Source organism: Manis pentadactyla, chromosome 7, assembly GCF_030020395.1.
Source record: "Manis pentadactyla isolate mManPen7 chromosome 7, mManPen7.hap1, whole genome shotgun sequence".
Taxonomy (NCBI): Eukaryota; Metazoa; Chordata; class Mammalia; order Pholidota; family Manidae; genus Manis; species Manis pentadactyla.
The window spans coordinates 148,042,679-148,280,433 of record NC_080025.1 but is presented as its reverse complement, the minus strand read 5'-3'; the positions used below and the strand labels follow the sequence as shown (position 1 = coordinate 148,280,433).

Sequence of the window (237,755 nt, the reverse complement as noted above, 5' to 3'; positions counted from 1 at the left end):
TGGGTGTAGTCAGAGTAGGGTGAGGGCCTCTGGAAAAAACAAGGCAGGATATTTGCAGTCAGAGCAATGTAACTACATGCAAGGAAACCCCCTACTAAAACTCTGTGTTAAACATTAAGCTCTAGAGTCATTCTTCAGTGAGATCAGTTAATATTCCCCAGATAAAGAAGAGTAGCACATGTTTATATTATGCTAATAATTTATAATCATGTGTAAGATTCACTTTAACATGCTAAAAGGCCCAGGCCTATGTGCTGTCTTTCCTCTTTCAGATCTGATGAAGTTTCGATTTTGCAAACTGGGCAAACTAATTTAGCATTCAGGCCCAGCCATAAACAACACAGTAAAAGGCAAGAAGGACTCCACCTTAAAGATAAGATTGCATTTTTAATACCCAAGAAGTTAAGACATTGGAAATTCTTCACTTACTCTTTAGCAAACAATACCTCAGCCCACAATGGGGGCTGAGCAGGTGGTCTTGTTTCAGTGCCCCCAGACCAAGACGCTGGTATCTCAGGGAGAAATCATCAGAGCCGCAAGTTGCTTGTGTTAAGTTAATTCTAAATATTCAGGGACCACTTAACAAGTCCACACCCCTAAGCATTTCTTCATGTTTTCGAAAAATTCTCAACTGCCTATAAAACCCCTAGGAAACGCACCACCCCAAACTCTCTTGTCCCCTCCTGGCCTGAGCCAGGAGTTCTGTCCTGTCACTTTATCTCTAAATAAAAGCCTGTACCTTGCTCTCCTACGTTGAGTGTTTGTGGAGCTCATTGTTTGGCTTTGTGAACAAGAACCGGCATCACCAGGAGGCTTAAACATTTTAACAGTAAGGTATTAACAAAGGGCCACGTGGTGGAAAATATGCCAGGAAGCTGCTCAGGCTGAGAGTTGGGGTTGGGGAGAAATTGGTAAGGACCTGGCTATACCTGTTTGAGTTTTTTAAACTTACCAATGAAATTAAGACAAATGTAAGAGAAGGCCCAATGTGTATATAATTGGCTTGGGCGACGTCTGGGAAAGAATGTGAACCCTGTAGTACTCAGCCAATGAGGAACCAGGGGAGGGACTCGCGTGCTAGGGAATAAACTACTTGGTGCCAATGGCCTCGGGTGTGCCTGCCCGCCAGACATCCGATCTTGCAAGACTGTCCCTCACTCCACTGTTCTCTTTGTCTCTGTGTCCACTTATTGAGTTTGGACCAGTGAGTGTGTTTCTCACAGGGGGAGGAAATTTCCAGAACAGGCCATTCTTGGGTGACTTTTGCAAGATAAATAGGAGTTAACAGTTGAAGCCCTGCGTGGATGGAGAGAATTCCAGACAGAGGAAGCACTTCCAAGGATGGCCAAGACTAGAGAAAATAAAAAGTTAAAGTGTACTGTTTTTAAAACATGAGCTGTACCATGGTCTAGGAATGGCACCAGGATTCTAATTTCAGAAGGAAATTTTTTGGTTTTGCAAAGGTAAGGCCATCAGCATGGTCTAGAGGACAGGGACTGACAAGAAGAATGTCATAAGGGAAAAGGCGCCTGTGCCAAGCAGTGCATCTCTGCAAAAGTCGTGGCAATCTTAAGAAGGTGTGCAGGAGCCAAGGACATGGGGGGCAGGGAAGGGGCAGAGCCCGGGGACAGGGGACTCGGGAAGCAGCCATCAAGGACATCGTCATGAAGTGTGGGTTCTGTGCTTTCATTCCTCTGTGGCGTCTCAAGCAGCAGGGCCCTTGTTTACCTTTGCACCCAGTGTCATCTTCACGTGGCGAGGTGGCCTGATCAAGGAGAGGAGGCGCCCCTGCTGAGCAGGGCAGCAGGCTGAGCCTGGGAAGCTGGGCCGGGGGCTCCCTCCAGAAGGGGATGCTGGTCACTTTGTGGGACAGCTGAGGGGGGTGGTGCCTCTGGGCGTCTGACATGATTCACAGTCACGGAAGACAAGTCAAGGATCCACGCATGCCCGGATGTGGTGTGGTGACTGGACTGGTGATGCGTGAGGAAGTCCGAGAGCAGCCTCAGGTCTGTTAGTCAGAAAGACAGACATGAGCGGGCGGAGGGGGAATAAGGCCAGCAGAGCCCCCTGAAAGAGTCAACCAGATAGAACCCGAGAGCCAGAAAGGACTCACAGAGTTAATTAATTAATTAATTGAAGTTTCAAAGGGCAGGGAAATGGGACAAAGGTCATGCCATTGTAAAATCTACTTAGCCTATGAAAAAGGGCCAGCTTATTCTTTAACTTAATCTATATGCTGTTCTTCCTCTTCTTCCAGCCCCTTAACCAAGTAACTTTATAACCAGGGCAGGCGACAGATGTCCCAAGTGTAAATAAACCTATGTGGATAAAGAATGCCAACATCCGGACCAACACAGTCACCCAAATAACCCTATTCTTCAGATAGAAGTTCAAAGGAATTATGCATCACCTGAATACATCAGGTCTTAGGTTGACTCCTACCCAAAAAGCCCTATAAAACCCCAAACCCTAAACCCTTAAGCGTGCCTCCTCTCTGAGGTTACCACCCCCCTTTCTTCGAGTGTGTACTTTTTGCCTGAAATAGAGCCTTCTCACTGCTCAGCTTACTGAGTTTTGTCTCTGTGCTCTTCCGGTGGTGAGCATCTTTGTCACTTTGCTATTTCATTCTGCCCTCCAGACGTGAGCACCAGTCCTCACTCGGCCTCTGTCCTACTCCAGGCAAATAGGGAGGGGCCACTGCAAGCGCTGATCTGGGCTGGCCAGGTCCCGTCGCCTGGGTGACCGGACAGGACAGCAGCTGTGCGATCATGCTCTTTAGTTGCCTGCCTGGAATCTCCTTTCTTTGCCTTTGGGAAGCTCTCAGAACATCATCTCCCTCCATCCAGTGGTCTGCAGCTCCCCCAAACCCTGGGATGGTAGGTAGGTAGTTCCCACCATGTGCACATTCAAGAGGACGCTGGACGGCAGGGGAGTCTGGCTTCAGGAGTGGGCAGGGGACCTGCCTCAAGCCCAGCAGGAGTTCGGCGAGCTTTCTTTTCCCTCTGCTCTTCCTTGCTCCCTGCTGCCTGCAAGGCAGCTGCCATTCCCTGCTCTTCTCACTTCAATGAATTCCTTCCACTCTGACTTCCCTGTGTCTTCGAACCAAATTTCTTCCCAGCATGTCCACAGTGCTGGGGTCTTTAAATGGGAGACCAGTCCTGGGGAGGAAGAGCCTCTGATGGGAGAGGAGAGGCAGGCCTGGGTTGCTGACAATGCCCGGCAAGCAGGCCACCTTTGCTGGTCTGCCAGGACCTGCCAACCTGCCATGGTGGGTGGAGAGGCACCTCCCGTGCAGAGGGCAGGGGAGCTCAGGGTGTCCAGCCAGCAGAGGGCTGCCCAGGCAGGGGGTTCCCTCTTCCTGGTAATGCCATCAGGTAAAAAGAGACAAGCCAGCAGCCTTCAGGGCTGGAGTGGGTGCAGCCTTTGGCCGAGTGAGGGTCCCAGAGGAGGGCCAGGTGGGGGACCCAGGAGGAAGCACTAGAGGGCAAGGCCGGATGGAGGCCTGGGGCTCGCTGGTTTTGTTTCTGGGTGTACCTCGTATTTCCAATCCAAACGCCAGTGGACAGAAAATGGATAGAAGATGCTGGAGAGAAAAGTGATTGGTAACTAGCTCTGGAGGTTCAGGGCAGAGTATAAAGACAGAGGAACTAACTTTGGAAAGAGGGATTTACACCTGATCCTTCAAAACACACAGGGAGAAAAAGCAGGTGGAGAGAGCAGGTCAGATGTGGGACTCCTGTCCCCAGGGCCCAGGCATGGAGAGCATGGCTGAGTTTGGGGCAGGCGCAGGGAACCCCTGGGATTGCAAGCCAAGCTCTGCATGTGAAGGGCACACGGTACCGAAGGGCCCTCAGCCTCTCAACGGGAAAAGGAGTGGAGAGAGACTCATTAGCTCTGAGAGCTCTCACACCGCCAAGCCATGGGACAGCAGGCTCTTCAGGTCAGTGGGAAACAATGGAGCGCTGGCTCTAAGGTCAGAGGTCGGAGCAGGAAAACCGGCTGCTGTTAAGTAGAGCCACAGGGACGGGATGCCTGCATCTCCCTTTGTGCCTCTCACGTCCCCTGAGTGCCCAGTGAGACATCAGTGTTGACAATGCAGTGATTTTAATCACCACAAGCCTCAGTTTCCCAGTCTGTAAAATAGGAATAATAATTACAGTAATGATAGCTAGACTTTATACAGGCATTGGAAATAATTAGTTCTTCAAGATCTCCAAATAAAAGGGATTCTACAAGGAACGGGCTATTTCACATACATATTAATGTGTTTCTCTGATGAAAACACTGCCTTCAAAGCCTCAGAGGAACATGTATCTATCAAAAATCTCAAAGGGCCCCCACAGGTTCCATCAGCTTTAAGAGAATCCTACATATGTAAATAAATGGTTTATGTTGTAGATTCCATGCCTTCAAAACGAATTGCCCACAGTTTGTGTCAGAAATAGCAGCTTAACTCCCTGTGAGTACATTTAAACAGAAATTTCTGCTGTATCACAGGATTATTCAGCCACTCCCCACATTGTTCTAAAATCACTTTATCTTCACATCAAGACATATTGCTAACTGAAAGAAAAGCCAGAGTGGGTGTGGGTAAAGTTGCAATATTTCCAGAATCTCTTGCCTGGCCTTAGTACGTACCCATATCAGTAGGTGTCCCCGAGAGGTGGAGAGTAGTCCCTCCCCATGTCAGTGGCAATTGCCTGGGGGCCGTGTCTTTGGGGGGTGGGCAGGTGGGGCCTTTCTGCAGCCGGCTCTCTCCCACTTTATTTCTCCCTTTGACTGATTTCGGTTGCAAAGGTAATTTGTCCCAGGCTGGGAAAATATTTTCCCCGTGGAGTTACAGTGGGGAACAGCATGTATGCCATGCTACTTTTTCTGTAAAAAGGGGAAAGAGTTAAGACTAGATGTGCTTGCTTAAAAACCTCTGAGATTCTATTCTAGACCCTGTGGAGGGAGGAGGTGCAGGGAGGGACCAGTAGTAGACACAACGCTCTCCCTGAATATTTTCTCTATTTAGAGTTTTAAACTATATTGTGAATACATTCCCAACTGAAACTTCTTCAAAACTAATTTTAAAATAAAACACTGAAGAGGTAGATTTGTACAGAACAACAAGGAAAGGGCTCCAACACATATTTAGCTTAGAACAGAGTGTATAGTATGAGCCTGTATGTATATGTAAAAAAGTACACAAGAGAGGAGAAAAAAGCTCATGGGAAGCTTCAGTTTCTGTGTATCTGAATGCCGTTTGAGTTCTTCATGTGTGTGTTTTTAGAAAACAAAGATTAAAAAGAAGACCCCACTATCTTCAGTAGAATGCATTTCTGCCAGATTCCTTAGGACGTTACTGGGGATGCATCGGCTTGGGCTCTACAGAAATTGAGACAGAAGCACATCGTGGTTCACAGGCTCTGCATTCTGGAAGCAAGGCGAGTGGTGTGATGTGCTCAGCTGATACCAACTACACACGCCAGCACACACATGCACGGGTACATGCCGGATCACCCGCAGTAAGATGCAGGCATGACACCTGTATGGATGCGTGGAGAGAGAGGATGCAGTGAAATGTTAATAATTGATGGATCTAAGTGAAAGGCATAAAATATTCATCCTACCATTCTTTTAACTTTAATGTAGCTTTAAACATTTTCAAAAAATTTTGTGGGGGGCCAGGCACAGGAGTCCACAACTATTGGAGGGTTGGCCCCTGTAAGCAGTATAAATGTGGGGGAGGACATGTAGGAATTTACACGGTCTGGTTGTAGATGCTTCCTGTTGTTTGACTCTCGAACGATGAGAATGACATGTCTCGCACGTGGTCACCCTCAGTGCCAGCTACCAGTGGGCACGTTCCCCCATCCGGGCAAGAAAGTGTGTTTTGTCTGCTCCATCCTGAAAGTGGGTCTGGCCAGGCTTTTATGATCAGTTTCAAACTTAACACTTTACCAAGGATAAGCCTTCCTTTCATAATCATTACACGAATAGGGAAAGTGAACGTGAATCGTGCAAAGGCCTAGCGTCCCACAAAACCAGTGCACTACGTCCACACTCCATCCCTGTGGCAAATGACATCACCATTCCACTTCCTGGAAAAGCTGGCGTCCTCACAGTGAGACCCGCTGGGCCTGTGTCCTGGAAGATGCACCCAGGGAGCTCTGCTCCTGGGTGCAGAAGACTTCAGACATAATTTTAAATGCGGCTAATATTAAGTGATGATTATTATTATCTCCCAAATCCATTCCACACTGGAAAGTCTTCGTGCACACCACATAGCATCCCGTATGACTGTCCAGCATCTAAGGAGAGAAGCTATGACCGACACCTAGAAACAAAAGAACAGCTCAACAGTAAAAATCCTCTGTAGGTTCTTATTCATTCTAATTGCTTTTCTTTGGTCCCTATATGGCTGACCAATAACAGGCAGTCGCATCACTAAACTATGCACTGGAGTAATTTAAGCCATAAATGGCTTAGTTATTAGTTCATGTTGCTGAGCAATTGCCCTGAGTGGTGTTTGCAGCCATGTGACATTCTCAGCAGGTGCTGCATAAATATTCACTGATTAATGAATCGCAGAGCCGCAGTGGGACAGTGGCCTTCGGAAACACAGCGGGCAGCCCTAAGGTGATGATGGTGCCGACCCGTCATCACTGCTCAGTTTCAGAACAGGCATTTTGGGCATGAACTAATAATGCAGTGGAGGTCTGCAAGGGAATGCCCGTTCCTCGGGCCCTGGACGGTGCTGGCAGGATGTACGATTGGCAGACAAATTACAGGTTATGCATAAATTAATGATACCTGCATTTGCAGTTTGCAGACGATTTCTCTGGAGCCACCATAACCAACTATGCAGAACCATAGGTGGTGTGATCATATTTAAGCACACTCGAGTTACATGGATTTGAAATGGTGGTGTGATAGATGGTCAGTTTGTGTTCAACAAAGGTGCCGGGGTAAATGAATGAGGAGACTTTTCACCGAAGCACCAAAACAATTGGATAACCACTTTAAAAACCCACTTCACACCATACACCAAAATTAACACAAAAGAGATCACAGACCTGAATGTAAATCTAAAACAATAAAACATCTAGAAGATAGCATAGGTGAAAATCTTTGAAAGTGTTGTAGGCAGAGATGGTCTGTTCAGGTTTAAAAAGCATTTGCTCTAAAAGAAAAAATTTGATAAACTGGACTCCATTCAAATTTAAGACTTCTGTTCTTCAAAAAACACATTTTGAAAACAGAAAGACAAACCGGGAATTGAGAAGTCTAGCGCCAGGACAGAAATCCCATGTTTACCACCTCGCCCCCATTGGGATGGCTACTAACAAAACACCAGAAAATAACAAGCATTGGCAAGTATGTGGAGACATGGGAACCCCTGTACATTGCCGGTGGGGATGGAAAATAGAGCAGCTGCCGTGGAAAACGGTACTCTAGTTCCTCTAGAATTGCCACTCAATCTAGCAATGCTGCCTCCGGGTATACACACAAAAGAATGGAAAGCAGGAATGCAGGTCTCAGTGGAAACACACCTGTGGTCAAGCAACATGAACCACAATAGCCAAGAAGTGGAAGCAACCCAAGTGTCTGTGGACAGATGGAAGGAAAGACAAAATGTGAGATATCCACCCACTGGAATATTATCCAGCCTTAAAAAAGAAGGAAATCCTGACACCTGCTACACGTGGATGAATTGAGGACACAATGCTGTGAAATAAGCCAGACACAAAAGGACGAATGCCATGACTCCACTCATATGAGGTCCCGAGGGGGTCACATCCACAGAGACAGAAAGTGGAAGGGTGGCTGCAGGGGCTGAGGGAGGCACTGGGGCCATGGGTGGCAATGGCCCCCAGTGACTAGGAGTTAGTGTTTAATGGGGACAGTTTCAGTTTTACAGAATGAAAAGGTTCTGGAGATGATGGTGGAATTGGTTATGGAAGAGTGTGAATGTGTTTAATATCACTGAGCTATACACTTAGATGATTCCGATGGTGAACTTAAGTTTTATGTTGTATGTGTTTTATCATGATAAGAGAAAAATGGAGAAAACCGATGTTTGACCTTTCTGGCCTGTGCAAAGACAGCTGCAAGGCTTTGTCCCTCTCCCTGGACCTAATGCACATCAGAGATGCCCCCAGGAGTGGCCCACTGGGTCCCCGCCCTGGCCAGGAGGCTCAGCCTGCCGGCCGGGGATGGTGAGACTTCCACAGCAGGAAGGTGCCGGGCAGGGATAAACAGCCCCACAGCCTCCCACATTGAGGAAGGGCTGCATACAGATGACTGAGATTCCTCAGAGAGGGCTGGATGTGTTCAAAGAGTAAATGAGTGTCTGTCGGGACATCTGAGAGGGAAGCCACGCAGTGGGGTGGCCCTAGAGGGACCAGGCGCCCTGACAGCTGGTCCCTGCCCACCGATCACGGCGTCAGTGACAGTGGCCCCCAAACCAGCCGGCTGGTTCCCTTCCTTTCAGTCTGCTGTTCATTTACTTAAGCGACACGTTCCGGAACATGCATCGTCCCTGTGTGCCAAGCACTGCAGAGCCCCTGAGGCAGAGTCTGACTTCTGACGACGATGTGCCTGCGATGCGTCTCCTCCCACCCGGATGCACTCGCAACTTCCCGAGCATGAGAGAACATGGCTGCGATTCACACCTCTGGAGAGCTGTCCGTGTTCACGGGGAAACTCGTTTTTCGGCTCAGTCGGAGGGAGAACCCAGCCAAGCACCCGCGCCCGAGGACTGGCACCATCTTCTGGTTCTGCCCGGTCCGTCCTCTGGACATGTCGACTTCCCTCTTGGGAAGCATACCCTTCAGGAAAGGTTAACCAGCCAAGGTGTACAGCCGTGGGGAGCCGGGGTTCTGAGAAAAGCGGGGGCAGCCCCAAGTCCGGGCCAGCTCCGTCCGAGGCCCACGCAGAGGCGGGTCTGCAGCTCTGCCCCTCCACAGGCACAGGGGCCAGCGGGGTTCCGGCCAGACGGGGCCTGAGAGGCCGGCGGGTCCAGACCCTTCGTTTTCCAGCAGAGCCTCAGACACCGAGAGGGATCCCGAAGGCAGTGCCTGGATTCCCCAGACTGGAAGGCGGCAGAGCGGATTCCGAGGCGCACACGCGGGGGATCCCTGGGCTGCAGCTGCCTCTGCACGGCCTCCGGAGAGAACCGCCAGCGCCGTCACGGTCCTCGAGGAACCCGGGGCGCCGGGAGCAGAGGAGACCCGCAGGCCCCGAGCCTGGTGCTGGCAGACCCCGGGTCCCCAGGCGTCTCCGGGCCGGACGTCCCCAGCAAAGCCCCCTCCAGGGTGACGGTGCTCCTGCTCTCGGTGAAGTATCACCTTTCCCCTCTGGGATAGCTTGTACCTCCCCCTCACCCGCCTGAAGAGCTCAGGTAAGGGCCTGTCCCAGGAGGAGCGCAGGGCCAGAGGGAACTCCGTCCGGAAGGCTCATCTGCACGCAGGGCCAGCACCTGCTCTTGCCGGTTCCCCGGCACCGCCTCGCTCTCTGAGGCCAGGCCCGCCCCGCCCCTTGGCACAGGATGGCATGGAGGCCTCAGTTGCCTGACTGCCAGGACTCTCACAGTTTTATGGGGCTCCCCTATACAAGAAATCTGTTTTTCTCTTGTTCATCTGTCTTGCATCAATTTAATTATTAGACCAGCCAAAGAGCCTAGAAGGGAGATGGGAGACATTTCCCTCCGCAGAATCCATTTCCAAGTGTCCGCTGTTGTTTCCACAGACTCGTCCACTTTTTTTTTATGCACCAGACCCGGTCAGGGCTCATGCATCTGGTTGTGTCTCTTCGTTCTTATTCTAGAATAGTCTCCCAAGCTCCCCTCCCCTGTCTCTTATTTTTCATGACATCGAGTTGTGCAAACATTACACACAGGTGGGCTTGTACAACGTCCCGCACTCGGGATCGGTCTGATACGTCCTGGATCCTGGTGGAACTGCTTGGCAAGAACAGCTTGTAGAGCATCTGAGGACTTCCTGCCCCAGGGCCAGTGTGACCCCGGTGGGAGGGCGAGCAGCGGCCGTTCCCTTCCGGCAAAGGCGCAAACTGCCCCTGATAAGCAGACGTCATCTGGGAGGTGGCTGGAATGAAGACAGCATGTTAAGTCCGCATTAGCAGGACTGTTGATCGAGGAGGGCGGCCCACTGACTTTTGGATCTAAACACTGAAAATTAAAATGTGAATACACGGGTAGGCAAGCACGGAGAATGGCCGACGGACAGCAACAGATTCTCCCTCAATAGCTTTGCATGGGGTTGCTGCTGATTTTTATTTTCTGCTTCCTTATTTGCCTTTTGTATTTTTGAAATATTTTGAAATATTTTCAAAAGTTTCCAGGAAGGAAGAGAGCAGCAGCAGGCGGGTAAGGAGAAGCCCTGGTCCCTCCTTGGAGGCCACCGGTGTGGGGCAGGCGTGATGGAGGGCCCTGGCCGCCACTGTGCGGGCATCTTCAGCCAGCGTGGCACCGTCTGCATCTACAGCCAGCATCACACCCGCCACCCGGGTGGCTTCGCCGGCCTTGACAGAAGCTCTTTCCTGCATCCCCTGGTCCCCACAGGCTAGAGGCACGTGTGCTATTCCTGCCCCCAGTGCTGGCCTCCCTTATCAGTTCCTTGTAGGAAACCCTCCCGGTGACCAGGAGTCCAGTCAGAGGAGACTTTCCAGGAGGGACACTGGCTGACACCCACCTGCACCGCCCAGCCCCTCTGTAGTGCCCACAGCTCCCCCAGAGGCAGCACACAGAGTCCTCCGGCTCGGGGGAGCAGTGCCCTCCAGGGTCTGGAAGAGGTGGGTGCTCAAGACATCCAGGGACTAGATGGGGACAGAGCGGGTGGACATTCTGTGGACGGAGGCTCAGCCCAGCACTGACTCACTGAGACACTAGAGACCCCCAGGGAGCTCATTACAGCCAGAGACACACGGACGAGCAGCCTGGGGCCCAGCAGAGCAGGGCGGGGAAGGCCGCAGTTGCCCCTCAGCATCTGTGTCTCTGCCTGTGCCGTCCCCCTGGGGTGGGCCGAGGAGGGAGAGCCCGAACCCCAGCCCCTGGGCTTCCAGGGCAGCTCTGTCTTCTTTGCCTTCTTCTCTCCAATTTGGAGCTGCCCACCAGCAGGTGCACCCCTCCAGCCCCTGCTTGTTACTGTCCTGGAAAGAGAGATTCCTTTGCACCCCAGGGACTATCAAACTGGGTGAGGGAGCAGGTGGACCATTGACTTCCAGTTAAAGATGTTTGGAGATGAAGCTTCTCTGGCTTGGGTGACAGGAGCCCACGGGCCTCTGACAGTTCGGTCCCCAAAGCCTGCCGACGTGAGCCCTAGCGTGTGCGAGTGCACCGGGAGGTGTGGGCTCGCCTGCTCCCCGGCTTGGTGACACTTTCCTGTGCACCTGCTGAATGTCACCGGTCAGCCATGGACACAGGCCTTGCCATTTCTAGAGGCAGCAAGCTGGAGGGGATGCACACAGCACCCCGGCTTTCTCGCCTGGAGCGGCCCCCAGCTGTCGGCCACCCCAAACAGACATCACACATGATTGTCATGATGGCCCATCAGGCATCGTGTCAGAAAAACCGACACTGTTGAACAATTAGGAATTCCAGCTCAGGACAGCCATACTTTAAGGTTGAAAATAAAAACTCTTCTTTGTCTTAATCTAGTACTTTTTCTTTCTTCAGAGTAAAAACAGTTTCAAAGTTGGGAAATCATGGCAATTGTGTTGCTCATTCATAATAAATTAAATCATAATGTTACCATTGTTATTTTGTCAGTGGGGCCAAGTGGTTCTTTGCCCAGTTAAGGGAGACACAACAACGCCCACCATTCTATCTGGGCGGGATGATCCACGCCCGATCAATGATGAATCAGCCCGGGGGGCAGGCAGGCAAACGCGGTGCTGCACCGTCTCCCCTGACCGGTCACCCACTGTGACCGTGGGCTCATCCCACGTTCGTTTCCTTCTGCATCTACAGCCAGCATTGCACAAGGCTCCCGGCAGCTCTGACAACAGGTGCACCTCCCTCATCTTCCTAGGCAACCCTGCTCCACTTGGCAAATATTTACAGTATTAGCAGGACCTGTGGATCAGGACAACAGGCTCGGAGGAGCGAGATCCGACTGGACGACATTAAATACCCGAAGAGCCGAGGCATTACAGACGGGCCTGCAGCTGCAGAGGAAGCTGGGCAGAGTCTTTGTGGGGTTGCGGGCCGGCTGGAAGGGCCAGGTCCCCTCCGTGAGTCCCGCCAGCTGCAGGCCTCGCCTCAGTCCTGGCCATTAGCGGACCCAGGGCTCGTGGATGGGACCATAGCCGCTGGACTGGGAGACAGTTGTTTCCAGAGCCAGTTCATTCAGAACTGCCCGTGTCCGCAGTGACCATTTCCCTTTGGTGCATAGAACTGGACGCAGAGGCCAGGCGCTTGGCCGTCCGGAATGAAGGCTGCGTTCCAGGGACCCTGGCAGCTAGCCTGAGGCCACTGGGACAAGGTCAAGAACGACGCCCCTGACTTCCCGCATCGAGAGCCTACAGACTCCGGGGACAGGGCCACCCCAGGGCCTCCCGTCGGCCTGCACAACTGACAGGCCTGCTGTCTAGCACTTTGCCTGCTCCAGTGGGTCCCTTCACTACAGCCAACTCAGTCCTCATCGCTGCAACAGAAGCACCTCAGAATCCCCCCCAAAAAGCCTCAAGCGTAGAAACAACAGTGCTGCAAAGCCAGGAGTACGGCTGGGTGCCAGTGACAAGTGTTAGGGGAAAATAATGAAAAACACTTTCCTCTCAACCCAGGAGGCGGAGAGAGATAAACAGAACTTGGGCTTCATGCAGCACCCAGTGGGTGTGGGGGGCTTCACGGGAGGGCTGCCAGGGGCGGTGGGCAGGAGCCTCTCCACAGAGCAGCGGCCACGGCCCCTTGGGCAGGCTTGGCGGCGTGCGGTCGGGTGCCGGCCGAGGCCAGGCCGTCTCCTCCCTGGACACTGGGAGCTGGGTACTGCCCTCCTGGGTGACCCCGTTCACAGAGATGCCGGGCCTTGAGGAGTCGCCCCTCAGGTGTGAGACGGGCCAGAGGCCCACTGGCCACTGCAAAGGTTTACATGCCTTTGACGAAGTGGGAAAGAACTTCCCAGAGAGACGCTGGAGCCCAGGAGCGGCGGGGGGTGCTCCAGGGGAAAGAGGGCGCCCTGGGCTCACAGAGCCGGGCCCCTCTGCCGACACTGGGGGGCAGTCCCTTCACACACACACACACACACACACACACCGGCTGTGGCTGGTCCTTAGGCGCCGCCCGGTCTCAGCTTTGGGTGCCAGTGACTGAGCCAGAGGGAATTTTATCCAGGCTTGAAACCCAAACTGGCCTGACCGGACTCAGACTCGAGCCTGTTACACCGGCAGGCGTGCCAAAGTGTGTGAAACTGCTATTTTATTAGGTCACAAACTGCCCGATGTTGGCAGTTCCATTTGGTTGAACCTAATATTCTGACTACAATTTACTGGCTATGATTTGAAAAAAACTCAAACTTGAAATAACACACACTTTATAGCAAGTCATGAAGCAAATTAGAACACCACTAACTCATCCTAGCTATTCCTAACAGCCGCTTGTCACTCCGTGCCCCTACCCCAGGCTTCCTCACCGTTTAAACGCCTTCAGAAACCTCACACAATATTCTCACCTCCAAGAACTAAAGTGACCCCCGTGCTCATGGATAGGAAGAATTAATATTGTCAAAATGGCCATCCTCCCTAAAGCAATCTACAGATTCGATGCAATCTCTATCAAAATACCAACAGCATTCTTCAGTGAACTAGAGAAAATAGTTCTAAAATTCATACGGAACCACAAAAGACCCCGAAGAGTCAATGCAATCCTGAGAATGAAGAATAAAGTGGGGGGATTGCCTCTTCAACAACTGGTGTAGGCAAAACTGGACAGCTACATGCAAGAGAATGAAACTGGATTATTGTTTAATCCCATACACAGAGGTAAACTCAAAATGGATTAAAAACTTGAATGTAAGTCATGAAACCATAAAACTCTTAGAAGACAACACAGGCAAACATCTCCTGAATATAAGCATGAGCAACTTCTTCCTGAACGCATCTCCTAGAGAAAGGGAAACAAAAGCAAAAATGAACTCATGGGACTACATCAAACTAAAATGCTTCTGTACAGCAAAGGACACCATCAGCAGAACAAAAAGGCATCCTTCAGTATGGGAGAACATATTTGTAAATGGCATATCCGACAAGGGGTTAACATCCAAAATATATAAAGAGCTCACACACCTCAACACCCAAAAATCAAATAACCTGATTAACAAATGGGCAGAGGATATGAACAGACAATTCTCCAAAGAAGAAATTCAGATGGCCAACAGGCACATGAAAAGATGCTCCACATCCCTAATCATCAGGGAAATGCACATTAAAACCGCAATGAGATATCACCTCACACCAGTTAGGATGGCCAGCATCCAAAAGACAAGGAACAACAAATGCTGGTGAGGATGCGGAGAAAGGGGAACCCTCCTACACTGCTGGTGGGAATGCAACTTAGTTCATCCATTGTGGAAAGCAGTATAGAGGTTCCTCAAAAAACTAAAAATAGAAATACCATTTGACCCAGGAATTCCACTCCTAGGAATTTACCCAAAGAAAACAACTTCTCAGACTCAAAAAGACATATGTACCCCTATGTTTATCGCTGCACTATTTACAACAGCCAAGAAATGGAAGCAACCTAAGTGTCCATCAGTAGATGAATGGATAAAGAAGATGTGGTACATATACACAATGGAATACTATTCAGCCATAAGAAAGAAACAAATCCTACCATTTGCAACAACATGGATGGAGCTGGAGGGTATTATGCTCAGTGAAGTAAGCCAGGTGGAGAAAGACAAGTACCAAATGATTTCACTCATTTGTGGAGTATAAGAACAAAGCAAAACTGAAGGAACAAAACAGTAGCAGACTCAGAGACTCCACGAATGAACTAGTGGTTACCAAAGGGGAGGGGTGTGGGAGGGCAGGTGGGGAGGGAGGGAGAAGGGGACTGAGGGGTATTATGTATGGCACACATGGTGTGGGGGATCACGGGAAAGACAATGTAGCACAGAGAAGGCACATAGTGGATCTGTGGCATCTTACTACACTGATGGACAGTGACTGCACTGGGGTATGGGTGGGGACTCGATAATATGGGTAAATGTAGTAACCACATTGATTTTCATGTGAAACCTTCATAAGAGTGTATATCAATGATACCTTAATTAAAAAAAAAGGAACTACAGTGTTACTTCACTTGTGACAGTTAATCTTTAAAATTGAAATAGTACATAAAACTGTAAAGAGGTAAAAGAAGCAACCAGCTATTATATTATCAGTAGTTATACTGAACTAAACTACCACCCACATTTTGAGGAACATTTCTCCTGCTTTCTATTTATGCACATAAAATGAGGACGGAGATGTTGAGGGGGAGAAACTTTCTCTTACCCTCTTAGGTTCATGCTCAGGGACCTGTGAATTAAACTGAGGGGAAAAAATTAGCAAGAGAAAAGGCAGATTTTTAAAATTTATATAAGTACCTATATGAGAGTTCACAGAAAAATGTGCCTCAAGGAGGTGGTTAGAATTTATGCCTTATATACCACCTTAATAAGGGACTTATTGGAAAACAAATGACATGAAGGAAAGATAAACATGCCCTTAGGAAAACGGACAATGTTTTGCGACAACGTCAGTGTGGGTGCTCTCTTTTCCTGACCTGATTTCTCTCTGCTGCTGAGTCGATCTTCCCTGGCTGCAAACCTCTGGGGAAGGATTCATGACAGTTGGTTTCTTTTAGAGGCTCTGTTTTTAGGAAGATAGGGAATTCAGAGGAAGACAACAAAACATAAAACAGCCTCTTCAAGTGGTACGTTCTGGGTCCTTCATGTACAATTTTGTACAAATGTGTTGTAAGCTCCTTGATGTTCTGTAATATGCTTTTTTGGTTCAACCATGCTGTGGACATCCACATGCCCTCCCTGGGGCTGCTGTGACAAATCACCACAAACCAGGTGGCCTAAGACAGCAGACATGCATGCTCACGCAGTGTGAAGGCCAGAAGTCCAAAATGAAGGTGGTTTCCTCTTCTGAGGGAGCCTGTCCACACCCGTCTCCTAGCTTCTGGCGGCTGCTGGCAACCCTCATTATTTCTAGGCTTGTCTTTACATGTCCTTCCCTCGGTGTGTTTACACTGGGCTTCTTATAAGGACACCTGTATACTGCGACTTAGAGTAGGTATGTTTGGTCTCCCTTTTCTGGCACAGAGCTCCTAAAACCCTTGGGATTTCCTGAGAGACAAGAGCAAATTAGGGATCTGTTATAACAAACCCCTCTCAATGACCCCTGAGTTTACATTAATGAGATGAATTTGGAAAACCTCTTAGGATGGGGCTGGTGGTCAGGAAAGCCAGCCCTGTAAGGAGAGTCAGGAACGTCCAGTCTCACCCCCGACTTTCTGGGATTGGAGGGGAGGGATGATGAAGCCTCTATTATAAAAACCCTAACTGAAGGTGTTCAGAGGTGCTTCCAGTTGGAGAACAGTGGAGGTGCTGGGAGGGTGACGCATCCAGGCAGGGCGTGGAGTCCATGCCCCTCCCCCACACCCTCTGACCCGTGCATCTCTTCCCTCTGGCCGCCCCTGAGTTCATCCCTTTATAATAAACTGGCCATCTAGTAAGTGAACTGATTTCCAGAGTTCTGTGAGCTGCCTTAGCAGATTAATCCAACCCATGGGGGACAGACACCACAGGGGCCTCTGATGTATAGCCTGAAGCTCAGGTGACAGGCTGGACTTGTGATTGGCATCTGAAGTGTGGCGGGGGGGCAGTCTTGTGGGACTGAGCCCTTAACCATGGGGTCTGACGCTGTCTCCAGTTACACAGTGTCAGATTGGGTTAAATCATAGGACACCAGCTGCTCCCACAGAATTGCTTAATGTGTGGGAAACTTGGTGACCAGAAGTGTGGAATGGAGTGGCCACCGTGCCACCAGCACGTAGGGACTACGTGTATGATGTGGATGAAATGATGAAGGCTGTCTTTACACCACTCACTGGATTCAGTGTCACCTTATTTTGACTACATCAGCAAAGACCCTAATTCCAAAGACTCTGTGGACACAGATATTGGGGGACACTACTCAACCAGTACAACATCTTATGAAGTCACCACCAATGACGAAGCTCCCATGGAGTGAACACCTGGGCCAGGACCCCAGCCACCTTGAGCCTCAGCTCCCACACCTGCCGAATGAGATGCCAACTGCCCGTCCTCGGCCTTCTGTGAGCCTCTTGGGACCAATACGTTTGGAATTCAGAATCTCGGGCTTTGGGAATGCAGTGCAACGCACGTACTGCAGGATCCGACCCATCCCAGAACAGTCTGTGGCGACGCAGGATGGGCCCGCTGACTATAAATAGCCTCGGCTTAGTTTAGTTGTAGGTTCCACAGCCAATGAGTCATGAAAAAAAGAACTTTGGGATTTCAAAATTGTGAATCCAGAATCATGGCGAGAGACACCCTCACAAGCACCTAGGTTGGTTCCAGGGACCAAGGGGGACAGTGAGGGGCCACCCACCCCCAGCTCAGAGGCAAAGTGCAGGGCCGTCCTGACAGCAGGGCCAGGCCTCGGCTCCCAGATCCCTGCCCCCGAATAACCCAGCCTCACATGACTAGTGCTTCGCTTTCGAGGTGTTGGTTGACTTCCATAACTGACCCTTCAGGCCACTTGTCTTTTCTCTTCCTGCAATTCAAATTCCCACCCTTATGCTTTAAATTCACCAATGAAGAGTGAGCCCAAGAAACCTAGGTCCCCACTCTTGATAAAAGCAGACCCCTGGACTCCGCACACTCTGTCACCAGCAACCTCATTGGGTGGCCCTGGCGGGGGCTGGGGGGTTGCTGTGTAACTTCCAGGTCCTGTAAGTAAGGAACCATTATTTTTTCAAAGTTCCCTGATGGTTGTTGCTGAGGGAGTCCTGCAGAGTCAGAACCACAAGGCCAGTCACCCCAGCTGGAAACGGGGACAGGCTGAGGCCCCCCCCGCAAGGAACCATGTGACGTCACCGTGAGGTGTGCCACAGCTCTGCGCACATGCCGGCAGTGATTGAACCAGAATCTCATTTTCAGTTGTTTCCAAATTTGAAACATTTCAGTTGTTTCTAAAATTGTTCCCATTGTAATGTGTTCTACATCCATCTCTTTAAGTCTGTGATGGAGCTATCAGAGATCCTGCAAAAGGTTTTGAAATGAGTGCAAAGCAATGATGGGGTATGTGTGCCCATCAGCTCCTGTGCCTTTTGTGGCCTTGGAAATATTTTATGGCTCTGTAACTGTAGGAGACTGATAATGTGAAGGGTTTGTCCATAGAAATGTACATTAATTATGCCTCGTGGGATTCAATTATTATTACTGCCCTGGGGATAAATCTGTTCTACTTTTACTAGGAAATTCATTTGAGAATTCCTTTCCTATCTATGTGTGGTTCTTGGAACCCTCTTTTGAACTGGTTATAACATCTTAATTTGTGAGTTAAATAAAATCTTGACACATATTCATTTTATATCTATATGAGTCATTATATCTTCTTTTAGAAATTACCATTCCTAAGGATAAATTCCTAAAATGGAATTTATGCAAAGAGGAAAAATAGATACATTTTGTATTTTAACACATACTGCCAGTCCCCTTCCTGCGAATGGCTCTAATATCCACTCCCACAAAGCAATGTGTGAAAAAACCTATTTCCTTACACTATTAGCAACATCAATTGTGTCTTAAATCTCTGGCAATCTGATAAATGGAAAATACCACTTGATGATATTGCTTGGAATAATTGTAAGGTTGAAGGCACTGGGGGGAGGGGAAAGCACGTCAGACACTGATGATGTGCCGAAGTTCTTGGCTGTTGCCCCCTCCCAACCTGAAAAATGTGCCTTGGGCTAGCCAATCCTCGTGCTGCTGTAAATCTAAGCTCTGCCTCCCCCTACCTTCTTTAAAATCTCGCTGCCTGTCTACTTTCACTCCACATCCCCAACCTCCATTTCCATAGACTAGGGAACCTCGCCTGGGACGTTCAAATAAACTACCTGGCCCTTTGTTGCCTCTCTTCGCCTGCTTATTCCGGCTAAAATTTATCTTACAATAATAATTATTATTATTGCTGGTGCTATGCGTGTTTTGCTCTTTGAAAATGGAGAGTGTATTCTTAGCTCCAGGTACAAGCCTTTCTCACGTACACACAGTCAGTGGCTCTCAGATGTTACTGTGAACTGGAATCACCTGCAGAGTTCTGAAAACATGTATTTCTGAGCCCCACACCCAGGTTTTCTGATTGAGCAGATCTGGGGCAGGGCCTGAGAATGTGCATTTCTGGCAAGCTTCCCAAATGTTGTAGGTCTGCAGACCCCACTTTGAGATGTGCTGTTCTGAGTGTTCTCGGGGGTGACTAACTGTGACCTAAGACAGCCTCTTGGGAAGGGAGTCAGCAGGCTGGTCAGGCCCAGAATTTGTTTGGTATCTAGATGGAGATTGAGGGGATCTGAAGAAACCACACCAAAATGTGCCACCTTGGTAGAAAGATTATTATAAGCTGAAGGCATTTGAGATTCAACAGACGCAAGGAAAAAAGGCCTTCTTAGAGTGTCCCCTATCTGACTGAATGCACTGACCTCTGGGAAATAGGGCTGCCAGAAATTCCTCTTCAGGCCGATCTATGCCCAGAAGGGAGAATCAAACCTACCCCGAGGCCTTTCTCCGGGGGATTTTTCTGGCCTTGAAGAAGATGGAAAAGGCTACTCAACCTGTTAGACAAACATCACCACAAATTTTATCTTCTGTTAGTTCTCCTGAAAGCCACTTATCTTTCTATAAAGTCATTTGTTTTCCCCTAAGTGCTTTTTCCCTCCCCCTTGCCTATTAATATGGTATACAAGCCCCCAGTTCCAGCCAGCCCTCTGAGTTACTCATCACTGAATTCTCCTGATGTGCATAGAAATAAACTCTGGAATTTCCCCTCCTGTGAGTCTGTCTTCAGTCAGTTTAATTTGCAGGACCCCTGAGACTGGACCCAAGAGGGGAGAGAAACTGATTTTCCCTCCTCTCCAAGATCAGCCTGAACCCACGGGCCGGAGTCAGACGTCAGAGTCGTGAACACCAGCCTGAAACTACACTGACAGGAGCCGGGAGGATGCCCGCAAGGAGAATCACAATTCCTCCCCTAAAGGAATTTACATCTAGTGATTTAGCAAAACACTGCAGTTCAGAGCGGAGGGAGGGCCAAAGCGGGGTGCTGGCAGCACCTCTGGCAGAGCTGTTCCTGTGGCCACAGCAGCCCGCAGGGCTCCCTTTTGGTGTCCGTGTCCCCCCCACCTCCAGAGACTTGATTGGGTGGAGGTGTCAGGGGTCCAGGCACTTCTCAGTTCCGCTGAGGCCTGGATGTGTGGACGCAGGGCTGCCTGCGGTGCAGGAGGACTGCCCTTCGCCTCGCGGGAACTCCAGGCAGGGCCAGTCTGAGCCCGGGAGGCACAGGGCTCTCACCCTGTCTACGGAGGCCTAACGGGTCAGCCCCGCTGCAGTTCCCTCCCGCGGCAGCAGCCGGCCCTCTGACCACGGGGCCCATGGCCTGCATGGCCGCAGCACCTGGTGTCCAGCCACAGGACGCCTGGGTCTGGAGGAAGGTGGGAGGCAGCCTCGGGGCCCAGAGGAGGGCCGTCTGGGAGGCCAGGGCTCTCACTGCCCCGCTCGGCTGGGGGGGCGGTGGGGGAGCCCAGGGTGGCTGACCTCCTTTGACCTTTTTCTTCTTCATGACTAAATAAAACCAGTGGCTGTCCCGGCGGAGTGGTGAGGTGGTGGTCTGTCCCTGAGCACAGCCTTCCCTCCCGCGCCTCCCTGGGCCTTTCGTGCAAACTGCAGAGGCAATAAACACGGCGTCCCCGTTGGCGTTCCCTGTGGCCCAGGGAGAGGGGAGACCTACCCCTCCCCACGCCATCCCCAGGGCGATCAGACCGCAGACCCTCCACTTGCCACGCCAGATTCCATATTGCCAGCTCATAAATATCTTCTAGAAACTCTGCAATTGAAATGATTTGTGTTTTTACAAAGTGTTACCAAGAATAACTTAGAATTCTGTGGGCATCTGAGGCTTTTTCACAAGTTTGTCCTTGCACGGAATGGCTCAGATGTACTTGGAGACGTCCTAGAGCTCCCTAGACAAGGTTAGGGGCCGAGGAACTCCTTAAGTCAACCAACAGAGTGGCAGTCTTGTCTTCCAGGCCTGGCGACGTCTTAGGAAACCGGCCTGAGAATCAGGTAGATTCCAGCTACCGATGAACAGGGCGGATGGAGGGAGGTGGAAAGACAGGTCCTGGAGGCATGGGGAGCCCTGGGTGACGGGCCCACTGGGGGCAGAGCCTGCAGGGTGGCGGGGCAGGAATGCCGGGCCCTGGGATGTGGAGACCATCTGGACCCTGAGTCAGGCTCCCAGCCTGAGCCCCACTGGAGATTGGCACGAATCTGGTGAGTGGCAGAAGAAGAAACCCACGGGACCAGTCAACGTGCAGACAAGATGCGGGGCTGCCCAGCAGTCAGAGCCAGCGGAGCGGTGCTGCGTGCTCCAGGCTGCGGCTGCGGGTGGCAGTGTGACGGCTCTGACGGCTCCGGGGAGCATGGCCCTGGGCCACGGGCAGGGCTCCTGGCACAGCTTATCCAGGGGGCAACAATAGAGATTTCTAATATGTTACTTTTTTAGGTTTAATTTTTTAGTTTGTTAATCAAGATGTAATTCATATACTAATTCACCCTCTTAATGTGACTATTAAGTGGTTTTTAGGATAGTCACTGAGTTGTGCAACCAGCACTGCCATCCGATTCCAGAACATTCCGTCACTCTGCCACACCCCCAGCCCCAGCCAGGCCACCATTCATCTGCTCTCTCTGTGCTTTTGCCTGTTCTGGACATTCCACTTATAAGGAATCTTTCCTTTCCCTCTGCTTTTCTTTTACCTAAATTTGCATGTCATCACACAGCAGTGCCCACCTATATTTGAATAACACACGTCAGTGTGACACGAGTAACACTTGGTACCAGAGAAGAATATATATGACCTTTGACCTGATAATTCTACTAATAGGGCTAATTCCTCAAACCCATTTGCACGGGTGGGCAGTTATACATGCCCCACATGCTGCAATTCCAGGTGGAGCGGCGGGAACCGGGACCCCGAGCACCCACTGCCGGCCCGGGCGCCGGCGGAACACCACGCGGCCGTTCCCAGGGAGGCAGGCCACTGTGCCCCGACTCACGGGGTTGACCACTTTTCATCATGAACCCGTATTTATATATTAGGGGAACATATTTTAAAAACTAGAAATAAAAATCAAAGCAAACACCAGGAAATGAAGACACACAAGCAGACTAAGGAAAGCCACTCCGATGTCCACCTCTAAACCCTCCGCCAGCGCTCTGCTTGAGGGGCCGCTTCCTGGTGGGGGCCCCCCAGGACCCGTCTGCGGTCGCCGTCGCTGGGTGAGCTCCACACCAGCGCACAGAGCGTGTGGCTTCATCGACCGCTATGCTCCAGTCGGTTGGCCCCAGAATGTGCAGCGTTCCGTCCAGGCTGCGGAAGACGGGGGGCATGTCCCTGCCCCCCTTCTGCGGGAATCTGTGGCAGCTCCTCAGGGGGCTCCCCGTGGCCTCCCTGTTCCTGAACCTGAAGATCACACGCTTTTCTTCCAAGGCAAAGACTCCAGCGTTTCTCACTGAAGCCCTGTGTCAGGGGCTGACCTGTGTCCCCCAGTCTCGGCCACATGTCGGCACCCTAACCCCCAGTACCTCAGCATGTGACTGTGTTGGGACCGGTCTTTATGGAGGCGACCAGGTAAAGATGAGTCACTAGGGCTATTAGGCGGCTAGGACGGCCCTGATCCCACATGACCCGTGTCCTTATGTGAAGGGAACTTGTACCCAGAGACACACACCGGGGGAGGGGCCCTGAGAACTCAGGAGAATTTGGGGCCTACAAGCCGGAGCGGGGAGACCCGAGGGAGCCCCACCTACTGCCACAGCCGGTGTGGCCCAGCCCCAGGACAGACGTGGTCAGTCTGGCGTCTAAGCTGCTTCATCGGTTGGTCCTGCGAGTGAACACAGGCGCCGTCAGCAGAGAGAATGAGTGTCTATCCTGTGGTTTTGTTCACACCCCGCGCGCCGCCCAGACCTGCGAAATGTCTCTCTTCAGACCCACGCCTCTGCCACATTCTGACTTCATGAAGGGGGCGTTTCCCAGATCTCCCCGGCAGGCAGTTACAGGCCACTGCATGGGCATGATTCTACCCATTCTGGGTTACCTGTACAAGTCCACCTCTGCATGGGGGGCACTGCGGCTGCCCCGGGCACTCACTGCAGGGAGCAGCCACCTGAGAGCCCTCGGCCCGGGGCCGGCAGTCCTGGAGGCCATCTGGGCCCACACACGGTCCGTGTTCTGTGTTTTTCCTTTCTGCCTGTGTTCTTTGCAACTCTTTAAAAACATATAAATGCCATTCCTGGCTCCAGGGCCACATAAATGCGGGCCACACGTGGCCGTGGGCTGTAGTCTGCAGCGTCCTGACAGGAGACTCGCCCGGGGTTTCACGGCTGGAGCATCAGGAGCGCAGGTGGTGCTCAGGCGTGGTCACCTTACAGGGACAACCAGTGAGGTGACAGGAGTCACAGGAGCCCAACCCGACGCGCCAGGACCCTCCAGCCTCAGTCCTCGCCGGGAGGAGCCAGGGGGCTCTGTGCAGGCAGCGGGGCTTCCCGTCCAGACGCGGCCCATCCCGCCGGACACTTGCAGGGCCTGGTTCTCAGCAGGGGTGCCTCACGACGGGCGCTCGGCCAGTGGCCGTGGGTAAACAACAGGGCGGAGCTCTGGTCCTACTGAGGAGTCCGCCAGGGAGATTCGGGTTTTCCTGTCTTCCCACTCAGTTTTGTCCGAGTTCCGTCCTGTGCCAGCTGCCTCCCGACAGCAGCGCGGACGCTCGGGGGTCGGGGGCCCATCCACACGATCATCACCCCAGGCGGTAAACAAAGAAAGCAGAGACGCCGAGCAGCGTGGCAGGGGCGACGGACAAGACCAGAAATTTGTAAGCGCCTGGAGCTGAGTCATTTCTGATTTCTCTAACAAAAAAGAGGCAATCAAATACTGATACTCAGTGACGTCCAGAGCCAGACCGCCCTGGGCGTTCATGTAGGAGAAGTGCCCCGTTCACGCCCACACCATTTGTCACAGCCCCAAACCGGGGTCAGCCCGAGGCCTCAGCGCCAGGTGACCGAGGGGCGCCGTGCAGCAAAGAACCGACAGCGGATCCTGCAGCCGTTCCCAGAATCTCCAGGGACACAGGCCGAGAGAAAGCGCCTCCCCAGAAGGCCCCATACTGCACAACTCTGTTTATACAACAGTCTGATGAAATTTTGGAAATGGAGAACACACGGACGGTTGGCGGGCATGGGCATGGGGTGCCGTGGGAGCAGGTCAGGGGTAAAGGGCAACAGCAGGGACCCTCGGGATCCGACATGTCCAGTGGTGGGCACGTGGACCCCCACAGCAATAAGATGGGGCAGGACACCGTGCAGGCACATGCCTGAGCGCCTGTGGGTTGTGTCCACAGCAGTGTCTACACTGTGATGTGGAATTTTCCAAATGGCTCCTTTGAGGGGAGCTGGGCCAGGTGAACGTGAATCTGCGATTTCAATAAGAAAGCAAACCCACAAGACCACTGTGCCAGCTGCCTGGTGTGGGTACATGGCACCAGAGTGGGGCACTTAACACGACTCCGTTCTCTCTCAGTCTGGAGCCAGAGCCCAAAGTCAAGGTGTGGGCAGAGTCGGTTCCCCCGGAGGCTCTGAAGGAGAAGCTGCCCGGGCCTGCCCTCGTGTCTGGGGGTGGCCGGGGTCCTTGGCTTGTGGACACATTGCTCCAATCTCTGCCTCTGCGTGTCTGAGTCTCCGTCCCCGTACAAGGACACCAGCCACTGGATTGAGGGCCCACCCTCATCCAGTGCGACCTCATCTTAACTTGATCACACCTAATTTTAGTCCCAAAAGAAAGTCCCACTCACAGGTGCTGGACTTCAGTGTGTCTCTCTGGGGGACACAGTTCAATGTCAACAGCAATGTCAGGTTCATCTGCACCTGGTAAAGATGGCCTGGGGCCCTTCCAAGGCTGCTCCTGCCAGGCCAGGGGCTCCTTGGGGCGGACAGCGGGCTCTGGAGACGTTCTAGTGGGTGCAAGTCCGCGCACACAGCACACGGGGGCTGTGGCTGAGCAAACGCACAGAACAAAATGCGTCTGGTGTTCTAGTGAACGAAACATAGACTCATTCCAGACGCCACGTGCTCACTGTGGTTTTCCGGTCTGGAATTCTCTCCTTCAGTAAATAAGCAAGTCTTGATTGCTTCCGCTTGAGAGACCATAATCATCTTTTATGTTAATTCTGATTCTCATACTTAAAACAAGGAAGTGCCATGCTGGTTGTGCCCAGCACCCTCAAAGCTAAGGGTGCTCACTGTACATGCCTTAGCAAGGCAGCCTGGCACTGTGCCACGGGGCCCGGGGACCCAGAGACTGTGACCCCGAACCAGGTGGCCTTTGCCTGCCAGGAGTGTCTGACTGGCCACAAGAAATCCCGAGGTACCAGGATGGCCCAGAGCTGTGTGATGAGGGGGCTTCTTGCCCGACTGGCCACGGGGCTGGGGGACGAAGGTCAAGTAAGGTGACCTTGGGGCGGGATATTCTCAGTATGAAAATCTTCAGGGGGTTTCTGCTGGAAATGTCTTCGTTTTTTGGCTTCACAGAAATGCTGTCTGATATGTCTAGGGACTTCTGAGCTTGCCAACGGAGAGATGGAGAAATCCCGCCCTTAGGCCGGGTCACTGACAGCCGCCTCTGAGAGTGATTGATAACGCCACCCCCTGAGATGGTTACAGACCCTCTGCTGCTCCCTGGCAAGGACCCTGGAGGGGCAGGGGAGAGGACAGTGGGCCCGGGCGGAGTGTGGCCGTGCTGCCCAGCTCCTCAACATGGGTCTTTATCTGCAAAATGAGAAGGATGCTGCCTGCTTTTACTCATTTAACTCATGTTTTTGTTGAGGACTTTCCACAGGCCCAGCTGTGGGGCACAGTGGGGGGGCCAGGGGCCCCAAAGGCACTGCAGCCGAGGGCCCCCCCTTGAGGACTAGGAGCGTTCAGGCCCAGTGGCACCCTAAAGGCTTGGCACCCAGACCCAGGATGCCCCGGACTCCATCTCGCAGGGGGTGCTCCCCAAGGGAAGAGGGTGTCTCCTGCCGCCTCTCTCCTGGTCACTGAACTCCAGCCACAGGGTTGGTGCCCCTGCCCCTTAACGTTACCCAGGCCCGTTACCACCCCCCTCCAGGCCTGGGCATGTCTTCCCCGTTTCTCCGAGTTCAATCCAGACCACGGCCACAGCTGCGGGCTGGCACCTCAATCCACATGGCACGGCCCTTCCACACCCGTTACCGGAGCTGTCTGTGCATCTGTGCCCAGGTGCCTCTCCCGGACCCTTGGCTCCTCGAGGCCAGGGCTTTTGTCACCCAGCCGTACAGCCGGCACAGCCCCACGGACAGCTGCCGAATGGCCTGGTGACGAGCGGACACCTGGAGGAGTGGATGGGGGCAGAGGACCCCAGCCCACGTGGGAGATGCACGCTGTGTCGACTCATCTTGGCAACTTCTCAACGTCTGCATTTCCATCCTAGTGCCCAAGGCCCTAAAGGGTCCTGAGACGTGTGCCTGTGAGCCAGGAGTCACCCAGCACCACTGTCACGATGGAGGAGATGCCGCCTGGGCCACAGCGGGGTGAACGCAAAAGGCTGTCCGACCCCGACCAGGCACCGCGGACTCAGAGCCGGTCACAGGAGCTCCCGGGGTGCAGGCGGGGAGCAGTGCCCAGGAGGCCCGGCAGCGGCCGGCCGGCCCACCTCCATCCACGGCCCGAGGGCCCCAAGGAGTCAGGGCCGGGCCACAGGCAAGGTCCTGCCAGGACAGCCCCACGCTCTCGAACCCCAGCTGGACCAGGCCTCCTTGCACTTCACGCCGGTGGTGGGCACAGGGCTGACCCTCCTGCCCTGGGGACCCTGGGCCAGAGGCCCACACAGGCTTTCTGGGGCTTGGCCTGCAGGCACCCACGGGACAGCTGCGCTCGGCCTTCTCCTCCGAGGGCTGAGCCATCCAAGCCGGCATCCGCAGCCCCTCCTGGCCAGATGCTGTTGTGGGAGCTCCGCCTGTCCTCACCCATCCCACTGGCCACTGCCGAGGACCGGCGGACCGTCAGGCTCCCGGCCCCCGTGCCCAGCTCATGAGCGGTGTGCCCTCTGCCCCCGTGTGCCCAGCCTACTGCCCTCAGCACGGCGTCCTCATGGGCCATCCCTTCCTGCTCAGGCTGGAGAGCGGGGAATGGGCTCTGACTCCCTCTCCCCGGTGTTCTCTGGGCCTCGCCTGGCTGTTCTGCGCGGCCAGGGCGGGATGCAGGCCCTGCGGGTGCTCCCAAGAGAGGACTCCTGGGGTGCTGATGTTCTGTGTGCTCACCTGCCCTGGTGGCCCTGCCCCTCCCGGGCGCCCAGGCCCCTCCAGGCCAGTGCATTGGCCCGTGCGAGCCGAGTGGGGAAGCTGTCGCCTTCCGCCTGCAGGACGCCCGTCCGGAGAGGGCCTCGGGCTTCGCGGTGTCCACCCCAAGCCTCCCCCGGCAGGCTCCTGCCCTGCCCCACAGACGGCCTGCTGGCCCTGGGCGCTTCTTGCTGTTCTTTCCCGAGAACACATTGCGGCCTCACCCAGAGCCTCTGAAGCCCGAGCAGAACGTGGCTGGTGGGCTGGCTTCAGACACAGAGCCCGCAGATGGGCCGCAGCTGGGGACAGAAGCCCTTTCTGGCAGCCCTAGTGTCAAAGGCCAGTTCTGCTGAGCGACACGCCCAGCCAGACAAACCTGTCTGCCCCTCCTGGCCCTGACTCATGCCCCAGGCCCCACCCTCGTCTCCAGGCTTCCCGCCCACAAACCAGACCTCAGAGGCCCTTGCTCAGGCGCACTGCAGGAACCCACCATCCCTCCTGGCCAGGGCAGGGGGCAGCCCCCTGCCCAGTGCCAACTCCTGAGAAGCGTCTCCCAAGTGCTCCTGGAGAAAACCCTCCCCTTGGGCTGGCATTCCTCTGCTCTGGGACGCTATCAGCCATTCACATGCTAGCATGAACAAGCTGGCTTTGCCAGCTGGTTGTCACATAGGGACCCACTCAGGGAGGGGCACGTCCATGGAGCTGGAGCTGGGCATTCCCCAGGGGGCAGGTGTGAGTGGGGCAAGGCATGGAGGCCCCTGATTTCCCAGAGAAGCGCCCCGAAGTGCTGAGCCCTTGGTCGTTGGGAGTGTGTTCTGCCTCAGGTCGGTACTGACCACTCGAGGGCCTTGCTCCCCAATGACTCCCCTGCTGACCGCCCCCGAGAAATCTACAGCTGCTTTCAATATAACCCGCCAACCCCCCGGGGCCAGTCTGTCAAAGGCTGATTCTGCCCAGGCCACTCAGGTCTCTGCACGTTCTGTGAGCAGACGCACCACTTGCCTTTATTTTGGACCCTCTTGGCAAGGGGGCTTGGACAGCAGCTGCCCTGGACTCGGCTGAGGACTCACTGGTGCAAAGGGCAGCGGTGCTGCTGCGATCACATAAGATTCCGGTCCTCCCTCCGTGGGGGTGCTTGCCCTTGCGGGGGCTGCTGGCCTGCCATGTCCCTGTGCAAGCTGGGGCTCTGGAAACCTGCCTGGCAAGGCGGGTGTGTGTCCACCACTGTTGCTGGAGGAGAGCAGACCTCGTCTCTGACCTGGTCAGCCTTCTGTCAGCCTCCAGAACCTGGTGGGTTGTAAGGAGGGTGAAAACTAGTTCTGTCACTGGGGGATTAAGCATCGTCCCTCCGTCCTTCTAAAATGCACCACCTTCTCCTGAGAGTGCTGGGCCAGCGGGAGCGCGGTCAGGGGCTATGTGGAATGTTCCAGAAGAGGACAGACTCCAGGGCACGGAGGAAGCAACTTCTGCCTCACAATGTGTGGGGTCAGCAGACCCCACACAGCGGGCCCTCAACCAAAACAGAGAAGTGTGACCCCCTGAGAGCCCCACGGAGGAGGCGTCAGGAGCACGGTCAGCAGTGGGCCTGGGAAGGGGCTGGGCCTGGCATGAGCGGGGACACCGCTGCTCCTGCAGCCGTCTGTGGAGCAGAGCGTCTGACGGTGTCTCTGTGAAAGGACATCCACTTTTTACGGCTTCTGTGGGAAGCTGGATCTCCAGAGAACAGCCTCCCTTTCCCTCCGTGGGCCCTGCTGAGCTCCTGCCTTGATAGGACCTACCAGTTTTAAAAATATTTTTCAAGTCAATTTACATATGAAACACTGATAAATCCTAAAATTTAGCTTATTCTTTAAATGAAAAATAAACCTAAGTAGACCCTCTCGTTTCTCCTGGTGCCCAGTGGATGGCCTTGGTGCCCACTTGTTCTGTCCAGGTGGGGTACCAAGGTGATCGGTGGTTCCCGGGCCTGCCTGGTGCGGTGCTGCCCACTGCCCCGCTGTCCGGAGGTGAGTCTGAGGCTGGGTCTCCCGCTTCGCGGTTGGGGCTGCAGGCGACCTGCTCACCGTCAGCCTGGCTGGCCGGGGCAAAGCCCACAGAGGCTCCTTCCCGGACCTTCTAGGGAAACAGATACTGTTCTGAAACCTGAGAAAAATCAGGTGAGAAATGGGTCATGCAAAAAATATTCTCCTGCAAGAATCAGACCTTAATCACCAATATAAAACACCAGGCTGGGTGGGGAAACCTGGTGTCAGGTCAGAGGCTGGAGCAGGAAACATGATACATGAAGTAGGCATTTTCGGGAACTGGGACAGTGTGTGGGAGAAACGCTGGAGCCGGGCAGCCTCGCTGGGTGCTGCTGTCCTGACGTAAGTGTGTGGATCGGGCCTGTCCCTGCTGCTGGTGAGTCAGCCCTCTGGGTCAGCCCTGTGTGGTCAGCCCTGCGGGTCAGCCCTGCATGGTCAGCCTGCACAGCAGCACGCTCCTGCTCCTCAGACCCCGCAGAGGCGGCCCGGAGAGGCCGTGCTCCCAAGTCCTCGGTGTCAACCTTGGGGGGCGGGGTGTCAGATGGCGGCCGGTGTTTGCCACAGGCTGTGCATCCTCACAAACACTATTAGCTTAACGTCCTCACTGAACAGAGCTTTCCAGACGTACACAGCGACCGAGAGAGTCTGAGAAAGGTTGCGAGTATTCTAGGAAAGACAACATTTACGAAATATTTAGGAAATCAACCAAGTCACGGTAGAAGCTGTTTTAATTGTTGGCAAACCATGCATTTATTATATCTTTTAAAGCAGAAAAGCCCCAAACCCTTTAGTGTGACCCTATCACAGAAAAATGATCCACTGTTATTATTAGGTCAGTTGATATTACTTCAAGATATCAAAACAAAACATTCAAGAAAGCATCAAACTTGTGATTCCCGACAATTCTCAGGAATTCTGACTTCTCATTCCTGAATCTTGAAGACACGTGTCAGGAACCTGGGAATACTCAGAGTCACTGAAGATGCCTCCCGGTCCCCAGTCCCCATGTTCCCCCAACCCCAGCTGTATAGGGGCCTGGGTGCATTCAGCAAACGCTTCCAGAACTCCGACCACGTGCGGAGCTAAGGCAGGCCCAGCCTGCAGAGGGGGTGGACATGGCCCCTGCCCTCCAGGAGGACTCCCGGCGGGGACAGTGGCGAGCACGTGGGACAGGATTGTGTGCTGTTGTCCATGTCCACAGGACAGGCGGGCTGTCCACTGTCACCCCCAGAAAGCTGTGGAGAAGAGGTACTGAAAGGACAGGTGCCCCGGGATTGGAGGTGAGTGGCTGGGGGGCAGCCAGGACTGAGACCCCAGCTGGAAGGGCGCCAGGGGCAGGAGTGATTAGAGACAACGCTGTGAGGTCATCAGGTCTGAGCCCCACCCGCGGCTGCAGCCCTGATTCACAGGGTGTGCCACTTGCGTGGGAGCCAGCAGGGTGAGTGGCCACCAGCCAGTCTGCCTGAAGGGCAGAGGCAGCCACCAGGTGGGGTCGTCCTCACAGACCCCTCACCTCTCGCCTGCAGAGGGTAAACTGAGGCACAGAGTGGTTGTGTGGACCGGGCAGGTCAAGCTGGGCCGATGAGCCCTGCCTTCCAGCCACCCCTCCCTGGGCCACGGGACGGGCAGGGCTGTGGACAGGCAGCGGCCAGGCCCTCCAACACCTTCAGGGCGGCCAGAGGCCTGGTTCTGGCCCACGCACCTCACCCAACTTCTGAGTCAGGGCCACACCCCTGCCCCAACACGGTCTAGGCACAAACCCTTTAGAAGGTTCTGGAACTTGACGGGCTCTCCAGCCCTGCTGCCTGTCCACGGCCAGCCCTGCCCTCCCACAGCAAGGCATCCCCCCAGCCTCACTGAGCGCAGGCCTCACCCCCCGGCACCAGAGGCACGCCGGCCTGCAGACGGCACCCGCCTGGCCCTCTAGCGGCCCTCTGCGGCCCGCGCCAGCTCCGTCTCCTCTCTGCCTCCCGCCCTGCCCATCTGGAAGGCTGTGATATTCGGCAGAAAGTCCCTCGAGGGCCATGGGCGAGGGTGAGGTGCCAAGCCCAGAGCTGAGTCACTGCCCCGCGCACCTGCCGCGGCGTGAGCCCTCTCCTCTCCCTGGGCCCGTTCATGTCAAAGTTGGGGGGGCTGGGGCGGCCGGCAGGTGGGCCCCGGACGCGCTTCCTGCAGCTGGTGGGCCGCTCGTGGTTCAGATCACTGGGAGCTGCTTTTCCTTTCTGGCGTCCAGAGCTTTGCCCTGGTCTTGCTGGGCGACCCTGGCAATACCTGGGCCCTCTAGCAGCGAGGGCCTCGTGGAGCGCTTCCCAGCCTGCAGATTCCCTCCCGTCCCTGCCCCGGCCCAGCACCCCTGGGGGCCCCGAGTCCCCGCGGGCACAGGCCTGTTCCGTGGAGCCCCTCCGAATGTGGGCAGCCGGTCTGCGAGGCATCCCAAGGGCCAGGCGCGGGGTGCTCTCACGGCGGGGACCAAGGGGCCCGCACATCGCGCAGTCGGAGCCGCGTGCGCAGGGAGGAGGGTCGGGGGGGCTGTGAGTCCGGCCGGCCCCTGGCCCAGGCGCTCCCTGATGGATTCCGCACGGTGACCCTCGCACTCTGCCCCTCTGTGCCACCCAGACGTCCCTGCCAGAGCCCTGCTTCCCAGCCTGGGCTCCTTCTCCGGCAGGGCGGCTGCCACTTACAGCTCATGGGGCCCGTGCCGGAGCGGTGCCCCGCGTCTGTGCGCATCTTGTAATATAAAGTGTTCGATGTTTACGTAAAATGGTTACTGGGGGGTCAGCGACAGCAGGGGGCCGGGCTCCCAAGGGATGCCGGGAGGAGGGCCATGAGGGGAGCATGGGCACCAGCGCCCTGGAAAGCCCTGCTGGGTCCCCCAGAGCGAGGACAAAGGGCTCTGGCAGCTGCAAGTGCCCCCCCACTGCCTTCCTGCCTGTCCCCGTGAACCCCGGGCTCTGGCGGCCGCGGGCTCCCCTCTGGTCTCTTCCTGCCCCTCAGCACACTGGGTGGGCTGGCTGCCCGCTGCCCCACGGCCCGGAGAGAAGAGGGAGGGACGGGGGTCCCACCAGGGGGCCCGACCGCGTGGGGTGAGCGGAGCCTCCACGGGGGCCTGGCTGCCACCTGCCGAGTCAGCGGGGCCGATAAAGGCTGCCGGCGGGCTGCCGGGGTCCGGGCGCCAGGGCCCCCGCCCACAGGGACGCAGGAGCCGCCGCCGGACACCTGCCCACCATTCGCTCTGCATCTGGGGGGAGGGCGCTCCGGTGCCGCGGGCTGACCCAGCCCATCTTGGGCGTGGGACGCAGAGGTGTTCGGGGGTGACGGCCACAAAGCACGACTCCAACGCGAAAACAGAAAACGCGGGAGAAGCGAGAGGCCAGGCGGGCAGCTGCCCTGTGGAAGGGGGACCCAGGGGGAGGGGACGCGCGGCCACGGGCCCGGAAGGGGCGTCCACGGGGCAGTAACGCGGCCTTCGGGCCGCCCCCCGACCCCAGCTGCCCCCGCAGCCCGAAGTCCAAGAGGCGCCACAGCCCGAGTTCAAACAAGCACCTGGGCCCCCCGAGCCTGCCCCCGGCCTCCAGCGCACCGCAGCCTCCCGGCCCCCGGGCCCCACCAGCCGCCCCGCCCTGCCCGGCCTCTCCCGGGCTCCGTCGCCCCCCGCGCTCCCTCCCCAGGCCACCCGGCGAGTCCTCCCGGCGTCCGGTCCCGCGCAGGCGTGCCCGGCAGAGGGGGCGGCATGGCAACCGATCCGGCACAAATGATTCCGGCCGCGCGGGGGAGGGCGGCGTGCAGCCGGGGGCGAGCCCGTCGCTGTGGGGCCGGGGGCCGCGCCCCGGCGTGTTGGGGGTGCGGCTCGGCTTGCAGAGGCCCGGCTCCGACGGCCGGCTTGGCTTCCATGTGGGTCCGTGGACCACGCGCCTCTCTCAGGGCCACCTGGTGGCCCCCAGTGCCGTTTGGAGGTGACTCCGGGGCCTGCCGCCCGACCCGGGCCCCTGTCCTTCCGTGGCTGCGCTTTGCTCCAGCCTGGTAAGGCTCTGGCCCTGTGCCCTTGGGGGCCCAGGGGGAAGAGCAGCCTCCCGCCTCGGCCTCCGTGCCCTTCAGAGCTGCCCCTGGGCTGGTCTCCGACCCCCGACCTCCAGGCTTGGACTGAATGTCTAGGCCTGGAGGCCGGATGACTTCTGCCAACCCCTGCATGCGTGGACCCGGGGTGGTCCCTCTAGTCAGGCATGTGTCCTCGCCTCCCAGACCCTGGCATGACCCACAAGGAGGACCTGGGGGCCGCCACGTGGCCCTGAGAGATCAGCAGTGGGGGCGGGGGTTCTGCCTGCCAACCCTGCCCACCGTCCATCCTGTGCACACCCGGCGGATTGGAGGTCCGGATTGGCTGCGTGTGCGTGCCCCCTGCTTTAGACACTGGACAACAAATGCAGGAGAATTTCAGGTAACAGTTTGGGGCATCCCAGGGACAGCAGATATTATCCTGTCTCCCTGAGATCCCAGTAGGCGCCTTCTCCTTGCGCCTGGGGCCCTGACCTCCCGCTGGGGCTGTCGTCCTACTGTGCAGCAGAGAACAGGGCAGTCCTGAAAGGGGCTCCAGTAGGTGGCTGGGCCTCCCGGGGCCTCTGAGCCCCAGGCCGGGCAGTGGAGGGTCTCTGCTCTTTGCCGCCCTCCCTGCCACTGCCCTCTCCTGCCATGCCACAGATGTGTCTGCACAGACAGCGGCTTACTTAATGTGACGGATGGATTTGCTAAAGACGTAAATAATTGAAACCACATCTTAAATTACTCGGAAGATTAAATGTGTTTTACAACCCTGACAGCTTGGCCTTGTGCCACCTGTTCATAAAACCTAAATATTAATGGCCCCGAGTTACCAACCTCTGGGAGAGGGTGGTATTGGTGGAGAGATCAGAGCTGGCCCTGTGGATTAAGTGTCTGGGCTGTGAAACATTTATTGGGTGGCCACCCATCATTCATTCCTACATCCTTTCAGCAAAGGTGAGCTGAGGCCTGGGCATCTGGGGCTGAATATTCTGAGTGGAAGGGTGTCCTAGGCACTGGTCAGTGCACAGCAGCCTTGGGGTGCCTCCCACTAGGCCGGTGGCCACTCTGCTCCTTGGCTGTGACAAGTGTCTGCAGACGGTGCCAGGCGACCCCTGGAGGCGGATCCTCCGTTAAAGCCTCTGGTCCAGCGGGAAAGACAGGCCATCACGCCGCAGACGGTAACAGTCCCAGGCCTCAGGCAGGTGGTCCTGGGAGACCCCATTTCAGCTGGGCCTTGAAGGAGGGCAGGGTGGTTCCCTCCAAGAACCAGGCTCAGAACAAGCTGAGCAACACCACCCTTGTCTGGGCAAGCCTGGGAGCCCAATTCCGTGACACTGGAGGTGGCACAGCCCAGCGGCCCACCTGGCATGGCGGTTGCCTGGTGCCTTGGCGGCCCACCCACCGCCCAGGACTGGCGGCCTGCATGGACCCTGGCGGCTCTGTGGAGCAAGGGTGGTCATTAAATCGCTCCCAGCTGGGGGCGGCCTTGGCCAGCTGCTCGGCTCTCTGGGCCTGAGTTCGCTCATCTGCCAATAGTGACCAAGCAGCCCGCTTTGAGGGTTCACCGTGAGCCCCCTGACCCAGGGGGAGGAATGATGGGGCCCCGCACCGGTCACTGCCTATCTCTTGTCTCTCCTACCTGCTGGCTGACTGCAGTCGCACAACACTGGAAATGCAACCCTGGCTGGAGACTCCCCTCTCCTTGGACCCCTCCAGTGGCTCCTATCCTCCCCACGCCCGTGCACCCCCGCCAAGCCCTGAAGGTGGTGTTGGGCAGCTGTCTCTGTGATCTCCCCGCGGACAGAGCTGGCTGCCACTCGGTTTCTGATTTCACAGTGACACTCAGGTGCACAGAGGACCTGCAGCCTTTTCTCATCCCCCCAAATCTGCACACATGCTGGCCCCACCTCCCCATGTGTCTGTGTAGCCCCCAGTGGAAGCTCAGCACGGTAGGTACTTGTTAAACGAATACAAGGAGGGAAATGAAAGCGGCCCCTCTGGGTTGGCTGAGCCTGCAGATGAAGTGGGACAACCAGGCATGCTGTTTGTGTTCCTCTGGGGAAATAGCCCAGGCGGGTCCAGCAGGGCACCCCAGCTCGGGTGCACAACTGACAACCCAAGCCGACATCAGGCACTAGGGTGCTCACTGTATTTCGACTCCAGTTGCCTCATCTGGAAAATAAATGTCTTAGAAGTAAGGTTTCTAAGTAAAATACTGGATGCCCAAATAAGAGCTCCAGATAAGAAACAACTGATTTTTTGGTGTATTTCCCACGTGTTGCTCCAGATGTACTTACACCCGTTGGTCATCTGTGGCTCACCTGAGGTCCAGACCTGTGTGTGTGTTTCCATGTGCTGGGGGGCAGCCCTGCCTGGAAGGGGTTGGACACGGGGACGGGTGGGACTCAGGAGGGCTTTCTGCAATGAGTCCGGAGGAGCTCGCGGGGTCTTTAGACCACGTGCGTGAACAACTCTTCCTTAAAGCTGCAGCTGAATGACACAGGATGAAGTGCGAGGCACGGGTGGGTGTGAAGGCCAGGTGTGCTGGCCGGGGTCCCGCCTGGACAGCACCGAGTACTTGCCCCTCATAGAGCGTTGGCTGGCAAAGGGACCTGGACCCGCGTGTCTGCGCAAAGGTTCATCTTATAAGTGGGGAAACAGAGACCCAGGGTGGGTGATGTGATGAAAACAAGGTGTGAAAATTAAAGCCACCGCCACGGCAGTGTAGGGGTGCAGTGGGCAGATGGCAGCCCCACAGGCCCCGATCCCTGGACCCCTGAATGTGAGTTCATACGGCGGAGGTTCTGAAACGGGATGCAGTTGAGACCTAGGGGGGCCGGGGCGTGTGGCTGCTGTGCCGGCTGCCAGAGATGAGCCAGGTACGGCCTCCGGGAGGGTCCGAGTGTGGTTCAGGGAGCACTGCCTTTGAAGCACCCCCGGGCGTCCAAGTGGGGGTGCTAAGGACACACAGAGGAAGGTGGGGTGCAAAAGGAGGGCTGAGCCGAAGACCCAGGTGTGCGAGCTGTCTGTGTAGACGAGATGCCGAGGCCACCGGGAACAGGACAGCAGGAGCACGAGAACTGAGGGCCAGCTCCCCGGGAGGGCTCTGCCAGCGGCAGGGACCCAGGGCCCATGACCCACCAGGCCAGGGGGTCACAGAGACCGAGGGAAGGGCCAGTGCTGAGGTTGGGGCTGGGGGACGCAGGTCAGGGCCCAGCGGGAGCCAGCCTGGAGCCTCTCTGGTGTGGGTGGAAGCACGGCGGCCCGGAGAGCACAGCGTGTCTCCACGGGTCCCGAGGCAGGCGGAGGCGGGGTGCCGGGGGGGCCTGGGGGCCCCAGAGGACTCTCCAGACCCACTGGCCAAAGCAGCAGGGGCTGTTCTATCTGGGGGCGGGGCCCGAGTTCAAGGTGCCAGGGGCTTGGTTCCTGTGACCTCCTCCTCTTCTCCTAGGGGTCCTGACGCCATCACGGCGCCCTCATGGCCCGGCCACTCCTGAGGCGCCCTCCCGACTCCACCACACGGCAGGGGTACGATTCCGACGTGAATCGGGGGGACACACACTTCCAGTCCACAGCACCGAGCCCTGGGGAAGTGGGTGTGGGCAGGGGTGCCGAGGGTCTGAGGCCACCTCTCCTGGGACAATGGCAGTGCAGGGGTGGGCGTGCGAGCACCAGAGACGGGGGTGCATCTAGAGTCAATCACCACTGTTTTTTTCCTGTTAACGTTGTTCTGGACGTTAAGTATGGGGTGAGCTCAATTTTACTGTGAACCTAAAACTGCTCTAAAAAATAGTCTCTTTAAATAAAGGAAACAAAGAGTATCATAATTCTTCCAAGTGGTAAAGACACCTCAAGACAAATGCTGGGCACAGAAGCCACAGGGCATAAATATGCAAAGAAGTAAAAAGCTAACCTTTTCAAACAATAAGGCTTCTCTCTCACTTACCAACTTCACATTTCCCTGTATGGCCCCGGAAGATGACTGGTTAGCCAGAGACGGGTAAGATTCCTCAAGGGAGGAACAACCTAAGACAGGCACAGTCGCAGGGGGGCCATCAGGTGAGAAATTGGGGATCAACAGAGGTGAGGCTTAGAACCTCACCCCCCCTGTTCTGAGAGAAATCTTCTGCATACGTGGATGTTTTATTGCCCTGGTCTAGCTTGGATTAACACATAGTCTACAGGCACACACCTGATCATCTACATTTGCTCTCTTACAACACTAAACTATGTTTTCTACCTTTATCTTGTATCTACCTACCACTTCAGCATTTTATTAAAAATAATAATAATAAAGAGAGAAATGTGGTATCCACATATAAATCAAGTATAAAAACCAAATGAGTATTCATATTTGAACTGACTGTTTAGAGTTCATAATGCATGAGCAAAACCGAAAGTTTCTGTGATGACTGCCCTTGTACTGTTCACTATGTAACTTATTCATTATGTAAGAATTTGTTCTCCATGTAAGAACTTGTTTGTTATGCCTCAGAAGATTGGAGACTGACGAAAATTAGGCTTGGGGTGGATTAATGATTGTGCATTGAGCACTGACTCCCCTATACAGAATTTTATTGTTGTTAACAACCAATTGATCAATAAATATGAGAGATGCCCTCACAAAAAAAAAAAAAAAAAAAAAAAAAAAGGACAGACTTCCAATGGTAAAATAAATAAGTAACCGGGATGTAATGTATAGCATAAGGAATATAGTCAAGATATTGTAACAGCTTGGTAGGGTGATAGCTGGAACCTAGAATTATGTATATAAATGTTCTACCACTGTGTTGTACACTTGAAACTAATGTAATGTAATACTGGGCGTCAACTACCCTTCAATAAAAAATAATTATTTAAAAAAAAAAAAAATAAATAAATAAAAAATAAAGGAAACAAAGAAAAGATACCTCAATCAATGAAACACACACTCTGCCCAGGTGAAGCCATGTGGAGACGAGGCGCCCCCTCGTGAGGCAGGTTTGCGTGGCCATTAAAGTTCAGTAGCTCGTATTTAACACCGGGATTTCTCAGGATCTTTCTGTCTTAAGGCTCCAGTGTTCACATTATTTAAACAATATGTAACCAACAAATCAACCTGCTGCAGTCACGGCAGCACCTCTGCAGCCCGCGGAGGGTGGCTTACCGCCAGGTGCGCGGTCAGCAGGATCCCCGCAGGCCCTCTGCATTTTGGAAGAAAACTTCATTTTGTTGTTGACTTATAGAGTTTATGATTGACAAGATTTGCATACATTTAGGTCGTACACCATGACCCTTCTAAAGGTGTGCAAAGTGATGACCTGATAGACATGCACGTGGTGGAAAAGGCACCCAACCACGCGGACAAGCACACCTGTCACCTCAGCTACCTTTTATGTGGGTACGGCGAGGGCACCTAAGATCTACTCTCTTGGCACATTTCAAGTATACAGTACTGCCAACTAGAGTCTCCATGCGGGACATCAGATTCCCAGAACCTCCTCCTCTCATAATGGCAAGTTCGCATTGACCCTCATCTACTTCCCCTCGGTCAGCCCCCGGCAGCCTCCACTCTTTGCTCTGGCTCTAGGCTCAGTGCCCGTGAGCCCCACGGAGGGGATGGCCCAGCTCCGGCCTGTGTGTGTCTGACTCCTGCACTAGCATCATGCCCCCGGGGCAGCGTCACAAACAGCAGGGGCACACCCACTGCACGTGCACCTCTATGCGCTCCTCCGCGGATGGGCACGTCGGTTCCCAGGTCCTGACTATGGTGGAGTGCAGACACCCTGATTTCATTTCCTTTGGATAAATTTATGGTAGTTGCATTTTTGCTTTTTTTGAGGACCTGCCATAGTATTTGCACAGCAGCTTTGTCAGTTCACACTCCCACCAGCAGCTCACGCGGGCCCCTGCTCCCACATCCTCGCCAGCACTGCCGCCTTTCTGGTAGCAGCTGGTCGGACGGGTGTGGGGGGGGACCTCTCATTTCCCTGATGATTGGGGATGTGGAGTACGGTTCACAGGTCTGTCCGTATCTGTGTCTTCTTTGGAAAAACGTCTCGAGGTCTTCTGCCCATTTTTTATGTTTTTGCTATTGAGTTCCTCTTATATTTTGGAAATTAGCCCCTCATCAGGTATGTGATTTGCTCATTTTCTCCCAAAGAGTAGGCTGCTTTTCATGTTGCTGATGGTTCCATTTGCTCTGCAGAGGCTTTTGGTTCTTTTCACTAATATTTATGCTTGCTTTCGTTGCCATGTCCAAAAATTCATTTTATTTATTCACCCATCAGTTGATGGACATTTGGGGCCCCCCACTGTCACAACAGTCTGTGTACAAGTTTTGTGTGGACGTGTTTTCATTCTCTGGTAGGCCTAGAAGGGGAACTACTCGCTTATATGCTAACTCTGTGTGCAATATTTTGAGGAACTAAGGCAACGGGATTTTAAAGTTAAGACTTTTATGAAAAGCCTTGCTTCATAGCCCATGTGAGTAGCCACCTCGCGGTGAAGACACGAGGAGGATAACCCTGACTCTGTGAACAGATACAAGTTCGGTGGCAAGTCCCTGCCTCCCGGGTGCAGCCCGGCCGTGCGGGGCGTCTCTCTGAAAGCTGGCCCCGCGGCGGGCAGGGAGGCCGAACCAGTCAGGGCGCCCGTCACAGACCTGCTGCGACCACTAGGGGGAGCCTGCTCGCATCCTCGGCGCGCCGGCCGCCTCCGCTGGAACCCAGGCAGCTTCGGGGAGGCAAAAAGCCGCCCTCCGCCGCCGCCTCCCACCCCCACCCCCACCCGCCACCCCGCCCTGGCTTTGTGCTGCTCAAAGACGGGACCGCAGAGCGACGTGCCCACCAGGGGGCGGCGTGGGGGCTGGAAGGGCGGTCGGACTCGGTCACCTGGGCCAGAGGCTCCGAATCCGGAAGTCTGTAGAGGCCAAACCTGAAATTTACCTTGGTTGACAAAAGTCTTCCTATACAGATTAAGCAAATCCACTCACTCAGCCAGAGGGTGGCGGGCACCCCGAGGGCTGGCCGGCGGTGGCTTCCGGGACAGCTCCCACCCCAGGGGACCCACAGTGTGGGCACAGGTGGAGGGGCGGCGGTGCCGTAGAGACGGACGGACGGGTGGCTGGGAGGCGACCTGGGCTCCACGCTGCCTGGGGAGCCGGAGAGCAGGCGGCCGAGGGCCTGAGGGAAGCGGCTCCCGCAGCCGGGCACGGGGGTGTCCGGGCCTCCACTGTGCGGTGCGGTGGGCACCAGCAGTCCCGCCCCGAGGGGCGGCGTGGACCGGGCGAGGAAAAAGGACTTGCCTCGGCTACTGAGTTCAGAACAGGCTGAAAGAGAGCCAGACGCCGGGGAGGGCGCCTGGACGGTGCTGCAGGCCGGGGCAGGGGGCAGGCACACTGGGCGGCGACAGAGGGGGCGGGAGCAGCGCCGGGGAGGACGCGCCGCTGACGGGGGGCTCCGGAGGGGGCTCAGCAAGTCAGCCGCGGTCGTGGGGCCTGGGACGCTGCCTCGGCCGAACGCAGAGCTGGAGACCCAGGCCCAGCCACGTGCAGGCTGCCCCCGCCCACCTCCGGGGAACCCGGCTGGGACACTAGCTGGAGGTGAGGGCCCTGACCCGGTGGCAGAGGTGGTCAGTACCTGCCCCGGTGGCAGAAACGGACTCTGCACTCCGCCCTGGAAGTGCTTGGCCTCTGCGTGGGGCTGCAGGTGTCCACTGCAGAGTGGAAGCCTGGACACCGCCCGTGACTGGCTGCCTGGCTCTGCCCTGGGCTCAGGGCCACAGAAGGCTCTTCCCACAGGCCTTGGGCTGCCGGCTGTCCCACTTGCCTCAGGCGGCTATTCCTTACAGTGAGGCCCTCGGATTGTTTCCTAACAGGCACCTGGGAACACGGCTAGCGTTAGGCCCCCAGTCCCGGGATGGTAAGCTGAGGACCTGCTCGGCCGCACGGGCCACAGCCCACCTAGAGCGAGAAGCTTCCCACGGACAGGTTACAGGGCACATCCACCACGCTGCTTGGGTTTCCAGTGGGAGTGGTTCACCCTGCTGCTTACAATCTATTAAAATGAAGATGCAGAGGGACGAAGGGGGTTCCTCCGTAAGATATGCTCAGGCTCCCCAGAACCTGTGAGCGTGACTGTACTTGGAGGGAGGTCTCTGCAGATGGAATCGAGTTGAAGATGCTGAGATCATCCTGGGTTATCCTCTGGACCCTAATTCCAACAGACGCGCTGAAGTAAGTTGTACTGCATTTATGATGTGCAAGTTGGAGCGTATTCACGATGCTTTGCCATCATGCTTCACAGCACCTGGGGAGGCCAAGGTATCCTGACTGGCCCCATTTCAGTTAGATGAGCCAAGCTGCTAAGCACAGGCTTAGGTGCTCGCCCTCAGTTTTCTGAAAGTGGAGAGGTTTGCAGGTCCCCGACTCTGCAGGGCCCAAAGGGGCCTCTGCTCTCCAGCCTGCCGTGCCTCAGTTCTCCCAACCTCCCCACCTGGGCCTGCTGGTCACCCAGCCTTCTGAAGTCATCAACTCCAGCCCCCACTGCCAAGAAAACCCTTTCAGAAGCCGAGAGAGCTCAGTGACTCACTGTTTGGGGAGTAGAGGCAATTTCCCCCTAAAACAAACACCAGAGAAACCTGCTGTCCTGTGTGGTAGGGTATGGCTTTGTTACGTTGGACACAGATCTCCGCCATTGTGATGCTCTCTGATCTGGAGCAGAAGAACTTGAAAGGGCTCACGTCTGAGAACTTTTCTTGTCTTGGCTGTAAGAAACCAGCTAAATACTGGCTTTGGTTAACTTATTTTAGGCTATTTTAGGCCATATTTCTGTTTTATGTGTTTGCATGTTGTTAGCTATTCATCGATCTTTAAAGTATGAGGCAGTTTGAATGCTGAATTTCTTCAAGCTCACTCCTCTTCTGGAAGTTTCCTCGAGCAGGCGACCCCACAAGAAGCCCTCCGGTGCTCCAGCCCCCAGGCTCCACCCAGTCTGTGTGGCCCCATCTCGATTGTGTCCTTGTGAAAAGCCCACCTGTGTCTACGTCTGTCTCAGCAGACTGCAGGCTTGTGTTCGCAGGGGCTGTGTCACTTGGCTCTCAAAGGCACCGCACCACCCAGAGCCGTGTGTCACGGGGCAAACCGTGGAACTGGCTGCCAGTACTGGAGCAGCGCTGCGGCGCTGTGAGCACCACGTGTGCTAAGGCTGCCCTAAGGAGCTTGTGCAGGCCACCCATCAAAAACTATCTGCAGATAACAAACTGTGAGAAATATCTGGAATAAACTCCTCTTTAGCTCAGCACTCAGGTCTGGGCACAGAACTACCAGCAGGAAGCAGGCAGCTGAACAGAACACAGAGAAAGGCAGCGAGACAGGGAGGGTCACTTCTTCCGACGGCGGGTGCTAACCTGCCGAGGCCTGGAGAAGCCTGGCTCCCATGGCGGCCCAGGCGGGAGAAGGCCACCGGCTGGTGCAGCCCCGGCGACGGGTGTGCCTGCCCAGCGTCTGAGCTGGAACAACTGCGGCTGCACCTGCCTGGATCAGCTGGCGGCCTCTGAGTGCCTGTGAGGACACTAGTTCACAGATGTGGTTTCAGGGCAGAAAACAACTCATCACGGTGATTCGGGGGACGACTCCAACGCAGTCTTGGGGGAAAAACATTTAATGCAGATACTCAGCCATCAGAACATACAAATAAATTAGCAAACTCTGAACAGCTGAGGAAAAAACCCAGGTACGTGTCGCTGCCCGTTTCCCTTCAGACCCAGACATTCCACTTCTAAAATACTGATAAAATACACAAAGCAACTAACGAGGATGTCATAGAACATTCAACATAAAACAACCTAAAATAAAGATAAAACCAAGGACAAGCCCTAATTATTTTATTTCTGTATATTAAGACCACAAATAGGATGTAAAGGCTTAATTTATTACTCAAATTAAGAAATTATACATTTTGATTTGATAATGGTCATTGTCTTAAAAGTGTCATTTAGTTTCCCCACATTTAAAAGTATATTGCTAATTCTGGCCAGCTCGGTAGGCAGCCCCTGAGCCCGGCGACAGTGACACCCCAGCCGTGGCAGGGCCGGAGCTCGGCTTCCTGGCGCTCCCGCATTGGCCAACGGCCACTCTGCTCCCACAGCGGACGCCTGCAAGTGCCCTTTTCCCCGAAGCCGCAATCCCCGGCCAGTCAGATCCAGATAAAGTGCCTTGGCCGGGGAGGACCACATACTCCTCCCGACACGTGTGGGGGCCGCCCTGTCCTCTTCCAGAGCAGCACGGTCGATGAGCGCAGGGCGAGCCCCCCAAACCCAGGAAGACTGGCTGGCGTGGCCCAGGGACGGGAGGGCACGCGCCTTGGAAGGCCCGCATGCAGGCCGCGGCACAAGGGTGCAGCTGTCACTTTGGTTCAAGCCACTCGAATGGGTGTTGCAGTGTCTACACCACCCAAGTCACATATGTGCCACGGACACTAGACGAGACCCTCCCCTCCCGCGAAGCTCTCCAGGGACCTAGCGGAGACAGGAGTGCAAAAAGGATGAAGCACCCACCTCACACACAGTGACACCCAAGCCATTATGATGCGGCCAGTGGCATACTAAAAACAAGCATGCTAGCCCCCCGGGAAATGGCTTACGAAGCGCACACAGAGTATCACCATCGGTATCTATTTTCCAAACCTAACCACTTGGGGAAAAGGCAGCAGGAACAAAATGCCTTTAGTTTTGACGATCAGGCCTGTAAACAATTCAACCGCATGCGGTCGCGCGGCCGAGAAGCACGCCCGCCCACTCCCAGACCCTGCGCTGCGGGAAGAGCGCCAGCGCGACCGGAGGCGGCGGGCTGGTCTCAGGGCGGCCACCCAGCAGGGAGGCGCATCTCCATCCACAGAGCCAAGGTTCCTCTTTGGTCAATTTCACTGAGTTGCCACTTGTCTTAAACCTGTGCTCTCCTTGGTGAAATTACTAAATGAGCCACATGGCACCAAACATGTTATTTTAAGTTATTTGAAAAGCAACGTCCATCTAAAGAAATGACCACAACTTAACAAATCATCAAAAGATGCAGGGAGGGGAGGGGGGAGCTTAGGAGAGCTGCGGGGACAGGCTGCACCTCCTCGCCGCCGGAGGCGCTGCTTCCGCGGGGGCACCACTGTTTCTCTGCAGACGGTCGGTCCCGGTCTCGGCTCAGCTCAGCTCAAAGCCAGCAGCACATTCAATAGCATAGAGAAGTTTACTTCGCAGAAGCGCCTCGTCACAGAACTCGGGGAGCTTCAGCAGGTTCATGCAGGTGCTGGCTGTGGGGAGTCGCTCGAGGTCAGAGCCTCCGTTGTGAATGCAGAACGCAGGGTACAGCTCCTGAAAGACAGCAGGCGTGGATGCGGCTTTAGAAGCATGGCCTGAAGTGCATTTTCAAAAAGTACACGAGCCTTGCTTGCTTCAAACACTAAAGTTATTGCTGCAGTCACATCTCCTCAAAGGGACAGTCGCTTTCCACTACGCTCAAGACTTGGCTCTACACCCCACCACACGTTGTGCTTCACGGGAAACATGCTGTTCAGTGAAGATCGCCTCTAAAGCTTTTGTACTTTCAGTCTTTCAAAAGTTGTTTGAAATTTAAAAAGGCACAAGGGTAAAGAGTTGAATATATATATATATTTGCTCATACTGAGCCATGGGAAAGGCAGAGACTGCCTGCAGGAAAGGAAGGAGCAGGGTGGAGGAACAGGAGGAAGCCAGTCTTCTTCCAAAGGCTGCATTTTGCAGATTAGACTCAAGAACCATGCGGGTGTAGCAACAAACAGAAAACAGATTCAGTCAAAGGGGAGGAAAAAAGCAATCTCTAAATACTGACAGCAAAATGAAACAATGAACCTATTTACTAGTGGCTTAATAACATAGGAATTATTTCTAGTGTTTTAGAATTGCAAGGAAACAGAACTATTTTCAGAAATGTCATGATAAACCACTGGTATTGTTCTGAAACCATTACAGTATTATGTACAGCTATTATACAGAACTGTAACTTACTGTAGGACTTTAGAACTATGAGATCAGCAAATGAGCTAACAGAAACCAAGATTATCACTGGTAAAAAGAGACTCAAATATAAAATAAAAAAATTAAACCTTATAAGCTTAAATTTGAACTGGAAATATGTTTGAATTTCTGATGAATTCTTTTAGGAGGAAAAAAATCTCTCTTTCCTAGCTCTGTCCCCTGGCAGGCCTGCAAACCGTGAGCACCACGATGCGAGCAGATTGAGGGCCCGGGGCTGGGCCAGGGACTGTACCCCAGCACTGCCAGGCCAGAGCGACCGAGAATGACACAGGTCTCACCGAGACTCTGAGCCATCTGGCGGCACCTTCCTGCCCCAACAGGCACCTCGAGCACCAAAAAGAGCAGCTGCAATGGAGTAAGACACACACATGTCAACGCCTGGACCCAAATGCCTGGTTGCCTTTAGGAGATGCTGGTTAGCCCAGCAACATTCTGAAAACTGCTGGTTGAAGAATTGTCAAGGTACGTCCCATTTTCTGTACACACAGTCCTCAGAGAACCAAATAGTTGATGAGAAAAAGAGTTTTTCTTTATAGAAAATTTCATCTAAGAAAAGAAGAAATAATTGGAATACGGCTTTTTATAACCTCATTAAGGAGCAGATTCAGGCAGTGACCAGGGGTGGCTGCTAAAATCATCAGGTGCCAGGGTGGTGGGGAGACTCACAAACACTGGGTCCCTGACACAAAGTGAGGACATGGGACATGCACGACATTCTCTCTGCACTGTCACAGCCAGAAAAGAAAAACGCTGCCCAGCAGTGATGAGACCTCCACCTCCCAGTTTATGGATGTACTGCAAGGGACCCAGTTCGTCTGACCTCAGGGCACCAGGGACGGTGGTTAGAGGAACGCAGCCTAACGTCCGCGGCCCGTTTGTACCTGGAGTGCTGATGGCAGAAGGAACCTTTACTGTGATTTTTCGGACATGACAATGCCACTCTGGCTTTCTCTTAAGGTACTAGTGTAAGAAGTCTCCCTCTGTAGCCCAGCTACCAGCTTCCCCTTCCTTCCCACAGACAAGAAAATATTTCCTCCCTCCCGCATTAAAAAATGTCACATGTGAGCACAAGTCACTGCTCTGGCCCTGGTCACCTGTCACCTTCCTGGGCCAGTCCAGTCCCTTTGCTCTCACGAGGCCACATGGTGCTCCCCTGGTGTGTGCAGCATGATTTGCTGATGCACACTCATGCCATTTCTATCTTTGTAAAAATAATGATGCAATGACTAGCCATGTGCTTGAACTATCTCACACTGGTGCAAACATGCCTGCAGGCTAACCTGCTGTCCAGCACTGGTAAATGCAGGCTGAGCACGTGGGATCCACGGAACATCAGTCCTTCGATGGTTACACACACCCAGTGGCTGCATCTTTCTCTTGTACACGATCATCATTAGACTAAAGATGTGGTTTATATGTTCCCGTCCAAAAGGAATACTGCACAGTGGGGCCTCTATCCAGAGAGCCTTGACCTGCTAAAGGGACCTGTGTGGCTTGACTGCTCCATTACTGCAGGATTGCAGAGGCCCCCGTCCCTGCAGCACTGTAGAAAACAGGACCAAGGAAAGCAGAAGGGTGGTCCACACAGGCTCCAGGTTAGCAGCGAGAACCACGGTGGCTTCACCTCCAGGTCAGGGCCTTTTACATGGTGGCAAGCTTCCTCCTAGGGCTGTGACATGAGAGCATACGCTCCAGTGCCAGTGCTGAGGCATCCGGGAGAGGCCCTGATGACCCTCCCCCGTGCCCTCCTCTCCAGGTGTGACCTGGCTGACCTGCAGGACACAGGGCAATATGCCCCTGGGGCTCACACAGTCCCGGTTTGGCCACAGCCTCTTCTTTTTGGGCTGTACCCTGATAAAATGATCAGAGATGCAGATGATAATTTATGCATAGGCTGTTTGCAGCATTATCAAGGAAGGAACCATGTAAACAACTAATAAAAAACAGTAAACTGTGGTAAACTCATGATGGGGCACTATGAAGTTTGTTAAAAATATTTCAAAATTTATTTAATACAAGGAAATATCACCCTGATGTAGTTGGATGAAAAAGCAGCCTATATATCTGAACACATGATACAGCTTACGTTATATTTAAAGATTATGTGTGTCTGCAGAAACACATGCCTTTAAATATAAACAGACTCTCATGTAAAAACATGAAACATACAAAACCATGACGATGCCCAGAATGGAGACACTGTAGGTACTTTTTTCTTTCTTTCACTTAACCACAACATCCCGTTTTCCGTAACAAAGACATCAACTTTGTCAAAGGGGAAAAATTCAGGCCATATAAAAAATCACCACCCAGTAAGCAGAGGACAGACAGACATGGGAGCAAAGTGCCTGCTCTGAGCCGCGCCTCATCCCTGAGCCCAAAAGGTACGTGACGGGCCACAGCCGCTCACCAGCTGGACTTGGCCTCGTGTCTCAGCCGAGTTGAGCAGGTACTTTGCCCCCGCGCACAAACGCCGAATGAGGAGACGGAAGGGCGCTTCCCATCAACCTCTGCATGTTCCTCTAATGGTAGGAAAGACTTTTTAGACATGTACGTGGCATGTAATATGTGTTAAAAACATCATACTGGCCTTTTTTTTTTTTAACTAATCACAGTTTATATGCTATTTTAAATGTCTCATGAAAACATTGGAACAGGAGTCAAACACTACATTCACTGTTTAGTATCCAGAGCGCACTGAGGGCAGTAATACTCTCAAATGCTTGAATCAAGTAAAATAATAACATTTTGAAACAAAAAGGGATCTTTAAAGGCAGGGTCAGTGGGCACTGGGCAAATGGTCAAGTGACTGGGTCAAATGGAAAGCTTGAAATATTTTGCAGTTAAATGCCACATTTTAGTGTTTCTTTCATAATGTTAATTGAATCTCCTACTTGGAGTCAGAAGTAAAAAAAAAAAAAAAGGCAGTTCTTTACTGAAATCTCAATCAAGGGCACGGTTTCCTGCATAGTTAAATGGAGCACAACGGGAATTTGCATCGATTCGGACAGAGAAAAATCACACACTTACTACGTGGCCTGATGGCAACTGAACAATTTTCTACAGAACCGCAGTGATTTTTCGTCTGTGACCATCACATTGGTTAAACGCGTTAAAACTCTCATCAGCAGTAGCCGGCGCTCCCTCCCCCACCGTCCGGCACCGAGGAGTTTCCTAACTTTCAAATTACAAGTACTGCCCTGCAGCGTCTCACCGGAAAGCACCTGGAGTATCTCACCTGAAAATACTCCCTTCTTTTAAATCTGAATTCTGTCATCCTTTTCACCAGGCATACGGAGCTAACTTGAAAGCATAAATTCTAAAGTGATTTTTCCAAATTGGAGTCTGTCTAACAACGACTGCAAAAACTTCTGAAAACTCTTAATTTTCATATTTGTTTAGATCATTGAAAAGAAACCTAAATAGGAAGACTGTCTCACGGCCTCCAGAAAAGTATTTTCCACGGTACAATGGTAACCGGGTGATCGTATGAGGATGACCCACAGGGGACGAGAGATTCCCACTGGGATCTTACATGGGGTTTTGAAAGCTAGTGTGAATCCCTCCGCTTCTCCCCTCCCAGCAAGACCCCGGTTCTGCACTGTGGTGAGCAAGCATCGCTGGCTTCCGCTAGTTGGCCTCCCAGTCAGTGTCGATGGGAGCAGGCCCTCCAAACCTCCCTTCTTGAAACCAGTTGCTGAATTTTCCTATTTCTAGGTTTGCTGTCCTTTTGAACCTGGAGAAACTAGAAGTCTCTCCTAATAAATGTTGCTGATGAAGTTACCAAAACGTGTTAAAACCTTAATATGTAAGAGGTTAGTTTATATGATGACTCTCACTAGATGGTGAAACTGTTCCTCTGCCAAGCTTTCTCCTGCCGCTCGCACAAGCCCGGGAGGCTTCCGGACTTTGCCAGGCGTCTGAGAGGAAGGAACCCAAGAACAAGAGACTCGCTGCGCGGAGGAGCTGCCCCTGGCCTCGTGCAGCCGGCTGCGGGTCCGGCTGCGGGCACCAGGCTCTTGATGACGAGGCAGGACCATCTCCGCTGTCTCCTCGGGGTGGGCACCGTGCGCCGGGCCTCGTGCAGCTGGCAGTCTTTCTGAATCACTGCTCAGGCGTGTTGCTACGACATGGCTGCTTTTTTTTTAACCCAGCCTGAAAGTCTTTTTCACTTAACAGATGAGTTCATTGTGCCTACATTCCTTGTTAACGGCTCAGCTTTCTCTCATTTTTATGTTTTCTATTTTGTGATTCTTAGTGGTAGCCTTGTTTCCCATACCTGGCAAGCACGGCTGCTTCTGCCTCTGTCTCATCTGCGCACTTCCCTCTCCCTCTGGTCATGCGGGGGACCGGAAGCTGAGTTGGCGCCGCCGGCGTCCCTGGGGAGCATCGGCCTCCAAGAGGCTCGCGCCGTCTTCCCGTGTGAAGGCCAGCCCCCCGCCCTCCTGCCGCAGCCCTCTGCGGGGGTCCCCGGGCTGCTGCGCCAGGCTACCGTCTCCCTGTAAGGTCTGCCCTTTTAAATGTACAATTCAGTGAATTTAATAAATGTATAGAGCTGTACAACCATTCTCACAATCCAGTCCCCAGCTGCTGCCATTTCCCCAACAGACTCCCTGCTTCCAACCCCAGCCCCAGGCAACCACAGATCTGCCTGTTTCTACGAATTTGTCTTTTAAAGACATTTCATGTAATTGGAATCATATAGTAAGTGCTCTTGTATCTCACCCCTTTTACCCAGCACATTTTCAATGTTCATACACACCATAGTCTGTGTGAGTGATTCATTCAATTTCTGAATATACCCCACTGTATGGACAGACACATTTTGTTTATCCATCATCAGGTGGCAGACACTTGCCCTGTTTCCACTTGAGCTTCCCTGAAGGCAGCGTGAACCCACGTGTCATCTGTGCCGAATCCACTCCCAGGAACAGAATTGCTCCGTGACACCGAGGGGCCTGTGCCACGGACAGGTCAGAGGGGCAGCCCAGAGGGGCAGACCGGGCTCAGACCTGGGGCACAGGCTCCATGGAGGACCCGGGAGTGCCGAGTGACGTCAGCACGCCCCAGAACCCGAGTGTGGGCCCCACCGCCTGAGTCTGACACAGCAGGTGTGGGTGAGGACTGAAAATGCTCATTTCCCACAGGGCGATGCTGAGGGCACTGGTCCCGGGGCCACGCTTGGTGAACTAAAGCATCAGGTGGCATCAGTGCACATTCCTGATGTTTGATGACGGAATTGTGGTTATGAGGACAGTATCTGAGTTGTAGGAAATACATGCAGGAAAGAGGTCTTCGACTCCCTCTCAACACATGTGGAGAGAGAATGTAAAACTGGTGAAATGTGACAGTTGCTCCGTGCAGGTTAAGAAGTTCCTTTGTCCAATTCTTGCAACTTTTCCATATATTTAAAATAATTTCAAAGTAAAAAAGTTAAAGAAAAGAATAACTCCTATATGATGCATCGATCAAAGGTGACTGGAAAGTGAATGCCTATCTATGAGTTTCATAAGCAACACCCAATGCTTATCTAATCTGCTATTAGTTTACATTACATTCAGTTTTTTATACTATTAATACTGCTTTATCTTAATTTATAAGGAATAGGGGACACACTAACTCAACCATTTGCAATTGCTAAAAATATTAAGCCAAGTTATATGAGATCAACACCAATTATCAGAAATGGTGCAAAAAAGACTAAGTAACAGTGAACAATCAGGCAGAAACGTACTTCTTGCCAAACACACATGAAAATTTTCATCTTGCTTTCTTCAGTTCAATAGTAAAAAGGACTGGGATGCCTTATAGACTCAGCTGGGTAACAGCCACTACAGACATGCGGGGCACCAACTGCAGGTTCTGCTCACACACACACCACCTATACCTCGCGGCCCGGCTCACGGCTGTGAACAGGGGGAGCTGACACTATTTATTAATCAGAGGATGTGCAGGAAGCAGCCATGCTGTGCACAGCTGATGGAGCTGACGGGCCTCATTAATGTAGCTGTAACTATGGGGACATCGGTGTTTGGGGTCACCTCCCAGGGGATGGTATGCACACTGCCTCGGCCCCCCTGGATACCCTGCTGCCTTCGCGGTGGTGGGTTGGTTTTTAAAGCAAGCAGCATGAAGTCGTGTACCTTGAACCCCAAGAGAGGGGGTCGGGAGCAGCTTGTCACAAACTTGAGCAGTTTGCGCTTCTCTTCATCCGTGAACGCTCCCACGACTCTCCAGAAGGCTCTGATGACAGGGTGGTCGGCGGAATAGCCTCCTGCGACAGAATGGACAGATATCTTGTTGAGAACAAGCTCCCGGCAGGGGGTTCCAAAGGCACCAGAACAACAGACTCACAGGAGCGACCAGCTCTCGTCACAGCTGCCACAGTCCTGAGGGGCAGCCCGTGGCCGGCAGCCACCCCTGAGCACCTTTCCTTCTGTTCCTGGGGGATTACAGGCAGGCAAGGGGCAGGAAACCTCAGGAGAATCAGAGCACCACAGGCGAGGAGGAGGGTCAGCCACGGCTACTGGGTTTTCAGACCTTTGCTAGGAGCTAAAGTCACCCTCTGCTGAGCAGCAGATGGTCACGCAACTAAAAATGGCAGACATTGGGATTTTTCACTTCTAGTAAAGCTAGGTATTTTGTCAACATGATCTTAGGGTCCAAATCTGTTTTATTACCTGCCCTCCTGGCAGTCATGTGTAGACCATGGCTAACAGGAGCCCAGCACATGGTCAGCCCACTACTCTGAAGTGTAGTATCTGCTTATAGCTTTTGATCTCCTTAAGTGCTTCCTAAAACTGAAATAACTGCTATATATTGTTCCCTTAATGTTAATATACTACGGAAATAACAGCAATAAGGTATCTTAAGTGCATTAATTGGCACCACAATGAGCATGACAATATTCTAAGCCTATTTACTGGAATAGCTAAGCTCACTGGAGGTGCAACATGCACCTCTTGGGTCTTGCGCACCACCCAAGGCAGTTTCTTAGCACAGGAAAGGCTGGACAGATTTCATTTTTTTACACTTAAATGACTTGACAGTGAGGACAAGGTGACCTTTGGTACTATTTGCCTTTACATAAACAGTAGAGTTCAAATTTGGAGCAACACAAATTAATTACAGAAAGGGGAGATAAGTGCACACATTCATATACATATACAATAAGCATATACGTGAATGCTTTTAGCAACTGTTTTGTAACAAATCCCTCATCTACCCTCTCTACACGCGTGCTCTTAAAGATGTTTCATCTGCACAAAATTATGTTCACAGAACTGTAATTTTTACCAAGTTCCATTTCCAAAACCTTTGGAGGTTAGATAGGATTACCTTGGAGGAAAGATAGGGTAACATCATTCAACAGGCAGAAGAGTCTGGAAGGGTCTCTTTTAAAAAATTGTAGTGAAATACATAAAATCTACCAGTTAAACCATTAAGTATACGATTCAGTGGCATGAACGACATTCACGCTGTTGTGTGGCCACTGCTGCTGTTTACAGCCAGAACCCATCACCCGAAACAGAAACCCTGTAGCAAGCAAGCGTTCCCCTTCTCTCCCCCGACCTTGGTGACCTCTAATCTACTTTCAGTGCCTAGGAATCTGCCTATTCTAGGTATTTCACATAAGCTGAACATGTTCTTTTGTGTCTGGCCGATTTCACTTGGTTCAATACTTTCACGATTCATCCACGTTGTAACACTGAACATCACTCCTTTTTAAAACGTACTATCCCACTGCACTTGGGTGCGCGTGAGACCTGCTTATCTACTCCGCTGCAGATGGGCATCTGGCTGCTTCCACCTCCTGGTCGCTGTGAACACACCATGTGCACGAACACGGTGTGCAAGTACCTGTTCCAGCCCCTGCTCCCAGTCCCTTTGGAGAATACTTAGGAAATTCTGGGTCATACGCGGAAATTGCATGTTTAGCTTTCTGGGGAACCACCAAACCTTTCCAGAGTGGCTGTTTCACAGCCCCGCCAGCAATGAACGAGGGCTCCGATTCCTCCCCAGCACTTGTTATTTTCTGCGTGTGTTTCAGTAGCAGCAGCAGCTCTTTTAAAGGATGTGAAGCCCACCTCACAGTTGTTTTGGTCCACATTTCCCTGACGATCAGCGACACTGAACATCTTTTTTGAGACTAATGGCTTTTTATGAATCTTCTTTGGAAAAAGATCTTGGTCCATTTTTGAAATGGCTTGTCTTCTTATTTTTGAGTTGTAAGAATTCTTTACATATTCTGGATGGCAGGCCCTTAATCACGTATAAAATTTCCAAGTATTTTCTCCCATTCTGTAGGTTGCCTTTTCACTTGCCTGATAATGACCTTTGATGCAGTTTGTAATGATGATAAGATCCAGTTCATTTTTGTTGTTGCTCATGCTTTTGATCTCATATCTAAGAATCCACTACCATACCCAAGGTCATGAAGATTTATCTATCTTTTCCTGAGAGTTTCATGGTTTTAGCTCTTACATTAAGGCTGTCGATCCACTTTGAATTAATTTTTGTATATGGTGTGAGGGAGGCACACAGCCTCATTCTTTTGCAAAAATCCAGTTGTTCTACATTTAACTTTTTAAATAACTGTAAGCCTTTCCAAAGAGGATGCACCATTTTACATTCCCACAGGTCAAGAGGGTTCCACTTTCCCCATGTACTAACCCTTGGCATTGTCTGTCTCTGATTATAGCCACTCTAGTGGGTCTGCAGTAGTATCTCCTTAGGATTTACCTGCATTTCCCTAGTGACCAGTGGTGTTTGCTTACTGGCTAAACATATTTTTTTTTTATTAAGGTATCATTGATATACACTCTTATGAAGGTTTCACAAGAAAAACAATGTGGTTATTACATTCACCCTTACTATTGAGTCCCCCCCCATACCCTATTGCAGTCACTGACCATCAGTGTAATCAGATGCCACAGTGGCTATACATACTTATATATGTATCTCCTTAAGTGGCATATTTCTTGGCCATGTTTTTAAATTCAGTTGTTTGTCTTTGAGTTACAGAAGCTCATTATTTTTTGTGGACACAGCCCATTATTACATATTACTTGAAAATATTTTCTCCCAATCTGTGACTTATCTTTTAATTTTCTTAAAGGTGAAGCACAAAAGCTTTAATTTTAAGGAAGTCTGATTTCATATAAATTAATTTTTTCTGGATCATGCTTTTGGTGTACAACTAAACCCTCTCCCTAACTCAGCAGTCAGGAGGGTTTTCTCCTGCATCTTCTAAGCTTTACAGTTGCAGCTTTAACCTATAGGTCTCTGATCCTGCTGAGTTCAGTTTCCCAAAGGGTGTGAGTTAAAAGGTCAAAGTTCATTCTTTTCCATGTGGATATCATCCCAGAACCACTGAATTTTGAAAATCAATTACTGTAAATATAACTGAACCCCCAAACATGTTCCATTGATCAACATGCTTATTCCTTGTGCCAATATTAATATTACTGCAGCTTTGTAGTAAGTTTTAAATCAGAGTGTAAGTCTTTCAACTTTGTTCTTCTACAAAATTGTTTTGGCTGTTTTAGGTCCTCTACATTTCTATATAGATTTTAATCTAGCATGTTTATTTCTACAAAAAAAAATAACCTGCTGTGATTTTGATAGAAACTGCACTGAACTTGTAGATTAATTTGGAGCATGATACCTTGACAATACTGAGTCTCCCAAACCATGAAAATGGATGGTCTGTTTATTATGTAGGTCTTTAATTGCTCTCAGCAATGTTTTGCAGTTGCTGGGGTATAAGTATTGCACTTGCTACATTCATATTTTATTCTTTTTCATGCTACTTTGAAAGGAACCGTCTAGTTAATTCATTCTTGGATTGTATATAGAAACAGAATTGGTTTCTCCATACTGAGCAATGCTGCAACCTGCTAAAATTATTTTATTAGTCCTAGTATTATTTTTGTCATGTTATCTATGAAAAAAAAAAGTTTTAACTTTTACTTCTCCAAGTTGGATTTCTTCTACTTCCTCTCTACCTATCGTGTCATTGTACTAGCTAAAAACCCCAGCACAATGGTGAATAAAAATGGCAAAGCAAGTATCTCTGCATTAGGCAGAAAGCACACGGGCTCTCCCCACCCAGGGCGAGGCTCGCCGTGCCTTCTCGTGGGTGCCCTGTCAGACCAGGGAAGTCCCCTTCCACTCAGAGTCTCTTGAGTCTTTGATCCTGAATGGGTGGGGAATGCCCAGATGCTCAGAAGGTTCCAGCGCTTTTTTCTTCCTTTTTTTCATCTTTGGAAATGATTGTATAGGTTTTGTCCTTTATACTACCGATACTGTGTATTACATTAATGCATTTTTAGATGTTAAAACTAACCTTGCATTCATGGGATAAATACCTTTTGGTTTAATCATTTTTATGTGTTGCTGGACTCAGTTTGCTTATATTTTGATGACTTCTGTATCTATAATTTCCTTTTCCTGTGTTATTTTTCTCTGCCTTTGATCTACTTTCTTTGAGGAGAAAAATCCTCTCCTCACTACTCAGCTATAGCTGGAGGTCCTACATGGGAAATGGTTTTACAGCTTAAATATTATTCTAAAAGAAATATTCATTTCAAAATATTTAGAAAAAAAAGAAATACAATGAGGAAAAATCACTTGTAATTTTATTAATTGTAGATGACCATTACCATCTTATAAAGTTTGTGTCTTTAGTATTTCTTGGTTTTAATGAGTAAATCATGCAGTGTATAATATTCCAAGGAAAGGGGAAAGCAGAAATGACTTGTAATCTCATGATCACTTAACATTTCTGCATGTGTCTTACTCAATTTTATTTTTGTAGATATGGGGTCACATGACAAGTACTGGCTTCATATCTCCTGGTTTAAGACTATACTTAAAATTTCCTAAGATACATATAAAATACTTTAAAATGTCCATGCACATAACAAAGATAGGGTTTTTAAAGTACATACTTAAGAATCAGTACTGTTTCTCCGGATGAGAGGAGATGATAAGGTGCATGCCCACCGTCTCCACCCCACTTCCCTAGGGTAGGCACAGCCTGACATGCTTTCTTCCTGGGAGCCATACTCCTCCTGATTTCACCCCAAAATCTCCATGTCCTTTAATAAGCAATTTAACTTCTCGACTTCTCTCATTAAAAAAAAAAAAAGACTACAAAGACAGAAATATACACAAAAATGTTTTGTTGTGCTGTGAAGTTAAATAATTCATACGTATCTAGTACCCTCAAAAATTAACTGGAAGAAGAGTAACAGGTTGGAAATATTTTTTATTTCTAACATTAAATACAATATAAATTATATATCATCACAAACTAGAAAAACAGACTATGATTAAGAAAAACATACCAAAATAACTGATTGTTTAAACGAGATATCTCTTTTCACTGCTCCCAAGTATAATATAATGAGGTTAATTAAAAAAAAAAAAACTTAAAAATATCCAAAAGGATACCAATTCCAACATGAACAATCTCATTATGGCTTTAAATTTGTTACTTCTCTAATGACTTTTTTCTTAATTTATAATTAAAGGAATTACAAACGATCTCTAAATCAGGTGTCATTTCTCTAATGACTAATGTTGAGCATCTATCTATGTGCTTATGTTTATATTCTTTTCGGTTTTTCATTTTCTTGAAGAGCAGAAACTTTTAGGTTTAATTTTACCAAAAAGTAAATCTTTTGATGAGGTCCAATTTTTTATTTTTTTCTTTTCTTTCCAGTTTTTTTTTGGCTAGTACTGTTTTTAAAAGCCAAAGACTGGAAGCAACCCAATGTCCCTAAGCAGAGCCTTAGGAAGTTATGTTGTGAAGATTAAAAAACACAAGATGCAGGATAGTATGTAAGAAGGAGAAAAATTTAAAACTTGCCTTTGTGTATAAGCACATGAAGATACCGAGAGCAGCTGTTACTCATGGTGGGAGAGGCGGTGCGGGGGGGCGGCAGGGTGGACGGCGGCAGACGCGAGAACAGGAAGGGCCTCACTGCGCTGCCCACCACTCTGGGCTCTGCACCATGAGAATGAATGACCTATACAGGGGGGGAACTCTGCAAATATGCGCACCTTGACCGTTTTCAGGAATAAATAACCAGTAGTGGTAACGTACCTGAATAGTTTGTGAAGGACTTCAGGTCCTCTAGACTGATGGGAACCTGGGCCCCAGAAATCAACACCTGAAAAACAAAGTCCAGGTCACGACACGCCAGGCAGACTCAGGAGAGCTTTCATGCAGTGGAACGGCCGAGGCCCTGCGTGTTCACGAGCCACGCACCTGGATTTCCTGCTGGTCGAACATTCGCAGCCACTCCAGATTCACCACGTTGGCCAGGCCCTGCCGGAAAGCCAGGCAGTGTGGGCGGATCTGCCTGTTCAGCCTGTAGTCGGCCACCAGGTGGATATACGCAATCCGATTGGCACTGGTCACAGGGATATCTTTCCCTCCAAATTTTAGTTCAACTACCTGCAAATATTAAAATTAGAGTCTTAAAATTCTCAAGGTATGACTGTTGGGTGAACAAAAGCAAGGAGCAATTAGTTCACAGAAACTCAACTGTTCTGCTTCGTCAGCAAGAGTCCAAGCAAACAGCAGCGCCCAGGCCCGCATGCCAGCCAATAATGACCTAGAGACCACTGGTCCTGGGGTTTGCCCAAGATCATCAGCCATCCAAGACTCAGGGGGGAACATGCAACTTCATTCTAAAAACTTAGACATCACAAAAGGCAGAGATACGAACTAATGATCAACCTAAGTGAGGAGGGATTGGAGAAAAACAGCTGAAGGAATGAAGGCTGTAGTGGAGTGACCCGTTGTGTTTGTCTGCAAAAGCACCATATGCTTCTCTTTGCATCTCCATTGTGTCATTGCCACTGTATTTTAAATATGGTTTAAAGATAACTTTAATAATTAGAGATGACTGATCAGTCTGTTTCTTATGTCTCTGAAGAGAACTGGAAGGAGCGCTTTGCCATCACGTAGGAAGGCTCATGCGGTTTGCAGGTCCAGTGGGGCGGGAAGGCCTCTGGGAGCAGAAAGCCCTGCGGCAGGCCCAGGCACCCAGGCTCCAGCCCCTCCCTCAGGTCAGGTGTGGTCAGACAAGCCATCAGCTCCTGGAGCTGATTTTGTTGTTAGGACGATGGTGGTGCTGGCTTTGTCCTTCTTTGAGCTGTGATGACGTAAACTCATAAAAACAAAGTTGACCGATGTAACACCCAGCAAATGTAAACATGTCAGCCTAATATGCAAGAGTGTACTTTTTAAATTCCTTGTTTACTAGCACTTGAACAAAGAACTGCCTTCTCGAATGCATTTGAATGAGGCCATCTGGGCCACGGATAAAGAAACGTAAGATAAACCAGAAGTGAGCAAAGACAGTCCAGAGCGACCAAGTGAATAAGCACCTGCTGGGGAATTGAGCATGCAGGAGAGGCACCTCAAGCCAGTGGGTGGCGGCAGGAAGGTGCTGGGCGATGGAGGGGGACGAGGGACCACACAGCCAGGGGCTCTCTGCACAGCCTGTAGTTCTCTTGGTGGTTCTTAAGTGCTGAGTGGCACAAGGCTAGCACCACTCTCTGGGCCATGGCACGTTACCCGTTTTCATCCCCGAAGAGAAAGACTACTTTAAAATCTGCTGAGGAGCGTTGCTGAAATCCTGTCTGACGGCTACAAGGTCATTCACCTCATGCTATGAAAGCCATGTGGCCCATCAGACCGGCTTCATTCATTGTCACACAACCAAGGTGATGCCTCATACTTCCCTAATCCTGTTCTTGGGGCTGAGCCACAGGCCTAGGTGGGGGCTCATGCTGGTGCTCTGCTCAAAGGCCACGTTACTGGCCCCCGGAGTGCCTGCTCTTTCCACAGAGCAGACCACCCCTTCCCTGAAGTGGACTATGGGCAGGGTGACAGTGAGGTACTGGCCATCTGGCAGACGAAGGGCCTGTGAAGCTATCCCTTGAAGGACGTCAAAGCCCTGTCACCTTGCCTGATCAGACCGCCATTTGTGATTTAAAGCCATTGCCAGGCTATACCTCAACAACTATGGATGGCTTAGAATCGTGTCAAATCTGGCCTAAGATTTATTTTGAGTGGCACTGAAATCTTTAAGTATGACAGAGCAGTTCTCATAGCAAGAGCAATCTTCTCCGTCACTTCTGAACGTCCATACTGGCTGGCACTGCGGCACACTGGCCGAGCGAACCTCACATGAGCTCACGCAGTCCTCACGGTAACACCTCCCCCTTCTGAAGATGAGGAAGGGTTCCTAGGACTTGCCCAAGTTACACAGCAATGCAGCAAAACCAGGGCTTTACCAGAAGTCATGGGACTCAAGGGCAATGCTTTTCTCCATAATGGAGGGTTATTTACTGTCCCACCTTAAATACTGAGTATTTCCCTCCAGAGGGATGTATGTACAAATTAGTCTAAAATTTCATGTCTGTTCTTAAGTAAGCTAACAAGCAGCTATACTGACTACATTGAAGAAAACAAATTTGAAAGCAACACCATTATTTCACAAGGAAAGTTAATTAACATAATCCACCAACATAATGAAGTATTTGCATATTGCACATCTTTAAATCATATTTTATAAACTTAAACATATGCAGAGGATTTTCAAAATAACTCTTTCTACAGAAATCCATAAGATGCCCCCGCAAATTAGGTGCCTTACCAAGTGGCTTTCTTAATCTTCCAATTAAGACTCTCTGGTATAATTCTTCTTACGCATCATCATCTATAATCCCTTTACTCAGTGGGAATTCCTATGAGTAACTGGAACATCGTACCTTCACCCTTCGGCTTTTAACAGATCCCAGTGTTATCAGCGGTGCTTTAACAGAAGTCTTACATATGCGACATTTCACCATTACCATCTATTTCAGAAGGAAAAACGGGAAGTATCCCCAGAGCTCTGATTCTGGTTTTAAATACTGCCTCCAGGTGGGTGAAGCAAGCGCAGCAAGTGGCTGAACAAATCTTTTTAAAAACGTCTAAGGTGGTAGAGGAGGAGCCCAGATGGCGGCGTGAGTAGAGCAGCGGAAATCTCCTCCCAAAAACATATATATATATATTTGAAAATACAACAAATACAACTATCCCTAAAAGACAGACCAGAGGACACAGGACAACATCCAGACCACATCCGCACCTGAGAGAACCCAGCGCCTCGCGAAGGGGGTGAGATACAAGCCCCGGCCCCGCGGGAGCCGAGCGCCCCTCCCCCCAGCTCCCGGCGGGAGAAGAGCAGGCAGAGCGGGAGGGAGACGGAGCCCAGGACTGCCGAACACCCAGCCCCAGCCATCCGGGCCAGAGCGCAGACACAGTGCCTGCGTGGGGTCCTGGATACTAGGGAAACAGGGCAGCAAGAACGGTAAGCGGGTCCCTGCAGCCGGCACCCCGGGGACAAGGAAAAGTGAGTGCTTTTTGAAAGTCTTAAAGGGACAGGGACCCCACAGCTGGATGGACGCGTCCTGGGACACTTAGCCCAGCAGCTGGGAATCCCGGGGAACTCCGGGCGCCCTAACCCCCTGGGAAGCAGCGCAGTTCCAAGGCCCCTCACGGCGATGAAGAGCTTCCCGCCCATTTCCCCTCCGGTGTGGCGCCGCCATAGCGGAGCAGCAGCCTGAGAGCGGCCATGCCCACAGCAACCATGCGCAGAGCTTCCTTCACAAGGGCCAGGCAAGAATCAGAGACCCCGTCTGCACGGAGCTGCCCAGCACAAGCCGCTAGGGGCTGCCGTGCTCTCAGGAGAGGAGGGCCACAAACTAGCAAGAAGGGACGTTCTCCCAGCCGACATGTGCCAACTATCCATGATTACCTCTATTGCCATGAAAAGGCAGAAGAATTTGATACAGACCAGATTAATCCAGACAGTCTCCCCTGAAAAGGAATCTGGGGAGACAGACCTAACCGATCTCCCTGAAAAAGAATCTAAAATTAAGGTCATAACCATACTGATGGACTTGAAGAGAAACATGCAAGAGCTAAGGAGGGAGAATACAGAAATAAAACAATCTCTGGAAGGATTTAAAAGCACAATGGATGAGATGCAAGAGGCCACTGATGGATTAGAAACCAGAGAACAGGAAGGCATAGAAGCTGACAGAGAGAGAGATAAAAGGATCTCCAGGAATGAAACAATATTAAGAGAACTGTGTGACCAATCCAAAAGGAGCAATATCTGTATTATAGGGGTACAAGAAGAAGAAGAGAGAGAAAAAGGGATAGAAAGTGTATTTGAAGAAATAATTACTGAAAACTTCCCCAAACTGGGGGAGGAAATAGAAGCTCAGACCACAGAAGTACACAGAACTCCCAACAGAAGGGACCCAAAGAGGACAACACCAAGACACATAATAATTAAAATGGCAAAGATCAAGGACAAGGACAGAGTATTAAAGGCAGCCAGAGAGAAAAAAAAGGTCACCTACAAAGGAAAACCCATCAGGTATCATCAGACTTCTCAACAGAAACCTTACAGGCGAGAAGAGAATGGCATGATATATTTAATGCAATGAAACAGAAGGGCCTTGAACCAAGGATACTGTATCCAGCACGATTATCATTTAAATATGAAGGAGGGATTAAACAATTCCCAGACAAGCAAAAGTTGAGGGAATGCCTCCCACAAACCACCTCTACAGGGTATTTTAGAGGGACTGCTCTAGATGGGAGCACTCCTAAGGCTAAACAGATGTCACCAGAGAAAATAAAATCACAGCAAAGAAAGAAGACCAAGCAAATACTAACTAAAGGCAAAAAATAAAATCAACTACCCACAAAAGCAGTTAAAGGAAACACAAAAGAGCACAGAATAAAACAACCAACATACAAATAATGGAGGAGGAGGAATAAGAAGGGAGAGAAATAAAGAATCACCAGACTGTGTTTATAATAGCTCAATAAGCGAGTTAAGTTAGGCAGTAAGATACTAAAGAAGCTAACCTTGAACCTTTAGTAACCACGAATCTAAAGCCTGCAATGGCAATAAGTACATATCTTTCAATAATCATGCTAAATGTAAATGGACTGAATGCACCAATCAAAAGACAAAGAGTAACAGAATGGATAAAAAAACAAGACCCATCTATAAGCTGCTTACAAGAAACTCACCTCAAACCCAAAGACATGCACAGACTAAAAGTCAAGGGATGGAAAAAGATATTTCATGCAAACAAGGAGAAAAAACCAGGTGTTGCAGTACTAGTATCAGACAAAATAGATTTCAAAACAAAGAAAGTAACAAGAGATAAAGAAGGACATTACATAATGATAAAGGGCTCAGTCCAACAAGAGGATATAATAATTATAAATATATATGTAGCCAACACAGGAGCACCAGGATACGTGAAATAAATACTAACAGAATTAAAGGAGAAAATAGAATGCAATGTACTCATTTTAGGCTACTTCAACACATCACTCACTCCAAAGGATAGATCCACCAAAAAGAAAACAAGTAAGGACACAGAACACTGAACAACACACTAGAACAGATGGACCTAACAGACATCTATAGAACTCTACATCCAAAAACAACAGCATACACATTCTTCTCCAGTGCACATGGAACATTCTCCAGAATAGACCACATACTGGGCCACAAAAAAAGCCTCAGTAAATTAAAAAAGATTGAAATTCTACCAACCAACTTTTCAGACCACAAAGGTATAAAACTAGAAATAAACTGTACAAAGAAAGTAAAAAGGCCCACAAACACATGGAGGCTTAACAACACGCTCCTAAATAATCAATGGATCCACGACCAAATCAAAACAGAGATCAAGCAATATATGGAAACAAATGACAACAACAACACAAAGCCCCAACTACTGTGGGATGCAGCGAAAGCAATCTTAAGAGGAAAGTATATAGCAAATCAGGCATATTTAAAGAAGGAAGAACAATCCCAAATGAATAGCCTAACATCACAATTATTGAAATTGGAAAAAGAAGAACAAATGAGGCCTAAAGTCAGCAGAAGGAGGGACATAATAATGATCACAGAAGAAATAAACAAAATTGAGAAGAATAAAACAATAGAAAAAAATTAATGAAACCAAGAGCTGGTTCTTTGAGAAAATAAACAAAATAGATAAGCCTCTAGCCAGACTAATCAAGAGAAAAAGAGAATCAACACACATCAACATAATCAGAAACGAGAAAGGCAAAATCATGATGGGCCCCACAGAAATACAAAAATTATTAGAGAACACTATGAAAACCTGTATGCTAACAAGCTGGAAAACCTAGAAGAAATGGACAACTTCCTAGAAAAATACAACCTTCCAAGACTGACCAAGGAAGAAACACAAAATCTAAACAAACCAATTACCAGCAAAGAAATTGAAGTGGTAATCAGAAAACTACCAAAGAACAAAACCCCCGGGGCCAGATGGATTTACCTCGGAATTTTATCAGACATACAGAGAAGACATAATACCCATTCTCCTTAAAGTTTTCCAAAAAATAGAAGAGGAGGGAATACTCCCAAACTCATTCTGTGAAGCCAACATCACCCTAATACCAAAACCAGGCAAAGACCCCACCAAAAAAGAAAACTACAGACCAATATCCCTGATGAACGTAGATGCAAAAATACTCAACAAAATATTTAGCAAACCAAACTCAAAAATACATCAAAAGGATCATACACCATGACCAAGTGGGATTCACCCCAGGGATGCAAGGATGGTATAACATTCGAAAATCCATCAACACCATCCACCACATAAATAAAAAGAAGGACAAAAACCACAGGATCATTTCCGTAGATGCTGAAAAAGCATTCGACAAAATTCAACATCAATTCATGATAAAAACTCTCAGCAAAATGGGTATACAGAGCAAGTACCTCAACATAATAAATGCCATATATGATAAACCCACAGCCAACATTATACTGAACAGTGAGAAGCTGAAAGCTTTTCCTCTAAGATCGGGAAGTAGACAGGGATGCCCACTCTCCCCACTGTTATTTAACATAGTCCTGGAGGTCCTAGCCATGGCAAATAGACAAAACAAAGAAATACAAGGAATCCAGATTGGTAAAGAAGAAGTTAAACTGTCACTATTTGCAGATGACATGATATTGTACATAAAAAACCCTAAAGACTCCACTCCAAAACTACTAGAACTGATATCAGAATACAGCAAAGTTGCAGGATACAAAATTAACACACAGAAATCTGTGGATTTCCTATACACTAACAATGAACTAACAGAAAGAGAAATCAGGAAAACAATTCCATTCACAATTACATCAAAAAGAATAAAATACCTAGGAATAAACCTAACCAAGGAAGTGAAAGACCTATACCCTGAAAACTACAAGTCACTCTTAAGATAAATTAAAGGGAACACTAACAAATGGAAACTCATCCCATGCTCGTGGCTAGGAAGAATTAATATCGTCAAAATGGCCATCCTGCCCAAAGCAATATACAGTTTTGATGCAATCCCTATCAAATTACCAACAGCATTCTTCAACTGGAACAAATAGTTCAAAAATTCATATGGAAACACCAAAGACCCGAATAGCCAAAGCAATCCTGAAAAGGAAGAATAAAGTGGGGGAGATTTTGCTCCCCAACTTCTAGCTCTACTACAAAGCCACAGTAAACAAGAGAATTTGGTACTGGCACAAGAACAGAGCCACAGACCAGTGGAACAGAATAGAGACCCCAGACATTAACCCAAACATATATGGTCAATTAATATACGATAAAGGAGCCATGGACATACAGTGGGGAAATGACAGTCTCTTCAACAGATGGTGCTGGCAAAACTGGACAGCTACATGTAAGAGAATGAAACTGGATCACTGGCTAACCCCATACACAAAAGTAAATTTGAAATGGATCAAAGACCTGAATATAAGTCATGAAACCATAAAACTCTTAGAAAAAAACATAGGCAAATATCTCATGGACATAAACATGAGTGACTTCTTCATGAACACATCTCCCCGGGCAAGGGAAACAAAAGCAAAAATGAACAAGTGGGACTACATCAAGCTGAAAAGCTTCTGTACAGCAAAGGACACCACCAATAGAACAAAAAGGTACCCTACAGTATGGGAGAATATATTCATAATTGACAGATCCGATAAACGCTTGACATGCAAAATATATAAAGAGCTCACACATCTCAACAAACAAAAAGCAAATAATCCAATTAAAAAATGGGCAAAGGAGCTGAACAGACAGTTCTCCAACGAAGAAATTCAGATGGACAACAGACACATGAAAAGATGCTCCACATCGCTAGTCATCAGAGAAATGCAGATTAAAACCACAATGAGATATCACCTCATACCAGTAAGGATCGCCACCATCCAAAAGACAAACAACAAATGTTGGCGAGGTTGCAGAGAAAGGGGAACCCTCCTACACTGCTGGTGGGAATGTAAATTAGTCCAACCATTGTGGAAAGCAGTATGGAGGTTCCTCAAAAAGCTCAAAATAGAAATACCATTTGACCCAGGAATCCCACTTCTAGGAATTTACCCTAAGAATGCAGCAGCCCAGTTTGAAAAAGACAGATGCACCCCTATGTTTATCACGGCACTATTCATAATAGCCAAGAAATGAAAGCAACCTAAGTGTCCACCAGTAGATGAATGGATAAAGATGTGGTACATATACACATGGAATATTATTCAGCCATAAGAAGAAAACAAATCCTACCATTTGCAACAACATGGATGGAGCTAGAGGGTATTATGCTCAGTGAAATAAGCCAGGCGGAGAAAGACAAGTACCAAATGATTTCACTCATCTGTGGAGTATAAGAACAAAGAAAAACTGAAGGAATAAAACAGCAGCAGACTCACAGAACCCAAGAATGGATTAACAGTTACCAAAGGGAAAGGGACTGGGCAGGATGGGTGGGAAGGGAGGGATAAAGGCAGGGAAAAAGAAAGGGGGCCTTATATTAACATATATAATGTGGGGGAACATAAGGAGGGATGTGCAACACAGAGAAGACAAGTAATGACTACACTGATGGACAGTGACTGTAATGGGGATTGTGGGGGGACTTGGCGATGGGGGGAGCCTAGTAAACATAATGTTCTGCATGTAATTGTAGGTTAATGATAACAACAACAACAACAACAACAAAACGTCTAAGGCCCACGTTGTTGAAACTTCATCTCTAAGTATCAAACAAAAGCAACTAAACCAGACGCAGACAACAAACACGGTCTGTTCTCCACGTCCGCACTGATGTCAGTCGCCAAAACGCCTGGAGATCACCAAGCTCTGGAAGAAGCAGGAGGTGGGCGGCATATTCTTTCCTTTATAACCCTTTGGGATTTAACCCACACCTATTTCTGAGGTAGGCGGCTTTAAAGGCTATGAAAGAGACTGAAAACTTGAGTACCATAAAGATGATCATTTAAATAAATACCCAGAAAGGGGAACATGTATAATCTTTGTGTGTGCCTTTTATATTAGTTTTTGAAGACCCCACTGTGGTGTACAAACCATGTGACAGTTCTGGTGTCCAGAGAGAAGGCCAAAGCCAAGACGCCGAACTCTTCATTTTCCTGAGGACCTGTAAGCCCATCCGGCTCGAGCTGTCTCTGAGTTCCGGAACCGCGTGACCCACGGAGCACCCACGCTGGCCCTGGGGCCTGCTGACTTAACAGAGCCAAGGCCTCAGCTTCCTCTGACAGGGCCTCTGAGGGTTTCTTGTCATCCACTTTCCTGTTAGCTCTGAAATGCAGCTGCCAGGCTGTCTTTCTGCCTCATGTTTAGCCTTCCTAAGGCCCAAGGCCGTGAACGGTCTCCACAGACAACAGGAGAAAGCTCGGCCTTCCTATTCCATGTGCCTCCTAGCTGCGGCCGCTTCTAAGCCTGCTCACCTACCCCTCTAGGGCCTAGGCCACGTAGCCCTGCCTGACCTACATGGACTTGAGCACTCCTAACTACTCCTAAACTATACATCTCTTATTCCACAGATCACATCTTCCTCTATTTTTAGAATGTATGTGTTCTTAAAGCTAAAAAAAAACCTCCTGTGCACAGCACAGTGGCCAGTACACTGAGCACTGTGTCTCATGGATGAAGAAATAAAGAGCAGGCATGGTAGATGTGATATAAAATGAACCAAAATCACAGTAACTCAAATGTGTTCAACATATGCATTTACCAAAATAAAATGCCAGAGTGCCCGTGGAGGGTTAGGTTAAGCTTTACACGTGGGGGTGAGTGCATCTTCAGTGGCCGCAGGAGCGCATACAGAGACCCTGCTAACATGCAGTTACTTCGAAGCTGGTGGAACCGGCAACCTGTGCAAACCTGGATCAGAAACCAAGTGACGACAGAGAAATTCAGAGAAATAACTGCCAAGTCTAAAAATAACAGTATTTTTGTAGTTAAAACCCAACCACTAGATTCAGAAGGCATTATCTACCTATTAAGAGTAGCAGAAAAGGTGTTGCTTGACTGTGAAAGAGACATTATTTGTCTGAAAACCAAACAGGTTAGAAAAGCACAGCTGGTTACTTTAAAATCTAATAAAATGAGATATTAATAAATACAACTTGGAAGGTCCTCAGACAATTTGTCTCTGCATCAAAACAAGCTTTGCCAGTTATGGGAGCATGGGACGTATGCGGAAGCGGAGGGCGCAGCATGATGGACTCTGCCCCAGCCCCAGCCTGTCAGCTCACGGCCCCACTGCCTCTTCTCAGTGTCCAAGCCAGCCCCACGGCAGCGACTCCCGCGTGCACATTCACAGCAGGCAAAGGAGAAAAACCCAAGTCACCACCTGAGCAAGGAGATGCGGCGCACCTACAATGGGACGTCGTTGGCCAGAGAAAGGAATGACGCGCTGACACCGGCCACGGGGCACAAAGCCGTCCCAAAGGCGAGTGCTGTGAGATCGCAGGTGCCACAATACCCAGAGAGGCAAATGAACAGAAGGAGGTGTTTGGCGCATCCTGGCCCAGGGTGAGTGACTTGCTCAGGTGCGTGCAGTCTCTACAGGGCAATGAACATGCCCTGAGCTTAGGTTTGGTGACAGTGGCACAGATCTGTGACGTCCAAAGCTGCTTGTATATGTAAAGGGTGGACTTTAGGGTATATGAATGTTATCTCAATAAAGCTGTTATTTAAAACATTATTTTGCTCCTTATGAAAGGATTAAACATAGCAAGACCACCCAAATGGTCAATGAAGGTCAGAAGCAGCAGCCTGGTGCCTGCATTGGAGCAGCAGAGGTGCATCCGAGTGGGCCAGAAAGCGCAAGCATGGGCCACCCCCAGGGCTCCCTGGGACCCAGGGCGAGGATGAAGACATGGCCGAGCCCACGGCCACAAGGGCATAACGCTCTGGGGGTGGGGGCATCAAGAGCGGCGCTGTGTGCCAGGCTCCTGCAAGCCCCGGATTTCTGATGCTGAGCCACTGCGCAACAGCTCCCACCATACAAAGCACAGGTGTTTTCACCGAGAAGGATGCACTGGGCTGTGGACACTCCCCCTCCTCACTTGGGAGTCAAAACGGGGCGTCAGTGCACATGAGGGGCGCCCTCTCACCTGTGCCTCCCCGAGGTCATTGTTGACCACAGTGAAGTTCAGGCCCAGCTCCTCCACATCACCATCATAGCTCTTGAGAAACAGCAGATTTTTGTAGACTTCAGGGTCCAGAGAAGCCAGGTGGTGAATGTCCACATCCGCACTGGTCCCAAGCAGCTTGGAGAGGAAGAAGCCGGCAAAGGGCAGCTCCACCAGCATGTTCTCATAGAGGGCCTGCAACGAGACATCGAGCAATGCTGAGCCCCTCACAGCATTCTTTTCTCACATTTCCTACAATAAAAAGCTATGTGTAATTTGAGATTTAACAGAATCTCAAGAAAGCAGATCCTCTTTCTGCATGAGAACGAGGACGGGGGAAGCTAGTATTTGGTGAGCAAGGGCCACGTGCCAGGCCCCAGCCGGGGCGTTCAGGGCCTGCATTCAGTACATTGAAAAGTCTAGACCAGACTATCAAAGAATTTTAAGGCAGAAATCACGTCATGTCAACACCAAGGGGAGAAAGGCTGGCAAGCGCTGTCTGTGAGGGGCCTCGGGTGCGCCCATTTCCTGTGCCAAGTACTAACGGCTGGGGCCTACAGCAAGGAACCGGCTGTCTCGGTTTTACAGGCAGAAGCCCGAATCAAGGTGACAGCAGGGCCAGGCTCTCTCCGCAGGTTCTGGGAGGGCCCCTGCCCTGTAGCTGTGACCCTCCACCCGCTGCTCTCCACGGAGCTGTCCTCCTGCGTGTCTGCATCTCTCTCTCCCTTCTCTAGAAAGATGCCGGTCACTGTATTTGGGGACCCAGTCAAACCCAGTACGACCTGTCTTGGCTTGATCACATATGCAAAGACTCTTACTTCCAAATAAGGTGAGGTTCACAGGTGGGAAGGGGGACAGTAGTGTCAGGATTTGAGCATCTCTCTCTGGATCTCAAAACCGTCGTGCCAGTAGGTTTCAGTTCCGGGCAAGTTCACTATGGATTCAATGTGACCAAAGAAATGACAGTAGGAAGTTCTTGGGGTGAAAGGTTATGCCCAACTTTATTTTCACAGTGGCAGGTCAATCAGTAGAATCCTGTCCACTTAGAATGAGTCTGCAGGCAGCGTGCTGGTCTCTGCCTCTGGGCCTCTGTACCCGCACAGCCGTCCTCCGGGCCTCTCTTGCCCAGTTGTCCTGCACAGCCGTCCTCTGGGCCTCTGTCTTCAGCGCTGCCACCACTCCAGCCTCTGCTCTGCTCTCCTGCAGCCTTGCAGCCCTGCCACCATGCAGCCCAGAGCACTGGGCAGAACTCTTTATATAGAGTCAATAACGACACATTGCCCACACGTGTGCAGTGAGCTGGCCGACCAGGGCTAGGTGAGGATCCGGGCCACGGGAACTCTCATTCTATCCACACCCACCAAGGCAGGCCACACCATCTTTGTCACCACTCCTCTGCTCTGCCTCTGTGGCACCGAGGTGCACAGACTGTGTGAGGGTGGCCACATGCCGACGCTGGATTTCATCAAGCAGTATCCATCTTAGGTTTTTTTCGACCATCGGCTGGACCTGGCCAAGTGCTGTTCTGACATGAAGACACTGGGTCTTAGGACCCTGAGACCTGTCCAGGTTACAAGTGAGTAGGTGACAAAACTGGTATCGAAACTCAGATTCCCCGATGCCCAGATCAAAGATGTTTTCACTTGAAGTTACTGTCTGAGGACTGCAGTGTGTATTTTTGCATGTATTTATATTAAAAGTAGAACTCAAGGAAGGTAAAATAAAAGGAACAGCTTGCTGAATCATTCTATTTGACTACAGAATGTGTGATGACCACTCAGGGGGAGATGGAACTTACACACATACCCAAGGTGAAAGCTCGCTCATGCCCTTTAGGCAACACGCCCCAAGGGAACCCACATTCAGTTATCCCCACAGGTAGGTCTCACCAGTTCTACAACTTCCCAATTGGAATTATATGGTGTGGATCAAGTGAAGGGCCTGTGGCCAGGATTCTCACCTGGCCCTGGTCGGCTAGCTCACTACACACGTGTGGGCAATACATCGCCATTGACTCTCTATATAAAGTAGTTCAACCCAGTGCTCTGGGCGACATGGTGGCACGGCTGCAAGGTTGCAGGAGAGCAGAGGCTGGAGCAGTGGCAGCACCGAGGGCACAGACTGAGATGGCTGTGGCGGCAGAGGGGCCCAGAGGCAGAGACCGGCTTGCTGCCTGCAGACTCGCTCTGAGTGGATGGGATTTTAGTGATTGCCCTGCCACTGTGGGAATAAAGTTGGATATAACTCTCTCACCCCAAGAATATCTTCCAAGAAGACATATGCTATGTATTCTTTTTTTAAAAATTGATATACTGTCTTATTTTAGTTTCAAGTATACAACACAGTGGTTCAACAGAGGCATGTATTTTTCTTTTTCTTTTGCTATCATTAATATACAATTACATGAGCAACACTGTGGTTACTAGACTCCCCCTATTATCAAGTTCCCATCACACACCCCATTACAGTCACTGTCCATCAGCATAGTAAGATGCTATAGAGTCACTACTTGTCTTCTCTGTGCTATACTGCCTCTCACGTGCCCCCCCCCTACATTATATGTGCTAATCGTAATGCCCCTTTTTCTCCCTTATCCCCCCCTTCCCACCCAGCCTCCCCAGTCTCTTTCCCTTTGGCAACTGTTAGTCCATTCTTGGGTTCTATGAGTCTGCTGCTGTTTTGTTCCTTCAGTTTTTTCTTTGTTCTTATACTCCACAGATGAGTGAAATCATTTGGTACTTGTCTTTCTCCGCCTGGCTTATATCACTGAGCATAATACCCTCCAGCTCCATCCATGTTGTTGCAAATGGTAGGATTTGTTTCTTTCTTATGGCTGAATAGTATTCCATTGTACCACATCTTCTTTATCCATTCATCTACTAATGGACACTTAGGTTGCTTCCATTTCTTGGCTATTGTAAATAGTGCTGCGATAAACACAGGGGCACAGGTCTTTTTGAAACTGGGAAACCTGGGTCAAATGGTATGTCTATTTTGAGCTTTTTGAGGAACCTCCCTACTGCTTTCCACAATGGTTGAACTAGTTTACATTCCCACCAGCAGTGTAGGAGGGTTCCCCTTTCTCCGCATCCTCACCAGCATTTGTTTTCCTACTCTTTTCTATGTTGGCCATTCTAACTGGCATGAGGTGATATCTCATTGTGGTTTTAATATGCATTTCCCTGATAATTAGCGATGTGGAGCATCTTTTCATGTGCCTGTCATCCAAATTTATTCTTTGGAGAATTGTCTGTTCATATCCTCTGCCCATTTTTTAATGGTTATTTGCTTTTTGGGTGTTGAGGCATGTGAATTCTTTATATAGTTGGGATATTAACCCCTTGTTGATATGTCACTTACAAATATATTCTCCCACACTGTAGGATGCCTTTTTATTCTGCTGATGGTGTCCTTTGCTGTACAGAAGCTTTTTAGTGTGATGTAGTCCCATTTGTTCGTTTTTTATTTTGTTTCCCTTGTTTGAGGAGAGGCGTTCAGGAAAAAGTTGCTCATGTTTATATTCAAGAGATTTTTGCCTATGTTTTCTTCTAAGAGTTTTATGGTTTCATGACTTATATTCAGGTCTTTGATCCATTTTGAGTTTACTTTTGTGTATGGGGACAGACAATAATCCAGTTTCATTCTCTTGCATGTAGCTGTCCAGTTTTGCCAACACAGTTGTTGAAGAGACTGTCATTTCCCCATTGTATATCCATGGCTCCTTTATCCTATATTAATTGACTATATATGGTCGGGTTTATATCTGGGCTCTCTAGTCTGTGCCATTGGTCTATGGATCTGTTCTTGTGCCAGTACCAAACTGTCTTGATTACTATGACTTTGCAGTAGAGGTTGAAGTCAGGGAGCATAATACCCCTGGCTTTATGCTTCCCTCTCAGGATTGCTTTGGCTATTTGGGGTCTTTTGTGGTTCCATATGAATTTTTGAAAGATTTGCTCTGGTTCATTGAAGAATGCTGTTGGTATTTTGATAGGCATTGCATTGAATCTGTAGATTGCTTTAGGCAGGATGGGCATTTTGACAATATTAATTCTTCCTATCCATGAACACGGGATGTGTTTCCATTTATTGGCGTCTTCTTTAATTTCTCTCATGAGTGCTTTGTAGTTTTCAAGGTATAGGTCTTTCACTTCCTTGGTTAGGTTTATTCCTAAGTATTTTATTCTTTTTGGTGCAGTTGTGAATGGAATTGTTTTCCTGATTTCTCCTCCTGCTAGTTCTTCGTTAGTGTATAGGAATGCAACAGTGTATTAATTTTGTATCCCGCAACTTTGTTGAATTCAGATATTATATCTAGTAGTTTTGGAGTGGATTCTTAAGGGTTTTTAATGTATAATATCATGTAATCCTCAAACAGGGCAGTTTAACTTCTTTCTTGCCAATCTGGATGCCTTTTACTTCTTTTTGTTGACTGACTGCCGTGGCTAGGACTTCCTGAACTCTGTTGAATAGAAGTGGGGAGAGTGGGCATCCTTGTTTTGTTTCCAGTCTTAAAGGAAAAGCTTTCAGCTTCTCGTTGTTAAATGTTTGTTGATGCATGTATTCTTTTATATCTGTCTTCTTGAGACTCATCAGTCTCACATTTTTCTTGTACTTATTGCTCTCCAGTGTCTTCACCTGGTGATGAACATGAGAGTTTCTAACTTTAGGCAAGGATAAATAACGCTGCTATGAGCAGTCAGTACAAGTTTGTGGACTATGCTCTGGTTTCTCTTTATTAAATACTTCAGAGAAGATCTGACAGTGGAGGTACCGGGTTACATGGTATCCTTAACTGTATCAGACACTGACATACTCTTCCAAAATGTAACAATTTTCCTCCTCATGACCAGCAGTGTAGGAAGGTTCCAACTCTTGTACACCCTCGCCAATTACTAGTATTGTCAGTCTCCCACTAATACAACTGGAGAAAGCACAGAAAAGTTTTTAAACGCCCTGACACAGACACCGGTGCACTGGCTTCTCGCTACAGAAAGCTGGGGACAGTGTGCTGAATGACCCCCTGTAACTCCAGGGGGAAACTCCTGGGGCAAAATATATCTGAAACCGAAACCAGTCAAAGGGAGAAATTAAGTGGGAGAAACCTGTTTATTTCTTACATAGCAATCCTGCGTCTCTCTATATCCTCCTGCATGTCTCTATACCCGGCTGCAGGAGAAGAAGAGGGCTCCACTGAACCTCTCTGTTCCAGATAAGCCCTCATTCACCCTCGAAATCACCTACTGATAAGGGCATGGACTATTTCTCTCCACCCCTTGGAAACACCAATGATATGGAGATGCACTAAGGCCAGGCGAGAGATTCTGAAAATACTGCAATTTTACCTACATCCTCCCCACAGGCCAGCATGCCTCAGAGCCCAGGGGCGTTGCCTGCCAACCCTGTGCCTCCTAAGGACCCCCTCTAGCTAAGAGCAGGAGGCTCTTTGCCTGGGAAACTGAAGAGCTATGTCCCTATGCTTTTACTTCTGATATGAAGACTAATGCCTACCCAATTAATTCAGAAAAGATAGCAAAAAAGGGCTTCTTAATGAGAGACTGAGTAATAAAATGGCAACCAGCACTTAAGTCATCTCCTGATAACATAAAGAGTTGTTTTGAAAAGCCACAGTTTGCTTAAAGTTAAGAATGGTTAATACTATTAACCTGGAGCACTTATAAATACCATTACTTCTAAATGAATGATGACTTCCAAGTCAAGGGGAACATTCTGCCTAAGATGACATGATTGATTCCAGGTGTGGAAGGAAAGCCTCATCTGTACAGTGGACTTTAAAGTAAACTGGAGTGTAAATCATTTGATGCTCAATAGATAAGGTCATTGTTTGCCATTTCTGCATTAGTAACAATAAACCAGTGAAATCTGTTAAATACATCAGAGCTACCTGAATTTTAAACAGAAGTCCCACTGCGACTCATAAAATGTAAATGCATAGGTATAATTTTTTACATGAGGCAGGTTTAAACCTTTAGAGCATTTAATATACAAGCACTAATAAACGATAGCACTAAAAACTATGATTGCATCAGCTAAATGGATTATAAATTAAATTTCCATAATGTATGCAACTGAGATACAAATGTGAGCATAAATCAAGGTATTTTCTAAACACAGGTTAATTATACAACTTCAAAAACCGCCTATCTTTTATGCAAAATAATCCACTTAGCATTTTTCATATTGGCCTCAATCCTCGGCCAGCTGTGCCACACTGGCTCCTGGAAGCGTATCAATAACTATGTGTCGTGGAAAAATAGCAATAGGCATATGGAGAAAACCTGTGATGTATTCTTCAACTGTCTGTCTTTTATGTGTTTATAGCTAGAAATTGTGCCAAAATGATTTGAAATAAAAAGGATTAATTATAGTAGAAGCCTTTTAATATAAGTGAGTGCAGTCGCAATGCAATTAATGCAAATTGTGGCACTATCAGGAGAATAAATGTGAACCACATCACAGGCCATTTCTGTTTGCTGCCAAATAACTTCAGTAATTTACTACATTAAGAATCAATAAAAAAATAATGCTTTTCAAATGCATCTCTATCAATCTTCAGGTAGTTCTAAAGCAAACATTTATAACTTAATCTAAAAACTATATCAGAGATGTCTCATTTTAAAGTCACTCTAATCGAGCAAGAAGATAATAATTTTAATTATTTCAGATCATGTTAACCTTGGAGTTTAAAAATTAGAAAAGATATGTGAGATAACGATGTCTGCTGACAGTAATCCACTATTGAACACATTTGTACTTCGGAGTTAATACCTGGGTCTCTGGGACTGTTGGCTTTTATGACTGGAAGCTCCTTAGGGCAGGAAATACACCTAACCTTAACGTGTGGGTCCGCTACAACGTGCACTACCCTGTCATTCAACAAACACTTATTAAGTGCCAACGATTGTGCGAGGGGCCACTCTGCACACTGGGATTCTGCATCTATGAATTCATTTGCGAGAAACCATTTATTTACTTTTGAGATGTTTCAGGTTATGCGAAACTACGTCTGTATCAAAGTCCACTTGAACGCCTTGGCATCCACCCCACTGCAGAGGTCTCTCATCTGCGCAGCCCCGGTGACGTTGAAGTGAGGCACTGCGTTGCCCTGCCCTGCAGGGCCCTGTGCGCAGTCACCACCGGGCCGGCGCAGAGCCTCAGCTCTCCCTCTCCAGACACAGCCTGCTGGGCAGCAGGGCACTGGCGCTTCTCTGCACCCTATTCGGCACTGGATTGCAGGCCTGGGGAGGGGCCGAGGCTCCAGGCTGGGAGAGGGAGGACGAAAGCCCCAAGTGCGCCCAGGCTGGGACTGCTCGCCGGTGCGGGAAGGGAAGCTCTCTGTGGAGACTCTTCCTAGTCCACTGCTACGGAGACCTGCACTTAGGGTTTGACAGCTGTGTTGGAGAGGAAGGCTCTGGCCCCAGACGCCAGCTTCCCCGCGGGAATTGCAGGCATGGGCGCGCGGTGTGCACCTCTGGCCGCTCCAGCTGACCTTCCCTCGGCGGGACAGGAGCTGCGCCCCCAGCCCTGCTCCATCAGAGTACTTCCAGGGGAACCTGCACCATCACGTGTGAAGTCCCTGAAGTAACACACCCACATTCCCGTTCCCCCTGCAGGAGTGAATGTGGGGCCGGTGGTCGTCCCTGCCTCTGGGGCCCAGGCACAGCACCCCACACAACCAACTATTTCCAATAATCGGGTGTAAAAATTTACTTTTGCCATATGGGACAATAAATTGTCAGACTTCTGAAATCTGCGGCACCCCTTCCCTTGAAACCAGAGGGTCCTGCTGTCCCTCAAGGGGGAGTAGCTGACCTCACCAGTGCTGAGGGCTCCCTTCCCGACAGGGTGCATCCGCGACAGCGCTCCGCCCTGTAAAGGCCACACCCCTGCCTCCCCAGACACTGACTTCTCCAGCTCCAGCACTGGCTGGCTCTTCACAGACTTACTTTTTTGACACCTAATCCATACATCTTACAATTAATTCATCCACCTGATGCGAACAAACCGAGCTGCGCTGACCACTGCCCCACCGACCCGCCGCCCTCCCTTCCTGCCAGACGGACTGCCTGGCAGCCTGACGGCCCCGGACCACTGTGCCCTCTCCAGGACCCTGCTTCCCACGTGTTCCCTCTCTCCTATAGCAATTTCACCAACTCACTTCCAGTAGCACACAACATGCATTATTCCTCTCATCTTTAAAACAAAATAAAATTTCCATTAGTTCCACATCCCTTGAGTTACTGCTCATCTTTTCTACTTTCATCTATTTCCTTCACAGAAACACTCCTCAAAACAGCTGTCTGACTGCTTCCCCAGTCCCCGCCTCCTACCCAGCCTTCTGTGTCACACTGTAAGTCTACAGCAGTGGACACCCCAGTCCTGTGAATGTTCACAAAGAGACCCCATGGAAAAGCACCCCGCCCATAAGCCTCCTCCTGCCCCTCCCAGCGTCAGCCCCAGTGATGTCCGACACACATCGGTCCTGCCTGCTCGAGCTTGCGAAGTGGAGCCCTCCAGGATGTGCCCTGTTTCTGCCCTCTCTCTCACCCACCCTCCTATAGAGCTGTAGCTTGGCCACGCCACAGTCCATACGAACACCCCACTGTTTACTTGCAGTTTCCAGCCTGGGGCTATATAATGCAACCCTACTGTAAGTATCCTTCACACATTTGGTGAATATGCTTATGTATTTCTGTTGGATGTACCTAGAGATATAGGATACAAGGATATAAGAAGATACTTCTGGAAGACATTGCTTCTATTCTTTCAACCCATCTGCTGAGGTTCAGCCCAGTCCTTGCCCCACAACCCAAGTTTACATTCACATACTCAACTGCCTACCTACAGTCTCTCTGCGAGTCGTCGAGAGACATTTCAGACTTCAGGAGAATCAAACAGCTCATCATCCCTGCCCAAATCTTCCCCATCTCAATGACATCCCCAGCCTTCTAGTTCTCGGGACAAAACCTGTACAGCCCGCTTACTGTCCCTCTCACGTCCCCATGATTCATTGGCAGATTGTCTTGGGTCTGATTACTTCTCTCCAACACTACCTCAAAGGCACCATGATCGCACAACCAAAGGCCGTGATTCTTCCAGCTGGCCTCCCTGCTGCCATTTCAGCTATTTATGATAGCTCCGGTGCAGGCAAGGAGGCCCATCAGACATAGTTCATCTCCTAATATTGCCCTGCTCATCTCCCTGCTGGTCACACCGGGAATCTCAGCCTGGTTTGTCTTATTCCAGAGCGTCAGCTCAATGACCTCTCTCCTGCTGCCTCCCAAACAAAGCTGGCAACAACTTGGAAACAAGAAGAGTAGCAATATACATCTTCACTTGGTTTGCTTTTGTAAAGTTAAATTTACTAATCCTAAATGAGTATTTAATTGTTTAAGATGATTTAAACAGGCTACACTTCACTGTTAGATGTTGATTATCCTCCCAGTATAAAGTAAAGGCCAGCAGAGCTAAGCATTAGACTTTAAGCAGAACCAGCAAGAGGCTGAGTCTCTAATGTTCATGGCGACAATTTAACAGGGCTTAGGGCGAGAACAATGGACTTAACAGAGGCTGAGTCCCGTTCAGTGCTTGGGAGCGTTAAGCAATGTGAGAAGGGGTATTTCAATAGTGAGCAAGAGCTTTCTCCAGGAGCAGAAACAATCTTGGTATCCTGGAGGGGCTAAAACTTCACTAACACTTGAAGTACTGGGGTCAACTGAATTCTGGAAGGCACTTGTCATTTTTATGAACAACCTAAACCATTTTTATTCCATGTTTAATTTTGAAGAAACATAGTGAACTTACATAGAAAACTATGACTTTACCTGACAAAAATAATCTCCATGCTCTGTTTTTAATGGAAGAAAATGTAAATTCTAATTATGAGAATGTGATCAAAGCAGGTATAATACACAGGAGTAAGATTCAAATAAAGCAATCATTTGTAAGTTGTTATTTTTGCTTTTTCTGCTTCCAAAAAAGTTGAAGGTCAACAAGAGCAAACTCATAATGAATTGTCCACTGCGGATAACTGGGAGATTCAGAGAAAGCTTACAAGTGAAATTTGCTGACATCAAAGTAAAAAAGCCTTAATACTGATCGGAAGGCTTGCCTAGCATAGGATGATCAACTATTTGCTGAATATTATGTTTAAGTCTAAGGAAAAGACAGAACTTTACAGATCAGAACACTGAGTCTGATGACAATCAGATGAACCAGCTCAATTACACTGACCCTTAATAATGAGTCCGAGAGTTCAAAACAAGATAGTATAAGAGAAGCATTGCCATTTAAGGACCAAGATAACTTAAATAACTAGTATTCACCTCAACTTACAGTTTTATAGCCTCAGCAAGTTCAGTGAGCATTATTTTATAAAAGGACTCTAATGATGGAGCAGCGTAAATTTTCCCAGCTCTCAAAAGTCTCAGGAAAAAATGTTAACTGCCAATATTCCACTCCATGATACATTAAGTGCACACTAAACTCTACTAAAATACCAAATTATAAACTACAATGAAGTTTCACAGTGTGCTAATTAAAATTTTGAAATATACGACCAAGATATTATCAAATAATTTGATATATAGGCGTTCTGTTCTACTTAAATCAATATTCTGAAGCAAGAAAAAAAAGGAGCCACTTTCAAACAGAATTCAAATATGATAAAACATTTCCTTCGATAAATATTCTGAACTTAATTGGCTTAAATGGACCCAGGTGCTTCTGTCTGTGAAAAAAAGTTCAAGATGACATTACCACACCTTCGAGCTGTTTATTTATTCCCTGTCTGGAGCTGATTTACAAGCAATAAAATGCAATCACAACCCCCACCAGAAGCAGGAATCATCTGCTAATGGAACTTTTAACTGAGAAGTGACCAGTGACATGAGGTAATTCTTCCTAGGCAGGACTGCTCTTGAAGACCTCTCTGCACTTTATCACAGTAAACAATCACTAACATATGCATTAAAGAAAATTTAAATACATTATGACCCAATAAATATCATAATCAATCAATTTATAATTTTCTTCTCTTAAAGATTTAATGTTCAACTACCACACTGTTGATGCTACACCATTACACGCACACAGAACGGGACAGTTTTTAGCATGTTGGTACAAAGCTTAACCATTTGTGATCAGATGATAATCAGGTATGTTTTAGAAACTAGTACTCCCTTAGGAATTTCCATGCAAAAAATTATGTAAATCTTAAATATGTGGAACCAAATTAACTACTATCCTCAAATAATTACAGTTTTGTGCTGGTTTTGTCTAAACTTCATTGTTTTATAGTTTTATTGAGATATTTTATATAACTTCATTTTTAGGAGGTTTTAGATCCCACATTCTCCCCCTAGAATCTGGCTTAAAGAGATACATATTCCCAAGTAGAGGAATGGTCAGTCATTCCTTCTGCATCAACAGAGCTTCACAGGGAGACTATGCCCCTGAACGGCACTTATGAGCCACAAGTCCACAAGCAGCAGAGAAATGAGTTCATCCTCCTCAGACTTACACAGCTGTTAGGAAGCCACAAAATGTCAGTGAACCTGGACCACCTAATTACCTGGTTTTTGTATTAATCAACACTGGACGATTTCAAAATTCAGGAAGGAAAAATACAAAATTTTAATGAGATTTATTTCATGCAAACAAAATTACTCTATCTGTTGTCTATTATTGTACCATGTGAGAACCATCAAATTTCGGGAGTATTCTGGGTTAATCCTAGCAAAAGAAAGGCTCACCTTCATGACTTAAATTTATTATTATTATTAATTTGGAAGGTGTTTGGATTCACCCTAATTGGAAGAACTACAGCACACCATCCGTCTCCAAGCTGCTAGCGCCCTGCGCTCTGGCAGTCCCCCTGGGAGGAGCTGCGGAGCCCTGGCGGTGCAGACACTGCCAGGGCACAGCTCTCGGGGCTGTTACGTCTTCACAGGAATTACAGTGAGAAATGATCTGCTTACAAGTAAGTCATGGACCTAATATCTGGTCAAAGTCTGAAATTTGTCACTGAAATGGTAAGGTGAGCCTAAAGAAATATGCTATTATAATGTAAGGTCAAGTTCAGCCTATCACTACACCTGAAGAATACTTAAAATCTGTAACTAAAGGAGCAACAGTTGAAATCCTAACAAACAGTAAGTGGGCCTGTAATAATATATCTCAGAGACCCAAATAAAGGGGCATGATCTGTACCCAGGACTTCCACTACAGACTCCCTCCCCCTGCCCTCTGTGTGGTCAGGCCCGGGGCTCCATTTCCACTATGAAGAAACACACGCACACAGGACACAGCGCTCGCCCCAGAGCTGCAGCACTCAGCAAGCTGGACACAGAGGCCAGTGGGGTGGGACTGCTAGTTGGGAAACCCTTACATTTACAGTCAGCTGGTCTCAACAGGAAGCCATCACTGTCATTACGGCACCATCACTCAGGACTGGATCACCGTCCCAGACCCTTAACTCACCTACTTTGAATCTTATCCTCAAAATCCATTCTGCTCATGGTAAAAATGCAGTAAGTATCAGCCATTTGCCTAAACAACTATTTTCCACAACCCACGGCATCAGACTAAATTCTCCAGGTGGAGCACAGACTATGCGGTCTGACTGTCTCGGTGCAGGTCTGCAGCAGTTGGCAAACGCGTCCGGGAGAGTCCGCACAACATACATAGCTTTGCTCGGCTGGCATCCATAGGGAAAGGAGCCGCAAACAATGTAAATGATCAGGCCTGAATGCATTCCCATAGCATGCATGCATTCATTCATTCATTATCTAACTATCTATTTATTTATTTATATTTTGGTATCATTAATCTACAATTACACGAGGAACATTATGTTTACTAGACTCCCCCCATCACCAAGTTCTCCCCACACACCCCATTGCAGTTACTGTCCATCAGCGTAGTGAGATGCTGTAGAATCACTACCTGTCCCCTCCATGCTGTACAGCCTTCCCCGTGCCCCCCCCTTTGGTTCTGTGAGTCTGCTGCTGTTTTGATCCTTCAGTTTTATTATATTTTATTTATTTTTTTAATTTTTGCTATCATTAATCTACAATTACATGAAGAACACTATGTTTATCAGGCTTGCCCCCTCACCAAGTCCCCCGCAACACACCCCACTAGTCACTGTCCATCAGCGTAGCAAGATGCTGTATAATCACCACCTGTCTTCTCTGTGTTGCACAGCCCTCCCCATGCCCCCCCCCCAACACTGTACATGCTAATCATAAGGCCCCCTTTCTTTTTCTCCACCCTTATCCCTCCCTTCCCACCCCTCCTGCCCAGTCCCTTTCCCTTTGGTAACTGTTAGCCCATTCTTGGGTGCTGTGAGTCTGCTGCTGTTTTTTTTCCTTCAGTTTTTCTTTGTTCTTATGCTCCACATATGAGTGAAATCATTTGGTACTTGTCTTTCTCTGCCTGGCTTATTTCACTGAGCATAATACCCTCCAGCTCCATCCATGTTGTTGCAAATGGAAGGATTTGTTTTCTTCTTATGGCTGAATGATATTCCATTGTGTATATGTACCACCTCTTCTTTATCCATTCATCTACTGATGGACACTTAGGTTGCCTCCATTTCTTGGCTATTGTAAATAGTGCTGTGATAAACACAGGGGTGCATCTGTCTTTTTCAAACTGGAGCGCTGCATTCTTAGGGTAAATTCTTAGAAGTGGAATTCCTGGGTCAAATGGTATTTCTATTTTGAGCATTCTGAGGAACCTCCATACTGCTTTCCACAATGGTTGAACTAATTTACATTCCCACCAGCAGTGTAGGAGGGTTCCCCTTTCTCCACAACCTCATCAACATTTGTTGTTGTCTGTCTTTTGGATGGTGGCAATCCTTACTGGTGTGAGGTGATATCTCATTGTGGTTTTAATTTGCATTTCTCTGATGACAAGCGATGTGGAGCATCTTTTCATGTGTCTGCTGGCCATCTGAATTTCTTTTTTAGAGAACTGCCTGTTCAGCTCCTCTGCCCATTTTTTAATTGGATTATTTGCTTTCTGCTTGTTGAGGTGTGTGAGCTCTTTATATATTTTTCATGTCAATCCTTTATCATATCTGTCATTTATGAATATGTTCTCCCATACTGTAGGATACCATTTGTTCTATTGATGGTGTCCTTCGCTGAACAGAAGCTTTTCAGTTTGATATAGTCCCACTTGTTCATTTTTGCTTTTGTTTTCCTTGCCCGGGGAGATATGTTCAAGAAGAGGTCACTCATGTTTATGTCTAAGAGATTTTTGCCTATGTTTTTTTCTAAGAGTTTTATGGTTTCATGACTTACATTCAAGTCTTTGATCCATTTCGAATTTACTTTTGTGTATGGGGTTAGACAATGGCCCAGTTTCATTCTCTTACATGTAGCTGTCCAGTTTTGCCAGCACCATCTGTTGAAGAGACTGTCATTTCCCCATTGTATGTCCATGGCTCCTTTATCGAATATTAATTGACCATATATGTTTGGGTTAATGTTTGGAGTCTCTATTCTGTTCCATTGGTCTGTGGCTCTGTTCTTGTGCCAGTACCAAATTGTCTTGATTACTGTGGCTTTGTAGTAGAGCTTGAAGTTGGGGAGTGAGATCCCCCCCACTTTATTCTTCCTTCTCAGGAGTGCTTTAGCTATTCGGGGTCTTTGGTGGTTCCATATGAATTTTTGAACTATTTGTTCCAGTTCATTGAAGAATGCTGTTGGTAATTTGATAGGGATTGCATCGAATCTGTATATTGCTTTGGGCAGGATGGCCATTTTGACGATACTAATTCTTCCTAGCCAGGAGCATGGGATGAGTTTCCATTTGTTAGTGACCTCTTTAATTTCTCTTAAAAGTGTCTTGTAGTTTTCAGGGTATAGGTCTTTCACTTCCTTGGTTAGGTTTATTCCTAGGGATTTTATTCTTTTTGATGCAATTGTGAATGGAACTGTTTTCCTGATTTCTCTTTCTATTAGTTCATTGTTAGTGTATAGGAAAGCCACAGATTTCTGTGTGTTAATTCTGTATCCTGCAACTTTGCTGAATTCCGATATTAGTTCTAGTAGTTTTGGAGTGGAGTCCTTAGGGTTTTTTATGTACAATATCACGTCATCTGCAAATAGTGACAGTTTAACTTCTTCTTTACCAATCTGGATTCCTTGTATTTCTTTGTTTTGTCTAATTGCCATGGCTAGGACCTCCAGTACTATGTTAAATAACAGTGGGGGAGAGTGGGCATCCCTGTCTAGTTCCCGATCTCAGAGGAAAAGCTTTCAGCTTCTCGCTGTTCAGTATGATGTTGGCTGTGGGTTTATCATATATGGCATTTATTATGTTGAGGTACTTGCACTCTATACCCATTTTGTTGAGGGTTTTTATCATGAATGGATGTTGAATTTTGTTGAATGCTTTTTCAGCAGCTATGGAGATGATCATGTGGTTTTTGTCCTTCTTTTTGTTGATGTGGTGGATGATGTTGATGGATTTTCGAATTTTGTACCATCCTTGCATCCCTGGGATGAATCCCACTTGGTCATGGTGTATGATCCTTTTGATGTATTTTTGAATTCAGTTTGCTAATATTTTGTTGAGTATTTTTGCATCTACGTTCATCAGGGATATTGGTCTGTAGTTTTCTTTTTTGGTGGGGTCTTTGCCTGGTTTTGGTATTAGGGTGATGTTGGCTTCACAGAATGAGTTTGGGAGTATTCCCTCCTCTTCTATTTTTTGGAAAACTTTAAGGAGAATGGGTATTATGTCTTCTCTGTATGTCTGATAAAATTCCGAGGTAAATCCATCTGGCCCGAGGGATTTGTCCTTTGGTAGTTTTTTGATTACCGCTTCAATTTTGTTGCTGGTAATTGGTCTGTTTAGATTTTGTTTCTTTCTGGGTCAGCCTTGGAAGGTTGCATTTTTCTAGGAAGTTGTCCATTTCTTCTAGGTTTTCCAGTTTGTTAACATACAGATTTTCATAGTATTCTCTAATAATTCTTTGTATTTCTGTGGGATCTGTTGTGATTTTTCCTTTCTCATTTCTGATTCTGTTGATGTGTGTTGATTCTCTTTTTCTCTTAATAAGTCTGGCTAGAGGCTTATCTATTTTGTTTATTCTCTCGAAGAACCAGCTCTTGGTTTCATTGGTTTTTTCTATTGTTTTATTCTTCTCTGATCTTTATTATGTCCCTCCTTCTGCTGACCTTAGGCCTCATTTGTTCTTCTTTTTCCAATTTCGGTAATTATGACATTAGACCATTCATTTGGGATTGTCCTTCCTTCTTTAAATATGCCTGGATTGCTATATACTTTCCTCTTAAGACTGCTTTTGCTGTGTCCCACAGTAGTTGGGGCTTTGTGTTGTTGTTGTCATTTGTTTCCATATATTGCTGGATCTCCATTTTAATTTGGTCATTGATCCATTGATTATTTAGGAGCATGTTGTTAAGCCTCCATGTGTTTGTGAGCCTCTTTGCTTTCTTTGTACAATTTATTTCTAGGTTTATGCCTTTGTGGTCTGAGAAGTTGGTTGGTAGAATTTCAATCTTTGAATTTACTGAGGCTCTTTTTGTGGCCTAGTATATGGTCTATTCTGGGTATTGTTGCATGTGCTCTTGAGAAGAATGTGTATCCTGCTGCTTTTGGGTGTAGAGTTCTATAGATGTCTATTAGGTCCATCTGTTGTAGTCTGTTGTTCAGTGCCTCTGTGTCCTTAGTTATTTTCTGTCTGGTGGATCTGTCCTTTGGAGTGAATGCTGTGTTGAAGCCTTTCAAAATGAATGCATTGCTTTCTATTTCCTCCTTTAATTCTGTTAGTATTTGTTTCACATATGTTGGTGCTCCTGTATTGGGTGCATATATACTTATAGTGGTTATATCCTCTTGTTGGACTGAGCCCTTTATCGTTATGTAATGTCCTTCTTTATCTTGTTACTTTCTTTGTTTTCAAGTCTATTTTGTCTGATACTAGTATTGCAACACATGCTTTTTTCTCCCTGTTGTTTGCATGAAGTATCCTTTTCCATCCCTTGACTTTTAATCTGTGCATGTCTTTGGGTTTGAGCTGAGTCTCTTGTAAGCAGCATATAAATGGGTCTTGCTTTTTTATCCATTCTATTACTCTGTGTCTTTTGATTGGTGCATACAGTCCATTTACATTTAGGGTGATTATTGAAAGATATGTACTTACTGCCATTGCAGGCTTTAAGTTTGTGGTTACCAAAGGTTCAAGATTAGCTTCTTTACTATCTTACTGTCTAACTTAACTCGCTTATTGAGCTATTATAAACACAGTCTGGTGATTCTTTATTTCTCTCCCTTCTTATTCCTCCTCCTCCATTCTTCATATGTTGGGTGTTTTGTTCTGTGCTCTTTTTAGGAGTGCTCCCATCTAGAGCAGTCCCTCTAAGACACCCTGTAGAGGTGGTTTGTGGGAGGCAAATTCCCTCAACTTTTGCTTGTCTGGGAATTGTTTAATCCCTCCTTCATATTTAAATGATAATCGTGCTAGATACAGTATTCTTGGTTCAAGGCCCTTCTGTTTCATTGCATTAAATATATCATGCCATTCTCTTCTGGCCTGTAAGGTTTCTGTTGAGAAGTCTGATGATAGGCTGATGGGTTTTCCTTTGTAGGTGACCTTTTTTTTCTCTCTGGCTGCCTTTAATACTCTGTCCTTTTCTTTGATCTTTGCCATTTTAATTATTATGTGTCTTGGTGTTGCCCTCCTTGGGTCCCTTGTCATGCAAGTTCTGTGTGCTTCTGTGGTCTGAGAGGCCATTTCCTCCCCCAGTTTGGGGAAGTTTTCAGCAATTATTTCTTCAATGACACTTTCTATCCCTTTTCCTCTCTCTTCTTCTTCTGGTACCCCTATAATGTGGATATTGTTCTGTTTCGATTGGTTACTAGCTCTCTTAATATTCTTTCATTCCTGGAGATCCTATTGTCTCCCTCTGCATCAGCTTCTCTGCGTTCCTGTTCTCTGATTTCTAGTCCATTAATGGTCTCTTGCATCTCATCCATTCTGTTTTGAAGTCCTTCCAGAGCTTGTTTTATTTCTGTATTCTCCTTCCTTAGTTCTTGCATATTTCTCTGCAAGTCCATTAGCATGGTTATGACTTTTGTTTTGAATTCTTTTTCAGGAAGATTGGTTAAATCTATTTCCCCAGATTCCTTCTCAGGGGAGGATGTGGAAGCTGTCTGGGTTAGTCTTGTCTGGATCAAATATTTTTGCCTTTTCATGTTGACAGATGCAGTGGTATGCTGTTGACTCGTCTGTCAGCTGGGAGAACCAAGACCCTTCCCACTTGCTCCTGGCCTTTCTTCACTGGGACAACTGCGACCCCTAGCGGCTTGTGTTAGGCAATTGCGTGTAGACTGGGTCTCTGTGTCTTGCCCGCCGGTATGGAGGAAGCTCCCTTGCTGTGGGCGTGGCCAGCCTTAGACTGCTGCTCTGCTATGGCGGGGCCCCGGAGGGGTAATGGACAGGGGGCTGTTTGGCTGTTTACCTCCGTGAGGGGTCTCAGAGCTGCTGCCCAGGGTTCCCCGAGATTCCCAGTTGCTGGGCTAAGTGTCCCAGGACGCTTCCGTTCAGCTGTGGGGTCCCTGTCCCCTTAAGACTTTCAAAAAGCACTCGCTTTTCTTTGTCCCAGGGGCGCCGGCTGCGGGACCCGCTCGCAGGTCTTACTGTCCTGTTTCCCTAGTTTCCAGCACCCCACGCATGCACTGTGTCTGTGCTCTGGTGCGGATGGCTGGGGCTGGCTATTTAGCAGTCCTGGGCTCCCTCTCCCTCCCTGCTCTGACTCCTCTCCTCCCGCCAGGAACTGGGGTGTGGTGTGGGGCGCTTGGGTCCCGCCGGGCCAGGGCTTTATCTTACCCCCTTCGTGAGGCGCTGGGTTCTTGCGGGTGTGGATGTAGTCTGGCTGTTGTCCTGTATCTTCTGGTCTCTCTTTTAGGGATAGTTTTATTTGTTGTATTTTGAAAAATATGTATGGTTTTGGGAGAAGATTCCCACTGTCCTACTCACGCCACCATCTTGGCTCCGCTGCTCCTTCAGTTTTTCTTTGTTCTTATACCCCACAGATGAGTGAAATCATTTGATACTTGTCTTTCTCCGCCTGGCTTACTCCACTGAGCATAATGCCCTCTAGCTCCATCCATGTTGCTGCAAATGGTAGGATTTGTCTTCTTCTTATGGCTGAGTAATATTACATTGTGTATATGTACCACATCTTCTTTATCCAGTCATCTACTGACGGACACTTAGGTTGCTTCCATTTCTTGGCTATTGTAAATAGTGCTGCAATAAACATAGGGGTGCATATGTCTTTTTCAAACTGGGCTCTTTAGCATTTTTTTTTAAACAAAAAAATAGGTGGGTGGACTTGGCCAGAGGCTGTGGTTTGCAGTCCACAGTTCCAGGGTGTCACCTCTAGTCACAGCTTCGACTTGTGGCTATGCTGGTCAGAATGCCTGGGTTAGAGACAGTTTCCCACCTGTCTCTAAAAACGTGTTGGGTGGCAGACAGTAAATATCAGGCATTCCGATTCCACTATTTCAAGTAGGGGAAATAAGAATGCATTCCCAGATCACCCAAAGTCCTAATGAATTTCCCCCAAATACCATGAAAAGTCTATCTATGTAACAATACACCAAGGATTCTTGGATTAACATAAAACATGAGTTTTATTTAATAATATTTTTAGTGGCTATGTCCTGTGTGCTATGCCAGGATACTTTAAGGCCCAGATTAGTTACATCTTTCCTCTGTACAGCAAGAAACAGGCCCAATACTGGAAATAAGGAAGGTATCTTCTGAACCGGACCTTGGGCTCCTGGCAGAAGTCAATGCTGGAAGCCAGGACCGGGCATCGTGACAGTCACAGGACAGGAGGGTGCAGCCTCCTTCAGACAAGGCAGGCCAGCAGGAGGCCATCAAGTCCACCTCAGCACTCTGCACCCTTCCACCTCATCTTGCATGGTCTTACAACCGTGCTTCTGATGTTGACAGGGAATGTGGGGTGGAACCTCTTCAGTTACCACAGCAACAGCCTAACTACTGGGGAACCGTGTGCATGTCCTCAAACGCACTATGCTGCTCTACCTCTCACAGCCCCAGTTAGTGGACTGAATTCATCCGTCTGAGGAAAAACAATTATTGATTTTCAACTTCCCCTGGGAATAACCTAGATGATTTTCTACCTCATTTAAAGCACGCTAGATGCAAGTTTTATTTACTGATTTTACTGGGCTATCTGCTAGTCACAAATCACTAGGACTAGCAGCTGTCAACACTAAATTTACTTATAGTACAAAGAAGCAACAAAATAAAAGTAACCTAGAAGTATAAACTTGTAAGTAAACAGTCCCCATTAAAATGCTGGTAATCAATTGAAAAGAAAAAACAACAAGCTGTTTTTTTGGACTGGATTTGACTTGTGAGGAAGCAGGTGGCCACCATGGTGTAAATGAAGCCTTATCTCTTACCGTTCCCCCCACACCACACCCACAGGCTATGCCACAGTCTGACCCCCACCCGCAGTGGGACGGTGTTAGGAGGCGGGCCCCTTTCAGAGGAAGCAGGCCATGAGGGTGGAGATCCTCGTGAGGGGACCCACCCCCAAGTGCACCCTCACCCTCTGCACCCCGTGAGGACAGGGCAAGAAGGCACCAGCTGTGAACCGGGAAGAGAGCCCCACCAGACAAGCCTCGGGGCACCCTGATCGGGGACTTCCGGCCCCCACAGCTCCGAGGGAGAAAGGAGTGCTGTTCAGGCCGCCCTGCGTGCAGTCTTCTGTTACAGCTGCCTGGATGGACAGAGACAGGCTGGGACTCACCCAGGTCAGTGGTGAGTGGACTGGCTTCAGTGGTATCCTGTTCTTGTTCCGGACTTTAATGGAAGGGCACGCTTCCCAAGTTTCACCATTAAACAGGTAGTCTCCTCTAGGTCATCTAGTCAGCCTTTACCTTCCACTCACAATAAAGGGTTAGCTGCGTTTGTGTGGCCAGCAGGCATAGCTTATGACCCACAGCATTACCACCAAATCATCCCCAAATGGCCCATTTTCACAGGATTTGCATGCTTACACCATACCATTTAACTGCACTGACAGCCTCCCCCCTCATGGCACTTAAAAATTTTAGAGATCCTTGGAAGAATCCCTTTTAACACTAGTTAACAAGAAGAACAACCATGCAACCTTAGATATTCACGGCGCACATGCCTATGCCAGCAGGTAAACTGTAGTTATTGCAAGACTTCTATAAACAGAATCACAACGTCCCCATTTTTTCTATACTATACCAATAACTTGTATGTAACTCCTGTGTCAGTGACCTATAATGATGAGATGGAGCTGCTATATATTATCGGAGTTCATGAAAATCACAGGCAATTTTGAATAAAGGTCTTCAGTGAAGCAAATGGTAACCAGAGAAACTAACTTTCACACCCTGTGGTCTGAGGTCGGTTCTCACAGAAAGTTTACTTTACCTTTCCGAGCATTCTGCCCAGGAAGTAGTAGTGTCTGGCAAAGGAGTCGCCCACAAGCATCTGAGCAGCCGGGTTGGGGTACAGAAGCCCTTCGTTAGTAGTCTTGAAGAAGCCCTGGTTGGGGTTAAATCCTGACTTCAGTAGTTCATTCAGAAACTCTCTGAAAATACCACCACCATCAATGCCAGCTTCATCCAGGCCATGCGCATTGAGTAAGTGCACGCGGATCCGCTTTTTCAAATCAGGCTCTGTTAAAAAACGGGGTTGGGGCAAGGAGAAAAGAGTTAAAAAGAAATCAATAAAATTAGTTGTTATTACAGGCAGTTTAGGGATGAGGAGCAAGAATATTAGAGATATTTAATGCAGGACTCAAAATCAATGAGATTAAAAAGAGACAATGATACAGACTTACCACCATTTCCCCCAGTGAGCAAGCACGGAGTTGGGGTGCCTGGGAGGAAGTTAAGTCACCACACAAGCTCTAGGGACATAACAGACTGAAATACTAGGAGGGAGGGATAGAGATTATGGACACAAGGATTCTATTGGGGCATTATCACCAGAAAGGCAAAAAAGATAAAGATGTCAGTGAAATTAACATTGGAAAGACCTTTTGAAAGATGCAAACAGGCAGGAGAATCAGAAGCCAGAATCTCTATCATTTAAAAGTGGTATCTGGCTCAAAAAAGGGGAATATTTTTGGTTACACAATGTGTTGCAAATATTAAAATTTTTAAAACCATAAAGCTGCATAACTATGCCTGATAGCTGAAAGAAATTTCCAGTCTTCATAAGGATGGCTCTGCCTTATGAAGAGCTAACGGGTCCCTGGACTCATGTGTAATGACTACAACAGCCTTTGACAGAGGCCCCAAGTACAAATCAAAAGAGTGATTCTGCCAAAAGTCAGAACCAGGCGGCCTCTGGTCAACAGGTGTAATCAGGGAGCACGTTTGAGAAAGTCACCGACATGTCCTTTATCTACTCCCACCAATGACCTTCAGGTGCTCTGCAATGAGAGGCGGGAGAGGGACAGAGGCGCAGGCAGGAGGCTGCTGTGTCCGTGTGGAGGGAGGGGAGCTGGATGCCCCACCGTTCAAAGGCTTTACTGAACCACTGACACTTTTCAGACTTAGTGTACAGTCACCCAAACACAGGCGACCCACTCTGGAAGGGGGGTGGCAAAATGCAAGCTCAGCAGAGCCTCCAGGAAGGTGATTTCAAGTGTCAGCCTCTGAAGTCACAGAACCTGGGGATGAATGTTCTGTAACAGGTCTCAACAGGGCCGGCACCACTCCAACTCCTCAAATGGACCGAGGGCAAAGCCACTGTGCATGGCAGTGCCCCTTTGTCTTCCTCTGAGCCATCACGGGAGGCTCACCCCCTCCTTGCCAGCAGGGACCGCAGCTGACCCCATCTTCATCAGAGGCAGGTGAACAGACCTCAACTGTTCGCCTGCAGAATTCTCGAGCTTGGCAAAGGAGTGCCTATCACGCGGATTCCCCGAGCCAGGACCTACACTAGGAATTTACATTCATTACTTCAAATCCACCAACAACCTTCCAAGTGGAAAATGTCCCTATTCCGCAGTGAGAAGACCAAGGACAAGGAGGGTGGATCCCCATCTACAGACACAGTGGGTCCTGGAAAAGGCGGTGCTGGGCTTCCAGTGTCTATATTACCCACAGAACACAGGTTCCTTTCTACTAGAATACATTCTTTATTTTTAAAATGTTAACTATCCTTAAATGAAGAACATGCTTTTTACTGATGAATAAATCTCACAAGTGTGTTATTTGCATCTATTTTAACTAATATGATTACAAAGTATGTTCAATCTCAAGTTCTAGAGAAAATGCCAAAAGAGATCTAGGTGGATAATTATAAATTACAGATGTTGTGGATAAAGTGATGGTTCCTGCGGCGGGGATTCTCACTTGGCCCTGGTCGGCTAGCTCACTACACAGGTGTGGGCAACACATTGTTATTGACTCTACATAAAGAGCTCCGCCCAGTGCTCTGGGCGACATAGTGGCACGGCTGCAAGGCTGCAGGAGAGCAGAGCAGAGGCTGGGGTGGTGGCAGTGCCGAGGACAGAGACTGAGACGGCTGTGCGGGCAGAGGGACCCAGAGGCAGAGACAGGCTTGCTGCCTGCAGACTCACTCTGATAGACAGGATTCTAGTGACTGACCTGCCACTGTGGAAATAAAGTTGGGAATAATCCCTTTCACCCCAAGAACGTTCTACTGTCATTTCTTTGGTCACACTGAATCCATAGTGAACTTGCCCGGGGCTGGAACCCATTGGCAAGACAGATGCAAAACAAAAATAGAGTCGGGTTATTTCTTGCCTTAAATATATCCTCTTAATACCTGGTATTAAAGATGAACTATAAGCATTTATTTATCATATACAGTACTTCTCAAGCTGATTGTCAGCAATTAGCAGCACATTCTCTAAGTATTCTGAGTGTACAAATGTTGTAAATTGGAAACCCCCAATCATAGCCCACCCTTTAATCCTCTACTCAAACTTTAGTTCTAGTGTTCTGGAGGAAGACGAATGTCTCTTAGAGACTCAATAGCCATGTAGAGAGGTCACCCCTTTAGTTACGGCTGGAGTTGACATTCTGTGGCTCCCCAAGGCTCGCCTCTGTGAACAGCAACATACAAGAGCATAAAAATATTTTCAGAATCTATCTAGTCTTCTAGGTATCTTGCTACTCCTTGTTTCTACGGGCAAATAAAAAATACCTACTCAGGCAGTAAAGTTCTAGTGGAAAAATCTAAATAAAATACGACTTTGATTTTACTGTATTACCATTTCTTCTTCAGGAAAATAATGTAATAAATCCTACCCACCAAACTCAACAAAACAAAACGAACCAGCACACAGACAGGTGGGGGCCTCGGGTGCTGAGGAGGTCAGAGCCGGCTCAGACAAGCTCACCGGAGACACTGAAGTGCCCACCAGGAGCTCACTGCAACGCACTCTCTACAGTGCTCCTCACAAGAGGCCTGGGAGTGAACGCCATCATCTCCACCTTCTCTACGTGGAGGGACTGACCCCAGCCATGCCCTCACCCAAGCAGACCGCAGTGACACGGTGCAGGGAAGAGCACGCATCCGGGTCACCAAGCCAGGCCCGCGTCCCTCTGCTTGCTCAGCTCTCAGCTGCGGACAGAAGTCACTCAACTTCTCTAGCCCCACTGGGTCAATTCACTTGTCAGATGGGGCTAATACTACACGGCAGGAAACTCTTCTGAGGTGATATGAGATAATGAGTACCCATGAAGGATGGACTTGCTTTTTAACGACTCAATGATATACGGAATAATCATATTAACTGATTAAATGTAAATGGTCAGTCCACAAAGCACTTCAAATTAATTTCCCTTAAGTAAATTAAGCATTCTGAGATATTTAATTTTACTAATTTACCTAGCAAAATACCGAACAATCTTAACACATAAAGATTCTTCCTAAGGCCTGAATTACAGAACACTTGTAAAGACAACGCGTTCCAGTGTAACTATTGCAGGAGTTTTCCAAACCCTTTAAACTAAATGCAATTATAAGGATGCACTTCTGTTGGAATACAACCAACTTTTGAGTAATTTCTGAGCTTAAGGATCACTAGGAAATTCGGGGCTTATTGTAATCAGGCAGTGAGGCTTTAAAAACTCATCTAGCATGGAACAGTTTTAAAGCCAGTGCAAACCTCCACTAAGCACCTCTTCCCCGCCGGCTGCAGGGCTCACACGCGCTCCCCGCTGACTGCCCCCCCCACCCCGCTGTCCTACCTCTTTATAAAGCCCTCCAGCATCAACCACATCTCAGCTCCTCTCTGAACACTTGCCAATTGTTGAGTTTATCATTTTGTTCTGTGTTTGTCCCCCCCTGGGTTCAATCACAAATTCAATGATCTGTTGAGCACAGCTGTGTGTGCTGAACGAAGGGTGCAGATTCCACCTGAGTCTGAGACCTCCAATCAAGTGGGAGGCAGGACAACTGCTGGACCTGATTCCCAAGGGGCTGTGAATCCCAAAAGGAGAACTTTTTCCTCAAAATTACATTAGACTAGGAATCAGAATGCCTGAGTTTTGCCCCGTTCACACAAAACGTTTGGAGAACATAATATTCTAGGCAAGAGTGACCTGGATAGTGGGGAGCTCACTACTATCACAGAGCCTGTGGTCAGCTTAGTTAAAATTCTGCCTCCGTTAGTGGTATGTGGCCTCAGAGGACTACGGCAGGGACTAAATGGCAAAACTTAACTGTGTCTGTGTAAAAGACAGAAACCTCGAGAAAGGGAGGCCAGCCTTCTTCCACTGTCCCCAGAGGATGGAATAAGCTCTTTAAGCAAAAATTGGGGGTGGGGGGGAAGGAAGGGGTTTTGCTTTCCTTGAAGAAAATTAAATGGCAACCCTAGAAGAAAAGGCAACTGCTACCTCACACCTGAGTATCTGCCATCACCTCCAGTGGCTGGGATACAGACCCTGCCAAATGTCTGCTTGTAAACCCCTACACTGCTTTAATACTGACGAAGTGCAGTATCATGGATACCATAATCTGAAGTTAAAATTATTCATATATGTTAATACTAAAACTTTTAATACTCTATGTCAAATATTAACAAGACAAATCAAGTCTTGACCTCTAAATGCTGTCCAAATTATAATTCTTTTATCTAGCAGTACTGTCATTAACACACACATCTTTTTGTAAGAAATTTGGATTATAACGGTGTTTATTTCAATGTATATAATTTGGCTTATGATTTATAATACGTAAACAGACTGTTACATACAAAATATGGAATGTAAATGGCTGCCCATCAACAATTTTAGAATTGTAAGTTGTCACCTAAATTTTAGAGACAGACATTTTGGGGCAGGGGAGTTTCTTGCCTTAAAAAAAAAATCAGTATTTGAATGGCTCTGTCGTAATGATTATTCATCAATCTTAGGAATATTATTTGGTAATACACATCTCCAAAATATGACCTTTTATGTTTCAGTTGTAAGAAGTCATTACAGAACAAGATGATGGACACTAACTTTCTAACATGATTCCCCAGCTCCCCCTTCCTCCCACCCCATATGCATACATACAGAATCATACAAACCATTTTCTGGGGAAAGTTTATCATAAGCATCTTCATAAATATAATTTCTTCTTATTGTGACATTTATTCCATCCAGAAATGGACCATCTCCTTGAACTTCTTGCTTATCTGCATAAATCAACCTTTGAAAGATCTAACAAACAGGGCAAGTTACTAAGGTTATCTGAAACAACAGGTTTTTATTATAAACATAAATAACCAAAAGGAAAAACTGTTGGATCAACTTTAACTTTTGTATATTTCCATAAAGTCTGAAAGAAATTTTAAAGGTCAAGGTATCAAATACACTGATTTTATGCCTTATCAATAAATGTGCAATAGTCATGCACTTTGTAATACTGCTCCTTTCCCCCTTTTTACAACAAATTAAAAAAATCCCATGCTGTAGTGTATTTTCAGTATTTTCTTTTACAAACCCTTTATTTGCAAACCCAGGAGGCAGAGGGAAGAAGAAAGAATAGCTTTGTAAGGGTATGTATTAATATTAGTGTGAAAATCTCCATAACAATAAAATTCAAGTAATTTTTTTAATGCTAAAAATCCAGTAGAGGGAGCTCAGGAGTTATCAGTGCTAGGCGAGCCTGTGCTGATGAGACACCAACAGCTTCAAAAGGCACTCATTCTTCTGTTCTCTCTTTAGGAGAAGTGGGCAAGTTCAGACATACCCTTTTGAAGCCATTACCTAAGGGCCCAGTCATTTTTAGAAATCTGGTTTAAGTTGTTAAATACAAACCAAATATTTTAAATCAAATTTGGAAACAGATAAATACTAACAAAGTTTTCCAAGTCAGTCAAAAATCATCAGGCAAGAAATTAAGATACTTGTCCATTTCTTTTTTATACAGTTTGTGAAAATGAGCTTTTATAGAACCTTTTCATAAAACTTGCATTTTCAAAAATAACGCAAAATTTACTAGACAAAAAGGACCTTAGATTCCAATTATGAGAAAACAATAGCCTAACTATAGTTACAGCCAAGGAGAAAAACATTTCAAGTTTATGCAGAGATATCTGGTTGGATCATGCCTTTATAATTGTCATTTTGTCACTGTCAGTGTATCATCATCAAGTATTACAGTCTAGTGAGAAAAATATAAATTACATAACCAGCTCGATACTGGGCAGCTTTAGGGATTTTTAATTGGTGTTAATTTTTAAACACTGAAATGATATAAATAACCACGAAACACAGGAGCCTGTTTATAAAGAAACCAAACTGCATACCTTTACTCGTTCCTCAAACGGGACCACGAAGGGCAGCTCGGTAAGGATGGCAAGTTGTCTCTCCTCGGACACGGACAGTGGTGGGGGCTCCAAGCCTACTGCAACGCACGGTGAAACCGTCGTTAGTGGTGCACACCCTCCCTGCCAGGCCCACGAGGCTACACACTATGGCTCCACTTACAGATATGCTGCAAAAAGCAAAGCTATTGGGGTAAAAAACCAACCACTGGTTGCCAGGAGCTGGGGGTGGAGGAAAGGTCAGCTACACCGGGAATGAGGTAATTTCTGGAGTGGTAAGTATTCTATTTGGTTGATCATGGCAGTGTATGTTTATCAAAAATCACAGGACGGCACACAACAAAGGGAGTTTCACAGTAAACCTGCATTAAAAGAGAAAAGTGCTCCAGAACTCACCATCCAGGGTGGACTGCAGGGGGCCTATTCTCCCCATTCGCCGGAACCGCCACGCGTGCCTGGAAGCTGGCACATAGAGCTGGGTGACCTGCAGGGACCAGCAACCCTTGCTTAGTACCTCCTCATGTTCTAGCATAAACTGCTACCTGTCCCATGTGCGTGCAGCAGTGTCTCTCATCTACCTCTGCTAGCCAGGTCCCTTCCGTGCTCTCTGCCCCATGCTAGCTGCTCTTTTACACTCTAACAGTGTGACTGCTTTTTCCAGCATCTCCAGGAAATCTCTACTTGTTCTATTTAATGATGTGTAATGTCTGGGCATAGGAAATCATGATGATATGATTGCTTACAAAGAAAACCATACCACATTAAAAACATTAACAACTTCTTACTATTACCAAGTATCCATTTTCTCATAATTAAAAAAGCCTGTTTGAACTGGTATCAAATAAGGTTATGTGACACACTGCTTCATAGCTCTTCCATCTGTCGGCCCTGCAGCCCTTACAATTCTGACACAGACACCCTTGTCCTATAGCAGTCCCATCGCCTGCACTTTACTAATTGTATCCTCATGGTGTGATTTAACATGCATGTCCAGGCCCTTCAGTTCCTATAAATTTGTACTTATATCTACAGGTTTCATCACATGTGGGTCTGACATTTGGCAAGAACACGTCAGGGCAGCGTGCTCTTCCCTCCCAAGGTGCTGTCTGCTTGCCGCAGGTCTGCATGATGGCTGTTACAGGTCAGCAATGAGGTGGAAGATTTGTGCCAAAACAAAAACATGAGTCAATTATGCCACCAGACACACTGGCTCAGCTGACCTTTCTTTCTGGAGTAAAGCAGCAGCATGTAATTTACGTTCTGGCAATAATAGACTCCTGTCTCCCGGGGGGCTTCCAGCCCAGTGCTGGGGCCCAGTGCGGACACCAGGATGTGGGTGCCCATTCGGAAATGCCTTCCTCACATACTATTAGCTGGAATACTTTTATACTGAGAAGGATCTAGGGTCACCAACTGTGTGCTTGGCCTGAGGTACAGTTCGTAAAGGAAAAGCAGGCTTTTTACAAACTGGTACTCAAAGTAACGGGGTGGTTCCTTTGCATCCTACAAAAATGGCCAATAAAGCTCCTCTTCTTTTTCAGTATCATCACGAACCCAGTTTTAAACCTATGTCGCATTTAGTCCACAGCACCTCCTGCTGGCAGGCTGGAGCCCCGGCAGCTTGTGGCCCTGGCACAGGACTCAGTGCCTCCTGCGGTTCCCTTGCTGGGCAGGGACAGCACGCTCCATGTGCACCTTGCAGGGACTGTTTCTTTTCCTTGGGAAGGGCTGTTTGGAGGCCTTTCCCTGAGCCTTGGAGGTGGTTCCCTCATCCAGGGTCTGCCACCATGCCAGCCTGCTCAGTGGGCAGAGGTAGAAGCGCAACAATCTTAATTCAAAGATAAAATATCTTGTGTGGAAATAATGCTTCTGAAACTTTTCTGAAACACCCGTTTTCTTTAATGTTTACGTAATGTTGTTTTCTTCCATGCCCCTCCACTCTCTGCCCTCATCCCCAAGATTTTTGAATCAATCTAGTCATCCCTTTTTCTGACAAACAAAAATGAAAATACCTCATGGCCTTTGTTAGTTATTTAAACTTTTTTAAAAATATACTATTGAAGCTACTATTGATCTAGATCTTGGTAATACTGAAATTTGCTTCCATTCCTTTAGAAAATCAAGGATAAGCTCCATTTCTTTTAAGTACTAAATATATATTGATAGTACCAATAAAAGCAAAACCTTTTCAACCTCAACAAAGAATCATTAGGCTTCAATATAATGCTATAATCAGCAAATTAGGATTGGTAACAAGTCAAGACACATGTTTAAGTCATGTATGATATCACTATATATTCTTTTATGTGATCTGAGAGTTAATAATAGTTTACTGCTAATATTTAGTTACTTAACAATAAACAATTTTAAAGGATTTATTCTTCTCCCTGGAATTACAAAAGCTGAAAAAATATACTTGACAATAAACTATCACAAAGACCTTTCCATAATACCTTATCTGCTTTGATATCTTCTTGCTCTGACAGCCAGTGATTTGGAGGACAGAAATTTCTCCTTGTGTCTCTGGACTTCAGCATTTTCACCAGATTGGTGATGACCTGAAGAGGAAGAACAGGACCATGTGACATAAAACAAGCTCAGTGACCACGCTGCACAAAAGAAGTGACACTGCCCGTCGGAAGTCGAAGGACACAGCTCACTTCCTCCACTAAGTGCCTGACAGGCATGGGCTTCAGCCTTGCCACCATCAGACCAGTGTACAGAAGTATGTCATTCAGTGGTCACCACAATGAGTTTTAAGTACAAAGCAGTAAGTTACCTGACAACAGAGAAAAATTAACATAAATATGTGCCTAACCTGCTGTTTTAAAAACTACAAGGGCAGTAGTAATTACGTTTTGAAACAAATGTGGGAATGTTATTAGCTCATCTGGGCTAAATGAAAGACATCTCTAAGTACAGCAATTTCATAAAACTTTTTCCTTGGGTAAGATAGCATTTCTTCCTTTTCTGAAAACCATGGTGAGGAGACAAAGAAGTGGCCTGGGTATACATGGCTCATGTCTTCCAAAAGGAAAAACAGTTTCAGTATTTCCCTCACATAAGCTTTTGGCATTCAGTCCACACCCCACGCTAGCCGCACACACCTGGTCCACCTTCCTTCACAAGCACCCCAGATGCGCCGGCCCGACCTCCCGCTGTGCATTGTCCCCTCTGACGGGAGTAAGCTCCTCACAGAGTTCCCAGAAATCCAGTAGGTACTTGATGACTTACTTGGGATCAATAATTAATTATAAATTTTATAATATGTGATTAAAGAGATGTAATAGCACCATCATTTTTAAAAGACCTGAAGTTCCATGTTAAATAGAAATGTATTCTGTAATGAACAAGATAAACCACCATAAAATTGTAAATACAGTTTTACACCTTTACAACCAGGATTTGATACTATAAACACTACATAGTTAAAATAAGACTATGATGATGTTTTCTAAAAAGGCCAGATTTGTGTACACACTGCCTCTAATTAAGTAAACAATAATTTGGATAAGCAATAACGAAATTAAAGTAATGTGGTAAATTTCCAAATATACCCACTGGACAAGCAAGACTGCATAATCTCAAATGTCAATGGAGATTTCCCTTTAAAATTCCACAATATAGCAACAGAAACACAAATGTTTCTTTTATGACATACAAACCCTGGCTGGCATCCACAGCCACCAGAAATTGTGTTGTATGAAAAATGGGTGAGAAAGGGTCCCTGGCTGGTAGCTCAGGCCATTGTCACGGGGACAGCGGACAGTGTGCCCACGGACAGGGAAATGTACCGCTTGAGCGGTTTGGCCACGTAGACAGAACGAGAGTAGTAGACCTCTCATGATCCAGAGTACGGCTTTTTAACTGGTAGCTCTTCTATACCAATTTAGTTGTGACGCTTGTGGCATTTTAAAGCCTGTCCTAATACTATGGGATGTCCTTGTTGAATTAGTAGAAATTACTAAGTAGACAGGGTGAATTTGGACTAAGTTATTCTTGACTATTGGCACTGTTGTGGCTGTTCAGCGGCTAAGCCACACAATATGCAATGCTTATAATTACTGATCTCTCGTGTAGCTGAGGAACACAGACAGCAGCCTAGTTTTTTGTTCTATCTGGTTGACTGCATGGTCATAACAAGGATTGGTCACAGAAATAACGCACTTAATTCTTGGAAGTCTCTCGGTTTTGTTCTTCAAAAGACAAGACTCTCAATGAGCCACGCTGCACCTGCCGTCTTGGTCTGGGCCACATCCAGCTCAGCCGAGCACACCCCCAAGCACATCACGCAGAGTGCACCCTGCAGAGCTCACCACACAGAGTGCACCCCGCAGAGAGCACCCCAGAGTGCATCACGCAGAGCTCAGCAGGTGCTTTTCCAGCAGTAGGGACCCCCCAGGCACAACCTTCTTCTATGACAGTCATACCCTGTCTTATCTTCCCATTTTCACAACCAATTTTATTGGTATTTTAAACACATTCAGATCTAACAGATATCATGTTGAAATTTACCCACAATACACAACTTTCTGACAAGTATTTACATACATTTAATTGCACCCATTTAATTATGGTTTACCCATATCATTGCATCAAACTCTGACATCCTCTTGAATATATTATGCCCAAGGGACATCTGAGGGAAACGAGCTTTACTGAGCGTAAGTGCACTGCTCAAGGGCGTGCAAGGGCATAACCAGGGCTGCTTAACTCCAGGGCAAAACTTTGCCCACCTCCTGGTACTCATCTCTGTCCAATCTATGTTTATAAGGACATTTATTTTCTGTAGGTCACAAACATTATTAAACTATATGGCAATTAATGCCATAATTTACATTTGTTTGAATTTTGAAATTAAACATTACAAAGTTTCAATACAGGGCATGTCTTTTTGTATTTCACATGAAAAAAAGAAGGAATCACATATTACTGATAAAACATCCTGGTATCTGTGATCCCCTCTCCAAAAAAAAAAAAAGGAAAGAAAAGAGAGAAACAGGGGGAGAGGGTGTGGGGTGAAAGGAGATGGTACCAAAGTGATCTGGAAGATGTTACTAAGGAGGGGATGTCGAGATAGGAGTCACTGCAGAAAAGCATCTATTAACAAGTTAAAGTTGAGAGCAAACCAAACTTGAAGATGAGTCCCAGATAGGATTGCCAGAGAAAATACAGGACGCCTGGTTAAATCTGAAGTTCAGATAAACACCAACTTATTGTTTTAATATAAATATAACCCAAATATTGCTTTATTTGAAATAAAACAATATCCAAAACTACTGAACAGGACATATTCACATCTAAAAAAGCATCTGCTGTTTATCTGAGGTTCAAATTTAACTGGGCAATACATATTTTTTATCTGTTAAATCTGGCAATACTAGACTTGGACTAATTCCCAAGACACTTCTCTAGAAAATCCCATGTATTAAATCCAGCTAAGAACATTTTCCTCCTTCATTGAAACTATTTTTCTTCCAAATTTTAAAGAAAAATACAAATTTTAAGAAGCCATGTAAATTTAACTGGGTCCATTTTGTGATGTCAGAACACCTTGAGACATGTTCCTTTTCTCTATTAATTTTCAGTATCACAAACGCAAGTGCTATACAAATATTTGGTACCAAAAAGCAAAGTTTACAGAGGTAGCCATTAAAAAAGTTACATAAATTGACTAAAGATTGTGAAAGGTAAGGACAACTGGAGTAACAACCTTAACCTAGTTCAACCGAGAGCCAGTGTTGAGGTCAGAAGACAGTTTTTGTTTCACCTTCAGTTAATTTTACCAAATTTTCTGGCCTAGATATCCCTACTACAGAAGGCTGTTACCCAAGCTGAAGGACTTATAGAATTTTAGATTCAAAAAGAACCTCGGGGGGAGTGGGAGCAATGTTTGGAGCCAAGATGAAAGGCCGCGAGTACCTGCCAAGGGACCCTCGGCCCCTCCTCGTTGGGCGTGCGGGAACCTCCCAGATGAATGGAAATGTCCACACAGGGGCGCCACCAAAAGCAGTTTTAATGCAATTCGATTGAGGAGAAGCCAGTCAGTAATTGTTTTAAGCTGCTCCTGGGAGATCCTGACATGCAGTTAGACTTGAAAACCAGTGTTAGGAAACAGGAAGTAAACAGTAAACAAGCCACCGGAGTAGCCAGGGCGCCGACTCCACACCCGGTCCCAGCAGGTGCTCACGGTCCCAGACACAACAGCACCACACTGACAGGACGTGCTTAAGGGCTTCTCCATGCTAGATCTGAACCTTAGATCAAATAAATGCTCAAAAACTAATAAAATGATTTAAGTAAACACTCAGAAATGCAAACAATCGTTACATATGTTCTATTATTTACCAATTGAATTAACGATAGGTGACACTTGTAAGCAGGTCTCTCTTAGCTCCTGTGTTGAACAGATCAAGTCAATAACTGCTTAGAAGCATACAGATCTGGCATAAAAACCACAATGGACAAATGTCTAAGTCAAAGATTATAAATTAACTGGCACTATTTCACAGGATCACTGTGTTTGAGAGTTCACTGCCTATGAGGATCACAAGAAAATCTTGACTGAAGACTGTAGGGAAATATTCCTGAGCATTATAAATATTACATCATATGACTCACTTCCATTTATTTATGCATACCATCTTAGGTGAACAAAGGCCGTCAGCATTAGAGTATGCCAGTTCTGAGTGGAGATCACTGCTATTTAGCTATGTTAGTGCAACCAAACACACTCACACATAATCCGAATTTTGAAAGGCAGCTGAAAGACTAAATTACATTATAATAGAAAGTAGTAGTCTTTTTCTCTTAAATCTCATAAATAAAATCAAACATCTTAGGTAATTCTTTCAAACAATACAAAGCATATGATAACAGCACAAATTTATGTTAGGTGTGGTAAATGGTAAATATGTATCAAATAAGAAATTTAAAAATTTTGATTTCATAATGAAGAATATATAAAAATGGAATGAGAAAAACCAGTAAGGCAGCAGCTCTGAGAATATCACCTCACAGAAGAGCAGCAAGAGTTTTCCCAGACAAAATCGGAAGTTCAGAATGACCTTAATGGCTGCTTTCATCCTCTGCACTCCAGAGGCACTGACCTCAGCTTTGTTTTATCTCAATGTAATCAGACGAATGCTTGTCTTCTTCACTACTAATGATACTGAAAGCACGGGGCCTCCGGCCGCCTTCATTTATGACACTCCTGTTGGCAGCAGCGGCCCAGCCTGGGCAGTCAGGAAGCGTCTAACATGGATCACGGCTGTCACAGGCCAAGAGACTCTTACGAGGCCCTTGGTTACCACTTGTGAAAACTGGCCTTTTTTGAAAGCCACCAGTATTCTGTGCCATGTTGAAAACACTATGAAAATACTTCTTAAAAACATTCACTGTATTTACTCAAAACAAACACACCTTCAAAGATCGAGAACTACATGGCACCACTCTATAGGAACAAAGGACGTGTGGCTTTGTGACACTTGGTCACCACCGACAGTTCTTGGTGGCACTTTAGGATGTAATCAGGGTACTGCTGGCATCTAGTGCTTTTACTGTTTTAAGATGTCTTTCTGAAACTGAGGATCACTCATGACATAGCCCTCTCCTCTGTACATATAGATGTGTGCAGACAGGGAAGGCACAAGAGTCCCCCTCTGTCCCCCAGCACACCTCCTTGCTTTGAGGTAACTCCTCTCAGTTTGACAGCTGCAGACACACAAGACAGGACCCCCATTCCCTCACGGGGCTCAAGCAGTTACCACTATAAATTACACTACAAGAGTTTATAAATTTAATGAATGCATAAACTGTTTTAGCAGTGTCAATGCAGGGCTGGGAAACTGACCTCAATTGTTATAGTGACAAAGAAAGATGACCCTACCCACTTAAAATTCTATGTTCTGTGACCAGCCAACAGAGTCTCTCACAGAAATTAGCTTCTAGAGGACCATCGTAAGACTGAAAAATGAAAATAGTCGGTGGTTGAAGCAGTCAGGTCTCATCATTTGCAATACTGTCAAAAATGAATGGAATGAAGGAAATCATTGGCAAAACGCTTCTTCCTTCTTTGATTGGTTCTTCCTTGAATTTTCAGCTCAAATTTGGCACTGAGATATACAACACACGCTAGCATTCTACCTTACCACTTTTCAGAGGGGGTTGTATAGTAGCAACTGAGTTCAAATGCTGGCTTTATCATCTACTACTATGTGACCTCATCTGTAAAAAAAATGGGGATAGAGTATCTTTGGCACAGATTTACTGCATTATATGAATTAATATATGTAAAGCTCCTAGAATGTTGTCTGAAACAGTTACCATTGAAGAATATTTTAAAGATAATTTTTTCTGAAAAGAAAAATTAATAGAGGCTATCCTCTTTCCTATTCAAAGACTATACCTTGATTTTTTATTATTGTTAGGCTAGGGATCAGCTCAATAGCAGGTAATATAAAAAAACTTTTTTTTTCTGAGAGAACAGGAATCCTGTTTAAAAAATTGTCTTGAAACAAATTCAATTTCAAAACCTAAAACAATCCTATACCAAAAAGAAGTAAACTTCACCCAAATTTCTTAAAACCCTCAATCCTTAGTCAAGTTGTAATGAGTTATTCTGAGGTGTAAGAAAAAATTCAATACAAAAAAAAAAAAATTTTCATTGAGTGCTTCAGTAAAATAAAGCAGGCTGGTGGGAAAATATCTTACATAACATTACTAAATTAAAAGATTTCTAGGTCCTAAAGATAAGCCTGTCATATGAAAATAATGAAATCCTCGATAGTTGGTATAAATACTGAAATTATCTGATACATAAAATCTGATATCCTACACAGTAGAAAGCTTTATTAACAAAGATTCCACAGTGTAATTAAAAACTTAAAGAAAAACATATATGCTACCGTAATACACATATCCAGGAAAAGTTTACACCAGAATTTTAAGTTTTAAATGGGTAAGAGCTTATTTTTAACTTAGAAAAGTTGCAAAGTAGTCCATCTTTAAGAAGGTATATATTAAGGGCTCAACATGTAACCTTTAAAGTTTGGGAATATACAGACAGGTGATTAAAATAAACTGTGCAAACCAAATTCAGTGATGCATTAGCACTGTATTCATGTAATCAAAACATTATCAGTTACTCTCACTACTACTAATGCCCTGCTTGTAAGTGAAATGTGTTGTAAAATCAGGCAGAATGGGCTGGATAGAGACTATCTTGCACTCGTAGGATGAATAAGCAGTCCTTAATTAGCCCATCAGGTTAAGTGCAAGCATTAATGGGCCTTTCCTAAAGTCTAGCTTGACATCTTTCTCCAAACATGGCCAAGAAGAAAGTTCCATTAGCAATATTAATACAAGCTTAGTTGATCATTTTCATTCAATTAACTTCTTTCAATTAAATAGATAGCTTGACAAAAGCAGTGATAAAAGACCTACAGGGACAGCTGATGACTCGAACTGAACATTAGCGTGCGAGAGGTCACTGGTACTAAGCGGACTGTAAATCCAGCATTCAATTTGGGAAATGCATGTCTTCTGCCCTCCCTCCTTTAATGAGCGATTTTAGCTGACTAGATGTGTTTGCTGCAGAAATTTCATGGGAAGCCAAGCGCCCTTTTTCTTTCCTTTTTTTCTACCCCAATAGTTCTATTCTCAGTGGGGTGGTTTCCTGCCAACACTCCAGGCACACTAACTTGTAACTCCTCTTTCTGCATGATTAAAAATGAAGATATTTTAAAGTAATTTCTGTTCCATTTGCAATAAATCAATGACCTTATTCTGCCTGTTATTTCTTGAACAATTAAAAAAAATAAAATCTGTAAGAGATCTTTTAGTGAAAAATAAACATGAAAACATTAAAAAATTTTATTTATACTTCATCTCATCACTCCAAGCTCTTGGGACAATGTATAAAAGATGCTTGTAACAATGCAAACAGAGGGCTTTAGAGGAAGATGAAAATGACTCTCCTTAACTTAAGAGTTTGGCAAATTAAATTATGCCTGAAACAAACTTGTATTCTGTTCTTCTGAAAAGAGTCGAGTCAAAACACATTTGTACTTTACTTAACCTCAGTAAACAAACAAAAAACATACACTCTATACCTTGAATAACTGAATCCACCGTTTCTGTTCCATTTGTATGCACTGCTGCATTTCATAATTAGTAGTAACGCCAATGCTTTGAAGTGCTATGACGTATTCTTCTCGGACTTCTGGCCTTGTTTCCGGATAAGCCAGCTTGATGATCCCTAAGCATGCATCTCGAAGGCACCGGGACAACATTACCAGCTCTTCTAAAGTAAAAGGCATCATTGATGATTGTCTTTGACCTACAACTGAGAAACATAATCCAATTTTCTATTTTTTTCTCATTTCGCCACAGACACACACACACACACACACAAAGACTTAAAAGACTGAAACCTTTTCTATCATCCACTCACACAGGCCGTGGGGTCAACACAAACCACTCACAACTCTTACCCTCTATGGGGTCCCCGAAGAATTCGTTGTCATGGATGGAAATCAGCGAATGACTAAACAAGGAGCTAAAAAGATAGAAGAGCGGGATGATACGACTAGAATCTTCAAAAGACATAGGAGAACCCCGTGATATCACCTGAAGCAATGGCACCATAGACCTTGAATTGGAGAAAGGGAGAGAAAAACAATGATTTTATGATTAGTTTTAGTTGGGGAACAAATTAAGACACAACATCAGACAAATATAACCAGGGAAAATAACATTTACATTAGCAATTAAACTTAAAGGGAAGAGAAAGTCATTCTAACAATACAGGTCAATAAATAACATAAATTAAAAAACGGGACACCAACCCCCCACTACCCCCCACTGGACCAGAGTGATGAGTGTGAGCCACTGGCCCCAAGGCTGAGAACGAGAAGAGAGTCACAGTGAATGCCACCATTAAACACACACCTTACTTCCATGTGCGTGAAACCCTCCCTGCTTCCCCTCTGCTTGACATACTTAACACAGGTAGACCATTCTGGTCTCATGAAAAACCTAGCTACTTACATTTAAGAACATTCAAAACAGTCGAATTTTAAGAATGAAATTTCCTCTTTTTGGTACTAGGCTTTATTCTATTATCCAAGTTTACCTATCAGCACACATAACTGCTCCTGCTTGTAAAGGGACGTCAGAGACCACCCAGAGCAGCTCTTCAGGGAGGGGTCCTAAAGAGCTCTATAGACCCCTTTACCTGTCAAGAGCTGTGATCTACTAACTTTACTTCTCCCTCCTAGAATCGGCTCCCTTTCTTTCTTGGTTAAATGTGGTTCCTTTTCTTACTGAACATTTAGCAAACGGAGATTCACCTATAAGCTCTTTCCAAACCATGAAGCTCCGAGGTCACCTACAGTATGCCAGATCAATCCTGGGTCAGCAGACGGTGGGGGCAAGATCCTGCTCTCATCTTCCTCCATGTGTGTCTTGACCTTGAATACCCATCTCCACAAAACCACAGGTATATATCAAAGGGTCATGCGCAGGAGTCAGGATCCAGTCATCGAGTGGCTGCTCACCATTGCCAAAAGCTCTACAAGAGAGCCAAGCAGAGCACAGTGCCAGGCAGACATGCCTGTGTTCCTAGTGGGGACCTGGTGAGCATGGCTGAGCCACCTGGAGCTATCGGGTCAGAGTGACGCACTGTTCAGGGGACAGCACCGCCACCAACAGGGCTATGAGACAGGGACCCCAAGTGCAGCCGGAGTCTGTTTCCACTAAGAACCACACTCTGCTCATGATCCTACACACTCTGAACTGGCCGTCTTCCACACACAGTAGCTGCACCTTGTATTTAGCACTCTGCTGAATGAATTAATAGATGGAAGCGATGCATCCAAAATGAAAACATAGTGAGCACATACAAAAAGGGACAAAGGACAGCTGTCCTACCTCACTGCCAAAGCCAGGATGACAGAAAAAGGCTGATAGTGGATAACCGAGGCATGGGGGCGCTGCCTGGATTGCCCATCCCATGAGGACCTCCATGCCCTCAGCTTCTCCCCAACCAGCCCAGTGCTTGCCATCCATGCAGCAAGCACTGGGCTGACATGCAGAAGAAACAAGGTTCAATGCCACGTTTTGTTGGTATTGGTGAAAGTAATGGTTTGTATCATTTAGTGCCCTTGCCACTATATGCAGAACTATGAAAATAATAGATACTGTTGATGAGCAATCATTATTTAGGGGGACAGAATACAGGTCAAGTTGACCAGCTGCAATTTGGATCAAGTATTTCCTGAATCTAAAATGTGATAAATCAGTTTTCAGCTGTTATCCCTGTTAATAACCCTTAACTTAAATTCATCAACATCTTCATCATGAGTTATGAACATATATCCAGTATGCAGAAACACTTCTATTGGTTCCCTAAGAAAAGATGAGGGCAATTATTCAACATTAGTTTATTTGTTCCCTTTGACCTCCTGTGAGGTACGCAAAAGGAATTAATCATTTTCACTTTAATGGCAGAAAACATGATTGGCAAGAAAGGCCAGATGTCTGTCTGTGGTCTTATTCACCCAGGATATAAATGAAACATATGTCCCTTGATTCTCTGCTGACCACTCTTTCTGCCATAAACACTGACTCAAACATTCCTCTGAAAACAGGTCAACCTCAAAGACTTATGTGCAAAGAAGTCCATAATTTACTATAATGGAAAAGACATTGATTCGTGCCTTGGAGAGCTGGCTGGATTACAAGCATCAGTGAGACCTGAGACAATCCTCGCTTCTGCACACAGCCTCTGAACAAAGGTTTCCATGCTGGGCCTGCAGCAGCCATCTCTCCCCTTCCTCTCCCTCGGCCGAAACACTTCCTTCTGGAGAAGCTGCTGTTAAAGGCACTTTTGCCTAAAATTGGTTTAAGAGTACTGTTTCCATTACAGGAAGTACTATTTGCTACTGGTGTTGATTCAGAGGGAAATGGGCAAAAACAGGGAACCCAAACAGTCCCTCCTGAGTTGGAGGCACTGGCAGCTGTGCTAGCTCCATGGTCACTGCCTAAGCTGTGACAAGGCCAATACCCTTCGCATTAGGATTTGGTAAAGGACATCCAATGGTAACAGAAACCAGTGGCCCCGTGCTCCTTCATCTACCTGCTTGGTCACCCAGGAGCGTGCACGGTCCTGGCCCAAGTCTCCAGGGTCGGACCAGGAAGTCTGCATTTTGACATGCTCTTTATGTCACCAAAGCTTAGGAGTTCCAGCTGTGTAACTCCTGCGTGAAACTATTTTCAAGTTAAACTCAATGCCATTTGCAGAGAAATCAGGCTTTCATTTAAAATTTTATTCTAATAGTAAAAGTTAATATGTTGATATATATTAGGATACACTGTAAGCTTCTTGAGGGATTTTATATTTAAAAATCAAACAAGTAAAAAGAAACTCAAGTTCTCAAATGGGATTTTCAGAAAACGGTTTAAAAAATTTGCTTAATTTTACCAACTTGCAAAAGAATATTAATAACTTAACATACATAGTAATACCTCATTTTTCTTTCACACACCAGGATTCCATTTACTTACGGAGACACAAATGCTGTAAACACATGAGCAGTCAGCAGGCAGGGCTGGGACAGGGCCTCTGTTGCCAAGTGAGACACTTACAGGTCAATGGTAATTTCCTGTCCTCATGAGCCTCAGGCTCCTTTTACCCTAAAGAAACCTGTCATTCCTGATTATTGTGGGTGGTATAGTAACAAGTGGCTGATATGCACACAAAACCAAAGCAAAACATACCTAAAAGAGTTACATTGTCATGTGAAGATGAAAGGAAATGAAAGAATGTTCCTGAAGTTATTCTGGGTTTCTCGCCTCTCTTTTCCTGCTATTCATGGTGACACATGATAAATCACAGCCTTTCTGAGCCCCAGCAGCAGAGGGTATCACTAAAAACTCTCTACACACTACGACACAACTGCACTCAAATTAAAACACGAAAGTAACTCAAAGCAATGCTATTACATAAACTGACATGCCCCTTTCTTAGCAAACTGTTCTGCACAGACGATGGGAACACCTCTCATAGGGCTGGCCGGCTCTGTGGCTCTGACGGATCAACTGCCACCATGTGATCGCCTTCTCTTCCACCCACACCACACCGCAGCTCAAAACCCAGAACTTTGAACATGAGATTTTTAGCACCATCAACACCCCCCAGACCAGATGAGATCGCAGACGAGTGCATATTTAAATGTTAGACACCCACCCTCACCCACCAAAAATTCTTTCAACTTTTTACCCTTAAAAAAAAAATAAAACAACCAAATGACTTCGCTCATCTGTGGAGAATAAGAACAAAGCAAAAACTGAAGGAACAAAACAGCAGCAGACTCACAGAACCCAAGAATGAAGTAACAGTTACCAAACGGAAAGGGACTGGGGAGGATGGGTGGGAAGGGAGGGATAAGGGGATTGAGGGGTACTATGATTCGCACACAAAATGTGGCGGGGGCATGGGGAGGGCAGTATAGCACAGAGAAGACAAGTAGTGACTCCATAGCATCTTACTACGCTGATGGACAGTGACTGTAATGGGGTATGGGGGGGGCTTGATAATGGGGCGAGTCTAATAACTACAGTGTTGCTTATGTAACTGTATATTAATGATACCAAAAGAAAAAAAGATTACCATGTAAAAAAAAAAAAAGAAACAAAAGACCCCCCCCAAACAATAGGAAACCCTCTTCCTTCCCAGCTCTGGCCTCCAACCGCGGTGTGCTTTCCTTGCAGAGAAGAGACGCAAGGGGCCAGCCGCGTGTGCAGCTGTCTGGGAAGTTCAGTCTGCGCGGGGCGGCACAGATACTTGGTCTTTTCGTATTATGCTAGAGAGGGATTATTCAGACTTCTGACAGAGAAAGTGGGCTAAGTCAGTTCACCGTGAAGGATTTCTGAGTATTAATTCTCTACTTACTACACATTCAGCTAAAATACGTAAGTTAAAGATTCTAGCTGTTTCAGGGCATAAATATGCAAAGAAGTAAAAAGCTAACCATTTCAAACAATAAGGCTTCTCTCTCACTTACCAACTTTACATTTCCCTGTATGGCCCCGGAAGATGACTGGTTAGCCAGAGACGGGTAAGATTCCTCAAGGGAGGAACAACCTAAGACAGGCACAGTCGCAGGGGGCCATCAGGTGAGAAATTGGGGATCAACAGAGGTGAGGCTTAGAACCTCACCCCCCCTGTTCTGAGAGAAATCTTCTGCATACGTGGATGTTTTATTGCCCTTGTCTAGCTTGGATTAACACATAGTCTACAGGCACACACCTGATCATCTACATTTGCTCTCTTACAACACTAAACTATGTTTTCTACCTTTATTTTGTATCTACCTACCACTGCAGCATTTTATTAAAAATAATAATAATAGAGAAATGTGGTATCCACATATAAATCAAGTATAAAAACCAAATGAGTATTCATATTTGAACTGACTGTTTATAGTTCATAATGCATGAGCAAAACCGAAAGTTTCTGTGATGACTGCCCTTGTACTGTTCACCATGTAACTTATTCACTATGTAAGAATTTGTTCTCCATGTAAGAACTTGTTTGTTATGCCTCAGAAGATTGGAGACTGACGAAAATTAGGCTTGGGGTGAACTGATGATTGTGCATTGAGCATTGACTCCCCTATACAGAATTTTATTGTTGTTAACAACCATTTGATCAATAAATATGAGAGATGCCCTCACACACACACAAAAAAAGTACACACTTCCAACTGTAAAATAAATAAGTAACCGGGATGTAATTAGTATAGCATAAGGAATATAGTCAAAATATTGTAACAACTTGGTATGGTGATAGCTGGTACCTAGAATTATCATGTATATAAATGTTGAATCACTATGTTGTACACCTGAAACTAATGTAATGTAATACTGTGTGTCAACTACCCTTCAATAAAAAATAATTATCTACAAAAAAAAAAAAAGATTCTAGCTGTTAAATTACACATTGATTCATGTAAGAAAACTCTAATTATTCAAGAAAGAGCTTTACAGAGTACTACAATATTTTGTTTTACTTTTTGTAATGGTGTTAAACTGCTTCATATCTATATTTTCACTACCAAAAATGTACAGAAAAGTCTTATGGAATGAAGAAATTCCAAATCTTTGGTTTTAAAAAAATGACTAGATTTTTAACAAATTTACCCTCATGATAAATATTTTTACCTTGATAAAAGATTTACCCTTGTGAGATTAAACCATACTTTTAATAATATACACAGATAAACAGGTGTAAACTAAGCACTAATTTCCTCTTTTTGTGAAATTGAGACCACCTAGAATTTTCCTTCCAATATGAAATAAGGTTACATATGAGAAGTACTTAAAAATACGTTCTTACAGTATTTTTTTACTGCCACTTTCCATGTCCTCAGGCTGTATTTGTAAGTCCACATAATATACGTACCCTGTGATCATCCGTGTCGTCATAGAGGATATGAGAAACCAAAGATGTCTCAGAAACCTGGCATTAAAGGCTAAACTGTAGAGAAGCCTGAAAAGGAATGGGGGTAAATATGTAAGTAAAAGCGAATATTCACTCAGTACACTTCTTCAAGATGAGCGTGTTCCACATCTGAGTACATATATGTTATTAATAAGCTACAATGTGTTACTACTAGTATTATTACTAATACATTTAGTATTTGTAAGTATTTAGTGACTGATTTTAAGTCACCATTTTTGAAACAAACACATAAAAATGTGTTTTTTATGTCACTATCTCAAAAATAATTTAAATCAAAAAATGTATTTTAAAGGTTTTTAAAAGCCCCTCCTGCATAATATCCGTTAGATTAAAATAGACGCAGGAGCTTGGACAGCGGACTCTGCCCTGTGCGGAGCCCTGCATGTGTACCTGGTACACTTTCTAGTTGCGTGACCTCAGGATAAAACACCTCCGTAAATTCGGTAGTCAAAAATCAAATTTCGAACTCATGAAACCAGATCACATGAAAATGGCTTAGGATAGTAGGAACACATGGTTTTAAGAGAGGAATGTGTTCCTACTTTAAAATCATCTTAGAAGAATAAAAAGTTGGTTTAGTATATAGAACTCAACAGAAAGGTTTTCACAGGAATTCGAGTGTGTGTTAGAACGCTTGTGGAATGAAAACTCAAAGGTAGAAAAATCATGAGCACAGACTCCCCTAGCTTAATTCACATCATCTAGTCTTGTACACTTCCTGTGGATGCTGAAGCCAGCACCAGGTCACAGGGGTTTCAGGCCAGAGGGAACCTTAGAGACACACCCGTGTCCCAGCCCTGACGAGGTTTAGCAGCTGCATGCAGAGCGGGCAGACCGCATTAACAGCAATTCACAGCATCTGGATGATCTGAAGCAACAAAAACACAACACAGTGTGCATCTACGATTCTCTAGCTAAATTCTCAGATTTAACTACTGGAGTTACTAGAAATAGTGTGACTAGCATAAGAAATTTTTAATAGACAAAATTCTGCAAGAGGTGTATTAACTTAAATGCCTCCAGTGGAAGAAAAATGAGCAGGGTTTAGATAATTAAGTCACTTTTCAATACAAAAAATCTCAAATTTGATTGAGAGAGGACTTTCCAGCATTCAATCCAAACATCAGATACATTCTTCAGTATCAACATTTTCTGAGCATACAACAGTGCTGGTTGAAAAAAATCCAATTTATTTTAGTGTGGTGCATTTTGAGATGCCCAAATATCAGCAGAAGCACAATTATTTAAAATACAGTAAAAGCATGAAAGATGTGAAATTGACCTAGAACCATGAAATCTTGGGCTAGAAAAGACTATTCGATCAGTTAGCCCAACCACACTGTTCAAATGTCACAAAGGCCAAACACAATCATTTCCATCAGTTTCTATCAGTGTGTCATGTTGTAACAAAGGAGTAACAATTACACTAATTTGTAGGAGAGCCCAACGGATGAATCTCAAAATGAGGTTGAGAAATTTTTTTCAAGTTTTACTGGAATAATAAAAAATGGTAGTAACAAAGCAAGTTATAGAAGATCAATTAAATAAACCATATTATCAAGTATGTCAAATTCCTGTCATTAATATCCAAGCAAATTTCCAATCAAAATTCACTTCAAAAAAGACTATTGTTTGAAAATTACAGCTGTATTAGAAAATAAGAATACATAACTCATCTCTGAGATATTTAAAATGCCTCCCACACATAATATATATAAAAAGCATTCAAATTTTGACTTTTGTTCCTTTTATGGAGTTTTATGTTATGAAGGATACCTAAACCATACAGAAAACAGAAAAAGAAAAGAAGCCATGAAAAACAAGAACTCTCAATACAGAAGAATTCTAGAAGGTAGTATTCACTTGCATTATTTCTCTTTAATCAAGAAATTGAGTCCTTTTTAAAAATGTAATATCTAGTATAATCTTACTGATAACAAAATTTCCTAAAATTGTTTTAAATATAAAAAACTAAATTTAGCACTTAAAAATCTGGGGGGAAAAGCCATATTTTCAGTAATTGTTTCCAATGCTCTTTTTTCCTTAACAATACAAAAAACAAGGTAAAGAACATTAGCAACATTTCATCTCCTCTTCCCAGAAACAGAGTTAATACTTTAGTATAAATCATTCAGATACTCTTGACACATGTAAACAAAAATGGCTTCTCCTCATACATTCTCTTCTAAGACTTTAGATGATAATGAACATCTTTTCACATAAATATGTATGTACCTATTTCTGAAATGCCATTTTAATGGCTATACACTTCAAAGTTATTATTCAAGTTAACTTTGAAGCAGTTGTATTTCTTGAACTAACCACCCAACAGGCAATGATAAAACAAATTTTTAAACAGTTTTATAAATTACTGAAGGTTATTTTGCTTGGGGCTTTACTGGTGAAAGGCAAAGACATGACATATTCTTTACATACCTGGGATATATTAAAAATTACCCATTAAGCTTTATGTAGCTGAGACAACCCTCTAAGTTAATTAGTAAAGGGCAACATTTTCAACCCAGGTCATAAATTCAGGCCAACTGTCTGCAGGGACTGTTTAAGTCATTACAGAGAACACAATGGAGGACACCAGTGTGTGGAAGCATGTCCGTGCTCTGAAGGTCCAGAGCAAGGCATTCTCAGACACTTCCTCTGTATGTGAAGGTGTCGCAGGGAAAGAAAGGTGACAGGTCAGCCACCAAAAGATCATTCCACTCTTGTAGCTCACAAGTGCAAATATGATACTTTGTGTTTTCCTGCTAAAAGTATCACATTATCAGAAAAAGCAAGATTAAAAAATATATATAACATTGTACCTCTAGGTGACACAAGATTAAAAATTCTGAATTTCCTTGATGACAATAAAAATTTTAAGACACATTTCAGTTTGAGGCAACCTGCCAAAAATTTCCCTTTCACACGCCAGGAACTAGAGTAGATGACAAGCTAGAGACACACGGCTGTGTTAATACGCTGTAACTATTTAAACAGACTTCCTGACTTTGAGATGAGCGAAATCAAAGTGAGGGTTGCCCCCCATCCCCGGCTTAGTTAAAATGAGGGCCTGCACATGTGTAACCCTGGACACTTTGCTGACAGCCCTGCCCTATTTGTCACACTATTCTTAAAACAAAAAAATTTTGTGCCTGCCTTTATTTGTGCTTACTTCTTCCAAGTTTACTTGTCTTTTCCATGAATCAGTTACTGTTAACAAGCATTCAGAAAATTCTCAGAAGTTTAAAAACTCACTAAAAATTGTGACTAAAGCACACTAAAATGTGACCAAAGCAAGCCTACTTTACTAACTTGATGTGTCTAACAATAACCACAGCCAATTAGTTCATAATCTATAATGTGCTTTCAAAACAGATTTAATAACAAAATCATTGTGTTCAAATGTTAAAAAGCTCACAAATTTGTCCTTTATAATAGAATGCAAATCTTAACATGGATAGAGCTGATTAAATATGTTGATTATACTGAAAATATTGATAATAAAAGCAAGCACTAAGAGGCAAAAAAGTAATCTTTTTGTCTCTGTAGGTACATCAAGTATTTTTTCCAAAATATTATTAAAATCTGCTTACACAAACATGAACAGTATATAGTAATTCTGAAACACAGAAAACGTAAATCTGTGCTTTTCTCCATGGAAGTCATTTGCATAATTATTCCATCTCAAGTCATGGAAAACAGGAACTCACCAATCAGGAGCTAAGGAGCACCCGCTATCACTCTTCCGTGACAGTGCTGGAAGATGAGTACAGAGCAGCGGTGCATCTCCCTGGTACTGTCTAAGTCACAGCGATGAAGAACACCACACAAAATTAAGCTGGCTTGTCTATTAGTTTTTTGATAGAAAAATCAAGCACGTGTTGTATTAAAACTGATCTGTGGTGCCTTACGATTTGATGTATTTTTAAGAAAACTACAGGTAAATTATAGTATCGGTCTTTCTCATTCCTAAAACACAACCTTTAAAATTCCATTTCAACATTTTTAAGTATCAATGAAACAAAATAGCTAAGCATACAGGATATGACCCTCTACCCACCTTAAGTGTAAGCAGGCAGCACTCTAATGGGGAGAATCCACCATGACACGAGTTTCAGTGTAACTTGTAATTACACGTAAAATCTGAGCATATACACTCAGGATGGCTGCTGAAAGATGACCACCTTTCAGAGATACGAGACCAGCACAGGCACACAGAGCAGACAGCACCACAGCATCAAGTCAGCGCAAGCCTGCAAGCCTGGCTGGGCCGAAGGGACTGTGTGGCCAGAAATAAAGTTAGAGCGGTAACTGAATGCTCAAAAGTGCTATGTGGAGCGAGGACAAGATGATGCACCAGGGCCGAGGCAGTGGGAAGGAAGCACATGAAGACACCGGTGTGAAAGCCATCACCCAGAGGCCACCAAGAAGAAAGGGACTGAGAACTGAACAGAAAAGGAAGGTCACAAAGTTGAGAGGGAGCCAGGAGGAAGCTGAGTCCTGGCAGTGCATGAGAATGGTGTCCTGCAGGCGCGCGAAGGAGACGCAGGAGGGAGGGGGCCGGTCGGGAAGCCAGCAGCGCAGGGAGGCTCTCCCGCTGCACGGCCCCGACCTGCTCCACCAAAGGCCGCCGCCAGCTACGCACCCAGGTGCTGAGCCTGAGCCAGCCAGGGTTAAAGCTGGGCGCCTGTCACGGGCCATCCTCGCTGTCTACTGAACACCCAGCCTTCCAGGTCATCTCTCTGATCCTGGGACAGCACCTGCCTTCCTTTACCTTCTCACAATACAACTGGTTACTGTTGCTCCTGTTTGAAGGAGAGAATAGGTTTTCTTAAGGAAGCATGAATTTCAAATCCAAGTATTTATTCAGATTTCCAAGTCCAAAGGTAGGAGCTACAAATTTCCTTAGAAAATAAGCTAGCAACTCAGTTATTACTCAAATCTTAAAAATTTTAAATTTAACTCAAGCAAAGCTCAAAACCCCATTAAAAAGTATTCAGTTAAAAATCTATACTCTCTTCTGCCTATTACCTCTCCAGCACAACCAGAATGTGAGTCATCACTTCTATGAATTTCTTATGAATGCTTCCAAGTTTCTTTATGCACTTATCAGTATAGATTCTTGCATTTTCCCTTTCTGATAAGAAAGTAGGTTATTCACATTGTTCTGTATCTTCTTCCTTTTTCACTTAGATAAACATCTTGGAAATCTTTTCGTATCAATGTAAAAAGGGCCTCCACGTTCCTTTATACAGCCTGATGATCAATGTGAAACTAATTAAAATTGCAAATCCCAACCTTAAAAACAAGGGAGTACTTTGAGCCAAGGAGAAGCTGAGAGTTTTCAGCCTAGGAATTTATTAATCATCTTTCAAATACCTTTAAGAAAAAGTGAAAGCAGTTATAATCTGCAACAGATAAGTAGGCCTGCTTCTCTTTCATGAGCTATGAACTGCATTCCAAATAATTGAAACCAAATATATTTAACCACAACTAAAGTTCCTAGAGTAGTTTCTTAGAGGAAATAGGTGCTATACTCATAAAATGAAGGCTACGTAGAAAGCTCCTTTACCCACTGAACACCTGGAAGCAGTTCACTGGTGAACCTGAAACCAGAGCTCATTACAACTCAGAGCGAAGGACTCTGTGCAGCCCTAACAGCGGGTGTCCAGGCCCAGCCACTGTGGCCCTCAGATCACCCATGTCCCACTTCTCCAGCAGTAGTAAACCCCACAGGCTAGACAGTGCCTTGTTAGCGGGCAGGCTGAGCTGCTGGCGTTCCGTACCTACAGGCCATCTCAAAGAATGCCTTCCTGAGCCACCTGTCTGTACAAGAGAAGAGGATGAGCCGGGGTGACAAACCGCAGCAGGCTGCTGATGTGGCAGCACCAGCTCCTAGCACAACCACCACAGGCTTTTACACGGTACTCTATTGTTCCTGTGTTAAATTCTCAAGACACCACCAAACTATCACTCAAAGGAGGGGGAAAAATGGTCCAAGATTACCGACACATTTACCTAAGCACAAATAAGCCACATTTTGACTTGTTTGTTCTGTCTCTCTCAAAAGTTGGGTTTTGAAAAACAAAAATTTCAAAGTGACAGAGTAAACTATCAAGGGCAATCTCATGAAGAGAGAGCCCTGAAAAAGCCCCAAAGGAGCCAAAGACTGGCTCCATGATGCAGGCATGAGTTCAGTTGTTACAATGGGGCTGGGACTGACCTCTTTCACTTCCCAGGTACTATAGCAAATGAGCTTATGTGACTTGTTAACATACTACAGGGCACTTCAGAGCCTTAAAAGGAAAAGGATTCAAACAGTATGAGTTGGTTCAGAAAAGAAAAACAAGCTTTCACTTGCCATGAATGCTTGGACAGTAGATAGAATCCTATCATGTTCTACCAGCAAATAGCAGGAAAACCGATAAACGCTCGAGATCAGAAGAACCCGAGGGGAGGAAGCGCGCCCAGGGAGCGCCCGCACAGCAGGGAGGTAGGGCAGACTTGCCTGACTCTCGGGACCATCACGCGATGCTGCACCATCAGCGTGTGGCAGACGGCGGCCATCAGCGTGAAGGCCTCCTCGCCCGCAGAGTCCCTCCAGACCAGGTTTAACAGGGCATTGGTCTGCTGCTTGGCATCCAGCTTCTTCAGGCACTCCTCTGTTATGTACGACACCGACAGTCTACCATCCTCCTAAAACACACCAGAGAAGTGCAGCCCAGTCAGTGATGCGGTCTGCAGTTACCTCTACAACACAAACACGTATGAAACCTGAGTTTTCTTCAAGTGCAAATACAAGATAGACATGATGTAAAAACCATCCACATCACAATGACCATATTGGTATCTCTACTAATGCCTCCATTAAAGTGATGTGAAATCCTCTAGAGAGCAACCATCAACCTCTGTATTAGACACCAGTTTTGCTCAGAACACAGGAACTGGGACTACACAGTTTTTGCCTACTTATGTGGCAATATTTCTAGTATTTACATGTTAAGAAAAGTTCATTTAACATTTTTTTATACTACATTGTCCTAAGCAATGTAAAAGTGTGTGAAAATACATTATCATCTGATAGAATTTCCATTTTAAATTATTTGAGATCACAGTTTAAGCAAAATAGAACATTTAAGACCTTCTTTTTATAAAAAATCAAATGAAATACATAAAATCTATTACTTTATATCATAATTTTTGTAGAAGATCTGATTCACTGAACAAAACCTGAGCTAATACTCTATGCAATTTACTTACTTGGGGTATTACCCAAAGATACATATTTTTTCCTATATGTGTGATATATGAATATATACAAATGTGAATATATATATGACACTGGGTATGGCTGACTACACTGTTTGGAAATTTGGATGGATATAATTTATGTAATTTCTATTAATTTACCAAATAAAACATTGTTTTAGAGATAAAGGTAATAAATTCTATCTGCCAAACTTGAATCCTAAATAAGATACACTTAATAAAAGGTGTCAGAACAAGAACTATTTTGTTTAAAATAATTATGTATCAACAATCATCAACAGGTTATTCAGAAACCTAAGAGTTTAGAGTGTGAAATCCGACTCTAGGAAAAACCTCATACAATCAAGGTAGATCCTACATAATTAAGTATCCTGGAAAAGAAAAGGCAATATATAAGCAGACATCAAAAGATCTGACTCAGAAATAAAAAATTATTTTTGAGTTAAACCTGTGAGTACACAGCTTACAACTGGGTCATCAGTTCTAAAGTGAAATGTGGACAGGAAAGGAGAGAGAAACCCATGACAAGGGGAATATAAACGTATGGGACTCCAGTAAACAGACTCCGAGACCCTTATGCACTGAAGAGAAGGGACGCGGCATACGATCGCCACGGATGTCAATAATGAAGCGCCAGACCGCACTTGTCAGAGGTCAGGTGTGACCACAGCAGTGCACCTGAGCGTCCTTTTCTGTTTCACGAACCTTCACACTCTGCTTTGTGCCAAGTGTCCACAGGCAGGCAGGAATTCCCAACATCCCTCCAGCAAACACAGCCCATAGCCTCATCTTCACATGGATACAAATTATATTGTACATAAATAGAAGTTTAATTTCACAGATTCTCTAGAAGTCACTTAAGTATCAAAAAGCTGTCTTCTAAAAACACACTTCATTTATTCCACCTACAGGATCCCCCTTCTTTTTTGACTGTATTATAAAATTTACACTTAGTTCTGAGTCCTGAGGATGCTATAGTTCCAGCAACCACCAAAAAATTCAGTTCTGCCCCTTCGCAATCACCCTCCACCAGCTGTAAGGCCAGCAATAACTAATCTTTCTTTTTCTTATTGCTTGGCTTTTTTCATCTCTGCTGTCAGCTGTCTGCACCCGGAGGCACAGTGCAAACACTCTTTCAAGTCACAGCACCCTGTAGACTTACTTCCCCTGGAACACGTGAGTCACCCTCAGAGTGTTCTTCCTGGGGTCAGACTTACCTATCATGGTCACACCTCAGGCACACCTCAGGCTATTTCAGTTATGTAATTAAGAAAAAAGAGATCAGTGGCAGATTCATAAGTTAAAGACACACCAACTATGTGTGTGTATATAATGGGAAGCTTTTTGTTCCTTGAAAATACACATAAACAATGCTAGGTAAGAAATGGGAGGAGACTGAGAAACAATATATGACAATGTACTTAGTTTTAAAATAAATTTTAACATATAGGGTAAGACAGAATCTGACCTTTCTGTCTCTCCGGGGCTGGGGAAGGGAGGGGCTGCGGGTGTGTACAGGACTTCTTTGTGGGCGACACAAATGCTCTAACATAGGTGCTGATGGCCGCAACACCACCCTGAGATACTGAGGACTCAACTCAACTGTATGAACACAACAGGATGGATTTTATGGTAAAGCATGTCTCAATAAAGCTGTTATTTAGAAAATTCTTAGAACACCAGAATGGTGCCTGGCACACAGTAAGCACACTTCCTGAGAACGAGGCACTTTGCACCCAATGATTTCGCTTATGGGAAACATTTCCTGAGCAATAATTAGATTAATACACAGCATGACCTTATTTTTGCATTAAAAACCCCACAGAACTATGTATCTCCATGTATACTTGTGCAGATGGACAGGAGAAGGTATGGAAGCATGTATCCCTAAGCACGAGGAAGGCCGCCTCTGGGAAGGGCCGGGTGGCAGCAGAGATGAGGGGGATTCATGCAGTCCGAATGCTTACAACAAGAACGGTTTCATGTATTACTTCCGTGATTAAAACAAAGGGTGACACAAAGTTAAAGATGGCGTTGCAACTAGGCAGAGTGTCTACAGGGCCAGTCTTGGGCTTACTGGGGTGCTCATCTGCTTGTCAGCCTCTTCACTCTCCTCTTCAGAGTCACTGGCTGAATCCTGGCAGCTTGTATTGGCAGGCGAGACTGGCAACTGAGAAAGAAAGGTCTGGAGTACTCTTAAATACCCAAGCAGTCCTTCTTCAGAGAGGGTCCCTTTGTAAAACAACCAAGTACAACATCTAATTAGAAGTGACCAGAAAGAAACAGAGAACTCATGCACATTATTTTTCCCACTCAGAGCAGCATTTCTAACCAGAACTTTCTGAATTAAAATTCTAATGATTCATGCACAGAAGTATGTATTAGAACATTAGAGGAAGATGCCGTCATCCTACAACAGGCACTTGAGAAATGTAGCCTAGTGGGGAAAGCAGCCCACAGGGGTTCTCCCACTCAACTCTAAAATGCTTTTTACTGTGTGGCCTTAGAATATGTATCTAAAGCAGACTTTTCTACTGTGCCTGAGAACTGTCCCCAGGTACAGTGTCCAGAACACAGTCCTTCAGCAAATACACACTTCCATGACATTTCTACCCCAGAGGCCATCTTGATACTACGATGCCTGCCACTGCATTACCTGCTCTCGAGTCATATGCTAACACTCCCTGTCTGGGTTCAGGTAAAACCCCTTGAATTTCATACCCAGGAAATTTTCGCCAACAGTTAAAACAAAGTAGAGAAGCCATGGTGCCCCGCCGCAGGCCCGCGAGCGCCTGCTCTCCAGCGACAGCAGAGCGTGCAGGAAGGGCTCGTACGGGAAGCCAGCCTGCGTGTCCGCTAGCGCCGGAACGAAGAAGTGGAAGATCTGCTCTGTGAAAGGTGCTGTAAGAAACTCCTCTGTGAAGGCTGTAAAGACTTGCTGCCTGAAAAGGAAAAATGGCAGCTTTTAATAAAATCAAAACATATTGTTCATAAAACCATTCATGACAATTAACTTTCAAAATGTCCTTCTAAGTTATTTTGTTGCACATTTAATACCCAACAGATCACCCTGAAACGAAGTCACCTTTGGGTCTTTCCTAGTAAGAAGACTCCGCCCTGTTTTTGTATTTTTTGTGACAGCTTCGAGAAAGCTGGAAAACAACCAGGTCACCAGAGTTATAAATTTGTGTTAGGGTGCAGGCCAGATAAAGTACATTTTTCTTTAAACTTATTTATATTAAGAAAGTAAAAATTTGACCTTCAAGTCCATAAAGTAGCATCATGTGTGCAAGTTACTGTTAGATACAGACCTTGTGAAATCACAAAATCAATAAATGATTCCATCCTCACCTCGCACCTTCTGGACAGGAGTTGTAAGTAAAGTGCAACGGTTTTAGAACATTCTCCAGCAAAACTTTTGCTATAGGAACTCGAGATAAATCAGAATATTCAATGCTTGATGGAAGCTTGCTGTTAATTAACAAATAGAGAGACCTATAATACCCTACAAGGAAAGAAAATACATATTTAAAATTTGGTATCTTTTCTTACAATGAGGAAAAAAAGTTGTCATATTTTAATGTTTTTTATAAATCTCTATAGGTCCAAATTTAAATGAATTCTTTTTCAACTTTTTATTAAGGAAATCTTCAAATATATTCGTAGCTTGAAGTGATTATAATACAAACTTCACAGGCCCATTACTCAGTGTCAACAATTACCAACTACAGCTGATCACCTACACCTCCAATTATTTCAAAGCAAACCCAAGATATAAGTATTTCAGTGTATCATCTCAGATAAGGACTTTTTCTTAAAAATACTGTTATGACAGCTAAAATAAATTATCAGTAACTCATTATGTCAGAAATATCTAGTCAGTGTTCAAGTCTCCAACTGTCTCATATTATAAATTTTGTTTAACTAGTTTGCTTGAGTCAGGACAAATAAGCCCATACGTTGTAAAATTATTTTTTGGTCTCTTAAGTGCGCTTTACAGTTTTTAAGAAATATCACGCTGCACGCATAGACTCGCACACCAGTGCCCTGCCACCCGCTGCAGCTGCTACCCTCACTGACACTCAAAATGCATGACCGCTGGCCCTCGCAGTGAGCTGCAGATGGGCTCCAGAGACCCACGGCCACTGGGCCGTCTCACCTTCTCATCTCCTGACCAGGACCTGGAATCAGCCTTTTCTCCAGAGACTCTTAAATTCCTTTTAGAGGAAATGATATCTTTGGAGACCACAATGTGGGCACTGAGGAATTTAACTGTTTCACAGCAACTTCTATATTAGCAGAAACAACAACTTCTTTGACCTTATTTCTAAGTCTTTGATGTGATTTCTAGGCATGCAGTGAATAAACTCTAGTATCACCAATGATCCAAATCATAAAGTCTTTCAGGAACACTCGCCCCTTTCTTATAAAGTAGTAAGAACGAGCTTCAGGTGCAGTTTGTGAACATCTCATTATTGTACAGACACATTTGGAAGCACACGATCCATGCGCCTGCTCTGAGTTTTGAAAGCAGTCCTGCATGTGCTCTGCCCTTGAGTGGCGACCACGGAGCTGTGGCTACCTGGTGCTCCATCAGGAGACCTCTGTGACCCACTCAGCCCTGACCTCCTTCAGACTCATTACTAGGGAAACCCAACAGAGCTTGAAAGCTGTTTTGCTAGTAAGCTGAAAAGATGTAAAAGCATCAAGAATTAAAAAATAAACACACCAAGAAAAAGATTTTAAGTACCACATCATGAATATATTAACATGAGCAAATGTTTACACTGAACAGATTAACTCACAGCATGACTAGAGTATTAAGTCCAGAAGGAATTGTTAAAAACTTCAAGTCATAGTACACAATGTATAGCAATACAAATTATAATAAATAAAATGGTTTAATTTTATGGACTAATAATGTCAGGAAGTTATTTATTAAAACAGCTGAAAAATGGCTGTACCACAGAAGATGCCAGAAGCAGCAGTTTCAGCATTAAGATTTTTTGAAGCATTTCCTATTTCTAGACACATTTCAAAACAACACATTTTTTTGGTTAATCTTTTACTTTTAGAAAACAAAAGTAAACATTCTCATAGAATGCTTAGTCAGATCAATATACATAATCATCACTTAATAAAATGGACCATTAATTACTACTAATTTGTTCTTTAAAAGATTAAATTCCACAAATCTCAATTTACTTTTAACTCCCTAATTTTTCAACAAACTAAGTAGGTTTTTTTAAAAAAATTTAATCTAAACCAAACAGTAAGATTGGGATGTATAAGAATTTAATTTTTCTAGTTTTAGTCCTGGGAATTAAATTAGCTGGATTTAATCTAGATTACAGATTAATCCATCACTTCAAGAAAGTAAAAGTAAATTTATGTTTTTATCAGTAACTACTGCTTTCCAGAACTACCCATAGCTCCTTTGATTAATAACATATATTTTTAAAGGCTAAAACTTCTACTAGAGTCCAAGCCCTCAGGTGTTTGACCTTCTACCTTTAAGAACACTGGGAATCAGATTTTTCAAATTTTTGTTTTATCTCGTATTACATAATTCACCATCAACATTTTAAAAATCATATGCATTTCATAATCTTTCTTCAAAATGATACTGTGTCCTCAGAGGAACTTCGGATCTAGGTTTTTTTATCTGAATGTAATTTAGTAGTTTTAAGAAGAGTATCAATACATAAAAGCTTGAAGACTAAGTAAGAAAATTCAAGCGAACTAAATATTCTACTCTCCTCTACTGAGCTAGTATAAGATTTACTTTTTGTAAGATAGGCTCTCCCATTGATTTATCTCGTGTGGCTGTGGTATCATCGCTTCTATCCACTCAATACGCTTCTGGTCAGCCATGGAAGGCCTGGCTGCCACCTGCAGGCTCAAGCATTTCATTAAAGCACCTGGAACAATTTCTGAAGGCACGTATTAATTTGCTTCATTTTCAAGCAATAGAAAAATTTAAGTGAAGAGACCATGCACATTTCCAAGCATAGGGTGGGCAGAAGCAAGGACAGGTGTTACTAGTATTCGTGGCTTCTAGCAGGCACTCTCCTCACCCGACCGTAATGCTTCTGCCACAGAAGCTCGGAATGCGCTGTGGCCTACGTTTACCTCACACACACCAGCCCACAGCTCTGACCCATCCACTACTTACCATTTTGAATCATGTAGTGCAAAATTTGTTCAATTACTGACACCACATAGCTAGCATCTTGTAGAACAGGCAAGTAGGTGCCCTCAGACGAGAACACCTCAAGCATCCTCATTGGAAGTGCAACATTCAGACTGTCATCACTACAGCTTTGCAGTAACCTGTAAAAGGGGGCAAAGCAATCATAATTCATATACTTAGTGGATAGCAAATGCCACCAGAAGCTTCCTCACATCAACTCACTTATTATGATACGTGTTTGAGCCACGTGGTTTCAGTGCAAGAGTATCTCTGAAAACTGGGACAAGTCCAAGGCGGCCGGGAAAACGACCAGACCACCGGTCACTCACACTCTGAGTCCTTCTGGACCAAACCTCATGTTGACACTGAGTTTATAGAGATGAAAATGCACATAACAGAGGAAGAGACAGAATAATTGGCGGCCACAGAGGAAGCAAGTGGAGAGGAGTGTGAGACTCTGCGGGCGGTACCAGGAGAAGCTGCGCCCACTGCAGCTCAGGAGGGGTCTCTTTAAGAAGGGCTCTTACTTCTTTCAAAGATGCCTTTGCAACTTCCCGCTCCTGCAACATCTCCTAAGGAGAACACTCAATAATGTGTTTCTGGTCCTAAGTCACCTACCATTTTCACTAAAGACTCCCTTCTCACTATGAGAATTGTAGGCAGAAGGGAAGGTCTAAATGTCAAAAAACTAAGTCTTCTTTAAAAATGGACAATGCTTTTTCTTGAAATCAACTTTTAGGGACACATAATTTACATACAATAACCCACACTCATGTACAGAAGGCAACAGGGTGCATCTACTGGATTGCACAGGGGTGGGGGGCCCCAAGCCCACCCAGCTTCCTCCTGCCTGCAAGTGTCAATCCCTTACCAACTCACCCACCTTGAACCCATTTTTTCTGTATAATGTTAGCTTGTATTTTCTACTATTTTATATTTAAGGAATCACATACTATGTGCTCATTAATGTCCAGATTCTTTCAAAATCTTTGTGAGATACATCTGACACGTGTCAAAAACTTGGTCCTTTTATTGCTAGTATCCCAAGGCATGGACACAACACGTTCTGGTTGTCTAGTCACATGGGGACGCACTTTTGGGTCACTTCCAGTCTTCCGCAATTATAAACAAAGCTGCTGCAAACATCTGATGACAAGCCTTGTGTAGCCCCCTCTTTCACTTTTCTTGGGTAAATTGCTAGGTGTGAAATCACTGGGTCACATGTATATTTAACTTTATAAGAAACTACCAAACCTGTAACAGCAGTGTACTGAGTCCTAGCTGCCCCAAATCCTTAATGCCTGGTATCAATGTTTAAAAAAAATTTCAGCCATTCTAATGGGTATATTAATGGTACTTCATTGGGACTTGAATTTGTAATCCTGTTTCTTTATGATGTTGACTACTTTTCAAATGCTTATTGGTCAATATTTTCAAAAGTGCTCAAATCCTTTAGCCCATCTTTCCGCTGGGCTGGGTTTCCTGAAGACACGCACCAGCTGTGCCCACCCAGGGCTGTGCCCTGGCCCAGCCATCCCGCGGCACCCTGGCCCAACACTAAGAGCAGGGATCCAGTACCTCCCCCGGCATCCGTTCCCCACTCACACTGGGTCATCAACAAGCATGCTACTGATCTTCCCAAGTTAGAGAGAACCTCACCAATTCCCATCTCATAACTCTACTCTCTGCATGTCCTCTTACTTACAATCCCTCTCGAAGCTGACCCAGTTGGCCGTCCCCCCACTGCTCCCATCCAGGTCATCAATGGAACTACTACCGGGAACCTGTCCGATGACTGTGAAATACACACACACCACTGGGTGGTCTATCAGTTCACCTCAGTTGCCTCCATCCTTGTCTTCCACTGGGCTACAGCTCTTAGAGATGGAATTGACTTGTAGAAAACAGACAGCAATGAGAATGTTCCCCAAACAGACCCCAGACCAATTACTTCCAATGGAGAATATGAATCTTCTGGGGCAAGTCCTCATTTGACCCATTGTAACATACCAATAATGAACACGTTAAGTTGTTAAATAGAATCACTGACATGTGTTCATATGGGGGTCCTGGCTTTACCTTTTCTGCGAAGTAACGTGGAACATGACTAGCTGATGGTCAGCTCTCTGATGGCGCCTGTGCTGGTGACTGCTCCACAACATGCCCTCCTGGCCTGTGCTTTCTTTATTTGGATTTCTCTTTATTTGGATTTCAGGGCCTTGGATAGTCTTTGGCTCTCTTCTCCTTCTACACAATTCACTCAACACTATCCATGTGGACGGCCCCCAGTGTTTGAATCATTTCATCTTTCTAGATGCTCAAACCAAAAACGGTGCTCATCCTCCACTCTTCATTACCTGAGACCCCACATCCAGTCTGACACTAAACCATGTGAACTCTACCAGAATCCAAGCAACCTGATGTCACTCTCACCGCCATTACCATGGCCCAAGACACCATCAGTCCTCGGATGGGGCACTGCTGTCTTGCTGGTCCCTGTTTCTGCCATCACTCCCCTGCGGTTCCATTTTCAACACACTGAAGTCAGAGCAGCTCTACATAAACTGGAGGTATGGAGATAGAAAAGGCCATTCCAGATGAAAAGATTTAGAAGACATCAAAGGAAATGTATGGTCAACTAGAAAGAAGGAAGGAAGGAAGGGTAGATTTAGCATAATTCCTAAGGGCCCTAGGGTTTTCAGTGGTCAGTGAGCCCTGGCTGCCACTTAAAATCACCAGCTGCATTAGCCCCTGATGAGCGTCGGCCTGGCCTCTGAAGCTCTGAAGCCGGGCACTGACTTTCTTCTTCAGCTATGAAAGGCCTAGATGGCATCTTCCAACATAAGGCCGTTTCATCTACGCTGTTCAGTGCAGCCACCTTCAATTTTCTCAGCCGGATCTTCTGGGTGACCTGCTGTGCTGCAGCTTCTCCTTCAGCCCCTGCTGCTGCACCTGCACGTTGACGTTACGGAGACGGCTTCCTTGCTTAAACCTCGTGAAGCTCTGCGAGCTTCAGGCTTTGCTTCCACAGCCGCCTCCCCTCTGCCAGCCCTCGTTGCACTGAGGAGAGTCAGGGCCTTGCTCTGGATGAGGCTTTGGCTTAAGGGACTGGGGTGGTGGTTTGACCTTCTAGCCAGACCACTCAAACCTCCTCCACGTCAGCAAGAAGGGCGCTTCACTTTCTCGTCACCCATGTGTTCCCTGGAGTAGCACTTTTAAGTTCCTCTGAGAAATTTTCCTTTGCATCACCACTTGGCTGACTGTTTGGTGCAAGAGGCTTCACTCTGGGCCTGTCTTGGCCTTTAACATGCCTTCCTCACTAAGCTTGATCATTTCTAGCAAAAGCTAGATTGAAAGGGAGAGTCGTATAGCTGTTCCCTTCAGTTAGACACTTAGAGGCCACTGGACTAATTTCAGTATTGTTGTGTGTCAGCGAACAGGGAGGCCGGAGGAGAGGGAGCAGAATGGGCAACAACCGGTCGGTGGAGCTGTGGGAGCACACACACCTATTAAGTTTGCTGTCTTATATGAGAGTGGTTCACGGCACAAATGTGGATCAAAACAATTATAACTGCAATAACTGCAGCATCAAGGATCATTGATCACAGGTCACCTAGTAGTAGAAATACACACATACTACTACTAATGAAACAGTTTCATATACTGCAAGAATTACCAACATGTGGCAGAGACAGAAAATTAGGAAATGCGGCTGGGAAAATGGTACTAATAGGCTTGCTCACTGAGGGGCTGCCACACACCTTCAATCTGCAAAGGGCAATGAAACAAGGTGTGCCTGTCTGGAAATATTGGACCTGGAAGATCCAGTCTCATCCAACATTCTCTTTATAATTAAAAAAGACCAGATCCCATAATTTATGCCAGGCCCTAAGCTGACAAGCCACAGAGGGAGTACTTTGCTGTGGGCTGGGATGGGGGAGGGGCTGCTCTCCCAGTCATCCGTGGCTCTGCCACTTGACCCTTTTCAGTGTGGTCTTCTCTTCTACCTTCATCAATTTTCTTAGTTGGATCTTCTGGGTAACTTGCTGCAGGTTTTCTGACCTTTACTTCAGTACTGCACTGCCCCAATTCCACTCACCCTACAGTCATATGGCAGCAACTGTTATCTATTAATTCACGTACATGATCATCTTACATACAACTCTACTTTTCTAGCTCTTAAAAAGTCATCTTGAATTCCAATGGAGATTAAAAGACCTTCAAGAGCATAAACAAGTGCTCACATATTTTCTCTGGTAACTTGCCAAAGCTCCTAAAAGTCAATGACCTGCACACGGCAGATAAGACTGTTGTTTATTAACAGCACACACTCAAAATAACATTTCTAACATATTACTCTGTTAATTTCACTTTGTTAAAACGTCATTTCTCATCAAAAAGAACCAGAACCTGCGGCTGCCAGGAGACATACAAGTTGAGCCCAGGACATTTTGTGGTCACAGAAAGCAAAGACATTCTCAAAAGATGAATGGAGCCATGTGAAAAGAGCACAGGAGCATCCTGAAGAGCTCCTCCCACCTGAGCATGCCCACTGGAAGGGAGAACCTACTGTCACACACTGCATTCTGAACTACACACGAGGCTTTACTGAGAGTGAGGGGTGGGGGCAAAGCTGCTCCACAGAACATGACAACAGCATCAGATGTGACCATTTAACAAGTCATGCACATTATAACGCGTTTGGGCAAAGATCAACTAATGCTAAAGCCACGTAACACCGAATTATCACCCCCTAGACTGCTTCTAGCGACAGAGAAGGAGGTTGCTACTGCACTCAGGCTCACGAGTGACTGATGCTGCTCAGCACGTGTCTCTGCAGGAGATGCCAAAGGACTCACATATCACCCATGACAAAGCATTCCTGTCAAAGGGGTTCAGACTGAATCACAGCATCGCCATCCATGGCTCTCACTGGGGAGACTTGGGGTGCATTTGGGTGCAGGCGCCGCTAGACAGGTCTGGCAGGTGGAGGGCAGGGATGCCCATCCCATGAACATCCCCAAGCACAGGACTGTGCCCACAAGAGAAAATGGTCAACAGCACCAGGCTGGAAAACCTTCCTCTAGACCTGACCTCCAGCTTATAGGAAATGCACAGGACGGAGGAACAAGGGCAACCCGGAGATCCTGGAAGCATTGGAACAAACAGAAGGTACTTTTGAGATAACTGACTAAATCTGACTATGGAACTCTGATTACATGACATCAGGGAATTACTAACAATCATCCCAGGTGTGAAAACAGCATTACGGTTATGTCAGAGAATGTGCTATTCTTAGGCGATGTCTGGTGAACTGGGGTGAATGGTCAGGATGCCTGCAACTTACTTTCAAATGATTTAGAAAAATGACATCCAAGTTGGGGGAAACAAGACGGCAGAATAGGAAGGCAAGGCAGAAACCTCCTCCCACACACACACCCGCCAAGGAAGTAACTACAGCAAGCACAACTAACCCTGAAAATGACCCAAAGACTTCAGAGCAGAACACCTACACCTGAGGTAGAAGAGAAGACCACACAGAAAAGGGTAAAGTGGCAGAGCCACGATTGGGAGAGCAGCCCTTCTCCCATCCCAGCCCACAGGCGGGAGGAAGAGGGACGGGGTCGGGAGGGGACAGGAGCTCAGGAACTCTGCACACCTGGCCCTGGAGATCTGCTCTGGGAACATGAGTGCACACTGCACGGGGCTTTGGTAATTAACAGGGCTGGACACCGGAGAGACTGGAGCGCTCTGAAAGGCTGGGACTCTGGCCATTTGTGGAGGACAGGCACACTCCATCAGTCCCACTGAGACCCAAAACAGAGGCAGCAGTCTGAAAGACTTGCCAGCAGTGGGAGGGGGCAAGAGGGGCTAGGATTGGGTGGAGCTCTTTCCACAGGAGAAAGGGCAGGTGGACAACGCTTCCTCAGCCCTCTCTCAGCCAACTGGTTGGGTGCACATGGGAGCCCCAAACATTGCAACCCCCTCACAGGCAGCTCAGCCCCAAGGTGTTTCCCTGCACACTGTCTGCCCACCCCATTGATGCAGCAGTGTTAGACTTTGCTGCCTGGCAAGGTGGAAGGAGACTTTACAGCCTGGCAGGCAGAGGGCCGCTTTCCAAGCTTTTTTGGCCCTGCCTCAGCCCAACTGGAGAGGCACCTGCGGAACCCAGATCTGAGTACTCCTTCCTCCTCATGGGGCCACCACTGGGTGCCCAGCATCTGATCTGCCCACACGTTAGCCCAGCAGTGGCCACTATCACTGCAGGGCAGGCAGAAGGTGACCCCACCCACAACAAAGGACTGGCTGAAGCGAGCTACCATGTGGGGGACTGAGAGGCCACTGCCCACAGACAGGGAAAAAGGTGGCCTATCCACAGCCCACCAACAGCACCTGGGGCTCCACAATGAAGGAGAAGCAGGCACTGCAGAGGAAGAGGCCTGAGCTTCTGGGCACCACAGGATGCCCTCTTCATAAAGCCATTACTCCCTAGACCAGGAAGCATAGCAGATCCATCTAATACAAAGGAAGAAATGCAGAAACCCTGGCAAAAGGAGGAGGCAGAGGAATATGTTCCAAGCAAAACTACAGGGTAAGACACCAGAGAGAGGGCTAAATGAAATGGAGATCACCAATCTTCTTGATTAAGACTTCCAAATAACAGTCATAAATATGCTCAGTGATCTGCAGTAAAGTATTAAGGCTGTCAGGGAGGACGTCAACAGAGAGATACAAGAGCTGAAAAAGAGCCACTCAGAGCTGAAGGATATAGTAACTGAAATGAACTATACAGTGGGGGGAATGAATAAGAGATGGCTGCAAGCAGACGAGACAATCAATGAGATGGAAATTAGAGAACAGGAAAACAATGAAGTTGAGGAAAAGAGAGAAGAAAGGATCTCTATGAATGAAAAATGAATGGAGAGCTGTGTAACCAATCCAAATGAAACAATATTCACGTAATAGGAGTGCCAGAAGGAGAAGAGAGAGAAAGGAGTACAAAGTCTCTTTGAGGAAATAACTGTTGAAAACTTACCCAATCTGGGGAAGGAAATAAATAGACACTCAGGTCCTGGAAGCACAGGGAGCCTGTAACAAAAGGAATCCCAGGAATACAATGCCTAGACATATAATAATTAAGATGACAAAGACTAAGGATAAGGAGAGGGTACTTAAAGTAGTCAGAGAGAGAAAATAGTTACTAGTAAGGGAAACCCCATTAGGCTATCAGCATACATCTCAGCAGAAACTTTATAGGACAGAAGGGAGTTGCATGAAATATTTAATGTACTGAAACAGAAGGACCTTCAACCAAGAATCCTTTACCCAGTAAGATTACCATTCAAAATTGAAGGAGAGATTAAACATTTCCTACATAATTGAAGGCTGAAGGAATTCACCACCAATAAACCAGGATTACAGGATACATTCAAGGGACTTCTGTAGAAGAAAATGTTCTTAAAGCCCTAAATATTTTTCACTAGTGTAAAAACCCACAGTTAAGGTAGTAAACCAATTACTTACCAAGTAAGTATGAAATTAAAACAAACAAAAATAGTAAAACCAACTATACACAAAATTATAGTCAAGGACACAAAATTATAGTCAAGGAATACACAAAAAATGTAGATTATGATATCTAACACATAAAATGTGAAGGAGGAAGAATAAAAAAGAAGTACTTTTAGATTATGTTCGAAATAGAGCAATCAGCAACTTAATATAGACTGTTACATAGTTAGGAAACTATCCATGAATCTTATAGTAACCACAAACCTAAAGCCTGTAATAGATACACAAAAAATTAGAAAAGAGAAATCCAATTACACTAAAGAAAACCATCAAATAACAAGAGGAGAGTGTAAGAGAGGAAGAAAGGAACAGAGAAGAACTACAAAAACAACCGGAAAACAGTTAATGAAATGGCAATAAGCACATACCTCTCAATCATTACCTTAAATATTAATGGACTGAATGCACCAATCAGAAGACATAACAGTGGCAGAATGGATGAAGAAACAAGACCCACCTACATGCTGCCTACAAGAGATTCATTTCAGATCCAAAGACATACAAAAACTGAAAGTGGAAGGGGTGGAAAAAGATAATTCATGCAAAGAGGGAGAAAAAAGAAGGGTTAGCAGTACTTAGACAAAATATCAAAACAAAGAAAGTAACAAGAGACAAAGAATGAATTACACAATATAAAAGGATCACTCCAACAAGAGGAAATAACCATTATGAATATCTATGCACATAACATAGGAGCACCTAAATATGTGAAACAAATACTAACAGAATTAAAGGACAAAAAAAAAGACTGCAACTCATTCATATTAGGGGACTTTAACATGCCACTTATTCAATGGACAGCTCAACCAGACAGAAAATAAGAGAGAGGCACTGAACAATAGTATATCAGACTTAACAGAACTGCAGAACACTCCACCCAAAAGCAGCAGGATACACATTTTTCTCAAGTATACATGGAATGCTCTCTAGAATAGATCACATACTAGACCACAAAAAACCTCAATAAATTCAAAAAGATTGAAATTTTATCAAGCAACTTCTCAGACAATAGTATGGAACTAGAAATAAATTACATGAAAAAAACAAATCATCCACAAACGCACAGAAGCTAAACAACATGCTTCTAAATAATCAATGAACAAATCAATAGAAATCAGACAATACATGGAGACAAATGAAATAAAAAATACAACAGTACAATATCTGTGGTATGCTGCAAAAGCAATTCTGAGAGGGAAGTACACAGCAATGCAGGCCTCCCTCAAGAAACAAGAACAATCCCAAACAGTCTAAACTCACAACTAAAGAAACTAGAAAAAGAACAAATGAAACTCAAAATCAGCAGAAAGAAGGACATAATGAAGATCAGAGCAGAAATAAAATACAGAAAAATAAAATAGGAAAAAAATCAATGAAACCAAAAACTGGTTTTTTGAGAAGATAAACAAAATAGACAAAATCCGTAGCCAGACTTATCAAGAAAAAAGAGTCACAAATAAAATCAGAAATGAAGAAGGAAGTTACAACTGACACCACAGAAATATAAAGAATGATTATAGAATACTATGAAAAATGATATGCTAATAAACTGGGCAGCTTATAAGAAATGGACAAATTCCTAGAAAAGTACAGCCTTCTAAGGCTGACCCAGGAAGAAACAGAAAATCCGAACAGACCAGTTACCAGCAATGAAATTCATAATCCAGGACCAGATGGCTTCACAGCTGAACCAAACATTTAAGGAAGACCTAATACCCATCCTCCTTAAAGTTTTCCAAAAAACAGAAGAGGAGGAAATACTTCCAAACTCATTCTATGAGGCCAGCATCACTCTAATACCAAAACCAGGCAAAGATACCACAAAAAAAGAAGGAGAAAAAAAAAGACAATGCCCCTGATGAACACAGAAGCAAAAATCCTCAACAAAATACTACCAAACTGAATTCAAAAATGTAACAAAACAATCATCCATCATGGCCAAGTGGGAATTACTCCATGGATGCAAGGATGTTACAATATTTGTAAATCCATCAATGTAACACACGGCATTAACAAAAAGAAAGGGATAAAAACCACATGATCATCTCAACAGATGCTGAAAAAGCATTTGACAAAATTCAATGGCCATTCATGATGAAAACTCTCAAAATGGGCATAGTTGGTATGTACCACAACGCAACAAAGGCTATATATGACAAACCCACAGCCAACATCATACTTAATAGCAGAAAGCTGAAAGCTCTTTCTCTAAGATCAGGAACAAGACAAGGATGTTCACTCTCACCACTTTTATTAAACATGGTACTACTGGAGGTCCTAGCCACGGCAATCAGACAATACGAAGAGATAAAAGGCAGCCAGACTGGTAAGGAATAAGTTAAACTGTTGTTGTTTGCAGACAACATGATATTGTACATAGAAAACCCTAAAGACTCCACCAAAAACCTATTAGGACTAATAACGGGATTCAGCAAAGTTGCAGAATACAAAAGTAATACAGAAAATTTTGCTGCTTTCTTATATACTAACAATGAACTAGCAGAAAGAGAAACCAGGAAAACAATTCCATTCACAATTGCATCAAAAATAATAAAATACCTAAGAATAAACCTAACCAAGGAGGTGAAAGACCTGTACTCTGAAAATGTAACAGACACTCATGAGGAAATCAAAGACACCAATAAATGGAAATACATCCCATGCTCATGGATAGAAGATTTAATATCATCAAATGGCCATTCTGCCTAAAGCAATCTACAGACTCAATGTAATCCCTATCAAAATGCCAAAAATATTCTTCAATGAACTAGAGCAAATAGTTCTAAAATTCATATGGAACCACAGAAGACCCCAACAGCCAAAGCAATCCTGAGAAGGAAGAACAAAGCCGGGGGATTATGCTAACTTCAAGCTCTACTACAAAGCAATAGTAATCAAAACAATTTGGTATTGGCACACAAACAGACCCACAGATCAGTGCAACAGAATAAAGAGCCCAGATATAAACCCACTCATATATGGCCAATTAATATACGATAAAGGAGCCATGGATATACAATGGGGAAATGACAGCCTCTTCAACAGCTGGTGTTTGCAAAACTGGACAGCTACATGTAAGGGAATGAAACTGGATAAGTGTCTAACCCCATACACAAAAGTAAACTTGAAATGGATCAAAGATCTGAATGTTAAGTCATGAAACCATAAAACTCCTAGAAGAAAATATAGGCAAAAATCTCTTCAATATATGCTTCAGCAATTTTTTCCTGGACACATCTTCTTGGGCAAGGGAAACAAAATAAAAAATGAACAAGTGGGACTACATCAAACTAAAACCCTGTACAACAAAGGACACCATCAGCAGAACAAAAAGGCATCCTATAGTATGGGAGAATATATTTGTGAACAATTTATCCCATAAGGGGTTAACACCCAAAATATATATAAAGAACTCACATGAATCAACACCAAAAAACCAAATAACACAATTAAAAATGGGCAGAGGACCTGAACAGACATTTCTCCAAAGAAGAAATACAGATGGCCAACAGGCACATGAAAAGATGCTCCACATTGCTCATCATCAGGAAAATGCAAATCAAAACCACAGTGAGCTATCACCTCGTACCAGTCAGAATGGCCACTACCAAAAGACGAGAAATACCAAGTGTTGGCAAGGATGTGGAAAAAACAGAAGCCTCCTACCTTGTTGGTGGGAATGTAAATTGATGCAGCTACTGTGGAAAGCAGTATAGAGGTTCCTCAAAAAACTAAAAATAGAAATACCACATGACCCAGTAATTCCACTTCTAGGAATTTACCCAGAAGAAAACAAAATCTCTGATTTGAAAAGATACATGCACCCCTATGTTTATCTCAGCATTACTGACAATAGCCAAGATACAGAAGGAACCAAAGTATGCATCAGTAGATGAATGGATAAAGATGTGGTACATGTACACAGTGGACTATTATCCAGTCATAAAAAAGAAATGCTGCCATTTGTGACAACATGGATGGACCTAGAGGGTATTACGCTCAGTTAAATAAGCCAGGTAAATAAACATAAATGCCATGTGATTTCACTTATTTGTGGAACCTAAAAACAGAATGAACAAAATAGCAGTAAACTCATTGACAATGAGAAGGGACTGGTGGGTACCATAGGGGAGGGGCCACGGTGGGTGGTGGGAAGAGTGAGGGGATAAAAGGGCACAAAAATTCTCAATCATAATATAAGTTGGTCATGGGTATAGTAGGACAGCATGGAGAATACAGCCAATAATTCTGTAACATCCTCTTACAGATAGTAACTGCACTAGCGGGGGTGAAGATTTAATAACATACGGAACTGCTGAACCACTGTGCTGTATACTTGAAACTGAGGTAAGACTTATATCAATGATACTTCAATAAAATAAAGGAAAAGGAAAACAACACCCATATGGAGAGAGAGAAAGCAAATGTAGTCAGATGTTAACTTCAAATCTAGGTGGAGGATATAAAGATATTCTTCCAACTTTTCTGGTGTTAGAATATTTTCAAAACAGTATTAGGAAAAAAGGAGAAATTACATTTTGATATATTGTCTATTAAAATAATTTGCTAAATGAATCTTTTAACAAGAACATTAGGGGTTCGTAGACTACACCCTATGGGCCACACTGACCACAGACTGTGTGTGGCTCGGGCCTGAACAGCACTCCTTACGTCCTTGAAGGGTACGAGAAAGGAGAAAGCAGAGGGAGCAGCCCGCGGGCAGCCCACTGACCCTCAAATACTTGCTATACCGGCATCCACAGAGAAGGTTTGCACACTCCTGCTTCAGAAAGCAAATATATACAATGTGCTTCCAAGGAACACAGGGAGTGAGCAAAAATAAGATTTTCTGGGATTTGTGATCCTCCAGGTTTCCCCTTCCGACAGGTTCTCTACTCCTATCTTTAGTCCAGCAAAAGAGCCTGGAAAAGCCAGCTAATAAGGCCTAGTTTCCACAGCAATCCCAAATAAACTTTACTATGTGCAGCTTCCAGAAAGTTAACTAAAATTATACTGAAGGCTCAGAATCATGTGAAAATTTTGCTACTGTGCAAAAGCAAGTTTTTAAAAAATAGTAAAGACATCCTCGCTCCTTCCTTCAGGCACTACAGTGCAAGTTACCTAAATACTGTTCTTTTGCAAACCGAATCCACAGAAGTCAGACGTTGAGTCATTTTAAGTTCCTACATAAATCATAATGAGGGCCTGATGGGAGACCTGCTTTGAAGAGCCTGCCCCTCGGCAGAGACCCTTGGAGGGTGGGGTCGATCTCACAGGGGATCCTCTGCGCTGCCAAGCCACTCATCAGTGACCAGGATGCCTGGCATTCCACAAGAGAGTTCCAGGGCATACTTGGAAGAAAATATGAGCTGGAGGTTAGTTATATGTACATTTTAATACCTACAGGCCAGTATCACCAGGAGTGAAAATTTTAATAACACACAGAACAGTCCATAGTTTTAAAAAAATAAGGAAAACCACTGACTAAGAAAATGAAAAAAAGGTGTCCCTTTAGACATTTCAAGTGAGCACCTTATCATAGAACCTGATATAATGGGATTACCTGCAACAGAGGCTCATCAACCTCTTTATCTGAAATAAGCATGTCAGTCTCTCAGATCCATCCAACTGCTGGACAAACAGAGAGCTGTGTTTAATTAAGTTCTGATACATCCATATCTGAAACAGCAAAACATACCAATTACAACTCTTACTCCATAAAAAGCTAATTGTTCACTGAATTACATAACATTCCAAATTTCCCTAACTGGTAAATAAATACCTCATCAAAACTTATCAAAACATGATAAGAGGTAAGTCTGAGTCAGGTTTTATTTAGTAGTATACATGTTTTGGATTTCCATCTTAAAATAGCAAATCAGTATTAAAGTACTAAATTTATTACTAAAGTACACTTAAAAGTCATGTAAATCTAAAGCACAGTTCATTTGCACAAATCAGCAGTCTATATAAAACTGTATGAGAAACACATTACAGGTCATGTGTCACACAGGACTTCTGTTTCTTCTTTTTGCCTTTTTCCCATTGTCTCCAGCACCCTTTCCCTTTTCGGACACTCCCCTTCCCAAACAGCATGGAGTTTTGGTAGGAAAGGTAATCATAAAGTCCCACTATTCCCAGTAAAACATCAGGTATGTGATATGTGAGGTGATGGGTGTGTCACTAACTAGATGGGAGGAATCCTGTCAAAAGTTTACTTACATCAAATCATCACAGTGTGCACTTTAAACAGGGTACAACTGTATTTGCTGAATTACCTCAATACAGCTGGAAAAGGTCAGGGATGGGGCTGAGCTGGCCAGAACCCCCCAATCTCCTGAACACATCAATGTGTTTAGCAAATGTTAAGTTAGACTTCCGTCTAACTGGCATCCAGGAGCCTATCTAATATGGCTATAGCTGCCATAAATGATCTTGAAAACTTGACCTCTAATAAGGAATCTCTTCTTCTTTCTCTACTATATTTTTGTAAGACAGTTACTTGTTCACTTCATAAGACCCATTTAGAACTTAAAATTTAAGATAGCTTCTTAAATGTGACTAGTTATAAATGTGCCACATAACTTTTTTTTGCCTGTTATCTTAGGAGATTCTTCTTTGGCAGTAACACTTATTTGATGTAAAATGTTAACACTTAAAATATGAATGCAAAAGCATTCTGTGCAACAAATTACAGCATGTCCTAGATTGGGTGGAAATACCTTGTGACCCACTCCCACACACACAAGCTTTCTTCTTGGGGTGTTTTGAGCTCCCGTGTCCGTATTTCCTCAAGAACTAATATGATACAAAATCTTTCTGCACTCTGACATGCAGTTCATTCTAAAATCTGTACTATCTGTGAACAAATTAAAATAGGACATACAGCAACTAAACATTACAGGGATCTAAAGGGTAACTGTGAGAACCATGAGAATGAGGCTGTAAATATATTAAACAAGTAGTTACGTTTCATGTTGTCCACAGGGAAAAACAAGTCAAAACAGCAGGGACCTTTAACAAGAACACTTTCTAGACTAGGTATTGATACTGTATTTGTAACACTGACATATGTACCAACATCATCCAGAAAGTTCTAGTATCACTACATTAAAGTACTTTGTTTAACTGTTTGTTGTTATTTACTCAGTGCAGATGAGTAAAGTTTCAAAACTTATTTTCTTATTCAATCTTTCTTGGGAAGTCAACTAAGGATGCACATAAATAAAACAAGGAAGTAACCAAGAAAGGAGTAAGATTTGGAATCAGGAAAGAAGATGTGAAAATGAAGTAAAGCAAAATGATTTCCTAAGGTAAGAGCAGGCCTGGAGAGCAGCGGATCCGAGCCGGGGCAAGAGGTTCCCAGGACACGGGAGCTGCTCCAGCAGGAAACAGGGCACTGAGACTTCATTCTCTCATTGTGGAAACCTGTATGGAGACGCCTTTCACAGTACTGCTGCAAGGGGGCAGAAGGCTTTCTCAGGGATTCAAAGAAAATTAAACACAGTGAGGCAATTGCTACCTCCAAAGTAATTCAAGAAAACATACAAAAAGAAAATATGGTCACATCACACTGTTTCAGCAGAGACCATATTTCAAGTCATAATAATAAAAAAATAAAGGGAGGTGAGGAAGGGATAGTCACATATACTTTTTTTTGCATAAAGTGTCTTAGGAAGACACAGAGTGGCATCATGCTCCTTGAATGGGAGGATATTTTCCCCTACATATGATTAGCTTATTGTTCTTGCATTTTTGTCTGCAAACTGAATAAACACTGAAGTTCATTTTTGTTACCTTAACCCAGGTCTGATAACATTTAATCTGTTCAGAGTTTTGGAATCTATACATGAGCAATTCACTTTGTATGCATCTACGGCCTGGAGTCAGATGTGCACATTCACCTCCGGGCTCTTCACTAATGGCTTCCGAAAGTGGACTGTGCAGATGCACCATGCTTAGAAGCCATGCAGGAACTGCTGCAGAGACCTCCACCTGCGGCGTGGCAGGAGCGTCTCTGCAGACAGGGGTGCCCTGGAGAAACAGACAGGGGGACAGCCTGGCAGCACCCACATGTCTGTGCAGATGAGCTTCCAATATACAAGGTTAGAGTACACGAAGACGAGGATGGGCTGTTCCAGAGAGCAAGCCAGACTGCCTCCTGTTGTACTTTCCTTATTCTTTTTCTCTTAAACTTTAGAGAGCCCAGAAAAAGCCTGCAATTAAGGACAGTCCAGAATGGGAAGATTATCCCATTTTTACTGCCTCTCTATACTGGCTGTGGTTTATGGTCAGCTCTGCCCATGTTTCAGACTAGCTCAACTCAGGAAGCAATGCTGGGTTTTAAAGCCAAACACCACAGAAGCAATAAAGTATTCCTTGTCCTGTGTGCTTACTTCATACAGCGCTTTCTTTTATGTGTGTCTGTAAGGAAGGCGTGCTTTTCACTGTATCCTGTCTTGTAATGCAATTTCAAACTTTTTATTACAAGTAAACAAATTTCTAAGAATAAATACAAATTCAACGTAATAATCACATACAAATCTCTTAATATTTCCTGGGAAACTGGGCAAAATAACAAGTTCCATTTTTTTTAAGTATCATTCATCTGTATGTCTATGTGTATCTTCCACCATTAATACAAAATATTCCCCATCACTGTTATCATCAGAAGCCTATAAAATTTTAAAGTAATCCAATTATATTTTGGATGTTTTAAAAAACAGACCCTACTGTTTAGAGACTGATGATAGAGTATTTGCAAACTAACACACTATGGAATTTAGGACAAATGTATGAAATAAGGTATGTGATCGTGGAGATCAGGTAATGGGTAGGTGGTTGGATCGCTCAACATATTATTCCACTTTTTTTTTTTATTTGAAATTTTCCAGAAATAAAAAAAGAGAAGAAAAATATATTGAAAATGTGTATCGTTTTTAAGAGGCACAACACATTACCACAGAGATGCCCTCTCGTGGCCAACTGAGGACAGAGGCTCAAACAGGCAAGACATACTGGACGGGTCAGCTGACCACATTTAAAAAGAGCTGGAAAATATGTAAACAAGGATAAATGAAAATGTAGTTAACACTCACCAGACGTTTTGAGTCTTCATTCTGTTTATAAAAAAACAGAAGTTGCCTCACCAGAAGGGTCAGATTAGGGCCATTAGCAACAGAAAAGGTGCCACCAGACTGTGACAAGTCAGTGCGACGATCGAACGCACTTCTTTGGATGCAGCACTGGGAAGAGAACAAACAACATGCAAGGCTGCGGAGGCATGAAGGCCGGTCTGGATGCCCGGTGAAGCTCTACCACGGGCGTTGGGACCAGCAGTCAGGACGCCGACTAGGCAGTGATCAGAAAGGGGCTACGTCAGAAACGACAATGCCTGGAATGTGATTAAGGACCCTTGAATGCCCACTCAGAGCCTTCTACACTGCTTTCAGTTTTTATCTTTAGCTGTGGTTTGGCCCATATTTGTATTTTATTATTTTAAAATCATCTAAAAACTCAACTATCTATAAAAATCTTTGTGTATATGAAAACTAATAAAATGAATTATTGGCGAAAATACTATTATCAACATTAACTTTCATTAACAGGTGTACAAAAATACTTACAAAATGAATTCCACTTCTAAGAATCAAAGACCAAATTTGAAATAAGATCTTGCAAGCCTTTCTCATTCTTTCTCAGTTAAAAAAACAAACTTACTTGCTGTTTTCTGACTCTGTATCCTCGAATAAATGACTGGATAATTATTGCATTTTTCAATCTTCGCCTTTCTTCCTGAATAATGGAGAAGGGAGGGAACAATTGGTATCAGTGAGGAAGATATTTAGGCTAGTAAGCAGTTAAAAAAAAAAAAACCCCAGTTACATAATTCCACACACCACAAAACTCACTCTTTTTAAGTGTATCATTCACCAATTTTTAATATATTCAAAGTTGCACAATCACCACCAATCTAATTTTAGAGCACTTTCATCAACCACCCCTGGAAAACTGTATCCAACAACAATCAACCCACATTCCCCACCAGCACCCCCACACCCCCGGCCCTGGCAACCACTAACACATGTTCTATCTGTATGGAACTGCTTGTTCTGGCCAGTTCACATAATGGAATCATGTAATATGTGACCTTTTGAGTCTGTTTTTTCACTGAAAAGATGTTGTCAAGGTTTATCCAGGTTGTATCATGTGTTAGTACTTCACTCAATTTTATGGTCAATTAATATTCCATTGTATTTTGTTTTTCCATTTATTAGCTGATGGACATTTGGGTTGTTTTCATGACTCATGCAGCTGTGGACATTCCTGTAAAGTTTTTGTATGGACATAGGTTTCTGTTTCTCTTGGATGTATGCCTAGGAGCAGAATTAGTATTTGAGGAACTCCAGCCTTTTTCTAAAATGGCTCTACCATTTTATAATCCCACCAGCACAGTTAAGACTTTAAAAATTTTTTTAGTTTTAAATATAAAAAGAGCACAAACATTTTTTAAGATCACTTTCTTGTTTCAAAGTAGAAAACTCCAAGTTTTAATGACTCAAGACTTAAAAATTTAAGTGACAGTATACAGCAAAAATATGTATTCATCATCATCACCATCACCATCATTATAACCACTGCAGCTACCGCTGTTTGACAGCCTAATATACTGCAGCCCTAGAGAGACACTTTATATGCATTCCTGCAGTAATCTTACAGATGAGTATTACTCCTGCATAAAGATGCAGAAACTGAGATTTCCATAAAGATTAAGTGATACCAAAAGATGTAAGAGTCAGAATTCAAACTCAGGTATGACACTAAAATCTGTACTCTGTCTTACCACATGATATTGTTCCACATCTCCTGTGAATTCCACTTACCGGGCTTGACAAGCACATATACACTCACACAATCTTGGGGTTTGAAAACAGCATCAGGTCATACAGGTGTACTTCTGAGCATGAAATGGTTACAAGGGAATCCCTGAGCTTAAACCTAGTTTGGGAACCTATTCATTACTATGATGAGTCTAAGAGCACTTAATTAAAAACTCATGTACCATCCCATGAGTTTTTAAAACATTTATTTTTATTCATCAATTTGTTCATTGAGTAAGTCTTAGTAACACTCCAGCCTCTGCTGGGAACAGAAGGCTACATACACACTAGATGTACTCGAAACAGATAAATTCTCACCAGGACTGAAGGCCAGCTTCAAACCAGTTCAACCCTATATTAGTTAAAGGTGATCTGTCTCTCTCCCTACTGCCTGCCCTGTAATGTTCTCCAAAAAGAGATCCTATTCTAGAGCCTGAAGATATCTCTTTAGTTTGGCATATATAATAATGTCCTGTATTCAACAAAAATAACCAGGCAAAAGACAAAAGAGCTAAAAATCAAGAGGACAAACAACAGATATAAACCCACAGGACATCCAAATACTGAAGTTTAAAGATGATCTTTAAAAATCTACAATTATATTTATAAAATTAAAAGATAAGAGAATTGGGAAATAAAAGAATCAAAGAAAACTCTAGAACTGAAATAATAAATCTGGAATTCAGTAGACGTATTTAACCATTAGACATTGCTTGAGAGATAATCTGAAAATGAGAAGTTAGGCCAGAAGGAAATACCCAAACCAAAGCATAGATACTCAAAAGCGTAAATATACAGAAAAGAGCACAGGAGCACCTGGGACACAATGCAAAGGCTGAATATATTTGGAATTTGAGTCCAAGGAGAAGGGGACAGGGAGAATGGAGCAGAAGCACTACTGAGAGGATGGGTGAGAACAGTCCAGAAACAATGAGACATCAACCAATACTCTTCCTATTTGATCGGTGATTTCCTACTGAGGCACTTTTACCAGCCAAGAACATCTGGTGCTGTGTGGACATTTCTGGTCATCTGAACTATCTGGGCAGGGGGGCTAGTGGGCAAAGGCCAGAGATGCTGCTGTGCCCTCCAATGTATAGGACAGTCCCCACAACAAAGAATCATCCTGTCAAGATGTCCGCAGAGCTAAGGTGGAGGAACACAAAATCTCCACATTGGCTGTTCCCCTGACCAGGAATGCTCTTCCTCCAGCTTTTCACAAGGCAGCTTCTGTTTATGAATTCGCTCAACTCTAGCCAGCTCAGAGAAGCCCTCCCTGAACACCCATCTCCAGCAGGCCTTCCCCACTACTAGCACATTGCTCTACTGCCCCAGAGCACTCGTCACCATCGCCATGTCTTGGTTAACATCTGTGTCTAATACCAAGCAGGACAGTCTCACTCATCATCTCTACAACCAGCAAGCAGAACAGTACCTGGAATATAAGCTCTCAATTAGTATTTGTGAAAGGTATGAGTGAACTGTTAAAAACAAAACAAAAAAACTATCTAGAAAAGTAGGCCATAAGATACTGCAATTGGTGATTAATGAATAAAATAAGCCCATTTTAAGAAACTATCATCAAAAGATGAAATGTAAAATAAAGAATAAGATGAGTATAATTATTTCCTTTTATTTATCTTCTTCACAAATAGTGAAGATATTTCCCTTAACAGTGAGTTTTCTCCTTTTGCTTGGCAAGAATGAACATTACATACTAAATCTTTCTAAATCTTCTGGAAATCACATTGTACTCAAGTAAATGAACAAACTAAAAGCCTGTTTCCCTTTCTATTCTGGGAAGTCCCATTTAGTCCAATTTTTCTCCACTGGCTCCAGAATAAATGACTTAATATAAAATCCAACAAGTTCAGAAATCTTTCTAAAGCTTCATACACACACACACATATATTATGTCAGATATAACATACATATACGTAACTGTATGAGTAAAACCAAGACTTAAATGCTATGGAAAAATGCTTATCTACGGAGACAAGTACCAAATAGCTTTTACCTCTCTCTTTCTTCTTTCTTCCTGAGTACGATGTAAAAGAGAAGCCTTTTCTTCCTAAACACAAAAAGAGAAAAGATTGAAAAGATTATAATTTCAGATTCTAGAATATGCTCATACAAAAACTGTAGTGTTTTGAGCTAAAAAGCATTCTAAAGATCATCGAATCAAACGATCTGACTTGAGATATCTGAGGCGTAAGAGGTTAAATGGTTCCCCCGAAGCTCACACATCTAATTAAATTTAGTATTTCAGCAATTTTCTAAGAATAAAATCTGGTTCCATTACACTCACAGTATGTTCAAGTGAAACTAGTGAGATCTGAATAAGATGAGTGCATTGTGCCAGCATTAATATCCTGGTTGTGATATACTAGTTTTGCAAAAATGTAACTCCTATGGGGAGCTCCTAGGCAATGTGAACACAGGATCTTTATGTATTATTTCTAACAGCTGCATGTGAGTCTACAACGATCTCAATAAAAATTTTGATGACAAAATCAATTTGTTACCGAATTTAAAAAAGTAGTTTTTTCATCATAAGTAAAACTAAACTTGGAACAAAATTACTTGGTATGTAAAAGGAACTGAAAAGGTACGTGGGAAAGTTAAACATTCAAATAAAATAAAAATACTTAAAGGCAACCCTTGTCCCCCAGAACTGTTCCAGCTGATAGCATATGGGAGCATTTTATATTTGTAAATTTAATCCTAAATATAATTAAAGGTCTAAGACACTACATATGAATCATCAGAAAAATTAGTTTTGTAATAAAAACATACATCCTGTCAGGGTTGTGTCAGAAAGCAAGTAACCAAGCCAATGTAAAATTACATGTTGATAGTGAATGAACACACAATGTGCAAAATGACAAGTTTCTGACAAAAAATGTAAAGCCAGAGAACTAAATTCTCCAGATATTTTCCATTAGACAATTTCAGTCCTTGAATTTCGAATAAAAAACCTTTACCTACCACATGTCCAAAGTCAGAAAGAATAATTTGTTTTAAACTTAATTAATTAATTAGGAGGAGGACAGGGAATGGAAAATCTAAAGTAAAAAGCTGAGTCATGGAAAGCTGTTCGATACAAGTAAAGGTCTACTCCCGCCATTACTTTTATGTGTGAACAAAATGGGCGTTTACACCTGTGATCTCTTTTCCCTCTATCACTGTTTGTCCAGATTTAATATTCATTATTTGGTTACAGCTTAAGAACTAAGATTATTTATTAAAATGGAATATACTATTACAACTATGAAAAAATGTACTTTAAGTGTGAAACTAAATAAAACATTTTACCTTTAAAAAAAGGTACAGACTATCCAAAAGAAATAACAAACACTGGCAAGGGTGTAGAGAAATAGGAACCCTCCTACACTGTTGGTGGGAATGTAAACTGGTGCAGCCACTGTGGAAAAGCAGTATGGAGGTTCCTCAAAAAACTAAATATAGAAATACCATTAGACCCAGTAATTCCACTCCTAGGAATTACCCAAAGAAAACAAAATCCCTGATCCAAAAAGATAGGCACACTATGTTTATCATGACACTATTTACAATAGCCAAGATACGGAAGCAACCTAAGTGTCCATCAATAGATGAATGGATAAAGATGTGGCACATGTACACAATGGAATATTATTCAGCCATAAAAAGAAAAGGAATCCTGCCATTTGTAACAACATGGATGGAGCTAGAGGAAATCAGGCTCAGTGAGATAAGTCAGGTGGAGAAAGACAAATACATCATTTCAGTTATTTGTAGACTATAAAAACAAAGCAAAACAGAAGGAACAAAACAGCACTAGACACACAGACACTGAGAAGTGACTGGTTACCAAAGGGGAGGGGTGGGGAAGGCTGGCAGGGGTGAGGGGGAGGGTGATAAAGGGGCACGAAATTCTCAATCATAATGTAAGTTGGTCACAGACACTGTAGTACAGCATGGAGAATATCAGTCAATAATTCTGTAACATCTTTCTACACTGATGGATAGTAACCACACTAGAGGGGGTGAAGATTTAATAATAGGTAACTGTTGAACTACTGTGTTGTGTATTTGAAATCAACGTAAGATTGTATATCAATGATACTTCAATAAAAAAAAAAGGTACAGGCTGACAACATAGCCACGAAATTTACTTCTACACAGATAAACTCAGTCATCACTAGTCTGAAAGTCCCACGGACTGGAGCACTTCAGCTATATCCCTTACCGCTATACGGCTATCATCTGCTCCTGTGTCAGGCACATGCAGGTATTCAGTTAACATTTACAAAATGAATGAACGTTTCCTTAAGTAAAAGTAGTCTAAAAGGAGGAGTAACCATACCAGCTGAGAAGCACTTCTGGAGGTCTACAAAACAGTACCTAGGTTGCAGTATTTTAAAAATCACAATAGGTACTAAGTATCAAAAAAGCCTAAGTGGATTCTAATTCAATAATAGTACTTTTTAAAAATTCTACTTTAAGTTTGACACTTAGGAGATGGGAGGAGCCACAAACACAAAAGGCTGGATTGGATGTGCTGAAGCTGAATACTTGCAACCTTCCGTTTCTTGTAAGGAGAAATCCCTGGACACAGGGCACCATGTGATGTGAAGGTCACTTCTCTCAGCTGCGCTCAAAGGTATAAAGCTTCCCACTGACAAGACAGCTCATTTCCAAAGTAACAAGGCAAGGAGAGCAAGCAAACCCAAAGCACCAGATACAGACACACACAAGACGACTGCATTTTTAAGGATGCTAAGGCCATTCAAGGGTACTCACACTTCCTGAACATTTACAGAGAAGAAAGGCCTACAAGGCAAGGTCAACCAATCCCACACATCGGGTCAGTCCCAGGGGAACAGCACCAGCTGCCACAGAACTGGTGTGCCTGCACCTGTCCACCTGTCCCACAGCTCGGAGGACACAGTGCAACACACGGAAAACTGACTCGGACTGAGGGCCCCATGTGTGAAGTGACATTCTAAATGCCAAGCCCTGGGATCTGGTTGATTCATGTACTCCTCATTACTACCCACAGGGGTAAGTACTATTATTTTTCCTGTTTATAGATGAGAAAAGAGAGGTTCAAAAGCAGTAGAGCCAAGATCTGAATTCAGACAGGTCCAGAACCTAAGCCTTTAGGCAGTGTGCTATTTATTCTGAAAAAGAACATTAGGTATGAGCACACTGCATTTGGAGAAAAGGAAAAACCTTTGTCTCCATAATATGCAATAATTTGGAAGGGACAGGAAAAGGACACTGGTGGGGAGGGGAGGCCAGGAAAAAACTCGGATCACCACAATTGGCATGAGTTCATAAAGCAAGGGGAAAGGAGGGACTGATGAGACACAGGGCACAGAACACCCAGCAGGGCAGACTGAGCCATCAGAAAGACGGGGACACCAAGGTTGCCATAAAACGCCAGATCAGCCCAGAAGGAGAACTGTGATGGCGTACGCGTGATCGCTGAGTGTGTAAACTGTCGATATGCAGCACCTGGATTTAAAACCAAACTCCAAGTCAGAGCCAGAGCCTTTTCTCCATCTCAGAGAACATCTCCATTCAAAACACATTCAAACGAGACACGGGAGATGCATTTATTCATTCGATAAATATTTACTGAATCATGTATCATGCTAGGCACTAGACAGTTTAAAAGTAAGTAAGGCAGATGTTCCTTAAGAGTTCATAATGTGGTGAGAGGAAAAGAAGTCTATTTACTGAATACCCACCGTGGGGCACACACGATTCTAGATACGGCAACGAAGCCTGCAGAGAATAGACGTGGCCCTTGCCCTCGTGAGTGCACACTTTCACGGAGGTGTGTGTATGCAGGGTGTCAGACAGCGTGGGGAAAGAAGAGGCATTCTCAGAGGCTCAGAAGGAAAGGTGAATTCCAAAGAAATTGTAGAAGGATGTGTTCAACAGGATGACAAGATGGGAGAACAACCCAGCAGAGGCAGAAGCACATGAAGCAGCAGAGGCGAGAGGGACCCCTGGGGAGGACAGCGCAGTTGGCTGAGGTGGGGAGACCTGGGTGTGGCCACTCTCCGTGGAGGAGTCGGGCAGGGGCCCAGGATGAGGCTGAGAGCTCAGACTGTGGGAACCTGTAACAAGACATATGGGATGGAAGGGAGATGATAAAGTTAAAATTCACTGAATTTGAGACGTCTACGGGATGGACAAGTAAGGCAGATGGATAATAAAAATGACAGGGAAGAAGGACAGACTGAAAATTCAGAGTCCAAATCACCCATCACCTCAGCTTAAGTTCCTTTCTGGCTTGCCAGCCTCCATCTGCACCACCTCACACAGGGCTGCCAAGCCTTTAATACAAGCAAAAAACCCCTGCTATCTACGCTAACAACCATGTCCTAAAAGATCACTGAACACCAAATAGAAGAACCATCTCTTCTCAATGCCCAACTTTTAAAATTAACCCCGTTTATGTAAAACCTACTACATTGCCCTTATCTTTCTACTGCATGCTGTCCTTCCTGCCTGAGGCCCACCGACGGCCCCCGGGGGATCACGACCGAGCCTCAGCACACTGCCACTTCCTCCTCCTCCTTCCACTGCTTTTCCCGCACCACATCCTGATGCCGCCTCACGACAACGTGCCCCCCAGCTGGCCTTCCTGTCTCACACGCCCTGCTCCCTGCAGCCTGGGGCAGCCTTTCTCTTGACACCAACACATGTACGCAGCAAACATCCAGTCACCTCAGGTGAGACTCAGCCTCAATGACCTCTTCCATGAAGCTCTCCTTGGAAGACCACCACCACTCGTCTTCCCTGCGAGCTCGGGGCTCGCTGGTGTGACACTGCTTTGGCACATCTGATGTTCACTGAAGGGCACCTGGCACGTGGGGCTTATATTCCAATCGCATAAAATGGCTGCATCTGCACTGATCAAAGTCACAGGGGTAAACATGAGCATTGCCTACAAAGACCCAGCCACCATGTGTGCAGGAGATCACTCTCCAGCCAGTGACCCACAGAGGGCTCATGGGGGTGTGACTGTCTGGGGAAAGAGTGCCTTTTAGCCCCCAGAGCAGAAAATAAGAAATCAACACTTAAACAACATCAGTTAAAACTGCAAGAACTGAATGATCAAAGTTATGAGTTGATACCAAATTAGACTTCAATCTAGGAAAGAGCAGGGCACAATTACGTGTGTCCACCCAAGAGAAAGCTGCCTGTGATGAGCACAGAGTGGCTCTGTGGGGCCCACGCTCATACAGGCAGGAGGGACATCATGGCTGCTGGCCTGCAGACCAAGCTCGAACCTCACAAGCTTGATAAAATAAATATTTAGCAGGGTTTGTATTTAGGTGTCTAACAGAGGTTCTAGGATTTCATCACCTATAGATTCAGCAAAGTGCCTAATTAAAGAGATGAACATTTATCTTAGTGCACCTAGAAAGGACAGAGTAAAGGTAATTTTAATTGTATTTATCTGTTTCTCCTTCATTAAATTAGGAGTTCCTTAAGCATAACATCTGAGACTTATTCTTTATAGCCCTGATATTTAGCATTGTACCCACTTTAATGACTGGAAGATTAAATTTTGAAAGAAAAAAGATATAATTGGGAAATCTAAAGCTTGAAAGACTTTAAAGTAAAAAAAAAATCATAACAAATTAAGAGACCAGAATGTAAAATCACTTATCTACTAAGGCTGACATTAGAAAGACCCACATCTTACTACCAACATTATTTAGTGCCATCAAAATCAGAATACTTGACAAAAAATCCTAAATCCAATAAAACATTTCCAGTGTTGTAAACTCCCTCAGGAAGTCAACAAATAATTTCAAGAACGTTATATTGTAAATGTCACCAAAACTCCTCAACTAATTAGTCATTCTTGTAACTGTCAGCCTGGTTCTTTCTGGGAAGAATGAATCGTTTGGCTGGACAGGCTGGCTCCTTCGACCTCCAGGCTGATCTTGCGTGATATGCCAAACCCCTAGACAAGTGTTTACACAGATCCCCACAGCAAAATCTGGACTGAGCCAGAGGAGCAGTCTGCACCATATGCCTGGTTAGTTAGAGCAGAGCCCAGTGGGAGCATGACAGCAAAGTGGGGAAAAGCCAACACTACGCAGTGGCAAAGGCACTCCGGACAGCGGGGCAGGGGCCCAGCGAGGACCACTACTCCTGATGCACCTGCAGAGACGGAGGAGCTCCCCCCATGGATGGCCACATACACGAGTGTCTCAGACACTCTTAGGCCACCTTCACAAGGCTTACTATTCCTATACCATCAGCACCACTATTTTCTTTTCTTTCAACTGACTTTTAACACTTTTCACTTTGCACTTTTGACAAAGAGAAGTTGCAAAGAACACAATGAGTTTCCTCACCCTTTCTCTTACCCATTCCCTCTCCACAAGTACAATCGACAAGGACAGGAAATTAACACTGGCACAGTATTACCAAACTACAGATTCTTAGAAACACACCAGTCTTTCCACAAATGGTCTTTGCCTGTGCTAGGGTCCCATCAGGATCCTACACTGCACTTACTTACTCTGTCTTCTAAATCCTCACCAATCTTTAACATTTCCTCCATTTATGTCTTTTACACCCAGGACTCTCCCTTGATGTGAGTTTTTCTGATCCTCTCTCATGAACAGAGTAGGTGATGCAAAAGTGAGAGTATCAAATTTTAACACATAGGGAAAAATATACATCTGGGCCTCCATACTCACACAATCAAATAAGTAAGTAAACAAGAAAGAAGAAAGCCTCTTCACAGAATTCAGTTAATAAATGTAGAAGGAAAAAGGAAAACCATCATGGAACACCACAGTAATAAACACTGCAGGCAGGTCTACCCAGGCATGCGCACATCAACGGGCAAATGAGGAAAAGAGCATTTGCCTGATATCCAAGCATCTCCCTCAAGATATTTATCAACTACTAAGGGCAAGACAGTAAATGTATGGCAGAGAACACTGCAGACACCAATCAAGGGGCCAGGCAAACCTCACAAGCTGAGGCAAACCACAGTACTTTTGCATAAGTCTTGCCAAAATGACTCTTTAACTTATTTAAATGTATCATTTCAGGAGGAAACCTTCTACCATACACTAACTGGAAAAACAGTTTCATTGTCAAAAATAGAAGGTACTCCCCAAAACAAACACAATGAAAACAAGCTGTGAGGACGCCCAGGACTGGCTGAGTGTCAAACCCCTGCGGCCTGGCAGCCGGGTGAGCAGCACTGACTGGTGGGCTCTTCCTGGGAGGCTACGGGGGGCTCCCAGACCTGCCTTCTGTATGGCACAGCACACTGCACCCCAAGACAACGAGATCTCACTGGGCTATCTGCTTGGCACCAATCACTGCTTTGAATCACAGCTTTTCCGGCACTGGCCAACTGCAGCTCCAGGCTTTGCCATTAAAGAAACGCTCTAGATGAGGAGACACCTGCTTTTGATTTTAATTCCTGTCAGGCTGTGCACTTACTTTTAGGCTGTGCAGAAGTCTTTTCTGCTTGTTCCCAAAGTGTAGCAAGTTTTGGATGGGATGCCTTATAGTTTCACTCTCTAAGCCAGTCCATGAAAAACCCAATTTCAAAAATCTTTATCACATTTGTTTGACTCATGTTCTCTATGCAGCCAGTAAGGTTACCAGACTAAAAGCTGGTTCCCGTGCGTCATTAATGTGCTCTTTACTACAAAGGAAGACACAGGACAACAATCACCCTCACTGCCTTAGTTCATGAGACAACCTTCAACCGTTAGGCTTTAAAAATGACACTTTTTCTTTAAACCCCAACCCATGTCAGGTAGAAAGAAGTAAAGGCATGATCCTAATTTGCAATCACAAGTACCTACAGGAGGTTCATGCTAACAAGTCCAGTTATCCTGCCATGCTGAACAAGCAAGCCTACAGCAGCGCTTAAGGAGGTCCCGCCTACAGGAACCCACCCCAGCCGTGCATACAGTCCACACTGCGCGCATGGTCCCCCACTACAACTGCCAGACGCTGACACATTTGCTGGCACCCTGGCTGGCCACAAAGCTCCTACTCTAACCTTGGCTTGAGCATTTCGGGGAAATCACAGATCTGATATCCTAGCTATATCCTTCTATCAGACACTGAAATGAATACGTCTAAATATTTTTAATGTTCCCAAGCATACCACCTAAATCAATCACACATCACAACTTTGGGACAAACACCTATCTATATTAATGAGGCCAAAGCATGAATAGACAGGTCAATGTCAGAGGGTCTTGGGGAAACTCAAATAGAAACAGATTCTGCATGTGATAAAGGCAGCATTTCAAATCTATAGAGAAAAGCATATCATTAAATAAATAATGTTGGAACCATTAAGTGGCCTAAATAGATGGTATTGTATCTCCAGTCTTCACCTCAAGAAATTCCTGGTGGACCTAAGATATATATACATACATAGCACTATAAAAATATGGGGGAAAAATACAGGAATTAAAAAAAGAACTTCAGTATGGAAGGCTTTCTCTAAGAAAGAAGTATATTACATCTATGTCACTGTTTGTCATTATTTAAGACCTTAAGTTTTTTTTTTTAATTTTATTTTGGTATCATTAATGTACAATTACATGAAGGACATTATGTTTACTAGGCTCCCCCCTTCACCAAGTCCCCCCCACATGCCCGTTCACAGTCCCTGTCCATCAACATAGTAAGATGCTGTAAAATCACTACTTGTCTTCTCTGTGTTGCACAGCCCTCCCCGTGCCCACCCCACACTATACATGCTAATTGTAATGCCCCCTTTCTTTTTTTCCCGCCCTTATCCCTCCCTTCCCACTCGTCCTCCCCAGTCCCTTTCCCTTTGGTAACTATTAGTCCACTCTTGGGAAGACCTTAAGTTTTTTAAGAGTGATAAATTTGACTCCAAAAATTAAAATTTTCAGCACAGAAAAATATCAAAATCAAAGTTTAAAAAGTGACAAATGGGAATAATATCTGTAACACTACAAAGCCAGTTTTTAGTAAAAACTCAGTAATTTCAAAAGATCAAATAGAAATTTAGCAAATGCAGTAAACAGTGTATATGGAAATCAAAAATATCTTTTAAACATAAAAAGATACTCATCTTTACACATTTTAGGAAAAATGCGATAAAAACACAATGCAAAAGGCTATTTAACCTATCTAGCTAGCAAACTAAAACTCAGATAACACACTGTGAGACAAAGATAGAGGTCAGCAGCTGTTTTCACAATGGTGTAACCTCCTTGGGAGGCAACTTAGAAATTATCTATTACAACTCAAAATGCACAGTCTTTGACCTAGCACTTCGAGGAACCTGGCTTATATACATAGGTGCAAATATATGAATATGCACTTCAATGTTTAAAACAGCAAAAAAACTGAAAATCTAAATTGCCATTATAATACATGACAGCTAAGTCAGTTTCGGAACATCCATTACATGGAGTATCACAGTTTCTTCAAGGAATGTAGATATACTTGTGCAGACCTGGAGCCATCTCTAGGAGGTATTACTAGAGGCGGAGAACAGCAGCCTGCTCATCATGCTCTCCCGTGTAAGCAAGAGAGCTGTCCCCACACCTCAGTGACTCTATAGGCAGAAAGTAGTTCTGTGATGACAGGGAGGACTCGGGGAAGTGAGAGGTAGTGGTGAAGGTATGGAGACTTTTGTTATTTTATTTGAATCTTTATTTTCTACTGATTTATTATCCATGTACATGTAATAGATTTCACTTTTTTTAGAGTAACAAATTAATGAAGCTGTATGAGAATAGATTTTTTTCAAACATCTCAAAATAACCAAGAATAAGGTCATAATAAAGTTGCTGAAAGGAAAAGAACAATAAGGTACCAGCAAAAAGCACATTCAGATTTTAATTCTTAACATTTTAACAATGGTTTGGTTGGTTTCAATTTATTATACTTACACTTGAAAACATCTCTTACCTTTTAAATTCTACAGGCCTAAAAAGTTAGGGTTTCCTAGTAGCAGTATGTATCAGTGTCATAAAACACACCAATTCAATGTTTTTGGAATGACTAGGCCTTTTATTCTTAGAGTATGCTTGTCACTTTCAATGCTAATCTGTCACCTCCACAGCTGTGACACTAAACCTATTCATCAATATGTAAACAACAGTAAATTACAGCAAACTTCTCTATTTGATCATTGAGCTTTAGGCACATTATCTTATCTCCTCTGAAAATTAAACATGGCCAAACTTCCCAGATACTATTAACAAAGATATTTTTAAAGGGGGAAAAAAATGCTTTCTTCATGCAAATAAATGTAGTGGTAACAAAATCAAGTTTGTAAGAAAGTTAAATCATATACAGTTTAAATTAGATCTCACTACCAACAGAATAAAAAAATTTTATGCTCAAAAATGTATATGTTAAAGTAAATTTATATAATATCCATAAAACCAAATTCTCAAATTGACTGCTTACCACTTATAAAAATAACTTTAGCACGTTTATTAATATCCTGATTTTTTAAATCAAGGTTTCCTTTGTTTCATTTATTTTACATTAGCCATTTATTCCATATATCAATATAAATAGAACAGTTTCACATCTGCTTCAAGTTAGTGTTTTCTTTGCTCTTATGCACTAACAGGATACTAAGCATTTTACATAATTCAAAGAATTATTACCCTTTGAGTTAATTAAAACATTAAAAGTTAGCCCAAGTACTATTTGTGAATAACACACAACCTACAATTTGTGAGTTTTTCCTCTTTTGGTAGACCTCTAAGAAAGAAGAACATCTATGAAAATGTAAGAGCAACAAACTTAATGTACACGTAAAAAATACTTAAAGGTGCCTCAAAATACAGTAATGCTACTAAAAAAAATCATATTTTTACAACAGAATGTACAATTCCCAGTTCAAAAAATATATAGAAAAAAGACGACAAAACAATTTATCCACCTATTAACAGTGTTTTATTTCAAAGTGGTGGGTGGGGTCCCAGATAGATAATTTTTCCTTGTATATTTCAGTATATTTTAAATTTCCTCTAAGACCTTACTTTATATTAAAAAAGAACTCACTTTAAAATAAAGCAAAATGTAATAGTTTCAATCCCATACAAGAAATCCCAACTTTCTTTTCTTACACGGGAATTGTGTAGTAAACATAGCAGTATTTTAACAGCAAAACCCTGAAAGCACCCTACACATACATATGTATCTCCATAAAATGAAAATGGTTATATGATACAAACCATGTAGTGGAGCATTACATATTCATGAAAAATAACCACACAGCTCTAAAGGTGCTGTATGGACTCATCACTAAGATCTACTACTTAGGACATTGATATGTCCTCTCATTTTCATTAAAAAAAGGAGGGGATATTTTTACCTTTACACTAGTTCTAAGCAGACATTGAATAAACTGGTAATAATGGGTAAATGGGGAGTCTTAGAGGAAGACTTCATCATAGGCCCTTTAGAAGTAGCTCACTTTTTATGTTTTTTCCAGTTAAAATAAAGTTAACTTTTTTTTTTAAAGCCACTGACCAGAGGTTGGAAATGGAAACATCAAAGCAAGGAAATTCAATGATAACCTAGTGTTTTGACTCTCATTTATCAAGAGTCATGACTGTTACATTACAAAATGTGAAAAAGACAGAGGAGCCAAGATGGCGGCATGAGTAGGACAGCGGAAATCTCCTCCCAAAACCATATATATTTTTGTAAATAAAACAAATACAACTATTCCTAAAAAGAGAGACCAGTGGATACAGTACAACAGCCAGGCTACATCTACATCTGCGAGAACTCAGCATCTCACAAAGGGGACAAGATATAAGCCGCGGCCAGGCGGGACCTGAGCGCTCCCCCGACCCCAGCTCACCGGCGGAAGGAGAGGAGTTGGAGTGGGGAGGGAGTGGAAGCACAGGACTGCCGAATAACCAGCCCTAGTGACCTGCACCAGGAGCACAGAGACACATCGCATGGTGTGCTGGATATAAGAGAAACTGAAAAGCAAAATCTGAGAGCAGATCCCCACAACCAGCTCCCCTGGGACAAAAGAGAAGTGAGTGCTTTTTGAAAGTCTTAAAGGGACAGGGACCTCACAGCTGGACGGAATAGTCCTGGCACGCAGCCGAGCAGCTGGGAATCCCAGGGAACTCCAGGCGCCCTAACCCCCTGGGCGACAGCGCAGTTCTGAAGCCCCTCACGGCGATAAGCAGCCTGCCAGTCATTCCCACAGCCAGCGTGGCCCCCAACAGAGCGGCCCAGTAGCTTGAGAGCGGGCATGCAAGCCGGTGGCGGCAGAGTGGCCCAGGAGAGACTGTGCATGCCTGCGACAGCAGAGCAACCCCAAACCAGCTGCACCCCCAGCAGCCACCCAGAATCTCCTCCCAGTGTGCAGCCACCTGGGCCAGACCCAAAGGCCACCGCCAGTGCGCAGCTGCCGGTGCAGGCAGAGGGGTGCCACTCTCACAGGAGAGCACACCCAGAGCGCCTGCCACTCCCCGCAGGGCTCTCGGCTACCCTGACGGCGACCCTGCCCACGACGGCTTAGGGGATTAATCCAGAGGCTGCTCCAGGCGTGCAGGTAACCGACACAGGCAGCAGAGAAGGGCAAGGTAACCGGCAAACAGGAAAGGACTTTGTTCTCCCAGCTGTCACACGTGCTACCCGCCTACAGCTACCTCTATCGCCATGAAAAGGCAGAAGAATTTGGTCCAGTCCAGAATTACCCAGACAAACCCGAAGAGAGGGCCTGGGGAGATAGATTTAACCAATCTTCCTGAAAAAGAATTCAAAATGAAAGTTGTAACCATGCTGATGGACCTGCAGAGAAATATGCAAGAGCTAAAGGAGCAAGTACGGAGGGAGAATACAGAAATAAAACAATCTCTGGAAGGACTTAAGAGCAGACTGGATGAGATGCAAGAGGCCGTTAATGGAATAGAAATCAGAGAAGAGGATCACAGAAAAGCTGAGGAAGAGAGAGATACAAGGATCTCCAGGAATGAAAGAATATTAAGAGAACTGTGTGATCAATTCAAATGGAACAATATTCGCATTATAGGAGTACCAGCAGAAGAAGAGAGAGAAAAAGGGATAGAAAGTGTCTTTGAAGAAATAATTGTTGAAAACTTCCCCAAACTGGGGGAAGAAATAGTCTCTCAGATCACGGAAGCACACAAGGGGACCCAAAGAGGACAACACCAAGACACATAATAATTAAAATGGCAAAGATCAAGGACAAGGACAGAGTATTAAAGGCAGCCAGAGAGAGAAAAAAGGTCACCTACAAAGGAAAACCCATCAGGCTATCATCAGACTTCTCAACAGAAACCTTACAGGCCAGAAGAGAATGGCATGATATATTTAATGCAATGAAACAGAAGGGCCTTGAACCAAGAATACTGTATCCAGCACGATTATCATTTAAATATGAGGGAGGGATTAAACAATTTCCAGACAAGCAAAAGTTGAGGGAATTCGCCTCCCACAAAGCACCTCTACAGGATATTTTAAAGGGACTGCTCTAGATGGAAGCACTCCTAAGGCTAAATAGATGTCAACAGAGAAAATAAAATCACACCAAAGAAAGCAGACCAACCAAATACTAACTAAAGGCAAAAAATAAAATCAACTATTCATAAAAGCAGTCAAAGGAAACACAAAAGAGTACAGAATAAAACACCTAACATATAAAGAATGGAGGAGGAGGAATAAGAAGGGAGAGAAATAAAGAATCATCAGACTGTGTTTATAACAGCTTCATAAGAGAGTTAAGTCAGATGGCTAGATAGTAAATAAGCTACCCTTGAACCTTTGGTAAACATGAATCTAAAATCTGCAATGGCAATAAGTACATATCTTTCAATTATCACCCTAAATGTAAATCAACTAAATGCACCAATCAAAAGACACAGAGTAACAGAATGGATAAAAAAGCAAGACCCATCTATATGCTGCTTACAAGAGACTCACCTCAAATCCAAAGACATACACAGAATAAAAGTCAAGGGATGGAAAAAGATATTCCATGCAAATAGGGAGTAAAAAGCAGGTGTTGCAGTACTTGTATCAGACAAAATAGACTTTAAAACAAAGAAAGTAACAAGAGATAAAGAAGGACATTACATAATGATAAAGGGCTCAGTCCAACAAGAGAATATAACCATTATAAATATATATGCACCCAATATAGGAGCACCAACATATGTGAAACAAATACTAACAGATTAAAGGAGGAAATAGAATGCAATGCATTCATTTTGGGAGGCTTCAACACACCACTCACTCCAAAGGACAGATCCACCAGACAGAAAATAAGTAAGGACACAGAGGCACTGAACAACACACTAGAACACATGGACCTAACAGACATCTACAGAATTCTACACCCAAAAGTAGCAGGATACACATTCTTCTCAAGAGCACATGCAACATTTCCCAGAATAGACCATATACTAGGCCACAAAAAGAGCCTCAGTAAATTCAAAGATTGAAATTCTACCAACCAACTTCTCAGACCACAAAGGCATAAACCTAGAAATAAATTGTACAAAGAAAGCAAAGAGGCTCACAAACACATGGAGGCTTAACAACATGCTTTTAAATAATCAATGGATCAATGACCAAATTAAAACAGAGATCAAGCAATATATGGAGACAAATGACAAGGACAGCATAAAGCCCCAACTTCTGTGGGACGCAGCAAAGGCAGTTCTAAGAGGAAAGTATACAGCAATCCAGGCCTATTTAAAGAAGGAAGAACAATCCCAAATGAATAGTCTAAAGTCACAATTATTGAAACTGGGAAAAGAAGAACAAATGAGGCCCAAAGTCAGCAGAAGGAGGGACATAATAAAGATCAGAGAAGAAATAAATAAAATTGAGAAGAATAAAACAATAGAAAAAAAATCAATGCAACCAAGAGCTGGTTCTTTGAAAAAATAAACAAAATAGGTAAGTCCCTAGCCAGACTTATTAAGAGAAAAAGAGAATCTACACACATCAACAGAATCAGAAATGAGAAAGGAAAAATAAAGACGGACCCCACAGAAATACAAAAAATTCTTAGAGAATACTATGAAAATCTATATGTTAACAAGCTGGAAAACCTAGAAGAAATGGACAACTTCCTAGAAAAATGCAACCTTCCAAGGCTGACCCAGAAAGAAACAGAAAATCTAAACAGACCAATTACCAGCAACGAAATTGAATCAGTAATCAAAAAACTACCCAAGAACAAAACCCCTGGGCCAGATGGATTTACCTCGGAATTTTATCAGACATACAGAGAAGACATAACACCCATTCTCCTTAAAGATTTCCAAAAAACAGAAGAGGAGGGAATACTCCCAAACTCATTCTATGAAGCCAGCATCACTCTAATACCAAAACTAGTCAAAGACCCCACCAAAAAAGAAAATTAGACCAATATCCCTGATGAACGTAGATGCAAAAATACTCAACAAAATATTAGCAAACCGAATACAAAAATACATCAAGAGATATCATCAAAATGGCCATTCTGCCCAAAGCAATATACAGATTTGATGCCATCCCTATCAAATCACCAACAGCATTCTTCAACAAACTGGAACAAATAGTTCAAAAATTCATATGGAAACACCAAAGACCCGAATAGCCAAAGCAATCCTGAGAAGGAAGAATAAAGTGGGGGAGGGGGCATTTCGCTCCCTAACTTCAAGCTCTACTACAAAGCCACAGTAATCACGACAGTTTGGTGCTGGCACAAGAACAGAGCCACAGACCAGTGGAACAGAATAGAGACTCCAGACATTAACTCAAACATATATGGTCAATTAATATACAATAAAGGAGCCATGGACATACAATGGGGAAATGACAGTCTCTTCAACAGATGGTGCTGGCAAAACTGGACAGCTACATGTAAGAGAATGAAACTGGATCACTGTCTAACCCCATACACAAAAGTAAATTCAAAATGGATCAAAGACCTGAATGTAAGTCATGAAACCATAAAACTCTTAGAAAAAAACATAGGCAAAAATCTCTTGGACATAAACATGAGTGACTTCTTCATGAACATATCTCCACGGGCAAGGGATACAAAAGCAAACATGAACAAGTGGGACTACATCAAGCTGAAAAGGTTGTGTACAGCAAAGGACATCATCAATAGAACAAAAGGTACCCTAGAGTATGGGAGAATATATTCACAAATGACAGATCCAATAAAGGCTTGACATCCAAAATATATAAAGAGCTCACACACGTCAACAAACAGAAAGCAAATAATCCAATTAAAAAATGGGCAGAGGAGCTGAACAGACACTTCTCCACAGAAGAAATTCAGATGGCCAACAGACTCATGAAAAGATGCTCCACCATCACTAGTCATCAGAGAAATAAAAATTAGAACCACAATGAGATATCACCTCATACCAGTAAGGATCGCCACCATCCAAAAGACAAACAACAACGAATGTTGGCAAGGTTGTGGAGAAAGGGGAACCCTCCTACACTGCTGGTGGGAATGTAAATTAGTTCAACCATTGTGGAAAGCATTATGGAGGTTCCTCAAAAAGCTCAAAATAGAAATATCATTTGACCCAGGAATCCTACTTCTAGGAATTTACCCTAAGAATGCAGCAGCCCAGTTTGAAAAAGACAGATGCACCCCTATGTTTATTGCTGCACTATTTACAATAGCCAAGAAATGGAAGCAACCTAAGTGTCCATTAGTAGATGAATGGATAAAGAAGATGTGCTACATATACACAATGGAATATTATTCAGCCATAAGAAGAAAACAAATCCTACCATTTGCAACAGCATGGATGGAGCTAGAGGGTATTATGCTCAGTGAAGTAAGCCAGGTGGAGAAAGACAAGTATCAAATGATTTCACTCATCTGTGGAGTATAAAAACAAAGAAAAACTGAAGGAACAAAACAGCAGCAGAAACACAGAACCCAAGAATGGACTAACAGTTACCAAAAGGAAAGGGACTGGGGAGGATGGGTGGGAAGGGAGGGACAAGGGTGGGAAAAAAGAAAGTGGGCATTACGATTAGCATGTATAATGTGTCGGGGGGGGTGCATGGGAAGGGCTGTGCAACACAGAGAAGACAAGTAGTGATTCTACAGCATCTTACTACACTTATGGACAGTGACTGTAATGGGGTTTGTTGGGGGGACTTGGTGATGGGGGGAGTCTAGTAAACATAATGCTCCTCATGTAATTTTAGATTAATGATACCAAAAAAGAAAATATGAAAAAGAAAAGCCCAGAAACGGTGAACTTAAGTGCAGATTATGTAGATACACATTTTTTCAAGTCCCCATTATATTCATTACAACCTCATGTTTTGCAGTAGAGATGCAATATGAACTGTGTTGCTTGTCACCACACTGGAGTTTACTAGCGTTCCTTAAACACATTAAGAAAGCATTAAACCTGCATTACAAGAAAAATTAATTTAAAAAGACCTAGGACTATTTACTGGAGCCACCTTCTCAGTGTCTGCAGGCCAGGGAGCTTAACCTCACAAGTAGGTAAAGGAAAGCAGCTTAGGTTGTTCACCAGGAGACAAACACAAGACAGGCAGGCTACATTACACGTGACATCCAACAGAGAATGACGAAGAACAGACCAGGGTTCAAATATTTGACCTTCATGGCTGTCAATCAATTATTTGGACTCCCTGAGCCCTGATTTCTTCCTGCCTCGGACACCAACACCTCCACCTCATGGAACAGGAGTCAGGACGAAATGAGAGTATTCAACAGGCAAAGCACCCTGCAGGAAGACAGGCACTAGGCACAGAAGCATGCCTAACAAGTGACAAGGACAGACAATGCCAAGGGCGGCTGGGCAGCCAATGAACTCTTAACTACAAGGACACAAAGATGCAGAGGCAGCATTTAACTGCTTAGATGAAGTTACAGAAATCAATACAATTTTTTTCCTAAAGAACAAAGTGCATCAAAAGCCTTTACAATCTTACTCTGACCAAGCAATTCACTTGTGCAATTTACCCCAAAAAGCAATTATAAATTGTTGGCTATAACCATGGCAATCAGACAACACAAATAAATAAAAGGCATCCAGATCGGTAAAGAAGAAGCTAAACTTTCCCTGTTTGCAGATGACATGATATTGTATACATAAAAAACCCTAAAGAATCCACTCCAAAACTACTATCTGAATTCAGCAAAGTTGCAGGATACAAAATTAATACACAGAAATCTGTTGCATTCCTATACACTAATGATGAACTAGCAGAAAGAGAAATCAGGAAAACAATTACATTCACAATTGCATCAAAAATAATAAAATACCTAGGAATAAACCTAACCAAGGAAGTGAAAGACCTATACTCTGAAAACTACAAGACACTCATGAAAGAAATTAAAGAAGATACCAATAAATGGAAATACATCCCATGCTCATGGATGGGAAGAATTAATATTGTCAAAATGGCCATCCTGCCTAAGCAATCTACAGATTCAATGCAATCCCTACCAAAATACCAACAGCATTCTTCAATGAACTAGAGCAAATAGTTCTAAAATTCATATCGAACCACAAAAGACCCCAAATAGCCAAAGCAATCCTGAGAAGGAAAAATAAAGTGGGGGTGGGGTGGGGTGGGAATTACGCTCCCCGACTTCAAGCTCTACTACAAAGCCACAGTAATCAAGACAATTTGGTACTGGCACAAGAACAGACCCATAGACTAATGGAACAAAATAGAGAGCCCTGATATAAACCCAACCACAGATGGTCAATTAATATACGATAAAGGAGCCATGGACATACAATGGATAAATGACAGCCTCTTCAACAACTGGCAAAACTGGACAGCTACATCTAAAGGAATGAAACTGGATTATTGCCTAACCCCATACACAAAAGTAAACTCAAAATGGATCAAAGACCTGAATTTAAGTGAGCAAACCATAAGACTCTGAGAAGAAAACATAACAAACATCTCTTCAATATAAACATGGGCAACTTTTTCCTGAACACATCTCAGGCAAAGGAAACAAAAGCAAAAATGAACAATGGGACTACAGCAAGCTAGAAAGCTTCTGTACAACAAAAGACACCATCAGTAGACCAAAAAGGCATCCTACAGTATGGAAAATATATTTGTAAATGACGTATTCGACAAAGGATTAACATCCAAAATATGTAAAGAACTCAAATGCCTCAACACCCAAAAATCAAATAACCCAATCAAAACATGGGCAGAGGATATGAACAGACACTTCTCCAAAGAAGAAATCCAAAAGGCACATGAAAAGATGCTCCACATCACTAATTATCAGGGAAATGCAAATTAAAACCACAATGAGATATCACCTCACACCAGTTAGGGTGGCAAATATCGAAAAGACTAGAAACAACAAATGCTGGCAAGGATGCAGAGAAAGGGGAACCCTCCTACACTGCTGGTGGAATGTAAACAAGTTCAACCATTGTGGAAAGCAATATGGAAGTTCCTCAAAAAATAAAAATAGAAATACCATTTGACCTGGGAATCCCACTCTAGGAATCTACCCAAAGACTACAAGTTCTCAGATTCAAAAAGACATATGCACCCCTATGTTTACTGCAGCACTATTTACAACAGCCAAATTATGGAAGCAACCTGTCTATCAGTAGTTGAATGGAGAAGATGTGGTACATACACACAAGGAAGAAACAAATCCTACCATTTGCAACAACATGGATGGATCTGGAGGGTATTATGCTCAGTGAAATAAGCCAGGTGGAGAAAGACAAGTACCAAATGATCTCCCTCATTTGTGGAGTATAACGACGAAGGAAAACTGAAGGAACAAAACAGCAGAAGACTCACAGACTCCAAGAAGGGACTAGTGGTTACCAAAGGGGAGGGGTGGGGGAGGAGACTGAGGGGTATTATGATTAGTACACATAGTGTGGGGGGATCATGGGGAAGACAGTGTAGCACAGAGAAGACAAGTGACTCTGGCATCTTACCATACTGATGCCACAGTGACTGCAATGGAGTACGGGGGGGGCTCGATAATATTGATGAATGTAGTAACCACATTGTTTTTCATGTGAAACCTTCATAAGAGTGCATATCAATACCATAATTTAAAAAATTATTGGCTATAAGATTTTTTTTACAATAAATCAGAAACCTAAATATCCAGAAATAAAGCACAAACATGTATATTTCATACAAAGTCCACACAATGAACAAAACATGCTTCCTATTTTTAAAAGTGAGAAGTTTAATTTTAGAAAACAGATCAAACAACTCGACCCTCAGCTTTGGGACAACATAGAGTATAAATGCCTATGGGTATTCATGGCACAGCAATGAAGCACAATAATCAGTATGGAAAGCACGAGGCCCTCCAGCAAGCCCTGTTTTTCACACTCTGCCTCTCCCACTCCCTCTCAGTGAAAACCACGGTCTGAAGAAGAGTGTGTCCACCCGCACAGGGACACGCATGCTGGCTTCCTGCTCACCAGGTTCTCACTGCACTCTATCCTTTGCATGCCCGTTTCTCTGCTCTTCCTTGAAGAGTTGACATTATTGGCAATTTTATCCTAAGCCCATGGCTTCTCAGCAGAAGACTTTCCCTTGAGGATTCCAGGCATCTCAGTTTCAACCACCACCTACTGATGGACCAAATGGACTCTGTCTCTCCCCAAAACTCCACACTAGCCCTCCCACCTGCTGAGCGAGCATCCTCAAGCCTCCTGAGTTGAACGTGTCCCTAGGAATCTAACATCACCATGGTTATGGAGTTGCCATCCATTCCAGTAATCCCAGATAAGATACCTGAAGTGACCCTCTCATTGCAGATCCCATCAATTCTACCTCCCCAAAACCCTCGAAGCCCTGTACTCAGGCTCCCATTACCTTCTTTAGGCCCTCGTGGCTCTCCCACACAACTGCAGCTGTCTCTCACCCGGCTTCCAGTCACCCGCACTTGCCCACCCTCATCTCTAGGAAACCTCAATCTGCTCAGTCACTTCACTGTTTAAAGTCCTTGAATGGCTCCCAGAGCTCCCAAATATGCCTCAGCATGACCTACAGAAGCCTTCAGGACCTGGCACCAGCTGCCTGTCTCCCTCCCTTCTCTTCTCCCACCCCCACTCCTGCCATGATGAGCAACCTGCAGGTTTGTGTTTCACAGCTGGACACCTCCACCCATGCTGTTCCCTCTAACTGGTGGCAACAATGCTTGTGTGTAAACAGCAGTAAGAACCCCAGTCCAGCACACAAAAGCCTATAGTACTAACATCATACCATCAGCCTGCAGGTCTGAAAACAGAATACATGTGGTATTAGAAGAGAATGGCACAAGAACAGAGGTCAGTGGAACAGAACAGACAGCCCAGATACAAACCCAAGAATATGATCAATGAATATATGAAAAAGGAGCCATCAGTAGACACTGGAGAAAAGACAGTGTCTTCAGTAACTGGACCTGGGAAAACTAAACAGCTACATGCAGGAGAATAAAACTGGATTACTGTCTACCTCCATACAGAAAAGTAAACTTGAAATGGATTAAAGATCTAAATATAAGTCATGAGACCATAAAACTCTTAGGAAAAAAACACAGGCAAAAATCTCTTGAACATAATCATGAGCAATTTTTTCCCAGACACACCTCCTTGGGCAAGGGAAACAAAATAAAAAATGAACAAGTGGGACTACATCAAACTAAGAAGTTTCTATACAGCAAAAGATGTCAGCAGAACAAAAAGGTATCCTACAGTATGGGAGAATAGAGTCATAAACGATTTATCCCATAAGGGGTTAACATACAAAATATATAAAGAACTCGTACAAATCAACACTCAAAAAAACTAACCCTGTTAAAAAAAAAACAGGCAGAGGACCTGAACAGACATTTTTCCAAAGAAGAAATACAGATGGCCAAAAGGCTCATGAAAAGATGCTCCACATTGCTCATCATCAAGGAAATGCAAATCAAAACCACAATGAGCTATCACCTCACACCAGTCAGAATGGCCACTATCCAAGACAAGAAATAACAGGTGTTGGTGAGGGTGCAGAGAAGTAGGAACTCTCCTACACTGTTGGTAGGAATATCAATTGGTGCAGCCACTGTGGAAAGTTGTATAGAGGCTCAAAAAAAAACTAAAAATAGAAATAATATATGACCCAGTAACTCCATTTCCAGGAATTTACCCGAAAAAAAAAAATCTCCGATTCAAAAAGATGTATACACCTCTGTATTTACTGCCACATTATTTACAATAGCCAAGATACAGAAGCAACCTAAGTGTCCATCCACAGATGAACGGATAAAGATGTGGTAGATATACACAATGGAGTATTATTTAGCCATAAAAAAAATCCTGCCATTTCCAGAATAGAGAATTAGAAATTAAGGAACTGGGGAAGTAAATATCATGACTAGACACATTAACATGATTAAAATGCAGACTATAATACTGTTTTGTAATGTACTTATTTCCATTAAAAATGAATCATTTTAATAAAAGTAGACATTGATAAATTACAAATGTTAATACAGATGACAACTTTAAATGGTTGTACAGCATTCCACCGCATGTTATATTACCATTTGTTCAACAAATTTCCTATTGTTAGACATTTAAATTGTTTCAATTTTTTCAACATTACAAGTAATGCCACAGTCATCATCTTTTCCCATACATCTGGAAAATTCATTCCTTAAATGTCTAAAAGTAGAATTAATGGATTAGAAGGGATGTACCTTGTTAAAACTCCTCCCCTAAAATGTGATTCTTTAAGTTCCCCTCACTTAACGTTCCTAAACACCACACCTCCCTAAGTGAGTCATTCTAAGCCACCTATCTGTTGATAACTCCCAGATCTGCATATCTAACTCAGATTTCTCCCATTTCACACATGTACAGTCAACAGCATGTAAGACATCCCCACCTTGGTCCACAGGAATCTAGACATTCCATGTGACCACCTCTTACCCCTCTTGAAGCATCCACTCCCTACCCCTCATCACACACCTAGACTGCTCTACTGGCACCAAAGACTCCAGCCCGACTCAGCTCACAAGTGGAAACCTGACCCAAGCCTATCAGTGTCCCCATCCTGAGAAACGGAACTGAGATCGAACTGTCTCCGTGGGACACCTGAACTAGCAAATCATATGCAGTCAAGATCACGTGCAAGTGAAAGGTAGAGAGCCACTCTGCAGAGAGCCTGGAGGAAAAGGTGCAGCCCAAGGAGATAGACCAACAGTGATCACCTTGGTGCTGAACACTCAGTATCTGGATATGATTCTGTCCTGATGTTCTGTGAGATACCATCATATCCATTCCATACAAATCCTAAGCCAGTTTCAGAGGATTGCTATACCTGTAATCAAACAACCCCTAAAGTAATTTTTTGTGCACTACCAAGAAAGGAAAAAAATACTGCCAAAAAACTGTATCAAACTAAAATATACCCTGATTTCAGGAACAGTAAGAAGTGTTAACGTATGTGATATAAGAATCTGTGGAATCCTGTATGCTTACTCCAATGTTGACCCTCCCACCTACCACCCTAATTCCATGTCCTGGGAGACTAAGCCCCCACCAGCTCCACCCATTGCTGTACTGGCACCCAGGGAACTCCAGAATGGGGGAAGGACTCTCTGCTGTTCTTTAACTTCCACTTGTTTTAAGTCTTACTCCTCCCACAAGATAACAATGAAGGCAAGGACTTGCAATGCTTCAGATCCTACACTGAACCTTTAAACACACACTAAAAATACCCATTTAATTTGGGGGAAATAAAAAAGATGTACTTATTCAAAAGGTGGCAACTATTCACTCGTCCACTTAACCCAAGAAAGGGAAGATTTCAAATAACATAAGACATGGAAAAAAGATTGCAATTTTTTTTTAAGTGAAGGAAAGGATTTACGTTGCAAAAGAGAATTAAGGAAAATATGCATATGTAAGTGCTCAACATTGTCAGAAAACAAAATTAAAGCTACCATAAAACTATGTTCTCACCAGAACTGTCAAAATTGAAAGGACTGACAATGCCAAGTGCTAGCAAGGAAGCGGAACCACGGACAGTCGGACACCAGCAGGCAGCTCAGGGAAACTGGCAGCGTTCAGGAGAGCTAATCCAGGTGCAACGTACGACACAGCTCGTGAAAATGTATGTCCACCAAAAGACATATACCAGAAATGCCCACAAAAAACAGAATGGATCAACTATGGTGTGCTCATACACTGCAACAAAACAAGATGGATGGTTCCACCCCAGAATCGTGAGCCAAAGAAGCCAGATCCAAAAAAAAAAAAAAGGAACACATTCTATGTGACTCCAGTCACATGAAGTTCAACAGGCAAACTGTAGGCATAGTGGTCATCTTTAGGCAGAAGGAATACTGAATGGAAGAGGTCTGGAGAAGGCCCATGGAATGCTGGGAATGTTATCTGATGTCAGTCCTAGTCACAAGGATGTGTTCATATGTAAAAATCCCTGCCTGCTGGAGACCTGCCTAGAGTCCTCACCAGGCCCATGCACCCGTCCCCAGGCACTGCACGTTAGCTGCTGCCCTTAGCTGAGGGGCCAGCGTGTCACGTGCCCACCCTCACCCCAGGGGCTTCCTGCAGCCAATGATCAACTGATACAGGGGTACAAACTGCCAGCTCCCTTACCTCAAGGGCAACTCTGGGAGGCTACACTCCAGGTCTCAGTGGGACTAGGCTAGAGCTGAATTCCAGTTGGGAAGAGCCCTTCTCTCTACCCTCTTCTCTCCCCTCCTTAATTTCATGGGCACAAGGATCTCCTCAGGCTCTTCTAGAAGACACGGCCTAAGGCATGTACACTGTGATCCTGACTGTATGTTGCCTATACCTCAGTAAAAAGGAAGAAATTGTTTAGCACAGCTAAAAAAGCAAGATGTGCAATCTCGCCTTGAAATTCTGATCAATACATGACTATATTCCTCAGAGAAGATGTCACCCTGTGAACAAACAGGATCAGCACCCTAGGAGGGCATGCTGAGACACCCCATCTGCAACAGAAGTCACGAGGTCCTACATAAATCAAGTGACATGGAGTCTAAGGTAGTGAGCTGCCACTAGTTTGCTAAATGTATATACAATCATTTAACTGCTCTATATCTCACCTGTACACTAGGGGATCTGGCCCTGAGGCTCTCCAGGAGCAGAAATCCTTTGACCTCATTTGGAGTTTTCACGGATACCCAAGCCACTGGATGATGCCAGCCCTGCTAGCCCTACACAGTACATAGTTCTGCAGCCAGTGACCTCCAACCAATCCCCGTCATGCAAAACTCAAAGCTTGAAAACTATCAGTACATTTCTCCCCCAATTCTTTCTCCACCCTCGGAAACCATCATACACACAGGCCCGTAGCACAATTTAAAATGTTCCTACTTGGATTTGAGCATCTACTTAGGGTTATGTGCCAATCCTGTTATCAAGTGTAACATACAGAATATACTAATATAGAAAAAAAATACACAAATCATTTACAGAACATTTCAACATTCTTTAGTAAAGAATTAGCTTCGGTTCAGCTAAATTTTGCAAACACTCTACAAGAACGGGGAACACCCTTTTATTTTTAAACTGATAAAACTAAAACAGGCAGAAAGCAGATCCATGAGCCAGAGGAGTGGAGAAGTGGTGGAAAGTAAGCGAACGAAGCAACATTGGCTCTGAACTATTTATTAGCTATTCCACTGAATCAGTACATACTAGCCAGCAGAGAGGACAGAGTAACTATAGTTTATTCATCCTTACGCTACACATTATCCCGAGAATAATTATGTGGCCAATTATAAAAGAAATAAATTCCTAGTCTCTCCAGAAATACGTTTCCAGAAGGCTGATAAAGGATAATTTTCAGAGCCTTGGATTCAAGCATGTGGCCAATCATGAAAAGTTCGGCCTCAATTTCAAAGCTCGCAGATACTAACAAACATATCCTGTTTACTTTCCACAACAGAAGACACTCCTTAGGTAGTATTCTAAAAGCAGGTTAATTTCTGAAAAGAAACAACGTTTCCTTGGCCCAGAGTCCTTTCACTACCCACATTCAAAAGGCGGCCCCCCAGCATCCCCGCTCCCTCCGGGCCGTGAGGGCCGCAGAGCCGCCGCCGCCGCCGTCCTCCCAGGCCCGGCGCGAGTCCCCGGAGGCGGCCGGTGCGCGCAGCGCTGGGCGGGGGTCCCGCGGCCGCCGCCAGGCCCCCGCCCGCCTGCCCGGAGCCCCGGCGCCCAGGCTGCCGGGCGCCGCGCTTACCTTCCTGCTCGCGCCTCCGAGGGACACCTTGGGCCTCGTTTTGAAGTCCCCTTCGAAACTGAACATCTTCCCGGCTTATCCCATCTGGGAGGAGTCCCGGCCTGAGAGCGGCGCGGCGCGCCGGGGCTCGGGGAGGCGCCCCTGGGCACGGGGCCCCGCGGGAGCGGGCCGAGGGGAAGGGCCCGGGCCGGCAGCGTCCCCGGCGGCGGGGACGAGGCCGCGCCAGGCTGCGGCCCCGACGGGAGCCCGGCCTGCCGCGGGCGGAGGGGCGGCGACGCTGGGGACGGCCCCTCCTCGCCGACCCTCATCCACGCTCCCGCTGCTCCCGCCGCGGTCCAGGCGCCCGCAGGCCGCGGACCCACGCTGGACTGAGAGCAGCAGCCGGCAGGGAAGATGGCCGCCGGACGCGGCCAACGTGCGCGGCCCCGCCGGCGTGCGCGCGGCCGCCCTCGACGGCGCGTGGGAGCGTGGGTGTGCGGCGCGCACTCGGCTCGGAGGCCTGGGCGCGTACGTGGGGGGCGGGGCAGGGCGGCCCCAGGTGAGGGGCGCGCCCCGGGCCGGGAGCGTGCGTTTGAGGGGCGTCCTGCACCCCCAAGTGGGACCGGTCTTTCCTGCAAGCGGGCTCGCGGCTTCCATATGATGAGCGGAGACTTGGCGCCTGTAGAGATCACATGCATTTACCTGCTGACGTGGGTCGTGTGGGTCCCTCCGACGCATACATGCATGTGTGTCACATTCATACCGTGTACACACGTACGCACACATAAACACAGGTACCTCACATGCACATGTATCGTACGGACGTGTATGTACACAAATATGGACACACCACATACTTGCGTAAGTATGTCAACTACACACATAAATACATGTCCTATACATGCATACATGTTGCACAAAAACGTCAATTACACAAGAATATCATATGCACTTGTAACACATATATGTCATACACACTACCAAAAGCAAAATTTTACAAACTAATTATTACTTTGTGGGATGCAGTGATTATTTTTTACTGCTGGTTGCAAACCAGTAAGTACATTTCATAACCCACTAATGGATTTCAATCTCAGTTTGAAAAATCCTGTCCCCTCACCCCACACACAATGTATGTGCGAACTAGGTCACAAAATAGAGCATGTTTTTTATTATAAGTCAGGGTCAAAAAAGGTTGAAAGCCACCAGGTTAGCGCACTGTTTACCAGTCAATGAACGTATACAGCTACTCTGATAGGTCAGGAAATCCTTGATTCATCATACTTGTCAAATTTTGCCAACTTTGAAATTTTCCAGATTTTATAAATAAAGCATCACACTTCTTTAACCTGTCAGATAAGCAAAGATTAAAAACATTGTTAAAACCCAGAACATCCCCTCAGTGAATGACTCTGCTCTGAGGTCAAAGATCTTGCCTCAAATAACTTCCAGGTCTAGACCAGGAATGAGGAGCAGTCAAGCCCGTTTGATTCGAATGCTAAGCCTGGTTTGCAGTATCAGTTTTGCTGGTAATGAGGTGTGTTGCCTCCATCTACTGGATATTTTTGAATTTTTCTAATGAGCTAAAACACGGGCAGGAATGGTCCTACCTCCTGGGCTCCTGAGCCCTGCACTGCTGTCCTTCCTTTGCTGATAGCTTCCACCTGTGTTGGCACATGAACAGCACTGACCCAAATCTAGGGCTTATATGGGCTGGCGCCTTCACGGAAGACGACTGCAGTCAGTTCTCCACTGAAGAATTCATCTGTCCCCATGCTAGAGGAAAAACTAGCCTATCAGAGGAACACTTACTTGTCTCCAACATGAACCCTACTGAAAGATTTTCAAGGATTTTTAAGATACTTTTTTAATAGAAAATTTCAAGCCTAATAATACAGAAAGAATAGTATAATCAATCCCCATTACCCATCTCCAAGCTTCAAGGATTATTCACTCATGGCCAATCTTTTGTAATTTATACTCCACCCTCTCCATTATTTTGAAGCAAACTCCAGACATCATTTTCATCTATAAATATCTCAATATGTATCTCAAAAAAAAGGGGGGGGAGAGATTTTTGGAAAGTACAGTTATATCATTACCCTACAAAAATTAACAGTAAATTTGAAGGCTAATTTTGACTCTCAAAGATTCCCAGCCATATGTGCTGACCTGAGGCCCTACTACCCGTGAAGTACAATTCTAGTCCACTTATCACATCCTTGTCCGAGTTCCTCTTGGCAACTGCAGACTCAAGCCTGAAAAAGCCCCCAGCTCAGCTGCTGCCCACTGCAGTGCTGTGAGATGCCCCCTCAAAAATCTGTTACTTAAGCCGTCATTACTAACAGGCAGTGAGAAGAGGTAGGTTAAAATCATGTAACTATCACACACATGTGAGAACAGCTGAAATAAATAGTGGCATCCAAATGCTGCCAGAGAGGCAGAGAAACTGGACATCCCATATGTAAAATGTTAAAGCCATTACGGAAAGACACTGGCAGTTTCTTCCGTAAAAAATGAAATACACACTCACCCTACAGCCCAGCAATCACACTCCTGCACCTTAATCCCAGGTGATAAACGTTGACGTCTACAGGACATTGGTATGCACATGTTCACATCAGCTCTGTGTGTGTGTGGCCACATCTGGGGACCACTGAAATGTCCTTCAGAGGGTGACTATCTAACCCACTGTGGAATTTCCACAGCATGGACAGGACTCAGCAATAACGAAAGAGTGCAGCAGTGGCACACCCAGCACTTTGGGGCCTCAGGATGAGGTTACATGAAAAAGCCACTCTCAAAAGGTCACACATGTGCTGTGTGATTCCATTTATCAGGCAAAATGGCAAAACCACAGAGACAGAGACTAGCTGAGTAGCTGACACAGGCGGGAGGCCTGTGGGGTGCAACGGGTCAGGGTCTCAGTTGGTGGGGTTACATGAGTATACACATGATAAGAACATGTAGACCTACAAACACATGTGCTAATGTCACCATGGGAGGGAGTGGAAGGCACACAGGACCTCTTTGTCCTGTGATTGCAACTTCCTGTGTGTGCATCTGTAACTACCTCAAAATAAAAATTTAAACACTGTCTAAAATAAAAATAATAAACATCTTGAATGCCAAATATATATTATGCATATATATATATATATATATATATATATATAAAGACCTCCATTAGGTGAGGTCTTCTAGTGTTTGCAGAAGCCCTGAATGTCTCACGCTCCATCAGAAAGCATGTGTTCCTCTTAATTTCTGCTTCCTTTCTTCTGTACCTTTGCTCCAAATGAATCTGTGTTAAATACACAATCTATTTTTAAGCTATTGTTTCTGGAAGCTTGGGAGGCCTTCTCCATTTATCTGAAGATTCTAGGTGAATGTCATAGATTGTCCCAGAAGTTCTTTTGCAATTAGCAGCTGGGGAGAAGGAATGAGTGTCTTCCATCAGGGCGGTCATCCATGTCTTTTCTTCCCTGTTACCTCATAATAATTCAGACGCTCAGTAAAAATTGCTTATATTTTATTATAAGGATTTATTGTTTAAAATAGTAATACATGTTAATTACTTAAAAAATCAAAACAATCCCAACATAAAGTAGTAAATGAAACTTCCCATCTGCCCTACATCCTCATCGTTCTATCTTTGAGATGCTCAGTGTATCAGTTACCTATCAATTGTCCACCTATCTATTTATCAATTATCTATCATCTATCCCCTGTCTGTATACCTATCTTAGTTTCCTATCACTGCTGTAACAATTACCTCAAACCTAGTGGCTTTAAATGACACACACTTATTATCCTACTGTTCCAGAAATCTGAAGCCCTCAAGATCCTTAATTTAATCACATCTGTAAAGTACCTCTTGCCAGGTAACATATTCACAGGTTCTGGGGATTAGGATGAGGGGGCAAGATTTTGCCATTTTGCCTGACAAATGGAATCACACAGCACATGTGTGACCTTTTGGGAGTAGCTTTTTCATGCAACCTCATCCTGAGGCCACCGAAGTGCTGACTGTGCCACTGGTGCACTCTTTCATTATTGCTGAGTCCTGTCCGTGCTGTGTACATGCCTTTTGGTGGGGAGGAGTATTATTCTGTGTGCCACACGATTTAGGATTGCTCTGTTTTTTAAAAGAAATTGCCCCCAAGTTTCCCAGCAGCTTTCTCTTTGTGTACAAAAATGTACCATCAATATCTTTCCATGACAGTACTTAGAATCTACCAGATTAGTTTTATTGGCTGCTTAGAATCCCGTTGTGTGGATGGGCTATAATTTATTCTTTCACCATCTTCCTATTGCTTGACACCTAAGTTGACACTATTTTGTTGTTACAAGTTTGTTTCAAGAACATTCTCGCCCCCCAGAATGAGTTCTTTCTGCAGATAGACACCCTAATGTGACACGGCTGTGTCACAGGGCACAGGCTTACATGTGATGGGGTCTCTTCCTTGCTGTCCCCAGAAGATACCCCCCCTCTCCTTTGGGATCATCCTGGGGCCGCTGGTGAGCTGTGTAGGTGTAGGCCACAGAGACTCTGAGTCCGAAGAGGACATTCGTTAAATGGACACCAAGGCCACGGTTACACCCAAGGCTGGGAATACTCTCTGTCCTCATCTTACATCCCAAATCATGTCCAACCACAGTGTCTGGGAGAAGTCATCAGAACTCACGCAATGGGATGACGTGCTCACATTGAAGTTCCCCAGCAATAAAATACACAAGAAATTCCAATGGATAAAACTATAAAGAAATACATAGAAAAGTTTGTCACAAAAGTGGGGATGGTTGCTACTGACCAGGGAAGATCTTGGAGGGAGCGTCTCAGGTACTAGCAACGTTATTTCTTATCCTGCATGGTCTTTCCAGGACGGTTTGCTCTGGCATTATTCTTTAAAGTGTGGTTATATCTTAATGCACTTTCTGTGTGCATAATAATTTTAATGATAAATTTCTCTAGAAAAAGAAACTTAATGGTGTTAGTTCAGGCTGCTGTAACAGAATTCCACAGACCAGGTGGCTTATGAACAACAAGAATCTAATCCTCACAGTTGTAGAGGCTGGACGTCTGAGACTGACTGACCTCGCAGGCCCAGTGTCTGGTGAGAGCCTGTCGCCGGATCTGCAGATGGCAGCTTCCCGCTGTGTCCTCACGTGGAGTCAGGGGGAGGGAGAGTGCCGGGGTCCCATTTACAGGGACGCTGATCCTACTCATGGGGGCCCCACCCTCAGGGCCTGCTCACCCTCCAAGGGCCCCATCTCCTGACACCATCACACTGCGGGTTAGGATTTTGACCTAGGAATGGGGTTTGGGTGGGGCACACAAAGTCCCTAACATTCGTTAATGAAATGGCAACAATAAGAAGCCCGGAACTTGGATATATGCTCCTCTCCTGTTATATTCCGGGAGAAGTTAAAGAACAAATATTGAATCACTTTGCAAGGTTAAAGTAAAAAAGAATTAAAAGCTAACAGAAATAAAAGGGAGAAATAGGCAATTCAACCTTAATCTCTGTAGACCGTGGTACCCTGCTTTGAATAACAGAACATCACGACGGGAGATCCACAGGTGAGAGAAGTTTGGGCACTGCTGCCACCTGGCCTGACAGAGCGGACCTCCGGGGAATGTCCCCAAACACACCTGCGGGGTCAGGCATGCGGTATGTTCTGTAGGATAGGTCATAAAACCAATTGTATCCGCGGAAAAGGGTAGAGATCACCCAGGGTGTGTTCTCTGACAACAGCAGAATGGGACTGGAAATCCATGACAGAAAATTCAGGAAGCTCACAAATGTGGAACAGAACACACTCCTATTTAGGCCCCCAGGTCGTAGGGGAAACCACAGGGAAGCCAGCAGTCACACGAGACCACAGCGGGGTGCAGTGGCCTTGGAAAGGAGGGAAGATCAGACTTTAGGGTCAGGAAAACCCAACTTGTCTTTCGTCCCAGGTATCAGGAGTCCATGTGGGGCGTTCCTAGTCCTCCACACCCAGGGGGACAGGGTCCACGTGTGCAAACCCCCTCTCGGAGAGTGGTGCTCGGCCCACGTACCTCCTGTCCTGCAAACTTCACAGATCTGGGGGCAGGCCCAGACCAGGCCTGACTTGAGGTGCCTTTCTCTCTCACCCCAGTGTCTGAAACCCCATGTCTCTGTCCCCCTGAGCTGGTGTCTTGGGCTCCGGATGCCCACTGTGTGGAGCTCTGCTGTGAAATTGCTCTGCGACGGCTGGGGACCCCATCTGAGCCTGCTCCACGGTGACCCCTGGCCCTGCCCTGGGCTATAGGAGGCTCAGGCCTGGGGCGCATCCCGGAGGGAAGTCCCCTCGCCCCCCACCTTGGATCCCACTGAGAGTCCTGAGCTGAAGTGACTGCGGTGGCTGCAGGACCACCGGAAACAGGTCCTTCTGCCTGCTCCTTGGCACCTTCCTCCTCACTTGCACATCGCTCTCCTGGAGCTGACGTTGAGGCCATGCTGCACCCTGAGAGCTCGCATGGTGCGACTAGGGTGCCCTCTGGGCTGGGCCTTTGCTGAGGCCCATGGCCACACCGCCACTGTGGGGCTCACCTGCTGTGGGCCCAGGATAGCCCACACATGTGGCATTTGCATGTGGGAAGCCAAGGCCAGAGCTCCGGTCGCCAGGACCAGCAGCCTCTTTTGCTGCTGCAGTGACAGAGAGCTGCTGCTCAACTGGGAAAAACAGGGAAACAGCTGCCATGCTCGTCGGAGGCTGTGCCGGGCCTCAGAGGCACCCTGGCCAGAGCCTGGGCCCAGCAGGGCTCTCGGAGCCCTGCCATGGCCACACTCCAGGCAGAGCTGTTCCCCAAAGGCCTGGCTCTTGCTCCAGGTCCTTTGATGCAACTTCATCACATAATTCTGGCGGAGCTGCAGGGCGGAGGGGCCAGGAACCCGGGGCGGGACGACAGGCAGAGGCTGACTCTGTGTTCGGATGGGGTACCGGGAGGGGCTGCTGACTGCGCTCCGGGTGTGCAGACTAGGGAGCTGAACAAGCTCCTGATTTCATGACAAAACTCTGCATTGGTCCACCTCTACCTCTTCTTCTGTTTATCCTAAAGCTCTTTAAGATTAAGGCCCATGATTTATTTATTAATCTAGTTTTGCTAAAAACTGAACTGCATCCAATACAAAATGGCCTGCATGTCATAATTTCAAGTTACATTGTGTAGCTAGCCATGTTATTCATCAACAAAACCTTATTCATACTGTCACTGGTGGATTAAACAATGTTCACAAATACCCATACATGCTTTCAACTTTCAAAGGAAACCAAAGGTTTAGATGTTTTTCTGGTTGTAAAACAATGTTCTGGGGCAGACTTGAGCCCCAGGCCCCCAGCCTTCCCCAGGGGCACGACTTGGGGTGAGTCATTTCACTTCACCGTCTTCATCTGCCAAGTGGGTAATATGCCTCCTTGGGCAGAAGGCACAGGTCTGGCCTGCATGGCCCCTGAGACCTCTGTTGTGGTGATACAGACGTATTGATTAGGTTGTTGGCTATTGTTATTAGCACTGTCTGTACTCAGAAGGGCATTTTGGTAAGTTCATAGGTCAAAATGAAAGTTTAACAATAACAATATCAAAAGGTCAAGGATTGATAATAATGCTGTTAACATTTTCCTGATGCTATTTTTATGCATTATCATCATTTTAATCATTTAAAGAGGTTAGGCAATTACACTGTGTTTGGCAGCCAGTCAGTGTGTGGGAAGCAGGAGGCCCAATTGCAAACGCTCCAACTCACCCAGGACGGCCGTCAGCTGCCAGGAGAGCCGAGGAGAGCTGAGGAGAGCTCCTCGCAGGCTCGGCTGCAGTGTTAAAATCTCCAAGCGCACTGTGCTCTGGAAAGATGTACTTACACTTCTGTTCAAAGTCACCTAAAGATAATGAACTGCTGGAGTATATGATCACAACGGTGGAAAATAAAAGCTGCTACGTACTGAGCATTCATTTTCTCTCCAGCATTACAGATACGCAGTCTCATGACGTCTCGCAGCAAACTTATGAGGGAAATACTGTCCACACCTCACAAATGCAGCAACTAGAGCTTAGGAAGAGTTAAACAAGTTTGACATCTGGGCCATGCACAGCTAGGATTCAAATCCAGACTTACTGGGTCACTCAAAGCCTGGTGTTTTCCCCCTAAGATATGTTGCTTCAAATCTACAGTCAGCCAGGGATTCATTTCTAGTACCATAGATGAGGCTTTGCCTCAAGAGTCCCCTAAAGCTTTGTTTACTGTGGGGAAAAGGTGCTGTGAAGCAAGCCACCGTTGTGAAGACGATATTGTAGAGACCACTTCATGTAAGTACTTCCCAGTAGTTAAACATCAGGGCAGCGTTTGCTGCCAGGGAATGAAGACGTTTTATTTAAAATTACACTGGCGCAAGACCATCACAGTATCCTTAACATTTTCATTGAATTGAGATACAGATATATTTAGGGTAGTAAATCTCTCTGGTACGAGTAGTTCGTCTAGGAGCCAAGGCCGAGCAGCAGGGAGCCTGCAAGAAAACCCAGAAAACTCGGGCCTGGGTCAGAGCTCTCCACGTGCAGCCAGGCCACGTGGGTCAGCTGTGACCTGAGCACGTTCTGAGCAGGTGGGGCCTCCACTGTGCCTTCACCGATGTCTGTAGCAGCAGGTGATGAGTGTTTGAGAGACATGGGGAAGACCGGGCTGGGAGTCCAGTCTAGGCATGGTGAGACCAGCAGGTGAGGGGGTGACTGTCACTGAAGACAGTTACTCACAGACCCAAGAGGAGGGGATGCACCGTGCCATGTGGGGCCCCCTGGGAAGGACCAGAGCACATGTGGATGGGGCCTGGGCAAGAGCCTTTGCTGTGGTTTCTGCAGGAAGGAAGGGGTGAGGCAGGTCACCTGGCTCAGGATTGGCTGGCTTGAATGATCTGGGTGGCTCTGGTTGTTGGGACCTGGCCCGGGGTGACTAGAGCAGGTGGACAGTGGTCTGGAGTGTGAAAGCCCCACAGGGGAGGTGACAAGGGTGTGGGCACCAAACGGGTTGGTTTGCATTTGTCAAGTGTGCTCGCAGATGTGTGTTATGATCTCTGCAACTGGCTGACCCTGGGGTGGGCAGACCCTCAGGGTCCAGGCCCCAGAAGTGAAAGCCTCAGAACACAGGACATAAAACACGGCTGATAACAGAGAGCTGAGGCCCCTGCTGGTGCCCTCCAGGAAGTCTGGGTGAGCCTGTCAGCTCTGGGGAGACCCTGAGGGAGGGCTGCCCCACTACACCACTCCCAGATCCCTGGCCCCCCAAAACTTGGAGCCCTGCGGTGTCCTGGCAACCTGTGAGGCTAACACAACTGTGGGCCTGCAAGGCACGGTAAGGCCAGGGCTGCAGGCCCGGCACTGGGAAAAACAGTCAAGCTGGACCTCGGCGCCGGCTGCAGTATTCACTCCCTGACAGACTGACAGACGAGTATCTAGAGAGAGTTCTCATTTCCAGGGCTTCTTTCCAGAGAAGCATTCTTGGTCAATGGAGTTTTCCGGACAGAGTCGCTGGTGGGGCTGCGATACCGCCTGCCCGTGCCCAGCTCCACCCGAGGTTGCCCACCTGGTCTGCAACGGCCAGGGACTGAGACAAGGCGAGGCGTGCCACCGAGGCCCCAGCCCCAGGGGCTGAGAGGCAGGCAGTCCAGCCTCGGGGTCTGCACCCTGGCCCCCTCGGGGCTGGGCCGGGCACCGGAGGACTGACACTCTTCTTTCAGGAAAGGTGTTTTCCCAACGAAGTGCTTCTCCACCAGCTGCTCCGGCCCCACCCCAGCCCGCCGCCGGCACCGCAGGGCACCCGGGCCCGCACACTGAGGCGTGTCGCAGGGGCCAGACTCAGTTTCCTTCGAGAGGCTGCCCGGAAGCTTCGGACTTAGGCAAGTCCAGGCCTTACGAGGAAGCGTCCTGCGCGCGTCCAGCCGACCCCCGACCCGTCGCCACCGCCTCTCTCCGCCTCCCTCCGCCTCTGATCACCTTCCGAGTCACCGGGGAGGGAGGCGCAGAGGTTCTTCCCTAGTTCAGAATCCAGCTGAGAAGCAGAGACTACATTCAGCTGCCGCGAATCTTGAATCTCATTTGATCAGGAAGCGTGCTTGGAAGCGGTGACTGAGTCGGCAGCGGCTGGGCCGAGGGGCGCCCAGGACCCCGCGTGCGGCCCCCGCTGCCTTTGTGCCTCCACCACTCCCCCCGCCGGAGGCCGCGTGTGCCTCGCTCTGAGCAGTTTTCCCCTCAAGACCTCGCCACGTGGAGCATAAAAGCCTGTCCCCTTCCAGCTGCGTGGCCGCGCCTCCCAGGCCGCTGAAGGGGCCACGACCTTCCCTTCCCAGCCGCAGGTGTTCAGAGGGACGCACGTCCGCAGGTTTCAGAGAACCGAGAGGGAGAGCGTTTGCACAGCCCCCAGCTGCGGCTCGTGGCCCCGGGGAGAGGATGCGCTGGACAGACACCTCGTCCGCGCTGGCGCAGCCTGGGCCCGACCTGGCACCGTGCAGGGCTGCCCGGCACTGCCCCCCGCTCTGCTCCCGCGGCGGCTGCCTCCGGGAGGCCCTCCTGCGCCGCTCCCTGCTCCCTGCCGCCGCAGGGGGGGCCGCTGTCGGCTGTCCCAGGGCCCCGGGGTCCTCCCCACCAGCGCTGTAGCGGGCCCAGTGCGTGTGCGGTGCACCCGCTGCCCGCCCAGAGCGGCTGCCGCGCTGCTCTCTCCATCGCCTACCCGGCCCCTACTCAGGCCATGGAGACGCCCTCCTCCCCGCACCCTCGAGGAGGCAGGAAGCGCTCCCGACCGTCCGCGGACAGATGGAGCAGGATTCTAGGGGAGCGAACACATTCTCAGTAGCAGACGACTGGCAGGCAGGTCTCCTTGTGAGGGAAGTCTTCCTGCTGTCAGTAATCTAACGAAAGCAAGAGAATCCTTAGTACCTGGGCGTCACAGCGCAGGGATCCCAGCTGGCAGGGGCTCCTGCACAGCTACACACACAGTCAACGCAAACGTAGCAGACGGTTTCCTACAAGGAGCCAGAGAAAGTTTTCTAGCTCCTCCTCCAGAACCTTGCCCACGCCACGTCCAATCAACAGGAGGGTTCTCATGAATAAGCTGAGCCCGACATTGTTATAGATCTTTTTTATTGTGGTAAAATACCCACAACATAAAACTTAACCATTCTAAGCACTTGAGGTCCGCCGCTTGGTGCCGTTACTGGCATTCAGGCTCTTGGGCAGCCATCCCACTACCATCTCCAGAACTTCTTCATCTTCTCAAACTGAAACTATCTGCATCAAACACTAACTGCCCTCCCCTGCCCCTGGCCCCCACCACCTGCTTTCTGTCTGTGACTCCGAATCCTCTAGGGACCTCAAGAGCCATGTAGTACATGCCCTCTGTGGCCACAGGATTCAACTCAGCATGTTCTCAAGGCTCAGCCATGTTGTAGCTATGTCTGAATTTCCTTCCTTCTACTGTGTTATATGAACCGACCACATTTAGTTTACCCATCCTTTCACTGATGGACATTGGGGTGTCCTCACCTTCTGTACCATGAACAGTGTTGTACCATCATTGCTGTACAGCTATGTTTGAGTCCCTACTTTTAATTCCTTGGGTGTCCACCTAGGATTTGAATAAAACTAAACTTTTAAGGCCAAATTTCTTCTCTGCTATAACGGAATCAAAGCCATGAAAAAAAAAAAAAGAAATCTAGTATACATGTGAACACAAAGTTTATTTAGTTGCTTCTCAACCAATGACAACTTATCAGAGAACAATCACAAGAATGATTGCTGTTTGGGAAAGGCAATATAAGGTTTCACACGCATGGATGTTTTCCTCTTGAAACTGGAAATTGTGATCAGATTCCCAATCTATTTAAGAGCAGAAGCCCTGAGACTTTGTAATTAAGACATTGTAGAACTGGTATGCAAAAGAAATTTTAACTTAAAAATTTCAAATGACTTTCCTTTAAGATTGGGAATAAGACAAGGATGCCCACTCTCCCCACTTTTATTCAACATAATTCTGGAAGTCCTAGTCATGGCAATCAGACAACACAAAGAAATGAAAGGCACCCAGATTGGTAAGGAAGAAGTTAAACTGTCCTTGTTTGCAGATGGCATGATATTGTACATAAAAAACCCTAAAGAATCCACTCCAAAACTGCTAGATCTAATATATGAATTCAGCAAAGTTTCAGGATACAAAATTAATACATAGGAATCTGTTGCACTCCTATACACTAATGATGAACTAGCAGAAAGAGAAATCAGGAAAACAATTACATTCACAATTGCATCAAAAAGAATAAAATACCTAGGAATAAACCTAACCAAGGAAGTGAAAGACCTATACTCTGAAAACTACAAGACACTCATGAGAGAAATTAAAGAAGATACCAATAAATGGAAATACATCCCATACTCATGGATAGGAAGAATTAATATTGTCAAAATGGCCATCCTGCCTAAAGCAATCTGCAGATTCAATGCAATCCCTATCAAAATACCAACAGCATTCTTCAATGAACTAGAACAAATAGTTCTAAAATTCATGTGGAACCACAAAAGACCCTGAATAGCCAAAGCAATCCTGAGAAGGAAGAATAAAGGGGGATTATGCTCCTTGACTTCAAGCTCTGCTACAAAACCACAGTAATCAAGACAATTTGGTACTGGCACAAGAACAGACCTGTAGGTCAACAGAACAGAATAGAGAGCCCAGATGTAAACCCAAGCATATATGAAAAATTAATATACAATAAAGGAGCCATGGACACACAATGGGGAAATGACAGCTTCTTCAACAACTGGTGTTGGCAAAACTGGACAGCTGCATGCAAGAGAATGAAACTGGATTATTGTCTAACCCTCTACACACAGAAGTAAACTCAAAATGGATCAAAGATCTGAATGTAAGTCATGAAACCATAAAATTCTTAGAAGAAAACATAGGCAAAAATCTCTTGAATATAAACATGAGCAACTTTTTTCTGAATGCATCTCCTCAGGCAAGGGAAACAAAAGCAAAATGGACAAATGGGACTACATCAAACTAAAATGCTTCTGTACAGCAAAGGACACCATCAGCAGAACAAAAAGGTATCCTACAATATGGGAGAATATATTTGTAAATGACATATCCAACAAGGGGTTAACATCCAAAATATATAAAGAACTCCCATGCCTCAACAACCAAAAAGCAAATAACCTGATTAAAAAATGGGTGGAGGATATGAACAGACACTTCTCCAAAGAAGAAATTCAGATGGCGAACACATCACTAATTATCAGGGAAATGCAAATAAAACCACAATGAGATATCACCTCACACCAGTTAATATGGCCAGTATCAAAAAGTCGAAGAACAACAAGTGCTGGTGAGGATGTGGAGAAAGGGGAACCCTCCAACACTGCTGGTCGGAATGTAAACTAGTTCAACCATTGTGGAAAGCAATATGGAGGTTCATCAAAAAACTGAAAATAGAAATACGATTTGATGCAGGAATTCCACTCCTAGAAATTTACCCTAAGAATGTAGGATCCCAGTTTCAAAAAGACATATGCACCCCTATGTTTATTGCAGCACTATTTACAATAGCCAAAAAATGGAGCTAGAGGGTATTATGCTCAGTGAAATAAGCCAGGTGGAGAAAGACAAGTACCAAATGATTTCACTCATGTGTGGAGAATAAGAACAAAGAAAAAACTGAAGGAACAAAACAGCAGCAGACTCACAGAACCCAAGAATGGACTAACAAAGGGAAAGGGACAGGAGAGGGTGTGTGCGAAGGGAGGGAGAAGGGGAATAAGGGGCATTGTGGTTAGTACACATAATGTGGGGGCAGACACGGGAAGGCAGTACAACACAGAGAAGACAAGCAGTGATTCTACAGCATCTTACTACAGTGATGGACAGTGACTGTAATGGGGTATGTGGGGGGGGGACTTGATAATGGGGGAATCTAGTAACCACAATGTTGCTCATGTGATTTTATATTAATTATATATATATGATATTTGGAAGGATGAAAGCCAAGCTGTTAATTTTTCATTTTAAATTTACACAGTTAACACCCAGTAATCCATTTTGTCCATAGTAAAAGAATCCTGATTAAACATTTGTTATAACTACTAAGTTTCATTTAACAGAGAATAAAATGCAATAAAATAAGTCTCACTTCCAAGTAAGAATCATTAGACAATTAAGCAACATCAAGTAATACACTAAAATAACTCTAAAATTCAAGCTTTTTTCCTGCTTATTTGGAAAATTATTTCATAAAATCAGTCTGACAATAGTTTGAAAATAACAGGTGCTAACTATAAGCAAAAGCTAAGCAATAACTATGGTTGAACCAGAGATTTATAGTTAGTCTATTTCTTTCTTTTTTTCAGAAAGTATGAGAGGTCTTTTTTGTGTTATTAACACATTCCAAATTTCAGAATTCAGAAACTCAATTTTGTTTAAAATTATTAAGGTATTAAGATGGAAGTGAATTGATATTAAACTTTATTTATATTTAATATATGGACTAACACTCCCTACTAAAAACAGATGTTTGGAAAGGTTTCCATTATTAAGTGATTTTTGTTATTGTTGCTATCAAAACAATATAAATGTGTCACCTATAAAAATTGTATCTGCACAATTAAAACTTGAAAACAGAAAAAAAAAGATGTGGTACATATACGCAATGGAATACTATTCAGCCATAAGAAAGAATGAAATCCTACCATTTGCACAGCATGGATGGAGCTGGAGGACATTATGCTCAGTGATATAAGCCAGGCAGAGAAAAACAAATTCTAAATGATTTCCCTTGTTTGTGGAGTATAACAACGAAGCAAAACTGAAGGAACAAAATAGCAGCAGACTCACAGACTCCAAGAAGGGACTAGCGGTTACCAAAGGGGAGGGGTGGGGGAGGGCAGGTGGGGAGGGAGGGAGAGGGGGATTGTGGGGTATCATGACTGGCACACATGGTGTGTGTGGGGTCACGGGGAAGACAGTGTAGCACAGAGAAGGCAAATAGGGACTCTGTGGCATCTGACTACACTGACAGACAGTGACTGCAATGGGGCATAGGGGGTACTCAATAATATGGGTGAATGTAGTAACCACATTGTTTTTCATGTGAAACCTTCATAAGAGTGTATATCAATAATACCTTAATAAAAAAAATTGTTAAAAAAGAATTTCAAATGACAACCTGATCATTTTTTGGAATTTGGGTTTCACATGAAAAACAGAGTATAATAGGAAATAAATGTGGAGCCATGAGCACACATTCCCTTGTCAAATATCGTACTAGAAAGCAACCCTCCTTAATCCACCTGTATCTCATCTTTCAAATTAAATTTGATAACTAGGTTTATATTTTCCCTGAGGAAATGTGATTACTTTAAAATATTTTACGTATTTTTGAGGTGCAAAGACTGACATACAGACATTAAATAGATCAATATTAACTAGAACAAAGATTGATAGCCATGGATCTTGTCCAACCCTCTCATTTTACAGATTAGAAAATTTGAACTCAGACAAGTCAAGAAAATGACCTGCGTGGATGCATTTCCAATTCTCATTCTCTACCTAAACATCATGCCTTGCTTATTATCCTGAAATTATCTCACTCAGGTTTCAAAAAGAGGGCCTTTTCCCTTACATTTCAGGACTTCCAGCATGTTTAGCCGGGGCTCAGGCTGCACAGGCTGCCGGGCACTCCCTCCGCCCAGGAGCCCTGGGACCACCGGGCAGGGCCAGCAGTCTGCCTCCCAGGCAAGGCTGGGTAAGTTCTCTGCGGCAGGCGCCAGCCCGGCACACCAGCTCCTGGGAACCCTCAGCCTTAGCTGCAGATCTGAAAGTGGGTGGCAATGAATGAGTTTCATCTGCTTAGGTAATTGCATGAAAAAAAATTTTTTTGCAATGTTTTCAGAACATCTTTATTGAAATTATAATTCACATACCATAAAATTCACCCATTTAAAGTTACAATCTAGTGGTTTTCAGTATTCCTTTATGATTTTGCTTTTGGTGGTGAAGACCCAGAAGCAGCTCAGACACAAGCAAGCAGATGGCCCAGAGTCATGCTTCTAATAGGATGAAAATTTTTATAGCTTCTTATTGGAGTAAATTTTTAAATATGCAAAGTAGATCAAGCTTCCTTGATCGGGAATGACAAGATATTCCAGGCTCAATTTACAAGACTCCTGCCCCATTTTTGACAGAGTCCATATCAACATATTGGCAGAAATACATTTTGGACAAAAATTGTAATAGGGAGTTTCTGTCTCTTTTATTTTTCTTATGAAATATTTCAAACACAAGTACAGCAAATACTTGAATACTTGTGTACACATCACCTAGATTTAAGAACTCTTTCCCACATTTGCTTCACACCCTTTTTCCTAAAAGACATAACATGTCACATTGTTGACGCAGGCACCAGCCCAGCATGCTGTCTCCTAGGCTCCCTTCCCTCCCACCCCAGAGGTGTCTTCCAAGGCTGATGTGCCTTCTGCCATTCCACATCATTCCATTGTACTGCCCACATGTGTGTCCTTGTATAATAGTACAGTTTGAAAAGTTTGTTCTTTTTTAGATTATTTTTTTAATGTTTATCAAAGTAACACGCAAACATGGTTCTCAAAATTGAATAAGGCTGCAAAGCTTTTAACAAAAAGAGATCTCTCTTAGTACTCAATAGCACAAGAACAAGTAACCAGATTAAAAGATGGGCAAAGGACCCAAAAAGTCATTTCTCCAAAGAAGACATACAAATGGCCCACGGACACATGGAAGGTCCTCAGCATTCCTCATCAACAGGGAAATGCAAATCAAAACCACAATGAGATGTCCCCTCACACCAGTCAGAATGGCCACCATCCAAAAGACAAGAAATAACAAGTGTTGGTGAGGATGCAGAGAAAAGGCACCCTTCTTCCCTGTTGGTGGGAATGTCAGTTGGTGCAGCCGCTGTGGACAGCCGAATGGAGGGTCCTCAGAAAACTGAAAACAGAAATGTCACGTGATCTAGCAATCCCACTTCTGGGAATGTACCCAAGGAGTTGAAATCAGTATCCCCAAGAGATATCTGCACCCCCAAGTTCATTGCAGCATGACTCACACTAGTCGAGACAGAGAAGCAGCCTGAGTGCCCGCTGACACAGGAGCAATAAAGCAGATGTGGTGTATCTACAACGGATACTATCCTCCTGAAAGAAGAGGGAAACCCTGCGTTCTTGACAACACGGGTGGACCTGGAAGACATGACGCCGAGTCACGTAGGCCTGGCAGGATGGACAGATACTGTGTGATACCACTTATGGGGGGTTAGAATAGCCAGACTCACAGAAGGACATGACAGTGTTACAAGCATTTCTTCAGAAATGGCTGCAAATGCTTCTAAAATGTGTCTTTGACATTTTGTAATGTCATAAGATGTAATTCCTTGACATTCCTTTTAGAAATTGGGAAATGTTACAATTTGTCTTATGTAGACATGACCTTCTGTCCCAGGACAAAGGTACTGACTTCAATAACATCTATTTATACTAAAACACAAAAAACAAAAAAAATGGGAGAGGGTAGAATGGTGGTTGCCAGGGGCTGGAGGAAGGGGGGAATGGGGCGTCATTAGACAAAGTTTCGGTCACACAAGATGAATAAGTCTTAGAGAGCCACTGTGCAGCATGGTGCCTGTAACTAACAATTTAGTATTCTACACTCAAACAATTGGCTAAGAGAGTAGATGTTTTAAATGTTATCACCAAAAAATATCTAATAATAATAATAAAAGGGTGGGAAGAAACTTCTGGATGTGGCCAATGGTCAGGTCCACTGTGTATTGATGGTACTGTGGGCGGTTACTCAGCTCCAAACTCACCAAGTTGTAGACATTAAATAGGTTCAGATTTCTGTATATCAAAAACATTTTTAAAATTAGGTCTTTACCAACCGCACCCCCAATCCTCAGGGGCGGCGCCCTTGAATTCTTTTAGTTGTTCGTGCTGGTCGTTTCCCTCCTTGTCTACGGCACGCATGGCCCTCGGCGCATGACCAGCGCGGTCAGTCTGTGAGGACACTGACAGGTGGAGGGAGGCGGGGCAGGGGGTAGTGTTTAATGGGGCCCAGTTTCTACCGAGAAGATGGAAAGTTCCAGGGAGGGCTGGTGGCGGTTGCACAAGTGTGAGCGTAATTTATGCCCCTGCACTGTGCACTTAAAAATGGGTAAGATGATAAGTTTCTTTATGTGTATTTTACACAGTTAAAATAAGAAAAATGTATTTGTAAAAAGTCAAGGAATTTGAAGGGAGTTTTGAGAGCAGTTAAAGAGGGCACCTGTGGGAGAGAGAGGGGTCCCTGCGCCCGCAGCCCGCATCCCCCATGGGGCTCTGCTCCTGTGGCTCATGTCCTTCCTGTGCTCAGCCTGTCCCCCTCACCATAATTCAGAATTCTCCCTTGGGATCGGGGAGGCACCAGCAGCCACTACCAACCTCTGGAGACACGGGATCCCGGGGGGACTGCTTCTCCTGCCTCCTTATTTACTCCCTCACTGTTGTCAGCACGCTTGCTGGCCTGAGGTCGGCCAGTGGCAAGGTTGATGGCGCTCTGAGCTGAAGAGCCTATTGATTCCTAATCTTTTTAGAGTAACTCTAGGGAGGAAAGGATCATTTCAAAAAGGAGAACAAAGTGAGACCATATCCCAGCTGCTTTCTGGGAACCTGGTTAGTGCCTGTGTGGTGGAGGGATGAAGGGCCGGCTGAAGGTAGACAAGCGGGATGACACCACACTGCAAAGCTGTGCACGGCACAGGAAGCCATCAACAAGGGGAAAGGAGGCCTACAGAACGGGAGAGAGTACGTGCAAACACAGACGGGATGCGTGGTTAATATGCAAAAGCATAAAGAACTCATACATCTCAAGAGCAAAATCAAATAACCAGATTGAAAAATGGGCAAAGACCTTGGAGGGAGGGGGAAGGGGATTGGGGGGCTGTGTGGTCAGCAGTCACAGTGTGTGGGGCACGGGGAGGGCAGCACAGCCCGGAGAAGACAAGTAGTGACTCCACGGCATCTCACTATGCTGACGGACAGTGACTGTAATGGGGTGGGGGGGACTTGATGTTATGGGTGAATGTCGAAACCACAATGTTGCTCATGTGAGACCCTCATAAGATTGTAGATCAATGATACCTTAATTTACAAAAAATGCGCAAAGGCCTCAACAGATATTTTTCCAAAGGAGACATACAGACAGCCAACAGGCACATGAAAAGATGCTCAGTATCACTGATCATCAGGGAAATGCAAATCACACCACGAGATAATACCCCACACTTGTTAGAAAGGCTGTTATCAAAAAAACAAAAGATGACAAATGTTGGTGAGGATGTGGAGAGAAGGGAAGCCCTGAGCACTGGTGGCGAGCGTGTAAATCAGTACAACTGCCATGGGAAGCAGTTTAAAGCTTCCTCCAAAAAGTAAAAACTGAGCCACCACATGATCCAGCAAGCCCACTTCTGGGTGCTTATACAGAGGATTTGAAATCAGAATTTCAAAGAGATCTCTGCACCCCCATTCACTGGAGCATTATTCAAAATAGCCAAGATGTGCAAACAAGCTAAATGTCCTTCCACAGATGAGTGGGCAAAGAAGACGTGGTATATTTGTATAATGGATGGTATTCAACCTCAGTAAAAGAAGGAAATCCTGTCCTTTACAGCAACACGGATGGAGCTAGAGGACAACATGCTAAGTAAAATAAGCCAGACATGGAAAGACAAATGCTGCATGATCTCACTTATGGTCATGACCTAAAATAGTCAAACTCACAGAAAGAGTGGAATGGTGATTGACAGGGGCTGGGGTGGGACAGAGAGATGTGGGTCAGAGAACACAGTTTCAGTTGTACAACAAAGTTCTGGACCTAAGGTCCAGCAATGTGACTGCAGGTAAATGCATGGAAATTTTGCAAGGGGATAGATGAAAGTCAATCTCCTCTCCATGCCCACCCCCAACCCCAACACACACACAGAACGGGGACTGTGCCGTGACAGATAGGCAAATTGGCTTCAGTGGGGGGGTCTTTTCACCTCATATACACATTCTGGAGCAAGAGTCCAGGCTGGTGCTTCCATCTGGTGGAATATTTGCAGGCTGAAACTCAATCAACCAACATCCATCGCTAGCCTATGGCAGATACCGTGTTAAAATAAATGCTGGAGTCAGGAGTACAAATATGTAAAGGATACGAAGAGGTGCATATTGTACATGGCTAGTATCTTTTTAAAAGATTTCAAAAGGGTACATACATTCTGGAGGAGGAAAACACCTAAAACCCTGTGGTTGGCAAAGCCTGTGTCCTCCTAAGCTGCACAGTGAAGTCACTGACCCTAAAAAGAAATTCATTTTCAGAAATTATTTTTAAAAGCTGCGAGCTTTTCCAGGAGTCTCAAAGCATCAATCATGCCTTTCACAAAAACCCATAAAGTATACTCAGCCCGCGAGATGAAATGAAATCTAGACAGACCCAATCTCTCCAGTTACTAGTTCCGTCCCCAGACAGAAGGCCCCCGTCAGGTTCTCCACCTCCAGATCAGCAATTCATATGGCAAAACAATAACTTCACCTGTGTTTTTGCTCCAGAAATTTCCATTGCTGACACATTCAACACACCCCTGCTCTCTGGGACATGGGACATTTCTCCTCCTTGCACGGGGAGGGTGTCCCACTGCTAAAGCAGGTTTAATTTCATTTATTATTTACATGGTGCTTGCAATATGTCCGGACTGACCTTATGACAGCTGGAGCAGTATTTTGTCCCTGAAGCAGCACATACTTGAGGATTTTTCACTGTCTTGGTCAGGTGAGCTCAGCCTGGCACGGGAGCTGTCCTTCTGCCAACAACAAGCCGGATGTCGCAGTGACAAAATGGGGCACACTGGGGCAGCCACCCTGTACAGTAGCCATACATCTGCTGTACCTGGCAGGACTCTACACCTGAGTTTGTTAAACCCCAGAACCTTCTCAAGGAATTCAGAGTATTAAAACCACAAGCTGAAAAAATTCTCAAGATTAAAATAAATTTTAACTCTGATTTAAAATAAAGTATGAACATCACATTGTGTGGCTGGGTGAGAACAGAGCATTTGTGAGTGTATATTGAAATGAGACTGAAAATGAAAATAAAAAGAAACATCAAAATCCCAAAGGAGAGAATGTCCCCTCTGTGTTGCCAAAATGGCTCCACGATTTTGAAAAAGAGATCGGTTATCAATGTCTTAGGCAATCACAGACTGGCCTGTTTGCTGCTTCAGTCTTAGGATGAAACGTGAATGAACCACAGAAGCCAGTCCGAAGCTTCCTCGGGACACGGGGTCTGCGGCCGTTCGGCACAGGCCCAGGCCAGAGGGGAGAGCATGGGGCTGCCTGCAGGCCCTCCCGCCTCTGGTTGCCGGCTGGCGTCTGCAGCCCCTCGAGCCCAGCTGGCGGCCTGGTCCCAGAGCAGGGAGGGATTCTGGGCCAAGCTTCTTGGTCCTATTAAACTTTGTTCTTAGGGAGCAAGAAGGGCTTGTGTTTTCAATCGAAGGACATGAGGATGTAAGTGTCCTATCAGTTTCCTACGATGGCTGTGACAAATGACCACAAATTTAGTTGCTTAAAACAACACAAATGTGCCCTGTTGCAGTCCTAAAGCTGGGGGTTCGCATAAGCTGTTGGTAGGGCTGGTTTCTCCTGCAGGTTTAGAGCGAGTCTGTTTTCTTGCCTCTTCTGGCTGCGAGAGGCACCGCGTCAGTGGCTGGCAGCCTCCGTGTGGCTTTGCCCCCACTGTCGTCTCCGATGCTGACCCTTCCCCTCCCTCTCACAAGGACCCTGTGCTCCCCTGGGCCCACCTGGGCCATCCAGGTCCGGCTCTCACATCAGCATCCCTAACATAACCACGCCTGCAACCCTCTGCCCCACAGGGTGACACGTTCCCGGCTCTGGCAACCGCATGCGGACTTCTTTGGGGCTCATTACTCTGCCTACCGCAACTACCTTATATTTAAAGTATTTGGGGGACTCATACTGAAGAAGGAGATGGTCTTCTGAGGAGGTCTGGGGTGCAGAATCCCGTGTTCTCAGAGCAGAGTGACCGCCAGGTGACAGTGCCGTGTCAGGATGTCATCGGCGCACCCACAGCCCTGGCCAAGAGGCAACCGGCAGCTGCGGCGGTGTCTTCCTGGCAGAATTGTGAGACCAGGCGCACCAGCATTTGGCTCAGGTTAGTGCACAAAGCACTTTCTCAGCCCCGCTGTGAGCTTCACCGGGGCACTGCCCTGAGCACACTGACTGGCGGGGCCAAGACCATGCCTCCCTGGTGGCCAGCCTGAGGGGTGAGGACCGGAGGGGCTGCCCTGGGGACCGGACGGGACAGGGAGGGGTGGGGAGGGGGTGCGCAGCCAGAGCCAGAGCAAAGACCGAGGGGAGGCCCGGGCCTCAGGGTCCTGTCCTCGTCACGTGGCTCCATGCTGTCCCCATCTGGGAGTGGTGTCCACCCTCCTCCATCGACACTGGGACCCCCCACCCAGGTCCTTCCTCCCTCCCTCCCCCCTTCCTTCCCTGTCCCTGCAGGCGCCTGGCCCTGTCCTGGCCCCTCGGCCGCGCCTGCCAGCTCCCCCAGGACAGGTCCTTGCCCTCCTCTTGCCCATGGAGGCCTGCCCCTGGGGCTCCGGGGAGAGAGTGAAGGGCCTGCGGCTGGATTCTCACCTGGCCCTGATTGGCTGGCTCACTACACACGGGTGGGCAATGCGATGTGATTGGTTCTATATGAAGAGCCCCACCCAGTGCTCTGGGCCACGCGGTGGCACGGCTGCAAGGCTGCAGGAGAGCAGAGGCTGGGGTGGTGGCAGTGCCGCGGACGGAGACTGGGACAGCTGTGCAGACAGAGGGGCCCAGAGGCAGAGACCAGCCTGCTGCCTGCAGACTCGCTCTGATAGACAGGATTCAAGTGACTGACCTGCCACTGTGGAAATAAAGTTGGGAATAAACCCTTTCACCCCAAGAATGTTCTACTGTCATTTCCTTGGTCACACTGAATCCATAGTGAGCTTTCCCAGGGCTGAAACCCATTGGCAAGACAGGCTGTCACCGGGGCACAGCCCCGCAAGAGCCTGCAGCTGTGCCCAGAGGCGCCCACTGCTCCCCGGCCGCCACACCGCCCACTCCCTCTCCCCTGCCAGCAGCCCCACACGGGGCCGGGCCAGCCATCTGTCCTCCCATCTCCCCGCTGACCTCCCTGGGCAACGTCAAAAGTGGTGAGTCAGATGGCTCCCACCTGGAAGAGTCAAGAAATTGCCAACACCATTAAAAATCTTATAATTTAAAATAAATTTTCACGATGTAGACAAGAGGAAACCCTGCCTCTTTCCTCCATGCTTCAGGATGGCGGGCGCCATGAGCACCCCCCATCTGTGAGTCTTCGGGCGCCGTGAGCACCCCCATTTGGGCGTCTTCCTCCAATCCGCTCAGGCCCACCTTCTGGAGGTATAAACTGTCGGAAACAAGATGATCTAATGACCCTTTATCAGTGCGATTTTGGGCTCATGCAGCCCTCCCTACGTGAAATAAATCAAGATCCTTGATTAACAAAGACTGGTGTGGTTGCCAAAGCCATGAATTAGTTTGTGCACTACCTACGGGATCACAAAAGTACAGTCGTTACAATTAATGGATTTAATTTTAAATGCAAGGGCCTGCCTGTCAAAGTGCTAAAGAAGTCCATTCTGGCATTCTTATTGCTCTTTGATTGTAATTGATGTACCTGGGAAAGATGTCAGCAGCACCCATTTTCACACAGGTGTTAGGCTCCCCCTAACAGTTCCCCATTCTTGTTAGTGATAGTCAGCCATAGGCAACATGGTTTTGATGAAATCCAAATTTATTAGGGTTATTAGAAGTCATTCATTATTTGGCACCATCTGGATTTCACTGGCTTCAATTTAATGAAAATTGACAGGTTTATATTTTCAGGTGGGAAAGTGGACTTTCCTTGTAAACGCCTCCTGTCCTCTTCCTGAGGCCGCAGCAGCCTGTCTCCCCCTCGCTCCCATCAGTGACCTTTGCACCCCTCCCCCTGGCTCCCCCCACGCTGACCTGTAGCCCTTTCCCTTCCAAACAAACGGTGACCTGTCCTCCCAAGCTCCTTTTCACGGCCCCGCCAAGCGCAAGGACAATGGCTTCGGTCCGGCAGAGGCTCCCAGGGCAAGAGTCCAGTTACTGGCGGGAAGAGACACAGCTGAGAACTAAAAAGCCTCCACGATCCCAATAGGAACACTGCCTGCCCCCTGCCACCGCGCTCCTCCTCCAGTCACGGGTCGGGGTGTAAAGTGGCTTAGTTGGTGTCCCTGGAAGAAAATGGAGCCGTCTGTGGGGTCCCTGCTACACAGCAGAGGCCGGGCCAGCCATCTGTCCTCCACTCGGAGGACGGCAGATGAGGGTGTGAATACTGTCAGGGGAGCCCGTCGCCCCACCCATGCGACTCGGCCAGGGCTACGTGTGGTTACAAACCGGGGCTCTGTGCTAGTATCTCCCAGTTTTTCTTCAAAACCAGCAAGATTGCTGTGGGGCGGGTCATGAGATGGGGGCTGGTGACTTCCCGGGGGGACTGGCCGGGCCACTCACTCAGGGGGCTGATTCCTGCCCTGGCCCCGCGCTCCTGGGTCGGCGCCCCCTGCAGGTTCATGTGGCTGTTTGTCGAGAGGATTTGTGATCAAATGTCAAACACAGACAGGATGTCGTTCAAGGACTGGGCATTTTCTTCCAGAATCAGAAGTTGATTTGGGGAGAGGGTGAGCTGAGTCAGGAAAACCCAGATCTTGGCAAAGCTCCACAAATACCCACTTTCTTGCTCCGGAAGCCGCCACGCCGCCTGCTGAAAGCGCAGATTTAGTTAGCGCCATTTACTGGCATTGCTTCCTCTGCGTGCTTATCAGAGTGTATCTAACAGAGCAAAAGAGGACTTCGAAGAAAAGGTTTCCCTCTGTGTATGTAGGAAAATGGGAAATGAATTAAAGGAAATTTGTATCATTTAGGCAGAAAAACGGGGACAAAGGAGAGTTTGGATCTGGATGCTCGTGGCCGCCTGGCGGTGCTGACGGGGCCCGGCCGCGGCCACAGTCTCTCTCCTCCGGCTTCCTCTGCCCATCAGTGCGATTAGGCCCCAGGAGGCCGGCGGTGCCCTTGGTTAGAGGGACAGGCCTGGAGTGAAGGTAGTCGCGTCCCCGAGTCGTTAGTTAAAATGCCAGACGCCTAAGGAATGGGGGTACGGAGGACTGTAGAGGATCACACAGCACACCAAGGGCTCTGCACCTCGGCTCCAGGGCCATCCTGGGTCAAATTGTTCTTCTCTGCCTGGCTGCCCCGGGCACCTTGATGTGGAGTGCCATCCCCGGTCTGCCAGGCCACCTGAAGCTCGGGCACAGCTGTGGGGGGCACCTAGATACTGGGGCCAGAGGCCTCCTAAATGCCGGCGCAGCCTGGGGGTGCGAGATGGGGAGCGGAGGGGTCCCTCATCAGGGTCGTGCCCAGTGGCCTTGAGCATAAGTGTCAGGGAACCAGGCGGGGCCAGGGCCCGGGAGCCCCGGATCAGAGGCTCAGTCTCGGTAGAAAGGCCGCCTGAGAGGCAGCGCGCTGAGCCGGAGCCCAGGACGGGCTCCCCTGCCGCCCCGGCCCCGACACCAAACCCACCTCCTGGCCTGCCCGGGTTTTCTTCTGTGACTCAGCGGTGAGCCTGTGCTCCATACCCCCGGGTGGGAATCGGCGTCCAGCCAGCGTCCAAGGGTTTTACAGTTTGTATGTGATGAGGAAGGTAGGGGCCAGGAGCGGGTTCCTGTACGTTCACCCAGAACAGCAGGGTCGCCATGCTTGGCGGCATCTGCCTGGAGCGCAGCCAGGCGCACAGGCCCCCTCCTTCCAACGGCGTCAGTGGTTCCTTCCGGAGGACCGGTCACTTCTCAAGGAGGCCTGGCAGGTGGCTTGTCCACCCTTGGTTGGTTATCTGTGGCCCTTATCAGGACAGAGAGAGGGCAGGGGAGGGAGGGCTGAAAGCTTGACTGAACAGCCTAGAAGCATGCGGACCTCCCTGCAACCACCCTGAGTCTGTCCTGCATAACCAGACACCCAAGCGTAGGTTTAGAAGGAAAATTCAAGGGGCTATTGCCCAAAGCTTTCCAGATGATGAAAATGTTAACCTTCCCAAGTCATTTGGGGTCAGGCTGGATGCATTTATTTGGAGACTTATGGCCTTTGCTCAAGGAGAATATGGAATTCATGAATATGAGACCCAGACACTGGGGAACCAGGCACAGAGCAGTAAACATAGTCACTACTTTGTGTTCAGCCTCAAAAATGAAAAAAACAGAAAAGAACACTTTCTCAGTAGTTTAGCTATAAATTTTGTGATAAATAGGGCACCTATTAAATTAATTCTATGTGATAGTAAAGTGATTAGGTTTGCAAAAAAAAAAAAAAAATCATCCACTGAAATGTGCTCCCTGCCCCAGCCAGCACGGTGGCCCAGTTCCATCCATTTCCACCTTGACGTCTGGGCAAGGCTGCAGGAGCTCCGTCAAAGCTGGCTTCCAGGCACGCCCGTGATTCTCAATTAGGTAGAAATTTTAGGAGCAACAAAAATTATGGGAGGAATGTAGCTTCATCAGTCATTTCCCCACAGGAACAGTGGCAATTTGAAGAGTTTTAGCACTCTGAAGGTCAAGATTAAAAACCAAGTAATTTATTAGCACTGATTTAGAGATTAACATTGTACCAATTAATCAATTACTCAATGTGACGAATTGACAATTAATTGACATTTCAGTTCCAATCTGGCAAAGCTTTTTGATTTCCATAGTGAATAACATAAAAATCTCTAAATTGAAAGGTTATGAGAGTTTCTTCCAAGATCAAAATGAAAAGGAATAAAAGAGGATACCTAAGAATAACCACTCACAAATGTAATATAGGAAGTATACGTCGTTTTTTTACCAGTGAGCAATGTCGCTGAACAATTGAGCTTAAGCAGTAAGAAAACAGGGATATTTAATTTTTTTATTAAGGTATTATTGATATACACTCTTATGAATGTTTCACATGAAAAAACAATGTGTTTACTACATTCACCCATGTTACCATGTCTCCCTTATACCCCATTGCAGTCACTGTCCATCAGTGTAGTCAGATGCCACAGAGTCACTATTTGCCTTCTCTGTGCTACACTGTCTTCCCCGTGACCCCACACACACCATGTGCACCAATCATGATACCCCTCAGTCCACTTCTCCCTCCCTCCCCACCCGCCCTACCACACCCCTCCCCTTTGGTAATTGCTAGTCCCTTCTTGGAGTCTGTGAGTCTGCTGCTATTTTGTTCCTTCAGTTTTGCTTTGTTGTTATACTCCACAAATGAGGAAATCATTTGGTACTTGTCTTTCTCCACCTGGCTTATTTCACTGAGCATAATATCCTCCAGCTCCATCTGTGTTGTTGCAAATGGTAGGACTTGTTTTCTTCTTATGGCTGAATGGTATTCCATTGTGTATATGTACCACATCTTCTTTATCCATTCATCTGCTGATGGACACTTAGGTTGCTTCCATATCTTGGCTATTGTAAATAGTGCTGCAATAAACATAGGGTTGTATATATCTTTTTGAATCTGAGAAATTATAATCTTTGGGTAAATTCCCAGGAGTGGAATGAGGGGGTCAAATGGTATTTCTATTTTTAGTTTTTTGAGGAACCTCCATATTGCTTTCCACAATGGTTGAACTAACTTACATTCCCACCAGCAGTGTAGGAGGGTTCCCCTTTCTCCACATCCTCGCCAGCATTTGTTGTTCCTAGTCTTTTCGATGCTGGCCATCCTAATTGGTGTGAGGTGATATCTCATTGTGCTTTTTATTTGCATTTTCCTGATAATTAGTGATGTGTAGCATCTTTTCTTGTGCCTGTTGGCCATCTGAATTTCTTCTTTGAAGAAGTGTCTCTTCATATCCTCTGCCCATTTGTTAATTGGGTTATTTGCTTTTTGAGGTTGAGGCATGTGAGTTCTTTATATATTTTGGGTGCTAACCCCTTGTTGGATATGTCATTTACAAATATATTCTTCCATATGGTAGGATGCCTTTTTGCTCTGTTGATGGTGTCCTTTGCTGTACAGAAGCTTTTCAGCTTGATATAGTCCCACTTGCTCATTTTTGCTTTTGTTTCCCTTGCCCGGGGAGATATGTTCATGAAGAAGTCGCTCATGTTTATGTCCAAGAGATTTTTGCCTATGTTTTTTTCTAGGAGTTTTATGGTTTCATGACTTACATTCAGGTCTTTGATCCATTTCAAGTTTACATTTGTGTATGGGGATAAACAATAATCCAGTTTTATTCTCTTGCGTGTAGCTGTCCAGTTTTGCCAACACCAGTTGTTGAAGAGGCTGTCATTTCCCCATTGTATGTCCATGGCTGCTTTATCATATATTAATTGCCCAACTATGCTTGGGTTTATGTCTGGGCTCTCTAGTCTGTTCCATTGGTCTATGGGTCTATTCTTGTGCCAGTACCAAATTGTCTTGATTACTGTGGCTTTGTAGTAGAGCTTGAAGTTGGGGAGCATAATTCCCCCTAATTTATTCTTCCTTCTCAGGATTGTTTTGGCTATTCGGGGTCTTTTGTGGTTCCATATGAATTTTAGAACGATTTTCTCTAGTTTGTTGAAGAATGCTATGTGTATTTTGATAGGGACTGCACTGAATCTGTAGATTGCTTTAGGTTGGATGACCATTTTGACAACATTAATTCTTCCTGTCCAGGAGGACTGATGTGTTTCCATTTATTGGCATCTTCTTTAATTTCTCTCATGAGTGTCTTGTAGTTTTCAGAGTATTGGTCTTTCGCTTCCTTGGTTTGGTTTATTCCTAGGTATTTTATTCTTTTTGATGCAATTGTGCATGAAATTGTTTTCCTGATTTCTCTTTCTGCTAGTTCATCACTAATGTATAGAAATGCAACAGATTTTTGTGTGTTAATTTTGCATCCTGCAACTTTACTGAATTCAGATATGAGAACTAGTAGTTTTGGAGTGGATTCTTTAGGGTTTTTTATGTACAATATCATGTCATCTGCAAACAGGGACAGTTTGACTTCTTCCTTACCAATCTGGATTCCTTGTATTTCTTTGTGTTGTCTGATTGCCATGGCGAGGACCTTCACATCTATGTTGAATAAAAGTGGGGAGAGTGGGCATCCTTGTTTTGTTCCCGATCTTGAAGGAAAATCTTTCGGCTTCTCACTGGTAAGTATGATGTTGGCTGTGGGTTTGTCATATATGACCTTTATTATGTTGAGGTGCTTTCCCTCTATACCCATTTGTTGAGAGTTTTTCTCATGAATGGATGTTGAGTTTTGTTGAATGCTTTTTCAGCAACTATGGAGATGATCATGTGGTTTTGTCCTTCTTTTTGTTGATGTGGTGGATGATGTTGATGGATTTTCTAATGCTGTACCATCCTTGCATCCCTGGGATGAATCCCACTTGATCATGATGGATGATCTTTTTGATGTATTTTTGAATTTGGTTTGCTAATATTTTGCTGAGTATTTTTGCATCTATGTTCATCAGGGATATTGTCTGTAATTTTATTTTTTTGTGGTGTCTTTGCCTGGTTTTGGTATTAGGGTGATGCTGGCCTCATAGAATGACTTTGGAAGTATTCCCTCCTCTTCTAATTTTTGGAAAACTTTAAGGAGAATGGGTATTAGATCTTCACTAAATGTTTGATAAAATTCAGCAGTGAAGCCATCTGGTCCAGGTGTTTTGTTCTTAGGTAGTTTTTTTTATTACCGATTCAATTTTGTTGCTAGTAATTGATCTGTTCACATTTTCTGTTTCTCTTTGGGTCAGCCTTGGAAGGTTGTATGTTTCTAGGAAGTTGTCCATTTCTTCTAGGTTATCCGGTTTGTTAGTGTATGATTTTTCATAGTATTCTCTAATAATTATTTGTATTTCTGTGATAGCCATAGTGATTTTTCCTTTCTCATTTTTGATTCTGTTTATGTGTGTAGACTCTCTTTTATTCTTTATAAGTCTGGCAAGGGGGTTATCTATTTTGTTTATTTTCTCAAAGAACCAGCTCCCGTTTTCATTGATTCTTTCTATTGTTTTATTTTTCTTGATTTTATTTATTTATGCTCTAATTTTTATTATGTCCCTCCTTCTACTGACTTTAGGCCTCATTTGTTCTTCTTTTTCTAGTTTAGTTAATTGTGAGTTTAGACTGTTCATACGGGATTGTTCTTCGATTCTGAGGTAGGCTTGTATTGCAATATACTTCCCCCTTAGCATGGCCTTTGCTGTGTCCCACAGATTTTGCAGTGTTGAATTATTGTTGTCATTTGTCTCCATATATTGGTTGATCTCTGTTTTTATCTGGTCATTGATCCATTGGTTATTTAGGAGCATGTTATTAAGCCTCCATGTGTTTATGGGCTTTTTCATTTTCTTTCCATAATTTATTTCTAGTTTCATATCTTTGTGGTCTGAGAAGCTGGTTGGTAGAATTTCAATCTTTTTGAATTTACAGAGGCTCTTTTAGTGGCCTAGTATATTCTTGAAAGTGTTACACGTGTACTTGATGAGAATGTGTCTCCTGCTGCTTTTGGGTGTAGAGTTCTGTAGATGTCTGTTAGGTCCATCTGTTCTAGTGTGTTGTTCAATGCCTCTGTCTCCTTACTTATTTTCTGTCTGTTTGATCTGTCCTTTGGAGTGAGTGGAGTGTTGAAGTCTCCTAGAATGAATGCATTGTGTTCTATATTCCCTTTTAATTCTGTTCATATTTGTTTCACATATGTAGGTGCTCCTGTGTTGGGTGCATAGATATTTATAATGGTTATATCTTCTTGTTGGATTGACCCTTTTATCATTATGTAATGTCCTTCTTTGTCTCTTGTGACTTTCTTTGTTTTAAAGTCTTTTTGTCTGATACAAGTATTGCAATTCCTGCTTTTTTCTCCCTGTTAGTTGCATGAAAATCTCTTTCCACCTCTTCACTTTTCCATCCCTTCACTTTTAGTCTGTGTGTGTCTTTGGGTTTGAAGTGAGTCTTTGTAGGCAATGTATAGATGGGTCTTGTTTTTTTTTTATCCATTCAGTGACTCTATGTCTTTTCATTGGTGCATTGAGACCATTTACATTTACAGTGATTATCAATAGGTATGTACTTATTGCAATTGCAGACTTTAGATTTGTGGTTACCAAAGGTTCAAGGGTAACTTCCTTACTATCTAAGAGTCTAACTTAACTCACTTAGTATGCTGTTACAAAGAAATCTAAAGGTTCTTTTTGTTCACCTCCTTTTCTTCCTCCTCCATTCTTTATATATTAGGTATCATATTCTGTACTCTTTGTCTATCCCTTTTTATTACCTCTGGTGACAGCTATTTAACCTTAGGAACACTTCCATCTATAGCAGTCCCTCCAAAATTGACTGTAGAGATGGTTTGTGGGAGGTAAATTCTCACAGCTTTTGCTTATCTGGAAATTGTTTAATCCCTCCTTCAAATTTAAATGATAATCTTGCCAGATAAAGTAATCTTGGTTCCAGGCCCTTCTGCTTCATGGCATTAAATACATCCTGCCACTCCCTTCTGGCCTGTAAGGTTTCTGCTGAGAAGTCTGATGATGGCCTGATGGATTTTCCTTTGTATGTGATCTTATTTCTCTCTCTGGCTGCTTTTAATAGTCTGTCCTTATCCTTGATCTTTGCCATTTTAATTATTTTCTTTTTTAAAAAATTTGTTATCATTAATCTACAATTACATGAGGAACATTATGTTTACTAGGCTCCCCCCATCACCAAGTCCCCCCCACAATCCCCATTACAGTCACTGTTCATCAGCGTAGTAAGATGCTATAGAATCACTACTTGTCTTCTCTGTGTTGCACAGCCCTCCCCATGCCCCTACCCCCACATTATAATCGTAAGGCCCCCTTTCTTTCTCCCTGCCCTTATCCCTCCCTTCCCACCCATCCTCCCCAGTCCCTTTCCCTTTTGTACCTGTTAGTCCATTCTTGGGTTCTGTGATTCTGCTGCTGTTTTGTTCCTTCAGTTTTTCTTTATTCTTTTTTTTTCTTTTTTATTTACTTGTTTTTAATTTTGGTATCATTAATCTACAGTTACATGAAGAACATTATGTTCACTAGGCTCCCCCCTTCACCAAGTCCCCCCAACATACCCCTTCACAGTCACTGTCCATCTGCGTAGCAAGATGCTATAAAATCACTACTTGTCTTCTCTGTGTTGCGCAGCCCTCCCCGTGTCCCCCACGCACTGTACATGCTAATCGTAATGCCCCCTTTCTTTTTCCCCACCCTTATCCCTCCCTCCCCACCCATCCTCCCCAGTCCCTTTCCCTTTGGTAACTGTTAGTCCTTTCTTGGGTTCTGTGATTCTGCTGCTGTTTTGTTCCTTCAGTTTTTCTTTGTTTTTATACTCCACATATGAGAGTTGGTACTTGTCTTTCTCCACCTGGCTTATTTCACTGAGCATAATACCCTCTAGCTCCATCCATGTTGTTGCAAATGGTAGTATTTGTTTTCTTCTTATGGCTGAATAATATTCCATTGTGTATATGTACCACCTCTTCTCTGTCCATTCATCTACTGATGGATACTTAGGTTGCTTCCATTTTTTGGCGATTGTAAATAGTGCTGCGATAAACATAGGGGTGCATCTGTCTTTTTCAAACTGAGCTTCTGCATTCTTAGGGTAAGTTCCTAGAAGTGGAATTCCTGGGTCAAATGGTATTTCTATTTTGAGCTTTTTGAGGAACCTCCATACTGCTTTCCACAATGGTTGAACTAATTTACATTCCCACCAGCAGTGTAGGAGGGTTCCCCTTTCTCCACAACCTTGCCAACATTTGTTGTTGTTTGTCTTTTGGATGGTGGCCATCCTTACTGGTGTGAGGTGATATCTCATTGTGGTTTTAATTTCCATTTCTCTGATGACTAGTGATGTGGAGCATCTTTTCATGTGTCTATTGGCCATCTGAATTTCTTCTTTGGAGAGCTATCTGTTCAGTTCCTCTGCCCATTTTTAATTGGATTATCTGCTTTTTGTTTGTTGAGGTACATGAGCTCTTTATATATTTTGGATGTCAAGCGTTTATCGGATCTGTCATTTAGGAATATATTCTCCCATACTGTAGGGTACCTTTTTGTTCTATTGATGGTATCCTTTGCTGTACAGAAGCTTTTATGCTTGATATAGTCCCACTTGCTCATTTTTGCTTTTGTTTCCCTTGCCTGGGGAGATATGTTCATGAAGAAGTCGCTCGTGTTTATGTCCAAGAGATTTTTGCCTATGTTTTTTTCTAGGAGTTTTATGGCTTCATGACTTACATTCAGGTCTTTGATCCATTTCAAATTGACTTTTGTGTCCATTTTAATTACTATGTGTCTTGGTGTTGTCTTCCTTGGGTCCCTTGTGTAGGGGGATCTGTGGATCTTCATGGCCTGAGAGACTATGTCCTTCCCCAGATTGGAGAAGTTTTCAGTAATTACCTCCTCAAAGACACTTTCTATCCCTTTCTCTCTCTCTTCTTCTTCTTCTGGTACCCCTATAATATGAATATTGTTCCGTTTGGATTGGTCACACAGTCCTCTCAGTATTTCTTCATTCCTAGCAATCTTTTTTCTCTCTGTGCCTCAGCTTCTTTGTATTCCTCTTCTCTAATTTCTATTTCATTTATCGTCTCCTCCACCGTATCCAACCTGCTTTTAATACCCTCCATTGTGTTCCTCAACAATTGGACCTCCATCCTAAATTAATTCCTGAGTTCTTGAATATTTTTCTGTATCTCCAGGAGTATGTTTATGATTTTTATTTTGAAATCTCTTTCAGGAAGATTTATTAGTTCAGTCTCACTTGGTCCTTTTTCTGTTGTTGTTGAGATTTGGCTTTGAACCAGGTTCCTTTGATGTTTCATATTTGTATGTGGCACCCTCTAGCGCCTAGAAGCTCTACTCTCTGGACCTGCTCTGCCCCTGAAGTGATGTTGGAGGTTACAGGGGAGTGGAGCTGATGCCTGGAGGGAGGAAAGAGCTGTTTCCTGCTTTCCAGATGTTCTGCCTGTCTCCACTGCCAGAACCAGTGGGCCAAACACACAGGTGGAAGCCTCTATGCTTTGCATTTGTAGTTGCTGTAGGTGGGGCTTCCCCCTGGCTCGTCTGACACCAGGGCAGGGTTTGCTGCTTTGTGAGCCAGGTGCAGGCTGGCCAGGAGGAAGGCACAGCAGGCTGTGTATCATGGTGGGGGTCCTTGGAGCTGTGTAGCCAGCCATGGGGATAGAGCCCCTGAAGATCGTGAAAGTTCCCAGCCACCTGGGCAGAGTGCACCCGGACTATTTTGTTTACCTGTCCTTTCTCCTGAGCAGTAAGCTCTGTGAAATCCTTGTCCCTTTAGCAGCCCTCTCACTTTTAGGAAGTCTCTCAGACTGCCCACCCATATCAGCCAGATATGGATTCCTGTTTTCCACAAGCAGCTGGAATCTCAATATCTCCAGGTATTCTGCCTGTCTTAGCTTTCCAATGCCACTAATCACCAGAGCACAATGGTGCTCCCAGAGCAGATCTCCAGAGCTAGGTACTCAGCAGTTCTGGGCCTCCACTGTTTCTCTTCCTCACACCAGTAAGCTGGGGTAGGGGAAGGTCTTGGGTCCCACCAAGACTTTGGTACATTACCCTTTTCTGTGAGGTCTGTTCTTTCCTCCAGGTGTATGCAGTCTCACATCACCTTCTTTCCTGTTGCTCTTTCAGGATTAGTTGTACTAATTATATTTTCGTATTATATGTGGTTTTGGGAGGATGCTCTGCCTCACCTCTCAGGCTGCCATCTTTTTTTAACAGGGATATTTTCTTATCAGTGACTTGTGAGCGTTTGCTTGCTTTGTTCTTCAGGCAACACTCATTATTTTAACTGGTGCCCAGAAATTTACAAAAACTCCTTATTTCCATGAGCACTGACTCTCCATGGCATTCAAAGTCCTCAGTAATAGGTCTCCAAACAGAGGTCTCCTAAGAGGCTCACAGTGTCAGTTGAGACTCCATCTCTGAACAGCTCTCTTAGTATTTACTGGGGTTGGGGATAGGTCCAAGGTCAGGATGATACCTTCCTGCTCCCTGGGGTGGACTGCAATGTGTCCCCAGGTTGGCCAGGGAGCAGGAAGCCAGAGAACTCAGCTAAGTCACAGCAAGGGGTCAGAGCCTAAAGGTCCTCTACCAACTCAAGGAGCCAACAGGCACCTTGAGTCTTGGCGGACAGGCAGAGAATATTCCAGAAGGTCATGAGAGAATGGGAGGGATAGAGAAACACTTGCAGTTTGGAAAAGACCTTTGCTTTTTTCTCTAGCTCCCAGCTGCCCTTCTTGTCACCTGTCACCCTTGTTCCCGAGCTTGCCTGGTGACAATGCTGACCTCTTGGGATCCTGACTTTGACTTATGCTTAGAGCCTCCACACAGCCTCTCAAGCCTGTGTTTCCCACCTCAGTCTAGACACACCTCTACTCTTTATCAGAAAGAGCCGAGGCCCACTGCAGCAAGGGCTGGGGCTGTCACAGGAGGGCAGCTACCCTCTGGGATGGCTTCCTCGGGAATAAGAGGAAAGGAGTGAAATTGGTAAGGCCTTGCCCCAGAACTGGAGTAGCATGACAGACAGCAAAGAGACCGGTGACTCCACTGCGGGGGGAAAACCAAGTTCCTGACAAAAACAGCTGCCAAGTAAAATTATGAGTGGCCCTTGCAATGTGTGCTGTGGTTAACTGACCGTGTCCTGTTCTCATAGCCTGAGACCCCAGAGGAGCCAGGTCACCAGGGCCCGACAGTCCATTTTCCCCTCATGACACCCTGTCTTCTTTAAGGCTCACTCCTTTCCTTTGATTTGTTCAGAGGCAAGCCAGGCTCCTGCATTGACAGCTGGGAGAAGGAAGGAAGACCCAGGAAGGCTGCAGGTTTGCTCCCGGCTGGTGGCACAGCCTGGGCACCAGATATCATGGGACCTTTTTCTTGCTCTCACTGTGTGCTCGATCCACAGCTTTGCCTTCAGACGGTCGGCCTATGGTGAAGGCAGGGGCAGCGGGCTGGTGCCTCCCTTCCCAGGGTGGTCAGGACTGGCTCCTGAGGCTGGGGGAGGAGAGGGGCCCCAGTGAAGTCCCAGGCAGGGGCTCTGGAGGCCAGTCATGGGCAGGCAAGCCTGGGAACGAGGGTAAATGGGGCAGGTGGAAGGGAGGCCGTGAGAGTCAAGTTCATGGAGGAGGCTGGACCCTGGCCAATACTCAGCCCTACCCAAGTGTACAGGCCACCTCTGCCCATCCAGCCCAACGCTCTTCTTGATGAGATCCTTCATCAGCGAAGAAGGCAACTAGCTGCAAGTCACAGCAAATGGTGCAACAGTGGCTCCAGCGCCTGGGCACTCCACCACATTGCGAGCCCGGAGGCGGGGGACCCACACAGGCACGGCAGCTCAGGGGTGCTGCCAGAGGCCCGGCGCTTTCTGTCTCGGCTCCTCCCTAGCACGGGAGCTTCAAAGTAGGCTTGTCGCCCAGTGGTTCCAGGTGCATCTGCCCTCCGGCCAGCCAGGGAGAAGGGCAGGGGCGAGAAGGAGCAGAGGGTGCTCCCCACGGAAGTCTAGCTGAACTCTCAGAAGTCAGGCCCATACTTCTCATTGCATCTCATTGGTCAGAATTGTCACGTGGTCACGTGGACTTTCCCAGAACCTCCTCCATACTTCTACTCACATCCCATTGGTCAGAACTGTGTCACATGGACACAAGACTTTCCCAGAAGGCACATCCAGACTTTTCTTCTCATCCCATTGGTCAGAACTGTGTCACATGGTCACTGCAGCCGCAGGAGGGACTTTGGAGAGCTAGTGTTTTAGTTGGGCACATTTCCCCTCTCCAAAATCTGAGCTCTATTCCAAAGGAAGGACCTGGGCCTTAAGTGTAAGTATCCAACTCGTAGCAGAGTCTGGAGGAAGCTCAGATGGGCGGTGGGGGGGGACAGCAGGCAGCGGAGGGCGTCGCCCCACAGCGCAGTGTGTCTCTCAGGCCTCAGTTCAGGGCGGGGGAGGCCTCAGCATGCCCACCACGCACCGCGAACTGGAAACTATGAGTCTCCACTGGGACACTTAGCTTCTAGACCAAATAGCTCTTTGAGCAAATCAGAGAAGGAGACCAATTGCATCATTTCTCTTAATTAGCAAACCAATCTCTTTCAGAGGCTAAGAGTCCAAAAAGGAAATCATTCCGAGTTCTCTTTCAGTTCACTCTCCAAGCAAAGAGGGAAAGGTGTGGACGTAATGTAGCCCCTCTGAGCATTTGCATCCAAGCCCACCGGCGGAGATGGAGCGCAGAGAGAGCATTAGCATTTAAGTGGCCTGTTAATGTCTGGAAACCTAAACAGTCACAGAACAGCAATAAAGGAGCTCTTCAAATGTTGCTGGAGAATGTCCATAAAGAGGATATAATGAAAAGGACTGCCCAAATGTGCAAGGATAATATAGTTAATGTATTACTCCTTTTATTATTTTATCATCTTTCATTAATTGCTGGCCACATGCCTGCAGGAGTTGGTTCTGTGGAAAGGGCTTTTAGTTAAATGTCTTAAATGAAACGACCACTTAGAACCTGCGAACAAGGTTGAACCAAGGTTCACTTGACTTCAGTAAATCTTGTCTGAAGGGGATGCAGAGATGGGAAGAAGGGGACTCGTTCTGGGACAGCCCAGCCATGCATGTGTTCAGATGCCCAGAGCTGCTTAGAACTGCCAGCCTCAAGGTTTCAAGCACGAAGGTGTGACTCTTTTTTGAAAAGGCCTAATCCACCAGGTGCCGCCACTAACAGCTGTGTGGCCTGGAAGCAGTGCCTTGTAATCCCTGAGCCTCAATTTCCTCTTGTCGACGCCTCACTCAGCAATGACCTTACCTGACACCTAGCTAATTACCCAGCTATTTGAAGGTCACCAGATCAGTGTTAATTAGTAGGGAGGGGAGTGGGGTGAACTCTAAGCCAAAAGATGGCCCCCACAACTTGGGTGGGTGCCCATTGCTCAGAACTGCTCCCTCCTTAGAGCCCCAAGCCTCTGGAGTGTCACAGTGTGTGCCAGCCCCTTTCTGCTGACAGCAGAGCACCAGGGTGTCAGGACGCCCCAGGGGCCAGATGCCCCTGCCATGCTGGCATTTTGTAACCCATCAGCCTTCTCCTCCTGCCAGTCTGGAAAAAAAGCATGGAAGTGCTGCCGACCACTAATTTCAGACACTCTACACTCCCCTCTTTTTGCACATCTCAGATTCAACCCCATTTCATTCAAAGCAAACATTTCTGAAGCAGCCCCCGGGTGCCTCTCCTGGTGCTCCAGAGATGTGGGCAGGAAGTGTCCCAAGCCTGACCTTGAGTCTGACTCAGGCGGTGGTCATGGGAAGAAGGTTGAGGCCCTAAGTTCATGTGTCAGGAGGTAGATGCTCCAGGAAGAGGGAGAGGAGGGGCTCAGGATGCGTCTAGAACCTACTAGTCTTGGCCTTTGGCTCTGCTGGACACTTCCACTCAGATGTCCCTTTAATACCCCAAACCACCCAGTCCCAAACTGCCCAAGTCAACTTCCCCAAACCCACCCTCCCTCCAGCATTCCCAGGTCTTTCTGTGGCTCACCAGCCCTGTCGCTGCCAACCTCTGGCTGGCATTCAGCCCTCCAGCTTGGATTGCTGGGCTGTATGCTAGATTAGGCACGGCGAGGGTGTGAGGCACGTCTATGCTGCGCGCTGGCTGCTGGGATTCACCCGCAATGACTCGAGTCCTCCCGGGCTACACCCCGTCCGAGGTACCGCGTCCACTGACCCAGCCCGATTCAGGCAGGGGTCGGTCTTCCGTCTAAAGAGGACTCCCACCCACCCAGACACTGCGTATCTTCTCATCTCATTTTATTCCTTTAATAACACTTGTTGCGATCTGAAATTATCTTGTGCGCCTATCAACTTGAACATTACGTGTCTTCCCCAAGTAGAATATAAATTTCATGATGGCAGCATCCTTGTCTATTCTGTCCCCTGCTGTGTATCCAGGGCCAAGAACAGGACCTGGAGCACAGCAGGAGCCAGAGAGCTGCTGGTGGATGAATGAACTTGCCTCCTGTGCTTTAATGTTCCTCCTCAGTCCATGCTACTCTCCACTGGCAAGTCAGACCTCCCAAGGCGTACTTTCCTACTTTGTCACCTGAGTCCTCCCATCATCAGGGAGGTGAGGTTCCAGCGTAGCTGACCTCTGAACCCACCATGACCCCATCCAAGCTGGCCTTCCACCTGAAGCTCCTTGCACAGGGCCGCCAGACCCTCTGTGGTGTGCACACGTTGTGCACAGTCCCCCATGTTCTGGGTAGAGCTCTTAGTTGCAAGTCATAGAAACCCACTGCAGCCAGTTAAAAACAAAAACAAAAACAAAAACAGGCAGAGGCGTGGAGTCTCGGTTTCGCCCCCTGAAAAGAGCCATGGAGTCGCACAGTGGCGATGTGTTTAGGCCCTGTGAGTGCATACATGCCCCTGAGCGGTACGCTTACCACGGTAAGACGGCACGTGTCATGATATGTGTATTTTGCCACAATTTTGAGGGGGAAACGTGGAGCCGGATTTAGTGTGGTGACAGGAAGGTAGCAGAGCTGTTTGCCTGACCATGGTGCTGGCCGGCCGGATGAAGGTGGGGGGCGCGGTCCTGGCCTCCCGCTGCTCCGTCTCCTCCCCGCGCCTCTGCTCACACTTGCCTGCAGCACCGAGTTAGTGCAGGTCCCCAGGCTCCCACCCATGAGCCCAACGGCCGCCAAGTCCCAAATTCCCAGAGCAGAGACTCTGCTATCAGCCGTGAAGCACAGACGTGGCTCGGGGGTCCCCTCTGTGACCCTGGTTTTAGAGAGATGGTAGCTCTCAGTGAATGGGAATTATTAGGAAAAGGGAAGACACCCCAAAAGGAGCTCATGACTCGCCTTAGTTTGGACACAGGGAATGTTTCTTAGAAGAAACAGCATCTAAACTAAAATCTGAAAAATGAAGAGGCGTGATCTGGGCCACAAAGAGAGAAGACAGAGGGGAGGGCTGGGCTGGGGCTGCCGTGTGGGACCTTTGGGATGATGTGAGGGGTAGGAGGTCCAGAATGATGGTGGCTTCCACCACTCGATTCAAGAGGATGCTTGAGCACCAGCCGTCATGTCTACATCCAGGAAGGAGGAAGGGGCAAAGTCTCGCCCTTTCCATTGAGTGTCCATTCCAGAGACTGCAGACATCCCTCTCCTTCCAGAGTGCTGGCCAGAACCTAGTCACACAGCCCACCTCGAAGCAGGGGAGGCTGAAAAAGGTCATCTTTACTCTGGGTGGCCTTGTATCCAGCTGAGAGTGAGGGATTCTATTATCAAAGAAGAAGACAGATAGTGGCGGGCATGTAGGCGTCTGGCCACAGGTGGGCACATGCGCTGCCCTTTCTGGGAAAAGGGAAAGCAGAGGGGGGGAGTGTAAGGATGGGGGGAGAGCCTCTGACTGAGTGTGCAAGCTTGTCCATGTATTTTCTTTAGTTACTGTTTGTCACCGTCCATGAACCAAACCTATTTTTTAGAAAACTTCATATTTTTCAGTAATTACAGATTCACTGGAAGTTGCAAAGAAGTGCACAGGAAGGTCCTGCGCACCGTCCTCCAGCCTGCCCCCACCCCACATGAACATCCTCCAGCCCTGCAGCACCACAGCAAAACCAGGGAACAGACGTGGGATCGACCCACAGAACTCACTCGGATCGCACCAGTTACACATGCACTCACGTGTCTATGTGATTTTATCACACATGTAGCTTCATGTAATTTCTACAATCAAGATATCTAACTGGATCGCCACAAGACCCCTTCAGAAGATCACCCCCCTTCCCTAACCCTTGGCAGCTGCTAATCCGATAGCTGTGTTACCTCAGAAAAGCAGTATGTATCCTGACACGCAGTGTGATTCCCCGGAGGATCGTCCAAGTTGCTGCCTGTTCCCACAGAGCATTCCTTGTCGAGGCTAAATCCCGTTGCCTGGTCTGTTTAGCCATTCCCCTCTTGAAGGGCATCTGGGTAGCTTCCAGGTTCTGGCTATTACAAATAAAGCTGCTTTTGGTATTTGTGTACAAGTTTCTATGCGAAAATAAATTTCCATATATCTGCAGTATATGCCCAACATCACAATTGCTTGTTGCAGGATAAATCTATTTTTAACTTTCAGAGGAACTGCCAAACTACATTTGGGCTGTACCAGTTTGCATTCCCGCAATGCAAACTCACAGGAGAAGGGTGATCCAGCTCCTCTGCCTTCCTGTCAGCACTTATGTTATCACATTTTGTATTTTGGCCATTCTGAAGGTACATGGTGATGCCTCACTGTGGCTTTCATGTCCGTGTTGCTAATGGTGATAACGTCGACCACTTTTCATGAGCTCTTTTGCCACCTCTCTATCAAACATAGGATCGTTTGGAAATGTGTACAATTCACCATGAGACTGGCATGGCCGCTCCCCCCATCCAGACCCCCTTTCCTCCAGGAGACTGGAGATTTCTCCTCTGGAGATTTCTTCATTTCACTGAATGGAAGAGGCTTCTTACAAGGGACACCAAGTGCAGGCAGAGGCGAGGAGAGCAGGTGGGCGCTCAGGACCTGGCAGCAAGGTGCCGTGCCATCTTCCACCTGGCCTCCAGACAGGAGTGGATGGCATCTTCTCTACAAACACTGATATCTAGGAATTCCCTTGCCAAAAGGCTGGCTTGCCACCTGAGCACCCGAGAGTGAATAACACCAGTTGACATGCCCAGCTTATGAACACAAGTGGCTGTCTATGCTGTGCAACAAATTACCCAAAACACAGTGGCTTAAAACAACAGCAATCATTTATTTTCCTCACAGATCTACAAATTGAGCAAAACTCAGCGGGGACAGCTCATTCTCCCCTCGCACAATGGAGTGGTTTGACCAGGGCTGGAGGATCGCCTTCCAGAAGGGCTCTTCCACATGGCTGTCAGCTGGGAGCTTGGTCCTGGCTATCGGCCTCAGTCCGCTGCCACAAGGGTCCCTCCGTGGGGCTGCTTGGGCTTCCTCACAGCATGGCAGCTGACCTCCACGGGCAAGAATCCTCAGAAGCACAAGCCTCAAGGCCGTTTGTGATCTGGCCTTGGAGGTCTCAGGGTAGAACTCAGCGGAGCTGGAGAAAGCACCTGCGCTTACCCTGAACCTACCACGTACACGGAGCTCTGAGTTTTTATTGTCTCATTCTCAGATGTGAACTCATGGCCAAATACCACAAGACATTTGATGAAAGCCTCCAATATAAAGAGAAATGTAAAAATAAAGAAAAATAAGGGAAACTATAAAAAGCAAAGATATTATAGGGAGCAGAAGAAAACTACTATACTATAAAACAAACCTTCCATAATATCTTCAGAGAAATAAGAGACAAAATGAAATAGGACAGAATGTTATTTTAAAGGGGGATCAGCTTCCAAGCAAGAAAGTGCTCTTAGATATTAAAAATATAAGAAACTGAATAAAAAATACAGAAAGTCTAGAAAGAAACAAGAGGTTTCTCAGAAGAAAAAGTACAAAAAGACTAAGAGCTGAAGTAAGAGAAAAAAATAAGGAAATTAGAGGATCCACCCCAAAGTCAAACATCAGACTTACAGGGGCTCCAGAATAGGCGAGGCAAGCTAGGAAAGAGGTGATATCAGAAGAATGCAAATGCATCTCCCAGACCCGAAGATCCTTGAGTTAGAAGGGCTTGACACCCAGCACGTGCTTCCCAGAGGGGCCTTTCCCTGCAGCATCTGTGCGGTCCCCACCCTGCCGGCGTTTGGTTCCCGCAGCCAGCTGGAATCCCGCTGAAGGAATATACCACAGCCGGTTGAACCACTCTGCTGTGGATGGACTTGGGTTATTCCCACTATGGGGCTATTACAAATTTTGCGGCTATGAACATTCTTGTTTGCATCTTCTGACTGCTCGTGTTGTTTTGGAGCATGAGAAGAAACAGAATCAGGGAGGCATGGCTGCAAGCATGGTCAGCTTCAGCAGATACCATCAAACTGTTTTCCCAAGTGGTGGAACCGGTTTGCATTCCCACTAACAACAGAGGAGAATTCTGATAGCCTCCTGTTCTTGTCCACACTTGACGTTGTCTGTCTTTTTCATCCAATCCAATCCAGGCTGGCGTAATGAATTTTTTGAAGACCTACAGCACGGAACATCACGGTAAAATGTCGGGAGATCTTTAACTCTTGCTCTGGAAGGAATGTGAGCTGCACAGCAGCACAAACGATGGGGAGACATAGCAGGGGACAAATCTCGAGGACCCTGCCAGCCACCTATGGGCCTGAGGTCTACGTGCACTGGACGTACTGAAGAACGTGTTCTGGATTTCTGAAATACCACTTTGGTGTCAGTGTGGAAAATGGACTAGAGAAACCCAAAATAAACACAGAGAGTGCAGCGAGCTATTGCAGATGAAGAGGGTACTGAGGAAGGCTTGAACAAGGGGAGGCCCTGAGGAGGGACCCGGGGGCTCTTAGGTGGAAGGCCAGGCCCCTTGGTGACGGACGGGCCTGGGGGGATGGCCTCGCATGGGCATAGGAGTCGTGACAGGAATAGCCAGAGAGGAAGTAAGCCAAGGAGGGCAAGTTAATGATAAAACCGTCCTTTTAAATAATTCTAGATCTTAGGTTTTTCATCCAAGATCATCCGGGAACCTCCTTTTCTCTAACCCTCAGCCCTCCCCTTTTGCCCCATGGGGGACGCAGGCAATGATGAAATGCTTGTTCCAGCCTGAATATTGCTCGTGGACCCACCAAGGTCAAATTCTCCCCATGTGTGTGCAATATATGGACCTGGAGGGGGTTTCCTTTTCTCTTTCATGGACAGATGTCCCTGAATTTCCCAGCTACAGTCTGGGGAAGCTCAGCATGCAGAAGGCTCCCACTCAGAGACGTGAGGAGCAGCTCAGAGGGCGGCAGGGAACACAGAACTCCCAACGAGCCGAAGTGCTCTGATCCTCCGCGTGATCCCCCCTGGGATGCGTCCTGGTCCTGGAGCAGGCGTGCGGCAGACCCACTGTTCCTCTGCCCGCAGAGCAGCTGTGACAGCCGGCCCGCAGCATTCCTCACGAGGGTCACTTTCCATAGCAGTCCCCTCCTTGGGAGAGCCCAGAACAGGACCCCTAGGAGTCCAGGAGACTCACGGTGAGAACCGGCCTCCCCAGCGCTCAAGGTTAACTGCTTGCAGTCAGTTACCTGTGCTTGTTCGCTCATGGCCCAGAAACCTGAGATGACAGATTCCCAAAGTGTCCGATTTATGAAGTTGAGCGCTGGGGCAGGCTCATTTGTTTGTGTGATGTTGACTGCCAACAGTTAATCACTGAAGCTAAGTGGAAGAAATCATTCCTGTTCATTTGCAAATGGAAATCAAATGAGGACTGTGCTAAATGCATCAGCATTTTCACTTCCAAAAGAAAGGATTTCAGAAAGATGGCTGACCTTGGGCTGCCTGGCAGGATGTGCCTGTGCCCAGAGTGTCCTGGGCCCGTGTCAGACATCCTTGGGCTCTGCCATTCCCGCTAGTCCCAGAGGCAGACGCATTTAGCTTGGAATGTATGAAGCACCTCAGATGCTGCAAATTCATAGCCACGTACAAACAGCCACTTCTCCCTGTTTTATTACTCTGCAGAGACTCCAAGGTGCATTTCACCTCGCTTAAGGAGCACCAGCAAATTATGCTGAAATCCTTCCAAGGACTGAAATGCTATGTTTATAAATTCTCCTCGCTGAACTGCTGGCCCCAAGAAATCTTGTAATAACGAAGCACTTGTGTGCTGGGAGGGTGGACTGCCCCGAGGGTGCAGGGGCCGCTGTGTGCAGGCGAGCTGTGAGCACCCTTCTCGGCCTGCATCTGAGGCCCTCACAGATGTGCATCAAGCGCTGAAGTCAGCCCCGCATATCTGACGTGTAATGAATCTCTCTGTGCTGGTGGATTCATTACTGTGATTTATGGCTATTTTAATGTACGAAGGCTTCTTAAACAACTTAGAGTTGATTGTTCTGGAACCGGCTCTGGGTCTCGGATAACCCCCTGGTTCTGCGCCATTGTTCAGGGAAGTTACTGGTGTCCCTGGGCAGGTGAACAACCTTGGGTCAAAGGCTGTAGGTTGCCCTCCAGTACACGGGATTGAAACAGAAGCGCCCTGTGATGACCCCACTGAGGCCAGGCAGCCCCGAGCAGCTGGAAGGGTGCCTGAGGCCTGGGCAGGGCTGCAGCCCCTGGGGGCTGGGAGGCCCGCTGAGTGCAGGGGGGGAGGTCCTGGTCTCCCTGGGAGGTGCAGGGGCACTGGGACGGAACCTGCCCCAGGCCCCAGCAAGCCAGCCCAGGTCATGGTGCTTGAAAATCCCTCTTTCGTTCGCAGCAACCTCTGTGGCTTTGTTTTTACTACTTTTAACTTAGCTGTTTTAAGAATGGCTTTAACACCCTGACCATAATTTCAACCCAAGCCAAGCACCTCCCTGCAAATTTGATTTTAGGGCAGGTTTTTCTCAGAAAAGTGGGGAGCAGAAGGGACTGGGGGACACTGGGCTCCTTAGTTGGCACAAAGTTGCCAGGGCGGCTGTTGGGAGCTTCAGCCAGACATGGGGGAGCACCAACAGAGAGAAGACTCCAGAACAGAGTGGGAAGGGCAGTCCCAGGGGCCTGCGGGAGGAGGGCAACGTTCAAAGTGGCTGCCTGGGAGAGAGGCAGGGGCCCCCGAGGGGCGAGGAGAGAGGTACGGCTGGAGGCAGCAAGCAGAGAGCCTGCAGCCTGGCCCCTGCGCCCGGAGCTCCACAAGAAGCAAGCGGCTGCAGGATACCTGAGGGCAAGGCCGAGGGCCTTTCTGCCCATCCACCCTCGGAAGGGGTCTGTGAACTTCTCGACCGTCCTGGTGTCTGGCGAGCAAATGGCACCTGCTATTTCCACACGTGCTCTGCAGGCTGGGCCAGAGGTCATCTAGGAGGACTGAGCCTGCAGTACTGCCTGGGACGGGGGGCACTCGGCGGCACTCTGCATCTCCTGCACCCCTAGTCTCCTGACTGCCGTCCACTGAGCAGCCATTCTCTGCCTGATTTAACTCCCACCCCACCCGGAGGAGCTTGTCATTACTGCCACCTTGTCGATGACAGAGCAGGCTAAGAGGCCGCATAACCCGGGGAAATACGGAAAGGTTCATACACAGGGAAGATCCCCTCCTTCACTGACAGTAAACCTTCAACACACATCAGGATGGGGCTCAATTCCTCACCTGGCAAAGGTGAAGCCTGGGGTGAGGGGGTGGAAATGAGCCTTTTCACACACGGCACGTAAACTGCTGCCATCTCTTGGGTGGGCATTTTGGCATTATTTAAGTTTTTAAAGAACATACCCTCTGACCCAAGAACCCTTCTGTAAATGTCCTTGTAAACATGTGCAAAGGTGCGTTTCTGGGCATATTCATCACAGCACAGCTCTGAGGAGCATGTCGGGTCAAGGGCTCCCTGTATGCTTGGCAGAAGCTGTGCAGTCGATGCATATTTAGGTTGTGTAGCCCAGTCACTGACTGTGTCGGGCCGGGGAGGGTGAGGACAGCATGGGCGCCACAGACACCGTCCCTCCCCCATGAGGTCGCCGGAGCTAGCCCTGCCATCAACCCACAGGAAGACGGGAGGGCCTCAGGGTTCCCAGGGCACCCGCCGAGCGGGGAATTACAAGGACGTTTCCAGAAGAGCTCTGGGGTCAGAGGGTGTGTTCCTTAATTGCTGTCAAGGGTGATCTGTGCTCCGTGAAACCCACAGCAAATTTTCTTCTGCAATCCACGGCCACCATTAAATCACTCACGTGCGCAACAATCATCTACTAAATGCCAAGAACAAGAGCTTTGGTTACCTTGAGCAAAAAACTAATTTGTTGGAAATATATCAGGTAGTTCACGGGGTGAACAGAAGGCTCGAGAATAGGATCAGAAAATGACAGGAAGCAGAAACGGGTGGCTGCAGACTCCCAGCAGGTCAGGAGCAGGGACAGGCGGGCTGGGGCTGCCCGCTGCCACCACAGGATGCTGTTCTGACATTCCTGACCTTCTCTCCATCTGGCGCCACCGCCTCAAGGCTCAACAGGTGCAGGAACCCCTGTTGGAACAGCCTGGGCAGGGAGGCTGGGAAGGAGGCCGACTGGATCCCACTGGCTTCCAGGAGGGAGGGGAGACCTTCCCCCACCGAGTCTCGGGATAGTGGTGCCAACAGCAGAAACAGCAGTGAGCCTCATTACCTGGGCCACACTTTGGGGAGTCATTTCTTCAATCAATCAATAAACATTTCTTGAGCATTGGAGTAGACAAATCAGTGGTGGACTTAGTGCCCCCTCCACAACCTTCCTAGAGAATCAGCCCCAACCCACTTCTGCCCCAGCCTTTGAGATCTCCTAAATTCCTTCCACAGTGAACACCTAACCAAAGAGAATCAACCCATGCCCACGTGAGCTGATCAATTTCTCCCTCTCTCTCCCCAAGAATTCGGACCAAGGGACCAGGGGTCAGCAGTGCATGATGAATTCTTGAACTGAAGGTCAAGTAGAGCTGAACCAGTCAGAGCTGAGGTGAGCTGAAGGCATATGGGCACATGTATGCACACGTGTGTGTGCACGTGCAGGCCATGTGTCCCCATGAACCAGGGAGAAGCCTCGTCTCGGACGGTCCAATTCCGGGCACGTATGGCCCAGCTGTGCCTGCTTCCGCCTTGGGCGTCAGTGGGATGGCCTGGGTATCCTCCCAGCAAAGCCCGTTTGACACACGCTGGGTTGAGGGGTGTCTACTCCTTGTAACCAGACAATCCCTCCTTAAAACAAACTCATCAGGAGGCCTGGGCTGGGCCAGCGCCCCAGAGGGTGGCTGCAGCTGTGTCCCCGGAGAGGAAGAAGATCACGGAATAGCCGTGAGAACTGGGAGGGCCCCCTGGTTCCTCAAGCTCAGGCCCTTGGTGAACCGAAGGGGGTGCTGAGCCCAAGGTGGCTCAGTGACGTGCCCACAGTCCCCTGGCCGTGCCAGCCTGACGTGGTCCTCCCTCGCCGAGGCTGCTGCTGCTCTGGCACCGTCCAGTTCACGCAGGACCGCCCACGGAGCTGACAGCCACGGTGGACACAGCTGCAGGAAGAGCAGGCCCTGGGCAGCTTCTCCAACCCCCTCCAAGTGCTCCCTCCAGGTCTGTCTGCAGACGGAGAACCCGCTCTCTGTCCTGGAGCTGACTCCTCTGCGACTGTGGGCAGCAGTGCCACCAGTCTGAGCACCGGCTGGCAGGTGGCGACCAGCCGAATGGTGGGAAGCGGTTCTGCCTGACATGCCGTCTGCTGGGCCCTGCCGTGCGCAGCTCGCTGCCCAGGCGCCACGGGGGGAGCTTGGGAGACAGGGAGAAGAGCAGTCAGAGAACAGATCCGTCCCAAGGGGTCCCTTCTGCCAGCCACTGCTATTCCAGTGGGGGACCACGCTGCCTGAACGTGGGCTTAAGTTCAGACCCGAGGTCTGGGTGAATTTACTAAATCCCACCATGTATCTGAGAGATAAGAGAGAGTAGGACACATCCTGCCTTGAGAAGCTTCCAATTTCATGAGAGACTTGAATTCATATTGACTAATAAAGATACATGATTTGAATTATGTCCCTGTCTTGCCAATGGGTTTCGGCCTCAGACAAGTTCACTGTGGATTCAATGAGATCGAGGAATGACAATGGAACGTTCTTGTGGTGAGAGGGTTTATACCCAACTTTATTCCCACGGTGGCAGGTCAGTCACTAGAATCCCATCCACTCAGAGCGAGTCTGCAGGCAGCAAGCCAGTCTCTGCCTCTGGGCCCCTCTCTGCACAGCCATCCTCTGGGCCTCTGTCCTCAGCGCTGCCACCACTCCAGCCTCTGCTCTGCTCTCCTGCAGCCTTGCAGCCCTGCCACCATGTCGCGCCCAGGGCACTGGGCAGGGCTCTTTATATAGAGTCTATAACAACGTATTGCCCACACGTGTGTAGTGAGCTAGCTGACCAGGGCCAGGTGAGAATCCTGGTCATAGGAACCTTCACTTTATCCACAGTCCCCCAAACTCACTTGTTGGAGAACTAACCCCTGTAGCTCAGGATGTGACCTTATTTGGAAATAGAGTCTTTGCAGATGTGATCAGGTTAAGATGAGGTCATTAGGGTGGGTCTAATACCACACGGCTGTGTCCTCATGAAAGGGGGAATGTGGACACAGAGACAGAAGGCCATGTGAAGACGTAGGCAGAGACAGGCTGCTTCTGGAAGGCAAGGTGTGGGGAAAATGGGGGGTCCTAGGGCCAGGATCCTCACCTGCTCCTGAACTACGTGATGATGTAACTGGCCTGCTGCTGGGCTACTGCTCCCACACCCGCAGGCCATGAGCTATTGTGACTGAGTCACTCTCTGAAGAGCTCTGCCCAGTGCTCTGGGGGAGGCAGAGACGGGGGTGGACCACGGACCTGCAGACAGCTGGATGCAGACGGGATTCTAGTGCTCGACCTGCCGCCATGAGAATAAAGCTGGGTGTAAACCCTTGGACCCCAAGAACGTCCCATTGTCCTTCTGGGTCTCACTGAATTCACAGTGAACCAGCCCGGGGCCGAAACCCTCAGCAGGCACAAGGACCGCAGCAAACGCCCAGAAGGTGGAGAGGCCTGGAGCAGATTCTCCCCGCCGGCCTCAGAGGAACCAGCCCTGCCAACACCTTCATCCTGGACGTCCAGGCGCCAGACTGTGAGCGAACAGAAGTCCGCTGTGTGAGCCACCAGGTGTGTGGCCCTTTGCCGCAGCAGCCCGGACACAGAGGACACGGTGTGCAGAGTGGGCTACAGCGCACGAGCACCCCACAGCCCCGGGGAGAGCAGCTGACACAGGGTCCACATGCACCAGTCATGATACTTGTTATCTGACTGGCCAATTCCACTAAAGGAGGCAGAAAACACAGCTTAGTTGAACAACTGGTTTCACTGATTTTTTTTCAGTCTTTTGTCCACGTTTTGCCTGAGTTTACCTGGGTCTTTCCGTGGAGGGGAGTTGCAGCCAGGACCCTGCACGAGGGTGCAGGCAGGCTTCCCGCCTGGGTCCTCCGTGGCCCTCCTGGCATTATCTCTCCTAAAGCTGCCCTGACGAAAGGTCTGCCGCTGACCCAGTTCGGAACGCCGGTGAGGCCAAAACGCCCACGTGACTCCATTAGGACAAGGGTCTGCTCACACCGTGACTGACTAATGGTCTGTTTGGGGCCAGGAAACTGTCTCCCACAAGGAAATATATTATTCTATAATTTCCCTAAAATATTAAAAGTGGAGTTATGCCTCAGGAGACCAACCTGCACTTATCCACACCCCCCTCTGGAGGAGGCCCCCGAAGGGCTTTGGGAGCTAACCTGCGGCTTTCAGATCCGAGAGCGTCCCGCACGAAGAGGGCTTCCGACGTGTCCAAGGGGCTGTGTGCTGAGAACACGCAGCCTCGGGGACCAGAGGACTTCAGCTCTACTGGGGGCGATGCCGGGAAAGGCGACCAGACATCGGGGGGACAAAGAAGGCCGTGCTCACCAGAGCCCAGTGACGGTGAATGGCCTGTGGAAGGAGGGACAGAGCGGATCTCCACCTGGAGGCCCAGGGGCGTTTGGCGTGTCTGTGGCAAGGGTTTCATCGACCAAGAGGTCTGTGGATAAACTTCAGGAATCTATGAACTTGGATTAGAAATAATTATATCTTTATTTTCACCAACCTCCACTAAAATTCAGTGTGCTCCGGACACACAAACGTGGCAGCAGGCCACAGCTGAGTTAGCCGCCCTGAGCCTGTCCCCAGCGCGGAGCCCAGACGCTTTCAGCGTCACCTGCTGCAGACATCTGGTTGCGCCGGTGTTGCCGAGATCCCCACACGTCGTCACCCATCATTCCTTCAAAACACAGAAATGTTAGAGCCTCCACGGGACCTGGTCAGCTAAGGTACTAAAGAAGAGGTGTGCACCCTGCTCTAGCATATGTTTATCTGAATGTGTCAATAAATGCGTTTCAATATGATTCTTTTCCTTTTTAAGCCCATGTATTTTGCATCATGCACTGAAAAGCTTTCTTCTGAGAACCAGACCCTGGGCTCCACCAAACAGCCAAAGCGATCCGTGGCGCAAGAAACGCATGAGCCCCCAACCTAGCACCAGACGGGAGCCAGGCTCCGACCAGGACAGCAGAAAGCACTTGAGGTGTTCGACACAAAGGGCAGTAGCCCAGGCTCTAGGTACTCAGGGTAGAGGAGCTGAGCAGGGGACCGAGAGGTAATCTAGAAATCGCAACAGCTGGAAGCCGCCGCATCCCTAGAGCAGAAGGGACAGAAGTGGGACATCACTAGACTGAGAGAGAGTCATGCCCTGGCTTCTCCTCACCATCCACCTGCGCATCTTGTTTGGATCCAGCCAGAAGCCAACTGACCAGGAAGCCTGCGGGGCTGAGGCCTGTGCTGTGGCGCAGGGCAGGCGGGGGGCCCAGAGCCCGCAGGCCCGGCCCCAGCGGAGCACGTCGCTCTGCTCTGCGGCGTTTCTCGAGTCCAAACACTTATCCCCATCTGCTCACAGGTAGTTTGCGAAACTGCACAGCTGTCCCCCAGGGCCCACCCTCCTGGGCTGGTGTGGGCTCCAGTGCAGGAAGGGGCCCCGAGGACCCGAGGACAGGAGCCGCCCGGGTGGGGGCTTGGCTGGGCCACAGCTGTAAGTGGGAGCATCAAATCCTAGCGCTGCGGGCATGAACTTGGAGCACCCGCGGGCTGCTGAGCCGTGTGGTGGCCTCCCCTCCAGACCACCCCATCAATAACAGCACCACTTGGTTGAGGGGGAAGAAATGAAATAATGGAAGGCCTTGTTGATTTACTCCTCGGCAGGCAAGGCCGATCTGGAGAACACAATGAATAGTGGTGGTACCTGTATGAATCAGAACGATCACTTATCAGCGTTTGGCACCAGAAACGCAGCGGGATTGATGCCTGGGGATTCCTACTGCCCCCTCCACTCTTATCTGTTTTACAAGTGAGCTCTTTGCCTTCTGAGTCACTGTAAGAATCACACATTTACATCAATTACATTTCCATTAGCATTGAGATACCTCTTTTCCTGTAGCATTATCAGGCTGCAGATACACAAAACGTCCATTTTTTTTCTCTCACTTCATTATGCTAATCAGCCCTCGTGTCCAGCTGGGTTCCTGAAGGGCTCTGAGATGTTCATGTTGTCCAACATTCACAGGCAGCTGGTCTTCCCACATCTGCAGACACTCCACCCCGATGCTGAGGGCTGGATTTGAGAATGTGTCCGCGTAAGTGGCCCTCTGGTCATTAGGGTGCATCAGGACCGGTCCCACAGAGGCCGAACGTGCCCCTGTCAGCTGATTACTCAGCAGCTACCGCGCAGACCTGCAGTCAGAAAATGCGTGTGCAAATGCCGGATGGAGGAGGAATGAAGACGTCGAATCACATCCAGGAACTTGTTCTTCGCCTTGTTTTCGATTCTTGATCTGCTCACCCAATGGCTGGAGTCAATTCTACCCACGAAATGTAGAGATAATTGGGCAGCTTGACAGTACCAACCAGTCACCCAGTGGATGCCCTCGCGAAGATTAAATCTCCTCTCTTCCCATCTTCTGTGAGTGCGGGAACAGACCTACCTGCCATGGGCGCCTCCCCAGGGACAGAGCTCAGGAGGCGGGTGTTGTGTGCAAGCTGCTGGAGGAGTGCGGCTCCCCAGGAAAACCTTTAGGACAGGGGGCAGCCAGGGCGGGAGGCGGAGGGAGGAGCAGGAGGGGTCCTCGGGGACAGACTGCCTTGCTTGGAGGGGGAGCTGGGTCGGGAGCCACCCCACTGCTCCTCCTGCCTTGAGGCAAGGGCCTGGCCTTGGCGCTGCTGCAGGCTCCCAGCTGCCAGTGCCCCACAGCAGTGGGGTTTGGGCCTGGGGCCAGGAGACAGGCTCTGGCCAGTACCCACAGTCTTTCCTGCATGCCCCAACAGGGACCTGGTCATTCCCTCTTCTGTGCCTTTGCTCCCAGAGTTCTCCCTGCAGGGACTTCTGCTCTTTCCCAAACACTGAGTCCTGTCGTTCCTAGACTCTCCTGTCCCTTCTCCCGGGATGTGTCGCGTGTAGAGCTTCCCTTCTCTGAGGCCTTGTGTATCAGACCCAGCATTTGTTACTTGCCCCTTGCATGGTTCTCTGCTTCACTTGTTCACACGCTTAGAAGTCCTTCCAGTTGGTGTTCAGGGTTGCACTGGGCCCCCAAGAGATAGGCTGAAGTCCTAACCCCTGGACCTCCAAATGTGACTTTCTTGGGAAATAGGGTTGTGGCAGACGTGGTTAGTTAAGATGAGGTCATGTGGATAGGGTGGGCCAAAGCCACTATGACTGTGTCCTTGACAGAGGAGAGACACAGACCTGCGGGAGAAGATGCCAGGAGACAATGGGGAGAGTGTGGAGGGAGGCCACTGCAGGCCGAGGACCCTGAGGACCCACAGCACCGCCAAGCGTGGGAGGGGCAGGAAGGATTCTCCCCTGCAGCCTTCAGACGGGCATGGCCTGACCCCCTGACTGCAGGCTCCTGCACTGAAGTGTGTCCAGCACGGGGACACATAAAATTAACCATCACACAGCCACTCCAGACGCTGCGCAGCATCACCCAGGACCCAGCAATGCCATTCCCAGGGTGTGACCAGACTCCAGGAAACACACACCCATGTCGGAACTCCTGCATGACTTTTCAAAGCAACATTTTTCAAAATAACCAAAAGATAGAAACTACTCAAATGTCCATCAACTGATGAATAAATGAAAAAATATGGTCTATCCATCCAAAAAAAATATTATTTGGCAATAAAAAGAAATGAAGCACTGACACAGGCTGCGACGTGGACGACCCTGGAAAGCACCGCAGTGAGCAGAGGAAGCCAGGTGCAAAAGACCACATATCATACGGTTCTATTTATATGAAACACCCAAAATAAGCAGATCAACAGAGGCAGAAAGCAGATCAGTGTTGCCAGGGGCTGGAGGGAGGAAGTAAATCGGGAGTGGCAGGGGCGGGGGTGTGCCCATCCATATCAGGCCCATGACAAGCCCACGTCAGGTCCACGATAACTGATTTAAGGTGAGACCAGTCACCATGGTTGTGGGTTCAGCTGCAAACATGTAGACACAAGTAGGAAAAGTTCCGTATAATCAGGCTGGAGTTCTGCTGGGTGGATGTGATGAAGGGACCTTCAGTATATGAAGAGTTTTAATAAATCAATAAGAAGATGTTGAGCATCTCACAGGGGAAAAATGGCAAAAGATATTACCTAAGAATGTATTTTTTATCACAGTTTTTAAGAAAGAATAAAGAGAAAAAGAATGAGCTAGAGATCCATGAAACCACATGGTGGAATTTCAAAATAATTACGCTGAGTGAGAGCAGCCAGACAAAAGAATCTGTGGTCTAGGGTGTATATACGATCTATGATCTGCACATGTCTATATCTCTGCTCTAGAGGACAGTGACAGAAAGCAGATGGGTGGCTGCTGGGGAGCAGGAGGCGGCTGAGGAACACTGCACACGTGGCCTGTGGGGGTGCCTGCTGTCGCGGCTGTGTTGTGCCCATGTACGAATACCTAGCCAAAAGTTTTCAAATTGCAGTTTAAGGATGTGCAGTTTATTGTGTGTAAATTACTCCTCAATAAATCTAGGACAAAAGGAGAGGGCAGGACTTTATCTAAGAGGAAATACCAATGGCCAACAGTGCATATATTTTTAAAAGTTCAACATCTTTGGTAAATAAAGAAAAAATAATAAGACTGCTTTTTGCCCAGCATGTTGGCAAAGATCCCATGAAAGGTACTGTTCGGTTTTGGGTGGATTTGGGAGCAGGCATCTAAGACCCTGAAGCCCACTTTGTCCTCAGTCACCTATCGGAACCGAAGCCACCTGATGTCCCAGATGGCACTGGCCTGCAGGACCCTAGCGGTCTCCTGATGGGGCTTCTGCACAGCAGGCGAGGCGGTTGAGTGCACAGAGCTGGTTCTGCCTATAACTGTGTGTCTAGGAGGTACAGAATGCTGGGTTAGTGACCTGAGGGTCAGTGGTGAGCAGGCTGGTCACTGTCCTCAGCTGCCCCCTCTGTGAGTGGGATCAGGCTGGCTGACATGGGCCTCCCCACCGCAGGCAGAGAGCCGCCGGTCTGGACCCTCTGAGAAGCTCTGACCGTGGTCAGGAATCGCAGAGGCAGAGTGCGAGCATTTATCTGGTGCCCCAGCGGCCATCAGACAGGCAGCCTGACTCTACCTTTGCTCAGTAAGGGACCTGAAGGAGCAGAGTTCCCCTTTAGCCACCTTTCCTGGGGGCTTCTGTACCCCCTGTCAAGACTATGGGAAAAAGGACTTGCCTCATGGCAAAAATGGTCCCCCAAAGCACACTGTCCCTGAAGCAGAATGGCCCCCGAGCTGATCCCGAGGCAAGGCCCCAGCTCAGCTGAGTGACTGAGAATCCCAGCAGAAGGCCTGCCTCTGCTCAGAGGTCCGGGCCCCACAGGATGGGAGCAGGGGCAGACAGCAGTCACCAGCAGGGGGCCCAGCTCTCCCGGCCTCACCCATCCAAGCCTTCTCTGTAGGCCCTCAGCTCTAGCGTCTAATGCAAAGAGGGCAGAGAAAAAAGATGTCACAGCTGGGACACCGGGTGCATGACCCTCCAGGGCCATCAGAACAAAGGAGCAGAAACGGGCGGCCTAAATAGCAGAAGAAGGCCGGACGCCCGGGGTCCAGGCCACACTCCCTCAGAAGGCACTGGGGAGCCTGTTCTGGGCTCTCGGCTTCCTCTGACTCCTTGAATCATGGTGGCAAAACTCCCACCTGCACGTGGCTTTCCTCCTGTGGTCAAGGCTGTGCCCAGTGTCCCCTTCTAGGAAGACAGCAGCCCTGCGGGATTAGGACCCACTTGTAGGACCTCATCTTTCCTTATCAGATGTAAAGCCCCATCCTAGTCTCTAAATTCTGAGATGTACTGAGGTTACAACTACAACATATGCATTTAGCAGGGACACAATTCAAACCATGAACCAGAGGGAAGCAGGCCTGAGCTGGCAAAAGGTGTGGATAGCAGGCTTCTGTGAAAGAAATGCAGTATTGTATAATCTGGATCAATGTCAGGGATGAACAAGCTCTGGTATTCACGCAAATGGTTAGCTCAAATCCAAATGTTGTTTAGAACTGCTGTGCCTGCCTCAGTTGCCCTGCACCCATCTCCTGAGGGGGCACAGAAAAGACCGGGCAGATACACCTTGTTCTAATTCTGACAGCTCTGCTCACAGAATTGAGGCAATCGATTGGATCTACAGCTTCAGGAAAGCTCAGTATTAAACTGTCATTTTGTCAATAAAACGTCATTTCATCAATATAATGTCTGGGTGCCTGAATGTTTCTGCATAATTAATTCTGCTGATGCATTAAGGAATGTTATACACAATATTAATCAAAAAGTAGTGTCAATAGAAGGGCAATATATAAACCCAGATATAAAGATTACAAACCTCTCTGTAAACTGTATTCCCACTGAGACATTTCTCATCTAGGAATATTTAGATTTTTTTTTCATAAAATTGCTATTTAAAAAATTAGTCAAGGAAAAGCAATTAGAGTAATATAGAGAACACTCTTGGGAAATTAATTTTTTACAAAACATTTTATAATAAATTGCCTTTAGTGTTTAGAAAGTCCTCCAGGGTGACTATGGCCCTGTGACGCCCGGGCCCTGGTCGGTCTTGTCTGAATTGTGGCTGTTGCCCTTCCTGAGCATGCCAACCTTGGAACACGTGTCGGCGGGTCCAAGTCATGGGGAGTGTTGTCACCCGCAGACACCTGAGGGGCTCCCCCATCACAGGCTGAGCCAGGCAGTGCCTGGAAAACGCGCCCACACGCTGCGCAAGCAGGAAGCAATCGGCCCTGCCCAGGGCCGCGCCGCCCGCCTCCTCGGTGGCTGAGCTCTCAGCTCCAGGCTTGGGGTCTGCTCCGGTCTGCGGCCCCCGGGGAACTCGGGAGCCTTTCTCTCGGCCTCCCACGGACCTGCGCCCATCCCACCTCCTGTCCTGCGCTCCGGGGCCACAGCCCTGAAGCCCCGATTCCATCCATCAGGTCCTCCCGCGTGGCCACGGCCTCCACTCCCAGCAGGAGGGAGACTGGCTGTCCTCTCTCGGGCAAGACGCGCGGGGTGTGGGGAGGACCCAGCACAGGGGCGGGGGGAGGCCTCGGGGTGCTTCGGGCTCCTGCGGCATCTTCGTTCTCGGTGATACATCGTGAGCCCATCAGACAAGGGTCGGCCCTGGCACCTGGGCCCAGTGTGACACATCAGGGGAGGCGCACAGCTGCGCCTTGGCCAGCGGGACCTGAGCCTGGTCTTGCTGCCCGGAGCCCAGCACCCACCTGGCACCCGTGGGCCCTGAAGGCCCCGGCTCGGCTGTAACCCACACCCTGAGCTCCCGTCCGGGGTGGTGGACCTTCTGTCTTGGATTCCAGCCGCAGGCCCTTCCCCAGGCTGGGACCAGACCCGGAGGCATCCGCCAGGGTGCAGCGGGGGGTGCCCGGGCCCGCCCGAGCCCCACCTCCGCCGCCTGCGAACTCACGCCCTGGGGCGAGTCCCTTCTCTCAGCGGCTGATTCTGGGGGGGAGGGGCGGTAATGGCCCCGGCTCCGCACGCCGCCCAGGGCGCCAGATGCGCGGGCAGTGTCCCAGGGTGAGCCGTCACCAGGCGGCGGGCGCTGCCGGGGCGGGGGCTCAGCTGCCCTGGCCAAGCCCTTGCCTCCGCCCGCCCCGGGGCCCCTACTTGCTGCGCAGGAGGCAGAAGGAGGCGCCCGCCACAGACCGCCGTCTTCCCTGTGGCTTCCGTGCCTAGGAAGCGCCCGAGGGTGGGAAGGCGAGGCGCGCGGGGCAGCGGGGAGCCCCAGGCTCAGCTCGCTGCCGCCCCGGCCGCTCACCCACCGAGAGACCCAGGGGGCTGATCGGGAGGGCGCCTCAGGGCCGCCCCCTGGCCCCGCCTGAGAGGCCGCAAGCCAGAGCCAAGGAGGGCGAGGCCCCGCCCGGCAGGCGGAGACCCCAAAGGGCGCCCTCGCTCCTGCGGGACCCTCCCGGGCTGACGGGGCAGGCTGCCCCGAGCGAGAACCAGTTTACCAGCTGGAGGGCTTTAGGCAGGTTTCTTCTGATCAGTCTCCAGATCTGTGAAATGGGGCAGCAATAGGCTCCCTCGCAAAACAGAATTAAGTGAGCATGTGTGCCAACTGTGCCGCCAGGCAGTGAGCGCCCTGAGGTCACCTGCTTCTCAGAGTCAGTTTTTGGCCCTGTCAGTCAGTTCAGGGGCCGCGACAGACTAGTTGGCTTAAGCAGCAGGAATTTCCACACCGCTCTGGGGCTGGGGATCCAAGATCAAGGTGCTGGCGGTTCGGTTCTGGGCACAGCCAGCTGTCTGGCTTGCAGATGGCCACCTTCGTGCTGTGCGTTTGCAGGGCCGAGGGCTCGCAGGTGTCTCTCCTTATAAGGGCACTGACACCATCACGAGGGCCCCACCCCCGTGACCTCACCTAGACCTCATCACCTCCCAAAGACCCCCCTCCAAATACCATCACAGGGGGTCAGGCTTCAACATCTGAACCTGGGGGACACGTCCAGTCTGTAGCAGGCACACGCATCCACACAGATTCCCACTATGCCAATATGACCCATCACATATGCCAACTCCCAGAGACCCGGCAGCCCAGTCCCATCAGGCCCACTACTCCCCCACCACATGCTCCCCACGCGCACATTCATTATGGTTTGAAACGTCCTTGTTTGATTGGCAGATGCTACCGTCCCCATTTTACAGACAAGGAAACGGGCTGGGAAGGACTGAGCTGCCCAGGGTCACATGACATGAGACAGCAAGGGGGTCTCCCAGACGCAGGTCCCTTCTCCTCAGCCCACTGCCCCCGTGCCAATTGCTAAGTACACAGGCCACATATAAAACACACATACATGTTTGCTGAACTCCTTACATATCCCTGGCTTGTAAGGTCCTGTGCTGAAGTGCTTTAACACAGAATTGGTGTTCTTATCTCTATTCTGCAATGGAATCCTACAGTATAAAAAGCTGTATTTTATGGTAAACTATATAACATTTTTAGTTCAGAACAGTAAAATAAGAATATTGTTGTGAAGAATTTTATATTTGTTTTTTCTTTAAAATCTTCATTGACTACGATTAAATGTATTTTAATATAAAGGTTAATGTGGCATTCATAAAGGGCATATGGGTGCTGGAGTTGCAGACGGCCCAGTACAGTCTTTTAAAACCTCTTTAGCTGGCAAGACAGATATTATTAGCTCTGTATATCATTAAAAGGCCCATGTTTGAATCAAATAGTTCTTATTAATTTAATTATTTAGCCAAATTAGCAATCATTACACTCCATTTCAAAAGAAAAATGGTCTCATCGATACATTTCCCATCAAGTATTCCTGGAGCTTACAACTATAGGTAACTATAAATATATTCATGATCTGAATGAGGGCCTACATGTTAAATATTTTATCTCCTTCATCAGATATCCTTTATCATCAAAAGATGTTTCATAGTAGTTTGGGAAAACCAAACTCTCTTTCTCTTTCAAGTTACAGGGCATCAACTGAAAGGAAGGTTATTCTGAAATATTTAAGGTATGCAATATTCTTTGTGTGTAGGAGCCCAAGCAAGCATTTTGCCCGGTGATAAGGTTAAGTGTGACAGACTCACTAACTGCCAATGAGTGTGGCTCGGTGACCATCTGGAGCTTGTGGTGGAATCTGAGCAGGTTAAGGGGAAGTGATGCCGGCGATGAGGACATTAATAAAGTGTGTCCTAAATTGCTTTTTAACTAAATCAATAAATCTCCAGGTCTCCAGTCATTCAAGAAGGTGGTCACGGGGGTGGGGAAGGGAACAGCAGTGTCTTCGTGACCCTTTCGATACACTAAATAAACACTTAAGAGAGACGTTGCCTTTTCCCTCCGTGAGGCCGCCCTGACTCAAGTCTGCAGAGCCCCCGGTCAGAACTGGGATCAGCTGCATGTGCCTCACTGATCTCACGTGGACTAAAAGTTCCGTATGTATTGGACTAATTTTTTACAAAGCAACACATTATTTTAAATACAGTTTGGTATGCAAATATAAGGCTTATAGGGAAAAATGAGAGGGATCTTTCCTGTTGCAAGGCTTAAGCAGCAAAAGACTAAATAAATTATAGAAAGGTTATATACAGATAAATCTATTAACATAGATTTATAATGAACATCAAAACACTTAGGTTACAAATTCTTATTACTAGATATTTGATTAGGGACAAAGGGAACAAATACACATGCTCAAAAGGACCAAATAAAACGGACAGTCGGGAGTTAGTACCTCTTAGCAGGCCCTGTTCTGACAAACTGCTACTCACCGTTCAGCAATGCTGGACTTCACCCTATAGACTGTGATAGAATAAGAACATTATTCTGTTCCATTTCATTCTAGAAGAAGAACACATCCCAGTTATTTGGGAACCAGTATAATTTTCACTCACGACCTGCCAGGATGCATCACTATGGTCTCCCTTCCCTGCTGCCTTAAAAGCTAAGGGCAGCGCACTAAGATCAGCCTAAGCACATCAAGAGCCTGAAAAGTCTGTCCTCATCCACCAAAACATGGAAACTGAGGTGAGCATTCTGTGATGGAGAAATAATGGCTTGAAGAATTTCCTGGGCAGCTGCGCCAATGAATGGGGTACATCCACGCTCGGTGGTGCCTCGGCATAGATGCAAAGGAAATCAGCCCCGGCGTCGGCCTCCCCTCCAGATGAGCCTTCCAGCTCCTTCTTTGCAACCCAAACCCAAAGAGACTGCATGTCCACACAGAGGTTCTGGGCTGTGTAATGGCTCGGCAGGTTTTCACATAATTCTTCACTTCTGAATCCTAGAAGCTAAAGGTAAAACCCTCAGAGCAGTTACTCAGCTGCCTCTCCAAGGACTGTTTCCATCCTCTGATTCCCTCCAGAACCCTCAGCACCGGGATTTTGAGGCCTGGTGGCTTTGGGTGAAATGCAAGGTCATGCTAGTTGATTTAGTGTGTTATTAGCTGTTTATACAGTACCGAAGCGGCACATGACGTATGAAAAATGACTTTCCGATCTTGGGGAATAAATCAGGGCCAGCAAGTGATTCCACTTAATACTTAACTTTAGCCAGTAAAATATTACACCTGTTATTATTCAGGGCAAACACAGCCCCTTCCATTTGTTTATTGAGGAAACAATTTATTTGAGGACATTTAATTGCAATAGTGAAGCCTGACTTGGGGGTTAATCCCAGTTTATCGATGCAATTAAAAGCAGTGTGTGCTGTGTCTCATATTTATTATCTAGAGGTAGATTGTTGACACAACCCAGGTGTTGAGCCAAGTGTGCTGAGAGCATCTGCGTGGTGTGAGGTGTGAGGTGGGGGCTGCTGGGTGTACCTTGAACATCACTATTTGTGCTTTGAGTGAGCGTTTGCATAATCTAATTGGGGAGAGGTTTCTAATTTGATTTTCCTGGGAGCAATATGGGCTTGGATTGTTATATAGATCAGTGCTGTTTGGTTTCTTGTCAATGATTCATGGTATTTTAATGCCCAGCAGACAAACACCACAGCTCCCCGCACACATTGGCAGCATTCCATGATTGCCTTGGCCTGAATTCCACCCCTTCTCCTGCCCCAGCTGCTAGATGCCTATCCCCCTCTCTCAGATTTTACCAGCTTGTGCCTAAGGCAATTCCTGGGTGCCTGCTCCTCTTGCTGGGCAATGATCTACCACAGTGTGGAGGGCCCTGGCTTCTGGGAGGTGCGCCCAGATGGGAATGAAGTCTGGAGCCCACAGCCACCCCTCCCCTTGCTGGGGTCTACCACGAGACATGGCCAGAGAAGGCAATTTCAGATATCTTAAAAACATCTCTTTTCGTCCTATTGGTTATGATTTTTTTTCCTGGTCATATTTCAGTAGCCTTTATTTTAGCTTTTTTAAGTGTTATTTTTAACTGTCTTTAATATTTACCTACCAGTATTGGGAGCCATTTCCAGAATAGCCTGGAGATTTTTCCATCGTCTTTCTCTTCTCTTTCTATCTGCCTGCCCCCCACCGCCAAAGACTATCTCCGTGACCTCTTCATGTGCCTCGGACGGCCTGGCACTCGGCTGTCTCCCTGCGCGCTGCTCCTGGTGGGCATCACGGGCCCCCCACAGCTCGGCACCTGGCAGGTGCTCTGGATGGACCGATGGTCACTGGAGTGACCGAGCAGCTGTGCTCCGTTTTTCTTCAGGAATATTAAACTTCATCCTGCTGAGAGGTCACATTGTCCCCATGTACAAATGGCAGATTCCCCCCAGAGGCACTAGGACAGGAGTTGCTCTTCTGTCACAAAGGCATTTCTGCCAGGAGCCACCTGGCTGGTTCAGGAATAATGGTGAGCAAGGAGAATCTTGGTCCACACAGGTCTGGGTTCAAATTCTGCCTCTGCCACTTGCTTGATGTGTGATTTGGGGGGCAAATCAACCAAAGTGCCCAAGCCCGTTTCCTCACCTGTAAAACGGGCCCAGGACTGCATGTGGCAGTTGGCCTTACTAGGCTCTCCGACAACTAAAGTCCCCCGTCTGCCACTCTCCACGGAGTTTCCACCATATCAAAACCCCAAAATTTAAAAAGTGCCCTCACGTTTGGTTTTTTTATGATCCTCATCATAACTGCAAGGATGGAAAAATAAATTTTCAGAGATCATGAAATTAAGACCCAAGGAAATTAAGCAAATTGCCAAGAAGATAGTTAATAAAATAACAAACCAGGGCTGGAGCAGGACTAGTCCCCCTCCTGTTGCATATGATTCTGACACTGTTTCTATGCAGCCCAATGTCGTTTTGCTTTGGAAGGATTCTGGGAAAGATGGTCTAGGGCACAAGCAGTCACACCTCTGAGTCTGACTCCTGCGAAGGGTCACTCTCGTCCTCATTCTCGCACAATATTACACACGGTTTAATGGTGTTCTCTAATTGCTTCACGTGTGCACATCTTTTTTTCTTCCCCAAGAAGGAATTCAGTTCTTTGAGCACAGGAAGAGGTATTTTAAGCTACCTTCTGATTCTTTACCATCTGTGTCTTCATTAAGTACTGGCTGACTTGGACACTGTTAAATAGCCTATTTGGGGCCAAGAGACCAGAAGATATCCATGCAGGTACCACTCTGGGCCGGGGGAGTGGGGTAAGGTCGGGTGGCGGTGGAGGGGGGATGCGACATTCCTCTGCCGCAGCCACAGTGTGAGATGCTCCCTCCCACGTGGCATTCCAGAGCACAGCTTCATGGAGCTCGCAGTCACTTGCCTGGCAGATAAGCCACTTTGGGAGATGACGTGGGCTCCCGCAACGCTTGGCTGGCCTATCTTAGGCCATTGCTCTGTGCACATCCAGATGAGCAGTGGGGGTGAACAGGAAGTCTGCCCTGTGTGCTCCAGGGACCACCCCAAGCCCAGGTGCACCAGCTGCTGGGCAGGTGTGTGTGCCGACCTCCCTCACCTAGTGCTGCCTCACAGCCCATGACTATTTCCCCCCTTAACCTGTCAGTAGACAATCCTAGTAACAACCAGACAGAGGAAGGAAATAGGCAAAAATTCTCATTTTACCAGCAGATGTACTCAGGG

At 46.4% G+C, this 237,755-nt stretch overlaps 1 protein-coding gene and 1 long non-coding RNA gene across 2 annotated transcripts; one reads left to right on the top strand and one right to left on the bottom strand.

The window, feature by feature from the left end:
• Positions 1-8,600: 8,600 nt before the first annotated feature.
• Positions 8,601-11,657, top strand: LOC118919607 (uncharacterized). Its single transcript, XR_005027587.2, has 2 exons — positions 8,601-9,388; positions 9,886-11,657. It is a non-coding gene; the product is annotated as an uncharacterized LOC118919607 (long non-coding RNA).
• A 31,896-nt stretch (positions 11,658-43,553) lies between these two features.
• Positions 43,554-174,314, bottom strand: UBE3C (ubiquitin protein ligase E3C). Its single transcript, XM_036899701.2, has 23 exons — positions 173,899-174,314; positions 147,647-147,700; positions 144,470-144,544; positions 143,848-143,994; positions 140,313-140,428; positions 127,160-127,317; positions 124,336-124,489; positions 123,706-123,926; positions 123,062-123,216; positions 120,224-120,411; positions 113,659-113,745; positions 107,687-107,844; positions 107,306-107,538; positions 99,647-99,751; positions 97,590-97,677; positions 97,176-97,273; positions 95,952-96,084; positions 90,824-91,071; positions 69,301-69,513; positions 58,029-58,217; positions 57,864-57,930; positions 51,895-52,025; positions 43,554-45,049 (listed from the first exon to the last, which is right to left on the bottom strand). The coding sequence occupies exons 1-23, from the start codon at positions 173,962-173,964 to the stop codon at positions 44,879-44,881; spliced, it is 3,255 nt and encodes a 1,084-aa protein (XP_036755596.2). The 5' UTR covers positions 173,965-174,314; the 3' UTR covers positions 43,554-44,878.
• Positions 174,315-237,755: the final 63,441 nt, after the last annotated feature.

Bases quoted from the DNA above. Each gene is read 5' to 3' on its own strand.
- UBE3C (XM_036899701.2), bottom strand. From the start codon at position 173,964: ATGTTCAGTTTCGAAGGGGACTTCAAAACGAGGCCCAAGGTGTCCCTC. The intron at 99,752-107,305 runs GTATAGAGTGTA...CTTCCTCTTCAG, and splicing joins GGTGGATTCAGTTATTCAAG to GTCATCACCAATCTGGTGAA. The intron at 58,218-69,300 runs GTGAGAGGGCGC...TAATATTTGCAG, and splicing joins ATGACCTCGGGGAGGCACAG to GTAGTTGAACTAAAATTTGG.